Here is a 256,489-nt window from a genome sequence, read left to right as displayed (position 1 = left end):
TGAGGAGTTCAGGTAAACCTCCAGCAGTGCTGAGAATGTCTCTTTATGCAGTACAGCACAAGAACAGCGGCAAATTTCTTCTAGAATGTTGCTTCTTGGAGGTTCACCTTTCCCATAATGATAAGTCGGATACTTGGGAGCCAGGGCCAGGCTGGCAGGGATGACAGGAGTCAGGGGAAAGGTTGCACATCTGTGGGTAGTCTGTGGGAGCCACGGAGCCCCTGGGCAGGGTCTGTGCTCTCTGTTTGCCACAGTCTCCACCACTCCCTGTTGTTCTACACCTTGTCTGTGTTCCTCGTTTCTGTTGCTTGCATTGCTATTGCAGAATTAATGTCTCTCTTCTTCCCCATTGAGACTAAGCCTTTTGCGTCCCAATATCAGAGTATCTGGAACCAAGGTGGGGGGAAGGGGGCTCATTATCTCTCAGATCCCCCAGATCAGCCTTTAGGTAATTGTTCAGCAAATGTTCACTCTGTTCCCCCTTCCGATAGCCTCTTTTCAAGGAGTATATTCCCTGCCCCACTGACGTTGGGTTTGACCTTGTGATTTGTTTTGATCAACAGAAGATGGGTAAAAGTGACGGTGTGGCAGTTTTGAGCCTAGACGCTAAAAAGGATCACACATTTCCACTTGCCCTTCTGGTAGCTCCAGATTTTACCCATGAAAATAACAAACTCCTGGGTAGTTGCTATCTTTCTACCCTGGACCCCAGTAAATACATGTAGAGAAAAACCATCTCAGTCTTCCCATATACCTTTGAGCCTGAGTGCAAATTTTTATTGTATACTGCTGAGTTCAGGCATGGTTTGTTATGTCACAAGAGCTAACAGATACAGAGCTCAGATACAGATACAGAGCTCAAGATACAGAGCTCAAGATACAGAGCTCTTGAATTTTGCAATTCAAGAAAATTGTGGTAGCAACGAGCATTCATGGTACTGCCTTGGGGCCAGATCAACCTTGGTTTGGGCAGCCCTGGTGGCTCAGTGGTTTAGCGCCACCTTCAGCCCAGGGCCTGATCCTGGGGACCCAGGATGGAGTCCCACGTCGGGCTCCCTGCATGGAACCTGCTTCTCCCTCTCTCTCTCTGTCTCTCTCTCTCTCTCTCTCTGTCTCTCATGAATAAATAAATAAAATCTTAAAAAAAAAAAAAACCTTGGTTTGACACTGGTAGGATCTTATACTTATCCCCTGTGAGCTTAGGCATGTTACTTAACCTCTGTCTTTCAGGAATGTCCTTGTGTGACAAATGGGTACAGTCACCCCTGCTTCCCAAGGCTATTGTGAGAATTAACGTAAATTGTATCTAAAGTACTGGAAAACACAGGCAATGACCTTTTTGAACTTTGCCACAGCAGCTTCTTACAAGACACATCTATGAAGGCAATGGAAACAAAAGCAATAATGAACTATTGGGACCTCATCAATCTAAAAAGCTTCCGCACAGCAAAGGAAACAGTCAACAAAACTAAAAGACAACCTACAGAATGGGAGAAGATATTTGTAAGTGACCTATCAGGTAAATGGCTAGTATCCAAGATCTATAAAGAACTTGTCAAACTCAACACCCAAGAAACAAACAATCCAGCCAAGAAATGGACAGAAGACATGAACAGACAGTTCTCCGAAGAAGACCTCCACATGGCCAACAAGCACATGAACAAATGCTCCACGTCACTTGCCATCAGGGAAATACAAATCAAGGCCACAGAGAGATACCACTTGACACTGGTGAGAATGGCTAAAACGAACAAGACAGGAAATAACACATGTTGGAGAGGATGGGGAGAAAGGGGAACCCTCTTGAACTGTTGGTGGGAATGCAAACTGGTGCAGCCACTCTGGAAAACCGTGTGGAGGTTCCTCAAGAGGTTAAAAATAGAGCTACCCTACGACCCAGCAATTACACTGCTGGGGATTTACCTCAAAGATACTGATGTAGTGAAATGATAGGACACCTGCCCCCCAATGTTTATAGCAGCAATGTCCACAATAGCCAAACTGCGGAAGGAGCCACGATGTCCTTTAACAGATGAATGGATAAAGAAGATGTGGTCTATATACCCAATGGAATCTTACTCAGTCATTAGAAAGGACAGATACCTATGACTTGCTTCAATGTGGATGGAAGTGGAGGGTATTATGCTGAGTGAAACAAGTCAGTGAGAGAAAGACAATTATCAGATGTTTTCACTCATGTGGAATATAAGAAATAGTGAAAGGGACTATTAGGGAAGGAGGGGAACTGAGTGGGGAAAATTTAGAGAGGGAGACAAACCATGAGAGACTCCTAACTCTGGGAAACAACAGGTTTTGGAAGGGGAGGTGGGTGGGGGGTTGGGGTAACTGGGTGATGGGCACTAAGGAGGACACTTGATGGGATGGGCACTGCTGTTATATGTTGGCAAATTGAATTTAAATCAAATTTTTAAGAATCAAGTACTGGAAATGTAGTAGGTCCTGCGTGCCTTGGTTGCCTTCTTTCCTCCCTTTTCTTTCCAAGTACTGCCAAACTGTTCAGTTTTGAGAATGGCTTTGTGAATCGCTGCGGTCACCAGAAGCCTCTTGATAGAAGCCTTACGTGTAAAGACGGCAGGCTCTGCGGTGGGGCTGCCTTGCTCCAGTTCTGGGAGCGCTCTTCCTGGCTGGGTGACTCTGGGTCAGCTACTCAATCCCCCCGCACCTCAGCAGTAAATAGCTACAGTGACACTTCCTGGGTCAGGGCTGCTGGCCGGGAAGGAGTCTCTGAGAAGGCAGGAGGGTGGCACCCCGATAGCACCCTGCAGCCAGGGCCACTGTTGTTAGTGATGCAGGACGTGGGTGTTCCATCCCACCTGGTCTCCCTTCCTCTCTGCCGGTGCTTCTCCAAGTAGGGCCCATGGACCACCTACTGCAGAATCCCTTGGCTGGTCAGGGTTCAGGCTCCTGGGCCCTGTCTCTGACCCATGGGCTCCCACTCTCCATGGATGGGCCTAAACTCCTGCCTTTCAGCCGTCCGACCCAGGCTCCTCCCTGCCTTTCAACCTCCGACCCAGGCTCCTCCCTGAGGACCATCTCGAGAGTCTGGATGGGTGGCCTGGAATCCACTCAAGACTCAAGCTGGAGGCATTTTCTTTGAGCCAGATCAGACCCACATGCTCTACTTGCGTAGCATTTTCTTTTTTGTGGACAGAAAGTACTTGGAGCAGTCACCTTCATCTGCGTGCCTTCACGGTGTTGGCAATGTACCCCAGCGGCAACCAGGGAAGGTTTAGAGAAGTGGCCCAGTTTCCGGGATGATGTGCCCCAGAACGGGCAGCTGTCCACTCACTTGTAGGGTTCTGTATGACTGAAAAAGGTTTTCACGTTTTTATGCTTTTGGAAAAAATCCAGCATTGCAGTTGATTTCAATGATAGGGAACACTAACTTCGAACCCCAATTAAGTGAATACTCTCATCCACCTCCCATTCCTCTCAACAGTAAACTTGTATTATTTTTTTAAAATCTATACTTAGTTACTATGTTTCGAATTTCATCAATAAAAAATGTGTGGAGATTATTTTTTATCTTGGAAATAGAAGTACGTAATTCTATTTTGCCTTTAGACCCACTATCTAAAATATTGACTCTCTGGCCCTTGATAGAAAAAGTTTAGGGGTACCTGGGTAGCTCCATGGTTGAGCATCTCCCTTTGGCTCTCAGGTTGTGATCCTGGGGTTCCAGGATCGAGTCCCACATCAGTCTCCCTGCGGGGAGCCTGCATCTCCCTATGCCTGTGTCTCTGCCTCTCTCTGCGTCTCTCATGAATAAATAAAATCTTCTAAAAAATTTTTTAAGAAGAAAAAGCTTGGTATTTCTGGTCTGCCCTCCGGGGAGTGGTCTCACTAACCCCTTGGCTCTGTGTGCTGCGGGAGAGCCCGGGCCCCGGCTGCAAGGCTGAGAGTCGGAACAGCCTGCTGGCTGGACAGGACTCTCTGTTTCACTCTTCCCTTAATATCTATGGTGGTTTTACACACACACACAACTGTCAAGAGAAAGAAATGCTGTTCAGAAAATGCACTGCCCCACACTGGGGTGGTGCAGCCTTGGAGAGCCTCCCCTCTGCACTCCCCCCACCTTGCCCTGCTCCCCACACCCCTCAGCTTCTCCCACCATGGCTGGCTGGAGCTTTACTTCTTCCCCACTGGCCTCCCCTCACCCCTCCTGGAGGCTGGACTTTCCCGTGGCCAAAGTAACAGAGGGAGCATTATTTTGTGATGTAGCTCAAGGCAGAAAGGGCACGGGGGACAAGCGCAGTGGGTATCCTAAGGCCTTATCCCTGCTGCGGGCCCCTCCCGCCCCCCCACGCCAGGACAGAAGGCAGAGAGCCCCCCACCCCCACACCCCCTGGTGCCAGCCAGGAAAACAGGATGAGCCCAGAGCAGGGGGTGAAGGAGAAGGATTTCCAACCACTTGCGGGGTGGGGGGGACACGGGGCAGAGAGTCCCTGGGGTGGCCCTGTGAGTCCTTGAGGCCCTGGAAGCCCAAGCCCCATGCCAGCAAGTGGATCCCCCCAGCCTCTGCTGGGGGATGAGCACCCGAGTCCCCACTGCCCTGGTGGACTCAAATTTGGATTCTGTCCTTTGAGATAAAGAACCAGCAGAAGGGATCCCTGGGTGGCTCAGCCGTTTGGCATCTGCCTTTGGCCCAGGGACTGATCCTGGAGTCCTGGGATGGAGGCTTGTATCGGGCTCCCTGCAAGGAGCCTGCTTCTCCCTCTCCTGTGTCTCTGCCTCTCGCTCTCTGTGTCTCTCATGAATAAATAAATAAAATCTTAAAAAAAAAAAAAACAGAGCGTTATTTCAGGGCTTTATGTACCTATTTGTTGGGGCTCCATGCCCACCCACTTCCAAGCAGGGGCAGATGCTGGAGGAGACAGGAGAGCTTGGGCCTGTGTGGCCCCATGGCCGCAGCCAGGCTGTTCTGTGTCGTGTTGAAGCCACCTCTGCCCCCAGAAGAAAGGACATGGAGCCCAGCTAACATGAATTTAAGCAACTATTTATAAATGCACTGAATATGCTTTTCCAAAAAAATGGAAAGGAATCATGTCACAATATTGCCCTAAAATTTGCTTTTCTGACCTATTTCAAGTCTCTCAGTGAGTCTACCTCATTCATTTATCGGCTTTAAACTTTCCCAGTTTTCTGTTGGTGCCAGAACTTATTTAACCCACATTAGGTTGTTGCTATGTGCATGAACATGTGTGTATACAACACATACCATTGCACGTGATGTCGTGTGAACCTTCTGGAATGTGAATCTTACTCAGCCTAGATTCCTCGTAGGAACATTTTGGAATAAAAGGGGATTCATGTATTTCACTGAAATTGATTTTGCCAACCCACGCTCCAAAAAGCTTGGACTGCTTTGTCCACTAAGTAGCTCCAAGTCGGATGTCCACTTACAGATGGGGAAACTGAGGCACAGAGACATTCAGTGATTGGCCAGATGTCGCACAGATAATGGTTGTATTGGTTCTCGTGCCCAGGTTCGTGTGACTGCAGGGCTGGACCTCTCTGCCACAGTACGGGGCAGGGAGATTGTAATTGGCCGCTCAGTGATACTTGGGGATGTGACAGCTAGCTTGGGTTTTCTCAGGAACCCTAATGAACAGATTCAGGATTCACAGAACTGCGTAATGGGGGCCATGATTCACATTTCCTCCACAAACCTTCTCTTTGATGCATTTTAGCATGCAGTTCTGCAAAAGTCAGCTGCTCATATACTTTTCCAGGAATCATCTACCTCCTGGGGAAATCCAGGTTCACCTGTGAGCTCAGGGGACACTGAGGGCAGCCCCTGCCTTCATCCGTTTTGTTGATGAACACCCAAAGCAGAGCTGCTGACTCTAACTGCCTGCTGCAATAGAAGGCTCTTCCCCAGGAGGTAAGTGTTAATGCCTCCGGGTGTCAGATGAATGAGTGATGTCTCGGGGTGCAGTGGGGATGGTGTGTGTGTTGGAGGGAGGCTGGGAGGCCAGGAAAAGAGATGGGAGCTCAGCCTGCAGCAGCCAGAGCAGAACGTATTGTGGCAGTTGATTCAGAGTTAATTTTTCTCTGTTGGCCAAGAATTTCCATTAAGTGCAAAGAACAGACACCTACTCAAATGAGGTCCAGCAAAAAGACAAATATATTTGTTCATTGGGCAGGCATTCCCTGTGTACCTACCCTGTGCCACACACTGTGTGCCCTCAGAAACTTAGGTTCTCATCTAGAGGAAAGCCAGTAAACCAGGCACTGAATAAAGAAACAAGGCCATTGCAGGTAGTACTGGGTGCTGGGAGATGAGTAGGATAGATGCTCAGGGTGCATGGAGCAGGAGGTCATGGGGGAAAGGGCCTCTGAGGAGGGAACATCTGAGCCCAGGCCTGAGTGATGAGAGCTGGTGTTGGAAATCTGGGTAAAGAACTTTCCAGAGGCAGGGAATAGCAAGTGCAGATGCCCTGAGGCAGGAATGGACTTTGCATAGTAGAGCAGCAGAGAAGAAGGCTGGTGTGTCAGGAAGGGAGGAAGGGAGGAAGGGAGGAAGGGTCAGGAGACCAGGCCTTCAGGGGCCTCAGAATGGATCTTACCCTCAGTGCAGTGGGCAGGGCAGCGTTGGAGGCTCCGAAGGGGCATGAGTATTAGCGCGTTCCCAGGAAGGACAGGAAATTCAGGTGGGCCCAGGCTTTCTGCTCTCTGTGTGTCTGTGGCTTGTCACGTCACAGTGTCACGATGGCCACCGGAGCGGCCAGCATCCGAGGCAGGAAGGCAGGGCTGGGAGGCTGCCTGCCTGCCCTGTCTGTGATGCAGACAGGGGCAGAGCCGCTTCCAGAAGCCCCGATGAGGTCCCACTTTCAAGCTGTTGGCCAGTGGTCTCAAGGGCCACTGGGTGGGTAGGGGATGAAGCATCTCCCCTGGGGAGATAAATTGCGTCTATCACTCAGGCTGGACCTGCCCCACGAGCTAAGGTTCTCAGAGCAGGAAGGAGGAGAGGACCAGCCCTGGGATCTAGTGGAGAAGAGGAAATCTCAGGTCAAGTAAATTAGAGGCCTGTCCAAAGTACAGGGCCATTCACACCCCTATCCACCCTACCCCCGCTGTTGTTGAGGGGAAGGTTGCAGGTCAGGCTCCAGTGTCCGGGGATCCTCAGTGGCGGGAGCAAGGCCTCTGTGTTAGGAAAGGCAAGTGCTCCCTCTCGTGGCTTCATGGAAGTGAGCCCTGCAAGCTTGGGTGGGGGGGGGATTTGGTGGTGGTATTGGTGGTGGGAGCCAGAGGTCTGCCCTGGCAGAGGGCTTAGTCCTCATCTATCCCAGAGCCTGGAAGGGGAAGTGCACCAATGCTGCCAGAAGGCGCGAACACTCCTGGGCACTTACCGTATGCCAGGGACCCATCTAGGCAACTTACAAACATTAACTCAATCCCCTCGACAGCTCTGTCCCATTGATATTTCCATTCTAACGATGGGGACCTTTGCCCAATTTCGTAGGGATGGGATTGGACCTGCGTCCATCCCACTCAGAGGCTGTGCTTCCAGCCAGTGGATTTGGGGACTGCAGAAAACAACCTTAAATGTTACACCTGGCAAACAATTGCATTGATCATGAATTAAACATCTCCGCCGTTTTATTTATTTGTTTGTTTATTTATTTATTTATTTAAGATTTTATTTATTCATGAGAGACACAGAGAGAGAGAGAGAGAGAGAGAGAGGTAGAGACATGGGCAGAGAGAGAAGCAGGCTCCATGCAGGGAGCCCGATGTGGGACTCGATCCCTGGTCTCCCTGGTCTCCAGGACCAAGTCCTGGGCCAAAGGCAGGCGTTAAACCGCTGAGCCACCCAGGGATCCCCATCTCCACCGTTTTAACTGGCTTACTTAAAAATCCTTGACTGGCGACGTACGGGGGCCATGAAATCCCTGGATTTGGATGCGAATTGCTGTAGGCAGCTCTGCACACTTCCCTGGAGAGAGGCCCAGAGCAGCCATCAGAGGAGCAAAGGGTTTAGGAAGCAAAGAAGTCAAAGAGCCTCTGTATCTTATTATTTCGATGCCATGCTTCCCCTTGCATAGACTTTTGGAAGGGGATAGGGATGGAGCTGATTAGAGGATGTTTGTCACAAACGCCTGTCTGAGCCCTAATTGACTTGTTTGTGACAAGCTTAGATTTTGCATAAACCCAGCTTTTGTTGAGCTCTGGAAACATCTCGAGGTTGGCACCTAATCAGGGCCTCTCAGGGATGAGGAAAGCCAAAGCCACCTCCCTATTTAAAATAAAGATTTTGCTTTTAAAAGTTAAAAGAGAATATGAAAATTATGGTAGATTTTCACTATTTGGGCTTAATAAAGTAGTGCTTTTTCCATGTAGAGCTCGATGACTCATCTAAGTTCAGACAGCGTCACAAGTCTAGGCTGGAGAATCTACGAATGAATGGCCGGGAGCCAGATTGCCCTCCTGCCCATTACCATGCTCTATAATGGGCACCCAGGAGCTGAATCATATTGACTCCGGTGCTGGATTCGAGCAGAGTAACGAAGCATCTCCCATCCTTCCAGTTCCCGGAGAAGGTGGCAGAAGCAAGGCTGCCTCTACTTGACACAAGCAGGTTCCTCTGTGTGGGAATCAGGAGTCTAGGTGGATCCAGGGCCAGGGCGGGGGAGGGAGAATGAGGTTAAGGAAATTTCTCACCCAAGCTGCATTCTTGGCCATCTGGCTTGGGGGGAGGTTGATCCCCTGGACCAAGTCCCTATTCGAAGGGTACACCGAGTTCATTCCAAAAACAGAAAAAATAATTTTGAATTCTGAGTCATTGGGTGATAAAGGGAAGAGTGTGGACTTTGGGTTTGGTGTCTATTTCAACCCCTTCGGGGCTGTGCGACTTTGAACCTCTTTGAACTTCTGATTCTTCACCTTCCAGGTCAGCTGGATAACTACCTCTTCCCAGGCAGCCATAGGAGAAAGTGGGGTTCATTCAGCCACCACTCAGGGTGGGCTCCTGAGCACTGGGATGCCCGTCCCAACCTTAGGGGCCTGGTGTGGCCTGTGGAAGACAAGGTGTGGGGATTTCTAGAGAAATCGGTGCAGGAGTTGGGGAACACAGGGCAGGGCTGCTGATCCCACCACCTGTGGCTCAGAGAGTGGGTCCCAGGAGCCAGGGCGGCGATGACAGCAGGGGTAACCAACACCTGGGGAGCGGGTACTGTTCGCCATTTCATCTTTGCAAAGCCCTGTGATTTAGGTGCCATGGCCCCATTCTGCAGGACACTGAGGCACACGCTAGCTTAGATCATGCCAGAGGCCTTGTTGGCAGCCAGTGGCAGAGCAGGGTCTCGTGCCTGCCCCCACAGATGTCAGGACGGACTCTGTCTGCTAGGGCAGGGGTGACACGCGAGGAGTCCAAGCAGCCGCCTGTGGACCAGTGTGACTGCCCAGAGAGGGGATGCGAGAAAACAGTGGGCGACCCTGAAAGTCCTTTTTAGGGAACGGAGGAGAAGCAGCCGTTACAAACAGGGTAAGTTTTTATTAGATTTAGTTTCACTCTACTCGTAACAGGCTCTAAAAAGCTTGTGTTTCCAGCTCCACCGTCCAGCTCCTAAAAAGGCCCTGGGCCACCTCAACATTTTGATGCCTCCTAAGGCTCATGATCCCCAGGGGCACCTGTCAGCCCGCACCCCAGCTCCTACTGACATCACTGCGTTGAGAGCCGTCATCACCCCCCCGCCACCCCGCCTCGGGTGGCTGGGGTCCCAGGTTAAATCTCTCACATGAGGAGCACAGAAGTTTTGGTTAACTTTCACACGTGCACTCAGGACACTCTGGGAAGGCGATTGGGCCCAGACAAGGTGTGGATCAGTGGGAAGATTTGCATCTCAGTGACCCAGCACAGCTCACAGTGTGATGCTGGATGTCCCCCATCTTATGAGGAGGCTCGAGGCTCCTAGCATTTTCACGGTTTGGTTTGTCCCAAGCTGTGCGGCCCCCCTCGTGTCCCCCCTGCTCCCCCCTCCCTCTTTCCTGCACTTCCCCCTGCCTTCCAACCCGCTTTGCTTGGGCACAGAGCCCTTCAGCTGATCTCTTTGCCGGACCTGACCTCCAGGACCCCTTTCTGCCTCCAGAGGCACCTCTGTGGCCATCAGAGCCCAGACCTGCCACGCTTTTCAATTTCTCGCAAAAAGCTTCAAGTCTAGATTTTGTGTGAAATCTGCCCACTTGTGAGTATTAACATTCATTATTCAAATATTATGCAGACTTTCCCAGCTCCACAGGCTGACAGCTTGTGACTTTTGGACCGAAAGTCAGTGATACCCTCCCCAGTTTAAAATGTGTGTGACTCTGACACAACCCTTGGGGAGAGCAAAATTGAATACACACCCATCCTGTGACACACCGGTTCCACCCCACTGCTTAGGTGCCCTGGCAAAAGGCTCACTCCCATGTGCGGGAGCCACACCGAAGGATATTCATCCCGGCGTCACGTGTAGATGTGTGTAATAGAGAAACACGGAAAGCTGTCCAGGTGTCCATCACCAGGCACATGGAGCAGTGCTTGTGACATTTGCAGTGAAAGGAAACTGCAGCTATATTTATTAACATGGACAATTCTCAAAACATCACTTTAGAATGAAGAAAGCATCATATTTTATTTATGGAAAGCGTTAAGCCTGACAAGTAATAACACCGGTTGTTTACATAGATGTGTCTTTGCTCCATCAACGTGAAGGCACAGACGTGGGAATGACGGGTGGCGTGTTCAGGACGATGGCACCAGGGCGAGAGAGAGAAATAGGTGGGGAGGGGTTACCCGTGAGGCTTTAGATAGGCTTTGTTTCTTAAAAACAAGCCATGGGCGTATGAAGGGTTTTCTGGGATGTTGGTAATAAATTTCTTCATCTGGATGCTGGCTTCACTTTGTGGAACTTCATCCAGCTGATCACATAGTACATGTGCATTTTTCTGCACATATGTGATTTTTCAATAAAAATTAGAGAACTTAAGTCACGAAGCAGATTTGATCCAAGCTGGGCAGTGGATCTGTGCTGTTCTCCTATATTAGTCTCTGTTCTTTGTCGTGGGCTTGAAATCCCGAATAACGTAAATTCTATGAGCCTGTAAATGCTTGGCAATGACCCTGCAAATTGAGATTGTGACGGTTTTCTCATCCCGGCTGCCTGCCTGGGTGGCTGCAGGGTTGCTCTAGGAGGGTGAGCCTGTGACAAACGCAGGCGTAGAATAAGATCGGTCTGCCACGTTGGGCACCTCGTGCTCTTTCTGTGAGCCTCGGTTTCCTCATCTGCCAAAGGGGAAGGGCCATGCCAGCCTTACAGCTCTGTGGGGATGCTCCCCAGTGCTTTCCCTTGTGACCCTCAAGGAAAGGTAGCTCCCAGGCTTTCATGCTGAGCACAACAGAATGGGACAATGAGGGGGAGCCAGTCGAGGGAGACCTTCTTTGCTAAGTCAGCGCTATTAGGAATTTGCAGGGTGACTTGTCCAGGGAGCAGATTCTTCTTTCACATGCCTGCCCCCATCTCTGGCACTTCCTGCCTTCTGATGGGCCTGACACGGGTTGAACAGAGCCTCTTCCCCCCTCTTCTCTCTTTTTTTGCACACGCGCACACACACACACACACACACCATCCCAGATTTGATGGATGGCCAGTGTGTTGATTGCAAGATGATGGTTCATCAGCATGAGGATGACGCCTGTTCTCTGAGCTCTCAGAAGGAAAAATAGCAAGAAGCAGGAGCTCCAAGAGGGGGGTCAACCAGGTGTCATTTTTGTCCCACCAGAGGTCATTTGGTCAAGTCTGGAGATGGTTTGATCCTTACAAGGTAGGGAGGTGCTGCTGACATCTAGTGGCTGCCGGCGAGGAATGCAGCTGAGCAGCCTGCCATGCCCAGGACACTCCCTGCCGGCAAAGAAGGATCTGGTCCAAATGTCAGTAGTGCCCAGGTTCAGGCTTCTAGGAGAGAAGGGCAGAGGGGAGAGAGTAGAAACCACTTGGAAAAGCTGACATACCCCATTCAGGATGTGCAAAGAGGCTAACAGACTGGAAGCATCTTCTAAAGGCCAGCTTTCTCTGGAGCTCTGCCTGCAGAGAACCGCCGGCCCCACTCTGCTGTTTTTCCCAGGACCTGCCATCCAGTGAGGGGGCCTCTCCTTCCGTCTGGACTGGCTTCTACAGGGTCCGAGCTGATCTTGGGGCCTTCTCTGAAGCCCTTAGAAGGGCACAGGGGGACACATTCCAGCATTAGCTTTCTCGCCTGTTTGATTACCGACTTCACGCCCTAGTAAGAAATAGTACATTCGAGAACAGTTGAGGGAGGAAGACCCAGGAAAAGATACCATCACCTCACTGTGGTCTAGGACTCTAGAGTCATGGGCTTTCCCTCACTTAATACCCACAGCAGCCCTGGTAGGGTGGGCATTACCTGCGGCCTAACCCACAGATGAGGAGACTAGGCTCAGAGGCAGGTTATGGCTGCAATTCTCACCACTAATAACAGACTTGAACTCAGGCCTCAGACCCCGGAGCTCAGAGCCATCCCTGCAGACACCATCTCCCGGGAGCTGGACACCAAGGACAGCGAGCTCTGAGCAGCCAGGCAGCTAGAGGAGGGAGCAGCGGAGTGGAGACGTTGTGGGAGTGAGCTGATGTGTCTTGCTCATCCCTGCTACGCCTTACTGAACCCTTTATGCACAGGGTGTCATCTGGTCCTTCTAGAAGCATTTAGCAAAAGGCTAAAAATGTTGTCAACTCCATTTGCCAAAAGAACACAAAATTAAACCTACCCAGCGTTACCCAGATAAAAGAGGCGCAGAGGTAGGATTCGAACTCTGGCCTCTGATTCTCTAACTGGCCACTTACCCACCACACGAGGCCACCTTCCATTCTATACCTCTTCCAGCCCCTGTCGCCACAAGTTCAGGCCCATTTCAGGATGTGAAAGTCCTGGCTACTTCCCCTCGTATCTTAGGAAATGGAATTTGCCCCAGCAGATCCACTCTAAGGCTTCAGGCTTGATGCTTTGGCTTTTGTGCGTCTGCGGGAAGCTAACTGGTTTTAGAGGAACTGGCTGTGTGTGTGTGTGTGTGTGTGTGTGTGTGTGTGTGTGTGTGTGTGTGTGTGTTTAAAGAACAGAGTTGAAATACTGTTTGCTCAGAGGGGTGTGGAAATTTTTCCAGCGTTTCCTTGGTTACGTGTTTTTCTAGGGTGCTCGGGGAGGCTCCAGCAAATCATTTTAGAAGCCGTATTTTATAAATTTATAAATCTTTAACCTCAAACCCCCTCCACTCAAAAATCCATAGAATTGGAAATTGGTCTTTGTGTTTGGCAAGTCCGTTAACAGCTAATTCCCATCCACAGCGACCATATCCATCTCCGCGTGGTGCCAGAAATAGAAGCGCCGGGGGTTTCGGCGGGCAGACGGCCGGAGGGGAGGCCTCCCACAGGCGCACCGGGTCCGGCCTCTGCAGGGGTTGTCCTCATGTCACGTCTCGGACACAAGCCACGGTGATGTCACCCGCGGCCACGGCGCGGAACCCCCCTCCGTGGTGTCTGTGGTCAGCCCTGGGCTCAGAAGTGTCCCCCTTCCTGGGCTTCGGTGTCCTGATGAAGTCACATTTCCTGGGCTGTGGATTCGGTTACCGATAATTGCCTCGCGAACTGGCAGATGCAAAATAAACATTTCTGGAGCCCGGCGCACACGGAGCCCTGGCGGCGGCCCACCACGCGGCGGGGGGGCCCCGGGCCACGCGGAGTCCGGGCGCATCAGGTGCGCTCGCGGGGCCCAGGGCCCGGCCCGGGGACCCGCACACCCCGAGGGCACCCTGCACGGCCCACGAGCGTGACCTCCAGCTCGCAGCGAAGGGGGAGATGAGTGTGTGTGACCGGGGGCCAGGCCGCGGGCCCTTGTGGTTGTGGGTTTTGCACACTCACGCAGAAAGCAGATATGGCAGTGGGAGGGTCCCCCCTGCCAGGCCCAGCAGTGAGTCACTTTTTCCACAGCCTCTGTACCCCTCCAAGCTGCTCTCTCACTCTGTGGTGGTTCTGGGGAGGGATTGCAGGGCCTGGAAAGGGCAGATCCTGAGCCCGGGCCGGAGGGACCGTGTCCTTCCCGCTGGCCAGGTGCGCGTCCGGTGGTGGGACATCCCCAGCAGAGAGCGATTGCTGCGGAGGAATGGGCCTCCCTTCACAGAGAGTAAACCCTGGGTTTTCACAAGGTCCTGCACAGTGTAGGCCCTGCCTAGCACCCCCCTCAGCCACCCACCTTCTGGATGATTCGGCCTCAAGATGCCCCGTGCTGTTCGTCAGCTACCCTGGGCTCCTACCCACAATCTGACCTCAGGAGATTTGCACTGGCTGTGCCCTCTGCCTACAGTGTTGGTCTCAGGTTTCTACCTAGTTGTCACCTCCTCAAGGAAGCCCTCCATGATAACCCTATCTAAAATACTACCTCCAGGGATCCCTGGGTGGCGCAGTGGTTTAGCGCCTGCCTTTGGCCCAGGGTGAGGTCCTGGAGACCCGGGATCGAATCCCACATCAGGCTCCCAGTGCATGGAGCCTGCTTCTCCCTCTGCCTGTGTCTCTGCCTCTCTCTCTCTCTCTCTCTCTCTCTCTGTGCGACTATCATAAAATAAATAAATAAATAAATAAATAAAATAAAATAAAATACTACCCCCATACTTTATTCTCTCATTCTTATAGGTTTTTCTCCCCTATAGCCTTTATGATTACCTGGCATGATGCCACATTACTTGATTATTTAGTGATTGTCTGTGTCTCCCTCCCTAAACTATCAGCCCCATAAGAGTGGAGATTTTTGCCTGTCTTGCTCACGAAGTCTCTTTGGCTTCTGAAAACTGGAGCTGGTAATAACACCCACAAGAGATTTGGGGTCGGTCTAGTGAGATAACACAGCTAACAAATTTAGCTCCATGTATGGCACTTGGCACACCTGCAAAAAATGTCAGTTTTAAAAAGATCTGATTGTGCAAGGGACTGTCTTGATCCACCTCGGGGTGCTGTAACCCAGAATACCACAGACTGGGTGGCTCTTGAGCAACAGAAATTCATTTCTCATAGTTCTGGAAGCTGCAAAGTCCAAGATTAAGACACCAGCAGATTTTGGGGGTCTAGTGAGAGCCCACTTTCTTGTTCACAGAAGGCCCTCTTCTCGCTGAGGCCACATGGCAGGTGGGGCAAGGGAACTCTTTGGAGTCTGCTTTATAAGGGCACTGATCCCATTCTTGGAGACTCCACCCTCAAATGTTCAGTCCATAATACCACCCAACACCTGGACCTGGGAGGACAGGTGTCACTCTGCTTGGGCTTGCTTTCATAGGCTGTCCAAATACTCAACTATCTAGGTCATACTTTTTATTTTTCTGAGAAGGACTTTAATTTGCATGCCACACACTATTGAAAAACATAGAGGTCTTAAGAGGTAGATACAGTTGATACCTAACAGCTTTTCACATGTTTGGGACCCGCGTGGTCTAGAGACAGGCGTATTAGTTACTGCTGTGTGACAAATGACCACAAACCCAGTGGCTTAAAACAGCACAGTTAAAATAGTCTCCCAGTTTCTGTGGGTCAGGAATCAGCACGGCTTGGCTGGTCCACTGCTTCAGCATCTCCCAAGGCTGCAATCAAGGTGTCTGCAGGGCTGAGGTCTCATCCAAAGGCTTGACTGGGGATGGATCTACTTCCAAGCTCACTCATGTGGTTGTGTGCCAGTTCGGTGCCTTGCAGATTGGTGGGCAGAGGGCTGTAGTAGCCACCCCCAGCTTTGGCGAGCTCTCTTGGTTCCTCACTGAGGTGGCCTCCCCATGGTGTACCCAACTATGCAAACTGACTGTTGGTCCATAAGGTTGCCTCATCACAACCAGCAGGGGAGAGAGTCTGCTAGCATGATGGAAGTTAGAACCTTCTGTAATGTGACCAGAATGTGACAGCCCACCACCACTGAGGTATTCTGTTGGTTAGACACAGGCTACCCAAGAGGAGGGGATTGTCCAGGACAGGACAGCGGGGCAGTGGAGATCACTGGAGCCATCTCAGAGGCTGCTGACAACAGGAAAGAGCCTGTGAGGTGTAAGTGAAGGCATAGCCCAGTGGGCTCAAGCTTATCCTCTCCTTTAGATCGCAAAAAGGCCCCTGAACCTGCCCTGCACCTCCACTCAAGCCACCTCACAGTAAACCTTTGATCGGGAGGCAGCTGGTCTCTCTTAGTTCATGTGACGGGGGCAAGTAGCACCATTGCTCAAGGGTGGTTGTAAAGAACTTGTGTGACCCTGGGCAGCCCAGGTGGCTCAGCGGTTTAGCACTGCCTTCAGCCCACAGCCTGATCCTAGAGACCGGGGATCCAGTCCCGTGTCGGGCTCCCTGCATGGAGCCTGCTTCTTCCTCTGCCTGTGTCTCTGCCTCTCTCTCTGTGTCTCTCATGAATAAATAAATAAAAATCTTAAAAAAAAAAAAAAACAACCTACAAAGAACCTGTGTGATCCAACAAAAGTGGGTCTCTCTCCATAAAGACCTAGTGTCTGGGGATGGGGCTGAGGGAGGCTGGATCTCTACAGAATGAAGGGGCTCAGACACCCGACCCCTGTTCCTCAAGACTTGAAGTCAGGAAAACCCATCAGAGTGGACTCAAGCTCCCACCTGATAGCCACCATGGGAGAAGGACAAGAAACCCACGTGGGAAATCATCAGGAAGGTGGCCGAAGATTGAGAGCCCCGAGCAGCTTTGCAGGGGGCTGCTTCGGACAGGGCAAGTAAATGAGCTGGAGCCCCATTAGGCCCTGGCAGTCCTTGCACAACTGGGTCTGGGATCAGCGCTGATTGTGAACTAGGGAATCTGGGACGAACGCGCGCTGCCTGTGTTCCACAGTGACCCCTGGTGGCAGCGAGGACGGGTGGCCGTGGTTCACGCTTCAGACGCCCCCGCTGGCCCCCTCTGGGACCATGTAAACGCCAGAGTTCTTGAACAATAGGCATGGTGACAAAGTCAGAGGCTCAGGAGGAGGTGTCCGACTTTTCAATGAGGCATAATTTATTTATTGAAAACATGAAAGCAATAGAGAAGTTGTTGAACGCTTCACAGGTCACAGAGATTATAGAATAAACCAGAGGTCAGCAAACTTTTATTCGAGGATCACATAATAAATATTTTGGGGCTTGCAGGCCATATGTCTCTGTCCCGGCTAATGAACTCTGTCCTTGTCACATGAAAGCAGCCACAGGCCATAAGTTAAAAGAATGAGCACAGTTGTGTTCCAATAAAAGTTTATTTACAGAAACAGTCAGCCTGCCCTGGGCCTTCATTCACCACCCCCTGGAATAAACAGTTGAAGTCAGTCTTTCCAAATTTAAAAAACAGACGATCATTTACGTTTTTGTAAAATGTCCTTCCCTCTCTTAGGCAAATGAAATCTCAACCATGGGTTTGCTTAATTGCCCTTTTCTCCTTTAAATAGGTAGACGCTCCGTCGTGGATTTACTCATTTTTTTTCCTCCTTTGGATAAATGGAGGCTTATCAATAGATTTTCTAGTTGCTGTTCCCTCCTTTGTATCGGTAGAAATTTATTGATTAGTTATTTTCTGCTTTAGGTTAATAGAAGCTCAGTGATAGTCTTGCTTATCCCCTTGCATAGTTCTTCATAGTTTGAGAGTTACGCTTGATTAGGTCATTTGAATGCGTTGACATATACACTCATGTACAAGCTTAAGAATGTACTACTTGTGGTTGTAAAAGTGAGGCTGTTCATCTTCTGCTGTGAGAGTCTGGAAAAGCTTATGCATATCGAGCAGTATCCGCTGGCATTGTCCAAGAAGACACATCACTTCCTAGTGTGCGGGCACTTCTCTGCTGTCTAGCCGCATGCTTGCAACACAGCTCACGCTGGCATCAGGATTTTCCACTAGACAGTCCACATTCTCCAGCAGCCAGTTCGGAGCTATTCCTGCCCTCAAGGCCACAGCCAAGTCCAAGGCCTCGGGGGCAGGTCTGGAGAAAAACCACCAAGTGATTTTGGAGAACCAAGGAGTCTGGGTCAAAGGCATGGGCATTTCCTCCCACCTCAGCACCTCTCCAGACAGACTTGCCATTCATCCCGAGGGTGTATTTTTCAAAACTTCAAGTAGAGCTTTTAGCCATGATGGGTGACACCTGTAGGTATTCCTTACGTGCCCATAGGTATTCGATGTCGGTATTTGAAAACAGTGATGCTTTGAGAATAGTCTTGGGTTATTATATTTTAAAGGACATCAGATGAGAATTAGCCTTCAGTGATTGGCTAAGGGTTTGGTCAGAGAAACTACTGGAGGGATTTATCATGGGGGGTTGACATTATGCAGATGTGGGAGCTGGTCCGACAGCCTACGTGAGCCTGTTTCTTTTTAATCTGGTGCTGTAGCCTGAAGTCAGCAGGGCAGCCACCAAGAAGGCAGGGTGAACGAGAAATAGAGGGATGAGGACAGCCTGGAGCCCCACCCAAGGACGGGTCGGAAGCCCCACCCCAGTGACCCGCTGGAGAAGGTGGCTTCCTTTATCGTGGAACTAATGCATGCCTGTCGGGATTCAGAGGAGCTGAGAGAGGACTTGCAGGAGCTGGAAGCCATGGGCTGTCTGCCGCCCCATGCCAACCAGGTGAGCCAGAAGAAGAGCGTCGGTGTGAGTGAGCCACAGCCTCGTCCCCACACCCCACCTCCAAGCATAAAAATGGTCTGTCTGCTTCTTCTACCTTCCCGGTCTTACCTGAAATGTCTCCTGTGGCACATGCCAGCCAGAAAGCCTACAGGGGAAGGAATTCTGGGAATTCTAATTTAGCTGAGTTGACACAATCCAAACCCACCACAATTACTACATTAGAAAGTAAATAGCACTCAGTGAATCGATTTGGGCTTTTATTAGAAATGTCGCTCCCCACTGTCAGTTTAAATGAATGTAACACGATGTAGCATAGTGGCTGCGGATAGTAGATGCTCAATAAATGAAGAAGGAATTCGTCAAGGCACTTAACAACCCACGTCCTACTGTGCGGTGCTGTTTTCAGAATGGACCAATCCATCTGAGTCTCTCACTAAACTGTGAATCCATGATGTCAGGGATTATGATTAAATGACCAGTGTAAATGAATCAATGAGCTTTATCCCTGGGTGCTAGGCAGAAAGCGTGGGGCTACTCCCATTTAAATATGATGACTGAGAGACGCCTGGGTGGCTCAGCAGTTGAGCGCCTGCCTTCGGCCCAGGCAGTGATCCTGGGGTCCCAGGGTCGAGTCCCACATCAGGCTCCCTGCATGGAGCCTGCTTCTCTCTCTGCCTATGTCTCTGCCTCTCTGTGTCTATCATGTAGATATAAATGTTTAAAAATATTTTTGAAATAAATGAATAAATAAATCGATCAATTGACCGAATTAAACTCTAGTACTTGACTGATTGAGTGGCCAAGCCAGGACCAGGCACTGACTTTCTGCTGTCTAACCTCGTGCCCTTAACCCCACATCCTTACATCTTTTCTGCACATCAGAACATTCTGGGAGTTTTTTGTGTATGTTGGTAAATTGAACACCAATAAAAATTAATTTATTAAAAAAAAAAGAACATTCTGGGAGTATTGTGAGGAGGTGACTTTGTATTCAGAGCTGTTGCTTTTTCTTTTATTTCCCCCATTATTCTGAAGCTGTGGCACACGGTTGGCCTCACAAGCCACCCGGGGTGGGGGGCGGGGGGAAGCCTCTGTTGGAGAGGCCATCTTCCACCTGTCCTCAGGGAGGTGTGTTCATTCTGCTTTGGCTGAGTTCCACTCTACTGTTCACTCCTTAAGTCAGTTATCCAACAATGGACTAAGAATCTGTTACGTGCCAAGCATTGTTCTAGAAACTGAAGACAACTGTGAATAGACATGGTCCTGCTGTCATGGTATTTGTGCTCTGGTAGGTGGTGGTAGCCAGCCTCTACGATGGCCCCAATGATCCTTGCCTCCTGGTATTCACATCCTTGTGTGGTCCCCTCCCACTCTGAACAGGGATGACTTCTCTCCCTTCGCCCCCCCCCCCCACGCGGGAATGATGGAGGGGACCTCTGAGGTAAGGTTGTAAAGACAGAGTACCTTCTATCATGCTCTCTCTTGAATCCCTCACTCTGATGGAATCCAGCTGCCATATCGTAAGCACATCAAGCGGCCATGAGAGGGTCCAGGTAGTGAGGAACTAAAGCCTCCCACCAACAGCGGCATGTGGGTGCCATCTTGAAACAGAGCCTCCAGCCTCAGTCCAGCCTTCAGATGAGACTGTGGTGCCAGCTGACTGCAACCTCATGAGAGACAGTGAGCCAGAACCATGCAGTTAAGCTGCTCCCAAATTTCTGACTCCCTAAAACTGTAAGGTAATCAATATTTGTTCCTTTAAGGTATTTAGTTTTAGAATAATTTATTATGCATCAATAAATAATTAATACATAGGGAGAGACAAATCATGCCCAAAATAATGCCAGGTGAAGGATAAGTGCTATGGAGAGAAATAAAGCAGGGAAGGGTGAGGTGAGGGGAATTGAAGGCCTCAATAAGATAGTCACTAAGGCCTCGCTAAGAATAGGTGACAATTGGCTAAAGGCTGAAAGGATTTGAGGGAATTAACTCCATGGAAGAGTCTCTGGGGCAATGAGATGACCAGATGCAAAGGCCCCGAGGCAGGAGCTTGAGTGTGTGTCACCAACAAAGAGCCTGATGTGGCTGGACCAGGTGAGGGGAAGAAGATGGTAGAAGGTGAGGTCAGAGAGAGATGATAAGGGGCCCAACTGTGAGGCACGGAAAGCTCCATGATGAGAAGATCATAGTGGCTCATGGCCCCTGCGTGCCTCAGTGCCAGGTGCCACCCTCCCTGTGCATTGCCCCCTCCAATCCTCACCAAATGGGGTAGACACTATTACTGCCCCCACTGGTCACATAGGGAAACTGAGGCCCACAGAGGTGATGTAACTTGCTTGAGGTCACACAATCAAGTAGGGATTCAAATCCCAGTTTGAGGTCTTCAAACCTATGGTCTTAATAACCAACAGGAATTTGGGTGGGAAGGGAAGATGGGTTGTGGGGTGGCGGGGGGTGGGGGGTGGGGGCTTCATCCGTTTCCCTGAGGAATCCTTACCGCTTTGTGGTACTTGTCTGGATCGGGACCTGTGGACCTGTGTGGTGGGCAGTGCGGACGCAGACTTCGGGCCCCGGAGAGAGCACAGGCCGTGAATGACCCAGCGGCGTGGAATTCAGGACGGGTCCAAGGTTCTGAGGATTAGCAGAGTCGCCTGGGGCATCTCCAGCCCCGGGGCACAGCGGGACCAGCCGAGGCCCACTTGGCAGCGGAGCCTGCCGGCCCTGGGCCGGGCTCCCCACAGACATGCATGAGTCACCACCGGCAGCCCCGCGCGGTCTGCCCGGGACGCGCCGTTCTGCGGGGACCCTGGCTCCCACGGCTCCCACGGCGAGCTGGGGCCAAGTGGGCAGCGTCTGTGGAAAACTGCTGTGGTGGGGTACACCCTGGCACTCCGCGGTGTTCCGTGCTGCCCCAGATTCGCCTGGGGCCTCCTGCCAGCCCAGTGGGATTCAGTGCATTGGTTTAAAAAAAAAAAAAAAAGCCAATAGAGCACTTTTTGAGAAGCCAGAAGCCTAGATGTTAGGTTTCTCTGTTTTCCCTGCGTAGGTTATCGCCACAGCCAGAGCGCGAGACCCCCCCTTACTCCCGGCCCACCGAGGGCCAGGGGCTGTACTGGTGCGGACGGTCACTGCTCCTGTCACACCAGGTCCCCCTCGGGCCTTCTGGGCCAGATGCCTTCACAGGTCCTGTTTCCCGAGTGATGGACCTGAGGTTCAGGGGGTTAGGTGACACGACCAAGGTGAAGAGGGACCCCGTGTGGTGTGGCACCCCGAGGCCCCTCTCTGGGCAATTCAAGGTCACACTGGAGCGTGGAGGGCACCCACTTCTCCCCACTTTGAGCACCCCGTGCTTCTATGGGGGCCTTCGGGTGAATAGTGTTAGTTCAGCATTAGACTGGCTCCCGTTTATTGATGCTAACGGCATTAAGGATACACGGCAGAGGCTTAATTGTTTCTTCAACCTCCATTCTTCCTTTCCTCACCAACAAAACCCCGGTTTTATCTAGTGCGACATCGTATCTGCTAAAAGACCCCATCCCACCCCTGCTTACGGCCAGAGGCAGCCAGGGGGCTAGAAGCTGAAGTCACCAGATGGAGCTTTTAAAAAGGTTTCTTTTTTTTTCTTTTTTTTCTTTTTTTTAAGATTTTGTGTATTTATTCATGAGAGATACAGGCAGAGGGAGAAGCAGGCTCCTTGCAGGGAGCCCGATGCGGGACTCGATCCCAGGATCCCTGGATCATGACCTGAGCTGAAGGCAGATGCTCAACCACTGAGCCACCAAGTGCCCCTAAAAAGGCTCTTAATAAAGAGGTTACTCATTCACTGGAAGGGGAGTCCTTTCAGCCCTTCCTCTCTTTGTCTCCTTTTACCTGCTGGGAACTTCAAAGTAATGGCTGGAGCCTTGGCAGCCACCTTGGACCATGAGTCATCATGGAACAGGGAAATTGTATGCAGAGGATGGGTGAGCAGGAGGCTGGGGTGTTAACGGCATCATGACACTACCAGCCCCGTACTGCCTTCCACACGAAAAGAAAAGGAACCCTACATTTTTTAAAAATGTATTTAGGTTTCTGTTATATTCAGCTGGAGTTAAACTTACACAGTAGTGTTTGTTGAGCATTTGCCACATGCGGGGCCCTGAGCTAAAATTGTACGCATGATCTCATTTAATCCTTGCAATAACCCAGTGAGTTGGGTGGGCTCTGGAGCCAGGTAATCCGGACTTAAATTCTTACCTCCTTTGAGTTAGGCAAGTAACTCCGTCTCCCTGTGCTCCATTTTCCTTCTTCTTAGAATGGAAGCAGCGGCAGTTGGGGTCCACCTCATCAGGCCACTCAGAGGGCCACATGGGGTGGTGTGCAGAGAACACTAATACTAACACCTGGCACGTAGTTGGTGCTCAGCGAGTGTCGGCCCTTATCCCTGCCGTACAGATGTGGACATCTGGGTGGTCGGGCCCCAGGTTCCATAGCCAGCATAGGGAGGGAGCAGGAATTCGAAGTCAGACAGGAGTCCGTTACTAAAATAAAGGAACTGTTTACTCTTAGGTGATCTGAAAGGATTATTCTTGTTTTGAATCCTGTGTAGTCTGTTGCCATATGTGTCTATGATTACAAAGACGGAGCTAAAATGTGTCTCCACTTTTCAACTCGTAAAGAGACATGCAGTTTAAACAAAAACACTGAGCCCAGCTGCGTGCCCTGGAGTGGCAAGGGCCAGGAATACAGTGCAAAGTACCCTGGTAAGTGGGAGCTGGTGTCCTCAGGGGGGCTCATCCATGGTGCCCCCCATACCATAATGTAATAAGTGTCACAAGGGGATCCCTGGGTTGCCTAAGCTCAAAGAAGGAGCTCCTAACCCGGGAATCAGGGAGGGCTTCCTGGAGGAGGAGACATTCATATTTAACGCTGAAGGAAGGCGTGGTAAGGGTGCTTTTGCCACAGTCCCTAGGGCTCCCTGCCCACCGCGTGTATGCAAGTCCTTGTGCACGCCGGACCTGATGACCTGCTTCCAGTGAATAAACTGGCAGAATGATGGGATGTCACTTCCAGGATTAGGTGCAAAGCACTGCGACCTCCATCTCTTGGGTCCCCACCCCCCCACCAGCCCCATGATATGGAGAAGCCAGCCAGCGGCTTGCGAGGACCGCGGTCCTCCTCAGTCCAACAACTCGGGAGGAACTGGGTCCTGACTACAGCCCTGGGGGTGAGCTGGGGGCCTTGTCAGTCAAGCTTTGGGACAACCGCAGCCTCCGAGAGCCCCACAGCCCAAGGACCCAGCTGACATGTCCAGATCCATGGCCCATAGAAAGCACGAGATGAAAAGTGTTTTAAGCCACTTTGTTTGGAGGAGGGTTGTTATGCAACAACAGAGAACCAGTATAGAGGAGTGGGAATTGGCTGCGTGTTGGGAGGGACGTCAGGGAGCGTGGGGAGGCCACGGGCAAGGGGCCAGACAAGCAGGGGCCTAGAAGGAAGAAGACAGACGGTGCTTAGGCAGAGCCACAGCCATCCGGGCGGAGCAGAACTCAGGCTGGGGATGTCCACCCCGGGAGGGCAGGGCCTTCACCTGCGGACTCAGCACCCGCGCCCAGAGCGTGAAGGGCGGGCACACCGTAGGTGCTCAATAAACGTGTATGGGAGCTGTGATCGGGGGGTGAAAGGGTCGAGGGGAATCTTGCAGAGGAAGCTCCAGCAGTTGCCGACTGCCTGCTGGCCCACTTGCGGTGCCTGGCCGGGGCCTCAGGGCCACTGGGGCCTCAGCTCCCGTGTCAGCAGGATGACAGCTGCGTCATGGGAACGGCACAGAGACGAGAGGCGAGGGCAGAGGAGGAGGCGGGCCCGGAGCTGCCGGGGAGACGGGCCTGGACCGGGCCGGCCCCTGGGGAGGGGAGCTGCGTGCCCAGCCCGGGGCATCCCGTGGGTATGCCCCAGAGCTGCCCGTGGGTAGGACGTGAGAGCAGAGGAAGTGGGAGCATCAGGGGGCACCTACTGTCACGGGCCGAGTGGCCGGGGTGGGGCGGCCGGAGGTGCAGTGTTTTGGGATAGAAAACACCGGAGGCCTGACCTTGAGCAGGTCACTTAGGCTCTCCGGCCTCAGTCTGAGTCATCAGAAACGTAGGGGTAGTGAATCCACCTAGTAGGGCCGTGGCAAAAATTAAAGGAAGTCATGGACAAAGACCCTGGAACAAGACAAAAAAACAAACAAATCAAGGTTTATACACACACACACAATTTATGTGACACGCGATTTCTATATTACACATGTGGTTTCTAGTAGACGGTTTCCGTCGTATGTCTGAAATACTAAAGCCCTGGAGAAGGAGCAGGGGTGTCCGAGACACGGCTCTCGGGGAACGTTTCCCCCCACCCCTGTTCCTGGGAAGAAACAAGCCACTCGGAGGAAATCAGGGCCCTCTGCATGAAAACTCCCTTTTGCCAGCTGTGGCGGAGGCCGACTGCACCGCTGGTGCCGTGATCTGCGCCGGGCACCCCCGGGGGCGACCCGCACAGCCTCCTAAATGGGCCTGGGAGGGTGCAGGCCCACCCGCACCCCACTGCGGCTCAGAGTCTCGGGGCTGCGTCTCAGCAGGACACACGTGTAGATTCGGGGGGTGCATGTGCTGGCGGGGAGCCGTGGCCCGCTCGTGGACCCGCCACGTCTGAGCTTCCAGGCCCCGTCCTGCCCTCCCACGTGCCAGGTATCTCAGGGTCCTGACAAAGGGACGAATGTCTCAGGGGCCTGGCGACAGCCAGGTGATTGTGGGGTATCCGTGGGGTGGTGTCTAAGGGCTCAGTCTCCTTGGGTGAATTAGGAGAATTCTGGTCACAAGTAAAAGAAAACCCCGCCAGATGCCGTGGACACCACCCCCACCTTCTCCCCTCCTCCCTGGAAAGACGCTGTGGCCTTTCCATAGAGCAAAAGTCTCATTGGATCCCCTTTCTTTACATAAAACTCACCTAAAGTTGGAGGCCATCTCATGAAACCAGCTGAACTATAAAGCATACCCGAGGTGAAACCTGACTATAAACCCATTTCTTGTGTAAATGAGGGGTTTGGATATGCCTGCCACTATTCTGTTGAGACTTTCAATCGATTTTATTTGGTTTTTAGACTTCTTCCCGTGGCATCTGCTTCTTTTAAGTAAGAACAGGAAGTGGAAATAATGCAAGAAATATAATAACATGCAAATTAAACATCATGCAATTAAAAAAAAAAGAAACTTTCCAGGAGGATTAAGTTCAAGTAGAAACTCTGCAGTACTGCTAGCAGCAGTAGCGGTGATAGCAGCTCATCGGTGTTGGCCTCTCCTGCAAGCCAGGCATTGCTCGAAGGGCTTTATCAGTACGTGCTAGATGCTGACACTGCCCCCATTTTATAGACAGGGACACTGAGGCACAGAGCAGTGAAGTGAGTTGGGGAGGGTAACGTGGCTAGTAAACGATAGAGCAGGGATTTGAAGCTGCCTCACCCAGCTGCAGAATCTGGGTCCCCAACCACTGGCCCATGGGCCTGGGATAGCCTGGGTCCTGGCCATTGCATCCTAAGTGATGTCACCCTTTCTAGGTGGCCAAAAGGGAGGCCACCCCACTTGAACCTGTCTTCAGGTTCCTTCAGCAAAGGCCGGAATTCATGACTACTCAGGGTCTTTGTAGTTAAGCTGAGAAGCCATGTTGGTGGATGGAGTTTCGCAGTTTCTTCCTCCGCCAAAGTTCTCTTGGGCTGCAATCCTCAAAGGCACTTTGCATATACAGACTTCAAAGCCAATTACATGCAGCCTGACGTGACTGGAGGGTGCCTCCCAAGGCCCTGGCAGAGATGACAATTGGTGATGGAGCTGTTTTTAATGATGTTTCATTTTGATCAAGCCAGAAAAAAAAATGTGCAAATGCTCAAAAGATTGTTTACAAACTCCAGCTGTGGCCACTGACCCGCATCTAATTCTGCTAATGACATAGACACGAGTTTTATCCCCACCAGAGGAATGCATTTCCAGCCATCCCCACCTTTCACCCTCCCCCCATTCCTGTCTCCACCCCTATGCCCACCCCAAGCCAAAAAACCACTTTTCTTTGTGACTCCAATTGCTGTAATTAGCATTGTCTACACAGCAATACCAGGCCTGTTCCCTTTCTTCCCCTGTCCCGAGTTGTGCCATTAAAACAGAGAGCTTTGAGGTTTTATGAAATCTAAACATCCCAAATGGGTAGGGCTGCACTTGTAAAAAAAAATTCAGAGGAAGAGTCTCACTTCAGATTTTCATTTATAACCAATTATATCTGTTAGGATTGGGTTTTACTAAATATAACAGGGAAAAAAAACACCCGCCCCAAATATGTTATGCCTTAAAAAAGACCAAAGTTTATTATTCTTTCATAAAAAATCAGAGACCCAGACTATTTTTCTGTTCCACCATCCTCAGCATATGGCCTCTATCCTCAAGGTCATCTCACGATTCTAAATGGCTGCGGCAGCTCCAGCCATCACGTCTACCTTCTAGGCCAGCAGCCAGAAGAAACGGAGGAGCCAGGGGCCCTTACACACTCCTGTTTACAGAGCCTTCTTGGCGATAACCCACCAAATCTCCTTCTATATCTCCCGAGCCAACTCATAGTCACGTGGTCATATCTAGCTTCAGCAGATGCTGAGAAATGTGGTCTTTAGACTTTGGTGGACAGTGAGGTCTCTGTCACCATCAGATGGTGTGACTGGATCAGCCCAGAAGACCTGGAGTTCTGACCACCCAGCATAGTACTGGGGAGCCAAGGAGACCCCTGGTGCTGCTACCACCCTTCACGGACCCTCAGTCTTTATTTCCTGGGGGCAAACTCTCCTCTTCCAGAGGGGCTGTGGTCTGGGGATAAAAGTGACTTCCCAGTTTTAGGTAAATCTGGCTCAGCAAAACCAAAGGACCAGTCTTTGGGATCTCTGGGGTGTGTCTCCACGCTCTGCCCCAGGGGCAGCCCTGCCCTCTGGTCACTCAGTAGCCGAGAATCTGTCCCCTTTGCTCACACTCTCCTGGTCTCTACCCTTCATGTCCCAGTAGAAGAGCATTCTAGGCCTGTCCTCTGGGTCCCGCCATCTCCCTCAAGGTGGTCTTGCCAACACTTTGCTCTCATCTCGCCCTTCACCTCCCATCAGCTCTTTCTGGAACATTAGAGGGTCCCGTGGGGTAGGGGCCTCAGGAGAAGAGGGGTCTCCTTCCACAGAGGCCCCACGGGATTGGCCGTGGTGCGGAGGGCTCGACAGTGGGGTTGACCAGCCGCCACATCCTAGCAATTGAAGGGAGAGGGGAATCCCTGGGACTTAAAGCAGGACTTAAAGAGGGGGAGAATTTGGGTAGAAACAGTGGTCCACAAGCAGGAGGGATTTTGCCCGAGGGGAAATGTGGCCATATCTGGAGACATTTTTGGTTGGCACAGCTGGGGCGGGAGGTGTTACAGGCACCAAGTGGGTGGAAGCCGAGGGTGGTGCTAAACATCTGCAGCATAGAGCACAAGCGACCACAAACAAGGCATCTGGCCCCAAGTGCCGAGAGTGTTAAGGCTTAAAGGGAGCAGAGATGATGTGGCTTAGTAGTTGAGAGCATGTGTTCTCAAGTCCAAAGGCCCGGGTTCAGATTCCAGCTCCACCGCATGGCAACCCCGTTGACTCGGGACCGGCCCCCTGGCCTCTTGGACCCGCTTGTGCATCCGCAGTAGTCAGACCTACCTCCGGGGTCTTCTGAGGGCGAAGGAGAGATGTTCTGTAGAACACCTGGCACCCGGAGCTCCCCAAGTTTGCAGAGCAGGATCAAGGAAGGGAAACCCTCGGGACTTGCATGCCGAGGCTCACAGCATTAGCTTCCTCTCCTGCGATGAAAAGCAAGGCAAAGGTGGATTCAACAGTCAGAAACCAAGAAACACAAATCTAATGTGATTATGCAAATACTGTTTCCTGTGGAGGTCCACACCGCTGGACCCAGCCAAGCCCTTTGAAGGAGGACGTTCGGCACAACCAGCCGACTGGATCCTCTTCTCTCTTTTTTTCTTTTTTAAGATTTTATTTATTCATGAGAGACAGAGAGAAAGGCAGAGACACAGGCAGAGGGAGAAGCAGGCTCCATGCAGGAGCCCGACGTGGGACTCGATCCCAGGACTCTGGGGTCAGGCCCTGAGTCGAAGGCAGATGCTCAACCACTGAGCCACCCAGGCGGCCCAGGATCCTCTCTTATGTTCTGTTAATGCTCACTACCGTGCCCCACGTCAGATGGTTTGAGATTGGGCCTGTGCCTTTCCTCGTCCAGATTTCTTGTTTTGGTCTCATTAAGCAGGGGCTCCTCGAGCTCAGACTTGAGGGAGACAAGAGGAGCAGTGGTTTCAGGCAGCGCGGGCCAGGCAGAGGGCACAGCAAGAGCCGAGGTCCCCTGAGCGGAAGCTCGTCTGACCCTCCGAGGGCCAGCAAGGGGTCCAGCATGGCTGGAGCAGGATGAGGAGAGGTGACGGCAAGAGGCAGGTGCGCTGGGCCAGTCTGGGCTTTTGTTGTACGCCTCCCAGACCAGAAGCCACTCAGAAACTGAACGGGGGAGGGACGTCCTTTGCTTGGTTTTAACAGGCCCCCTGTGCTGCTGTTCTGACCGTGGGCTGTGGGGAACCAGGGAAGAGGCAGGGAGCCCTGAGGAGCTAACTCGGGTCCGGGGAGGGGGGGGCGGTCAGAGCAGGGGTCGGGGAGGAAGATCTTCTGCATCTATCTGGAAGCTGGGACCATGAGCATTTGCTGATGGGCTGGAGGCGGGCTGCAAGAGAGTCACGTCATCATCAGGGTCGTCTCCAAATGTTCTGGCCTGAGAAACTGTGGTGGGGTAAATATATCACTACCCTGCCTTGCCAAATAAAAAAAAAAGAGAGAGAGAGAGAGAGATGCCCGAGTCCCAACCCCCTGGAACCGGCAAAAGTGACTTTATTTGGAAAAAGGGTTTTTGCAGGTGTAATTAAGGATCTCAACGTGAGATCATCCCAGATTTAGGTGGGCCCTAACTCCAGTGACAGATGTCCTTATAAGAAATAGAGTGGGGGGGGGAGGGAAGCCTAGGTGGCTCAGCAGTTTAGCGCCTGCCTTCGGCCCAGGGCATGATCCTGGAGACCCGGGGTCAAGTCCCACGTCAGGCTCCCTGCATGGAGCCTGCTTCTCCCTCTGCCTGTGTCTCTGCCTCTCTCTGTTTCTCATGAACAAATAAATAAAATCTTAAAAAAAAAAAAAAGAAAGAAGAAAGAAGAAAGAAAGAAAGAAAGAAAGAAAGAAAGAAAGAAAGAAAGAAAGAAAGAAGAAAGAAATAGAAGGGCTCCACGGTGGCTCAGTGGTTGAACACCTGCCTTCGGCTCACATCGTGATCCCAGAGTCCTGGAATCCAGTCCTGCATCGGGCTCCCCCTAGGGAGCCGGCTTCTCCCTCTGCCTCTCTCTGTGTGTCTTTCATGAATAAATAAATAAAATCTTAAAAAAAAAAGAAAAAAAGAAAAAAAGAAATGGAGAGGACACAGAGACACACAGAGGAGAAGGCTGTGAGAAGAGGGGGGCAGAGATCGAGTGGTGCATCTGCGAGGAGCACTGGCAGCGAACACGTCCACCAGGAGCTGGGGGGGTGGCGCGGGGTTGACACCCCAAGTCAGAGCCCCCGGAAGGAACAGAGCCTGCTGACACCTTGATACCTGTCCTGCCACCTCCGGACCTGAGAGAGGTCACATGTCTGTTGTTCAAGCCCTGCAGGGTGCATGCCTCATGCTAGCAGCCCCAGGAACCCAACACCCCACCCCTCAAAGGATGGGGCTGACACTATTTGAGATGCAGGAGGTTGGTATGAAAGGGAGGGAGGGTGTCCCTGATAAATCCTGTGCAGGGCTGCTGTGAGGGTCAAACGAGGCCGTGTAGGCAAAGCACCCAGCACACCTGACCCTGGCTGGTGCACCTGGAACCTTCTCCCCAGCTTCCCTGCCTCCAGGCCTCAAGGCTCCCTTCTCCCCACCACCCCCATGGCCCCGTGACTCCCACCCCCACAGGAAAGGCCTTCCTCCTCCACTGTCTAAAACAACCCTCCGCCTCCCCCTAGGCCCTCCCATCCCATCTCCTACTCCCCACCGCCCCTAGCACGTAGTACTTTCTGGAATAATCTCATGCTTTGTCTGCTTTTTGCCATCTGTTACCGCAGCACCAAGATACTCACGTGCTCCAAACTGAAATTTGCATGTGGGTGGGGGCTTTTCCTGGTTTTATTTCATTTTATGTTTTGTTCCTTCATTTCACGTTCTAGGTGTCATTTCCTTCCATGTGTCCCCAGGGGCCAGGGCCGTGCCTGGGCCATAGCAGGCCCCTGATGGGCCGTCATGGAAGTTGCTTGGCAGGTGCTTGGTGACTGTGCAGCCACCAGCCCCCTGGCCTGATGGCCCTGAGTCCTGTGAGGATCCCTTGCACGATTCTGAGTCAATGGATCTGGGTTAGGACTTGGAAATCTGTATTTGTGATGCTATTCCCACACCATCCCCGAGCAAGTGGCCTGGAGGGACGCACGCTTCATCACACACCATTGTCCAGGCTGCTCCAAGAATGGTACAGGGCACGGGCCTGTTGCTAAAATGCTGCCCGCCTGTGAGGCTCTTGCCTCTGGGACCTTGTCATTTTTATCACTGGCGGGAGCTTGGACTCACACACAGCTTCAGGCTCTTCTCCTGAGGCCTGTTCTTTGGGGCGGTGCTTCGAGATACACACACAGGGTGTTTCTGCACATATGTGTGTATCTGACTCACACGACATTAGATCGAGCCAGGAAGGAGCCTCCCAGCAGGACACCCACTTTGATGCCAGCCCTGGGATAATGTCGCTCCCATTGCCTTGTGACTAACCCACAGCCCCAAGGGCATTCCTGGGTGGGGAAGGAATAAGGTCTGGCATCTGCAGAGTTTAAAACCAAACACCTCTTAGAGCATCGAGTACACTCAGGGAATTTTCAGATAAAGGCCAGGGCTTGATGGATGAAGGCAGGGAAGGGTAGCCAAGAGGTAAACCCACAAGCTTGACCAACTAAGGGCATGGCTTCCAGAGCCTTAGGCATCACTGACCTCCAAAGTGATACTTGACCTTGGAAAAGCAATGAGTCACAGGGCTCTAGCGCCTGGTTCCTGATAGCAGAGCTTCCCACGTCTGTGAGCCTCGGGGCATTTCTGTCCTCACAGCGTCTACTTGGCCTGTGTCCGCCACTTCGGCCAGAATGAAGAGAGGCATCTTGCTCTCTGGGGAGAGCTCAGCTTTCTGGGGAGCCCCCGTCCCCAGCTGGATAAAGACAGGCTCTCAAATGAGTCTCAGCTGGTCCCAGGTTTTGGGGGGACCAATAGGCCCCGGATCCATACATAAATTTTGTTGGCATGCAGGGCTGAGGCCAGGGAGAAGCAGAGAGCGGAGGGGCAGGCAGCTGGCGGGGTGGCCTGTCTTCTTTGTTTCAGGGTGCACCGATCAATGACAGCAGCCAAGATTGATGGAGCAGCCTCATATGTCAGAATGAACAGGAAAAAAAACCCTGTCCTGCTTTCTCACACATCACTTAGGGCACTTCTGACGGGGGCTGTGTGGGGTTTCCCCCACCAGCAATTCTGCAACACCAGCCTCAGGTCTACAGCTCAATCTGACACTAACTGGAATCAGCCCCACAGGCTAAGGGGTCAGTCCCACGAGCCTGCCTTCCCCTCCCCTGGTGACAGCAACACCAACCGGAAGTCCAGGTTGTCACCCGAGCTTCTGACCCACCAGCAGTAAATGGGGGTTCCCGTAGCCCCCTCCTTGAGTTTGGTAATTTGCTAGACGGGCTCCAGAGCCCAGGAAAACACTTTACTTACTCCGGCTGATTTATTACCAAGGATATTTCTGAGGATATGAATGAACAGCCGGCTAAAGAGATTCCTAAGGCGAGCTCCAGGAAGGTCCTGAGGGCGGGGGACTCTGTCCCCAAGGGGCTGAGATGTGCCACTCTCCTGGCACGTGGATATGCTCACCAGGTCTGAATCCCGTACTTCTGGAGTTTGTATGGGGTCTTCATCCCATAGACACAATCAATTATGGATTTACTTCCCAGCTCCTCTCCAGTCTCTGGAGGATGGGGGGGGGGGGGGTTGCTGAAAGTTCCAAGCTTCTAATCACGGCTTGGTCTTTCTAGCAACCAGCTCTCATCCAGGAGCCCAGCACCATTAAAACAGGAGATACTGCTGTCACGCAAGACATCCCAAGGGATTTAGGAACTCTGTGTCAGGAACTGGGGTCAAAGACCAAACATTAAAACAAAAGATGCTCCCGGCATCCCTACTGACAAGGGTATTGGGAGCTCCGGGTCCCAGGGGCAGAGACCTATATATAGTAGGTTTTCAGACACGTGTGCCCTAAGTGCTCTGCAAACATCTCATCTCCTCTCTGTTCAGAGGTGGAGTGAGTGGGAAAAGCATTGGGCTCGGAAGCAGGAGATCAAAGTTGGGGACCTGATTATTTCTAAATTGTTGGGAGGCCTTGGGAGACTTAGGGCAGTGATAACAGCAACGGTGACCGTGGCCTCCTTCCTCCAGGGCTTCACACGTGCCAGCGGCTGGACCAAGCCCTCTTCACGGAGTCCGCTGGGACGGGGGGCAGGTGTGTGAGCAAAGGAGATGGGCTCCGTACGCACCTCGACTGTACCATGTGGTTCACAGTTGCCGTGATGTGGGATCTGGGACCCCCACCGCCAACCTGGAGTTTGGTGAAACTCAGAGCGAGTCCAAGGTGTGCGTGTCACACTTACAACCAAGTCAAAACGGGGTTGGGCGGGGGTGCACCGACAACCCCGAGAGGCCAGGCTTTCTGCCAGAACCAGAACCTGCTTTGGATGTAGAAACAAGGCAAATGCAGAAAGAAACAACGTCCAGCCAAGGAACCCTTGCTTACACGTGGAACCTGCCTGTCCTGGTCTCTCACAGACCCTGAACACGAGGACTCAGAAGGAGAGGAAGGATTGCAGAACCCATAATTCCTGCTCCTCTCTGACAGTCCTCACTCCAGGTGAGCAGAAGGCAGAGGGGGCTGCTAGCATGTGCATGTATCCAGAAGCTTCTGTGCAGTGTTTCCACGGTGCTGGTGAGGAGGGAACGTGTGTGTGCGCGCGCCCGTGTGAGCTACGACACACCAGTCACATAATTCGGGTGAATCTGCTGATGGGCTCGGTGCCCTTATATTTGAATTTAGAATTGGGATTTTGCAGTAGACAGATGGGCGGCTAAAATTCATGCTAATAATTTCAATTTTTAAATTCTCCCGTACTTAGAACAACATTAAATAGCAAAGAAACTCCATGACCAGTCCAGAAAGAAAAATATTTTATGTGTTAGTACCTCGAGTCCCTGTAGCGGCACTTTTCTTCCTGCTTTTTGAACAAGGGCCCAGCATGTTCACTTTGCCCTGAGCTCGTGCCTGCACCATGGGCCCGAGTGCTGGTAGCAACAAGAACGGAAGGGAGCAAGGGCCCAGCACGGTGTGGACACCGGGACTTGGCTTGGAGCCCAGGCCTCACCTCCTCCCTGTCCCAAATTTGCAGAGGAAGGAGCTGGAAGATTTGTTTGCACTCAGTTCAGTTAATCAAGTGGCCAGGCAGGCATCAGCAGTAACTTAGACTTTATCACAATATTTTCTTTGGCTCCTGGCTTTACCCTGAAGGTGAAGTTTGGGGAGGGCCACGGCTGCTGTGAGCTCACTCCCCTGGGTCCTTCTGGAGGCGTGTGAGCACAAAGAAAGCTCATTCTTCGGCTCTTAAAAACAATCAGGCCCTTTCCCTCTTTTATTTATTTTTTCATTTTTAAGTCCAATTTAGAAAGGGGGGGGGGTGCTGTGACTCTGCTCTACCTCATGCCCCTTGGAGGAGCTGAGGACGGAGTGTGGGGCCCCGTAATCTCCGGGAGCAGCATTTATGACCCGCTAGGAGGTGGAAGGCACACACTGCTAGCTTTCCTGTCACGGTCACTGGGAGCTGTGGCTTACAGGACCCTGCCACTGGATGGCCGGGTGGCGGCCCAGCACACTCCCACAGGGACAGCTTGTCGTCACCAGCTCAGCTTCTCTGAAAGGCTCTTCAGCTTCTGGGGCTGGCAGGAGTGAGGAGCAAGGGAGATGGGGGGCCACTGGCCTTTCCTGGGTCTGAGTGAGAGGTAGTGTCAACAGTTCACTTGGGCGCCTTCTGTGGTCCCCAAGCTGAGGACCGGATGGGAAGAAGCATGTGCCTTGAGCCCTCAGTGATCAGGAAGGAAGTGAGAGATAGGGCACTGCCTGCCCAGATGGGGGGATGATGTCACTCTCAGGCGGGGGTTTGGGGGTAGAGTGGTTTGTGGAATTTACTTGCTGCGCCATTCCGAAGCTTTCTCTAGCATGCATCCAGCAGAATATGGGAAGGAACTAGGTTTTGCTTCTATTTGGGGGTGAGTTTGAATGCCAGTTCCCAATCTCAGATGTACCCCCATCAACATGGCCAATGCAAGGACACGGAGAGGTGCTCATTGCACGCAAGTTCTCCTTGTCATCAGTATGCCCCAGAATCGATAATTACCCAATTTTAAAATGTCAGTGTGTCAGAGACTACTCCTTGTCACCCAAATTGATGTTCTCCTTTTCCTTTGATAACAGCACCTCTAAATTTTTGTCAGGCTTGAGGCCAACCCAAATACGATACACTCCCAGCAACTACGTGTGGCCAAATGATCAAGTTCAGGCCAATGGCCTATCAGCAGAAATGATGTGGGCAACTGCAAGGCCTTGACCCCAAAAGGAAGGGCCCACCCTCCCCTGGTCTTCTGCCGCTGGTGGGGTACAGACAATGTGATAGTGAGCCACCATGGACCCTCTGGATGGTAGCACTTAGGAAAGAAGGCAGAACAGGAGAGAGGGAGCCTGAGTCCCCAGCCCGGTAGGGCCTTCTATCCACCTGCCTGTTCTCAAACTATTCTGGCAGAGAGAGAGAAAGTTATTTCCTTCTTAAGCCGCTATTGTTTGGGGTCTCCAGCTCAGCAGCTGTACCCTCACTAATTCCTTTGGCAACTATCTCAAGTATTAAAACCACCTTGTGGGCTGACACCCGGTGTGCCAAACAGAATGCACCCCAGGCTGGGCACAACGTATAGGACCCTAGTTTACAAACTCTGCCTTAGATTTGGAAAGCTGACCTAGGGAATAAGACAGGACAGAAACCAGTTTTGTTAGAATCAATGCATTGTAGTAATAATAACTAAAATCTCGATAATTGGGACACCTGGGTGGCTCAGTTGGTTAAGCATCCAACTTTTGATTTTGGCTCAGGTCATGATCTCAGAGTCATGACATTGAGCCTGTGTCAGACTCCACATTGGGCTTGGAGCTTACTTGGGATTCTCTTTCTCCCTCCCTCCTCTGCCCCTCTCCCCCTGCTCATGCACATGCACTCTTTTTCATAGATGATAGATAGATAGATGATAGATAGATAGAATATATTACCATGAAGTGTCTCAAGTGTCTCAATAATTATCATGAAGTGTCTATGTCAGTCCTTTTCCTGCATTATCTAATTGGATCCTCAACTAATCCTATAAGGTAGGTCCTTTTAGAGATGAGGGGATGAGGGCTTATGACATTAAGTGTAGACCAAAATAAATTGTGCCTGTGGTCAGTGAGAGCCTCTGGGTACCTGGGGCCAGCAAGAGGCCACAGGGACCACAGACGTCATGCATTCTAATTGCACACTCACCATGGCAGAGATGAGGCTGTGGCTGGGAGGGGGGAAAAGGGAGACCTGCCCCTCCACAGACAACCAGGTAGTGGCCACGGTGGGCCTTAGGAGAGGTGGCATTACAGTAGGGAAGCAGAAAGAGCAAGCATGTGAGGGACCAGAAGATTCCCTCCCTCATGGCTAGGTGACCAATCTCCCTGAACTCCATCATAAGGGGCCTGGATGGGGGAAGTGCCCAGAGGGTCCTGAGAGTGTGTTGAGGGGAGCCTCTTGGGTCTGGCTGAGGCTCTGTCCCTGTGGTTTCCTGAGCATAGATGCTCTTGGGAGTACCCTCACCCCAGGTCCCCAAGAGCACCCCTGACTCATGCTTCTGCCGTCACAAGAGAACTGTTCCCCCAAACAAAGGGAGGAGGCCTGCGGTGTGCTTATGGGCAGCCACAAAATGAGGGGTCTCTGAGCCACCAAACTGCAGCAAAGCAAAGGTTATTTTAAACCAAAAGAGAGAGGTTTAGAGGATTAGAAGGATATCCTGACAAGTTGGAAAAAAAGGAGGCATTATTTCCCAGGTTGATTTGCAGGGCACAGCTTTCATGCCACACTCTTGCCCTTCTGAACCTTCTTAAGTTTTTTGGTTTTTTTAGCTGAAGGCAGAAGAGCAACATGTTAGGAACATATCCTAGCTCCCATTTACCAGCTGTTTGATCTTGGACAATTGACAGAACTTCTCTGAGTCTCAACTTCTTCTGTAAAATGGGGGTGATGGGAGTAGTTCCCTGGCAGGGTTGTGAGGATTGAGTGGAATCATTTGCATTATGAATTTGTATTGTGAGTGTTGGATGAAAAACTCGACCAATGGCTACTTTAATTTTCTCCTGGCTGGTGTATTCGTTTCCTCTTGATGCTGTGACAAATTACCACAATATGAAAACAACACAAATTTAGTACCTTACAGTTGTGGATCTCAGAAATTCTAAACTGGAGGTGTCAGAAAGGCCGAGTTCCTCCTATGGGTTCTGAGGGAGAATCCATTCCCTTGCTTTGTCCAGCTTCCAGAGGCTGCATTCTTGGGTTGTGACTATTATCTCCATCTTCAAAGCCAGCAGCATCTTTATTTTTTTTAATATTTATTTATTTGAGAGAGAGAGAGAGAGAGAGTAGGAGGGGCGGCGAGGGAGATGGGGGAGAGAGAGAGAGAACTTCCAGCAGACTCCCCACTGAGCGCAGAGTCCAACGCAGGGCTCAATCCCTCAGCTGAAATCACCTCAGCTGAAATCAAGAGTTGGACATTTAGCCAACTGAACCAGCGAGGTGCCCCCCGCCCAGCAACATCTTTAAACCTCTATCTCTGACTTCTGCTTCTGTCACCACATCTCCCCCTTTAGCTCTGACCCTCCTGTCTCTCTCTTATATGGACTCTTGGGATGATATCGGGTGCTCCAGGTCACCCAGGATGATCTTCCCATCTCAAAATCCTTAGTCACATCTGTGAAGCTCCTTTTGCCACCTCATGGAATGTATCCGTTGATCCTGGGAATTAGGATGCTGACGTCTTAGGGGCTATTATTCTGTCTACAACTGGTGATGGTGATTTGGTGATTTTTTTTTCATAGGACCAAGAAGGCATCTTTAAGGTGGCTGTTTGGACTGAGCATTTGCAACAGAGGCCCAAAGAGCAGCGGGTAAAATAAGATGAAGCTCTTGCCAGAACTAAGGAGGTGTCCATTATGTCAGGTCTTCGTTCTCTCTATCTCGATGCTTTACCATCACCAGGCACGTTCCAGAAAAGTCTCCATTGCATCTGCAGCCTAGCCAATGGGAAGGAATGAAGGGGGAAGCACACCCTTCCTTTCCCTTTGTGAGCACACCCAGAAGTTGGCTCCTTTGCTTCTGCCATCACTCTGTTGTCTGGGACTTGGCCACCCAGCACACCTAGAAGTACAGAAGGTTAGGAAGTGTGGTTATTCTAGGTGGCCGGGTGCCCAGGAAAAATGGGAATTCCATCACTATAAAGGACGGAGAGTTCAATAGTAGGGAACAAAGAGCAATCTCCACTACAGGGCTGAGAGAAGAGAGAAGATCCAGATCTTTCTCATGGACGTAGGGCTGGTGAGGTGGGGGTGAGGGGGTGTAGATAAGCAGCTCCCCTGGGGGGAGGGATATGGAAGCACCTTTCCCACACAGGTGGTCACTCGCCCAACATCTGATTTCCTTCATCCTTTCTAAGAGGAACCCTGGTTTCTTCAAGATCACAAAGCACTTGGCCAAAACGTTTTAACTCCCAGCCTCCCTTGAGACCATGTACCTGACCAGAAATTGGTTGGGGATTTCTGGAGTATCTTCCAGTCTCCTCCCTTCTTGCTTCCCTGGTCTTCCACTTCTTACCAGAAGCTCAGGAGTGAAGCTTCAAGGTACATCAGCCATCTGTCTGTCAAACATGAGAAGTGGACATCGAGGAGGAGCCTGGGCCCTTGGTGGATGATGTCACCAAGCCTCCCTAACATCTGTGGACTTCCTGTCCTCAGACTTCCTCCCTCCGGAGAAAAATCAACCCCTTGTTTGTTTAATCCTCTTCGCTATGGCAATTTGGAATCTCCTTTGCCTGCCTCTCCGCTCTCTGCCCTTGTACCCAGGCTTGTTGGTGGTTGTGCCCTGCCCATGTTTGCACAGCCCATGGCTTGTCCCACCCTTCCAAGGAGAGGCCCACTGGGGAAGGAAACCATTTGGAGTCACAGAGGAAAACCATGCCTCTCACAGACATTGGCCAACTTGATCCTGTATTTGTCAACGTAAAACAACGTCCAGGGGATCTCAAGGCACTTGGAGAAAACAAATATCACAAAAGGGAAGGATCGCTATGAATAAACTGACTACTTCACTCTGGAATAAGCAGAGATAATTCAGAGAGGAGGATAAAAGTGGTTTTGTCCAAATTTGCATCTTGAAGAGGATTTGAGAGACTTTTGCATCAACAAGAGTAGGCTGGTGTGAAATTGTAGTCATCTGAGAAGAAGAAAATGAAAGAAATATGATCTCATTTGAAAATTTCAGTGAGTGGGATGAAAAATAAAATAGACCCGGCCGATGATAAAGTTAGTATCTGGAGAACAGAATTGAAGAAATACCCTGAATGTAAAGAGAGAACACTAGAAAATAGGAGGAAGTTGAGACAGAGGGGAACAAATCCAGGAGTTCCAACCCCTGTAAAATGGGAATTCCCAAAAAGGGAAGAGAATGGACCAGAGTGGGGGCAGGAGGACGGTGGTGGGAAATAATAAAAGAAATGAGAAGAATATTTCACCACACTCCAGGAGAGACTTAAGGTCTGCAGATTACATGCTCCACTGACTTCTGTTTCTGATGCATACCGACAGACGTTTCAAAGCTTTCAGAATAAAGAGGCTGCCGTACAGGCTTTTGGAGATAATTTTAAAGTGGCCAACGACAAAAGATTGAAAATCAGATCAGCACCACATTTGTCATCTACTTGGATGCCAGAAGATGATGAAGCTAGGTCTTTCATGATCTGAATGTAAAAGATTTTCAATCCAGAACTCGTTGTATATAGCTAAACAAAATAAAGATATTCTTAGACATTCTAGAATTCAAACATTAACAGGACAAGGATTGTCCTTTAAATGAGAAAACTACTCAAGGGTCCGTGTCAATCTCCCAAAAAAGAACCTAAGAAAGAGGATGGCATACACATATTTTATTTATTTTTTTTAACTTTTTTTTAAAATTTATTTATGATAGTCACAGAGAGAGAGAGAGAGAGGCAGAGACACAGGCAGAGGGAGAAGCAGGCTCCATGCACCGGGAGCCCGATGTGGGATTCGATCCCAGGTTTCCAGGATCACGCCCTGGGCCAAAGGCAGGCGCTAAACCGCTGTGCCACCCAGGGATCCCCATACACATATTTTAAAGTGTCAGTTGACAGTTATACCATAGAGGCAGGGAATACTAGAAAGAATTGAAAGGAGCACATGTTAGATCTGACATTTAGGAGATTTTCCTTTGATACAGTCCTTCTCTGTGGGTCCATGCACACTTAGCAAATACTGTTTACTGATCACAGTTTTCAATTTTTTGAGTCAGCCTATTGACAGTTCAAAGAGGACTTAGTTCTAAATTCTAGAGCAGAATAATGAGAAATAATTTAAGTAATAATAACAAATTAATGATAATTGATCGAAAACTTCTATAGCAAGCACTGTTCTAAGCATGTAGCCTGAATTAGCACATTTAATCTTCATGACAACTTTATGAAGCAAAAACTAGCATTATCTGTCATTTTTACCAATGAGGAAACTGGAACACAGAGAGGTTAAGCAACTTTCCCAGAGTTACACAGCAAGAAGTGGGAGAGGTGGGATTTGAATCCAGACTGACCTCAGGTTGCACAAAGCAAAACTAACATAACTATACTAAGTCCCTCATCTTTCAATGGAGGGAGTCATTCAGTACCTCTTAATATTGATAAATCAAGAAGTAGAAGTAAACATATCATTAAAGGTAAACTTTACATCAGAAAAACAAGAAAAGCCAAACCAAGAAAGGACAGCACCACAGAAGGAGCTCTTGTGTACCCTGGCGGAAGAAGACTTTGTGTCACACTTTCTTCCCCCCTCAATATTAATATCCTGAGATAATTAACTTTGTTTCCATGTTTGCTAATTTTTGTCTTTATTATTGAAAAGGGTGTTATCATGTGCATATGTTATTGCTTTAATTTTAGAAACTACTTCAATTTTCAAAGAACCTAATTCTCTCCATGCAGCGAGCCATCCTGACAGTCCTGAGTGGAAGTTACACGTTTTGGAGTAACAGTTACAGTGGGTCTGGGGCCCACTTCTAGCAGCCTGCTCAGCCTGAGCCCTCAGTCCTGTCCAGTCAGGGCTCTCTCCCACTCCAGGGAAAAGTTGATCTGGCAAAGTCTTCCAAGTTCAGAACCTTGGCACACTCAGCGTTTTAACAGGAGCCCCAAGGGGCACCTGGGAAGCTCAGTCAGTTGGTTAGGCCTCTGACTTTTGGTTTTGACTCAGGTCATGATCTCGGGGTCATGAGATCCAGCCCCACTCTATGCTCAGCATAGAGTCTCCTTGGGATTTTCTCTCTCTCTCCCTCACACCTCCCCCTGCTCATGCTCATGCGTGCTCTCTCTCTCTCTCTCTCTCTCTCTCTCTCAATAAACAAACAAACAAATAAATAAATGGAGCCCCAAGATTCCTGGGAAATGGCTGTTTGTTCTCCCCCAGAGAGAAGGGTGTTAGGTGAGGCGACCCAGAGAAAATCTGGAGAAGAGGTCACTGACATTGCACATAGAGTCACCATTCAGGGCATTCTGGATATTTGTAAAACCCCGTTTTGGTCTAGCAGGATCCTCCAACTCCCTGGAAGCTAGTATGGGGTGGAGTCACCCCAACTTTGGGGTCTTTCTGTGGTCACACTCACTACCCCCTGAGTCTACAGTCCATTGGCCTCCTGGGTCCACCCCCCATTAGTGCCAGGATCCCAGGGCCGTCTTGGGAGCTGCCACCCTGCTGCTGGCCCCTCCGAGGGGTCCAAATGGCCTGGGTCGGCCATATCCCTGTGGTTCCCGCTGTGAGTCATGTGGGTCGACTGTGCGGTCCCCGCTATCTTGGGGAGCCGGAGATCCCCGTTAATTCCCTCCAGCTGCCTCTCTGCTGGGCTGAGGTCATCTGTTCTGGCGCAGGAGGAAAGCAGAGTTTGTTGTGTCTTTGTTTCATTCAAATGGTTTGGATGATGACTCACTTAATTTCTTCTTTCTTTCTTTTTAAACCAGGGCACCGTCTGGGAGTCGTTTTTGATTAGGAGTTGACCTCAGAAATATGCTCGCATCATTTTGAAAACATCTTCCAGCACCACAGAAACCAACCCAGAATGAGAAAGGACACTGAGTGGATGAGGGCCAGAACTGGGCGTGTGCTCGGGACCAGGGCCTTCCCGGGGCTCTCGGGGGCGTGCTGGCCTGAAGGGAAGTGGGGATGCATCCTGGTCATGCCCCCGGAAGCGTATTGGCCTGGCCCAGCTGGGAGTGATGATGATTGTCATCGCCGTCATCATGCGTGACACCAGCCAGTATTAAGGCCTACCTACCACAGACGGTACAGTTTCTAGGGGAGTCCCATCGGTACCTCACTTTGTTCTCCTACCTCCTATCAGGTGGTCTCATTGGAGCCTGAGGTCTGAGTGGCATCGTCAGGTACTGCTCCAGAGCTGGGAGGTCAGGGTGGAAGGTCAGTGCACCCAACCCACTTGGTCAAGACCATCATATGCGTCCAGTGACTAGGAGCACAAAGCTAAGAGGCAGATAGTGTGAACCCAGGGTGGGCATGGGAGAGGGAGGGAGGTCACAGGCCATAAGCAGGGCATAAGTGGGGTCAGAGGTCACTGTTGATAGGAGGGGAGCAGGAGGTAGGCAGTTGGGTGCACAAGGGTGGGGGGCAGCAGAGAGCTATGTTTGGCCAAGGACGAGGCTCTCTGTTTTCATTTCTTGCTATCCCTCTGCTGTGTGCCAGGTGGCTTGGGAGGGGGACAGGTGAGGCGGGAGCTCTTTGTTTCCCCAGGAGTCCACAGCCTATGGGAGAACAAGGGAAGAATCACCGCCAGGCAGGGGATTAGGGAAAGCTCCCAGCGGGAGGCGGCTTTGAAGTCAGGTGGGGGGGTGGGTGGGGGGGGACTCCGCACCTGTGAAGTCAGGTGAGTTACACACCTGTGTGTGAGGGAGTCGCTCCATTTGGCAGAGGTGTGAGTTGAGGGGGAAGGCCTCCAGGAAATTCAAAACAGAGGTTAGAATAGACTTCGAAGGTCTATCCAGAGTAGCAGGGAGGCTCCTGGGAGAGAGGCCTGGTGTCTGTGTCTCCCGGAAATGGCAAGCGCCCCCAAAGCACAGAGGGCCCAGCTGGCTGCGCTGCCCCCAACGGTGCTGCCTGGTGGGTGGGGGTCTTGGGAGCCCTTTTGTGGGGTGTTTGCTGCTTGCTCAAATGTGTTGGTTTCCCAGGGCTCGGCCGTAACAAAGTGCCACACACTACGTGGCCTAAAACAACCATTTGTGTTTTAAAAAACAAAGTTTACTGTCTCACAGATCCGAAGGTAGAAGAAGTCAGGATGTCAGTAGAGCCAGCCTCTGTCCAAAGGCTTCTGGGAGGAATCATTACCTTCTGTGGCTCCCCGGGGCCCCAGGTGCCCCTTGGCTTGTGGCTGCCAGGCTCTGCTCTCTGCCCACACCTCCACTCCACAGCCTTCTCTGGGTCTTTGTCTCGCCTCGTGAGGACGCTTTGTCATCGGATTTAGGGCCCACCCAGATCATCCAGGATGATCTCATCTTGAGATCATTAACCTGATTACATCCCCAAGACCCTTTTTTCTGAATAAGGTAGCGCTCGCAGGTTCCTGGTGGGCATTTCAGCCTACTATATAGTCAGGAAGGTGCATCACCCCTATTAAGTGGGAGCTCCTTGAGAACAGAAACTGTACGTCTTCATTCATTCCTTCATTCATTCCACAGATATTGAGGGAGCGTGTACCATGTTCCAGGGCCCGCCATGGGGTGTGAAGCGATCCCAGCAGATCCCGTGCCCGCCCTCACGGAGCTGACCTTGCAGTGGGGGAGGCGGACCCAGAGAGACCTGAGGCACGACTGCACATGCAGGTAGAGCTGCCAAGGGAACAAGGGAGAGACGAGGCCAGGGGGGTGGGGTGGGCCAGCTGTAACCAGGGAGGGCAGGGAAGGCTTCTCAGAAGATGTGACCTGTCAACCGGGCGCTGGATGCAGAGAAGGACCTGGTTGTTCCTGCCCCCTCCCTGCTTAGCTGTGTGATCTTGGGCAAGTTGCCTAATCTCTCTGTGCCTCAGTGTCCTCTTGTGTAAAGTGTGGATGGTGACAACACTACGCAAGGCACAGCCGTCCTGAGGACGAGGTGAGGGAGCCATGAGGGGAACCTTGGAACTGCAGCATCCCTAGGACCTGCCCAGAGAGCAGTAGCTAATCCTCATAAAAGAATACTTAAGTCTTAGCATTATTACCACATGAACAATGCGATGCACCAAAAATTTTTTGTTAACGGTTGGAGGGATATTTATTCTAGAAAATGAAAGAGACTTCAAAGCAGTCGTCAGGCAACACTCCGAAAGGTCTTAGATTTCCTTACTCTTGTTTTACGGCTTAATGTTGGGTTTTGTTGGAATTAGATTAGGGGGAGTGAGATGTCCTCTTCTATTCAGGGCGTGGGCATTTAAAACCTTTGGAGAAGGCAGACATGCCTGGGGACGCCAGTCACTCCTTAGGGCAGAGCAAGCTGAGTCCTTGGGATTCAGCACAGGATCCAGGGACCTGACTCAGCCAGTGGGGCTCGGAGCCTCCTCCACCTTAATGACTCAGCAGATGGACTGTGGTCGAGCTAATGTCCTGGGGTGAGGACTGGAGGAGGGCAAAGAAGCTGGGGGGAGGGGGTGCACAGGGAGGACCCCAGGCCCCAGGCTCCAGGCCTGCGCATCCCCAGCGGAGCCTCCAGAATCTGCCCCTCTAGGGGGCAGTAGGGCTCCACTGAGTCCCCATCTCGCCTCCCAGAGGCCAGCAAATGCTCCTTGCCTAGCTCGGTGTTCGGTGTAACGGGGAGTTTCTGCACAGACCTTGCCTTGTCTGGGCGCAGAGGTTACATCTTTTCACATTCAGATGTTGGTGTGGATGCGACACTCTTTAGAAAGGGGGAAGTTCGTGGCCCGACCATGAATGTTTCTAAAAACAGAAGCCCAACAGCTGCATCCACTTAAGGGACGCTTAGGGGTTCCAGCCAGCATGGGAAGTCCACCTCGTGTATGGCAGGGGAAGGTGGGTGGCTTTCTAAGGCTTAGAATATTCATATGGAGAAGAGGTTTCCTGGGCTGGCTCTTCTGCACCCATCCTAGGGAGCACCTGCTCCTCCTCCTCCCCTCTCTCCATCTTGGCAAACAAGGGATAGCCCCTGGGTGTGTTTTGGCGTAGCTACTGTGACCCCAGATCTGAGACTTGTGGGCAGCACTCCCTGTGGCCCCATAGCTCCCCCCACCCCCATCCCGAGGGGCAACTGTGGGAGTTCTGAACATTTCTGCCTTGGGCACACACAGCCCTGGCTTCAGATCCTAACTCCACCACTTCGGGCCGTGTGGTCATTGGCAGGGATCCTCCCTGACCCTCCTACCTCGCCTGGGGAACAGGGGGAGACCTGCCTGCCTTACAGGGTGGGTGGCTGTGATTCCTGGACACCGTTCCAGGGACAGGCTTCCTGGAACGGGCTGAGCATGATGCCAGGTACATCGTAAATATGCCTCACGACACTGCCAGTGCCCCCTCCCTGCTGCCACCCGCCCTGCCTGCGAGACTCCGTCTACCTTGACCTACTTCTCTCCTCCATGGCACAGGTTATTTGTTTCCATACCTTCTCTGCATCCTGTTTACAGTTGATCTCTCCTGCTGTAATGCGAGCTCCTCTGATGCATCCCAAACACCCCATTCTGGGCACATAGTCAGCATCGGCATAGACTTACTGTGTGAATGAATAATGGGAGCTCTTTTTAAAATAATTTTTAAAAAGATTTTATTTATTTATTCACGATAGACAGAGAAAGGGAGAGAGAGAGAAAGGCAGAGACACAGGCAAAGGAAGAAGCAGGCTCCACTCCGGGAGCCCAACGTGGGATTCGATCCTGGGACTCCAGGATCAGGCCCTGGGCCAAAGGCAAGTGCTGAACCGCTGAGCCACCCAGAGATCCCCATGGAAACTCTTTTTAAAAAATATTTTATTTATTTATTCATGAGAGACTCAGAGAGAGGCAGAGACACATGCAGAGGGAGAAGCAGGCTCCCTGCGGGGAGCTCGATGGTGGGAATCGATCCCAGGACCCTGGGATCATGACCTGAACAGAAGGCAGACGCTCAGATGCTGAGCTACCCAAGTGCCCCCAATAAGGGGAGCTTTATGACAGCTCTCTGGGCCTCAGTTTCCCCAGCTGTGCAAGGAGGATGATGGTAGTATTACAAGTCTCTGAGGTTGCTTTGGATGGATTAATAGAAGCAAAGCTGTGTGAGAGCACCTGGCCCAGGCACTCTTACTTCCCAGTAAGTAACATCAGATTCCAGATGTTGGTCGAGGCTGAATAATGCTATCAGGAGCATCGCCAGCCCACCACGCAGCTCCCAAGTGCAGCTCAGAGCTATGGGCCACCAGCCACCCGTTTACGCAGACTCAACCAGTGAGACCCTAGTCGGTTCTCTGCACCAGGCACTGTCCTGTCGGATCCTTCCAAACGCCAGGCAGAGGAGCCTTAGGTCAGAGAGGAGGACCTGGGGCACAGAGAAGTGGGGTCACTCATCCCTGCAAGTGGCAGCATTGAGCCCCGGAACTGTCTCAGCTGTTCCTCTCTGTGAAACAGCCAGGGACTGTGAGTCTCCTGGGGGGGAGGTGGCCCATGGTGGGAGCAGACCTCCCGTGGTGGCCAAGAGCAAGGACTCCTGAGGCATGAGTTTTCCCCTCTGAGTGGCCTCTGGTAGGTGGATTCACAGCTTTGAGGTTCAGTTTCCTGTGAAATGGGGGTGATGCTAGCCCCTCCCTCCAAGAGCCATAGCAAGACTATAACCAGCACCATAAATGGGAATCCTCACTGTGATGAGTTCGCTGTTGACAAAGGAGTAACAGCCCCCAAAGATGTGCTAATCCTGGTCCCCAGAGCCTGTAGAATTATATGTGGCAAGAGGGTGATTAAGGTTGCTCATCAGCTGACCTTATGATAGGGAGGCTAGCCCGGAGTAGATGCAGTGTAACCATAGGACCCTGAGTCGTGGAAGAGGGAGGCGGGGGTGTCGGGCCCAAGGGGAATGCAGCAAGAAAGGCTCCATCTGCCATTGCCAGCTTTGAAGATGGGCAAGGGGCCATGAGCCAAGGCGTGCGGGCGGCCTCCGGAGGCTGGAAAGGGCAGGAAACTCTTAGAGCCTCCAGAAGGAACACAGCCCTGGCCACACCTTGCTTTTAGCCCAGGGCGGCCTCTGATCCCTCACACCATTAGATGATAACTGTGGCTTTAAGCTGCACACTTGTGGCGATGGGTTACAGCAGCCATGGTCATGCGGGGTGCTCCCTCTTGGGAAGGGGACCCATCCCACACCTGCTCACAGTGAGTTGAAAGGCCTAGAATCCTGGTCCTTTAAACCTGAAAAGAGAACTTCAAGATCATGTAGTTCAACATTTCAGAGTGAGATGTCTCCAGAATCAGTCCAGGGCAGGGGATCCGCTCCAAAGGGCCACATAGACCCATCAGGAAATGCCACAGACGGTCCACATCTGAGTAAGTCACAGGGTTCTCAGCTCTTGGATGCTCTGAGAAGGTCAAAGGCAAAGAGCAGAAAAGGATGACCGACTTTAACTCAGCACTTCCAGAGACGATGTACCACAAAATACACCCCACCCCACCCCGCCCCGGCCCAGAACACCTATTGGCAACTCACAAAGCATGTGTTTAGTGCAAGGGTGACCTCATCAGATCGATCTGTGTGACAAATGGAGAAACTAGAGCCCAAAGAGGTAGCAAGTGCAGCTGCGAAGCGCTGCGTCTTGGTGGGAAGGACGTAGGCGTTGGAAGCCGGGAGAGCCGGTCTGCGGCCTGGCTCTGTGGGAAGCAGCTGCATGACCTGGGGAGGTCACGTCGCCTCTCAGAGCCTCCATTTCCTAGTGGGTAACACGGAGATAAAAGTGCCTGCTTTGCAGAACACCATGAATGGCTGTCTTAGTCCGTTCGGGCTGCTAAAACAAGCTACTATAGACTGGCTGGCTTATAAACAACGGAACTTTATTTCTCGCCGTCCTGGAGGCTGGAAGTCTGAGGCCAGGGGGTGGCACAAGGCCTCTGTGGGGGCCTCTTCTGGGCTCTGCCCTCACGTGGGGGAGCAGGGCTGGCGAGCTCTTTTATAAAGACACTCACCCAGCCACCTGGGTGGCTCAGTGTTGCGCATCTGCCTTCGGCTCAGGGTGTGATCCCGGGGTCCTGGGATCGAGTCCCGCATCGGGGGCTCCCCGCAGGGAGTCTGCTTCTCCCTCTGCCTGTGTCTCTGCCTCTCTCTCTCTCTCTCTCTCTCTCTGTCTCTCATGGATAAATAAATAAAATATTTTTAAAAAATTAAAAAATAAAGGCACTCACCCCCTTCTGGAGGATTAGGCTCCACCCCATGACCTGATCTCCCCCCCAAAGGCCCCGCCTTCTAATACCATCACTCAGGGGTGGGTTAGAATTTCAACACTGGAATCCTCATTCCATACAAGGATCCGCGGCGGTGGCTGGCACGCACATGGTAGTTAGGGAAGAGTAAATATTACTGTTTGTATTAGTTTCCTATTGTTGCCATAACAAATCACCACCAACTTAATGGCTTCAAACACAAATTTATTATCTTGCATTTCTAGAGGTCAGTCGTCCTAAAATCAAGATGTCGGTAGGGCTCATTCCTTCTGGAGGCTCCAAGGAGAATCTTTCCTTGCCTTTTTCAGGTTCTAGAAGCTGCCCATGTTCCTCGGCACACATCTCTGTGGCCCCTTTGTCCTGTCACCTCTCTTGACCCTGACCCTCCTGCCTCCATCCCCTCAGGACCCTTGTGGTTACACTGGGCCCACCTGGATAATGCAAGACAGTCTCTGGACCTCATGGTTCTTCAGCAAGGCTGCAGAGTCCCATTTAGCATGGAAGGTGATGTATTCACAGGGTCCAGGGATGAGGACGTGAACAGCATGGGGGCCGTTACTCAGCTGACCACTCTACTCTTCCCTGGCCCTCCATTCCTCCTGCTGCCATGGGTTCTCTCTCTTCCCCTCCAGCCTGGACACCAAAGGGGTGACTGGGTTCTCCTTTAGGGTTCAAGTTGGGTCACAGGGAAGAGAAATTTGTGTCTCCCCAAACACCCCTCATCACCCCCAGACCACATAGGTTGCCATGGGGGCTTCTCGGAAGTCAGTCTGCAGCCAAGGATTCCAGAGAAAACTGATAGATCCATTCACTTGCCAGATATCAGAGTGCCTGCCACATGCCTCGTCTCGTCTCTGTGGGCACGGCTGTGGACCGGAGAGACTGGCCTTGCTCTCAAGGACTGACCGCCTTATGGGGAAGAAAGTCAGTCAGGGGAGAGATGGCATCATAGGCACTAGACCAAAACAAGATGGCAGGTATGGAGATGGAGGGTGGCAAAGGGGTGGCCAGTAGCCACGCTGAGCTGGGGAGGTGGGAGGAACTGAAGCTGAATCCTGGGGTTCTAGATTCAACAACGGGGTAGATGGTGGTGTCACTTTCTGGGAGGGGTTCACAGGAGAAGAACATTTTTCAGGCATGGGGGAGACGATGAATTCCATGCTGGGTATGCCAGGATGACAGCATGGAGGGTCTAAGCTATATCCTCATGGGGTGTCAGTGGTAAGGGGAGATCTGAGCTGGAGCAAATGGACACAGGCATTATTGGTCTCAGGATGGGAATCAAGGCTGTGGGGACCCCATGCGTGAGAAGATGTGCCTGGGGAGCCTCTGCTTTAGCTGTAGGGGAAGAGGGCCCAGTGGGTGGGATGGGAGTGGGGGAAACCAGTAGCATGGGTGTCCTGAAAACCCAGGGGAAGGGGACAGGTTCATGTGGCAGAGAGAACTGGACAGTGCCAAATGCTGCAGAGAAGTCCAGGAAGAAAAGGCTGGAGAAGGATCCATCTGATTCAGCCTGAGAAGGGCGCTGGTAGCCTTGGTCTCAGCAGTGTGGTGGGGGCAGAGGCCGTAGGGCAGCAGCTGAGGAGAGAGCAGGAGAGGAGATGAGAACACACGTTAAAGTCAGACCCTTGGCTGAGGTTGGGGGGTGGAGGTGGAAGAGAGATAGGCCAGTGGCAGGAGGCAGCAGTGGGGTGAAGGGTTTTTCTGTTGTTGTTGTTGTTTTTTTTTAAGATTTTATTTACTTATTCATGAGAGACACACAGAGAGAGAGAGAGAGAGAGAGAGAGAGAGACTGAGACTGAGGCAGAGACAGAGGCGGAGGGCAAAGCAGGCTCCACGCAGGGAGCCCGACGTGGGACTCGATCCCGGGACCCCAGGATAAGGCCCCAGGCTGAAGGCAGTGCTAAACGGCTGAGCCACCCGGGCTGCCCTCTGTTTTTGTTTCTGGTTTGACAAGGGGCCACCTAGCACGTTCATACATGGATTGCCGGAAGCCAGAAGAGAGAGTGTGAGGATAAAGGGGAGGGTTTGGCCCCAAGAGAGGGAGTTGGAAGGAGGTAGGGGGCAGCCCTCCCCGAGGAGGGACCCAGGCAGGTGCAGGGAAGCCCGTGGGCTTGTAGCTGGCGGGGAATCCTTGGAGGGGGCCTGTGTGCAGCAAACACATCGTCACGGGACCCCAAGAGCCCCGTAAAGTGGTCATCCCAGGGCTTCAAATCTAAGAGTGACTGGGTCTGACTTGAACTTTGGAGCTAGTGCCTGGCAGCTGATGAATGTGGAGGGGGCATGAGGGCCGGTCAGGAGGCAGATGTGCAGCCCCATCAGCCTGTTAGGAGCTGGGTTCACACCCAGATGCTGGTGGAAATGTCTCTCATGAGACAAGATGCAGAATATCCTGAGAGGCAGTTTGTTTTGAGATTAAAAAGCACAAATTCGGGATCCCTGGGTGGCTCAGTGGTTGAGGGCCTGCCTCCAGCTCAGGGCAAAATCCTGGAGTCCCAGGATCGAGTCCCACGTCGGGCTCCCTGCATGGAGCCTGCTTCTCCCTCTGTCTGTGTCTCTGCCTCTCTCTCTGTGTGTGTCTTTCATGAATAAATAAATAAAATCTTAAAAAAATAAAAGAACCTTCACCCAGTCTTCCTTAATGGTAACATCCTACATAACAAAAGTACAGTATCGCAACCAGGACATTGATATGATACATCCACCTTATTCCGATTTCATTAGATTTACATGCAATCACTGAAGTGTGTGTATTTAGTTTAGAAAAAAAAAAAAAAAAAAAAAAAAGCACAAATTCTAGGGGATGGACTGGGCTTGGACACTGACTCCCTTCCCACAAGCTGTGTGACCCCGGGCTGGTGATTAGACCTCTCTGTGGGCATTAGTTATTCATTGCCGTATAAGCAATTGCCTCAAAACTCAGCAGCTAAGGGGCACCTGGGTGGGTTGGTTGGTTAAGCATCTGCCTGCGGCCCAGGTCATGGTCCTGGGGTCCTAGGATTGAGCCCCACGTATGGCTCCCTGCTCAACGGGGAGCCTGCTTCTCCCTCTCCCTCAGCACCAGCCCCACCACCATTCTCTCTCTCTCTCTCTCTCTCTCTCTCTCTCCTCTCTCAAATAAATTTAAAAAAAAAATCTTAGCAACTTCAACCAACACGTTTATCATCCTATAGTTTGAGTGTGGGGTATCCAGGAGCAGCTTTGCTGGGCCCCCTGCTCAGGGTTGATCATGAGGCTGTGATCAAGGTGTCTGCAGAGTCAGAGTCCCTAGAGTCCCAAAAGGCACAATCCTCCACTGTTGGCAGGGTTCAGTTCAGTTCCTGGGGTGGAGGGTGGGGGCTGTGGAGGGATCAGTTTTTCACTGAGGCCAGAAGCCACTCTGAGTTCCACGCAAGGTGTGTCAAGCAGGCAGGTAGATAGTTGAGTCTGGAGTCCAGGGACAGGGGATCCACGCAGGTACATGAATTGGAGAGTCCTGTGCATGTAAGTGGTATTTAAAACCATGCAATTGGGCAGCCCGGGTGGCTCAGCGGTTTAGCGCTGCCTTCGGCCCAGAGTGTGATCCTAGAGTCCAGGGATCAAGTCCCACGTCAGGCAGCATGGAGCCTGCTTCTCCCTCTGCCCCACCGCCCCCCTCCGTCATGAATAAATAAACAAAATCTTAAAAAAATAATAAAACCATGAAGTTGGATAAGGTCACCAAGGAAATGTGTGCACATAGAATGGGGTCCAAGGGCTGAGCCTGGGGGTGTTCTAATGTTGGGGAGATGAGAAAGAGCAGCAAAGGACAGAGGAGGGTGGGGAACCCAGCGGAAGCACCGTAAAGCAAACAGCAAACAGAATCTGTGTTTAGGACCCATCCAAGTGGATGGTGCTGGGCAGGTGGCCACTGTGTTCAAGGTCAACCTGGGGGTCGTTGGTGACTTTGACCAGGTGGTGTCAGTGCTGTCAACTCTGATGAGAGTGAGCTCAAGAATGGCGGGAGGGATGTGGAAGAAAGCCGATATGCACGGTGTTTCAAGGAGTTCTGCTGTGGAGGAAAATAGAGAAATAAGGCAAGAGCTGAATGAGGTTGTAAAGCCAATCATCATTTTTAAGGGAGGAGAAGTGATTGCGTGTTTGTATTCTGATCAGAATTATCTGGGATAAAGGAAAATTGATGGGGCCGAAGTCATGAGAGTGCTGGGTGATGTCTTGGGAAGGTGGGAGGGAGAAGAGGCCTGGTCTGACATTTGTGCTTTGCTGGAGCTCACTCATGGGTGCAGGCACGGAGGAAACAGAGCTGGATTTAACCTGCGTGGGCGAGACGATGATGATGCTTGGCTGTGGGATTGGAGAAGGAGGAGGCAGGTGAAGGCAAAGGCAAGAGGGAAAAGTTGGAGGGGCAAAGGATTGTAGGTGGCAGGTGGGATGTAGGATTATTGGGGTCAGGTGCTGGAGAGGGAGGAGTCTGGATCGGAGTGGGGTACTTGAAGTTGATTAGAGGGAGGAGCTACAGTTACTGGTGCTCAGGGTCAGGGTGATGGTTCTGTGTGGTGGCCCAGGACCTTGTTAGAAGCACAAATTCTCTGATCCCGCCCCAGACCTGCTGCCTCAGACTTTCTGGGGCTAGAACCAGCGATCTAGTGTTTGAACTGGCTCCCGGGTTTTATGATCCACATGACGATTTGAGCCACAGCTCTAGGGTATGATGGCTAAAGGAGGGGACAAGTCACGGGACCAGAAGAATTTAGGAAACTGAGAAGTCAAGTTGAGGAAAGGATCCTTCGATGGACGATGCAATTGCCAAAACTTAAGCCAAAAGTAGAAGCTGAAGAAGTGCCCCGACCCAGGAGCTCAAGTCACCAAGAAATGAGGACATTGGCCAGGGGGTAAAGAACAGCCTAGAGCAAGGAAGGCGCCTACAGGCAGAGCCTGGTGATTCACAGGCTGTGGGGAGCACAGTGGGCAGGAGAGCAGGCCCCCAACGTCCACCTCGCAATCCCCAGTACTTGTGGATGTCACCGTGCCCTCTGCAGGTGTGAGTGCTACTCTCGGGCTGGATTGCATTCTCCAGGTGAGCCCAGTGCAATCACAAGGTCCTTAAAGAGGAAGGCCGAGGGCAGGTGTGAGGGGTGCCATCGCCGGCCTTGAAGATGGAGCGGGCCCCAGGCCAGGGGGCTGATTCTCCCCTGGAGCCTCCAGAAAGGACGAGGCTCCATGGACACCTTGGTTTAGAGACCATTTTGGATTTCTGACTCCGAAATCGTAAGTTAATGAATTTGTGTCGTGTCAAGCTACTGGGTTTGTGATGATTTGTCACGGGTCTCTGAGGAAAACGGGGGCCTTGGTGGTGTGGCATCTTCAGTTAGAGCAAAATCAGCGGGCGCGCATTGGCCGGAAGAGCAAGGATGTGGGGATTTTGTCTGTGGCTGGCCATGAGAGGCAGAGGGCGAAGCAGCAGCAGTGTCTTTGGGAGCTGGGGGGCAAAATGGGTGTGCAGAGCCTCATGGGGACGAGCAAGTGGGAGATAACGGAGGCTGGCTTGCATCCGACGTGAATAGGGATGAAGGACAAAAAAAAAAAAATCAGCGCTGAGGATGAGGCCAGGGCAGTGGGAGATGGGGAGGAGGGCCTGGGATCCCTCTTCACAATGCTCAGAGCGGGCCTGGACCCACTCAGGCAGTGTTGGTTCCTGCTGGGGCCCCGGGGAGGTGTCCAGGGGGTAGGTAGGCTTGAGAAAGACGTTCCGCAGCCTCGTGCCTGGAGGAAGCCCTGGCGCCTCTGCACCTGTTGGAGGATGGAGGAGAATGTGGGACCAGGTGTGCCCAGTACAGGTGTATCTAGGGAGGACCAGGCCGAGAGGAGCCACAGCCACGCATGTTTGTACAATCTCAGGTGGCAAGGAGGACACTCTGGCTGCGCCTTTTGCCCGCTTCAGACATTCCCATAACTCACCTTGTCGAACAGCCTCCCCAGAGAAGTGGTGTTTCACATTTGGCTTGTAAACGGCAGTTGGCCAGCCGCCCTGCTCTTACCTGTCCCCGAGGAGCTGTTGAGTCACAGCAGCAAGCATTTTACAGGCAAGAGGGCCACGGGTGACTGCAGGATGCCAGAAGGCAGATAATAGCCTGGCAGGCTCCAGGATTCTGGGGAATAATGGCCTTTATTGGCTTCTGCAGCAAGGAGAACTGGCTCTTTCTAGAAGACGGGCTGGAATACACTGATGTGTAATTAGAAGTGAACAAACTGAGCCATGTGGGACAGAAGAAAGGTCTCTCTTGAGTCAGATGTTTGGCTTCTAAAAATAGTAGGAAACAATTAATTTTTCATGTGTTCCAGACAAGTCCGATGTTCTCAATGTCACTTGCATATGTGAAATTGAGCCACGTTTATTCATTGAGCTCGCCGCTCCAGAGAGCCTACTGTGTGCAGGATCTAGGTGTGTGGCTTTGAGCAAATACCATCCCTGTCTTTACCCTCATGGAATTGACAGGTGTAAGAGCTAGACCGTGAGCAAACAAGCAAGTGGTTATTCAAGCAAGAGTGTGCGTGGCTTGTGATGCCTGTATGTGTCAATCCCGCATTACCTGGTGGTCGGGGAAGTCCTCGGAGGATGAGCTGTTCGATCAGAGACCTGAACAAGGGAGAGCCAGGTCCACGAACCTCTGGGGTCAGAGCATTTGAGATCCTGGGAGAGCAGAGAAAGAGGCTGGGAAAAAGGTTTTCGTCTGTGCAAAGACCAGAGGAGAGACTGAAGCTTTAGCCAGAGGCGAGTCTGGAGAAGTGGTTGGCAGGGAAGATCACTGGAAGTCTTGCCTGCAATCTGGATCATTCTAAATGCACAGGGAAGAGCTTGGTCCTGTGACTGGCAGGACACCAAGGCTCTTGCAGGGTCTCAGATCCAAGTGGTTGAGATGCCTGCTCCAGGTTTGAAGTTAAAATAAAGAAGTGATGTCAGCAAAATGGCAAAAGCAGCTCTTTTTATCCTCTTCCTCCTACAGAGCCTTGATTTCCTCCCCTGCCCCAAGCAGAGCATTGATCTCCAGCCCACCCCCCCGCCCAGCTTTATCGAAGTGTAACCGACAATAAAGGTATAACATATTTAAAGTGTACCTCATGGTGAGCTGATATAAGGTATATACATTGTAAAAGGACTTCTCCCCCTTCTAGTTAATCCATCACTTCACATATTGACCTTTTCATGTGTGTGAGAACATTAGGTTGTCCTCGTAGCAAATTGCAGTTATACAACAGTGTTATCAACCATCATCCCCATGTTGTATGCTAGATCCTCAGAACTAATGTACAGAACATGTATGTTCTGAGGATCTAACACTGAAGGTCTGTACCCTTTTACCAACCCCTTCGTATTTTTCCCGGCCCCTGGGAACCTAACCACTTTTCTACTGACTGTTGGACCTGGACTTTATTATTTTTTTTCTTAGATTCCACATAGAAATGAAACCACGTAGTATTTGTCTTTCCGAGTCTGGCCAACTTCACTTAGCATGACGCCGTCCAGGTCCATGTTGCTGCAAATAGCAGGATGTCTTTCCTTCTCGTGGCTGGATGATCTTCCACTATGTGTACATACCACGTCTTCGTTGTCCGTTTATCCACTGACAGCTGCTTATGCGGTTTCTGCATCTTAGCTTCTAGGAAGATTGCTGCAGTGAACGTGGGAGTGTAGGTCTCTCATTTCCTTTGGATCCATACCCAGAAGGCGGGTGGCTGGGTCATCTGGGAGTTCTATATTTAAGTTTTCAAGGAACCTCCATACTGGAGGTACTAGTGGCTACACCAGCGTACATCCCCACCAACAGTGTTTAAAATTTCCCTTCCCTTCCTCACCAGTGCTTCTCTCTTGGTTTGTTTGTTGCTAACTGCCATCCTAACAGGTACGAAGTGAGATCTCATTGTGGTTATGAGTTGCATTTCCCTGATGGTGAGCGATGCCGAGCACCTTCTCACATACCTGTTGGCCAGTTGTGTGTGTTCTTTGGAAAAATGCCTTAGTTACTCTGCCCATTTTTGAAATTGGATTGTTTCGTTGTGTATTGAGCTATGAGTTCTTTACGTATTTTGACTATTAACCCTTACTAGATTCGCAAGTATTTTCTCCCATTCTGTAAGTTGCCTTTTCATTGTGTCGATGGTTTCCTTTGTTGTGGTTGATGGTTTCCATTTGTTTTTGCCTTTTTTTTTCCTTTTGTGTTTGTTCCCTGGGCTTTTGGTGTCCAATGAAGAAAATCATCATGAAGACTGAGGTCCAGGAGCTTACTGCCTATATATTCTTCTAGGAGTTCCATGGCCTTATATTAAGTCTCTAGTCCATTTTTAATTGATTTTTGGGTATAAGATATGGGTCAAGTTTCATTCTTTTGCATGTGGCTGTCTAGTTTTTCCAGCACCATTTATTGAAGAGATTATCCTTTCCCTGTTGTATATCCTTGGCTCCTTTGTTGTAAATTAGGCAGCCATATATGCATCGCTTTATTTCTGGACTCTTGTCTATTCCATTGATCTGTATGTCTCTTTTTGCCCGTACCACACTGTTTTGATTACTATAGCGTTGTGATGCAATTTAAAATCAAGAAGTGTGATACCTACAGCTTTGTTCATCTTTCTCAAGATCGCTGTGGATATCTGGAGTCTTCTATGGCTCCATACACATCTTGGGATTCTTTTCATTTCTGTGAAAATACCGTTGGAATTTTGATAGGGCTAAAATCTGTAGATGGCTTCAGGTAGAATGGACTTGGGATATTGTTCTATTTATTTGTGTCCTCTTCAAATTCTTTCATCAGTAACTTATAGTTTTCAGTGTACAGATCTTTCACCTCCTTGGTTAAATTTATTCCTAGGTATTGTATTCTTTTAGGATGAATTTCTCTTTCAGACAGTTTGTTAGTGTATAGAAATGCAACTGAGTTTTGTATAATGGTTTTTGTACATTATAATGTACAAAAACCATTATATAAAAGTCTATAACTTCACTGAATTTGTTCTAACAGTTTTTTGGCAGAATCTTTAAGATTTTCTATATATGATATATCATCTGCAAATATAAACATTACACCTCATAACAAAGAAATACAAAGGATCAGGGGCGCCTGGGTTGAGCATCTGCCTTTGGCTCAGGGTGTGATCCTGGGTCCTGGGATCGAGTCCCATGTTGGGCTCCCTGCAGGGAGCCTGCTTCTCCCTCTGCCTGTGTTTCTGCCTCTCTGTGTGTGTCTCTCATGAATAAATAAATAGAATCTTAAAAAGAAATACAAAAGATCATAAGGGACTACTACAAACAAATGTACATATAGAAGTAACTGGATAATCTAGAAGTAATGGGTTGATTTCTAGCAACCTACAACCTGCCAGGACTGAATCATGAAGAAAAAGGAAATCTGAAAAGACCAATTACTAATTCAGTCACCTTACTAGCAATCAAAAATCTCCCAAGAAAAACCCAGTACCAGATGGCATTACTGGTGAATTCTATCAAACATTAAAAGAAGAACTAATGCCAGTCCTTCTCAAGCTCTTCCAAAAAATTGTAGAGTAGGGAATACTTCCAAACTCATTTTTATGAGGCCCCTATCACCTTGCTACAAAAGCCAGACCAAAGACCCTGCAATAAAAGGAAACCAGAGGCCAATATCTCTAATGGACACAGATGCAAAAATCCTCAACAAAATACTTGCAAACCAAATTCAGTAGCACATCAAAAGAATTATACACTATCAAGTGGGATTTATCCCTGGGTTACAAGGATATTTCCTTGCATATACAAATCAGTAAATATGGTATACCTCTTTAACAAAATGAAGGATAAAAATTAGATAACTGTCTTCATAGTTGCACAAAAAGCATTTAAAAAAATTCATCTTTAATGATACAAACTCTCAACAAATTAGGAATGGACGGAATGTCCCTCAACTGTTAAAAGCTGTATGTATGTGACAAGCTTACAGCTAACCTCATATTCAACAATGAAAAACTGAAAGCTTTTCCTCTTAAATTAGGAACAAGACAAGGATGCTCAATCTGACCTTCCATTCACCACAGTACTAGAATTCCTTGCCAGAGCTATGAAGCAAGAAAAAGATATAAAAAGCATCCAAATTAGAAAGGAAGAAGTAGGGACGCCTGGGTGGCTCAGCGGTTTGGTGCCTGCCTTTCGACCCAGGCATGATCCTGAAGATCATTCAATCCTGGGATTGAATCTCACATTGGACACCCTGCATGGAGTCTGCTTCTCTCTCTGTCTCTTATGAATAAATAATAAAATCTTTCTTAAAAAAAGGAAGAAGTACATTTTTTGCAAATGACATGTTCTTCTATATAGAAAGCTCTGAAGACTCTACCAAAACCAAACAAAAAAACCCTGCAAGAATAAATGAGTTCAGCAAAGTTGCAAGAAACAAAATTAACAAATCCATTGCATTTCTATACAAAAACAATGAACTATCCAAAAAAAGAAATGAAGAAAATGATGCCATTTATAATAAGATCAAAAAGAATAAAATACTTCAGAATAAATTTAACCTAGTAGGCTAAAGATCTGTATTCTGGAAACCTTAAAGCCTTGAGAGACCCTGAAGAAGACCCAAATAAATGGGAGAGATACTCCATGCATATGCCAATTAAAAGAATTGTCAAATTTCCCATACTACATAGAGCCAATTACAGATCTAAAGTATCTCAAGTAAACCCTAAGTGGCCATCAATTTTACCAGGAGGTGAATGGATGTGGAGAATGTAATAAATTTATGTGTATACCCACACACACACACACACACACACACACACACACACAATAGAGTATGATTCAGCCATAAAAAGGACATCCTGCATTTGAGACAATATGGACGAAACTGGAGGACATTGTGCTAAGTGAAGTAAGTCAAAGACAAATAGTCCATGATCTCATTTATATGTGGAATCTAAAAAAGTCAAACTCCTAGTAACAGAGTAGAGTGGTGGTATCATGGTTGAGGGCTGGGGAAAATAGATATTAGAAGGCATGGACTTCAGTTATGAGATCAGTGAGTTTTAGAAAGCTAAGGTACATCATGGTAAATAGAGTTAATAATTACATTTGAAGCTTATTAAGAGAATAGATCTCAAGTGTCCTCACCACACAGACAAAAAAGGCAACCATGAGGTGATGTACGTGTTAAATAGCTTGATTTTGGGCAATCACTTCACAGTGTTTGCATATATCAGATACCTTGTTGTGTACCTTAAATACATAGAATTCTTGTTTGTCAACCATACCTCAACACAGCTGGAAAACAACTAAATGCAAAGGGACTCCCTCAGAAGGCTTTAAGTGAGCATGTGACACCCGAATTTTCTTTAAGCTCAATTTGGCTGCTGTGTGGTCACTGAGGGCAGGAGTGGGCCAGAGCAGTGAGGGGGCTGCTCAACCAGTCAGGCGGATCATAAATGGTGGTCCAGGGGGCATGAAGCCTAGAGGTAATTGCAGAGATAGACTCACCAGGATTTGCTGATGTGTGAGCCTTGGGGACAGTGAGGGATCCAGGGTCACACCTGGGGTTTTGGCTGCAGAATGCTTAGGTGATTGCCACACACTGATGGGGAAGACTGGGCGTACTTGGAAGGCCTAGGGGTGGTGGGGAGAGAGGAGACTTGGGAATTGGGAAGATCAGGGCACATCGAGTGAGAAATAGTCTATGGCTATCAATAGTCTATGACTTTGAGAAGTCACAAAGGCCATTGCATAAGAGTCTGGGGAGTGGATTGTGAGGGTAAACTCTTGTGCCAAGGTTGTCCTGTGAATCCTTTTCCTCAAGAGCTGTCCTGATGGCATCAGCTACAGAGGGTTCTTGATCAGATCACTGCTACCCTCTTGTATTTTGAGGACCAACGGCAACGGTTCTGGGGTGTTTACTGGGAAGATCTAGCAAGAGCTCAGGGCAAGACACCATCTCTTGGCCCCTAGAGAATGTTTAGGATCAGATTGTCCTTGTACTTCATGTCTGAAGTTCATTGCACTTTGTGTGTAGAGTTTCAGGGTTTGAAATTTCTAGGAAACTAAGAAATCCTGGGCTAGGGAAAAGGATTCTTTCTCATTGGTGATAACTCTGCATCAGCCCGCTTACCAAGCTTGATTTCTGAATTTTACCAGGAGGAAGAAGGAAGGGACTGTTTAGAAGTTTAGAGTGGGTAGCCGTTTTTGGAGAAAGTTTGGTCCAACCCTGTTCAGCAAATGTGCCTCATTACAGCTCTTTCAGCTACCCAAGTTCCTGAAACAAAAATGACTTTCATTTTTTTTCTCTTGAAAATTTTTAAAAAATTAATTCTAGTATAATTAACATATAATATTACATCAGTTTCAGGTATACAATATAGTGATTCCACAATTCCATACATTATTCCGTGCTCATTATGATAAGTGTACTCTTTAATCCCTGTCATCTATTTCACCCATCCCCACCCACCACCCCTCTGGCAACCATCAGTTTGTTCTCCATAGTTCAGAACCCGTTTGGGGGCACCTGGGTGGCTCAGTGGTTGAGCATCTGCCTTCACCTCAGGTCATGATCCCATTGTCCTGGGATCAAGTCCCGCATCACCCCACAGGGAGTCTGCTTCTCCCTCTGCCTATATCTTTCTCTCTCTCTCTGTGTCTCTCACAAATAAATAGAATCTTTTTTTAAAAATCTGTTTTTTGGTTTGTTCCTTTTGTTTCTTAGCTTCCACATATGAGTAAAATTATATGTATTTGTCTTTCTGTGACTTATTTCACTTAGCAGTATAGTCTCTAGATCTGTCCATGTTGTTGCAATGGCCAGATTTCATTATTTTTCATGGCTGAGTAGTAGTCCATTGTGTACATATACCACATCTTTTTTATGCATTCATCTATCGATGGATACTTGAGTTGCTCCCATGATTTGGCTGTTGTAGATAATGCTACAATAAATATAGGGATTCATAAATCTTTTCGAGTTAATGTTTTCATGTTCTTTAAGTAAATAAGTAGTGTGATTATTACTAGATTACTAGTAGTGTGATTACTAGATTACAGGCTACTTCTATTTTTACTGTTTTGAGGAACCTCCATACTGTTTTCCAGAATGACTGTGTACCAGTTTGCATTCTAACAACAAGACATGAGGGTTCCTATTTCTCCACATCCTCCCCACCCCTTGTTGTTTCCTGTCTTTTTTATTTTAGCTGTTCTGACAGATATGAGGTGATATCTCCTTGCGGTTTTGCTTTTTCCTGATGATTTATTAATGATGTTGAGCATCTTTTCATGTGTCTGTTGGCCATCTGTATGTCTTTGGAGAAATGTCTATTCATGTCGTCTGCCCATTTTTAATGGGATTATTTGTTTTTTTTGGTGTGAAGTTGTAAAAGTTCTTTATCTTTGGTTACTAACCCTTTATTGGATATGTCCTTTGCAAATACCTCCTCCCATTCAGTAGGTTGTCTTTTATGGATAGTTTTCTTTGCTGTGCAGAAGCTTTTTATTTTGATGTAGTTCCAATAGTTTATTTTTGCTTTTGTTTCCCTTGCCTCAGGAAACAGATATGTTTCTAGATATAGAAAAATATTCCTGCAGTCAATGTAAGAGAAATTACTGACTGTGCTCTCTTCTAGGATTTTTATGGTTTCAGGTCTCACATTTAGGTCCTCGATCGCATTTTGAGTTTATTTTTGTGTATGGTGTGAGAAAGGGATCAGTTTTAGTCTTTTGCATGGAGCTATCCAGTTTCTCAGCACCATTTGTTGAAGAGCCTGTCCTTTCCCTATTGCATATTTGTGCCTCCTTTGTCAAAGATTAATTGACCATATAGTTGTGGATTTATTTCTGGGCTCTTTATTCTGTTCCATTGATCTATGAATCTATTTGTGTGTGTGTGTGCCAGTATCATACTGTTTTTTTTTTTAATCCTACCTTTTTGATTTGATTACTACAGCTTTGTAGCGTATCTTGAAATCTGGGATCATGATACTTCCATTTTGTTCTTTTTCAGATTGCTTTGGCCTTTTGGGGTCTTTTGTGGTTCCATACAAATTTTAAGATTATTTTTTCTAGTTCTGTAAAAAATGCTATTGGTATTTTTATAGGGATTTCATTCAATCTGTTGATTGCTTTGTGTAGTATGGACATTTTAACAATATTCTTCCAACTCATGAGCATGGAATATCTTTCCATTTGTGTCCTCTTCAGTTTCTTTCATCGGTGTTTTTTTCACCAGAGTAGAAGTATTTCATCTCCTTGGTTAAGTTTATTTCTAGGTAATTTATTATTTTTGGTGCAATTGTAAGTAGGGATTGTTTTCTAATTTTTCTTTCTGCTACTTCATTATTAGTGTGTAGAAATGCAGTGGATTTATGTATATTGGTTTTGTATCCTGCAACCTTACTGAATTCATTTATCAGTTCTAGTAGTTTTTTGAGAAAGTCTTTAGAGTTTTCTCTATATAGTATCATATCCTCTTCAAACAGTAAAAGTTTTGCTTCTTCTTAACCAGCTTGGGTATCTTTTATTTCTTTCTATTGTCTGATTGCTGTGGCTAGGACCTCCAGTACTATGTTGAATAAAAGTGGTGAGAGTGGACATCTTGGTCTTGTTTCTGATCTTAGAGGAAAAACTGTTTTTCACCATGAAGTATGATGTTCACTGTGGGTTTTTCATATAAAACCTTCATTATGTTGAGATCTATTCCCTCTAAACCTACCTTGAGGGTTTTTATCATGAATAGATGTGGTACTTTGTCAAATGCTTTTTCTGCACCTATTGAAATTAAGATATGGTTTTTATCCTCTTGATGTGATATACCATATTGATTTGTGAATATTGAACTACCCTTACATCCCAGGAATAAATACCACTTAATCGTGGTGAATTAATTTTTTAATGTATTGTTGGACTTGGTTTACCAATACTTTGTTGAGGATTTTTGCATCTATGTTCATAAGAGATTGGCCTGTAGTTCTCTTTTTCTGTAGTGTCTGTCTGGTTGTGGTATTAGGGTAATGCTGGTCTCAGAATGAATTTAGAGGCTTTCCTTCCTTTTCTATTTTTTGGAATACTTTAATAAGAATAGGTGTTAATTCCTCTTAAAATGTTTGGTAGAATCCACCTGTGAAGCCATCTAGTCCTAGACTTTTGTTTGTTGGGAGTTTTGTTTTATTGGGGGGGGGGCGCATTGTTTTAGAGACAGAGCAAGAGCAGAGAGGGGCAGAGAAAGAGGGAGAGAGAGAATCTTAAGCAGGTTCTGCATCCACGATGGAGCCCAACGTGGGGTTCAATCTCATGACCCTGAGATCATGACTTGAAATCAAGAGTTGGCTGCTTAACTGACTGAGCCACCCAGGCACCCCTGTTGGGAATTATTTGATTACTGATTCAATTTCATTGCTGGTAACTGGTCTTTTCAAATTTCCTATTTCTTCCTGCTTTAGTATTGAGAGGTTATATCTTTGTAGGAAGTTATCCATTTCTTCTAGGTTGTTCAATTTAAGGGTATATAACTTTTCATAATTTTCTCATAATCCTTTATTTCTGTGGTGTTGGTTATTCTTTCTCTTTAATTTCTGCTTGTGAGTCTCCCCCCCCCCCTTTTTTAAATGAGTCTGACTAAAGTAAAGGTTCTATTTTGTTGCCCTTTTCAAAGAACCAGCTCCTGGTTTCATGGATTTTTTTTCTATTCTTTTTTGTTGTTTCTGTTTTGTCTATTTCTGCTCTAATCTTTATTTTCTTCTACTGGTTTTGGATTTTGTTTTTTCCTAGCTCCTTTTAGGTGTAAAGCTAGGTTGTTTGAGACTTTTCTTGCTTCTTGAGGTAGGCCTATATTGCTATAAACTTAAGCAGTTTTTGCTGCATCCCAAGATATTGGCCCATTGTGTTTTCATTTTCATTTGTCTGCATATATTCTTTGATTTCCTCTTTGACTTCTTGGTTGACCCATTCTTTGTTTAGTTAGTTGCATGTTACTTAATCTCTGTGTATTTTTTTTTCCTCAGCTGTTTTTTCTTATGGTCGATTTCTAGTTTCATAGCATTGTGGTGAGAAAAGATGCTTGGTATGACTTTGATCTTTTTGAATTTTTAAGACTTGTTTTGTGGCCTAATATGTGATCTATTCTGGAAAATGTTCAATGTGCACTTAAAGAATGTGTATCCTGTTGTAAAATGGGATGTTCTGAATAATCTGTTAGGTCCGTCTGTCCAATGTATTATTCAAAACCACTATTTCCTTATTGGTTTTCTGTTTGGATGATCTATCCATTGTTGTAGGTGGGGTGTTAAAGTCCCTTACTCTTACTGTATTACTATTGATTACTTCTTTTATGATATTAACTGATTTTTGTGTTTGGATTGTCCCATAGTTGGTTGGGTACATAAATATTTACAATTGTTATATCTTCTTATTGAATTGTCCTCTTTATATTAGTGTTTTTTATCTCTTGTTACAGTCTTTGTTTTAAAGTCTATTTTGTCCAATTATAAGTATTGCTTCCTTGGCTTTTCAACTTCCATTTGTGTGATAAAAGCTTTTCCATTTCTTCACTTTCAATATGCAGGTGTCATTAGGAGTATCTCTGAAATGAGTCTCTTGTAGGCAGCATATGTATGGGTATTGTTGTGGGGCTTTTTAAAAATCCATTCAGTCACCCTAAGTGTTTCCTGCTTTTCTTACTCCTACTTACAGTTTTTCCCTTCCACTCAGAGTCCCCTTTAACATTTCTTGAAGGGCTAGTTTAGTGGTCATGAATTCCTTTAATGTTTGTCTGGGAAACTCTATCTCTCTTTCTATTCTGAATGATAGCCTTGCTGCATAGAGTACACTTGGCTGCTGATTTTACCCTTTTAGCACTTTGAATATATCGTGCCACTCCCTTCTGGCCTGAAAAGGTTCTGCTCAAAAATCAGCTGAAAGCCTAATGGGGTTTCCCTTGTATGTGACTGCTTTCTTTTCTCTTGCTGCTTTTAAATTTCTTTTTATCTCTACTTTTTGTCATTTTAATTACTGTGTGTCTTGGTGTGGACCTCCTTGGGTTGATTGTTGTTGTTGTTGTTGTTTGTTTTTTCTTGTTGTTGTTGGGGGCTCTCTGTGCCTCCTGGATCTGAATTTCCATTTCCTTCTCCAGCTTTGGGAAATTTTCAGCTATTAGTTCCTCAGATAAACTTTCTGACCCTTTTTCTCTTTTCTCCTTCTGGGATCCCATAATGTGAATGTTATTACACTTGATGATGTTGCTGAATTCCCTAAGTCTTTTTTCATTTATTATTTTTTCTCTTTCCTGTTTAGCTTGATTGCTTTTCATTACTCTGCCCTCTGGGTCACTGGTTCATTCTTCTGCTTCCTCTAGTCTACCATTTATTCCCTCTAGTGTATTTTCAGTTTAGTCAATGAGTTGATGGTCTCTGATTGGTTTTGTATGTTTCCTCTCTCCTTGCTAAGGGTCCCACTGAGGTCCTCCACTCTTCTCAAGTCCAGTGAGTATCTTTATTACCATTACTTTAAATTCTCTATCAGGCATATTACTAATCTCCATTTCACTTCAGTCTCCTGCTGTGTTTTGCCTTGTTCTTTCATTTGGGATCTATTCCTCTGTCTCCTCATTTTGTCTAACTCTATATATGTTTCTCTTCTTTTTAAAACAAGATTTATTTATTTTAGAGGAGAGAACAGGGGAGAGGCAGAGAATCTCCAGTAGATTCCCTGGTGAGTGTGAAGCCCGATGTGGGGCCCAATCCCATGACCCTGAGATCACGACCTGAGCCAAAATCAAAAGTCAGACATTTAACTGACTGAGCCACCCAGGTGCCCCTCTGTCTGTTTCTATGTGTTAGGAAAGTCAGCTAGGTATCCTATTCTTGAAAGTAGTGGCCTTATGAAGAAGAGATTCTATGGTGCCTCACAGTTGAATGTTCCCTGTTCACTGGAACTTCATGCCTCTGGGGTGTCTCCTATGTGTGTTGCATGCTCCCTATTGTGGCTGAGCTGCTTTTGCCTTCAGTGGGCAAGGGATTGGTGCTGTGGGAATGGGATTGGTGTCTGTTATTAATGGACCCATCTGGGCCTGCCTTGGGCTTGAGGTGAGTCAGACCAGGTGTTTGCTGGAGACATGGTAGCACCCAACTGCGGGAGAACATGGGGACGGGGCACGTGGTGTCAGCAAGGTCCACACCAGGGAAAGGGGACCTGTAGCCCCTAACTACAGCAGGCAGGGCTGGAGGAGGCAAATCCCCAGAAGCAGGTGGGAGGTGGGAAGCAAGGTTTGCAGGAGTCTGTCATGGAGGAGACCTGGGGTGGAGGCCTGGTGTGTGTGGGGGGGTGCCCACAAGATAACACAGGGGCAGGGCTTGCTGTTAGCGAGTTAGGTAGGGGTTGCTATGGCCTTGCTGTTTCCTGTTAGGTGTCTAGGCAGGGGGCAGGGGGAGGAAAGCGGCACCTGCCGCCAGCTCCTTTGTTCCTAGAGCAGTGTCCCTGCCCCTCTAGCACTGCTCTGGGATTAGTAAAGCAATCTCCCTCCCCTATTCCACAGGCAATTTTCAAACTGCTGCCTCTGTACTTTACGTCCACAGGCTGTTTGTTGTGCTGTCTCTTCAAGGTCAAGGACGCAGTTTCCTCTCCCTCCCACCTCTGCCTGAGCCTGTTGATTTTTAAAGTTCCAGGTTTTAAGCCCTGAAATGTGCCCCGCCCCCCCGCAATTTTCAAAGCCCAATGGTATGAGGATTTGTCTTTCTCGTACAGGCTTCCCAGTCTAATAGTTCCTCTCCCCTCTGTACACTTGTGGCGTCCCTCCAGGGGACAGCCCCGAGGGTCTGTTTAGCTCCCAACCCTGTCTCTGCCCTTCCTGCCCTCTGATGTGGCCTTTTCTCTCCTTTCTGGTGGCCGTCGTGCCGGGTTCTGGGCCATGTACCTGATGTGGTTGTTGCCTCGTATCTGTGGGACAAGGTGAGCTTAGGGCTTCCTGCTCTGCCATCTTCCCCAAAAGTCTGGCCTTCACTCCTTTTCTAAGATTTTATTTATTTGACAGAGAAAGGAGGAGAAACAGACTCCCCGCTGAGCAGGGAGCCCGGTGTGGGACTCGATCCCAGGACGTGGGATTATGACCTGAGCCGAAGGCAGATGCTTCACCACCTGAGCCCCCAGGTGCCCGCGGCCTTCATTTTTTAATGGTCTCTGTGGTTATGCCTCCTTCTTGGGATTATTTCCTATTCAACCCACTCCTGCCAAGAAATCAGTTTCCTTCCTATTTTGTGAACCTGAAAATAGTGTAGTCAGCATTTTGTTGGCTCTTGTCTTACTGCTTCTTAATATTTCCACTTGTTACTAAACCAGTGTTGTGGGTTTAATACATTTTTTAAAGACTTTATTTATTTATTCATGAGAGACACACAGAGAGAGGCAGAGACACAGGCAGAGGGAGAAGCAGGCTCCCTGCGGGGAGCCCGATGTGGGACTTGATCCCAGGACCCCGGGGATCACGACCTGAGCCGAAGGCATATGCTCAACACTGAGCCCCCCCAGCTGCCCCCCAGTGTTGTGGTTTTACTCCTTAGTACAAAACTCCATCATGCTTTCACGTGTAGGAAGAGACCTTCACGGATCTGCCAAGTTGCCCTGATGCAGAGAAGATGCCCCTGGGAGTTTCCCTTTTGTTTCAGGACTTGAAAATTGGATAAGCTCAAGTTTTTGGCTTTAGCAATTTCTTGTGAAAAGCTGACCTATTGTCAGAGCTCTGAATGCTGCCTTCCTGGTATTAGGAAGACAAAGTCCAACTTTAGGTGAATCTTAAATTTGCCAGGCACTGGGATATTTTATCATTGGCTAATTATTGTTAACAGTATTAACAATGCCTATGATGCAGGGACTATTCATATCCTCATTTTACATCTAGGGAAACTGAGGCACAGGTTGACTGGCGTTTTCCAAGTGTGACTCAGATATAAATACAGAACACAGATTTATTTTTTAAATGGCTGTATGGTTTTATCCATGTCCTCTGCCTGAGATGACGGGATTTCTATTCAGGAAAAGCAGTATAAAGTTTTCAGGAAGTTAGTTCATTTAAAGACAGCTGGTGAACCCAGCTACAGCAGAAGCTGTAAGAGGGCAGAAGTACTCAGAGTGTGTGGGCCTGGGCAAACTGTTTTTATGGGGATCCTGTCTACATAAGCAATTTGGGGACTTCCTCAAATCACTGTTTCAGCACCATTATGGTGACCCAATTTCACATGATCCCACACAAAAAATTCAACTCTTCTACCAGGGGGTCATCTAGAAACCAGGTGGCCCCATAGATGTGGATTCTAGAGCTCTCTGGGGTATCTGGTTGACCTTGTGCTCTGAAGAGAAGAGATGGGAACCAGCTGGTTCTGGCCAGTTGGGGGGATCTAGCTTCCAGTAGCCAGAACCCATGCAGGGTCCTGCATGTGCTTGGGACACCCCACCATATGGTACTGCTGCTTCCAGGTACTGGAAGGGGGACTTGGAAAGTCTAAGAAAGCACCCCAAAGGAGGGCCATGGCGTGGTAGGGTGGTCATGAAGCACAGCACCCGGGGCAGGGATCCTGCTTCCCTAGGGCTTAAAGGTAGTGCTGACCAGGGGATGAAGTTTGAACAATATTAAGACTTACATAGTGATTATTTTCAAACCTCTGATAACGAAAGGGCCCGAGGAAGAAAAGCTGTTGTAAGGGAGAAGTCAGCTGGAAAGTTCTAGTATTTACAATATCTAATTATGCTTGTGGGTTTGGTAAGAGAGATTTTTTTTTAATTGTGTAAAATGTTTAAGCAAATAACTGCTTTTCCTTTCAAGTGACCAGCTCAGCCTGGCTGGCTGTGAATGCTCTGAAAGCCTCGGTGAGCTGGCCCAAGGTGGACATTATCAGTCGTCTTTACCTAGATGCTACTTCTAAACAGCTATAGAGAGAGTATAGCAGAGCTGCAATGGGGGGAGCTGGGAGAGAAATGGGCGAAGCCAGGATGACCTCGTGGCTCTGTGGCTTTGGACAAGTGGCTTCTGCACCCCAGCGTTAGATGTAAAATGGATCGCGTCTACCTCCTGGGGCTGAGCTGAGGATTGAACATATTCTGAGAATGTGCACGCACACGCGCACACACACACACACACACACACAAATTTCCTTGTGTGAACTCAAAACATAAAGGGTAAATTTGAACAGCCTCTCTAGAGAAGAAAAGATACACCAAAGCAGCTGTTGCTTTCAACTGTTTTATTGCTAAACTATCATGATACAAGCCGTATAAAAATACTTTACATATAGCAAAAATAAACTACATTAAACTGGAGATTAAAAACATTTTGCATAGGAATGTGATGTATTCAAACTTCTTTAACAGTCAAGATTTCGAAAATCCTAAGCCTTCTAGCACCACCCCGTTGGAGAGCATTCTTTGTATTTGTTAGAGAACTAATTAGGGCGTTGTCAACATTTCTCCCCTCTAAGGGCTGTAGAGGCAATGGGAGTAAGGAAGGTTCTTTAACAAGATGCTCAGGATGCTAAGCTTGTTCTAACCAAAGCCTCTGTCTGCTCGAGCCAATCGCAATGCTGAAGGCACCTGCTCTGCTGGAAACAGTGGCCTTTGCATCCAAACCCTGAACCAGGCAGGCGTTTGGTCTGCTAACAGCCGCATCAAGGCAGAGTGTTAAATGATTTTTTCCAGCACCCAGCACCCCATCTCCTTTTCAGAGGGGCTTGCTTTAGGGACTATCTCTAGCTTACCAATCACAGAAACGTTTGTTTTTAAACAAACTGAGTTAAGATGGTGATGGTGGTTGTAACTCCAGGTACTCCTGAAAGCTGAGGGTAATTGATGTTTGCAGTCCCGGTTCTGTGTGATCCTTCTGTAGCTGGAATGCAGGAAAACACTTGCATTGGCTGCTTTGGCTCCATGAGATTTATTACCCAAGCTCCAGGCTTGGGAGATGGGAGGTTAGGATGTGTTGGGTGGTACCTGCTAAAGGGTTATCCCTCCAAAAAAATGAGTGCAGGAAAGTGTAGCCCAGCTTATCAAGAGTGTCACAACCCCCATGCCTCTTGTAAACATGAACAAAAACTGTTAGCCGGACCTCTGACAGTCTTTCAATTCTGGACAATAGAAAGCACTTGGAAAGTGTTTGACATGAAAATAAACACATTCAGCCCTCCCTTTAGTTCAGAGTGACAAGTAGAACACATCAGCTTCCAATCTAAATGTGACAGCTCCCACACTGGCCAAGGCTGGCTTCCTGAGACCGACGTCTTGGCTACTGGATGTAAACAAGAAAGGCCACATCAGTGCTTCCCAGTTTCTAGAAGGAATCAATCTGATTCATCTAGGGTGTGTCTATGCTGGAAAACTCTGCAGGTCCTTTAGATAATGCGTATGGGGGTTACCTACCAGGATTTGGTCAGCTCTGTAAACATGAGCCTGCCCTTAGGGTTCTGTGAACATTTTCCAGAATCCCATCACAACACAGGCAGTTTTGTTTTTAAATCAAAATCACCTCCTGGACTACTGCTTTGGGGGATCTCAACACTTCATAATTCTCCTCCGTGACCAGAGGAAGGCTCAGAGCTGAAGTCCGTGTCCTCTCAAGCAACAATTAGAAGGTTCCTTCTTCTACAAAGCCATCCCTTACTCCAGAGACACTTTCTTCTACGACTCAGGTGACTCGACAGACTCGGAGGTGGGTTTTTGTGTTTTGCTTTGGTTTGTTTTTGCTTTTTGTTGTTTTTTTTTTCTTTTTTTCTTTTTTTTTTTTTTTTTGCTAGAATGAATTACAAAATTTCAAGAATACATCATTTCCCTTAGGGGAAAGAAATCATCAATGTATGTAAAAAGTAACACTTGAAAAAGATTTCAACCATTTATAAATATTTTCTGATTCCAACAGGGGGTGTTGTGTGATATTTTCAGGACAGATAAAAAGCATAAAAATACAGATAAGAAAATAAAATTTAATAACCTACTAATTTGGATCGCTCTTATATATTATCAAGCAGCAGTATTTTTGTACAATACAGGAAGACTTGCAAACTTTGGAAATATACTACATTCAGCAACACGGTAGATTCCTGTTGGCAGTGCTACATATTTACATTACCTTGGATGTAGCAAGTGCAAACCTCGACCTGAGATCCTTCTATCACGTGCAACACACACATCTTTACCACTTAGACATCCTTATTTTCTCCTTCTCTTAGAGGATCTTATTGCCTCTTCCCAGACTGAAAAATATTTCATGAGCAATTCTTCTTGGCAAAACTTCCTCCTGGCAATTGTTACCGACCCAACTTTCTTGATAGCTGTCGGCTCCTGATACACATTCTCTTACCTGTTTAGGTCTCAAACTAATGCTTTGGTTTCTCTTTCCTTTGTTATTCGGTAGAGTTGTTTATGAAAGTGCTTCCTCTACTATCCAGCTAGGAGGTCTTAGAAAAAGCTTGTGCGTGCATTAGACACACACACACATGTACATATGTGGATCCGTACAAGTGTCTGAACTAGCGGGAGGCCCTGTTGACCGACAGAAGACTGATGGAAAACACGTTAGCCCTTGTTCGGCCCATCCACATACGATGAAGCAGAGCAAGTTTGCTACAATAGCAGGAAGGCACTTGGGTAGAACATTCAGATAACCAAGGAAAGGCCAAGTTCCCTCATGTGCAAAAAAAAAAAAAAAAAGTTCCTAGCCAGGTCAAGTGAGACCAGATCACTCACCAAACACTTAAACTCTTCCCCAGGAAAGTCAATATTGCTGGAGAGAGAATGCTTTAGGTAAAGCTGCTGGTATAAGGAGTCTTTTTATTAGGAAGAATTTCACATCCCACAAGCTCTGCAATGACAAGTTCTTACTGGCATTTTGTATGGAAGAGGATTTTGCCAAACTTTGTGCTTGAAGAGAGGTCCCCAGCTGTTGGGGGAAAATAAAAGCTAGGTCTTGATTGAAAGGTCACAGCCGGGGGTGTCCGGTCCTCTCTCTGGAGCACCAGGCCCACCACTGGGCCGTAGTCACCGAGCCTCAGGCTCCTGGTCAAGCTATGAGCAAGGTTTAACCTCTATGTCACCTTGACAAGAAAGCCAGGACTTGGAAAACCCACAGCGAGCCCTTAACGGCCACAATTCTCTTCCTGGGCTCCTACCTGGCAGATTTGCAGACTGAGAAATCCCTAAGTGGAGCCTTCCGAAGAGAGCCAGGAATATTTACATTCTGTGCTGATTTACTGGGGAAGAAACCGAATGGCGGAAAAGGAATCCCTGGCTTGTCCCGGGGTGCCCGCAATAAATGCAAACAGGAACACCTCTGTGTGATGAGAACTGCCCCTGCGGGCAACTTTTGAGAGTTTTGTGTGTTTGCAAAAACTGCACCAAAGGAGGAAGACTCTTGAGGACTCGGTGTGTGCAGGGGAGACAAGTGGGGAGAAGATCCCCATATGACCAGTCTGGGCAGAGCTCCTTTCAAGTGAGGGATGCACGTGGGCTGATTCTCTTCGATGCAGAAGCAGCAGCTAATGCAGACAGGTCTTGGGGCGGGGGCGCTTTAAAAGGGTGCAGGTTAAAAAAAAAATAACCAATGAACTTTGGGGCTAAAGCCTGAGCTTGTTGTCTCACTTTAAGTCTAGGCCTGCGAGGGAATTCACCCCTTGTCGTGGGGGAACCCACTCAGAGAAACACTTAGGCCTGCCAGTTGCCTGATTTCACACTTCACAAAAAATACCTGTGCTGTTTAATTTTTTTTTTCTTTTTTTCTTTTGCTTGCTGTAGCTCTTCTACGATTCCTTCTCAACATTCAATGCACATGCTGGAGATTCTCCTTCACTAGTTTATGGAAAAGCAGTCTGGCCGCTAGGAAGAAGGCAAGCGAGATTTAGCAGAAAGCCACTGGGTTGCAGGGCTGCGGAAGACGGGCGCTCGCTCCAGGGCCCGGGGTCCCTGCTTCCAGTCCCCACGGCTGGCTGCAGGGGTGACGGGCAGCTGGCCCCGAGAGCTCCTCCTCCAGCCACCCGTAGCCAGCTTTTTGCAGCGGAGACCAACATAAAAGCGTGGACACATGTCATAACTTAACGCTGAGTTTGAACAGGTAATGTCGTGGGGGGGCGGGGGGCCAGAGCGTTTTTGCTTCAGGAGAAAATCGAAAAATAAGGCTGGAGCCGTGGCCCGACCGCGGCCTGGGAGAGGCAGTCGGTCCCTAAGGGTGACAGTCCGGCTGCTGTTTTGCTTCGGCCTGGAAGCCAGGCTCTCGGGTCACGTTCCTTTGGTGGCTCTGTGGGAAAACTCCTTTCCTTCAAAAGGTACAGGAGCTGTATCTGTGACCTGGAAAAATGAAGGCAGGGCTGGGGTTTAATCACGGGGCCCACGTCTTCCATTCCCCCACCCCAGCCCGCGCCCCCAGCTCCGCTCTCGCCGTCCTCAGGGCCGCTCCAGCGCGCTGTCTTGTTCAGAATGTGGTTTTGGTCAGCAGGCACTTAAGGTTTGGACGGGACACCATGAAAGTCAACCGAGATGCTCTCTGGGATTTAAGACACAAATCAAAAGGCAGAGTGTTCTCTCTGGTGTGGACACCGAGAGGTGGCGAGCTCCTGAATCGAGTCAGCTTTCTGCCACAACCGTGTCCCGCGGGTGGCCTCCGGGCCGGGAGATGTAACAGGAAAGGAAACAGAGGTGAGGGCAGTGGAAGGCTCCAGGGGGTCAGATACGGAAGGTGTCTTGCTAATGGCATCTTCTACGTCTGATTTCTGGCGGGAGGTCCTGAAAACTCCTTCCTGATAATTTCATTAACTACAAGAGAAAAGAGAAAGAGAAAGGGAGAGAGAGAGAGAGAAGGGGCGAGTGAGCGGGCGCCAACAACACGGATCCGATTAGCTTTCTAGAACCTAACAGCAATGGGGCTGTTTTGTAAAATGCGCTTAGGTTCGGATAAAACCTCTGGACGATTCTTAACATGAGACATGCCTTCCTCTGCTTTTTTTTATCCCCCTGGATGATAATACTTGGTGCTACCGGCGATAGTGAAGGTAACTTTCACAAATCCTGGCAGAAATAGAGCTGGGCCAGAGGGCGGGTTCTCAGGATGTTCGGTCTCTCTGCCGACCACCCCTATTGTAGCATCCAGAAAATACCTACTATGTGACGAAACCATAGTTGACCCACAAAGCAGGCGGCCTTTTAGAAAAGCAGCTAGGAATTCCACCAAGGCTAGCCATCAGGGTAGACCATCCCTCTCGGCACAACCAGGAATGCCCCCCCCCTCCACTGGGGAAGGATCACACGGGGAGTCTTCTGAAGTGGGGAAGGGCCTCCCAGGGGTCTGGAAAATTCGGCCACCCCCTCCCGCAGGACTGTGTAATGCCTAGCAGGGAACCAGGGGATGGTGGGATGCCCACCCCTGGAACCAGGGGATGGTGGGATGCCCACCCCTGGCATCAAGAAGCTGGTTCTCTCTTCCCATCTTGCGTCCCTTGTCCAGGGCCCTGGTCCCTGTAGACAAGGCAGCAAAGGTCTGAGAAGGTGGAGCTGGGACACAGGCTTCCTTTGATGTTCTTGGTAAAAAGTGGCTCTCGGTGACAGCCCAGACCCAAGGGAGAGGTGTGTGCCTGCCCTGAGGGGTGTATCCACCGCCGTGTGGGCCTCAGGGCAGCTGACTGGTCCCAGGGGCAGGAGAGGAAAGGAGGGAGGCCCCTCTTGGCTTCCAGGGAAGGTCACCCAGGGTCCCCTGCAGCCCTTCCCCACCTCCTCCTCCAGGCTGTTTCATTTTCATCTTGCTTTTCCGTCTCAAATGGTGAAGACTTGCTCCTACTCTCCCCAAGTTTGAGCTGAGCCCTCCTAGGGCCCTCCTAGGGCCAGGCTGCCTTCCCCAGAAGACCCCTGCGTGGACCAGTCCGCCAGCCCTGACGTGCGAGGAGTGTGGACGTCCACTGCCTTAGAGCCACCAGAGGCACATCTGACCTTTGGACCCCTGCTCCCAGGCGGCGGGACTTTACCTCTCTGTGCCTCATGCTCTCCCTTTTACAGAGGACGAGACCAGCAGCATGTCCCGATTAGTCCCGTTAGGCGTTGAGGCCCACACAAGCTCCTGGGCCCTGCCTGGTAAGCACCGGTAGCTGTGATCTCACTAGCCCCAGGCTGTGGGAACACGTGCCTGGTGCCAGTGGGTTTTGTTTTGTGCTAGAGCCTGGGCGACCACCGCTCTCTGCTCTTCAGAGACAAGGTGGGCATTTGGGTCCTGCAGCCAGATAGCTCCAGGCTTCGAATCCCATCTCTACTGCCGCTTCGTTTGCTAAACCTTGCCTCAGTCTCCCTGTCTGCAAATCGTTTATAAAAGTTACCTTCCTTCTAGGGCTGTGGAGGAGCTTAGATAAGCTCTTGCAAGTGATGAAAATAGTAGCGTGCCTCGTGTATGGCAGGTGTTGGTAGCATGGTGTGCGCTAGACACACGTATTGGATGGGTAGCGGTGTGTGTGAATGTGTACATCAGAACAGCAAACTGTGGATCTATTGGGAGTGACTCAGAAGATGAATTCAGATTGAGTGAACCAACATTAATTGGGCACTTACTGTATACCAGGCACCAGCTTAGCTGCCTCCCAGGAGCCCTCAAGCAGGAACCCAAGGAAGACTGGCCACCCCCACAGGCCCACCCTTCTGTGACCCCTGCCGGGGCCTGGTAAGCAGGGAGGCAGGAGTGAAAGCAGAGTGCCAGGGCGGAGGTGGGGTCAGCGCAGCTTCATGCAAAGCTTTTCAAAGCCCGGATTCTGAAGGGCTTCCTGTTTTCTCAATCTAGGAAACCAGGGGAGTCAATCCTTAATGGAAACGTTCCATAGCCTCGGCTTTCTAAAAATATCTGGGAGGCAGCGAGGCTGGCACTGTGGCCCTCACTAAAGGGTCGTTTCCCTTCTCAGAAGGCAGGGGCCGGGGTGGGATGGAAGGCAGGAGATGCGTCAAGGAGGCAGGAGTGGCTTTCCCCCTGCTTTCTGGGAGCTACTTTCAGGTAGAAAAGCTAATAGCTGCGTCTGGAAAAACTCTGGAGACCATGTGCTTAGCCCTTCATGGGGGTGTGGGGAGGCAGCTGTGTTCTCAGGTCCCGAAGGGAGGCCTGCTCAAACCCCACAGAAACCTCTCTCTGGGTAGAGGAACCTTCTCTTGCTCAAACCTCAGAGCTTGCTCTCCTGGCTGCGAATAAGGAGAAAGTTCTGTAGCAGAAGTGCCAGCTGGGCCCCGTCTGTCGGGGAGCTGAGAGGGTCTCTGCTCCACTGCTTCCTCCAGAGCCGGGTGTCCTGCCTGCAGGAGGTGTCCCTTCGCAGCCAAGGGTATCGGGGGAAGGAAGAAGAGTGAGCGAGGCCACCCTGCCCTTTGAAGCAGTTCCCTGGCGCTCACCATGAAACCCCTCCCGTGGTCCTTCCCCAGCTTCTGTCCTCATGGGGAAGGGGGCTCCTGGCTGCCCTGTAGCAGCTCATTCTCGGGCCCTGGCCTCACTCCCTTGCTCCCGGGCCCCACCTGCAATCTGGTGCCAGCTCCCTTCCCCCCTCAGCTCCTGCCACTGCTCTGCCACGTGGGCTTCCACCCGCACCCCCTAGGTCTCTGACCTGGCTGCCCACCCCACCCCCGGCCCCCAAGGCCTTTCTCCTCACTCCTCCATTCAGAGCTCTGCTCCCTCTCCTCCGGGAAGGCCGCCCGCCCGGGCTCCGCAGTGCACGCCCCTAGCCCCCCTCGGTGGCACTCTCCCCTCCATCTTCTCCATTCATAGGTTCCTGCAATTCACCAGATGGGGTTTTGTTCAAGTTCTTGTTGAACAAAAGGGCTTCAGGGCATAGGAAGTGCTTGCTGACACTGAACCCCTTTCTGCGCTTCCCTTTTCTGGTTAAGCAGCCTCAGGTCATACTGACCCACTGTGGGCTTGGTCCTCAGCTCTGACTGAGGTCTGAGTGCTGGATTCTGTGTCAGCCCTCTACGTTTCATTCATTCAGTAAATGTTTTGAGCATCCGTCCTATGCCTATCTCTATCTTTCCTCCCCCCCCCCTTCTCAAACTGGGCCACATGCATTTCTCCAAATAGTCCCTCCTCTCCTTGTCCCAACCCTAACTTCCCTTCTGCCCCTGTTCCGAAGCCACCTTTTCATGGAAGCCACCTCCCACTCCTACCCTTGGGCCAGCCCTCCTTCCAAAAGCAAATCTTGAATTCTCATAATGCTTTGCTCACAAACTCCTGGGTCAAGTTAGTTACCTGCATCCCCTGCACACAGCAGGTACCTAATGCATGCATCTCAGCTCCCCCATGGGGATCCCATACTATCAGCCTAGGTCATTTGGTCTGGGGAAGCTGATTTTCCTCTGTCACCCAACTGACAAATGGGTTACCAGTCTATTATTTGTCTGGAGCCTTTTCTCTACGAGAGAATGTAAGCCATTCGTATTTATTGAAGGTTAGCTGTATCAGGCACTGTAATAAATGCTAGGTTTTTCTTACACTATACCTAGTAATATACCTTGTTTTATAGGTGGAGATAGGCAGTCACCAGCCAGACAAGGTGATGGGATCAGGATTAGAACTCAGGACCCCTGTATCAACCTGAACACTATGTGGCTACACAATTGACAAAGAGACTGTGCTACTAAGTTCAGTAGTCATCATCTTTCCTCTGTGACCCTGGAGTCCTCAGTATTGTGTGTGTGTGTGTGCGTGTGTGAGAGAGAGAGGAAAAGGTAAGGGCAACCTGTAAGTGCACAGCAGAGGCCATGTGCTGAGTGGTTAGGGCGGTCACCAAGCATCACTTTCTCAGAACACTATTGAGGCCGATGGTGTTGACTCTACCACAAGCACCCCTGACCTCTTGTCACCCTTAGAACGAGGCTTTGTGTTGAAAACACTGATGAACCTCAGGGTGATTTCTAAGCCTGAGACCTAATGGTGAAACCAGGAAAGGAAAAAACTGACAGATGTTAAGTATTTACAATTATTCTTTTCTTACTTGATTTTTTGGAGTTTTAAAGAGAAAACTGTGTAACTATTCTAATAAATGGCTGTAGGCATAAAAAGAAAATACGAGGGATCCCCAAACTTTGTCTATAAAAGGCCAGATAAAAATATTTTCGGGGCTGCTGGCTAGATGGCCCTTTACTCAACTGCTCAGCTCTGCCGTTCTGGTGTGAAAGCAGCCACAGACGGCATGTGAGCAAATGGCCAGGGCTGTGTGCCAATAAAACTTTGCCACAACAGGCCAGGGGGCTAGATTTGAACAGACCAATTACCAACTGGCCCGAGACTTCGTGTACCAACCCCTAGTATATACCAATGGCAGAGAAGAACAGGAAAAGAGTGTTTTCTGCACCTACTGTTGGGGAGTAACAACTGCAGAAGCCAATGCCGCCTCCTAGCGTTGTTCATCCCACAATTCTAGGTGTTGATTTCCAAGAACTTGGGTTTCTGTTAGCATCTCACTCTGCCCTAGGGATTTTCTGATCCATATGAAGGGATGCATGCTGACTTTCTCCTTTCAGCTGAGCTCAGAGGTTCTCAAACTTCACCATGCAGAAGAATGTCTGCTCGGGGTTGCATACAGAGAAAACCACACGGATATACGCTAGGTGTAACTGAAAGGTCTGGTGAGCGTCCTTTTGACTCTAGGCCGTTCCCCCTTAATTGCTGACTTTGGAACTTCATCCCCCGAGAAAGCAACAACAGGAAGGAGTGGAGAGACCCCATCCTGCTTCTCTCCCAAACCTCAAGCATGTTTTCTAAAATCTGGTTAGATCATGTGAGTGCCCACGAGAGTCTGGGGCCAGCCACAAAGGCCACAGCCAGAAAGACACTCCTCAAGCTTGGATGGGAACTGGGGAGGCTACATCCTCTAAGGCCAAAGAGGCTGAAGAGCCAGTATGGGTGCAGCCCCCCACCCCAATTCTCCTCCATCCCCTCCCACAATGCTTTGCAAATTCGCTCCCAAGACTCATGCTTGGGGCGAGAAGGCCGGATCAGAAAGCACAGAGAGTGTGCTCTAGGTCCTTCCGCCTCTCATCCCAGCTGCTTGTGGGAGAAGCTGCTCCAACAGCCAAGAGTGAGCACCAGGCCTGTTTTCCCCACTAGGCTGCAGAAAGGGACTAAGAAGGAAAAAGTGGCCCTTGGCCTGGGGCCTTCTCCTGTGACTCGATATCAGAACTGAAATGATTCGTCCTCTGAGAACAGAACTTTCCCAAGGCTCTGCTTTTGCTTCCTAAGTAACTTCCCAGCCATCTCTGCCTGTTTCGTGGGCACCTGGGAAACTCTAAAGAACTTTCCAGAGGGGCCAGACTTCAGAAACTTGGTGTAAAAGACAAAAAAAAAAAAAAAAAAATTGACAGGCCTACAGCTCCAAGCCGCGGATGAGGTCTGAGAGCTAGATGTTGGTAAATCCTCCTGGGGCCCTGAAGATCTCAGCTGGCTTGCCAAAATTCCCAGACCTCTGTAAGTTCAGAAGCATCATCAAGTGCTAATACCAGGGAGGGGAGAAGTCCGTTAAAAAGGCCCTTTAAAGGCTTTGGTTAAGTGCCTTATAGTCTGAATTTTTGTCACCCTGACTCCTGGATGTGAAGCCCCCAGGAGGGAGTCTGGCACCCGGCGTCCAGCAGATGTTCACCGATGGTGTCACTGTTGGAGAAGGTGCCAGGGCAACACCCCCTTCCCCACTGCCCCTTTCCTGCCACTACTGGAAAGAGCCCACCCTCTGGGAACCATGATTCTGGGGTGTCCACTCCCCTGCGTGTGCTGATGGTGAATATTTCTGTGCTTCCAGAGTGGGCCGCCAGTGTGCTGCCGCCGTGCTCTTCTGGGCCTGGCTTCGATGGAATGGGCCCGCTGTCTCTGACAAAGGGGCCATTCAGAAGCCACAGCCCAGCGAGCCGGGGAGATGTGAGGAGGCATGTAACCCAGGGATACCGCCGGCTGACTTCGGGGGACTGCTCATCCCATGCTGGGCGCTGCGTGCGCTGATTCTAATCAGAACCTCAGAGCATCCAGTAACAGCAGTAGCATCTGAACAGCTGAGACACAGAAAGGTAAAGCAGCGGCCTCACGGCCCATGGGGAGCCTCCCTACCCCTGTGCTGGAAGGTCTGCATTAGCCACCAGGCTCCTCTCGACGCAGGCCCAGAAGCCAGAGTCAGCTGAGGTCGATCTAATGCCTGAGGCTGGCTCAGGGGCTCCGCTGAGCTCAAAGGGAAAACCAGCTCTACCCTGGATGGACCCAGCACTGTACCCTTTGAGAGTAGCTGCCCGGCTCTTTGGCTCTACCTGCCTTCTCTCGCTCCCCAGTGCAGAACGCCCCACCTTTGACAGTCTGTCTTAACTGGATACGCCAAACAAAGTGTACAGAACCAGAAAGGAGCTGGTCTGGTGCAGGAGCAGAACTTTCAAACGTAGGAACGTGACCTGGGAGAGGGGACGGGGCCTCTGGGAGAACATGCAAATTCCCAGAGCCTCCTCCCCACCTCCGCCCCCAACCCTGAGCTCCAGCCTCCCAGCCAGTCTCAGGGATGTCCCCCAGGGGTGTCCCCTCACAGAGTGGTGGGGTCCAGCCCTTAGAGCAGGAAGTGGTGTCTGTGAGGACGGGTGGAAAAGCTTTCTTCTACTACAAGTAATTCAAGTTAAGGAAACACACAGCTGGAAAACAAAAAGAGAAGCAGAAGATGTCAATTACCTTTCACTTTGATTTCTCGGATCAAAGATCACAGTCATTCTGTTTCATAATATGTTTTGTATCCAGCTAAGGTGTGTGTCTATCAGCTCTGAAAAAGATTTGCAAAACCATTTTTGAGAAGAAAAAAAAAATCACCTTTGACCTCTATTACGCTTCCATCTCATGTTAATATCATCCATTTACTGAGTATCCCTTAGCCTCGGGGCCACTCAGAACCCAGGACAGAATGTCACCCTCTGGGTGCCGTTGAAGCCCACATCCTGTATCACCTTAACAACTGTGCCAGAATTAACCCCAAACCAGTGGAATAGTCACTGAGAGGAGGGACTCTGTGCAAAGAAATGAGGGTCTCTGGGATCAAAGGGCATCAGTAAGGTTTTGGTGGGTTCTTTTTTTTTTTCCTAAGCTAGACAAAACGGCCCTGCTGCCTGTCTGCCCTGGAGTTGCGAGTCAGGGCCAACTAAAGAGAAAAAATTTTAAGACGCTAGCTTCTGCAAAGAAAATGAGAATTTCATGAGAAATCTACTCAAATGTAATCCTCCTTCGGGCTTTTATATATGCTAAGTTTGGCCCCTGTCTCCTTCTTACAAGTGATATAACCTCAGTGTGCATGCAAACTCATAAGGCTGCACATTTTCTTCCTGTTTTTTTTTTTTTGGTTGACAATTTATAGCCGCAGCCCAGTCAGAGCACTGAAGGCCCCTAAAAAGAGTCCTGAACAATCCACATTACCATTCTGTTAGATCACTTTTTTCTCTTCAATTTTCTAGAGTAATACACTCCCCTGTGTAGCCGTCTATCATGTCTAGATTTCCAAACCACTCGTTCTCTCGATCTCCTTTAAATGGCCCAAGTCCGTTTAAATGGCCAGGGTCTGTTTTGAGTGCCTGAAATTAATTTCTTGCAGGAAGTGCCTCAATTTTTACTAGGTGCAGCTTTATTAAGCATCGGTAGGTAAACCAGGATGCTCTTGAGGGAGAAGCTGGGACGCCCTGACATGTCCCTTCAAGGCGGAGACCACTGAATCATGAGAGCTCGCCAGCACTGGTGCAGTTATAGGGCTTGAACGCCCTAGTGTTGGGCTCCAGGGGGTGGGCTGGGGCTGGTGCAGGACCAAGTACCCAGCTCCCCCCTGCTCCGCTGTAGTTGCGGTAAACACCATTTGGACTGTGCATTGCAGGCGGTCTCCTGAAGGAGAAGGCCCCCTCCCCCCCACGCTTGGGTGGCTGTGGCCCTACAGCAGCTTCCCCACTGTGCTTCCCTCTCTGGACTACACTGTGGCTTGTTCCACACCCACGAGCAGAAGGCACCGTCAGACCATTCACTAGGGGCCTTAAAATACCACCTGTATCCTGACCATGTTTTCAGCCCCAGACCTCACCCTTGGACTTCAGACGCAAACATCTAATTGCCCACCAGGCATTTCAAACTGAACAGGGCCAAGGTCGACCTCCTGAACCTCACTCCCGCTCCCACTGCCCACCCCATCCCCAAATGGCAGCCCTGTACCACTTGTTCCCACCATAGGAAACCTACTGCCTTCCTCTGGTTGTTCGGGCCAATCTTGGTCACAGCCCACATCCCTCCAGATGCAAATGCTTCTGGATTTACCCTCAAAATACATCCGGAAACGAGCAGTCTCTACCACCTCCTGTCTCGATCACTGTCTTGGCCCCTCCCCCTGTCTCCCTGACCCTGTGCTGGCCTCTGCCCAGCAGCAGGTGGACCTGTTGGTACCGAAGGCAGAGCAATTGGCTCAGTTGCTACTCCCAGAAAAACCTGCTCAAAGGTGCTGTCGGGGCCAGGAGGTGTTTGCTCTGTCCATCTACGCCCATTCAGGGAGCGCTTAGGAGGATCCGGTACCAGCACAGGGCCAAGATCCCGTGCTTGGAGCAATGAGCCAAATCTAGGGGAAACCCCAGGAACGATGCCCCTAAGACCAGCCAGCCAGTGCCCAAGAAGCCAGCCCTGCTCGGTCTCCACTCCCTACTCCTCGTCAAGAGTGTGCAGAGAATTTATAAAGCATCAAACCAACTGGCTTGTGTGCGGCCTTTTGAGGTACAGCTTCCTGTTTAGTCATGAAGTTTCGCTCTTTAATTGTCTGTTTCTTGGTGGAAGATGGAGGCAACAAGAGGAGAGGAAGGGCCTGTTTCCATACAACTTAGACTCCAAACTCTCCTCACGACCCAGCCACCCCCACCCCCTTGGCCTGCTCTCCTCTCCCACAGGCAGCTACACAGGGGCTGTATTTAACTCACACGGCTATCTCTGGGGATTGGTAGTGGGATGCCCATTGCTCAGATCAATCACTGAGGTGTAGAAAGGTGGGGCAACTTGGCCAGGACCAGCCCCCTGTGCTGGGCAGAGCTTGGTAAGGCCCTCGCTCCCCGGGCGTTAATGCCAGGCTCCCTACAGTGGGAAGATGGTCAGGGGGTCCTGGGAGCTGTGTTAAAATTCAGACTGGCATCTGGAGCCCTTGGAACAAAAGCACCCTGGCAGGGACATCCATGTTGGTCTCGGGGCCTCTCGCTGAGCCCCAGGGTGGGGAAAAGAACACCTCCTGGCAAGGCTGCTGTGTGGATTAAATAAGAGGTTCTGTTTGACTTATTGGCAAGTATTTATAAACTCCGCAATATAGTCTCCTAAAGAAGAGAACGGGGAGAGGATGTGAAAGGAGATGGAGACCTGGCCTAACCATCTTCTCCAGTAACCAAGAACATGACTCTATTTTCTTATGTGGTTCAAGAGGAAGTAGGTTCCTTTGATCAGTATGACTGCTCTGGCCAGTTGTAATATGGAGGGAGACGGCGAGAGAGTAGGCCATTGTTCCGAGTTACCTGGGTAACATCCACAAACCCTCCCAGAGCCGAGGAGTGGGGCCTCTGGTCCTAGAATCATTGCCCCAGTTTGTGGTCTTTTATGAAGGCCACAGCTGAAGACCTACACAGTGATGTTGCATTTTTACAACACTAGGCACAAATCGGTGAACCATTCCACTGGTGCTGTGGATTAGATGGTCATTGAGGCTAAGGGTCAGAAGTGCTTCACTGATTCAACAACACTAATAACTATCACACAAGCACATGATATCAACAGATAAAGTGCAAAAACACAGACCCAAGAGTCTGTCGCCTTGACAAATCATATAATTAGCATCCAGTCTCATGAAAGCCCATGCATGCATCTCTAAGTGAGGTGGAATTAGATGGGAAGTCCTGTGTGCATCTGTCATGGAGCCGGTAGGAATTAGAGACGGGTCCAAGGTGCATTCAGTTTGATGGTTCTACAATGAAAACACTGGTGTCCCTCCCAACCGCAGTCACAACTACCACCATCCTACTCATTTTCTACTTTTCCCAGGGTTACACATCGGCTTACAATCTTGAGAAAAACAGCTTGGACGTGCTCTGAGCTAAGCTGCCATACAAGGAAGGATTATCCAGCCATTGAAACTCAGACCTGAGCCGGGTTTGCCCCTGCTGCCCAGTCCTTTTCTCCAATTCAGCAGAATTTCTTCTGATTTCATGCAGCTACATTGCACCTCCCCTGGCGAGCAACCACACGGCTTCTAAGGTAGCAACCACAGGCAGGAAAGCATTCTAAACAAACCACGGCTTGCTTCCTTGTCCTTCTGCCATTTCATCATGGCCTTGACCCCAAACCTCTGCTGAGAGGCATCAGCCACAAAGCAAGCATTGCAAAATAAATTGTTGCCAAAACAGAAGCAAAAGAAAAGCACTTGTTACTACATCCAGTTGAGATTTGGGAAAGAAACAGCGATCCAAACCCACAAATCAGCCTGTGACCGCAAATGAGATGATAAAATAAATACCTAATTGTTTGGGAAGCCATTTTTCTCTTTGGGGGTTGAAGGAATTAGCCAAAAACTTACGCTAAGACATCTGAGTGTATTTCTCCTTGCTTCCGTGTGAGCTATGGGATGGAGGCCAGGGTTCGGGGGTGGGTTAAACAGGTGGGAGCAGGAAGAGGCATCTCCCTCCTGGGCCCCTTTCCTCATGTCAGGGAATGGCACAAAACTTCCCCATGGCCTCTCGGAGGTGGCCCAAAATCTCCGGCCTGGTTCACAAGACCCTCTGCCTTCAAAGACCAGCATGGCCCTCGCTGCTTGGAAAGGACTCACTGCATATTCATTGACTCTTCCAGCTGTCTCCACCTCACTCTCCAGATTATTCTGTGTCCTCCCATCTCTGTCCTGACCAGCTCAGAGCACAATCTATCCCCAAGAGGAACACCCTTCCCTCACAAACACACACATCCACACATCTCCAAAGCCCAACATAAGCCCATGACCTGTAAAGAGGCATCCCACCACTTCACACTCTCTTCCACCATACCTTCCCCCGTCTTGCACATTTTGTCTCGAATCCCCCAGAAGATTTCAACCATGTCTGCCTCCCTCTCGCTTGGGTTAGTGTAATACTTGATTGACCTAAAGACTGGGCCTCCTGAGGGTGGAGGCCTGGCCCCAGGTTCACCTGACAAGTCCTCACTCTAGGGCCCAGCCCTGGGAAAGCCCACCTGCCTCGGGGAGGGAGAGGGCAAGTGTGTGGCTAAGAACCCTCTACCTTCCTGGTTCAGCCAAGGGCCTGTGGGGTAGGAGACAGCAAGATAAATGAGGGACCGCCCCCCTCCACCCCCAGCCGCCACCCCAGGCCACCCAACCCACACATTCCAGGCTCAAGAAAGCAATTAGCTTCTAGCGAAGAAATTTTGCCAGGTCTGAGCAGGGACCGAACCTAGTCCTAAAGTTCTCTGAGATTCACAGGTCCGGCTCAGGCACTTACTGCCCTCAGCTCAAAGGCTGTCCAAGAGACCGGCAAGGACCCTGTGTGTGACATTATACCATGTGTCCCTAAGATACGTGCAGACAGAGCCCCAACTCTTGGCTCATCCCCTCCATCAAGCCCAACCATGAACTGAACTGTGTCCCTCAAATGGCTCTGTTGAAGCCCTATACCCCTCAATGTGATGGTACCTAGAGATGGGGCCTATGGGGGTGACTGGAGTTGATGAGGTCGTCAGGGTGGGACCCCCATGATAGGATTTGTACCTTCATCCCAAGAGATAGCAGAGAGCTTATACACTCACTCCCTCTGCCTTGTGCCAACACAGCAGGAGGGTGCCCATCTCAAGAGCGCTCTCACCAGAACCCAATGGCGCTGTCACCCTGACCTCGGACTTCCAGCCTCTAAAACAGTGAGGAAAATTAATGGCAGCCTGAGCTAAGATAGGCCTATAAGCACTATTCTGCAGAGCACCTTCCTCCCCTGTATCTCCATTGAAGCTCACATGTCAGGCACCTGCAGAGAAGCAGCCAAGTGTAAGTGACTGTCCCAGGTCACAGGGCTGGTCCGTGGCAGGATGTGACCAAGGAGCAGATGCTGCTGCTATGGCCCAGTGTTCCCACTACCACCACACCTTCACGCAGCCCGGCTCTGGATCCAGAAGGGCCCCCTCCTCGAGATATGCAGCAGGATGCCACTTCTCTATCTACACCCCACCTCAAATGCCACCTGGGTCCCCCGGCCCAGAGCCCCTTCTCCCCACTCTACTGTCCACTGATATCACAAATGCAGCCTTTCTCTGTCTGGTAAGGCTGTATAAGTCTCTGAGGGTGGGGGCTGAGCTCCATGGACATGGATGGGGGGCTGGCACCCCAGGGCGGACTGCCAGGAAAATACACTACTGGGGGCCAGAATCATGGGTCCAGATCCCTGCCTGACACACCCTGCCACAGACTGGAGGCCGGCCCCCACTCCCCGCACCTCCCCTGTAAAAGGTGGGCGATGGCTGTTCCTGACCATCCCTGAGGGGATCGATGCATCAGCACATAACAGGTGCTTCCAACAGCGTGTGGCACATACTGAGCCCCCTGCAGATGTTGAGGGAACGTGAGCCAATCATTTCACTTCCCGAGGCCCAGCTTCCTCATCCGCAAAATGGGAATAATAACACGTAACCCAGAAAAGTGCTGTGCTATGAATCCAGTTGGCACAGTGCAGTGCCACGCTAACAGCGTGTCTGCGCCGCTCCCCCTCTGCTTGCTTGCATGCATTTGCCCACCACACAGAGAGCGTTTGGTTAACAGACGGAACCGATTGGACAGCCACCCTCTTTCACCAAAGCACTTTCACCCTGGCAGCTATTTCTGCATCTTCAGAGTGGGTGGGTCTGAGGTCAGCCGTGCTCTCAGAGATGCGTTTTCACATCCTGCCGAGAGGGGCCCCTCTGGGGCCACCCTGCACGGTGCGCTGGCTGTACTGGGCCTGCGACATGCAGAACAGCCCTCTGAGTCACCCACACTCTGCAAACCAGAGGGCTCCGGAAGCCAGCCCAAGCATCAGGCCCGCACAGCACCCAGCCACCCAGACATGTTACCAGCAAGACCTAGGAGCTTCCGAGAAAGATGCCACGCCGCAGCAAACTGTCCCCAGCTCTCAGGATGAGTAAACATGGCAGGACTGAGGCTCGGGTTCTGAGTCGGAAGCCAAGGTGCTAACTGGGAGGAGGGCATGTCATTGGCAGATGGGGAAGACAGGCCGGCTTGCAGCCAAGATGGGAATTCTTTTGCAATTATCACCTGGCAGCCAGAACCTGCTTCTTTGGATGCAATTCTGAGCAAAGACTGGTCCCTGGGATACCCCGACTTTCAACAGGGTTGCACAGTGAAAAGTCACTCGTGTCTATTGGAGGGAAAATGTTGTTCATTCAAGTTAAGTGGGGGAAGTGAGCTGTAAGAAGCAGAGAGGCCTGGCCCCCTGGGGACCACAATGTCAAGCATAGGGCACGTGTCTCAAGAGTGACACGGTGCTAGCACATCACAAGACTGGAAACAGAGTGAGGCCCAGGGCTCAGAGAGAGACGATGGCTTCCTCAGGTATGATGGGAGGCATCCAGCTTGTTCCTATTGACAAGATTCTCCAGCAAAAGAGGAAATTTTAAGCTCACATCCCACAAAGCCACCAGCAACCTGTGTTTCTAGACCTAATGGAACCCAAGCCTTCCCATGCTGTCGATCTGATTCTGGCTTTGGGTTCTGGTGGCCACCTGCAGGGCACATAAGGCAGTCTTTCTCCAAAGAAAGCATAACTATCTTAGCCTCCACGGTCAGGGGCCTGATGGGGAAATCCAGGTGACCCCAGAGGGTGACGGGTGAATGGCTGCCAGACTGCCAACTATCCACAGCAGGAGCCTGGGTGCTGGAGATACCCACTGGATTCCACTTTGATGGACTTTCTCCAGCTGGCACTAACCCACTCTTGGGACCTAGCGGTCTCCCTTGGCCCCGAGAAAGTCCACCCCTTTAAGATCAAAGAGAATACATTCTCTTTCTCACGATCCTCTGAGCCCCGCAGCCCACCTTCTTACACTCTAAATGCCGCAAGCATACACCCCAGGGCCTTTGTACTTGCTGTTCTCTCTCCCTAGGATGCTGTGTCCTTAGATATCTATAAGCTCTCTCATTGAGCTCTCTGCCCAACGTCTCCTCCTCTGGGATACTTCCCTCTCCTGAAACAGCAGGCCTCCGTGCTACCTACCACTCTCTCTTCCTGGCCCCCTTGCTTTGCCTTTTTTCACAGCACTTAGCTCTACTTGGTTCTATTATTTAGACTGTGAGCCTGATGAGGGCAGGGCCCTTGAGCCATTCTGTTCATGCAGTATCCCCTGGAGTGACAATAAATAGCTATTGGGTGAATGAATGATTGAATAGAAGGAAAAGATGGATGAATAAACTCCGCTCTGAGTACTGGCAAACCCAGTGCTGACTTCACTGAGGCAAAAAACACAGACTAATATAATGCTTGTCCCTCAGAGCAGATCCCAGGAGAAGCAGTGACATGTCATGCTTTGCTGTCATAAGGGAGAAGCCAAAGCCTCTGAGCTTTGGGTCAGGCTGTCACCCACCTGGCTCCTTCTAACTAGTGAAATCCTGCCTCAAAAGTCTCGTGGGGCCCACATCCCCCTCCGAGTACCAGGCGTGGACAGAATAAGCCGACAGTAAGCCGCAAATGGGGTCAAGACAAGGACATGGAATCTGGAACCTCAAATCTTTCTTTACCACTAAGTCTGACTTAAAGGGTGAAAAAACTATTTCTTCACCTGTGAACATCTCTATCCTGAGTTCATTTTTTTTTAAAGATTATATTTATTTAGGGATTCCTGGGTGGCTCAGTGGGTTAAGCATCTGCCTTCAGCTCAGGTCATGATCTTAGGGTCCTGGAATCAAGCCCTGAGTCAGGCTCCCTGCTCGCAGGGAGTCTGCTTCTCCTTCTGTTGCTCCCCCCACTTATGTGCATGTGCTCTGTCAAATAAATAAATAAAATCTTTTTTTAAAATGTCTTTTACAGGTTTTATTTATTTATTTGACAGAGAGAGAAAGCACAAGCGGGAGGTAGGGGTTAGGGGGAAGGGAGAGGGAGAAGCAGGCTCCCTGCTGAGCAGGGAGCCCGACTCGGGGCTTGATTTCAGGACCCTGGGATCACAACCTGAGCCAAAGGCAGACATTTAACTGACTGAGCCACCCAGGCGCCCCTTGAGCTTCTTTCTTTCTTTTTTTTAAGATTTTATTTATTTATTCATAAGAGACACACACACACACACACAGAGACAGAGACAGAGAGACAGAGACAGAGAGAAAGAGGCAGAGACACAGGCAGAGGAAGAAGCAGGCTCCATGCAGGGAGCCCGATGTGGGACTCGATCCTGGGACTCCAGGATCACACCCTGGGCCAAAAGCAGGCGCTAAACCGCTGAACCACCCAGGTGTCCCTTGAGCTTATTTCTTAAGCCAACTGGGACATGGCTAGAAACTGTCTGTGGAAAGACCTTTCCAAGAGGCAGGTTTTGAGTAGTGCATCCGCAGGAAACCAGAGACACTTAGGCATGAGAGGGTCAGCCTGCCCCATTAAAGCCCTCCATCCTCCTGGCCCTAAGCACACATCCACTGAGGCCGCCAAGCTCTGAGTAGGGAGGCAGGTTGCAGGGCAGTCGTGAGTGAGCTCAAGAGGTATACCCTAGCCCACATGGCAGGGTTGGTGGCCAGGAATGACGGCAAACCCTTGGGTGAGCTGGCTCTGTCTTTGCTCCTGTTACGAAGGAGGACTTTGAGCAGGTTCTAGCAAAACTCCACAAGAATTCAGTACTGTACAATAGTTGCTTTTTTCCTGTTTGAGCCAGACATCCAGCGATCTGAAGTCGATGTAAAGATTCAACGCCATCCCGTGGAGTCTGACAAACCGACTCTTCCGTGTCCACAGACACGCCAAAGCCCCCAGATAGCCAAGACACTTCTGGAGAACACAAGCTGGCGACTGACCCTACCAGAAACCAAGACTACCTCCAGAGCTGCTATTATCAAGAACTGGGATCGGGGACAGACAAACTCATCTACGGAACAAAGTCGAGAGATCAAGAAGCAGCCCACGCTTACACAGAAATGATATTTATACCAGCGCCGGATTACAGGCCTGTGGGGAGAGGAGGGACTTCTCACCGGATGGTCTGGGCCCATGACTTATCCACATGGAAAACAATGAAATGAGAACCTTACCTTGTACTGGACACACAAACAGTTCCAGGTGGATTACAAACTTCAGTGTGAAAAGGAAGACTACAACATATTGGAACACAATATAGGAGAAGCTCTTTCAGGCATCAGGGTAGAAAAAGCTTTCCTAACCCAGTCCTTCTGATGCTCTGGAGAAGCACCAGAATCACCTGGAGGGCTTGTAAAGAGCAGCTTGCCAGGCCCCACCCTGGTGTTTCTCATTTACCAGGTCTGGAATTTGCATTTCTCATAAGCTCCCGGTCCAATGACACATTTTTGGGTGAGCACCACCTTAAACTACACTCAAGAAGTTCAAACCTTTCGGAAAATAAATTTACATTAGAAGTTTCTGTTCATCAAAAGGTATCATTTCACACATACCGGCTATGCAAAACCACTTATAAATCTCCCAGTACCAACCACTGGGAGGACGTGGCGCCATGCAATCACTTCTGTGCTGCTGGTGGGAGTACAAACGGGTACAACCACTTTGGAAGACAATTTGGTATTGTCTACTCAAGTGGCAGATGTGTACGCCCAAGTGGCCTAGTAATTCCACCTGGAGGCATAAGCCTACAGAAACTCCTGTTGTGTGTGTGCCAGGAAACAGAGAAGAATATTCCAGAAGGCACTTTCTATAAAAAGCAAAGAGGAAAACCCTGGAAACGGCTGAATGTCTACTGGCAGGATGGATACAGGAGCTCGGCGATGGAATACGACACAGTAGAGAAAAGGAAAGCATTACAGCTACTGAAACGACAACCTAGGAATCTCAATGTTGAGGGAAGAAGCAAGTTGCAGAGAACTTGCACAATGATTCCATTTCTGTGACCCTTCACCAGCGTGCAAAACTAAATGTACTGTGTGGAGAATCAAACAAGTGGAAACAGTATAAAGAAAAGGAAGTACCCAACACAGAACTGAGGACAGCGATTACTCTAAGACGGGGTGGGGGTGGGGGCGGAGGTGAAGAGGGTGCACTGAGCACCCGGGCTGTGAGCCCCGCAGGACAGAGGCAGCTGGGCCCCAGGTGCCTCCTTGGGGAGGAACACACCGGCTCTCATGAGGTGGTCTCCCCTGACCCTTCTAACAGAACCTGATCCGGCCCCTGGTCTCGCTACTGACTTGCAGGAAATACTGAGGATGGAGCAGCACGTCAGAGGCACACGGGGTTTCAATGTGCAAAACCAGCCTATGTGCAAACCACCTGGCTTTGCGAACAAACGCAGAGACAGCGAACGGGAGAAAGAAGACAGGGAGGTGAGCAGAGGGAAGAGACGAAAACACATGTCCAACAGCCACACGTGTGGGCCCTGCCTTGGATCCAGAGTCAAACTAGCTGGAAAAAGAAAAAAAAAAGAAACAAAGAAAAGAAGAGAAAAGAGAATCAGGCACTTATGAGACAAGTGAAAATTTAAGCATTGGGTTTGATATCAAAGAATTGTTTTTAGCTGTGATAGTGAAAAATCAGAAGTTTTTTTTAAAAGAGCCATCTCGTAGAGAAACCTAACTGTAAGATTGTGAATTGTAAAAGTTTTAAAGACAGAAGAGCCACAAGGTAGTCGTTATGTTCTTCTTTAAACTCAGGGTAGGGACCCGATATTTGTATCCTTATTTTTGCATCTTACATATATGTAATAAAAGCAATTTGGTATTGGAAGGAAGGAAGGAAGGAAGGAAGGAAGGAAGGAAGGAAGGAAGGAAGGAAGGTAGGTAGGGGGGGAGGAAACAGAGACGAGAGACAAGGAAGATGGATGAGCCCCATTCCCTGCTGCCTCCCACAGGAGCACCAGCTTGGAGAGCAGCAGGAAGCAGCGCCCCTTCAGGGGACGGGGAAGAGCCTCGAGCACCCCTGGGCCAGGAGAATGCCTCCTCCTCCGAGAAGCCTTCCCTCCTGACTTTGTCTCTCAGCATCTGTTCCTTCAAGGTCTGTCTCACCATCTGAAACACATCTCTGTTGTGAGAAGTATCCCTGCTCTCCCTTAGGCTGCAAGATCCACAGCAGGGGACCTCCCCTCATTTATCCAGCACCTGTCAGTTTACCTGGCTGGTCACAGGGGTCAGTGCATAATGGTCCTAAACTAAGACATCTACATGCGCTGACCAGTCAGTGCTTACAGGACCCCACGAGTAGATGTCACTATATTCCCATCGTGTAGTTCAGTAAACCAGGGCTCAGAGAGCTGAGGGGACTTGCTCGGAGTCACAGGGCCAGGATTCAGATGCAGCTGGTGACACCAGGGCGCCAATGGAAACCACTCTACCCTGCGCTCCTGCTTCGCCCATAAATGTTGGTTTAATGATAAAGACGGAGCTTTTTGTTTGGGCCCACAGTGATCAGTTAACCCCAAAGTCCAAGGAGAACCTGATCGGGCCAACTTCTTTCTCTCGCCCCCATCAGCACCTGAGCCGCTCCTTGGCACATACGGTTGTGGCTGCACACACGCCCATGCACGCACGCACACAATCCACACTCGCCTTATTACACACCACAGTGCAGGTTACTAAGCGGAGACCCTCTGACTTGTTCTCAGCTTGGTACACAGCAGACACCCGGCAGACGTGCTGAGTGGAACAGACTCAAGAGCAAACAGTTTGGCCAGGATGCCGAATGTTCCAAAACAGAAACCAGAGGTGCCAACCTCCGCCTGAGAACACCCCATCCCCTTTCTCCTTAGGAGACCCTCCGGCGTGAATGAGCACCTCCTGGGCCTGAGGCACCCACGGGAGGGGGCCCTAACCTCATCAGTCCTCCCCACCTTAGCAAGAATGACTTGAAACAGATGCTTTACATCTGTCCCTCTGCCAACAGCAGCCACACAGAGGGCACCCTGAAAGGCGAAGCAACTGCCTCAGGGCAGCAGGTGCCCCGGGGCTGTAATCTAGAGTTTGAATTTAGGACCCTCCTGCCAGGGTAGTTAGTTCTGGCCTCAGTCAAGTGCCAAGAGGCCATCTCGGGGTGAGCCCCGGCCCTGTGCGCCCCACGGCTGGCATTGGGTGAGGGGAGGGGCCAGTGAGTAAAGGGATGGCAATTGTAGGTGGAGCAGAGACCATCCCTGGAAGCTTCCCTCTGATCAGAGCGAACTGGGAGGCCGGCCGGGGGGAAGCGGGCACCTGCCTCTGAGAGGGGCCGGGGTGGGCAGGAGAGGGGCGGTCCAGTTTCTCAGAAGCTTGGCAGCCCGGGGAACACAGGGCTGGTGTCTGCTTTCCACCCCCAGAAACGCCTCAGAGGCAGAGCTGGAGGGAGGCCCCACGACCGGGGGTGGGGGGTGGGGGTGGGGGGGAGCCCCAGCCAGGGAAGAGGCACGGGCAGCTGGGCCAGCTCCTGGCAGGCAGAGGGGCCACGGAGCCCCGGCCAAGCACAGCAAAGGGCAGCGCCGGCCGCCAAAGCTACTGCGCACACACTCGTGCACACACTCCCGGCAGCCGGCTCGGGCTTGCACAATCGCTGCCGAAGCTACTGCGCACACACTTGTGCACACACTCCCGGCAGCCGGCTCGGGCTTGCACAATCGCTGCCGAAGCTACTGCGCACACACTTGTGCACACACTCCCGGCAGCCGGCTCAGGCTTGCACAATCGCCACCAAAGCTACTGTGCACACACTCACGCACACACTCCCGGGCAGCCGGCTCGGGCTTGCACAATCGTTTCCATGGCACCTGCTTTTGCTGTCACAACAACCGCGGAGGGCCCAACACTGGGCAGCGTGGCCCCCAAAGGCAAGAAATCAATTGTCTAGGGCGCCCCGCGGCCAGCACGTATTTGGAGGCCTGCCCCAGCCCGGCCTTCTGACTCTGCCTCTGCCGGGCCCCGGGGACAGCGAGAGGCCTGGAGAGCGGGGCGCTGCGAGGGAGCCCACGGCCTGGCCCAGCCTCCCCGTGCCCGGCCCTCCCAGCGGGACGTTCAAGGCCGAGGCACTGCTGCTACTTTTAGAAACTCCAGGCCCTATCATGCCAGACAACTAAGAAGCCCCATCACTCACATGAAGCATTGCACAGTAAGGGCTGGGGTGACTGCTGGCATCTTACATCACAGGCGTTCCGTTCAACGTTCATCACTCCCGTTTTGCAGCTCTGTGTTTGGATTTGGAGGTTTATTCCTCTACTAACACCCCCCACCCCACGTCTCTCAAACTGTCTCTTTGGCCTTTTGAAAAGCTCACAGCTCTAAGTCACAAAGCTATCCTGATGGGGCCTGATTCTAGGACTGGGACGCAGGCTGTCCCCCGCTTGTATATGCCATCGACCTTGCTAGCAGGTGCCACTGGGTTGTTTCCTTGCATTCCTCAACTCCCACAGAAAGATGTAGGATCTTGCCTCAAAAAACAGAGACAGAACAACTAGACACTCACTCGCTGTGTGACCTTAGTCAGTCACCTCATCTGTCTGGGCTAGAGTTTCCTTACCTCTAAAATGGGAATAATAATAGTACCTGCCCGTGAGCTGTTGTGAGGGTTAAATGAGTTAATACAGCAAAGTCTTAGCAGAGTGTCTGGCATGCAACAAGTGCCACCTAAGTATTAGCTACTATTATTATTATTAAAAATAGGGGTGCCTGGGTGGGCTCAGCTGGTTAAGCATCTGCCTTTGGCTCAGGTCATGATCCCAGGGTCCTGAGATCGAGGCCCACATCAGGCTCCCTGCTCAGCATGGAGTCTGCTTCTCCCTCTCCATCTGCCCCTCTCCCACCACTCGTGCTCTCTCTTTCTCTCAAATAAATAAAAGGAAAATTTTTTTAAAAATTATTATTGTTGTTTTAGGATGAGAAGTTTTAAATCATTTAAAAGCCAGGCAGCATATGATCTCCATTTTGTTCTCAGATATTCATTCAGTTCCACAGGTCTTATCTGCAGGGAGCTGGGCAAGGCTCTGAGCCGAGGGGAGCATTAGCACACATTGCCAAGGACCTACTATGTGCAAAGCCATCGCAGAGGTAGTTGCGGGTTCAGACAAGTCAGAGATGTTAGTCCTTCCCACCCAGAGACTTGGACTTGAACCAGGAAGGAAAAAAATACATAGAAACACCTGACAGGTATATGTGATAAACAGCAGCTGCCAGGGGCCACATGTGTCTGCAGGACTCAGAGGAAGAGACAATGGCCCCCTCCCCGCAGCAGAGAGGAGAGAGCTCCACAGAGCCTCAAAATACTGACCAGACTCCAAAAGGCACAAGAGGGAGGGGATGGCATTCCAGGAGGAGCGTATGGTATGGGTACAAGTTCAGAGGCAAGAAAGTCTTAGCCCAGCCACATGTCATCCTCCACTCAAAGCCGAGAGGGGTGGACAAGAGGGACAAGTTCACATCCAAATGGTGAGACGCACCCATAGGCAGAACTAAAAGCTTTCCATTGCTAAAACCCCATTTTCTCAGACCTGAACCATGTTCCCTTTCTTTCCTTTTTTTCTTTGTAACTTCTTAAGTAATATACGCATTTGGCAAGGAAGAAAAAAATCTGTAGGTATAAAAACACAAACAGGAAGAGGTCTTCCCCTCTATTCCTGTCTCAGCTGCTCAGCACCCTCCTCTGGGACTGTGTCTTATTAACAGTCCCGTAGATTGCTTCTGGTCGTCTGCCAGTAAGGGCAAGATGGGAATCCACACCCACGCCCCTCACCTGGGGGGCAGTGTCTAGCGGCCGGGCTGGGCTCACTGTGGTATCCGGGCAGGTAGGCTTCAACCCAGAACAGACACAAGGTCATGAAAGAGGGCTGACGCATCCCAGATGCAGGGATGGGCCACTCCTTGGCCCTGGATGGATGAGGATGGTTTCAGGGAAGATGATGAGCTGCCAGTTACTCCCTGCCAAGTACCTACCACGCGGCTGCACCTGCTACAGGCACTGGCTGTGAGTCAGTCATTAAAACTTGAAGCACCCGAATGATCCCCCTTTGCAAATGGGGAAGTTGGGGTCCCAAGTATTAAGTAACTTGCCTGAGGCCATACCCCTACATTCTCTAGGTGGCCATACAGATTGAGGAGACAGGGACTAAGGAGGATGGGCACTGCATTCCTGTGGGGCATCCACGTGGGGGTGTCCAGGAGGCAGGCACGTTGGCGGGTCTGCCGTGAAAGTCAATTTTCTGAAGTCCCATTAGATGAAGGGAGCGAAAAGGCCCAAGAGAAATGCTCCATCCTGCTTATGAACTGTAGCTAGACGACTCTCTCATGTCATCGATATGCACCTGCCTCTGACGGCCCCTCTTCTGGGCCTCTAGCATTGGGACCTGAGACACATTGCTCCCTCGCTCCTCAGCCTGGCTCATCATAGCTGTGCTCAGAGATGATAATCAGTCCCTGCCTTCCAAAGGTGCTCATTAAGTGCGACAGACTGTTGTCATAATTATTTCCTGTACTTGCTAGCCTGCAAACACACATCCCAACCTGCCACCTGCCAGCAGTTTCCCTTCCCTCCCAGAATTGAATCCAAGCCTGTGGCTGTGGCCTCTGAGGCCCTGTGTGGTCTGGCCTCCCCTCAAAACCTTGCTTTCATCTCCCGGCCATGGCTTGTCAGCTACACTAGACCTCTCTCTGCCCTCCACACAGGTCAGGCTTCCTCCCACCTCTGGCCCTTTGCACCTGCCTGGAACTCCCTTCCCTCACCCTCTTCTCCAGGGCTCAGGTCAAGGCCACCTCTTCAAGCAGACTGTCCCTGGCTGGCCCACCTGAAGCTCCTCCTTTCCCTACCATCACCTCGTTTATTTTATTCAGAGCACTTTGCTCCATCTGAAAGTCTCATTATTCATTGGTTGATTTCTGATTAACATTTTCTCCCCTAGAGACCAGCAGATTCATCCATTGGATTCACTGTTATGTTCCAGTGCCCAGGACAAAGCCCAGCACACAGTAGGTGCCTAGTGGAAATCTTTTCAAGGAAGGAATGAATGAACGTCTGGGCCAGCAGTTGATTAGAAGCAAACAAGAAGGCAAAGGCCCAATTCGAGATGTCTCCTGGCTGTTTCCTGAGGCAGCCAGCCCACCAACCCCACGCTAAGGAGAGGCTACGCCCATACTGCTGGCCCTCGCCATCTGTTGTGGGGCACTTTTCACACATGCCTCACCCAAGGCCACAAGGAGGCGGTGGCCAAGCAGGCTCCAAGCCACGCTTCCTTTGACTTCAACTACTCACCAACATTGGACCCTGAAGCCACTGTCCTGGGCATTCACCAGGGAAGCCACTGTGCACAGAAAGAAACCAGTTCCTGGTGGCTTTACACGCCCAGAGAGATCTAAGAACTCTCCACTCTACAAATAAGTGGCTTTTTCTAAAGTGGACCCCCATGTACCCCAAAAAACATATAGTTTGGTCAACATTCAATACGATAAAGGCATGGTTTGCACCAGAATCAGGCACTAAAAGCCTTCAGTCTGCTGGTTCTTAACTAGTGGCAGTTCTGCACCCCAGGGGTCATGTGGCGATATCTGAAAACATTTTTGGCTGTCACTAGTGGGGCGGGGCAGGCGAGCTGCTGGAATCTGGGAGGTGGAGGCCAGGAATGCTGGTAAACATCCCACAGTGCACAGGGCAGCTCCCACGACAAAGAATTATCTGGCCCCAAATGCCAATAGTGTTGAGGTTGAGAAACCTGATTCAGGCAAAAAGATAAAACATTTTGGGGGGTTCCTGGACTGACCCTGAGGAGGAGGAGGAGTCCCCGAATCTGGGGAGAAATAACAACTGGACATTTGAGGCCTCATTCTGTTTTGGATTTTTCTCATAGTGCAGTAACCATTGGACATTATCATATATATTTTTTTAACTGTTTGTTTGGTTCCCCAACTAGGAGGTAAGTCCCATGAAGGCATAGCCTCATCTGTTTTGTGTACGACTGTGTCTGTGGGATCTAAAACAAACAAAACAAAACAAAACAAAACAAAACAAAAAAACACCTCTCTAAAACTGTCTCCATTACAATCATGCTTTATTTGTGATTGGGAAATGTAAATACTTAAAACCACATTTCCCAGCCTCATTTGCAGCTCAGTGTGAAGGGTTGTAGGAGATTACCTGGTTATGCCCTTGAGAGGAAGGGACATGCCTTTCTTCCTCTTGGTCCCTACCCTGCCCCCCCCCACACACCAGGAGCCACCTTGGACAATGCGGATGGGGGTACCACCTTGAGAATAGTGGAATGATAAGATAGAAGGAGCCTAGTCTCTGCACCTCGTGGCCTGTATACCAGCCCTGGACCGCTTATGTCCCAGCTGTTACATAAGCAAGCAAGCATCTATCTTGTTTAAGCTGCTGTTAACTTTGGGTTCTGGTTACAGCAGCCCTATATACCTAATCAATACAGAACTTTCTCCTACCCTACAAACTCTAACAGTTCTGAAGTCACATCTAAAAACTCCTTAGTGCTTTGAGGAATACCTCAGTCAGCTGGTGCAGAAGAGCTCTTTTATGATTTCCCCTTCACACGTGTAGGGATCATAACCCTTAGTCTATTTGTAGGATTCTTTCCTCCCTAACACCTCAGAATAAGCACATTGCTAAGCCAGAGAAAGAAAGGAGAGGAAGTCATATTATTTAGAACCATCAAATGATGAGGACAAAAGGAACTACCCCCTCAAAAAAGTCTATTAACATCTTAAGACATCAAGTATGTTTAAATCTATGAGTTCATAACGGCACAAAAAAACCCACAAAACCCTAATTGACTGCCACTGGAAGGATGTTAAGGAACCAACCCATTATTTTAAAAACTGGTAAATAAAGGGGAAGAATCAAGCATTCATCCATCTTTTCCTATATGAATTCTATCATTGTTGATGAAGGGACATTTCTCTTTATAGAAGTTTTCCAACTAACAGAGGAGGAAGGCAGGACAGAATTAGAACAGAATATCACCATTTTGCAGTTAATGCATCACTGAATCAACGGAGCTAGGCACTCTCGACCATTACTAGCGTCGCCAAAAGAGAAGTGACCTGACATCATGTGCTTCCTGACAAAAGGACCCACTGCCAGCTATGAGGCCGTCTTGGCCAAAACAGTTGAACCTGAATCAACTGAGCCTCTAGCATCGACAGGGGGGCATGCTGAACCTCACCATGGGAATATAATTGCCAAAAGCCAGACTGTGAGAAAGTTGATAGGATAAAGAAGCCGTTTTTGTTTTTGTTTTAACAAACTGACAAAATACTAGCAACAACAACAATAATAAAAAACAGTTCTAGAGGGGAACCTCTAGATTAAAGCAGACTTAGAGAAACCAAGGTATCCCACTTATAAAGTATGGGTCTGGTCCGCCTTCTGATCCAGACAAACGATAAAGTAATGAAAATGAAACCGAGAGGGAAAAACATTTATGATGGGTCTGAGACAACGGGAAGTTTAAATACTGGATATTTCATAGTATTAAGGAATTTGCTCTCAGTCTCCTATTTGCTAAGAGTAGTATGAATCTTTTGAGAGTCTTTTTCTCTTAGGGATACATAGCACATGTTTACACATGCGATGATGTAGTTCTGCTATCTAGGATTTCTGATGTCTAGGATTTGCTTCGAACTACTGGGATGAAACAGGACTGGGAGATGACAGAGGTCTGGAAGAAATCAGATTAGCTGTGAGCTGATTGATAACCGTCAAAGGTGAGTGGTGAGTACACTGTACTACTCTATATTTCTGTATATTCAAACATTTCGTAATAAAAGCTCTTTAAAACATCTTACTCCCAGCTACAAAGGAGAAAGAAGAAAGAGGGAGCGAACACCTCCAGAGTGCCACTGTATGCCAAGTGCTGGGTTAGGCAGCCACAGATGGGAGTGGCACTTCCAGAAGAGAGGTCACAAATTCAAATGCTTAACAGGCTCGGAAAGAAACCTTGACTGAGCAAGGTTGGCCCAAGTATGAGAGCAACAACGGCAGGAGCACAAAGGAGCAGTTGGCAAAACACAAAGGACACTCCATCCATCTTCAGGAGACAGGACGGAGGGGCGGGGGCTACAGACAAGGGCAGCTATGTGCTCTAAGGGAGGTGGTCGCTACATTAGGCCAGCCTTGACTTTGATTCCAGGTAGCCACCATGCAGAACGTGGGGCCCAGGGCAGCCGATTCTTGGATTTTCCAAGGAAAGCCTGAAATCTGTATTTTTATGTGCAATCTCCTGGTTTTTAAGCGTTGGCATCTAATCCAAATGTTTTTTAAAATACTGTGTGGGCCAAACAAAATATCTGCAGGCTAAATGGAGCCCTTGGAACACCAGTTGGCCGCCCCTACTCCCAGTCCTGAAGCAGACCACAACTCGATCCATCTGTAAGAAGTAGAAAGAGTGCATTAATCAACTTTGGGTCGATTCTTTTTTAGGCATCCAGTAAAGCTGAGAATTCAAAAGACACCATCAACTTCCAGAAATCTATAAGAACCGGCTGCGGAACATTTCAAAGGCGTCGTCCACATAAGTAGGCTTATGCAACAGAACCTTCACTCTGTCCAGAGTTTTGGAAACTAACAACCAGGGAGTGTCCTTTCAACTTTCCTGGGATGGTGGAACTAACAGGCTTCAGATGAAACCCATTTGTTGGTTTGCAGAATGCCTAGGACTTAAGTCCAAACCACTTGCAACAGACGATCCCATCATAAAATCAAGTTGGGGTGCTTAGCATCCATTGTAAAATGACCAGGAAGTGCTCCACTTTGGTTGCCAGAGATCTGATTTCATGGCAGTTTAAAGAAATGAGGCAGATGTCATTCTGAAGCCTTAAAGTGGCAGGATTGGTTGCTGAGGACCTGAACAGACTCCTTCCTGAGTGTCAAGCCTCGGTTTGCTTGTGGCTTTGCCCAGGGAAAGACTGCTGACATCCTGGATGGGCAAAACAGGCCCCGGCCCTGCGTTTATAGGCACAGGCTCAGCTTAACCAGATCCTCAGGTTTAACAAATTAAAGAGGTGTCAAGAATGTGGTGGAGAAGGGCCAGAGAAATGGTTTCATCATTCCCTGAGAACAAAGCCCCTCTTTTTTCCTGAGAGGGTGAAAAGTAAAAGAAAATTTGTCCTAAAATAAAGCTGAACGGGCCCAGGGCAAGAAGAGAGTCCAGAACTATGCTCAAAGGCCACAAAAACAATATGCACCCAAATCTCAGCTCTACGGAATGGAGTTGAAACCAGGGCTATTTCGTAAAATATTTTGTTTTTTTCTGGGTAAATAAAGCATTACTATTTACCTGAAATGGGTTTCTTGATGGGGGAGAGGGCAGGGAGTACAGAGAAAAATGCAGTATTAAAAGAAGATCTGATTAAAGGCCGCACATCCAACGCATAGCCTCAAGTAACTAAATTGCTTTTCAAGTTCTACTTTTCTAGAGAGAAACAAATTATGGCTCAAGCTGATACTGTGACGTTTTGTACTTTTTAACACAAAAATTCTGGACTATCTTGGCTTGTGGGCTGGGACGAGTGAGGAGCCACCACAACCATAACCCTCCATGTAAGGAGGCTCACAACAATCGTTGCTGTATCATTCCGCAAGGAGCAAAGTCTCGGGCATGCCCCACACACTGACTAGGGAGGAAGTGAGCCTCAGCACTTCTGTCCTCTGCGAGTAAGCATGAAAAAGAGAGGAGCTTTTCAAAGCAGGTTTGGCTGCTGACCTACCCATAAATCTTGTTTAACCCATCACCTTATTCCTGCACAAGGATATTCACTTGTTACCACAAGACGATCACCTCACTTGGAGGTAGAAACGAATGACTCAGAACAGTTTAATGCGTGGGTTTTGGTAATGACTGTGGGGCCAGCAGATGACACCAAGTCATGTCTCTCCTGGTCCTCTTTATTGGGTCCCGTCTGCTCTCTGTGGGTCAGATGCTGCTCTGGAACACAGGCTGAGTGGACAAGTCTGAGAATGGACTTTCTTGTGGTTTGGTAGCTTCTGATCTCGAAATGCAAGGGCATATTCCCTTTGGAAACATCTGCGCTGCAGAATTTCAAAAAGATGGCTAAGCGTTTCTGGGTGGGGACTCAGCTGGAAGGTGGCTCCTTACATTTACATAAGCTAGCGACACAAAGTACACATCAGTGGGGATCAAAGGGCAGCTAAGTGGCACAGCTAGAAATCGCAGGTTCTTGGAAGGTGGGGAAATATCGAGAGGGGCAAAATAGATGCCTACATCTATGTAGGGAGGCACCTACATGATGCTCCTTCTCCTGGAAGGGAGAGACATCTGCTCTTAGCCCAGTTCATTGATCTTCCAGCAGCAGCTCTTGCAAATGTTGCGGGCTCACCTCTAAGCAAGCAGTCTTCTGGAATTTGGTATTTTCTAGCAAGACTCTAAATATCCTTTGCTGAATTAACCAGAAATAGCCTAACAAGGTAATAAGGACACAGGCTGAATCAGTCTCAGGGCTCTTCTTCAAAGCCCTCAGGGCTCTTCTTCAAAGCCCAGCTCTGCCCTGACGACCTGCACAGCTGTCTTAGTCTGTTCCAGCTGCTATAACAAACAAGCCACCAAGTGGTTTACAAACAACAAGTATTTATTTCTCACAGTCCTGGAGACTGAGAAGTTCCAAGATCAAGATTTGTTCCAAGATTTGGTGCCCCCCTCAAAGATGGCCACCTTCCTCAATAAGCTCACACGGCAGATGGGAACTAGGGAATTCTGAGGGTCTCTTTTATAAGAGCACCAATCCCATTCAGGAGGCCCTGCTCTCATGACCTAAGCACTTCCCAGGGGCTACACCTCCTAGTACCATCACCTTGGAGGTTAGGCTTCAACATATGAATTTTATAGGGACCCAACCACGCAGACCACAGCGGTAGCCCAGACTGATGATGACGATGGTGGTGGTGATGGTGGTGGGAAAGTACACTGGTAAGTACTGAGCACTTACCATGCATACCAGGTAGTGGCCAAAGTGCTCTCCTTCTAAGGAGGCTTCCTTTTTCATTCTTACCATAACCCTCAGAGTTGGGACCATCATCATAAGTTACTCGCCTGAGGTCATAAACGACAGCAGAGGCGAGGCCAGAACGAAAGCCAGGTCAGATGACCCCAGAAACTCTCCACTCAACAGATCCCAAATCAAGGCTGAACCCTCAGACCAGCCCTCTCATTCCTGAGACCCAGCCCCTGACATACCTGCCCCTTCAGTGGGTGACAGATTCACACACCCTGCTTGTACAAAACATGCCCAACTTCCCATCCGGGGGGGTCCGGGAGTAGATCTGCTACATTTTGTAGAAGGAAGGAGGGAAATAGGATTTGCACCTGCCAGTGATGACATAAAGAACTCTACAGTGTGTATTCCCAAGGCGGTGGAGATTGGACCTTAAGGAATGAAGAAGTCTTATATATTACAATAGTTTGTGGCCCCACAAAGGGCCACGGTACCTAACCAGATACACAGTGTATCTGTGGGACTGACAATCATGGGGGCACTGACAGGAAAGAACTGTAAAAGGAGCCTGGCCAGAGATGGTGGTGGTAAAGAAAATAAGGTTGAGAAAGGCTATTCTAGAAGGCTGGAGAAGGGGCAGGGCAGAAATGCAAGCCAGACTGAGCTGGATGGATCTTTTTATATGGTTTTTTAAAGCATGTGAATATACTGCCTATGTAAAATATAAACATCTTTAAATGAATTTTTAAAAAAGAATGCTGACCAAAGACCTCAGCCAGGGCGGGACTCTGTTGGCGCCTACGAAAGGCGGCCACGTGAATTAAACTTGGCTTTGGATTCAAGTGAACAGCACTGCCCTGATCTACGGCCCCAGAGGCAGACTCTCTGGGCATCTGTGGCCTCTGGGCCTCCCCGCCAGGCACCCGCTCTGCTTGGTCCTCATCAGAAGAGACGATCCCCGTGTTTCACCCAGACCCTGGGGCCCACGCGGTGGCTGGGCACGGGGGCCGCTCTCAGCAGTGCCAGGCTGTCCGTGGGCTGGGCACGCCTCTCCCCTCTCCTAACAGGAGCTGCTTTGTCCCAGGCTTGCTGGGGGCCCTGAGCAACTGCAGAAAAGATTCCTGACCTGCTGAACAAAGCTGTGCCAGTCACCCTCAGCTCCTTTCTCTGGTTCTGCGCGTCCCTCTGTCCCTTCCTCCCTGGCCTGTTGCTCACGCACGGGCCATGTCCAGCTTCTGGGGAAAGAGCCTTTTAGAAGGACCTCCTTCAGGGCACCTGGGTGGCTCAGTGGTTGAGCATCTGCCTTCAGCTCAGATTGTGATCCTGGGAGCCTAGGATCCAGTCCTGCATCAGGCTCACTGCAAGGTGCCTGCTTCTCCCTCTGCCTGTGTCTCTGCCTCTCTGTCTCTCATTAATAAATAAATAAATAAAAATCTTTAAAAAAAATAGAGATTCAAATAAATGAATGAATGGATGGATGGATGAAAGGACCCCCTTGGTCCTTCTGCTGATTTGCACAACTAGCAAAACTTAGGCCCTTGGTCCATGTTCCGCCAGGCGAGCACAGCAGAGGCCACGCTAACTGGCCTTTCCTGCAGCCCCTGGGCAGATGACATCATCTCCTTGTGCAGGCAAACATCCTGAGGTCCCCAGAAGGAAGGGGACCCTGAGCCTGTGCAGCGTGGGGGAGGCAGGGCCTAAGGGTCTTCAGCACCAAAGACCAAAGTAGCCAAGTTTTTCTTTTCCTAGGCAAATACACTCTTAAAAATGTAAACCATGTTCTACAAGACAACAACTAAGCTCACAAACAAGAAGGGCAGCGGATATCCATAGAGAGTTACTTTGTGCAGAGCACCACTCTAGGCATGTGACACGCATCCGCTCACTCCATTCAAGGGAGGAGTGGGGGTCATTGCCACCTGTAGGGCAGGAGGCTGAGGGGCAGCAGCCAGTAAGCTGCCCTGGGGTCACAAGTATGGGCTGGAGCCAGCCGCTCAAAGTCATATTGAGTCAACACTTCGAGCAAGGCAAAGGAAGGATGAAAACAAGACCAAATACAGCAAAGAGAAGGGATGACAGGAGGCCACTGCATCACACCATTTCCGCAGGGGGCTGGAGGGTGGCTGACCTTCAGCTCCACGCTGCCTGCCAGCCCGAAGCCTAGAGAATTCCACGGGGTATGGTCACCTCTTCTTCCCAATGCGCTCTAGGGGCTCTTCCAAGGGTAGAAAGGCCGCCTAACCTCCAGGGGTGAGGCCAGCTGTGCTTTTTCCCTGCCCATGTCTTTCCCTGGCCTGGGGGGGGGAGCTGCCCGTGGGGGAGTGAAAGCTGCCCCCCCCCCCCACCCAGAGGTGAGCAAACATCTACACTGTTTCTTTGCTGCCGGAAAAGCCATCACAGATCAGTGCTGCTTTCTCCGGGGCTTTTCCCACTTGCTTTTCACATAAAGTTTGCTTGTCAAACAACAAAAAAAAGTAATACAGGTAAGCCTGGAGCAGACATCACAGGAAACTGCAAGGGAAGCAGAAATAGGATGATCATCATGATTCTTTTATTTTTTTTTAAGATTTTTATTTATTCATGAGAGACAGACAGACAGAGAGAGAGAGAGAGAGAGAGAGGCAGAGACACAGGCAGAGGGAGAAGCAGGCTCCACGCAGGGAGCCGAACATGGGACTCGATCCCAGGACCTCGGGATCACGACCTGAGCAGAAGGCAGATGCTCAACCACTGAGCCACCCCCGGGTGCCCCAATCATCACGATTCTTATTCACGGAGCCAATATTGAGTACTGAACATCTTTCAGGAGTCCTACGTCCTTGGCTGGCAACTCCACATTCTGATCTTAATGTATCTTTGGCAGTTTGAGTATTCTGAGCAAGAGGCGTGGTTTTCATGGGTGAGAAAACAGAGGTCTAGAGAGTTTAAGTGGCTGACACCCAACCAGCTTGCCACGCCCTGGGTCTGCAGCCCGGATCCCCCACCACCAGGCGTATTCATCAGCGGTGAGGGCAGATCCCAAGGTCAGCAGATATTAACTGGACTCTGCTTCAGACGAGTTCATGTGCTGTCCATGACCTGCTCTGGGTGGATAAACTAGTACAACCACTTAGGAAAAGCGGCAAAGGCTCTGCTCCTGACCTATGTCTGAGCATCAAAAGAAGAGTTCACAGAAATTTTATTCATAAAACTGGAAACAAGCCAACTGTCCATCAATGGAAACATGGGTGCAGAGACCACAGGATATTCCCTCAATGGAATAACCCACAGTGATGAAATGAATGAACCCCGACTGCAACCAACAGTATCTCCAGATCTCCCAGGCCCGCAGTTGATGGAAAGAAGCCAGACACAAAAGAGCACCACTATATGACTTCCATCTATACAAAAAGGCAAAATGAATCTCAGGGTAGGAGGCAGGAGAGTGGCCGAGATGGTGGATGGGACATATGCAGGGGCACACATGGGGGTGCTACCATGATTCCATGCCATGCATGGTCCAGGTGGTAATCACGTGGGTGGCCCAACAGGTGAAGTTCAAAGTACACTAACTGATTTCTGAATGTGCACATGTCTCAATATTTAAGTATATAGAGAAATATTCAAATTCATTCAACGTATTTCCAAAAAATGGTTTTGTAAGTAGTTCACATGAAGACCAGAGAAGTAGATTCACAAACGGACTGGTCTAGGGTACCAGGGTGGCTCAGCTGGTTAAGCATCTGCCTTTGGGTCAGGTCATGATCTCAGGGTCCTGGGATCGAGTCCTGCATTGGGCTCCCTGCTCAGTGGGGACTCTGCTCCTCCCTCTCCATCTGACCTCTCCCCCCACTTACGCTCTCTCTCTAGATCTCTCTCTCTCTCAAATAAATAAAATCTTAAAAAAAAAAAAACCCGACCAAACAGACATGCACACACCATCTGCTGTCCTCCCAAACCTCTGGTGGAGGCTCCAGCGTCACCAAGACCACATCCTTTCGCCCCAAGACATTTCCAGAATGGGATCAAGGAATTCCTTTGAGTCCCAAGCCTCCCCCTGTCCCTCAGTCCTCTTATCAGTGGCTGAGTCTCGAGGCTGATGGCGTAGGCCTGCCACCCGGAGCCTGCGGTGAGACGGCCTCATGACCAGAGAACACCCTCCCCGCCAGTTCTGCAGACTGTGCCATCAGTGGCACACGGGAGGAGACCTGCCCCTGCCTCTTCCCTTGCCTGGGCCTGCATGGCACAAACCACCCCCCCACCCCCCCACCCACCTGCTGGATCACCTAGGCCGATGAGGTACAGCCACCTCATTCCAGGCAACGGCAATGCAAGAACTATTTGTGAACTAAACACGTTTTGACAATTCCAGTTACATTTTAAATAATCGCACTAATGAAAGGACGCACAAGGCAACCTTTTGTAAAACGACTCACCCCTCCATAACCCGCCTGCTGTGGGATTCTCGCTCTTTGTATCTGGCTTTGTCTGAAACAAAGTAAAGCCCCTGTTGGCCAACTCTTGCCTACCTACGGTCCATTTTCCAAACACAACCAAAGTCAGCTTTTCAAAAGGTAAATCAGATCACACCACACTGCCAAAAACCCGCCCCCTCCTCTGCCCTCATAGTCACCACCACCTACTATTCCCACCTCCCCACAGCAGCCTCTCTGCATTGGGTCTCAGGGGCCAATACCACCCCCATCTGGCTACACTCTCACTCCTCACCTTGTGCAGGTTCCCTCATGGCCTTTTATCACCATCTGAAATGTGCTTACATGTTACCTTCCATACTAACGTCTACCTCCTTTACGGAAAAATTATCCCACGTGAGCAAGGACTTCGTCTGACTTGTGTGCCCAAGTCCCAGAACAGTGCCTGGCACACAGTAGGCAGCCTGTCACTACCTAGGTGAGGAAGGGAGGTGGGAAGGAGGGAGGGAAGGACGGTCAGGATGGAGGGGACAGAGGGAAGGAGGGAGGCCTCTAGGCAGGGAGGGCTGGCAGGAGATAGGTTGGAGGCAGGAAGGGAAGGGGGGAGAAGAATTCATTCGTGACTGGTGTTTTCCAGGTAAAACTAGGGACTTTAGAACAAGGAACGATGTAGAGAAGTGACAAGAGGACAGAGAAAAAAGAAGGCAGTACGTGTGCAAAGCCTTCATTTCAGAAGAATAATGGAAAGTGCCTGGTTTGGGTGGAGGAACATAGGGAGAGGGAGGAGTGGGGATGCGTGTTGCCCTGGAATCTCACTTACTTTGCCAGTTCAGAATGAGACTCAGTGAAAATGTCTCAAATCCTCGGAGTGGGGAAAGCAGAAGCTGCATTTTGGAGTTCCAAGAAAAAGTGGGGCCCAGACAGACTGTCTCTGTGCAGGAATGCAACATGATGGAATCAGGTGGGACGCCCAGACAAGGCACTCGGGACCTTTCGAGAAGGGTCAGGAAAAGATAACCAAGCATGGGGGCTCCCAGGGATCACAGTCAGTTGGCACGATCAACTTCAAAGATTTGCTTGTGTTTGGACCGGAGTCCACTGGTGGCCCCTTCCTCTTGCAGCCCGAGAAACCTCCCCTTGACCCTCGAAACACTTAAACTGCTCTCGAGAAGTTTCCGAGGAAAGTGCACTCTGCCAAAATCCTAAGGCAAAGGAAAGTCACATGAGAAATCCCCACCACTGGAAGCACACACAGCTCCAGGATGCACAGCCTGATATATATTTTGTGGGGGAGCCTCCCTCCGAGTAATCCGTAAAAGGTGTAGAAAAGGAGCTTAACAGGGCACCTGGGGGGCTCAGTCGGTGAAGCATCTGCCTTCAGCTCAGATCATGACCTCAGGGTCCCGAGATCGAGCCCCACATTGGGCTCCCTGCTCAGCAGGGAGTCTGCTTCTCCCTCTGCCCCTCACCCTCTCTCTCTCTCTCTCTCTCTCTCTCTCTCTCTCGCTCTCAAATAAACAAAATCTTTAAAAAAAGAACTGGGGGCGGGGGGGATTCACAACCCAGGATGTCTCCCAGCCAGACTAGAGAGATGACCCAGGGATCTCCAGATTGCCTGTCAGAAATAAATGCAAAAAAAGAAAAAAAAGAAAGAAATGCAAAATCGACTGAGAAGTCTGACTCCCACATCCACAAAGCCAACTGTGGAATCCGAGAATGTTCCATCGGAGGGGTCTGAAATCTCAGCAAATCAGGAGACCAAAGTGCACACAGCTCTTCTGGTGGCTACAGCAGTGGTGCTGTTTGGAGCTTACACTGTGCACAGCTGGCCCCCCTGGGTGGTCCTGGGTTGTGCAGAGCCTTGGAGACGCTGCCGGTCAAGTCCTGAACATCTAACCAGCAGCCACCTTGCTGCCTTTTGGAAGCCACACAGGCAGACATTATTCTCTTGCCTTGTCCTACTCTGGCCCCCCCGTGAAGCCACAGAACTCAGAAGCGTGAATACAGCCATATGGGGATGGGGGCAGCACTGGGCTTCTAAACTCTGTAATTCCCTCAGTGTTATTTCCCCAGAAGGCTGGGGAACAGGGGTTCCAGGCCTGCCGTGTTGTACCACTCCGGGGACTCCATTCACAGACGGTATAATAAAATGCAGTGTGAATGGCACCCCTCGAGTTGCACACTGTCTTGTGTGTGACTAATTCAAGGAAGTGCTACATCCCTCATTTTACAGATTGACACTGTCCACAAGTACAGTAAAGGCTCTGAGAAGTCCCACAGTAAATGGGTTTTTTAAAAACTTTTTTTTTTAAGCTCTGGAACCCTCACTTCAGAGAATATGTCCTAAAATCCCATGGGATTGGACTTGTGCACAAAGTACTGAAAAACAGGCCCCATCAGGAGAAGCAATTTCACCGCACTCAGTTCTCTGAGACATCCTCAGAGCCGACTCATGTTACCGACCTGCCAAGAGCTCACTTTCACCATGACTTTGAACTGGCCTGTGTTCAGAAAGGCATTTAGGAGGCCCTATGGGGTCTCTATCCTCAGCTGCTTTGTCCCTAACCCAGGCTTCTGTGAAAACAGGAAGCACCTTTGCGGGCCTGGAGCCATGACGGACCTGGAAGGTGAGTCACGACCACCTGTATACTGATGGATCCCTAAGGGCCAGGGCACTGACTAACTCACCATCTCTAATAGAGACCCTCACCATTTGTCTTTCATGTGGAACGACAGACAGGTGGGGGGCGAGGGGGGCACATTTCTCACTCTGGGAGACTAAACCACCAGACACAGAGCCAGCTGGGGAAAGGCACCTGTGCCTGCTCAGGCATCATTTATTTATAAAGCACCTCATCCCTGATACATCCCCTGAGCACGAGCGTGGTGGAGAGAGGTCTGGTTACAGCCACGTTTCATTCACCTGCTCGCATTAGGCATTCCGCGTGAAATGGAGTTCCTACAAGACAGCCCCCTTTCAAATCAGCACCAAAATGTTATCTTAGCCATTTGGAAGTGTGGGTTGTCCAAGGACGGATTGCCTATGGTCTCCCTTTTATTTTTTATTTTTTTAAAGATTTTATTTATTTACTCACAAGAGACACAGAGACACACAGAGAGAGAGAGGCAGAGACACAGGCAGAGGGAGAAGCAGGCTCCATGCAGGGAGCCTGATGAGGGATTCGATCCCGGGTCTCCAGGATCAGGCCCTGGACTGAAGGGGGCACTAAACCGCTGAGCCACCCGGGCTGCCCATGGTCTCCCTTTTAAAACCCAAGTACAGTGCCCTACCTCGACTTGTGTTTGAATATTCAGGATGAGACAGATCAATTATTCACACGGCAATACCCTGAGGTCAGCCTTGCAAGGGCAGTTTGACCCTATACCAAGTCACCCTAGACATCTTTGCTTGATGGGGCTTGGGTGTGTGACCAATAGTTGCACTAGAGAGAGGATGTACAAACTACTAGAAGTCCCGGAACCCCCCATCACCCAGATCGTCAAAACTCTCCACCGAGTCAAAGTCAACAGTCTGAGAAGTGCCCGAGGATTCCTGCCACTGAAGGGTCTGATTCTTAGTATCTGGTTTCTAGGATAACTGTTGTGGCCATTTTGAAGCTTTCTGCCTTCCTTTCCTATTACCTGGCTGGGTTCCTGAGAGTAAATTTCCCTAAATAATTGAGGTTTTGGGGTCTATCAGATGCTGCCGCCTGCAAAATGCAAAGCTGGAGCTGTGGATGGCAGCCAGTGGTGTAGGTTTTCCTTCTACTAAGGAGCTCACACCACCTGTTTTCTTTTCTCTGGAGCCCCTGCGGGTGGGGGGCGGGGAGATGCTGGTGGGGGGGATCGCTCTGCCTGCCGCCCTCTCTGTCCATCAGCCGCACCTGGCTGATCCCAGGTGAGTCCTCTAGCACAATGGGCCCCTCCTCCCTGAGATCACAGACCACTGTCACAGACACAGCCACTCCGCCAAGACTACCTTCCAGCTGGCACCCCGCCCCCGCTACCCCCAATGTCCTCCCCCAAACTCAGGCACCTACAGACTCACACAAAGCTGCCCTGAGTCTTTTGCTCCGGCCCAACCACCCCAGCAACCGGGCTCACCACAACGGAAGCCCGCTGTTTCCCTCCCGTCAATGCGCCTCTCTGTTCCACTGGCACATGGCACAGAGATGCCCGGAGCCTGCCTGCAAGCCCCCCATTCATGCTCCACTTTCCAGCGGACTCGCTCCTTCCCTTTCTCTGCTCCCCTCCCCCAAATACACAAAAGAGGGCTATGAAGCAGGACTTTTTTTTTTTCTCTCTCTCTCTCTCTCTCTTTCTCTCTACGGGAATAAAAGGTTTGCCTTCCTTCCTTTCTGTTTGTCTATTCTTGGTCTAAACTTGGCAACGCAAAGAGAGTGGAAGCGGTTAAACTGCCCCAGTTCATGACCCAGGGAGCCCTCCTTTGGCCAGAACTGCCCTCATTTGCTCTTTCTGTTGCAGTGGTTATGGCGAAACCTCTTAAACTCTCAGCAGCCACCCCCAAGGTCCTGCTGGGAGAGGACTCGTGCACACAGAGTTGAGTGAGGCAGTAAGGGTTATCTCAGTCAACCCCTTTACATTAAGAGGGAGACTCGGAGGCCCAAAGCAGGGGGCAGGTGGATGGATACCCAGGCCACAGCGTGAACTTACTGGGTGGGGGGAGGATACTTTGGGGGCCCTGTCCTTATGGGCAACAAGAAAAAACAAGCATCTTACCGTCATCCAAGTAGGTCTGGTCCAAGTTCTGCTCCTGTTTAATTGTCACTCCTGCAGGTAATACTTCCTTTTGGTCACTGACCGGGGGTCCGTTTTTGGCGGCTCTTTGGCTGGTGGCGTTCTGCTGCTGGATGACCGTGGGGTAGGACCCCGGGCTCAGCCTCTGACCTTGACTCACGGGAGGTGGGCCGGGCCTGGCGGTGCCGGGCGCGAAATTCTCGCAGTACATGATGTGCTGGAACTCCTGGTGGCTGCCGCAGCGCAGCGGCTGGTTGGTGGGCGAGTAGTGGATCACCGGCGAGGCCTGCTGGTTGGTGGGAGACGAGTGCAGCAGGGTGGAACCCTGGCCCTGGGAGCCAGCGTGCACCAGCACCGAGCGGTGGGCGTCCGCCAGGGACAGGGGGGTGGCCATGAGGGCCGGCTGCTGGTAGCCCAGCAGGCTGGGGCTCAGGCTCTTGCTCCGCTGGTAGAGGACGGCCGCCGGGTTCTGCTGCTGGTAGCGGGCATCAGGGGACGAGAGCCCCGAGCGGAACTGCTGGCAGGGCGCCATGGTGGCCACGAGGCAGGAGGGGGACTCTGCCACCATCGGGTGCTGTGGGTAGTAAGGCTGGCTCCCCAGGCCCCCGTGGGCAGGGCTGCAGATCAAGGTGGGGTCGTATTCATCAGTGGGCTCCGTCTTGATGGCTGGGACTGGGAGAGAGAGAAGCACACGGGGTGCACCCTTCTTAGTGAGCCACAGGTGCACACAGAGGATCCGAGCACTGGGGCCGGGAACGTGGCCTTGGGAGTCCAAGTAGGTGGGATCAGAGCCCCAGGCTCTGTCACTTATTAGCCTTGGACAAGAGCCTCCCTGTGTAATTGTCTTACGTAGAAATTTTACCCTGGATGATGACCACGAATGGTGGGTCTTTCCAATAGTGGAAAGATGGCTGGTAGGTCTGTCTCAGCCCCGGGATGTTCGCAGGCTTTTCCCAGGGGCAGAGCTTGGACAGGAAGGCTTGACTGAAATTATACCCCCTCCTCCTCCTGCCCTAGCACTTCAGTCCCTGTTCTCTGCCTGCTGTCCCTGGTAATGTTTACCACGCCCTGAAATATTCTGGATGTTTCATGTGCTTACTTATTATCTGCTAGACTGTCGGATGCTCAAAGGGAGGATTTTTTGCATCTGTTTTGTCCCATGCTGTGTCCATAAGCACCTAAAACAGTGCCTGGCACTCAAGTGGCACTCAGATGTTTTCAGGAAATAGGAATGACCGAATGGTGGTGGATCCATCTCAGTTTTGTAGTATTCTGGGGGCAGTGAGACCTGCTGGCCTAGGCTTCAGTTTCCCCATCTGTTACCTGGCAGTAACAAGCACACCCCTGGGCCCCATGGGGTTGTTGGAAAGATGAAATGAGATGAGTGGAAAGAATTTAGCACAGTGACTGGCATACAGTAAGTGCTCAATGCTTGCTGTTATTATTACTAGCTTTCCACCATCAGCACTGGTGCCGTTGCAGCTTCTCTCTCCACCTAGGACGGTCTCCAGAACTTGTACTCCTCCAGCATCCCTTCCTAAAGCATTGCCAGTCCCAGGAGCTGAAGAACCAGTTTCCCCACTGGAGTGAATGTGGTGGGTACAGGATGGTAACCACGTTTGGGAACCATCAGGCATCAGGAAGTAGAGACAGCAAGGAGGTTCAGCCACTAGAGCTAAAGACTGATTGGACACCAACCAGCGATTGTTTCTCAAATTGTCCTTTAAAGACCATCATTGCAGTCCCTGGCCGACCTGGAAGACTGAATTCCCGCTCAGGCATGCAGGTGCCAATGCCAAGCCCAGGGAGGCCTCCTGACCACAAACACGAGGTGAGAGTGCCATAGAACACAGGGAAAACCTCTATGTTAAACAGGATCATTGAGGACGCCTGGGTAGCTCAATGACTGAGCGTCTGCCTTTGGCTCAGGTCGTGATCCCGGGGTCCTGGGATCGAGTTCTGCATCAGGCTCCCCACAGGGAGCCTGCTTCTCCCCCTGCCTGTGTCTCTGCCTCTCTCTCTGTGTCTCTCATGAATAAATAAATAAAATCTTTAAAAAAAAAAAAAAGGATCATTGAGCATTGAGCTTTAGTCTAGAACCTTCTCAGAGATTCTCCTCTACACAGTTTTGGGTTCCTGCAAGCCCCTGCCACTAACGGCATGTCATGTCAGCCCTGGGATCAAGGTACAATGGCCAGAGAGACCAAGCAAATCTATGGACACACTCCACCAAAGCCAAAGCCCATCAAGCCTGGGCTGCCAGGATGGTCCCCTTGGTCTCATGCTGCCGGCAGCGCAGAGGCTCCACGCGACACTGTCACAGGATGGAAATTACACCTGGGTGATAGTCTTGGATTATAGGTTTCCACTCCTGGAAAGGTGGCTAGCAGGCCTGTGTCAGCCTTGGGAAGCTTGTAGGCCATCTCTGCAGCCCCAGTGATAATCTGACATCTCAATATTACCTGCTCTCTGAATCACCTTTGATCAATTTATATTTTATCATAATCCCCCGTTTGAACACGAGCTCCAATGAAGATAGGGATTTTTTAGGTTTTGTTCACTACTGTTATCTCCAAGCCAAGAACAGTGCCTCAGATATGGCACTCAGAGATTTTCTGAACGAATGAATGCATGCAAAATGGCCCCTGACACTCTTTTTCCAACTGTAGTCCTTTGTGGGAATGAGACCTCCTGGCCGGGCTACCTACCCAGGAATTCCTCTGGGGCACAGGGTGACCACCCTCTGTGGGGTCCACTAAAGATTCTGCAGGTTTCAGGGCATGTTCATTCACCAAATCATGAGCAAATCTAAGACATGGACAGGAGTCATCAGCTTTGCAACCTTCTGTTGAGCAAATCCACATGTGCCTCCCTCCTACTCTGCCCTCCCAAAGGAAATTATTAACAATAATAGCTAATATCATCCATATCTGCTTACTGTGCACTGTGCTAAGCACTTTACATGCATTTGGCTTCTCTAAGTCTTATAAGGAAGGTGCCATCTGGCAGATGAGACAATGGAGGCTCAGAAAGGGTGAGTCACCTGCCCAAGGTCACCCAGCTGGAAGCCAACCTCATGTGTCCTCACCACATGCCTGTGCTGCCTCTCAACACCAAAGGGGCCTTCAGAGAAGATTCCTTACCTGGGTGGTAGGTAAAGTGCTGAGGTTGACTTCGTTTTCTTTTCCCATTGATGACATAGAAGTTCACCTTCACCGATGCACGGATGTGCTTGTTTCGATACTCAGGGATCTCAACAAAAAGCATGTTCTGGAAGGAAGGAGCTATTATCAACTTCACTGCACAATGCCTACCTTCCTACGCAAGGCACATCAAGCCAGCTCAACTAAAAGGAGTCAAGACACATCCTGTACGCTTACAGGTGAAATTCTCTCTAAGGGGAACTTGACCTTCCAGCTGCAGCAAAGAAAGGATTACCACTTACTCTACCAAAGTATATTATGATGCCACAATTACAAATTAGAGGGCCGGGTGCTCGATAAATGTTCGATGGATTTGTCGATTTAATACCTACTGAGTGCCTATTTGGTCCAAAGCACTGAGACTTTGATGAAGGAGGGGGAAAAAAAAAGAAGGAAAGAGAGCACAAGGGAGATGGGAAGGAAACAAGACAGGGCGCTCGGTCATCTCGTCCGTGTGCTTACTGGCTGGCTCTTGTCTTTATCCACCGTGGCTTCCATCTCCCAAATTTGTTGCCCATCTGGAAAAATTAAAAAGGGACACACTTTGAGGCAACTGTGAGAAACCAAGGATTTAAGACCCAAACTCACCAACTTATATTTATCTTGGTTTATGCATATGTCATCCAAGCAAGGTGTACATGTGCGCTTGTGTTACGCATGCCTATTTGAACACACATGTATTTTTATTTACACATATTTCTTTTTCCACAGGGAGTGCATGTTGACAATAGAAAGCTGGGTACCCATAGGTAATGAGGGAAAGAAGAGAACAAAAATTGCCCATCACCCCACTGCTGTTATGTTTGATGTCTATTATATCTTTCTTAAAAAAAAAAAAGCAGTATTGTTACACATTATACATAACTCTATGCTTTGTTCAACCAAAGACTAGTTCCAAAATGTCCTGCACATGCCAAGACAGTCAGAGGGGCCCTATTATGGATCACTGGCTGCCCCATATGTGGCTTCTTGATTGTCTGGGAACACAGGTGGCTCACATATTCTGCTCTAAGAGCCTTAAATGATGTCCCAGCTTATGAGTCCCTGGAGATGGTGGAAGCGTAGGAGCCCACCCCTCACCTTTCAGGCAACAGCTTGGATTTCGCATGACTCATTACAATAATCGATGAGAGGTTTTGCTCAGGAGTGAACTCTCCTTCCCTGGAGAAGAGCACTAATTCCTCAGTTTGGGGCCAACGAGTTGGGCCAAACAAAACTCTGCATCTGCAAATAACAGATTTCTTTTTCTGACCACCTACATTGGCCATTGGGCAGTTTTCGGCTGAAACAAATCATTTCCACAAGTGTTTCCAGGGTGTTTTGTGGAACGCTGGCTCCGAAGAATATTAAATGGGTTTATGAGGATAGGGAAACAAATTCTAAAGCTAATAAGCGTTTGGAAAATGCTGAGTCAATGTCAAATGGGTTTCTTTACTGCAGGACTTCTCAGAGCCTTTAATCTGCTCACATGCAGTGTAACTCTCTGAGGTGGGCTGAGGTAAATACCATGTCCCAATATTTGGCCACACAACCCTCCCTCTCCCCTGTTTTAAGCACAACAAGTAACATCTTCCATGATAGTTTAGATTTGAATCCACATAGTCTTGGCTCTTAAGGTTCACCCAAAGAAATCTGGTTTCCAAGCATTAGTTGGACTTCCTAGTATAGAATATATTTCCGCAACTAATAATGAATAAAGTGATTGCTACCAAAGCTGAAGCAATGTAGAGGATCTTAGCAACAAAGGCAAGGAGCTAGCTGGAGCCCTCAGTAATGAGGACGTCTCCAAGCCTTGGCCTTAGAGTTCTACTGGACTCCTGAAGTGATTAAGGGAGACATGGACTTATGTCAAAAGAAAAGAGAGTAAGTGTGGTCCATGTACCAACTCTCACCATGATGGGAGGGACCAAGGCAGAGTCACCACCATCTCCTCAAAACCCGACACTGCAGGTGCCTACTAAACATCTCATGTCTGAGCACGCCAAAGTATCAGCAGCTCCAAGGGCCAACGTCAGCCATGCTCAAAAGAAGGCAAGAAAGGATGGTGGGTGGACATCAAGGAATTTGAAGTTAGGGGGGGCTGGGTGGCTCAGTGGTTGAGCATCTGCCTTTGGCTCAGGGCATGATCCTGGGGTCCTGGGATCGAGTCCCGCACCGGGCTCCCCCTGCAGGGAGCCTGCTTCTCCCTCTGCCTTTGTCTCTGCCTCTCTCTCTCTGTGTCTCTCATGAATAAATAATTTTTTTTTTTTTAAGGAATTTGAAGTTAGGTCACCAAGACTGGGTACTTTCCAGGTGAAAAGCCCTGGACAGAACTAGTCAGAAAAAATCCTCACCCCTTTATGAAAAGTCAAAACTCATCCACAGAGACGTGTGCCCGTCTTTCAGGTGGTGGTTCGAGTGAGGCATGGGTTCATGTCGTAAAGTGCATTCTTACTCACTAACTACAACGCGAGCTCGAAGTCAGGAGATCAAATAACAAATTAATCGAGGAAACAGACAATAACGTGTTGATGTCTGGTGTGCCACCTCCTCCCTGGCCTCTCATTGGCTGAACTGAGCTCTGTCATCAGTAATATCTTGGCTGCTTCAGCTCGGCTCATTTCCCTGGAGACTCTGACCCACTTTGAAAAGAAAGCACAGTTTTCCGGAGTCTCATCATTGGGAGGAAAGGGAGAAGTAGCTGGGAAATAGCATCAGGACCTATTAAGCTGGGTCCATCGTCTCCATCCCCAGCTCTCTTCCTGACTCATACCAGCAAGTGAGAGGCAAAGCACAAAGTGGCACTCTGATGTCCCCAGAAAGAGGATTCTCACGGGGTCTCTTCTCCTGGTCCAGGGACCCAAGAGAAATGAGAGGTGGCCTTTCTCCTTAAAATTCACTTTTTTTCCAATCTCCTGTGGGCGTACATAATAAGTAAGATTCTACCCACGAAGAGCCACAGAATTCCAGGGCCCAGGTGCTTGGGACTACTTTTAGGAATTAGCCATCCCGACACCATCAGATGGGGAAACTGAGGCCCAGAGAAAGAACCATGGTTTGTCCAATGGCAGGAAGCAAACAGTCACGAAATCCCAGTCCTTACACAATAACTGGCACAGTCCAATAACAAAAGAGATGCTTTTGAGGAGAAAAGCTCAAGGTCATTAAGCAGAGACAGGAAGACCAGCTTCCTGGGAGGCTCAGGGAAAGTTCTCCGCAGGTAAGATCTTTCCAGGGCCACATCCACCACAAAGGTTCATGTGCATCTTCTCAAAGGCTCCCCTGCTCCCCCTGTGACAGCAGATAGCCTCTGAGCAAGCACAGAGGCCTTGAAGACCCCACCCACCCTGTCCTGGCCTCCATGGGCCCCATTTTCACGACCTCACCCCTAGGAGGAATAACAGCTATTGCTTCTGAGCACCGTCAGTATGGGCTGATCTGATCCAACAATCCTATACCGCAGGTCTGATCATCACCTCCGTTTGGTAGGTGAGGACACTCAGGCACTGGCCCGAGGACGGGGAGCCAGATTTGAACGCAGGCAGCTGGCCCGGTTCTCCTTATCCCGCCCACGTGATGTGCTTTCTGGATCCCTGTGCAGCTCCTCCACCAAGTGAAGGAAGGACACTGGGCAGGCACTCCAGGCAGCGCATCCTTCACCCCTGAGCTGCAGCCTCTCCCGGGGAAGCCAAGCCACGGTGCCCATGGCACCCCGGGCAACCCCACCATCACCTCTCTCTCCTAAAAAGTGTGCATTTGCCTCCTCCACTGTCCTCAAAGGCCATGTTTCCCTTATTCCATACCCTAGTGCTCAACCATTTGTCAGCACAATCAGAATTAAGATGGTTGCAATAGGGATCCCTGGGTGGCGCAGCGGTTTGGCGCCTGTCTTTGGCCCAGGGCGCAATCCTGGAGACCCGGGATCGAGTCCCACATCGGGCTCCCGGTGCATGGAGCCTGCTTCTCCCTCTGCCTGTGTCTCTGCCTCTCTCTCTCTGTGTGTGTGACTATCATGAATAAATAAAAATTAAAAAAAAAAAAAAAGATGGTTGCAATAGTCACAACCTAGGTATTTTCTGGGGCAGACGCTTCTTCAGAGGAGACAGAGGTCCATGGACAGACAAATGCATCAACCGAAATGTGGTCTATTCGCACATACAGTGGAACAGCCTCCAGCCTCCAAAAGGAAGCAAATTTGGACGCACGATCCAACACGGATGGACCTTGAACACGTGATGCTGAGTGAAACAGGCTCGATGCAGGACAGTATTACCTAAACCCCCTTACAAGAGGGACACAGAGCAGGCAAATGCACAGACACAGAAAGAAGAACGCAGGTTATCAGAGGCCAACGGGGAGGGGTGGGAGAGGGGAGACTGTTTAATGCGGACAGAGCTTCTGTTTCAAAAAATGAAAATGTCCTGAAAACCGACAGCGGCGACAATGGTGGACCAATACCGTGAGTGATTTAATGGCACTGAATGGTACACTGGCAAATGGTTACAATGACCACTATTGTAATATGCACAGCTTACAATTTTTTTCAAAAGCCACTGGCCCCACCCTTGAGACCAGGCCTGTTTTATGGCCTGTAAGGTAGCTCAGACGTTTTTTTCATTAGCTGCTGCCATTTCAAAATGAGGTTTCACCAAGAAAATGCAGATTTTTGAGACACGTGGGTGGCTCAGTGGTTGAGTGTCTGCCTTTGGTTCAGAGCGTGATCCCGGGGTCACACAACTAGTCCCGCATCAGGCTCCCCGCAGGGACCCTGCTTCTCCCTCTGCCTGTGTCTCTGCCCCCCGCCCCCCGTCTCTCATGAATAAATAAATAAAATTAAAAAAAAAAAAGTATCAGAACCACATGCCCAGGAGGGACATGTGTCCACAGGGCCCTCCCCAGGTTGGGCTACACAGGGATGTCCCTCTACAGCCGCTCACTTAAAAACTCTCCCTCCTTGCTGCCCCCTTTCTCTGGGCTCCAAGCAGAACAAACAGGACCCCCACCAGGTAGGGCTTCTGGAGGCCTCTGAAGGAAGACCGTGGCGTGGCTCAAGGCCTCACCCCACTGCTGGAGCCCCAGACAGTAGGTCGGGAAGAAAAAACTCTGCCCAGTGTTCTCTGTCGGGTCTTCAACTACACGGGCTACTGTAACCCAAGCCGGCTCGGGCATGTTCCGTGGCCAGAACAGAGTTCCCCTCCGTGGCACCACAGCGCTGTCTGCTTTGTTCCTGCGAACCCCAAACTCCAGAGGAGACAGACCCAGCTTGGAATCCCTGTATTTCAAGTGAAATCTCATTTTGAAATGGCCACACCTAATTAAAAACACCTCTCAGCCACCCTACAGGCCACAGGCCCAATTAGCTGTGTGCACTTGGATAAGACACTTTACCTCTCTCTGCCTCTGATCCAAAATATGGGGACAATCACAGGACCCATACCTCACAGGTTCGTTGCCAGACAGACACGTGGCACAGGATAAATGTGGAGCAGATGTTCGTGTGCATCATTATTATGGCTCATGGCAACATAGCATTTAAATACTGTCTTATCATTTTTTGCATTTATTCCACAATGTGTCATGATTGGGGAACAAAAAAACCACAAGCATATTTTAATCAGAAAATAATACACATTTCTCTGCTTATAATTATGAATTATAAATATTCTTGCCTACGGGCACAAGTAGAGGGAATTCACAAAGGGACAGTGTCTGTCATAGGAGGCAGGTATAGATGGTGCCGGACTTTTTTCCTTTCAAATGGGTCTTCCCACCATTATCCCAACTTTTAGAAAGAGACAGAAAGCTCACAAGAATGAAAAATCAAAACCTAAACCATGAGGCTCAGTTGGCTCAGTTAGTTAAGTGTCCGACTCTTGGTTTCAGCTCAGGTCTTGATCTCAGGGTTGTGAGGTCGAGCCCCACATCAGGCTCTGCACACAGCGGGGAGTCTGCTTAGGATTCTCTCTCTCTCTCTCTCTCTCTCTCTCCCTCTGTCCCTCCCTGCTTTGTGCACATGCTCGCTCGCTCTCTCTCCCTCTCAAATAAATAAATAATTCGTTAAAAAACAAAAAAGAAAAAAACACCTAAATCATGAGCCAAACCCAGGGGCCCAGCTTCTTCCGTTTTGTCTTTAAGCACCAGAAGCCCAGAGGGCAGCTTCAGGACTCCAGCCTGGTTGTGCATCTCCAGTGCAGTCTGCACTGAGCTCCAAGAGACAAGTCCCCAAAGAGAACTGAAAGCTGACACTGCCGTCCTCAATTTTAGGTAGCACATGGAAGGCACACTCAAGGGAAATGATCTCTACGGGAAGTGCATGGTTTGCAAAATACCTCAAGACCATTTCCCTGGGCTCATCTTCCCTTCCCCCACCCTGCATCCTGCAGAGCATGAGTCCTGGGGTTTCATCAAGAGAACACCCTAATCCCATCCTCTGAATTGAGCTTCCAGGAGTCAGAGGAACTCTCCATAAACGCTGGCAGGGCGCTCTCTGCCTGAACTCACTCCCTCCAGGTTCAAGCTCAACCAATGCCATTCACTTGCTGTGTGGCCTTTGAGTGGCAGCTTAACCCCTCTGTGCCTTAGTTTCCTCCTAAGCAAAATGGTCAAGTTCATTTACTGACTTCAAAGAGTTGGCCAACATTCAAATAGATTATAGGTAAAATGCTTATTAGCAAAATGCTCAGCCCACGGTGAGTACTGCTGTAATTCTCCTTCAAGAATTTGGTGTCCCATTGGTCTGACTCTGGGGAGGAAGAACTTGCTGGTCATCTTGACCCAAGTGTTCCAGTGGGTGTTCCAGTTCCTTGTTTCACTGCATTATATTACGTCTCTCATGGTGAATAGATAAAACGGCCACAGAAAGTTTTCGTGGATAGGGGGCTGAAGTAATTACAGGCCCTCTGTCCCTGGTATAGAATATCAGGTAGATGAGCTCTGAGAACACTGGGCAGCACTTAGAATTAGCGTGATCCGATTCTCTGCCCTGGAAACGTGTCCCTGTTACATTAAAGAGCAGGAACTGGTAAGTACCACAGCCCCATATGTGTGGTACAAGCTCTGAGAACACACACCTCACACTGTCCACATGGCTACACCCCCGTGGCCAGAGCGGATGGACCCAGCCCAGACACGCACCTCTTCTGTAACACCATTCAGGAAACTGGGTGGAAATACATTGCATGCATATTTTTTAAAATATTTGTTCATTTTAGAGAGAGAGAAAGAGAGTGCAGGGTGTAGGGGCAGAGCAAGTCTCAAGCAGACTCTGAGCCGAGTTCAGAGCCCGAGGTGGGGCTCGATCTCACTACCCTGAGATCACGACCTGAGCCAAGACAAAGAGCTGGACACTTAATTGACCGCGCCACCCAGGTGCTCCATAGGTGCATTTTTAGTGTTGTTGTTGTTGGTTTTTTTTTTTTTTAAGAGAAATCTTTTCTCTTAAGGTAAAAGTATATTGCAAGTGCCTGTCTCCCGGGAACCCTCTGGGGCCACGGTCTCTGACAGAAGCCAAGCATGGACCACCAACACTGACCAAGCTCCTACCGCACAGCAGGCCCCGTGCAGGTCGCTGGGACCATGGTACAAGCCACACACGCCTTCCTGCTCTCGGCAGGCTCACCATTGCTCACAAGTGAGGACTCAGGCTTCTTCATGTCTCCTGGGCTGGAGACTCTGTCTCCCTCATCTCCCTCCGGCCACACCGGCCTTCCCCATTCCCCCCAACAACCACACTTGCTCCTCTGCAGACGTCACTGAGACCCGTGCCTTCCCAGACCTCCAGCTCTGCTTGGGGACGTCCTCCTTGACTTGTCCCCCATCACCTTCCATCCTCTGGCCTCATCTTCTTGGCCTAATGGTTTTCTGTCTCCCTCTGCTGCTGGACTGTGGGCTTCCCGAGACCAGTGCCATGCACCTGCCTGGTTCTCTGCTTCATCCCAGCCCCACCGTGTCTGGCACACAATGAGCACTTGGGAAACACCAGTGGCCTTAATGAACAAAGTGACGTCAGGATTTCCCAGGGCTTGGCCCACAACCAGACCACTGGCTTCTCTGACAGAAAGACCCCAGAAGGAGAGACTGAAGCCTTCATGAAGAGTCCTTTTGGGGGACAGAGGGATGGGGAAGACACCTGGGATAAGGGTGCAGACACTGAGTCACGAACAGCTGGACCAACCCAGCTAAGTTGTCTACAATCCACTTCCCGACCCAGACCTCAGGTCTGAGACTCCGGGAAAACCTGCCCAGGACAGAGGAGGCCCAAGATGACCAAGTACGCTTCTGCTGCTCTGGGCTGAGATGAAATGAAGGACTTCAGTCCCTCGAGCAGATGTTTGGGCAAACTTCCCCCGTCCTAAATTAACAGGGACTGGCAGCCAGCACGAAACGGGCCCTTCCAAGTCTTACTCAGAGGGGAAGAGAAAAGAGCCAGGTTCTTTGGGCAATGGGGATGAGTCTAGAGAGGACTTAGCAAGCCTGTGCAAGCACAGAGAGACACGGGGTGGGGGATGTGCCTGGTTCGATGAACATTCCAGGCTCCGTAGTGGCTGGGCCGCCGTGCCAGAGGGCGCACCCCAGTAGGCAACGTGTCTGTGGGACCCGGGGCCCCTACCCTGTAGTTGCTCTCACATCAGCTTTGTAGACAGTTCTCGAACCCGAAACATCAGGAAGCGGGAGGGCTGGCATCGGGTCTGGGCTGGGGTCTCAGCAGCCAGCCTGGATGAGCCACGGGCTCCTGTCAGCACTCGAAGGAGAAACAAGGAAGCCTTCAGGAGGAGGACAGCGAATCCGTCCTCACTAGGGCCGTGAGCACGCCCCTGGGCTCCAGGCAAACGGGGAGGAAATCCAAGTGTCAGTTTGTGTTAGGAAACCATGTGTGATGCTTCCCAGCCCCGGCCCTGCTTTTAAAATTAGCTAAATGAAGATGGCCAGAGTCCCTCCAGTCTGCTCCTGCCCACTGCTAATGAGCAGAAACATGTATAGTCCCTGGGTGTGGGGGCTCAGCGGGCCGAGCGGACGGGGCCGGGGGCCAGGAGGGGCCGGGGGCTGAGATCTCACCGCCCCAAATGCTACAGCCGCCCACATGCACTTGCTCACAGCGCCTTCCCCTTGTCCCCTCAGCCCTGAGTCCGTCCTTCATCCAGATTGCCAGGGTGACTTTAACGAGAGAAATTAGAGCCTGTCACCCCCCTGCTTAGGACAAAAAAGATTTCATTTATTTATTCATGATAGACATATATAGAGAGAGGCAGAGACACGGGCAGAGGGAGAAGCAGGCTCCATGCCAGGAGCCCGACACGGGATTCGATCCCGGGACTCCAGGATCGCGCCCTGGGCCAAAGGCAGGTGCTAAACCACTGAGCCACCCAGGGATCCCCTCCTAGTTGCTTTTGTAACAAAATCCAAACACTTCTCCGTGCCTACAAAACCCTGGGCATGTCCTAGGTGCCACCCACCCTCGCCCCACCCCAGTGACCTCTCCAGGTTTGGTTGGTGTTGTCCTCACCACCCACCCCCGCCGCCCTGTGCTCTTCATGTTGCCCCGGGTGGCCACCAGGGCCTGCTTTCATTTCTTCAAACACCCCAAGCTCATCCCCAGGCTGGGACAGTGGCCCTGGGCAGTTATTTCCACCTATGACCCTCCTCCGACAGTCTGTACAGATCCCTCTTTTCTGCCTTTAGGCCTCTGTGCAAAGCCACCTCCTCCAGGAAGCCCTCGCTCTGATCACACTCTCCAGGGTGGCCAGATTTAACATCTAAGACTACAGTTAAATTTGATTTTCAGAAATCAGTGACCACTTTTTACTACAAGTATGTCCCAAACCCTGTGCTGCTGCACGGGACAGAGTGTGGTCTGAGATCTGAATTTCCCTGAGCCTCCTACATACCTGCCCCCCCACCCCCCGAGCCCTTTGTCTAGCTCCTCTAACCCATTTAACTGGCCTCAGAGCACTTTCCCCATCGCGGAGTGGCCCACTCATGGGCAAGTTTGAGACTGCCCACCCCCTGAGAGCAGGGACCTCATCCGAGGTGGGTCCCTAGTGCCTGGCGCAGTACCTGCACCTAGTAGGTGTTGGGTAAATACCTAGGGGGTGTCATGGAAGCCCGGGGCTGAGCGCGTGGAAGGAGGCTAAAGGGGCCTCGCTGGGTTGGTCCCACGGAGGCTGGATTTGCGCCCATCTTCCATCCCCCCATAGGGGCAACTCTTCCCCGCAATGAGCAGTCACCTATGGGTGCCCCCCAACGGCTGCGTCCAGCCCATCGCTCTGGGAACCAGGAAGTGGGGGCTGGGGACCCAGCCCTCCACCCACAAGCTCTGCCACCTTGAGGAAGTCTGTCAACCTCACCATGTGAGTCAGCTTCCCCACCTGTACGATGGGGGCAGGGAGCAGCCAGCACCCAAGCTCCCTCCAGCTCTTCGGTGAGGCGGTGACAGCAGGTGGGGGGTGGCTGGGGGGCGAGAGGAGAGACTCCCCCATGCCCAGAGGGACTCTTCTCTCAGATGAGAAACCAACTCGGCCCTGCCTGCCTGGCTCCATTTCAGTAAGCTGAGCTCCCAGAGGGCACGAGGAAGGTCAGCTGACCTCTTCTGAACACCTATTATGTGCGGGACACTTTGAGATCCTTGCTGTCTTTGCATTGCTGAAATATCATGAATCCCATGTTAGAGATGGGGAAATTGAGTCCCAGAGCACATAATATGGGGCCTATCCAGGCTTCGAGCCAAATCTGCTAGATGATCCAAAATCCAGCTTCCTTATACTGCTTCTACCTTAAACATAGACAATTTTTTATTTATTTATTTATTTATTTTTTAAATATAACTTGGGATGCCTGGGTGGCTCAGTGGTTGAGCATCTGCCTTCAGCCCAGGGTATGATCCTGGAATCCCAGGATCCAATCCCACATTGGGCTCCCTGCATGGGGCCTGCTTCTCCCTATGCCTGTGTCTCTGCCTCTCTCTCTCTTTCTCTCTCTCTCTGTCTCTCATGAATAAATAAATAAAATCTTTAAAATAAAATAAAATAGGGATGCCTGGGTGGCTCAGCGGTTGAGCGTCTGCCTTCAGCTCAGGGCATGATCCCGGGGTCCTAGGATCAAGTCCCACATCGGGTCCCTGCATGGAGCCTGCTTCTCCCTTTGCCTGTGTCTCTGCTTCTCTCTTTCTGTGTCTCTGATGAATAAATAAATCTTTGAAAAATAAAATAAAATAAAAAGCATGAAACCAAAAATGTAGGAAAAAAATACAAAAGGGTGTTAACTAATAAAAGATGGTTTTCTTTTATTAGTTTTAACTAATAGTTTTAACTAATGAAAGAGAATTTCTTTCTTTCTTTATGATTTTCTTGCAGGTGTGTGTGGCGGCGGGGTGTGGAGGGGAGCACTTCGGCCTCCTGACTGCCATCTACACAAAGGTCTGTTAGCACCAAGAACAATTTCTGATGGTGGAAACGCTTGAACCCAAGTTAGCTCGAAAACTCATTTCTCTGTGTCCTCTTTCAAAGCCTTCCAAACAGAATGAACTGTCAGATTCTTTCACCCAAAAGCCTGTCCTTACATGCAAGGGATGAAAATGAGACCATTTGCTCTGTCTCCAGTGGGGCTTAGGGGCCACGGCCTGGCCTCTGGCTTTGGAGGCAAGCCTGGCATCCCGGCCAACTGTGTGTAAGTGGTGGGCTTCAACCCAGGGGGCCGATGACAGTGTGGACATGAGTCACCGAGGGCAGAGGTCTGCGGGGCCTTAGCCATGCCCCGGCCCGGCCCAGCCTGGAGTCTGACCTTTCCCAGAGGGAAGCCCAGTCTAGAGAGACTCCCACACCAGGTCTATTGTTTTAGACAACGCCACACTGGGCGAAGCCGAACCCGCAGAGAAAAACAGGTGGCAGGAGCAGATGCCTCCTTAAGGTGGTTCCAAGGTTTCTAGGATACTAATTCATGGAAAGATACTTAATTTAGCAAAAAAAAATTATTTTAAGCATGTGCATTTATATTTATTAAACAAAGCCCAAAATACAACCTTTGGGAACCTCCAAGTAATAAAATGACTCATATTAGGATATGATGACTCAGTGGGAAAGAGGGAATTCCGCTACCCACGCCTCCTTTCTAAAAAATCAATTTGCCCTCTCAACAGGTGATGGGAGCCTCTGCCATCAGACTGTTCCAAGAAAATCGTCCAGCAAAACAAAACACAAATTCTCTTCAAACAATTTAAGTTTCAAAGCTGAGTAATCCGATGCAGGCAGGTTTCCAACCTACACCCCCGCAGGACACAGAGAGCCAGGGAGCTACTTGGCTGGGGCCGGGGGCCTGAATTAAGAAAGATTTACCAGCTGAAAGATTCCAAAACCCTGTGTCATGTGGAGGAACCTTCCAAAACATTGGATCCCACCCAGAAGCGGCGAGTCGCTCAAAGCCATGGCAACCCTGTTTCCGCTGCCACATCACTTTTATTTTTGTGTCCTTAGATTTTTTCCTGTTTTGCAATGTTTTGCTGGGACCCCCAACTCCGCCTGAGGCCTGGGTGGCCGGGGGCCAGGGTTACCAGCTGAAGTCAGGAACAGCCTGGACTTCTCCGCCTGAACTCTGCCTGGAAGGTTACACATTTTTTACATTTCAGAGACTATATGAAGGGTTTTAGGCCATCACCGAGGACGGTAAATAGGAAAGACCCTGATCATCCTGTTTGGTTTCTCTTTGCCCTCGTGGACGTGACCAGAGAGCTTCCTTGGGGTGGGGGTGGGGGGTACGGGGGGGGTGCGGATGCTGATTAACACCACCTGGGCATCCAGCTCCGTCACCAGCTCTGGGCTGACCTATTACCTCGGCTGTAAACGGGGACCATGTCACCTGTCTCTTGGGGACGATGTGACAATTAAAGGAGAAAACACCCGTTGGACAGTATGAATGAATACCTACTATGTGCACAGGGATTGTTCTAGATGCTGTGGATACAGCAGCAAACATGGAGTCCCCACCCTCGAGGTACTAAGAGTCTGGTGTGGGAGACCAGACAACAAATGAATCAACAAACAGGCAAGATAATTTCAGCAGAGCAAGGTGCCACCCAGAAAACAAAGCAGGACAATGTGACGTAACCAAGGTGACGGGGTTATGGGGAGGGGGATGTAGAGCAACTTCAGAGCAGAGGGTCAAGGAGGCGCTTGTTGAGAAAGTCACCTCTGTGCTGAGCCTCAGAGACACAGGAGGACGCAACCTCGTAAAGAAATGGTGGAAGGACATTCTAAGAGGGGACGGTGAAAGCCAAGGTCCTGAGGCACAAACCAGCATGGGGTGTCTGAGGACAGAACGAAGACAGGTGTACCTATGGCCAAGTGAGCAAGGGTTTGGGCCAAAAAGCGTGAATTCAGAGGGATGGGCAAGGGCCAGATCATACAGGCTCCTGGAAGTCGTGAAAATAATTTAAAATAGTAATAAAAATAATATAATAGTCATTATTATTACTGCTGCTATAAATAAGATGCCATTTTCCAAAACACCAAGCTTTTCTAACTTAAGAAACACCATGCTGCCCCTCTCCTACTGTTTTTCCATCACTCTCCAGTTTGTCATCCTGCTGGAGTAGAAGCTGCCAACCCCATTTCAGTTGACGGCTATAAAAAGAACATTGGAGCTGGTGGTGCCGATGACCCAACGTGGGGGCTAAGATTAGCCCAGGAGGCTGTCACCTTTCCTTAATGTGAGAACCAGCTGGGGTTCCCCTTCCTTGGAAAACTTCAGTCCGTTCCACTCCGCCCCGCCCCGCAGCGCCCTTGCCAGCCAAGCTGTCCATGGAGATGGGAACGGAGATGCGTTTTGGAAAAACGAAGTTGAGCAACAGGGATTCCCCCTGCAGAAGGCTGTCCTGGGCGAGGAGGCGAGGGCTTGGGGTCAAAAGAGCAGCTCCCTGCAACGCAAGACTAGCCCCCCCCTGCCTGTTGGAGCCCCGAGGAGCCACACACTCCCACGAGGGAAGGCCACTGGCTCTCTGGGGGCACAGGGGCATCTCCGAGACCCCTGCTGGTCTGCTGGCATCAATCCAGAAACCACCTTCACCCAAGATTCTTTAAGCTAGGCACGAAGGGGTTCTGAATGGGTCCTCTGGAACCCAGTGACCCCCTGCAAAATCCAAGGACCTATTTCACCACAAAATGGCTCATGTCAGTGGCTCAAAGCAGCTGAAGGGCCTTCAGGCAAATTAACCTGGTTCTGAGCTTCCTCAGAAGAGCTAATGGTCAGGGGTGCCGGATCCAGCACTGCCACTTGGCACCTGTGTGATCTTCCCTAAGTTACTTAACCTCTCTGTGCTCAGGCTCTCGTTAGGAAAATGAGGAGAAGAGTAGCTACCTGGTAGGGTTGTCAGGAGGCATCAGATTCCGTAATACACACAAAGTGCTTAGAACAAGGCCTGGCAGATAGTTCCTTATTGTTGCTTATTGTTTTTCAAAGTCCCCTAGGGCCATGAGATAAAATCTCATCCGTCTTTGTTCTTCCATGGCCTAAATGTAATGCTGACAATAAAAACTCAGGTTTCCTGAGCATCTACAGTGTGCTAAGATCTAGGCGAAGAGCCCCAACCTGTGCCACCCACTCATGCCATCCTCTCTCACGAGAAGTAAATCACGTGCATGTTACAAAAGAGGGGCTCGGAGAGGTGAAGGGACTTATCCAGGATGCCGAAGCTACTGAAAGCACATCACGGATTCGAACCCAGGCCTTCTGAGCTCAGAACCTGTGCTTGCAACCATCGAGTCGATGGTGGCCCAAGCCATGATAGTTCTGGGCGTACAAACGACAGCAAACGTTCAGTGAGCACACTCTGCACCCTAAGCGCATGCTGCCTGTGTATCCATTTAACTCTTGTGGGGAGGGGGCGTTATCATCTCATTTTATGGAGAGGGAAACCGGGAGGCTGGACACCAGGACAATGGTGGGTGTTAACCGTGGGTGAGTCCCTCATCCCCCGCCCACAACGTGCAAAGTGACAGCAAAGAGCAGACATGGCTGCTACTACTACTACTACTACCTACTATTATTATTATTATTCCTTATTAACTCCTTAATTACTCCTTATTCCTTATTAATACACGACTTTTCAAAATTGAAACAGACTCTGAGTTTTCCTCCCACCAGGAGGTCAACCGTGACATTTCCTCTGAAACCAAGAGACAGCAAGCTAGAGAGGAAAACCATCATTCATTCACTCAACAAACACTTCACTGGTGCCCCTCAGAGGGCGTCACAAGTGCCTGAGCTCTTGGGACAAGGACAACTGGCTGGCTCCTAAATCCGTGGGGGACCTAGTAGGACCTGGCCTCCCTCCAAGCCACCCCCACCCCCAGAGCATCTGCCAACCTGTGTGTGGCTGACAAGACGTCTCTGTCTTATGAGCATTTCCCCTCTGCTAACAGGTGCTACGAATCCACAGGCTTCTGGTGAAAGTCAGCGGAAGGCGCGCAGGACGGTTTGCTCACACAGGAGGCACCAACACTGGAGCAGCAAGTGAGGGCTTGGTCATCTACACCTCATGCCACTCTCCTGCTGGAGAACTCACCACGACTCCCCCTGACCATGTGCTGACCGAACCAAGGCCATGTCCCTACCTGGCACTGGGAGACCTCTCTGTTCTGACCTCTGCCTGCTTTGTCACAACATGCCAGCCACATCGGTTTGCCCTCTGATTTACAAAAGCCTAGAAAATTCCTGCAGAAGAGAGTAGTTCACTGTTCCATCATCTGAAAAGTAAGCCACCCTGCAAGATGCTTAAAACCATGCATGCCTCCATGAAGCCATGACACCACAGGCAGGCCTTAACCCTAGGAAATAACACCAAATAGCATTACTTAATGTATCTTGAGCACTATATATACCACGCATGTTGTGAGTACTTAACATGCAGAAATTTTTAATCCTATGGCCACCCTATGAGGTAGGACTGTCATCTTCGTCATCGTATAGACGAGAAAATCATTGCCCAGGGAGGTTACATAACCTGCCCATCGTCACACCGCTAGGAAACAGTGGAGCTCGGTTTTGGCTCAAGAGCATGAGCTCCTACCTAGCTGACTAAAGGGATGTAGAGGATGTTCATCACTGAGTTACTCATAATAGCACAGAGTTGGGAGCAGCCTAAGGCATAATAAAATGGGAATAGCTAACTAAAGTACTGTACAAACATGGGATAGAATGCAATGCACCCATTTAAATGTTGGCATCCCTAACCCCTCACCATACCACTACTACTCCTCAAACCCACAGGGATAGATCCCATTCCCTTTAAACCACTCCCAAACCCACCCATCCATCTCCAGCCCCCACTGCCACAGTCTTCCTTAATGTCATGTCTGGTCACAGAGCTAGCCCACCCCACCCCAGGAGAAGGCATTGTGTTGAAATGGGAAGAAACACCCCTTCCCTAAGACATCCCACTTCCTCTTGCCAGCAGCTGTCTTAGTAACACACTGATGATGGATCCCCATTTGAATGGTAGTCCCTAGACGAGGTGCCCTTATGCAGTGCACAATCCTCACAACTGGACAGCCTGCCTACTATGATCTCCAAATCATCCTAAAGACAGTCAACAAATATCAATATAATACCCCCTTAGAATTAACCTACTGCAATCATGTCCATTAGGGAAAAAAAAAGTTGGTCTTGCATCCATAACTAACAAATAATTGCATAACTTGAAATTCATCCTATTTTAGATCATTCTCTTTTTACCGTGTCCTCATTGGCAAAAGATATTAACAGACAATATATGGAAGGAAGAATACACACGGCCAATAAACAAAAACATCACAGCTCTCACAGCAAAGGAGCGTGTAGTAAAGAGCAATTCAGCAAGTATTTTTTTAATTTAAAAAAAAAAATGGCACTTCTGGGATGTGGTGAAACCATTCCGAACATGGGATTGATGGAAGTTTCAATTCGTACATTTCCAGAAGGTAATTAAAGCTCTCAAAATGACTATCCAAAATTCCGCTTTAGGAATAAACCCTAAGTACACAACAATGGACACTCGGGTATAGAAGATTAGTTAATTAATCCTAAAAGTATTAGAGAAGATTCAGCGCAACACTATTTGTAATAAAATCATAAGTAGCTTATGTTTATTGGCCTGCAATAAACCGGTGCTGTTATAATTACTCGACCTGTATTAACCCGGTTAGCCTTCCTGACAATACTGTGGGGTAGGAACCTTTGTTATTATCATCCTATACGCAAGGAAATGAAGCACAGAAGGGGGGGGTGATGTGCCTAAGATCACAGAAGAAGCAAGTAGCAAAGCTGGCATCTACACCTAGGAGATCCAGGGCCAGAGCGTGTGAACTCAGGTCCCGAGAAAGGCCTCCCTTTTTGATAATAGTCAAAAGTTGAAAAGGTTCGCCTCTCTATGTGAAAATACAGTAGGAAAAAAAAAAAAAAAGAGTTTTGGGTGGAGGTCAACCTCACCAACCAACAGAACAACCCAGACCACATCATGGCACATGGCATGGTGAACTGTGCTGATATCAGTCTCTGGAGGCCTGGGGAGCTGCTCGTGGTGAGCAGAAAGAGCAGACCAGAAAGCACGACCCAACAGAATCTATCCCCCCAATCGCTGCTGTCTGGAAGAAAAAGATGGTGCTTTGATATGGTGCCAGCGGACAACAAAAGAGCTCAAAAAGCCCCCTGACCTGTGGTCTTCTCAGTAAACACGACTTTGGACTCGGCGGTGAAGTTCTGTCCGGTGAGGATCATCTGCTGGCCCCCATAAACCAGGCAGCTGTCAATGTCTTGTCTCTCCACCATGGGCAGCTCGTGGGCGGATCGCTGGGCTGAGGGCAAGAGAGAAAGAAGTCACGGTGATGGCAGGAAAAGTCCGCTCACAAGAGGCTTTCCGATTTCACGGCGAACAGACACGCTCTGCCCATCTTTGTCACCTGTTGTCATGGCAAACATGAAGCCATGGGTCCCGGCAACCACTGACTCTGGAAATGCCATGTTAGCGTAAAAGTGCCCTAAGTTATTTGGGCTGGTTTTCTTCTAACAACACATTTTGTTTTCATGAACCAAGGGACAGAGACGTGTGTTCTCTTTGCAGGGAGGAAAAACGAATGAGGTTTGGTCTTTATTTTATAAAAGGGCAAATCAGCTTTTTCATAAGAGAGTCCCTTGGCCTGGGTGTCCTCTCCTCGTGCACCTGATGTCAACAAATTCTTGAAGGAATCATGCATGCTAAGCGCTAGGACCCAGTTCCTACGGGGTTTAGACATAGCAGCTTGGGACTTCACTGGCAATTCTGAACTGAGTCTTCGAAACAGCATGATTGCCCCATCACCTCTCTGAACTCACTTTCTAGGACCTCCCCTCCTCCTCACCCCCAACCGCCTGGCTCACTGTTTCAGCCATACTTCTAGAATGTGCTTAAAAAAAAAAAAATTTATTTATTCATGAGAGAGAGAGAGGGGCAGAGACATAGGCAGAGGATAAGTAGGGTCCCTACAGGGAGCCCGATGTGGGACTCGATCCCAGGATCCCAGAATCACGCCCTGAGCTGAAGGCAGATGCTCAACCACGGAGCCACCCAGCTGCCCCACTTCTAGAATGTTCTCGATGTCTCTCCAACACACTCAGCACACTCCTATCTTTGAGTGCTTGTACTTTCTAGTCCCTCTCTCTAGAAGGTTATTCCTGTTATTCCCATCTTCGCTTCATGTAGGTTTCTCCTTCAATGCCCCCTTCTCAGAAAGGCTTCCTTACCTCCTACCCCTCTACGTAGCCTCCTGCCTTCAAGTTAGTACCCATCCCATCCATCCATGTCTCTCTCTTCCTCTCTCCCTTTATCTTGCAAGACCCTGTTTTATTAGTTCACCTGTCTTTCAAATCTCTCCCCACTAGAAGGTACGCCCCAGGAGGGAGCCCTGCTGTAATCCCAGGGCCAGGACCAGTGCCTCAGACTTAGTAGGACGTACTCAGGATGGATGGACTGATAAAAAGACTGATGGATATACATGGATGTGGATATATCTCAATATATCTTAATACATACATATCAGACTCTCTACCTATACCCTCATCTGTATATATGATGAATGAAAGATGGAGGCACAGGACAGGCCGATGCTAAGCACCAAGCCACAGTGATATAATACTTGAAAATGCTCAAAGCAACCTTCGGAGGAAGGAAGGATTAAAATTATTCACATTTGCCTACAGAGAAAACTAAAGCTAAGAGAAGTCAGGCCACCCCTTGACCAAGGGACTCAGATTTGAATCCTCAGAAGCTGCTTTGTCCCAGCTCCAGACCTCCATCCCTTGCTCACTCCGGCCAGCCACCGATTTTTCTGGAAGACAGGCTGCAAGAGAGAATGAAGACCCTCTCCAGCCACGTTTCCCGGGCAGGGTGAGAAACAAGTCCCAGTCAGTGAGAGGGACCCATCTGCTCAGGCCTCGCCTTAGCAGCGTGGGCCGCAGAGGCTGGCCCTCCCCTTGTGAGTCAGCCCGAGCTCCTGGCGTTCCTCCCAAGCCCAAGAACTGGGCAGAGGGCCAGCCCTTTCCGTGCCAGGGGCCCGAGGACCTCCCCATCCGGGAGCTATGGCAGGCAGCAGCCCGAGCCTAACCCTTCCCTCCTGGCCGGCCTGCACCTCCAGGTGGCCGAGCATCCCCTTCCATCTCTCCTGAACCCGGCTCCTTCTGGAGCAACCGTGCATTTGGCAACATTTCAGCAGTCAATTGTGGACCAGCCACAGGCTCCCAGACATTTCACCTTGAAAGTGCAACCCAATGACTCACAATGATCCCCTGCTGGTTTCGCCCCCTGCCCGGCTCAGCCCAGGGACCAGCCAGCCTGTTCCAAGGGGCTGCCAGTTAAGAGTATATATTAAAAAGGCCTCTCTGCAGAAGCTGCTAATCTCTCCCACATGGGCCGGGTTATTAATCCCTTCTTTCAATATAGGAGTTTTGTATGACTTCCTAATTGAGCTGCCACAAATGGAGATTTATTAGCAGTGAAAACAGCAGTTGCATCGCCTAGGAAAGCAGGCCCCAACTTTTAAGATCTGCCTTTGATGAGTTTGGGGGGCAGCCGGGGGGCTTCTGGCCCCAGGAATGGGTGGGGAGGCGGCAAGAGCCATCCCTCCCATTTTGCAGGTGGAAAGCCTTAATCATCACTACTGGGAGAGTCAGCCAAGGGCTCGCGGCCAGCCGGGCCGGGGACTGGCCGTGGCCGTGACTCTCCGCGCTGGGGGGAGGCTGGCCCGGACGGCTGCTCTGTGAATCACTGTGCAATGCTGTGAACACCACGGTCTCCTTCCTGGAGCAGCTTCACCGCTTCTCCCTGCAGAGACTCACAACATTCTCTCCCTCGGCCACACTTGCATTTCCCACTCCTTCGCCTGAGCTGAAGGAAAAGACTGTTTTCTTAAACAATAATTTAAAGAGAGAGAACCAAGAGTCTAGCCCAGCTCCCTGTACTTTCTCATCTGTTTTCCAGTCCTGAACCGAGATGAGCATTACCCAGACCCTGTCAGAAATGCAGAGCCTCGGGCCCCACCCCAGGCCTAAGGAATCCGCATGATTGTTAGGCACTGCCAAGTCTGAGAGGCACTCTTACCCCTGAGGGCTCATTTGAATGAGCCAGGAAGTTTAGAGAATACTGGCACTCAGGTCCTAATTCTAGAGCAGGGGTTCTCAGCCTGGGTACTATTGCCATGTGGGCTAGAGCTGCCTCTGCTGTGGGCCGCCCCCAGCACCTCCACCCACTGGCTGCCAGCCGCACCCCTCCCTGTGGACAACCAGTGCCTCCAGACATCACGGTAGATGGCCCCCTGGGGAGGAGGAGGCCAAAATCATCCCTAGTCGAGAACCACTGTTCTGACTTCAATGCTCTGAGGGAAGGTCAGCAGCAGAGATTTAAAAAAAAAAAAAAAGAAGAAGAAGAAGAATCCCTAATGATTAATCCCAATGGGTCCCACAAGGTATGATTTTCTATACCATCAATGGCAAATTAATGCAGGACCCTGGAAGCCAAAGGAGAATTCTTGGTTTACTGCTGTTTGGGCTCTGGGGTCAGAAAGACACAGCTTCAAGGCTTGCCTCTGCTCCCTCCCTGCTACGTGACCCTGAGCAGGTCACATCACCTCTCTGGATCACTGATGCCACCTCGGTAAAATCCAACCCGTACCTGCCCTCGTGGATCTGCTGCAAGCAGTACCAGAGAACATACCACATGTAAACACAGGTGGGGGCAGCACACACCCAGTAAGATAGCAAGTATCGATAACCCAAATATCCATCAATGCACAATTGGATGGACCCATACAGAAGTACGATTCAGCCGTGGGAAGGAACATACACCCATGTAATGCTGAGCCTTGAAATGTTATGCTAAACGAAAGGCGCCAGACACAAAAGCACAACTATTCTAGGATCCCGTGTAGGCACACTGTTCACAATGGGTGAATCCATTGAGATGGAAAATAGGTGGCTGCCAGGGCCCGGGGAGTACATGCCAAGGAGTATGGGGTTTCTTTTAGGGGGGATGGACATGCTCTGTGACTAGGTGGTGGTGGTGGTGGTGGTGGTGGTGGTGGTAGCAGCACAACATCAGGAGTGTCCTGAGTGCCGCAGGATTATCCACCTGAAGGTGGCTTAAATGGCACATTTGGTGATGGGTATTTTATCACAATAAGAAAAAAAATCTAAGACAAAAGCACTCAGCTGGGGCCTAACACACAGTAACTGTTCGAGAAACGACGCCTTACTACCATCAACTTTTCAAATGCTGCTCTCTCTTACCTAGACATATTCTAAACATTTTCTCATTTGTGATCTTTTTAAACTCTTCAGTGACAGCCCTACCGGAGTCCCGAGGAAGATGCTGTCAGCGCCACCGTACAGACAGAGCAACAGACGCTCGGCGCTCACTCCACGGGGGGCAGCCGCGGCTCGGGTGAGGGCTGGAGCGCTGGGGGGTCCCGGGGCCTAGCTAGGGTGACCCTCGCGTGGGGCTCCCCTAAGTCGGTTCCCCATCTGCAAGCTGCAGCTGTTCACAGTCCAGGGGAGAATTCACAACACGTGTATTCGGCTCAGCGCATTTCACAAGGTGACCGATACTAAATCCTGGAGTTTCTTGAGCCGTTTCCACGCGCAAGGCGCTGGCTCGGGGTTGCTGTCTTAGAGCCTTTACTTCACCGAGACCGTGCCAACCACATCCCACGTGTCTACAGGTGCTACTGCGCCCACTCCTGTTGTTCCTGGTGGATCCTGAGCCAGAAGCCAGATTTCTCAACCTTGACGGCCAGAGTTGCTCAAAGTAATGCTCCCAGGTCCCTGGCAGCCAGATTACCTGGTTGGAGGAGGCACTTAATAAACATGCGGATGCTCAGCTCACACCCTCAATCTCCTGCACCCAAACCTTCCTAGAATTTGCATGGTAACAACCTTTCCAGGCGACTTGTCGTACACATCTGTTTGAAAGCCAACGTTGACACTGAAGAGGCCACCTGGGGACAAGGGGACCTCCTCCAGGGGATGCCCCCGCATCCTCAGAGAGCCCAGAGGTAAAGCAAACAAATCCAATTAGGCTCTGAAAGAGGAACTGAAGAGAGAGGCAAACAGCAACCAAAATTACCCTCCTGGGCTCCACTTCCTCCTCTCTCTCTGATGCAACCTCTCGCACCTATGGCTGCTAATTGGAATGACACCATCCAGGACCCGTGAGAGGGCTCTCCGGGAGCAGGGGCTCACACCAAACCCCCATCAGGCCCCGCTGACTCTCATTCAGCCTTTCAACCATTAGAGGTTCCAGAGCGTCCAAACCATACACCCTGCCCTGCTCTACCCAGACCAGGGGCTGCCGTTTTCAAGCCATCCTGAGGACCCAGCTCCAGCCCCTGGGTGACGTCTAGACCCTCCGCTCCACATTAAGCTTCTAGGTGGCCCTCACCAAGAGACTTCCCCGGGCTTCCCGCCTGCCCCCAGATTCTGGTGCGTCATAAAGGGGCTTGGGGCTCCTGGGTTTTACAAGCTCTGAATCAACAGGGCACTGTTGGTTTAACCAGTTGGGGTGTTTGCTTTTACCAGCAACAGGGGCTGATGCAGAGCCAAGCGGCAGCGACAGGGGAAATTCACGCGGGCGCGGGGTCCTGCAGGTCTGCCCAACGCAGCCTGGGAATGGGGGGCATCGCTGCTTGCCTGTCTTCAGGGTGCCCCGTCATTGGGGTGTGTGGCCAAGAATTACGATCTACCCAAAAAACCTCAGGAGACAGGCAGGAGAAGCTGGTCGGAGAAATCTGATTCTGCAGAGTGGGTGGATTCTGCTAATAATAGCGAGTAATTACAGCTGCCATAGAGAGTGCCTCCGATCCCAGCCACTTCACATATACATTTTTTGGTTGATGTTATAAAACACACATGAGGAGGCAATTTAGGGCCATGGATAAAAGGATGCTGCCAAGTGAATGCCCGAGTCCAAAGCCCAGCTCAGTGACCTCTGAGCATTGGGACCTTGGGCAAGTCACATAATCTCTCTGGGTCTCTATTGCTTCATCCCTAAAATGGGAGTAATCATAGCACCAACCTCATAGGGCTGTTTGCAGATTAAATGAATCAATGCACAGGAAGCATGTAGCATTTTGTCAGGCTCAATGAATGTTGTTTACATTTATTTTTGCTGCTAAACTTCATGAGACCACTAAGTGAGAATTATTCCCGTCTTGGTGTTGGGGCACGGCATCTCCCAGAGGAAAAGCAGTATGCCGGAGAGCTCACAGCTAAGTAAGGCAGACAAGCAGAATCTGAACCTAGACTGTGGCACTCTACCCTGAGGGGCCCCTTTTGAGTAAAGGCTTTCCCGGTGGGACAGCTGCCAGCCAGCCCAGGCAAGGGGGGCGCCTCCCATCAGTCTCATCCTGGCCCGAGCACTGACCACCCCTGGCCACGGCGCTCCAGCTGCTGTACATCCTTCTCCTCGCTACATCAGGCTGTCATCCTTGGCTGTGAGCCTGGCCCAGCTCAGAATCCAGTGCTGACTCAGGCCTCGCCTGAGACCCGCCCCATAGGTCCCTCAGCCCCTGCCCTGGAGATTACCGGGTATTCCCGGGGAAGCGGGAGGTGGGACAGCAATCCTCCCCGAGTGTGGGGTTCACCCCCGTGAAAGACCTGTCAGCATTCACCCCACAGGAGTGGGGTCTAGTCTGCACAAATACATGGAGCCTGCAGTGCATGTGACCACCTTCTAACTCTGGGCTTCATGGGGCTTTCTCACATGCAACAGTAACATGTACCCTGTAGGGCCGGTATATGTCATTGCACTGAACCCACAAAGCACTAAGGGCCACAGTGGGCACCATGACCTTTCTTGCTTGCTCAGATATTACTCTCCCGTTCCAATGTGCTAACAGGCGGCCTCTTCAGAATATTCCCATATATCTCCATTATAACAAGACCCTTCCTGAGGGCGGCATGAGTCTCCATTCGACTGATGAGCTTTCTAGTCACTGAGGGACCCAGGCAGCTTGGACCCTTTCATCAAAGGACATGGATGTCACCCCAAGCTCTGCCCCTCTCCTTGCCAGCAGTGTGGCTGCAGCAAATCACAAAATGCTCTGAACCTCAATCCACTAGAAGAAAAGCTCCAAGAAGGCAGCATTTCATGCCTCAAACACTCACTGGCACCTGTCAATAAATGCTTCTGAATGAATGAATTGATCAAGTCTTTAAGGTGAGCCTTGCAAGGCCATGAGGAGGCTAGAAACAAGTCAATACATGTGAGAGCCATGGGCAACTTTGACCTTTCAATCAGGTTGGTTTTGCCTTCCCTGCCGCTGCATAACTAGCTCAGTAAGGGGCCATAACCTTTGGTCAGATAACCGTATCAATCAGCAGGGAAGCCACCTCAATCCTGGGCCCCTTCCCCTAAACCTGCATTCGCCACCTGGCCGACCTACTCCACTGGCCAGATAACCATCCAGGTCCCTTGTCAGCAGTACAGTGTGCTGCTTGGTGCTAGCTCGCCTGAAACAATTAGCGATTGTTAAACACCCACACCTGCTATTGCTGCCTAGGCTATGGTCTCTTGGCAGTGACAGAGTAGCAGTCAGAGGTATACGCAAAGCTGCTCTGTAGAGCCATGGGAAGGGCTGTAAACAAGCATGTGTGAGACATATCACAGGAGAGGCATTTGGGTTATCCTAGTGTGATCTCAACTGGCACCTACTGTATGATACACACACACACACACACACACACACACACACACACATTTAGCCCCCCACAAGTACCAAGAGACAGGCATGACCACTATCCCCATTTTACAGATGAGGAAACTGAGGCACAGAGTTTTAAGTAACTTCCTGGGACTATATAGCTACTAAGTGGCAGAGGCAGGTTTTGAACCCAGGCCCAGACCTAACACCAGCCTAATATGGGGAATATGCTTCTCCCCATCATGGAGGTTTCTGGTGTTTCTGAAATGTAGCTTCTTGGCTCAGAAGTCTCCTTAGAAAGCAGGGGCTGACAAAGGCCTGGCCTACCCACTCTCTGCCTAATGCCCAAATTTCACTCAAGATTTACTGCTACGGGAGCTCAGGGGAGACAATCTATTGCCATGGGTGGGAGGGCATCCACAGGCCTATGAGGGTTGCTGAGCTGATCTCTGGTTTATGTGAGATGATGCCAATCTTGGGTTGCAGCCCAAATTAATCTGTTGCTGGTGATACACCTCCACCTTGGTGTCCTGAGATCCAGCACAATGTGGATGTCATGCTGGTTTGGTCCCTTGCTAGCTGTGTGACCACAGGCAATTTATTTAACTTCTCTGTTCTTCAGTTTTCCCAGCTGTGAAATGGGAACACACACTGAGTTCGCAGTGTTTTTGATGAGCCAACAGCAACACAGAACGTGCTTGACTCACAGTAAGTGACTGATCATTTTTCCTCTTCCTTTACCTCTTCCCTGCCGGGTCCTATTATCTCCCTTCTACCTTCATTTGGTCTTACTAACATCTACTGTGTACCTGGCACTGTGCTAAACAAATTTGAAAACATAGATCCCATCATGTCAGTCCCCTACTTAGAACTCGAGACTTCCTGTTTCATTTCGAATAAAATCCAAGTCCCCAGCTTCATCTCAGGTCTCTCCTGACCCCTCTTCACTCCACACAGCCTCCCTAGCTGCTCTTCTGTTTCCTGAAGACCCAGCGCTCATCCCTGCCTCAGGGCCCTTGCACTTACTGTATCCTTCCACTAGGCCATGCTCCCCAACTACTCAGTCCCAGGTTAATATGAAACTTCTTTCAAGAGGTCTCTCCTGATCAGCACACGCAACCCTGCTGCTCCCTGCCCCCAAGTCACCAACACATGGTCCTTGTTATTTTCATCATGCTTAGCTGTGTGAATGATGGTTTTCATTACTTGTTTATTGTTGGTTTTCCCTACTAGAATGTGACCTCCATGAGGGCCAAGACTTTGTTTTGATCACTGTTTCATCCCTAGTGCCTAGAACAGTATATCATGCACTCCAAATATATTTCTAAGTGGACAAATCCACGTTAAAAAGCCCACAGGAATTATGTGGGTCCTCCCGGCTTCTGGCAGAAGCAGGTAGACAAGTTAAGCAGCCTTGCTTCATGAAGCAAAGGAGGGAATATGCCAGAGTGGTCCCACTGAGTCTAAGGTCTTTTCTGAAGCAACCCTGCATGATTGCCTGCCTAGGAGACTGAAATGGAGCAATGAAGGAACACTGATGAGGGAAAGGACACGGTTGGGTTTTCTAAGCTCTTGCTTTCAGAAAAGGGCATATGAAACAAGCAGATTTCCAGATGGTGAACCATGGACCTCGACCCTACCTCACACCCTACACAAAAATTAGCCTCAGATGGAGTATAGCCCTAAGCCTAAAAGCCAGAATCAAAAAGCTTCTAAAAGAAAACATAAGATAATACCTTTGCTTCCTTCAGACAGCTAGAGATTTGTTGGGGGAATGCAAAGAGCACTAACCCCAAAGGAAAAGAAAATGATAAATTAGGGCTTCATCAAAATCAAACAGCGATGCTCGTTAAGAAAATAAATAGGAAAGCCACAGACTGGGGAAAATCGTCTTAACACATACATTGACAAAAGACTCCTATCCACAGTACACAAACAACTGCTGCGTAATAACAATAAAAATATGAGTAACCGAACAGAAAATGGGCAAAAGCTTTGAATGGACACTTCACTAAAGACACTGAAACAGCCAATAAGCACACAAACTGGAGTCTAGCATCCTGGGTCACTGGAGAAATGCAAGTTATGCATAAAGAGGTACAGCTCAGGCTCCCTGTAATGGCTACTAGTAGAAAGACTGGCAAAATCCAACACCAGGGACACCTGGGTGGCTCAGTGGTTGAGCATCTGCCTTCAGCTCAGAGCATGATCCCAGGGTCCTGGAATCGAGTCCTGTGGGGAGCCTTCTTCTCCTTCTACCTATGTGTCTGCCTCTCTCTGTGTGTGTCTCTCATGAATAAATAAATAAAATCTTAAAAAAGAAATCCAACACCAGTGAGGATGTGGTGCAAATGGAACTCCCATGCACTCTTGCACAGAGTATAAAATGATTTAGAAAATACATAAGCTGGAACATATCTTTCCACCCGTGAAGCAGCAAATCCATTCCCAGGTATTCACCTGGGAGCAGTGAAAGCATCTGTCCACAAAAGACCCGGAATGAGAAGGTTCGTGGCAGCCTTCTCCTCAGCACCCAAACCCCGCCTGCAAGCCAAATGTCTATGAATGGTAAATAAACGAGCATTATAATCACACAATTGAATAGTGTTTGGCAAGAAAAAAGAATAGACTATCAAATCACACGATAATAGCAATGGATCTCAAAACCACCGTGCTGAGCAGAAACCGCCAGACACAAGAGTACATGCTGTCTAATTCCATTACATGAAGTTCCAGAACGGGGAAAGCTAAGCTACGGTGATAGGATCAGAACAGCGGTTGCCTGTGTGCGCGACTGGGGAGGAGGCGCTGGCTGACGGGGTACGAGGGCCCTTCCAGGAGGGAAGGAAATGTCCTGTGTCTCGTTTCGAGCTGTGGTCACCCAGGTACCGTGAATTGTCAAAAATCATTCAGCTGAAGACTCGCAGTCTGCACCATTTCTTGCATCTTAATTATACCTTAGTAAAACACAGTTATGTCACCAAATGGGAGAGAACGAAAAGAGCTGGTGAGAAAATCCACGTTCTGGTCCCCATCATATACCCACTCCCCAGTTCCTGCAGAAGGAGCAAAGCGAATTTCCATCCTGTGCTGGGAGCGGGTAAGACTTAGTGGAAAACTGCTTTTGGTGCTTTCTGAAACTCGATTGACAGGCCCCTTCGGGGCAGGAAGAAAATCCACGGGGAGGTTCTCACGGGACAAGGCCTCTGCACCTGTGGAGAGCCCCACTCCGTCCCCTCGCTGCCTTTCTCTCCCCCAGGCAGCCTGGAAATGCTTGTTTTCACTATTTCTTTTTTTAAAACAAACATTCTAGAGATAGTTGCTCTGTGCCAGGCCCTGGCTGACACCCTCTGGTCTCCATCCTTACATGAGAGAGACTGGTAAGTAAACTGGGTTGTCAGCACAGAGTGGGGGCCCCATGCCCCGTGGGGTCAAGGCAAGCATCCTTCTTGAGGGGCCAAGTGAAGAGCAGCCTTGGATGACGAGTAGTGAACCCAATGACTAGAGGGTAGGAGGGGTGGGGGAGGCAAGGTTTTCTCACAGCAAAACCACCGTCGACCTCCACTTAAAAGTCTCCCTGTGGGGCACCTGGGGGGCTCAGTGGTTGAGCATCTGCCTTCAGCTCAGAGCATGATCCCAGGGTCCTGGGATCAAGTCCCACATTGGGTTCCCCACGGTGAGCCTGCTTCTCCCTCTGTGTCTCAGCCTCTTTCTGTGTGTCTCTTATGAATAAATGAGTAAAATCTTCAAAAAATAAAATAAACGTCTCCATGCACAGACCCCACCACTGACCAGCAGACTTGCCATCTCTGGGTGGGGTTTGGGCACCATACTGTTTTCTTAAGAACTCCCCAGGTGACTCCAACATGCAGCCAAGTTTGAACCAGTGTTCTGGATTGAGGGGACAGGATGGGCAAAAGCCAAGAAAGAAGTCAGAGAAAGATCCTAGTGGGTTTGGGAACTGAGGGACAGAGAAGGAATGCAGCTGAGGCAGTGTCCTGGGTTGTACAGAGCCCCAGCCAAAACCTTCCAGCCACCCAGAACCCCACTGTATTTGGAAATACGATCTTTGAAGGTGTAAATAAATTAAGGATGGAGGGCAGATCACACAGGAGCAGCGAGGGTCTCGAACCTCATAAGAATGTCCTTATAGGAGATGGACAAGGACACAGGGAGGAGAGGGGCATGTGAACAGGAGGCAGAGATGAGAGTGATGCCCCCACAAGCCGAGGAGTGCAAGACTGCTGGGCTCCAAGGAGGAGCCTCCAGAAGGAACAACCCTGCTGACACCCTGATTCCGGGCTTTGGCCTCCAGGACCGTGAGAGAACAGACGTCTGCCATCGTAAGCCTCCCTGTCTGGGGCATCCAGGCATGCCAGTCCTAAGGAAGTCCTACAAGAGGGACCCAAGGGCTCAAGCACCACAAGAAACTAGCAGTTGAAGCTGAGAACACAGAGGAGCCCTGAGGAAAGGAGAACTGTCCCATCTCCAGGCTTCGGAGGAGGGAAGGCACCGGCCCTGTGAGCCCAGTGTGTGTTTGTCATCGGGGAAGACCAGGGTGTCCTCGGAGAAGTGGGAGGTACCCAGAGCCAGGAAGACTGGAGAAGCTTCAAAATAGGCTCTGCTGGGGCACCTGGGTGGCTCAATGGTTGAGCATCCCCCTTCGGCTCAGGGCGTGATCCTGGGATCCTGGGATCAAGTCCCCCATCGGGCTCCCCACAGGGAGCCTGCTTCTCCCTCTGCCTGTGTCTCTGCCTCTCTCTTCCTGTATCTCTCATGAATAAATAAATAAAATCTTTAAAAAAAATTGGCTCTGCTGACAACCACGGGAGGGAACTAAAAGTATGTCCTTGGCCATACCGAAGGATCTCATGGAAACAGAGAAGTAATGTGGATATAGAAAGACATGGATTGCCTGTCTGCGCAAAGGGGAGAGTTGACCTCTGACATGCTGACCTGTGAATAAACAAATGTAAGGAATTGACTTTTCTAGCAAATTAGTCACTTTCCAAAGAGTGGCCTTCAGTAGTTTGTTCAAGTTTGGTTTTGGGGTTTTTGTTTTTGTTTTTGTTTTTTTGTTTTGTTCTTTTGCTAGAATCTGAGAGCTTACCCTTGATCCCTAAGACATTATTACATAAGTGGCCCCTCTGAAGTAAGTAAGCTAGCCTTGCAAATAAGTACCAGCCCATGGAGTGTTTTTCTTACCAACTCACCTTCCCCACAGGGTATACACTAAGTCAACCAGTCAATAAATATTTATTGTATAAATACTGTGTCAACACAGGCTACAGATTAAGTGTCAATAAATATTTATTGCACATCTCCCTAAGGATCATACGGTAAGTCCATTAGTCAATAAATACGTGTAGAACTATCAGGCACCGGTCTAGGCAAATAGGACACAGAAGGCAATAAAAATGACAGAAGATTCTAAGAGAGAGAGAGAGAGAGAGCAACCAACCAACTGGTGGTTTAGTCTGGAACTGCAAGAAATGGTGGTGTTCTAGAAACCTTAAGAAGGTATTTCATAGAACTGGAAAGCTGGAGACTCTGGCTCTGCTACCTACTGAGTAAAAATGAGTGAATCACTCTACCAAGAAAGTCTGTTTCCTTATCTGTCAAAGGGAGGTAGCTGAATCAGCCAAATAGAGGGGAAAAACCCTATGTGCAAGGTTGTCAAACAACTTTATAACACCCTTAAGACCTTACCGGAGCTGTATGTGGTTCAATGGTGATCCTTAAAGCCTCAGCTCAACAGGAGACACATTGACCTCAGGGACCCACGATGGAGAGGGACAGGGGCTCCGGCATGTGTTCTCTCCTGAGGCCTCCTGCTCCCCACCTTGCTACAAACCACAGCCCCATCCTGTAGTGTGACTCACTTGCCAGAAAGAGGAGACCTTATCTTCTCAAAATCCCCCAAATTACTGAGGAAGAGCCTGAGTTTCCTTCCCAAAAAACATCTCGAGATGTTCAAAACCAACAGTGGAGTAGGGCAGCCACCATGACTAGCACTCAGGGGACAGGGGTGGGGTCTGCTGGGTAGAAGAGGGGAATTCCAATGTTTCTGCGCTGACGTTTTCAACACTTGTTTTCCCTTGTTGTCTGCTATTGGGTCTTTCTCATCTAACATCAGAGGATAGGCTCACCACTGCGTTCAGTCTAATCCACATCGTGACTTGCAAGGCTGGAAGAAATCAGAGGGCCCCTTCATCTTTTTCCAAAGACCAACCAAGACCAAGTTCTGGCTTCACTCCCAAAGAGGGCCCACGCTCTCTCCTCCCTGGCTTCTAGTCCTGAGGGCCAGACGTCCCCAACCCTCTCTGCATAAGATATTCATGCTTTTGCTTTACTCATTAATGTCTGATTAAGACTACCTCTGATTAATCAAAGCCACATGAAGATTTCCTCTGATCCACACAGTAGTTTGAATTTGTTACTGTTTTTTAAAAATCAGGAGATTTTTGGTTTGTCTGACAAAGTCAGAGGATCTGGCCGCCTCTAGTCTACATGCCCGCAAGGAAATATTGGCTGGGGTGGCATAAAGGCAGCCCGTTTAGGTGGGGAACATGTCCTTCTGCTCCCTGGTCTCCACCACTCCCTACTGCTACCCACCAAAAGCCACTCCGCTCCTCCACGTGACCCCCCTGGCTTCTGCCGGCAGCAGATTTCTGTGACACCAAGTTATGGTAAAATGTCCAGCAAAAAGGAAAAAGAATCCTGAGACATAATTGAATACAGAACACGACTGTAACAACATAAAAAATACTCTTAGAAGAGACTAAAAAAATCATATAAACAGCTTTGGTTTCCGCAACAACGTTTACTTTTTCTTCTTTATGCTTTGGCAAATGATTTGCAAACTCTCAAACCCTAAGCAGACAGTAAGTTTTGCCATGTCCGACTACAAAACTTGCCTAGAGTCCCCATGAATGAGCTCAAAGCAGCTTCTTCTTTCGAAGCCTGATGAGAACTGAGCCAGTTTCTGCTCGGGGGCCCTTCCACACAGCAGGTCTCAGCCATTGCACACTGGATTATTCTAAGATTCCTCTGCACTTTTGTTTGGGCATCTTTCCCTGTTCAAATCCCAGCCCTGCTGGGACAAGTTAGCCAACCCTTCAGCTCTCTCCCACCTCTTCTGTAAAACGAGCATCATGGTACCAGCCATTGCCAAAGACTGCTGTGAAGATTCCACGAGCTATCGAGTGCTGAGTGCTCAGCACTGTGACCAGCAGCGTCACCGCTCAATAAGCGAGAGCCACTGGGAGTCCCTTCTGATTGAAATGAGAGGCCAGGAAAAGAAAACGAGGACGCTGTGTACAGTGAACTCACTCCTACTGCATCAACCTTTTTTAAGACCAAATCATTTATACATTTCAAATCTTCTAAACAAAGCTGTAGGCTACTCATTAGCTGTATTATTTTTTTAATTTCCTGTGAGACCACAGAACCTTCCATAAGTAAAGAGAAGCAGAGAGAAATCGTTACATGTGCTCTGTCTCTGGGCCCTATGGTCCTCCTGGGCCCCCTGTGGACCCTTGTGGGTCCGGGGTACTCTTGCTGGGCACCTTGCCCAGGGGGGACAGTCACATACAGTACACTTTGCAGAGGCCGACCCTGCCCAAAGCCCAACTTACAGCACTCGATCGGGTTAGATGCTGTCTGCAGGGAGACGATCCTCCCGCTGGACTCTGGGATGTGCACTCGGAAGACCAGCCGCACCCGCGTGTTCTTCCTGCCAATGTCCGTCTCACCCTTCCGCAGCTCAATATCGGCGTTCCTAAGCTTCAGGATCCCCGCACAATCAATGCTGCCAGGAGGTGGAGAACCCCATTTAGAACTGACCATCTCGGTGAAGAGATCACCCATGAAACCACCTTACTCATTTAACCAAAATAATACCACCAGCTATGGTGGATGGGGAAGGGCGGTGGCTGCAGTCCATTGATAAATATTTCATCCAGGAGCTGATGCCCAGTTGGGGGTAAAACACTTCCAAAGTCATGAGCGAAATTCCCTAGTGGAAATTCCTTCTCCAGGGAGATTTTTTCCTGCCAGTTTTTCTACTCTCAACATTATCTGAGAAACCCAAATATGCAACTGGTCAAATTGATTATAGACTATTCAGTAGATAAAGAGGGGTGTATCAACATTAAGGATCTTTAATTTGATAAATGTACTGTGGTTACGAAGGAACGCAGTCTTGTACTGAGGAAATGCACACTCAGGCATCTAAATGTAAAAAAGTCACTGTGTTTGCAACCAACTCTCAAACAGCTCAGGAAAAGCCGAAGAGTGAAGGGAATAATAAAGCAAGTTGGAAAACATTCGTGATGGACAAATGTGAGTGAACAGGAGACAGGAGTTCTTTGTAAAATTCTCGTGGTTTGGAAGTTTGATATTATTTTCTAATAAAGAGTTTGTTTTAACTCCAATATATGGGTGCAACGTCTCCCAAATTTTAGCTATATTGCTACTGCTTTGTGAGTTTCAGCCTTTCCGCATCATCATTTAATAATTTTCTTTAGGCCAAACACATTTTTAAATGTCAATAAATTTAGCCTCATCCCAAATAAGACAATCCAAAGATATATGTGTTCTCCTCCTGATACTTTTTAAACAAATCTTTAAGGGTCCATCACAGAGTGGGAAGAACCATCCATGGTTTCTTCCACCAACTTCAGAGTCCCCTGTCCCAAATCCCTGCCACTTGGCCCCACTTGCTTCCCCGTAAAGACCCATCACCCTTGGCCCACAGCCCTTACGTCGCCCTCATGTTGTTTTTTGGCTCCAGAGGGATCTCCAAGACTTTGGTGTTGCCCACAATCTTCTCATAGCTGGTGGTAGTGACGGTTTTTCCTGTGATCCGGTGCACCTGGTAGAAGGCATGGGGCTTAAGGATCCGCTCATCAGCTGTCCCAATGAAGATCTGAAGACCCAGGGGCTTGTTTTCCATGTAGCCATGGAGCTGTAGGGGAGAAAACAAAAATCAGATTATTATAGCACCTTTGGTATGCAGGGTGTTGCTGGGTATAGTCCCACCAAGATCGGAGAAGCTCATGGGCAGCAGAAAGAGCACAGGATTGCTGCATCATCTAGAGGAATGGAGAACTGGAAGTAACCTTGAGGTCCAACCAGAAGGGCTGCTCAAATAAATTACAGATATCCTCTCTTAATTGGAATATTAAACAACCATGAGGATGAATGTAGTAGATCAGAGCTGCATTTATGAGGAAACAGCCAGAAACTCCCAGAGCTCAGTGTTGTCAGTAGGGTGGTGGGGAGAATGTCACATGGTGCTGAAGATAGAAAATAATCAGGAAAGGTAAATAAGAGCTCTTGACAATGGTTGCCTGGGAAGAAGGAACTCACACTTTTTATATGAATATATTTTTTAATTAAAAGTTTTTTTAATTAAAATCATTAACAAGTTATATTTTTTAATCAAAAAAAAAGAAAAAGAAAGAAAGAGAGAGGGAGAGAGACCAAGGCAAAAGTACCATCATCTGAGTCAAAAGAAAATTAAAGACTGGAAGAAAATGTGGGTAACATAGAATAGGCAAAGGATTAGTACACAAATACATAAAGAATGCCTACAAATGAATAAGTAAAGGACAAGATTCCTGGCCATCCTACTAAAAACTGAGTCTTACCCTCAGTGGGTAGGACTATCTCCTTCCTTCTTCTCTATCTCCTCTTCCTTCTTTTTATCCCATCTAATATTATTATATATTTCTTTGATTCCTTTTGGTTAGGTCTTTCTTTCTTTCTTTCTTTCTTTCTTTCTTTCTTTCTTTCTAGAGAGAAAGAAAGAGTGTGTGCACATGAGAAGGGGAGAGGGGCAGTGAGAGAGGGAGAGACAGAATCTGAAGCAAGCTCCATGCCCAGCATGGAGCCTGACATGGAACTCAATCTCACAACCCCAAGATCATGACCTGAGCCAAAATCAAGAGTTGAACACTTATCCAGCTGAGCCACCCAGGAGCCCAGGTCTTTCTCCTACAACTATCTCTTCAAGGGCAGGCATGTCTATTTATTTTACTTGCCACAACATCCCTAGTGCCTAGAATGCTGCTTGGTACATGGTAGGTGTTCTGGGACACATTTGCTGAATGAATTAACAAAATTATCCCACATAAAAATGAGCAAGAAATTTGAACAGGCAATTCACAGAAAAACAAATGGCCATTAGTATGGAAAAGATGTTCAATCTGACTTATAAACAGGAAAATGCAAATTACATAACTATGGGATATCATTTTTCACCTGCTAGATTGGCATGCATGTTGGTATTTGATAAAATCACCTGTTTTAGAAACTATGGGCACACAGGCACTCCCATGCAAGTGATAAGGACATAACAGGGTATAACTATTTTGTTATTATTTTTTTAAGGATTTTATTTTTTAGTAATCTCTATACCCAGTATGGGGCTGGTATAATCCCGAGATCAAGGCTTGCATGCTCTACCAACTAAGCCAGCCAGGTACCCCTTAAAGAGTATTATGTAGCAGCTATTATAATCAGAAATACATATTCCCTATGACCTGCTAATTCCATTTCTCACTATGTACCTTTAGAAGAAATATTGTGCATTTAGGAGACATGCACAAAAATGTTTACGAAAACAAATGGAATAATAATCAATTAATTACAGCAGTAGGCTTCTGAGTAATATGAAATGTCCAGGCTAGGAAATAGTCCAGCAATTAAAAAAAAAAAACACAAAAAACACAGTAAAGATCAATGAACTAACCCAGAAAGATCTAAGACTTACTGCTGAAAAAGATGACAATTTGCAGAAAAACACAATACAACTTATTTTTTTTTAATGCTGGATGTTTGGGATCTATCCATTGATACAGATATAAATGCAATAGGAAAAGGTACAAAGGGTTGTATGCTAAAGTGACCACACCATAGTCACTTCTAGGGATGGAGGAGATTAAGGTTAAGAAGGTGGTCAGAGAAGACTACCACTTGATTTACAATGAATGAAGAATCTATGCCTAGAAACTTGTGAAATGTAACATTAGTTTTAAAAATACACACACACACACACACACACACACACACACACAAAAGAAAAAGAGGACTGGGTTGAGACTTTGAAGATGGTGTCTCATCTTGCCACTCTCCCCCTGAAAAACACTGTTCCATTCTTGGCAAATCATGCGGGCGTGGGGCTGTGACAAGTGACAGCTTCCAAAACCCTACCCTTCTCTGCAGATCTACAAAACTAGGATCTCTAGTCAACTGCCAAGAAACAAAGGCTCCAGGGTAATGGGAGGGTTACACATGGTCTAGAACCATGTCGACCAGTATAATAGATACAAAAATTAAAGAAAATGGAAAATCCAATTTCTCGGTCACACTAGCCACATTTTCAGCACTCAGGAGCCACAGATGGATGGCTAGTGGCACAGATACAGAACATTTCCATCAGCAAGTTCTACTGGACAACACCCGTCCAGAGAGATGGAGTTCTTCTCAACAGCCTTCTAAACACCATACAGAGACAGGCTGGGAGTGGAGCAGAGCCAGATGACACCCCTTTTAAAACCTGCCAGGCCGCGGCCCACAGCATTTACATGTCTGATACACACCCAAGAGGCGCCCAAGGGCAAAGATGGAAATCCTGAGTGGGAGCCTCTTATCTTCTCCCCCAGGCAAAGTGAAGAACAGTGTACTGTTCTCCTGCAAAAATCACAGGAAGAAGGTCAGAGTTCAGATTTTGTTTCTGTTGGTTGTGCTTTGTATTTGGACCCAAGATAAATATATTTCCTCACCTCCTCTCTTGGATTTATTGGGAGGTAGTAAACAGAGTATTGCACAGTGTAGACAGGAGTAGGTTGGATAGATAGCGAGCCCTGATGGTCTGTTTCCTTCCTCCTCCCCAGGATGGAAGAAGAAATTGCAGCCTCAGTATATGTACTCACGGTGAACATCCAGGAGACACCTGAAGATATAATGTGCCACATCCCTGTGGATCAATCTGAATCCAGCAACTTCTATCTCTTTCCCTGCAGGAACACTGGCCCACACACCACTGTCCCCCAACTGGCCCCTTCTGGCTTTTTACAGAATAGTCCAATCACCTTTTTAAAAAAAAATGCAAATGAGAGACACAGACACTCTCTTGCTTACAACTCTCCAAAGACTTCCTGTGGCCTTAGAAAAAAATCCTAACTTGGTCCCATGGTCTATGAGGCTTCCACCAGCACAGAGTCTCACTTCTTCTCCCTTCACCCCATTAGGTCCCTGCCAAAACCCACCATCTTCTGTTCCCTGGGTACACCGAGCTCTCTCCCCCACCTCAGGGCTTGTGCACAGCCCCCTTCTCTGCCTAGAATGCTCTCCCACTGGTACATTCTGTTTTCAGATACTTTCAGGTCTTTCCCGAGCCACACCCAATGCTGGAAACAGCTTCTCGGGCCTTGCAAAAAGCCACTTGTTAAAGTTTTAGAAATTTTAAGAGCCAGTGGATGCCACTTTGGTAACTTGAAGTCAGCCACAGTAGGGATATTTATACCACAAAAACTGGCAAATGCTACACATCAGGGCTCTTTTTTTTTTTTTTTTTTCCAGAGAATCGGACACTTAACATTCTCGAGCATAGCACTGGAATCGTGACTTCATGACCATCTAAAAATTGTCTTGTTTCGTTAGTTGTTTGCCTAGTATCTCTCTCTCTCTCTTCCCCACCTGAACACAAGGCCCAAGAACCTTGGTGGCAGGAACCTTGTTTATTTTGGTCAGTGTGAGCAATAAACATATTGAATTCACAGTCATGGTCACCAACAACGCATCAGCTAAATGCACGCCACCCACAGGCCAAGTAACTGGGTAGGAGGGACCCACTGAGGCTTGCAAGGGTCAGGCGGCCTGTCCAGGTACCCCGGCTAGTGTAGGGCCGAGCTAGGATGTGGATTCCAGGCTGCCAGGCCACTCTGTTAACCACCACATGCTCCATGACCTGGTGTGACCACAGCTGCTCGGGGAGCTGGGACTACAGGTCAGACACACAGATGAGGTCCTCAGAGGAAACACACGTGCTCAGGTGGGAGATCAAACATGTTCTCCTTGCTCAAGAAGGGGTGTCAGAGGAGCTGGAGGGGAATGGATGGAGAGAAAGGAAGGCACCAGAAATCAATATAAATAATGGTGCTCCTCATGAAAAAGAAGCCCATTCCTTTACTTTTTTTAAAAAGATTTTATTTATTTATTCATTAGAGACACACAGAGAGGCAGAGACACAGGCAGAAGGAGAAGCAGGCTTCATGTAGGGAGCCTGACGTGGGACTCGATCCCGGGATCCCGGGATCACAACCTGAGCCGAAGGCAGATGCTCAACCACTGGGCTGCCCAGGCATCCCTCTCGTTCCTTTAAAAGAAGGTCCTCAAAAAAATAAATAAATAAAAAATTAAATAAAAGAAAAGAAGGTCCTCTCTGTGTTCTAGAGCAGCCCCATGGTAGAGCCTGACCAACACCTGCGGTGAGAAGAGAGAGAGCCCATCTCACCAGGGGAGTGGCCCCTCCCCAGGTAGCACCAGGCAGGGGTGTGGTGTCCCAGAAAGAGGAAAGGATTTCATTCTTGGTCAGACACAGCTAAAGTTCGATCCCAGCCCTGCTTCTTGAAAGCTGTGTGACTTTGGAGCAGGGGCTCCACCCTTCTGGGTTTCAAATGATCACGAAAGAGAGGGATACCACCTCCTACTCCCTGGGGCTCCTTCAAAGGCTTCGCAAGATGACTTTCGTAGGGCCCCAGAGTATAGCACCCAGCAAGGGCCCGTGAGCAGAGACTTTTCCTTGTCATCACAGGATGACATAAATCAAAACACGGAGGTGAGACTACAGAACTGAATGGAAAGGTGAAGAATGAATGTGAAAGACTAGCAAAGTGAAAAACGACCCGAAACATGCCTGTGGGTGGCAAACCCAGGCACTAATTCCAGTCTTCTCTGCGGGCTGGCTAACAGCCACTCTGACAGAGTGCTGGAAGGAGGTGGGGCCCCGTGAAGAAAGCTCACCAGCTTGCATGAAATGCAAAGAACACTTCCCCTCCACCCCCACCCTCCCCGAGAAGGTGGTAGAAGGTGCCCCAGGGCTCTGACTGCTTGCTGTGCTCATTCTGGAGAGCCCAGCCAGCCATCTGGAGATTTGGTAGGAAGATCATGGAGCCATTTCCTTGCTTCTCCAAAGCTGAGTGATTTGGGTCTTGCAAAAACAACCTCATGTCTTGGGATGGCATGATGGCCCCTTGAGGTCCCCTATGCCCTGTTGCGCCCATTTTAGGGAGACTTTGGTCACGAGGCCTCTTTCTAGGCTCCCCCAGAGGTGAGGTCCTTCCCAGGGGCAAGCAAAGTCACCTTCTGACTTTAGCAGACACCTGCTGCAAACCTATGAGTTCAAGGTCAGCTGGTCTCCAAAGCACAAGAGGCTCTGCTTCCTGCACAGAGGTGAGAGCGAAAGTTCTGCTTCTTGTCATTTCCCAGGTGGCTGACAGGGTTCCAGGAAGAAGGGGTGTTTCTGGTGCACAGGGTGGTGAGGTTTGGTTCGTGAGGAGGGAGTGGCAAAGCTGATTTAATCTGCACAGCAGGAAAGCAGGGTCACTCCTTTTTTGGATGAGAAAACTGAGGCTCAGCAGGATTAAGGGCCCTGCTCATGACCCTACAGTTCCAAAGCCCCTGGGGTGGAACCCCAAGGATGTGGCCTTGCTGGCTGCCTCTGGGTCACACCTGACTCGGAAAAAGGCCAGAATCTGGAGTAGGCCTCTTAAGACAGGCAGGTATATCCCACCAGCTCAGCAAAAAGAACCCGGAGCGAACACGGTGTCCAGGCCTCAGAGACCCAGGGTTTCACGGGGAAGGCCCATCAGAACCCCCACCCCCTGGGACGCCTGGGAGGCTCAGTGGTTGAGCATCTGTCTGCCTTTGGCTCAGGTCATCCAGTCCCACACTGGGCTTCCCACAGGGAGCCTGCTTCTCCCTCCACCTGTGTCTCTGCCTCTCTCCGTGTGTCTCTCACGAATAAATAAATAAAATCTTTAAAAAAAAAAAAACCCACCCCCAGATTCAAGCCCTACCCACTCGCAACAGCAATACAGCAATTTAACTGCCCTGGTGCACAGATAAAAGAACATCCATCGACGCTGATAGTAACTGTATAACAAGACAAAGGAAAAGTGAGTAGCGGTTCATTTATTGTAGGAAAAACAGACAATACCAAAAAAATCAAAATAAAGTATAAATTATCAAGAAAATACTCTCTCAAAATAAGGAAGCGTTTTAGTATATTCCTTCCAGACTTTTCTTCTAGGCGCACATATTTGGGATTCTGTTTTACATACTGTTTCCACTTAACAATACAGTGTGACCATTTCCCCTTGTCATTGAATCTTATTTGAGAGGATCTCAAATGACTGCAGAGGCTCTCCCGGGGACTAGCAAGGCCAGGGAGGTGCCCGGGCACCTGGCCACGTGACTTACGGAGGCACTGGTTCTCGGGATTGTCTAAAGGCCAGGTAGGCACCCGGGGGTGAGTGCTGCCTTAAGTTTTGCCCCCACCCTTGCGTCACCCTGGGTCCTACCCCTGGCATGTCCAACCTCTGTATGGGCTACAGCTTTAACCCCTACCTTGGGGCACTGACGGCGTTCAAACCTTCCCCCGTGATAGACCCTGCAATGAGAACTCCTAAATGACATTTCCTTGAAAACAACTTTTCTATCAACCCTGCTAGAGCTTTTTAAATACTCTCAGATGGACGAAGATTGCCATCAAGTCCAAAATGTGGGATTGATTTTCAAAATGGCAACTGGCCAAAGAAACTGTTTTGAATTTTACTAAAATCAAACTTTAACAATGTTAAGTAGCATTTTTTTGTTGTTGTTGAATTTGGAATATTAGGAAATTGGTATCGTCCTCATAGACTTCACTGCGAAAGAAGGGAAAAGCCTGTGGGGGTGTTTTCTTGCGATTCCCCGTTGCCACATAGCAGGAGGGAGGAGATTTCTGCAAGTATGCGTGGATCCCAAACTCTGCCTTTATTGTTTTGGATGCAAAAATTGCAGAACCTACCTGCCTCCCCAGCCCCCTACACATAGGCACATACACACACGGACACACACAAGCATACACATAGACACAGATACTCACAGACACACACAGATGCACACACACACACAAATAGACTCACACAGACACACATAGATGCATACACAGTGATACAGACACACACACACAAGCATACACACACAAACATAGATGTACACACACACACATAGACTCACACAGATGCACACACACAGATACGCACACAGACACATGCACACAAATAGACTCACACGCAGACACACATAGATGCACACACACAGACTCACACAGACATACATAGATGCGCATACACAGATACACACACAAACACAGATTCACACAGACACACATAGATGCACACACAGACACACACAGTCACACACAAATAGACTCACACACACACAAGCATACACACACAGACACACAGACTCACACCAGACTCTCACACACGGACACACACAAGCATACACATAGACACAGATACTCACAGACACACACAGATGCACACACACACACAAATAGACTCACACAGACACACATAGACTCATACACACACACATAGACTCACACAGACACACATAGATGCATACAGTGATACACACACAAGCATACACAGATAAACATAGATGTACACGCACACATAGACTCACACAGATGCAAACACACAGACACATGCACACAAATAGACACACACAGACACACAGAGATGCACACACAGACTCACACAGACATACATAGATGCACATACACAGATACACACACAAACACACAGACTCACACAGACACACATAGATGCACACGTAGACACACACAAATAGACTCACACAGACACAGACACACATAGACTCATACACACACAGACACATAGACTCACACAGACACACATAGATGCATACACAGACACACACAGTCACACACAAATAGACTCACACACACACAAGCATACACACACAGACACACAGACTCACACCAGACTCTCACACACGGACACACATACACACCAGGGAAATTAGATGATGACTTTACTCTCACCTCAGGCATCCCAACAGGCATTACACACCCACCCACCTAGTGAGCACACAGTAGTAACTTCACCAGAAATCCTAATTCTTGAGACCGCCCTCTGCCTCCTCCCTCTACTGGCTCCATCTCAAAGCCCTGTCAATTCTGCTTCCTAAAGCGCACTCAGACCCACCCCCCTCCCTCCATCGCCTCCCCCTTCATCCAAACTACCACCTTCCCTCCAGCCCTCGCCCCCCATTCCCCACCCTGCAGCCAGGATGACCTTTCAGAAACTTTGGCTCCTCACTCCCTGTCCGGTCCGCTGGCTGCAGGGCAGGCGTGGCCTGGCCCCTCCCCACAGCACACATCCCCCTACCAGCACCCCAATCCCCTGCCCCTTACAGGGTGTTCCCCTGCCTCTGATCATTAGGAATAATCTCGCCCCACCCCCATCCTCCTTAACTCCCACTGCAGAGCGGGACCCAAATCTTATTTCCCACCTAAGTTTCCTTGCTCCTAGGTGGGGCAGGGCCCCCCAGTAACACTCTCCTTTGCTGCCTCCTTCACCATCATTACCAGACCTAATTCACTGTCCAGTTACTTGCTGCATGTCTGCCCCCCGTCCATCCCCACAAAGTTCTGTGAGCTATTCAATTGCCCTTTTTACAGAAGAAGAAGCTCAGCTCAGAGAGGTCAGGTCCCCCCAGCAAGCTAGCAGCAGAGCAGGGATTTGAATCCAGGTCTCACCTCCCTCATCTGCTCTACGTGGACGGACACAAAAGACAGGACAAGAGAGCGACCTGGTTGAAATACATAAACCCACGAGGAGAGTCTGTGGAAATAGGGTGCACCCAAACCTATTGCACACACAGACACACCCAGACACACACAAATAGACTTTGGAGATTTGATAGGAAGATCATGGAGCCATTTCCTTGCTTCTCCAAAAGCCGAGTGATTTGGGTCTTGCAAGAACAACCTCATGTCTTGGGATGGCATGATGGACCTCTTGAGGTCCCCTATGCCCTGTCGCCCCCATTTTAGGGAGACTTTGGTCATGAGGCCTCTTTCTAGGCTCCCCCAAACCCAAAAGTGAGGTCCTTTCCAGGGGCCTGGGGCAAGCAAAGTCACCTTCCAAATTCAAATTGCACACCAAAGTGTGCAGGTAACTTTGCAGTTATCTTTTAAAATTAAAAATGTACACCCCCTTTGATGAAGTAACTCTACTACTGGTGAGTGGGCTGTCCTATGGGCGTCCTGGCAGATGTGTGGAAAAAATTAAGCACAAGGTCGTTGAGTGCCGCACTTTTTAAAATAGCAAAAGATTGGGCCCATCAAGAGTACTGGTTAAGTCAGTGGTGATGGACGACGCAATATGATGCTGTTACAGAAAAGAATGAGTATTCTAGGAACCTGCGTGGCAGTTAATACGAATGGCATCCCTTGGCACTGTGCAGTGCACAACCTGGGCAACTCTAGGGAAGCTTTTATGTATGGATATAAAATAATCTCCAAAATATACTGTGACAGTGAGACCCAATATACCTGTTAGTGTTATGTAGGTGTGAGGGTGGGGAGTGTGTGGGAATCCAAAGTAAAATTTAAAATAAAACCAGAAATCTGGGGATCCCTGGGTGGCTCAGCGGTTTAGTGCCTGACATTGGCTCAAGGGTGTGATCCTGGAGTCCCAAGATCGAGTCCCACATCGAGCTACCTGCAGGGAGCCTGCTTCTCCCTCTGCCTGTGTCTCTGCCTCTCTCTCTGTGTCTCTCATGAATAAATAAATAAAATCTTTAAAATAAATTAATTAATTAAAATAAAATACAAAACCAAAAATCAGACGCTCTTTTTAAAATGCCCACTGGAGGGATGCCTGGGTGGCTTAGTGGTTGAGTGCCTGCCTTTGGCTCAGGGCGTGATCCCGGGGTCCTGGAATCGAGTCCCGCATCGGGCTCCCTACAGGGAACCTGCTTCTCCCTCTGCCTGTGTCTCTGCCTCTCTTTCTGTGTCTCTTATGAATAAATAAAATGTTTAAAAATAGTAATAATAAAATAAAATAAAATATCCCCTGGATTTTGATCATTCCCAGGGAGAAGCTTGGTTGTCCCAAGAGCCCATGGCTGCAGCACCCCTGAATCTATTATATTGGTTACAGCTCAACACAAAAATTATTTTATGAATGTATAATGTAAAAAATAAGGCCAAAACATTCATTCACAGAAAGAGATCCTCCCCACCCCATTTTTCTCTTTGTGAATCTTGACACTTCTTTTAAAGGCCAGAAGGAAGAAAAACTAAAGCAATGAAGGTACCAATGCATGTGCGATGTGCCATCCCATCCGGTGAGAAAAGTCAAAACCCAGGACCCACCCGTGGAAACCTCAAGAGTAGGAGGTCCAAGGTGGAAGCCTTCAGCAAAGAAAGAGACAGGCTGAAGTGCCAGCAGGCTCCGTTTGAGTTCAGGCTATGGGGCCTACAACCAAGAGATAAGCAAACCACACACCACATCCAGTCGAGTAGCAAGTCTTGGTGACTCAACATTCAAAATCCATCCAAAATCTAACTGCTTTTCACGAGTCCTATTATCACCACCCTGGTCTGAGCTTCTACAATCTCTTGCCTGGACTGGTGCAGTAGACTCCTTCCTGGTCTCCCTGCCTTCATCCTTCTCCCTGCTCCCTCCCTGCCCCCTCCCCCTCCACACAGTCTTCTTCACGCAGCAGCTAGAATGATCTTTACAGTCTGAAGTTAGGGATCCTGTTCCTCTGCTCAACACTGCCCTCCCCCTGCGTGCCCTCCACCCCACCCCCCCACCCCGCCACCAACAGCCAACATCTTACTCAGGTCAAAAAGCCCGTGTCTTGCACATAACTCAGAAGATCCTATACGATCTGGTCCTCTCTTCACCATCTCCAGCTCACCGTCCTCACTCCCTCTGCTCCAGCCACACTGGCCTGGTGGTCCTCAAACAGGCCAGGCACAGGCCAGACACACGCTCCCACTTATTGTTCCCTCTGCTTGGAATGTTCTTCCCCCAAATCCACAGTGCTGCTCACTTCTCTCTTCATTCAAACCTGTCCTCAGAGGACTCCTCGCCAGCACGGCCTTCCCCAACCACCCACCCCAATGTGGCAGGCACCCCATATACCCTTCCCACTCCTCATTCATCCATCCTGCTTCCCGTTACATCAGCCAATTATCACCACCAGACACCACACAATATATTTATTTGCTTCTTTCTGCCTCCTGCACCGAGAGCATCATCAACTTATCTGTCTTGCTCACTGAGGCATCTATGATATCCATGCAGGTGCTCGAAGTGTGAGCAACACTCACAGGGAGCGTCTGAGTGGCTGGCAACCCCTCCAGACCCTTCCTTCCCCCTATGCTGCCCACACCACCTCCTCCCCAGCGCAATCTATCTTCCCGGCCCAGAGCGACCACTGTGTCCTGCTCAGCGTGGGCAGGACTCAGCTGGTCGGATGACTGGTCCCTGGCCTGCCCTGTCCCAAACAGAGGTGACAGCAGCTCCAGGGTGTGATGAAAAAGGAGCGGCACATCCGCTTGTCAACCCCAGCTGGGACACCCCCAGCCAGACACGTCTTCAGCTGGCAGGAGACCTCTATGACCAGCAAACTCCAGATGCCCACAGATAGGGCCACGTTTTAAAATCACATGGTGAGCCGGAGAAGGAGAATTCGGTATTTTGCACAGGCTTGAAAACAAAACAAGACAGTCTCTCTCTCTCTCTCTCTCTCCCTCTCTCAGGATTCTAAATTAAGAATCAAGTCATTCTATATTTCTCACATCACTGGAAATTAAAAACAGACGTATCTACCGCACAGCAAGCACGCTGCCTGAAGAGAAGCCTGATGGCTTTGAAACATGCTAAATTTGTTTCCAATTACCATGTCCACATTGGAAAGCCCGAGGAAGCCAGGGAGAGATCAGAGGCGAGGCGCATTAGCGGACGAGATCCCGGACCTAGTGTGTGTCTCCCACCCCAGCACCTCCAGGGGTCTTTGCACAAAGGAACTGGACCGTACTGCCCCCGCCCCCTCCTATAGGGGGGGCTTCCCCTTCTCAGGTCCACTCACCCCCTCCACTCCCAACCCCCTGCCTCGGTCGACTTGAAAGGACTGTCAGCTGCATTGTGGCTCCCCACCAGCATCTCCATCCTGACCAGTTATCTCCCTGGGCCAAGGAGCGACTGAGTCATCTAGGAGATGAGTCTGGAAGTCCTGGATTAAAATATGCAAGCCTTCTTGGAGTCAACCTTCGGATGGAGTTTGGGTTTTTTTTTGTTTTTTGTTTTAAAAAGCCAAATGAGTACTTTGCAGGTCTTCTCTCTGTGCCACTGCGTGAGTGGGGCCCCCGGAGCCAGCCTGTCTGGGGTCATGACCTGCCACTGGTACTTCCTCTGTTGTGGCAAGTGAGTTATGGACTTCTCCGGGACTCAGTTTCTTCATCTGTAAGAGGGACTACGGGCATGACGCACCTCACCGGGCTGTCGGAAGGATCGAGTGAGTTAGGTCTAAAGCGTGCAGCAAGAATTCAATAAGTATCCATTCTTGTTAATACTCATCCACCAATGGTGGCTGGGTGACTTTTGGTAAATTCCTCTTCTCTAGTTTCAGTTCTCGGAAGAAATCATCTTGAAGGCTGTCTCTCAGCTCTAAAACGTAGTGATCCTCAGCTATGTTTAGAATAAAACCGAAATGCCTCGTCACTGCATACAAAACCCTGCACGATCTGGCCTTTGCCCATGTCACCAACACTATCTCCCCAACTCTGGTCCAGCCACATGGACCTCCTTGATGCTCCTTAAATAGCCCGAGTTTGCTCCTACCTCAGGGCCTTTGCACTTGCTGTTCTCACAGCCCAGAATACCCCCCCAACCACCACCACCACCCAGATCTTCCCACAGCTGGTTCTTCCCAATTCTTCAGGTCTCAGCCTAAATTCGAGGCCTTCTCAGAGAAGTCTGGCTAGAGTAGAGCCCCCGCCCTCACCCCACTGTCGCTCCATCATGGCTTCCTGTTGATTTCCTTCCTTATAGTGATAAGTGTCACCTCATGCTTCTGCTTATTGTCTGCCCCACTCCCCCCACAGCCCCCGCCGCTAGAATGACAGTTTGTTCATTACTGTGGCCCAGCATCTTGAGCAGTACCCGGCATATAGTAGACGTTCAATAAATATTTGCTGAGTAAATAAATGAACAGATTGATTCTCAGGTTCCTATGTGGCTCAACATATTGCCGGGTGATTCATCCTCCAGTGACCCTGAAAGAGGAGGCTTATTCATGTCTGGAAGAGAATCTCCGCGTTTGGAGTCCGCCTAAATTCACTACCGTTTGAGCCAGTCTGCAGGAATGTGTCTCACCGTGAAAGAGACATATTATACCAGGCCAAGTCCACTGGAAGTCAAAGAGGAGACAAACTTGGGCTGGAAAAATGAAGTTTACAATCTCTTCTCCAGGCAGCACTCAGGGATCCACACAGGGAGAAACTGGGCCGAAAGTGCAGTGACTTGGCAACCCGGTGGAGACGGTGAGGGAGAAGCAAGGCCCGCACAGGGCCCCCCACCACCAGCGTGTTCACCCAAAGCCCAAACGAGAAGGGACAGCATGCTTCCAAAACGTTTCTCCAGGCATCTCTCACCCCAAGCACTGGCCTGACAGTGAGGGACACACTCCTGTCTGCAGGGGGGACCTGGGCTCTAGGAGAAGCAGAGAAGAGGAAGAAGACAGAGTCCCCCTTGCAGGGGACAATTGAGGACGCAAGGCAGCTCCTGGCCATCATGGCCATTCCGTGGGCCTACCTGCCCCTGACTGGTGGGACCCGACGCAGCAGCATGGAGCACCCCAAGGACCCCAGGGGGGTAAGAATCCCATCTCGCCATCCTGCTGGCAGCCCCCCAGAACACTCCAACATAACACCCAACGCAAATGCAGCTCAGCTCCTCATCAATGTTCCACCAAAGACAGGGGCATGGAGTGGGGGGAGATAAGCATCTGCTCCGGCCCCTCCTTTTTCATAGCAGCCCAAAGCTGAGAAGGAACCCCGGGACAGTGGGGTGGGGGAAAAGGGAGACTCTAGAAAGGCAGCAGAGCCAAGGGAAAGGTGAGCCAGCCCCATCCAATCACACCCCCGCCCCCGCCCCCGCCCCCAGAGGCAGCGCAGGTCTCCCTGGATGCAGACCAACACCTCTGAGTCACTTTTGCCACCAGGGGGAAGAGGGGAAGGCAGACGTGATGTGTACCTTTCCGTACACTATTTTGGGATTTTAAGATCCAATTTCTTTCGTTTCAAAGGGTGGGTTTTTGGAGGGCCCCGCACCGCTCTGGTGCCCCGCGCTGGGCGGCGAGACAGCGGGGAGACTGCCCGCCGCTGCCGGTGACCTGCGGAGAGGCGGGGCTCCCTGGCAGGTCAACAAATCACATCATACAGGAACAAGGAGCCCGTTCTTGTGCGCGGCCGCATGGGGCCTGGCTTTCGTAACACGAGGGGAGGCTGGGGGCCGATCCCCTCTGACTCATCTCTTGATGGAGGCAGCTCCTGTGCTCATTCATTCATTCGTTCATCATTCAGCAGAGGCCTCGCGGGGAGGGGCCGCAAGCAGAGGGCCGCGCTGCAGAACCATTACACCCACCCCTGCCGTGAAGAATCAGGGACCCCTCTGGGGCAATGGTAACATTCAGGGTTTTCATTGTCCTATAATTTATTTAAGATATGGGCTAAGAATTTTTTAAAAGCCCAACAACTGATGAATCGGAATTTCTCAGCCTCGGCATATTGACCAAGGTTGACTTGATTTGGGGGCCAGGCAACGACCTGCCGCAGGGGATGCCCTGCGCACTATAGGATGTTTGGCAGCAGCATCTCTGGCCTGCACTCACGAGATGCCGGGAACCTACACCACCCCGCCCCCAGATGTGATGCCAAAAACGTCTCTGGACATTGTCTACCGTCCCGAGGGTCAGAATCGCCCCACTGGGAACCAGTCCTCAATTCCTTTGACGTTCGTGGGGGGGTGGGGGGTGGTTTCTGTGGGAAGCCCGTACTGGAATCCTATCCCTTGTCCATCAAGAGTACAACTGGCAAAACCTCCAGCCTTCACTTCTCACCTTGTTCTCCACCTCCCCTGGGTCCCCCAACGGCTGCCTCTTGTCTAGACCACGGCATCCACCCCACTGCCATCTGCCTGCTTTTCTTTTTATTTATGATAGTCACACACAGAGAGAGAGAGAGAGGCAGAGACATAGGCAGAGGGAGAAGCAGGCTCCATGCACCAGGAGCCCGATGTGGGATTCGATCCCGGGTCTCCAGGATCGCGCCCTGGGCCAAAGGCAGGCGCCAAACCGCTGCGCCACCCAGGGATCCCCTCTGCCTGCTTTTCTTTTGCTCTGCCCCACTCCTCGAATCCTAAATAGCCTCTAGAAACAAGCCAGAGGGATCTTTTTAAAGCAAATCAGGTAATATCACTCCTCTACTTAAAACCCCCAATGGTTTTCCAGTGTATAAACAATTAAATTCAAATTCTATGGCCTGCAAAGTCCTGCATGATCAGATCCCTTCTTCTCTCTCCAGTTTTATCTCCTCCTGCTCCTTCCCTCATGCGCCGCAGGAAGCCACACAGGCCTCCTCAACCTTCCTCAAACACCTGAGCTCTCCTGCCTCAGAGCCTTTGCACTTACTGTTCCCTTTATCTGGAATGTTCTGAGTCTCACTGGCCTGATTCCTTATGGTCATTCAAATATCAACTTAAATGAACCCATCCCTGGAGAGAACCACCCCCTCGATGATCCCAACATAAAGTAAACTACCTCCCCAGGCTTTCTCTCCTATTACCCACTTTTCCCCCTTAAAATGCTTCATCACAATCTGAAATAATCGTACTGATGGTTTAACCTGTTTGATATCCATTTCCTCCATGGAATGAATACCTTATTTTTCTTCTTCACCTGGACTCAGAGCCTAGCACACAGTAGGTACATAATAATTAATAAGTGAGCAATCTATATATTCTAAACACTTCATAATGAGCACATATTGTCTTAGTTCTTAAGAAAAAAAAGTATTAAAAAGTAATAGCTGTACCTTGCCCAGCATTTTGAGCACTGACTTTGTCTTTTTTTTTTTTTTTTTTTTTTTTTTAGTTAGTTAACATATAGACATACAGTGCAATATTGGTTTCAGGAGCAGAATTCAGTGGTGATTCATTACTTACATACAACACCTAGTGTTGAGCACTGACTTTATTTTTATTTTATTAAAGATTTTATTTACTTATTCATGAGAGACACAGGCAGAGGGAGAAGCAGGCTCCCTGCAGGGACCCCAGTGTGGAACTTGATCCCAGGACCCAGGATCATGACCTGAGCCAAAGGCAGACACTCAACCACTGAGCCACCCAGGCATCCCGTTGAGCACTGACTTTAAAGGCCCCTGGCACCTGTTATTATTCATGGCTCCTTAGAACACGCTCTAGGTATAAAGGCCAGAAGGTCGAAGGCACTCATCTGGGTTTTGTCAATGAGGAAACAAGGCTCAGATTCACTTATTCTTTCACTGAATACAGAGAAAGTGCCTACAGTGGGCCTCGCGCAGTTCTAGATGCTGGAAACTCAGCGCTGAAAAAGACAGGTGAGCGGGAGGGAGGCCTGTGATGTTTTGACTTTTGCACACAGGTTCTCAAAAAAGAATCCCAAAAGTCCCCAGAGACCATCATCACAGGAGCCCCCTCCTGCCCTCCTCTCTAGCAGCATCCTGTAGGACCTCTCTCAAATCCCCGCCACATCTATGAGTTGAGCATCCACCTCCCTAGACCACAGGCCAGAGAAAACCAGTTAAGAACTAAAGAACCACATCTCTCAAATCTTTAAAATTGTATTATAAAAATGGTGCTACAGTATCTTTCTTCTTCAAGGTCATCTGTTGTGGCAGAGACCTCTTGCCCTCTATCCATTATTCATTTTCCCTTCCTTAGTAATAGGATCCTAATGATCTCTGGTGACAATGAGCCCAGCTAAGGGTCTACATGTCTCAGCCTCCTTTGCAGATGAAAGTGGTCACATGACCAGGTTGGAGTCAATGAGATATAAGCAGAAGTGTGGGGAGAACTTGCAGAAGGGCTCCCAAAAGGAAGCTAACCCAGTGGGGGAGCCTTTTGCCCTGACTTCCTTCTTCTTGGAATTCCACTGCATGGAGCATAGATGTGATGGTGGCATCTCCTGCAATCATTATGGATCATGAGGGGATCTTGAGCAGAACAAGAAGGGAGAAGGAGCCTGGATTCCTGATGGCTCCACAGTACTCTGAATCACTCACTTCTAGGCTTTGCACACAATAAAATAAATTTTTGAGTGTTTAAGCAACTATGATGTGAGGTTTCTATTAGATGCACCTTTAAACCTAACTGAAAGGCCTATCACCCCACCATCAGAACATCATTTACCTCTACACCTCCATGTTCCCCTCAACTCACCTCAGTGAGAACAAGACAACCATGCTCAGGTGAGCCTCAATTAAAAACAAAAAAAAAAACTCAAGGTGCAAATAGATCTATACATCAGAGCACACGTCTGCTTTACAGAAGGCTTCACAAAAAAATTGTTTCTCTCAAGAGCCAGTACTAAAAGTGAATCAGGAAGAAACTGCCATTTACAAAAAGTCAAATGATCCAACTGCTCAGAAAATACCAGGTAACAACACCCAAGTCAGTCTGGGAGGCTCCCTGCCCTCTCCCACACAATCCTAGTGAGCGTCTAGAAAGGTATTCCTGAAGGGGGGTGGTGGGGTGGGGGAAGAGACGGCCGTCTGACACACATAGGAGTGACGATGGGGCTCGCTAGAAATAAAAATTGCTGCTTACTTTCTGTCTGGTTTCCCGATTGCTTTTTCCTGGTTGAAAGGTGCCAGGCCTGGCAGCTTTCTAAAAATCTAAAATTCGATTCAAGTCAACAAATATTTGTTGAACCCTGTCTATCCACAAAGAGAAAAAAAAAAAAAAAAAACAACGCCATGCTAGGGAAAATCTGTATAACAGGGGGATGCTATAATTAATCATAATAACAACAACCGCAATGGCAGCGGCAGCTAGTACTGTCATGAGTGTTTGCTAAATGTTGGGCATTGTTCTGAGTGCTGGTACTATCAACTCATCCAATCCTCATGCCAACCTGGAGAGGGAGGTACTGCTTTCTTATACAAGAGGAAACTGAGGCACAGGGAGGGCAAGGAATTTGTTCAGGGTCACACAGCAGGGAAGAGAGAAGCCAGGGTTCCATCTGTGGCAGATCCAGCTCCAAGGCCCATTCTCTTCACCCCCCTCTGATACTCTGTTCCTTCGGTTTTAGAAGGAGGGGGAAAGAGATGCAAACCCACAAGTGGCCACAACAGTGGTTCCGCATACCCCCTTCTCCAGCCACGTGTCTGAGCTTCTGCTGGACTGTTATTTTCTGAATCTTTCTCCTTAAAATTTAACTCATATTTTTACTGGTAGAAATTTATCGACAAATAATCTTTAGGCCACTACCATAAATAGGAAGCCAGGATCACCAGTCAGAAATCAAAGGTGCACATAAATACACAACAGAACAAAAGTGCCAGTAAAATAATTACAAATGCTTTCTAAAATGCAGATTAAGTACCACACAATTCATCTATCAGGGAACCCCAGTTTGCAGAACTGACTGATGTACAAAGTATATATCACAGGACGTGCTAGGGAAAAGCACAACCAAGCCTGGGTGATCCTGGGGGTGGGGAGCCAGGAGATGATCAGGGCACAAGTTCAGAAAACCACCTGGGTCAGTGCCCAGACACAGCAGAGGCTCAGCAAACCTTTCTTTGCTCAGGGGGCCAAGAAGCTTTGCTAATGACTTCCCTGCAGGAGGAAAAAGCACCACTGTCCTACCTGGGGGCTAGAGTGCAGAGAAGAGGATGGAAAAAGAAAATCAACCAATCTATAAATGTTTGATATTTTTTCCTAAAACAAAAAGTGGCATTTGTTCAGGCAGCTTCCTGCCTGCCTGCCAGCCTACGTGTGCCTGGGGGGTATACAGCAGGGGGCTGGTAAAGATTTAACAACCACTCTCCAAGGGAAGAGCCTTGATTTGTAGCATTCACTAATTTCCACGGTGTAAATACTCCCACCGGGGTGGTTCTCAAGCTCTGGGCATGTTGTCAGTGAAGATGGAGTTGGGAAGAGATATTCTTTTTTTTTTTTTTAAGATTTTATTTATTTATTCGTGAGAGACACACACACAGAGAGAGAGAGAGAGAGCAGAGACACAGGCAGGAGAAGCAGGCTCCATGTGGGGCCTCGATCTCGATCCTGGGACCCCAGGATCCCGCCCTGAGCCAAAGGCAGGCACCCAACTGCTGAGCCACCCAGGAGAGCCAGGAGGTCACTGCGCTATACTCTTCCACGCCTTCCCCCGAGGGAGGGGATCCAAGGGAGGTAAATTAGCCAAAATACCGTGGAATTCCTGAAAACTTGAACATCAGCGCCCAGGAGCTGGTACAGATGGGCTGGGGCACAGCACCAGGAGCGGTAGGTCCCTGTGCACGCGAGTCCACACATGTCCCCAGCCTCAGTCCCCGTGCAAAGCCCGTGAGGGTCCCGCGGGGGTCCGTCCCCTCTCCGCGTCGCCCATCCTTGTATCCCTTCTGCCCTTCCTGTCCCCTCTGCCACATCGCCCCTGCCTCCAGCAGCCTGGGCTCCCCCTGCGCCCCCACCCCCCAGGGCTCCCCCCAGCCCCAGGGCTCCAGGCGGCTGCTCCCGCAGCAGGAGCTACAGCCCCGTCTTGAATCCAATCACACACATCTTCCTGTCTAGACGCGGCCACCGGCTGCCAGGGCCCCAGAGTGAATGAATTCACAGCCCTCCACGCCCTGGCACGGCGGGCTCCGTGGGGCGGCCCTGGGGGCCTGGGGGCCCGGCACCCCACTCGCCCTGGCCCGGAGCCGCGGAGCCCACTGTGCACCCGCCGGCCCCAGCGTGCGTGAGCGTGAGCGTGGCGTGTGGCCTGCCACCCCCCCGAGAGTCATCCATCATCCTGGCGCTGAAAAGTGGGAAAACAAACAACAAAAAAAACCCCGGCCCGGCCTCATTTAATGTGAACCAAACACAAAAGCCGCAGGAGAAAGCCTTTCCTCTTTACGCTTCCCTTTTCCGGCCCAGAAACAACAACGCGCCGAGATAAGGGCCGCGTGGGGCCCTCTGGATGTTTCAAAGGCTTGGCCCCCCGTCCTGTCCCGGGCCCACTCCCACCGCTCGCGGCCCAGGCTCCGGGCCAGGGACTTGGAAGGGGTTTAAGGCTCGGGCCACGCAGGGGAGGAAGCGGGGCCTGTCAAGAGGCGTGATAAAGCGCCTCCTTATCGGCAGCTTTCCTTTCAACTGCCTCCAGGGAGCCGGGGGCTGGGCCCCGTCAAGGTCGAGCCTGTTCCTTTCATGTCGCCCTGTCCTGCCGGCCGTGTGTCCGCGTGTCCGTGTGTCCGCGGGCGCACGGAATCCCAGCGCAGCGCTGCAGTTCACCGCTCAGATGGGACTATATGCCTCTCCCAGCCTGGGCCTGCTGGTGGCCGTGTGACCCGTGTGACCTGGGCCCAGTCACTGAGGCCGTCCGGGCCCTGGTGGTGCCATCGGGAAACCCGAAGGAGAGATTTTAGAGCAACAGCACCCAGCCGTGAAGACGGGGGTGCTGGGGAGTTGGAGCACCCCAACCGGGGTCCCAGCCGCTGATCTTGGGCAAGCCACTCAGCAGCCCCCCTAAACGAGTGTTTGCACACGGGTCAAAGGGAAAGGGCGCCCATCTATCTCCCGGGCTTGGAAGGATGAGCAGTCATTACAGCACAGAACAGAGGCGGGCACAGCAGGTGCTCCGTAAACACTGGCCATCACCCGACCCCTCCCTTGCTCTCCTGCAGCTGCTGCAGACACTGGAAGGAGATCTGGGTGGCAGGTCATGCCTGCTGATGGGAAATCAATGACACACGAGAGAAACTGTTTTGGTCTCAGAGGTGACCCTGCTCACCTTTCCTCTTTGTCCTCCTGCAGGAGAGAACCATTCGCTACGTATCTTTCTGCCCCGACGGAGTCTCATTCGCCAGCCCAGACACCAGCCTGCTCCCCACCTGAGGTGGCTCTGAAGCAGCAGCAACCTGGCCGTCCTACAGGCTGGCTGTGCTGACATGGGGTCGGGAGCAGCTCAGTCCAGGCTGCTTCCCCATCTTCCATGCAGCGTGGGCACCAGGTCCCCAAGCACTATGCTCTCCCACCAGGAGAAAACACTAGCAAAGAGTTGGGCCCAGGATGCGGTGGCTGTGACCACCAGCTTTCTCGGGCCCCAACTGCATCCCAGAGCTGACATTCGTTGGGGGTATCCCACACTGGCCCCCATCTGTACCAGAGGGAGAACGAGAGATACTGCTCCCATGGGCTGCAGTGAACAGTTAATGACAGAAGACGTGTAAAGAACTCAGATCAGTGCCCGGCACACAGTAAGTGCTCAATAAATGTCAGCATCGTCACCATCACCACCATTGTCATTCGTTTCAAACCTTGCTCCGAGGCATCAGTAGTTCATTTTTTCAAAGGAGGGCCCGAGGAAGGTTGGGGTCCGTGCTGCCCACCTGCCTGCCAAGCCCTGCACCAGTTTGCTCAAACTGAGCAAGCTGCCTGAGGCACCCAGCCCACGAGGGGTGCAACTGGGAATCAGAGGCAAATCCAGGGGCTTTTCCAGCCTGTCCCTTCCCTGCTACACCTGCTCGCCCTGTTTCCTCTTTGCATAAACATGTCTCTTTTACCACCGTGGAAAGGCAGTGTGAGGGAGTCGCTCTTGAGAGGCCTGCGGCTCCCCCCACCTCTTACTCAGGCCCCAAAGCGCTCTCCCTTTGCTACTGCTTTCAGATCCCTTTCGCTCCTTTGGTGGTGACCGACCCCCCTCCCCCCTGCCTAGACCTAGAGTTTCCCACGGTCCATCTGAGTCCTGAGACTCAGGACCTGAGAGGTTGGAGGGGCTGGTATTTGGCTACCGGAAAGCAGGCCCTCCCCCGGGTTGTTCCCCAGCGAGGGAGATGTTCTCAGCTCCCACAGCAGGGGGGTCAGAGGCGGAGAAGCCACAGCCTGCCAAGAAGAACTTCTGGAAGGAAAGGGAAATGAAGTCTGTTGTAAAAAGGAAGAGCTTACTCTAACTCCTTAAGGATTCGCGAGGCCTGGGCCACCCCAGCTCCGATGGCCTTTGTGAGCGCGGAAAGGTGGCTCTAGGGAGGACGGCCACATACTGGACCAAATGTGGCTGCACATGGGGGTGCCCGCCTCCGAGTCCTCCAACACCCACGCTGGGGAAGAAGGCCGGCGTGGGACCCAGACGGACACCCGGTCACTCGATGGGCACTGGGTTGTTAGCAATGACCTTGTTAGCAACGCAAAGGCAAGACCCAACCCGACTACGTGGGGCCGGAATCCCAGCGAGCCCCGAAGCCTCCTTCCAAACAGGGATTCCAGTAGGACCACAACATTCAGCTCCGGGCGCAAGCAGGGAGTGAAGAACCCGATTCCACGCTAGCCACCCAAGGCGGGGCTCGGTGCTGCCCCCCGGGGCAGGAGTCACACCTGGGTCCCACCACAAGCCCCAGCTTCCCAGAGCCCACCTCCCAGGGGCCGTGCACCCTGCCTGGGGTGGGGGGCAGCAGAGCGCCTACAACATCAGCAACCCCAGGTCTAAAGGCAAGGAGCCCATTCTCCGGAGAGAAGAGCACAGGCCCGATAAATGGACACGGAAGGAAAGCGCGAGTGAGAGCAGCAGGGGCTGCTGGCAGGGGCTGAACCTGCCAGGATCACGGGGATCTGACCCCTTTCTGCACGGTTTCTTGCCCTGACAGCCCTTGGTAGAGATCCCCAGTTGAGCACTAAACTGCCCCTGTCCTACCACCACACAGGAGCCACATCCTGCGTCCCCATGTAAGGGACACTCCGTTGGGGTCTGTTGCTGTGGCCCCTGCCTTGCACCGCTGGGTCCCGTCCCCTGAGGCCCCCCTGCCCCAGGGGGACAGGACGAGGCTGACAGGGGCTATCCGGAGCAGGACAGAGATGGAGTAAGAGCCAGGCACAATAAACAAGCCTGCTGCCTTGTTTCGAGAGGGACCCCGGGACCCCCATCCGAGCACGGCCCTAAAAGCACTACTAGTTCAAAGTTGAAGTTAGACACACGCAAAGCTGAAGCCCCAGGGGGACTCGGAGCTTGACAACAATCCTCCCTTTGACTCAGAAACCACAAGGGAACACCCACAGCATACTTACTGATTAAAAAAGGAAAGTGAAAAATAAGGTTTTTTTCTCTCTCCTTCTTAATCATTATGCAACAAACTTATGCCTATTCCATCAAGTCACGCTTCTCTATGCCTCGGGCGAGCCCCCGTCATGCTGGGCAAAGAGACGAGGGGCAGAGGAAGCCTGGGCTTGTCCCAGAGAACTGAATTGGTCCTTCTTAATTGTTGACACTTCCTTCCTCCACTTCCCTTCGCACAGGAAAGCCGCTGAGGAGCCGCCCGTGTCAGCACATCCATCGCCTCAACTCCCAGGGCATCGCTCATCTGAGGGGCCAGGGCACAGTGGGGCTCACCGATGCCTCATAGGAATGGTGATTCGCACAACAGATTAAGTGCCTGCTGCGTGTCGGGCATCGGGCTTGGGACTGGGGCTGGAGCAGCGATGGAGGGATGACGGATGGGAGGGGAGAACGGAAGACAATATCAGGTTAGGAATGAAAACATCACAAGTACAGGGACAGAGGGTGGCAGGGGAAAGGGGGGGTATTTTGACAGAGCAATCAGGGAGAGCTTCTTTGAGGAGGTGACAATTGAAGCATAAGCGAAGGAGAGAAGAGAGTCAGGTGGCTATTCAGGAGAGGTGAATAGCAAATGCAAAGGCCCTGAGGCATGAGCCTCCTTGGAGTGTTTGAAGACTCCCAAGAGGCCAGGAGGGTGGGAGTGGAGTGAGGAAGAGCAGAGAGGGGGGCCGGGAGCAGGTGACATTGGGCCTTATAGTCCCTGGGAAGGACCTGGTGCGTCCTGAGACGGGAGTCACAGGATTCAAAACAGAGGGGTGTGGAGTGATTCGCATTTCGAACAGATGCCTCTGGCTGCTGCGGAGAGCAGACTTGACAAGGGGCAACGTGGAGACCAGGAAACCAGTTAGGAGGCTATAGGTGTCACCCAGACAAGGGATGAGGGTGCTTGGCCCCAGGGAGCAGAGGGGAGGTAGTAAGAGAGGAGCCAGTGGCTACCAAAGTACCAGCATGCCCCCATCCTGGCACAGGTACAAAGGCATGTGACAGATGCCAACAGGTAAACAGGATGCGCTAAAAGTTCACAGAGCAAGGAGAAGTGCATGAGGGGAGAAAGATCCGAACTCTGAAATGGTCCCACTCACCACCTGCAAAAGCCTTACCCAGGGTAGGTCACACGTTCCCCTGGGGCTTGGTTTTCTCCTTTGTGAAAGAATGGGACCTCTGATAGGGTTAGAATGGGTCATGCAGACTGGTGCTTAATAAGGTCTGGCCTATCGTACCTGCTCAAGAAGTAACCCTTTCCTAACCCCTACTTTTCACAGTCTGAGTGGTGGCTCTGCCCCCCCTCCCTTAGTCACTGTGTCATTTTTAGGATTCACGGAGTCCCGATCCGGTCATTTGCAAACCAATGGCGATGGTGCCTAGCGCAGGCAGTAAGCATGAGACTGAATGACACGACATTAGCTAAGCAGAAGGCCTGACGCGTCAGAAGCCCTCAGTGAAATGGTAACTGAAGCCCTCAACTAAATGGTGGCTGAAGCCCTGGGCAAAAATGACACATGAATCGGACACACCAGGCACTTGGGTAAATGATTTCCAAGTCTCCTTCCGGCTCATGCATCCCCAAATTCTAAACAAACAGACAGACAGACACCCCAGCTTCAAGTCCCTGAATGAGTCAACTTGGGAGCTAGGAAAGCACGCAAGTTAAGGCAGGTCTGGTTGGAGAGAGGCTGGAACTCCCATCTCTAAGTAAATAACCCTGAATGCAGGCACTTCGTCTCGGGTGATACCTATATAATGTGACTCATAGAATCCTGAGAGTTCAGAGGTGGGAGGAAGCTCACAGAGCACACGCACCCCCTCTTTTTTTTTCTTTTTCTTTTTTTTAGAGCCAGGGTTCCCACAGCTCAGAGAGGAGAAGTGTGTAAACTGAGATTGCACAGCAAACACAAGCAGAGGTGGATGATGACAGGACTCCCCGCCTGCTGCCCCGGGTGGTCTGGTCTGACAGCGGGTGGGGAAAAAGAATGCCACGGAAACCCCATCTGGTAAAAGAAAGTCCTGGAGTATAGGGATGTCTTTTCAACCAGCAGAAATGCCTCTCTCGCTGTCAAGGCTTAAATTCAAATGCCTTCAGGGGCCACACAGGGAAGGTTAACTGAGCTGTGTAACCCCCTGCAGAGACTGACGACTATCCCTAACCTAAAGATGTGGACACTCGGATTTTCTTCTCTTTTTATACCACCAGTGCCACTGCTAAGTGGCCTGCTGCTTTTATGCAAGCAGATCAGCAAAAGATACCACTTCTTCTGCACCCTTCAGAACACTGTCCTAATAAATATGCAAACGTGAACGGTGCCCTCATGTGATGCAGTGCCCTTTGCAGTGCACAGCATGTGCAACTGTATCCAGTGACACACAGAAGGCTTCCCTGTGCTAGGAGATGGGGACCTCTATCTACATTCCATGGTCTCATAAAAGGCACTACAATGCCACAGCAAAGGTCGTGTGAAAACTGAAAGCCAAAACCACATTCACGGCCAACACTTAACTTCTAAATCAGACCTGGCTAGCTCCCACCTCTGTACTGATGCACAAAGTGGACACCAAGAAAGCTCCTGCCTCAGGCCCCTTGCACTGGCTGTTCTCGCTCCTGCAATGCTTTCTCCCAACATAGCCATGCAGTTCACTCTGTTTCAAAACGTAACTCTTCCAAAAGTTCTTCTCTCAACAGCATCTTCACCACCTCACAATCATCTTCCACCCCCCTCTCTTGACTTATTTTGCTTTTTGCTTTTTTTTTTTTACTACCCAACAGAGTATAGATCTTTCAGTTTGCTGTATGTCTGCCTCCAGCAGAATGTCAGCTCCATAAGAGCTGGAGATCTTTCTGTTCTGTTCACTGCTCTGTCTCCAACTCGAGCAGCAAACCTCTTCTGTAAAGGACGAGACAGTAAACATGTTAGGCTACGTAGGCCACACGGTCCTGTGGCCAGGACTCCACTCTGCCCTTGCAGTGTAAATAAATGTATGTAAATAAATGGGCATGACTGTGTTCCAATAAAACTTTATTTAAGGGATGCCTGGGTGGCTCAGCAGTTGAGCATCTGCCTTTGGCTCAGGATGTGATCCTGGAGTTCTGGGATCAAGTTCCACATCCGGCTCCCCACAGGGAGCCTGCTTCTCCCTCTGCCTATGTCTCTGCCTTTCTGTGTGTCTCTCATGAATAAATAAAATCTTTTTTTAAAAAAACTATTTAAAAAGAGGTGCCAGGGACGCCTGGGTGGCTCAGTGGTTGGGCATCTTCTGCCTTTGGCTCAGGATTCCTGGAATCAAGTCCCACGTCGGGTTCCTTGCATGGTGCCTGTTTCTCCCTCTGCCTGTGTCTCTGCCTCTCTGTGTCTCTCATGAATAAATAAATAAAATCTTTAAAACAAAAAAAAAAGAGGTGCCAGGCTGGATTTGGCGGTATAATTTAAGGGCTCCTATCCTAGAATAACATGCTTCAGACTCTAATATCCACACAAATCCCCCTGAGGATCTTATAAAAAGGCAGACTGACTCAGCAAGCTATGAGGGAGCCTAAAATTCTGTATTGTTAGCAGGCTCCTAGGGGATGTCTGTGCAGCTGGCCCGTGGACTAAACAGTGGGGAGCACCCAGCACAGTGCCTGGCATATGGTGGGAGACCAATCATTATTTGTTGACTAAATAAAAGATAAGAAAATCACTCATAATCCTATTCAACACTTTTCTTGCTACTATTTTTTTTAAGATTTGAGAGACAGTGTGAGCACAGGGGGGAGGGGCAGAGGGAGAGAGAGCCGCAAGCAGACACCTCACTGAGCGCAGAGCCTGATGCAGGGCTCAGTCTCAAGACCCTGAGATCACGACCTGAGCCAAAACCAAGAGTCTGACACTTAACCAGTTAACTGACCGCACCACCCAGGCGCCCCTTTTCTTGCTACTTTTTAACCATGGGTTGCACCCTTGTTGATAATATCCATCTTTTTTTCTTTGATGTATCATTTTCTGATGGAGAAAGGATATGTGCACACAGAGGTTTAAGGCAGTCAGTGTGCCGACACAAGCCTGGCGTCAGGTGAAGCCAACGCTTAACATTCACCCAACACAGGCTGCATGAATTACACTCATTAGAACGGCACTTATAATTTTATAATGAATGTCAAATTAGGAAGATGGGAGCTCCTTAACAGAAACCTAAGTCTGGTGGGGAAAGGTCTATTTGGTTAAAGATATGACGCCAAAAAGATCAACTCAGCTTCAATTCCTATTTGGGAAACTGAAATTAGAAGCCTCTTTAAAAATATATATATTTTATTTATTCATGAGAGACACACAGAGAGGCAGAGACACAGGCAGAGGGAGAAGCAGGCTCCATGCAGGGAGCCCGATGCAGGACTCGATCCTGGGACCCCTGGGATCACAACCTGAGCCAGAGGCAGTCACTCAACCACTGAGCCACCCAGGCGCTCCTAGAAGCCTCTATAAGCTCCTCAGTAATAACTGCCTTGATCATTTATCGGGTGTTGCAAATGCACAGGACATTCTGCAAATTCCTTTATAAATGATAATGCTGATGAGGAGGACAGCAACAACAATGGAGATATCAGCACAAGGACATGCACCCCTTCTGGAAGGATAATATTCAAAACAGGTGACACTGGGGCCTCGGGAAGTGGAAGTGGCCACTCAGGTGTAGGGTGGGAGGAAGGCTTTGCCCTGCACATCTCTTGTACCACCATGTGAATGCGTCTCCTCCCCAAAAATTAATTTATTAAAGAAACCAGGGAAGTCTACACTTAGTACTGTGCTAATTCTTACAGAAATCCCCCGAGTAGCATTTTGTCCGATTTGCCATCAGGGAAACTGAGGTCTCAGGAGGTCAGGTTATCCTTCTTCCCAATCACACCATTGGTACAGTGGGAACAACTCAAGCTGAAGAGCAAGAGTGGACAGGGAGGTCCCATGACCAGCTGACACAAGTCTGATCATCAAGGTTTGCACTCGGGAGCTAGACCTGGCCCCGACCCCACTCCCCCAGAGATGCTAAGTCTTGAATCCCAAGGGCAGGCTATCCCATCTGGAAAAACAAAGTCCTGGAGTGTAGGGATGTCTTTTCAACCAGCAGAAATGCCTGGCATAGAGTTAAATTCAAGTGCCTTCAGGGGCCATGCAGGGAATGCAACCTGCAGGCCTCTGGGGGTTTTGGGGGGGCTCTGGGCCCTCACACCAGGACATGTGGAAGCATCAGCTGAAGTCCACACCCCAGGAGGCTGCACCACCCACAAGCCGGCTGTTGTTCTGCACCTGGGAGGGGCCTGCTGGCTGCTGTGGCACAAACACAGGGAGGGCAGAAGCCAGGCAGGTGGCGAAACACACTGGAAGGCGGGAGCCTGAGCCAACTGACAAGGGAAAAATTAAACTTGATGCTCAACCAAACTAGACTTATTTCCTGAATTTTTCAAAATACTTAAATAACAATAAGAACCCTTAGGAATGACCTGGAAGATTAAAGGTCATTAAAGGTCTCTATTTTTCCTTTAGGGCCAGACCACCTAGGTTCGGTTCGGGCCTCATCCACTTCCTGTGTGACCTCGGGCAAGTGACTTAACCTCTCTGTGTCTCTAAGTACAGCCTAGAAATAATGGTAGCATTATACACATTTAGAGATGGAAAATAATTTAGAGACGGAATGTAACTCCTAGTCTAACTCGGATCTTGGTAGGGGCTATTTTGCCCCTGAGGTTATCACAATAACCTGATACACTGCTGACCATTGTAAGGAGGGCAGGAGGAGCAGGCTGCGATGGGCATGTGTGCGCAGGCTCAGAGGGGAAAGACTGGAAGGAAATCTATCAAAGCAAAACCAGTAGTTCTCCAGGTGACAAAGGGTGGGTTTCTTTTTTATATTTTCCTGTATTTTCAAAACAATAAATACATATTAAAACAAGAAAAAAATAAGGGCACCTGGTGGCTCAGTTGGTCAAGGGTCCGACTCTTGGTTTCAGCTCAGGTTGTGATCTTAGGATTGTGAGGTTGAGCCCCACGTCGGGCTCTGTGCTGGGTGTGGAGCCTGCCTGGGATTCTCTCTCTCATCCCTCCCTCCCCACTCATTCACACTCTAAACATGCTCCCCCTCACAAAAAAACAAGAAAAAAATAATTGAATAAAAATATGTATGTGTGCCTGATGCACATATATATACACACATATGTATAATGCCTACATATACATGTGTATTTACATATCTATATTTAATACTTATATATATTCAATTTGTATATGCCATCTGTGGATATCTACATGCACACACAGGCACCAACTTCTTCAAACCTGCGTCAGAACGCTCACAATGAGCTAACCCTGCACGCTGGGCCTGAGGACGATGCAGCCCCGTGGCAATGGTCCAGCCAAGCAGCTCAACAGGTGTGCTCTTAAATTCCACTCTGCTACATCCAGACCCCAGGACCCTAAGCAAGTCCTCTGACCTTGCCCAGAGCCCATGCTCAGGATGTGTTGGCCACCAGCTGTCACCCATACCCGCAGCACTGAACTCCTGCCTGCCCCAGGACTGCAGCACAAGATCCAAACTTCCACGTAAGAACGAATGCTCCCTTTTTTACCCTAATGGGACAGGAGAGAGCAAAAGAAAGAACAATAGGAAACAGTAACGATGAACCCACGTTGAGTGCTTGTGGGGTGCCAGGCCCCACTCCACACACTCCACCTGTTAGGTCATTCACTCTTGGCAAAGACCCGAGGAGGTTGGCGTGGGTACCATCCCTTCTGATGAGCCCTGTGATTCTGAGCCTCAGTTTCCTCCTCTGTAACTGACGTTAATAATAGCACCATGACCTCCCGCAGCTCAGTCAAGTGTCACTTAGAAAGTGCTCCTTGGAAAAGGCACTCAGCACCTCTGAGCCTGTTTCCCCACCCAGAGAGCAAGGCACAGCATGCCTTGCTCAGCCAGTCCCTGAGACATGCCTGTCACATGGAAAGGGCTCAATAAATAGACACAGGTATGGGCAAGGTTGGTCCACAGTCTTCCAGGAGGCTCAGAATCGGTGGCTCGAACCTCCCCACTGTCTCCCAGGGTCTGGAGTATGGCTTTGCTGCTGATGGAGAGGGAAGGAGGCCCCTTTGAGAAGCCATCACCACCCTGACTCTTGTGGCACGTTAGAGCCAACAGTTGCTTGAAAATCCACCTCCGGCAGATGCTTCCTTTCTCGCAGGACCAGAGAAAATCTTTGCTTCACTCAGGGTCCCTCGGTGGAGAAAGTGGAGACAAGGGTAGGACCCGGATATCCAACACTGGCCCGGGGCTCAAATCACAGCCAGCCTGGCACCGCCCAAAGCTTCCCGTCCCAACTCACCCCCGCATTAACCCAGCTGCAGGGCTCTGGGCTGGCACTGTGTGCGGGGCTGGCACTTCGTGCAGGGCTGTGAGCTGGTGATGGATGAATGGAGAGGTAAGTGGGCAGAAGCTAAAAGCCCAGGTCGGGGCAATACACTAGTTGCCTTCAGGCAAATGATGTTAGTTAGAGTCTCTCCTCACCTGTACAATGTGAATAATAGCCCCACCTCACTATGTGGTTGCAAGAGTGAAGTAAGATCGTATACATAACAATGTATAATAAACAATCCTCAGAGCGCTCACAATACCCTAGATGAGTCTCAGATTTGGGTCACTCAACCAGAAAAGGCCTGAATGGGCACCAGCATCCAGTCTTAGGCTAGCACAGCTCAACCCCGCCCCCCCCTCCCCCCATCCAAGTCACTATAGTTCTCAACAAAAAGAACAGCAGATTAGATGCCTGCTTCGTGCCAAACGTCACGCCGGACACTTCTGTGTAGCATCCGAATGACTCTAGACACAACAAAACAAATCATCTGAAAGATGCAGGTCTTCATTACTGGAAGGGAATGAAGGGAAGAAAAAGGGAAGAAACTACAGCCCAGCCAGTGACGTAGAGTCCCAAAGCTCATGAACCCCAAGACTGCCTTGCTCCAAACCACCTGCTTTTCCCTACTTCAAAGAGGCCGTGCAGACGCATGGTTAAATGTAGGCTCTGGCTTCAGGCCTGTGTCCAAATCAATGCCATCGCTCACCAGCTGGGTGACACTGGGCAAGTTGCTTAACCTCTCTGTGTCCCAGTTTCCTTGCCTGTAAAAGGAGAGTAGTAATTCCACCACCTACACTCCATGGCATCACTGCAAAGATGAAGTAGGTCACCCTAAGGAAAGTACACAGTAAGCGCTCCGTAAGTGCAGCTCTCGTTGTTACAACATAGTGCCCGGCCCATAGGAGGGACCCAAAAAGTTGTTTGGGAAACAAATCAAGTTTCATCTATATGTTCCCACTGGTTGCCAGACATATTGCAAGCCTCAGACTTAATACTCTTTTTGGAACAACTCTTTCTCCAAGATTCTGGAAGCTTTCTGTTTTCTCCCTACATCTGGGGGCAATGTTTCACTGATTCACGACCATTTATCTTCTAATGTGAACTGAAGGAGCACCCTGCTTCCCATCGGTGTGCATTTGGCACACAATGTGTGCGCACACGGGATCATCCAACCCTGCACCTGCTCATCACCCACACCTTTGCCGGCCCCGCCCTGGACACCCTGTCTCCTCCACCCGGCTCACCCTGGAAGCCAGCACCAGCCTCTGTTCTTTCACAAAGCCTGCTTGACCACTCGAGGTCACACACAGGAGGCCACATCTGGCCCACAGATGCACTGGGTTTGGACTGCACTCTTACGGATTTTTAAATGAACAGCCAGCCTTATAATCAAGAGATCGGTATAACCAAGAAGCGGCTGGTGACAACGGCTCCTCCAAAAGCTGGCATCAGCATCCCCACCCTGCCCCGTCCCCATCTTTACATGAGAAGGCTGGGTCAGGCCACCCCTAGAAGAGGTCCTCCCTCTGAAAGTAGATGAAGCTTCGGTGGGGGACAGGCAGTGCTGCTCAGCCCTGGGGACTCGGGCCTTTCCCAAGACTACAGCCACACCCATGCTTCTCGACCATAGCCAATCTCTCAACTAGACTAGTTAACCTGGCTTTCAAAATATACCCAGAATCCAACCACTTCTCATGCCCTCTGCCCCCAGCTCCAGTCCAGCCACGCTCCCCTCTCACCTGGACCACAGCAGCCCCTCTTCACCCCCCTCCCTGTTTCTCTTCCCCAGCCCCCCTGAAGTCTGTTCTCACCTGCACAACAGCCAGAGGGATGCTCCCATCCCTCCCAGCTCCCAACTCACTGAGAATAAAAATCCTCGGTGCCCAAACCCCAAATCTGCCCATCCTCTTTCCTCTGGGCCTCCATCTCCTGCACACCCCTCCTGGCTCACCCTGCTCCTCTGGCCACCTCTCTGTTCCCAGCCCATGCCAGCTTGCCCCAGAGAGCCTCTCAGTCAGGAGCATTCATCCCCAGATCCCTGCACATTTTCCTCCTTTGCTCCAAAGCCACCTGTGCAGTGAGGCCTCTCTGACCCCTCCCAATTTCCCTTGGCCTGGCAGTCTTTCCCATTGTACTTATCACCTTCCAGCACACTATTTAACTTTCCTACTTATTAGATTTATTGTTTATCTCCCAGCAGCCAGAACGTCAGCTCCACGGGGGCAGGGATCTCTGTTTTGTTCACAGCCACATGCCCAGCGCCTGGAAGCGTGCCTGGCACATAGAAGGTGCTTGGTAAATCTTTCAGACAAACGGATGAATGAGCAAAGGAACTTCTGGTGATCTCAGGACACAAGCCTGAGCCACCTCTGTTTCCTTTCTCTCTCCAGAGGGTTGGACGGAACCCTCTGGAGAAGCAAATTCGGCAGCTTCTGGACAAATCAGCATCGGCAAGACCTGCTTCCTGTTTCATGTCTAAAAAGTGGGGGGTTGGGGAAGCCTCACTGAGCACAAAATTTGGTTAGTCAAATAGAAGCCCACGTGTGCAGCCGAGTGCCAAAGGAGCGCTGCTCACTGTCATGACTGCAGCTTTGTCTGGTAAGGAAAAAAGGCCACCTGGCTTCTCTCGGCCCTTTCTGAGATATAATTTAAAGTGAGTCGCAGAGGGGATAAAGGCTAAAATCCAGCAGGATGAAAATCACAGCCTCACAATCCATTTTATGAGATGAAAGCCTGGAGACTTGACTGGCCTCCTCAAGGGCTGGGTGGCGGGGGGAGGGGGGGTTGCGGGTAGAGGTGTAAGGTGGACAGGTGCGGCCCTGGCCTCCGCTCCCCGCCCTGCAAAGTTCGTCACTGTTGCCTGGCATGAAACACAGATCAGGTTTCTGCATCTGTAAGGAATTTCTCCTAAAGGAACTACCCATGTTTTTTCCATATGTCTGAACATCTGTTTGAAAGAATTGTCTTTGGAGGTGTGTACTCTGGTTAGACATTCTCATTTTGATTACTTTCTAACTGAAAGGATGCCTTTCCGATCATTCTTTCAGCTGAAAACAAGTCCCAGAGCGTGGTAAGAATAATGTGTTCTGAAAGCCCCTAGGACAAGGATGCCTAAGGAAAATGACAAAGCATCTTCCACCAGGAATTTCTGTGCAGGAATATGGTTAAGGGAATCTGGAAGCAGGCAGGGAAAGGGTTCCAGGACAATGGCATTATACAGGCCAAGGTCAACTGGGATATTATTATCCAATCCCAGAAGCTGAAGAGCTGGGGAAATGCTTAAAGCCTAATTTTGCAAAGCAGCCTCTGAATGGAAGTTTTGTCCACCAAGGACCCCTGCATCCTGCCCCGAAACAGAACAAGGAAATGATGGCTGGGTTCTGCCAAAGGGCACGTGGCTCTTTCAAGGTGAGTCAAGCAGGTCCCTTTCTCGTCTGGTCCTTACGGGTCAAAGTGAGGCCGTAGAATTAAGATGCTCTGGCTCCTGGGAAAGAACCATAAGCTTGTTCTATTTCCACAGGATTTAAAGCTTTGTAAAAGAAACAACGTGGGCCTGACTGCTAAGAGTGCTCCTTCCCTAACCAGACAATTCTTAGAAATCGTATAAATATAGCCTCTCTCTTATCGCCTTCTCTATTTGATAAACCTTGAAGTAGCGCAGACCTTATTTACCCCAGAGATTATGAACTTGAGGATATTTGCCTTGAGCCAAATCTAACCCAAAGTTTGATTTAGCAGCCAAACTTAATAACCAGAAATTTCACGTGAAAATTCAGACTTCCGAGCTTCTCACGAAGAAAACCTGTAAAACCTGGCACTGCCGGGCCCAATTTCCCACATGGCACAACTAATGGGGGCTGAATAGTGGCTCCTAGAGATGAGGCACACACGCTGCTGTGCCCTACTCCCTGCCACTCCCTATTGGTCCCTGACATTTGGACAACTCAGCCATTTTTTTTTCATTGCCTGGCCCCGTCCAGCTTGTCAGCTTGTGATCCTGTTTCTCCAATCTCTTCTTGGGTCCTCTCCTTAGTCCATTGCTTCTGGAGAGATGTAGGTTCCTACTAGGGTGTGGGAAATAAACCCTTCAAAGTGGATATGTGCTCAGCCCTCCAGTGATGGCACATGTGATCCTGTGGCATTCCAGAGGCCTGAGAGGTAGAAAGTTCAGTGCTTTGCTTCCAAGCTCTGGGCTCTTAAGTCCAGCTGTCTGTTGACATCTTTACTTGGATCCTTCACAAGCCCTTCCAACTTGCTACACCCCAAACTGAATTCATCATCTTCCCTTAATAAAACGATTCCTTCCTGTCTCCCCACAGGGCACACGACACGATCCTGGCCCGTAGGCCCTTCACCTCCTGCATCGAAGCCAGCTCTGAGTCCTGAAGATCGATCACACCATAGAATCCCTCCCCCCCACCCCCGCCTTCCCTCCCACTGACATCTTGTCCTCAGCAGCTTGATCTTCACCTGGCACTGCCACAGCCCCTCACATTCATTTCCCTGCTTCCTCCCTTATGCCTTCTAACCCACTCCCTAGATAGAAGCCCAAATGATCCTAGAAATAGTAAACCAGGGGCACCTGGGTGGCTCAGTGGTTGAGCATCCGCTTTCAGCTCAGGGCACGATCCCAGAGTCCTGGGATCGAGTCCCACATCGGGTTACCTGCAAGGAGCCTGCTTCTCCCTCTGCCTCTCTCTGTGTGTCTCCAGGAATAAATAAATAATTTTTTAATGAAAGAAAGTAACTTTAAAAAAAAGAAATAGTAAATCAGAATCACCTTCCTCCTCTACTCAAAACTTGTCACTCCCTTCCCCTTACCTTGGAATAAAACTTGAGCTCCTCCTCTTGGCTTATGAGTCCTGCACAGCATGGTCCTGCCAACCCATCACCCCCCAAGATAAACTCAAGTGACACTGGTCTTTCTCTTTGCTGACTCTGTCACCTGCTCAGGGACCCAGCTGATAAGTCATATCCTTAGCAAGACTCCCTTCTACGGCAGGTCTTCCAAGTACTCTCTTGGCATGGTGGGTTTTGTTGAAGTAGTTACCCCCATATGGTAAATCCTAATCAGTCATCATGTCTTGCCCTAGGGTCCAGATGTCATTCCAGATTGCCCTCATCTGCCTCCCTGACTCACCCACATCTCAACAATGGTCACACCAAACCATTCTGGTCTACTTTGCACCCCCAGGACCCACTGAGTTCCAGCAGGACAGAAACTGTATTCATCTCCCCCATCATTGTATTATCAGCACGTAGCACAGTGCCTGGCACACAGCAGGTCCTCAACCAAATATATGCCAGTTGAATCAAGAATCATGAGATCCAAAAGCATTTAAGGTTTGGAACAAACTTTCTTCCAAGGCCAAGGGATATTAAAAAAAAAAAAAGAACAGCTAAACATGCACACACTTAAGGTTTTTAAATTTTTTTTTGGTTTTTAATTTTATATGTAAAGAACGAACGAAATGATCTTGTACTCATTTTATTTTCACATAAAGAGGAGCATAAAACCACGAGGCATGCAAAAAAAAATGAAGTTTTATAGTGTGGTAAATAAAAAAGAGAAGGGTGGGGACCAGTCATTGAGGGGGGAAGGAGCCGTGGTACTGTACAGAAATAGAAACAGATGTAGAGATAAAGAGAAGAGAGACAGATCAAGAGAGAAACCAGCAGAAGCATCTAGGCAAGGTACAAAACAGGGCTTTGCTGTACTTTTGGGAACGAAAGGGCAACCCTCCCGATTTCGAAAGGGGTTTTCACTCCTACTCCAGGGGTAAGAGCACTTGTCTTAAGTCCCCTTCTCACTTCAACTTTCAAAGAAGTTTTCTAAAAAAACTGACTTACTATGCTGTAAATCAGGGATTAGCACATTTTGAAGAAAACAATCTATTGAAATTATTTTTTAAAAAATACTTCACTTTGTATCTTTCAAAACTGTGGCTACAAACTTTTAAGTCATGTGCTGGGTTTTCAAAGTTAGGAACAGGAAGAGGGATGGATCCTTAGAGGCCTGTCAGAAGGAGAGGTACACGAACTTCAAGCACAGTTCAGCAGGGTCTTTTGAATTGCCCATCCAGCTCATTCACCTCTCTGGAACTTGCTATGGCCCTGGCCCTAGGTGAATGGGTGAGCAGAGCCCAGCACTGCACATGCTCTGACCTCTCTGGCCAAGCCAACAGGACCAAGGCCAATTAGAATCTCCATGAGAAAAAAAAAAAAAGAATCTCCATGAGACATCACAATTTGGGCCCCCAGTGACCTGGTGTGAGGACCACACATAAAATTGATAGGCAGGAGGTGGTGTGAGCATCTTTCCAACAGGCTTTGGAAGCCTGGTAAGGGTGTGGAAGCAGGGAAAGGTGGTCTGCAGAGAGATGTAAAAAATCAGCAACGTTGTATAGCAAGAAGAGCCGGACCCACAGGGTCCAAATCCCAGGCCCACTTAACAGCTATGAGAGTCCCTCGGCATCTCCTTGACCTCACTGTGACTTGCTTCCTGGGGCCCCTTTGAGGATTAGATAAGTCAACGCATAGAGTATGGGGAACAGCTGAATGTTAACTACTATTATTATCATTTTGCTCAACTGTAACCTCCTGAGGCCGAGGATTTCTCACAGTTTGGTTCATATCATATCACAGCATCTAGAACCGTGCCTGGTACACAGTAGCACTCAACCGGTGTCTGATGAGTGATCAGAGCATGGAGAGCACAGCCCTGAGAGGACAGAGCCTGCTAACTCCCTCCTGCCCACCTCCACCCCCCTCCCTCTGGCCTTCCCAGCTCCACTTATACTGGCCTCCTTCATTCCTCTGGCACAGTTCCAGACCTTTGCACATGCCACTCCCCCAATGCATCTTCAACCACAGTCGCCTTCTCAAGGAAATCCTAGCAGATGTTCTTCCCTCATTTTCCTTGGCTCCTCCATTTTACACGCCTAGAGCCTCGGTTTCTTTTCCTTCATGCTACTTGCCACACTTTGTACCTTTAACGTTTGTATCATTAACCTCTTTTTTATTCTTCATTGTATTTTAGTGTCAAGCACAGTATATGGCAAAGAAGTAGGTGCTCGACAACTACTTCCAGAATGAACCCCCTTGTTGACTGGGTTGACTGAACAAAAAAGTACATTTTTGGACCATTCTCAAGTCCAGCTTCTTCCCAAGTCTCCTGGCCTGGTTCTGCAAAGGTAGCCTTCTCAGACAAGCCCCTAATTCCCCTTCTAATCTGCCTTCAGTGAGTTTCTCTTCCCATGATACTAAAAGTTTTGATTCTAACCCACAGATGAACGCCACTCTCCAAGCCAGAGTCCCCATCATAGAATCGATAAGCCTAGATCAATAATGACATAAAGACTTCCTTTCCCAAAAAGCAATTTTCATGCATGACAGAGAAAATGGTACCAGACCAGCCTCGCCCCTCAGCCCCCAAATAAACAACCGTTAAGTCCAGACAAACATAGATAAGTCAACTGTTTTCAGGTTTTAGATATAGCAGGCAGCATAAGACTGGGGTCACTGAGGAAAAGAACATACAGGAGGTGAGCCCATGTTCACTCCCGCATGGAGTCACCTCCCTCACCAAGCATCTAGAAAGGTTATTCTTAGAAATAAGGGTATGCCTTAGAGTAGAGGCTACCCTAGAACTGCCCTGGCAGACCCTAAAATCAAGTCTCAACGAGCTCAACACAGGAGGGACCATTGTAAACTTTTCAGGTGTTCCACAGGTGACCCTCAGAAAATGTAAAATCAAGTCTACACAAGTTCACAGTGATCAGCCAGTTACTGAACTGCCTTTGGAGGAAGATAACAAAATCCAGAGTCTCTATAATGTCCAGTGTGTATATGTATATGTGTGTGTGTGTGTGTGTGTGTGTGTGTATAATCATCACAATATCAGAAGAGAGCCAACAGTTACTAGACATGCAAACAAAGAGGAGAATGTGGCTCATGATCAAGGAGAAGAAGTGATGAATACACACAGATCCCAAAATAATTGTGATATCCGCTCTAGAAAAAGCAACGCCAGGATTTGTAAGTTCCTAATACCATCATAAAAGTCCTTAACTGGATGTGTACACCCAAAGCACCTGTGGAGATTTCAGGGTTTTGGAGTTTGGGTTTTTCACTTGCCTGAGCCCTACTCATGTAGTTTCTCATTAAGTGGTTTCAGGGGATGCTTAGGAATCTCTACAGGGTTCTAACGCCTTACAGAATTCTTATCATAGACTACATCCATACAAATAAGAGGTAAATTTATATATATTGAAGGTTCTGCTTAATTGAGTTGGTTGGTGAGCACCAATTAGCAGTCTCAGGCTGAACAGATTACACTATTAAGAAAGATAATTTCAACTAATTATTTTGCAGAAAAATGCACACTACTTATTTTGAAAAAAAAAGTCTGAGGTTAAATCAAAAGCCACAGGCATAAAAGATAATGATTAAGAAAAAAACAGGAGGAAATGTTCATGGTATAATATAAAAAAAAAAATCAGAGTACCAATTACTGTGACAGAATATAAATGTACATTAATAGACATTGCCAAGTTTGTGAATAGAAAAAAAGGCAACAAGAACTACAATACAATGCAAAGAATAGTTATTTTATATGTAATTTCCATTTTCTCCTAGCTTTCTATATTTTACAAGAATGTATGAATTTTCCTCAGTGGACTCGCATCTGAAATTTAAACACAAAATAATGCCTTCAGAAACCTGCCAATGCACAAACCTCTGCAAAATCTAGCAATTTTTCCATCAGGAAGAGAAGGGAAAAAGTAGCTTGAGCAAGAATATCATTTCTATCCTTATCCAGCTCAGGAAGACTTTCTCATTTGGCCTCTGAACTAGTTTCTGATACTCATTCCATCTCAAATTTTCCATCCATCAGACAGGTAGGAGGCTTAGACACAAACGACAACCCAATAAGCAACAGACAGTGGCTGAGAAGTAGATCACCTAGTGGCAGATGAAGGACACAAATAGGACAAAGATTCAAGTCCATACCTGAACGACAGGATGGCCACCAGTTGGAGCTTTGACAGCTCCTCGGCTGCCTTCTGTCTCATAGTGGGCCCGGTGATGTGGCTTGGGCTGCACCTCAATCCGCAGCTCATAGGAGCCCGACTGGTGGGAGAGCGGCCACTCAAGCGGAGGGAGGGATGCGGTCACTGGGATGCTGAAGGAGGAAAAAGAATCAGTCATGTGTATGAGAAATCGGAACCAGTCAACCTGTACCCTAAATGTAAATGGTCCCTTTTCTGAAAAATCGTGTCCAAAAGGTATTTGATCCTACCATTAGGAAGTACTTATTTCTCAGACAGGATGGGTGGGACTCTTCACAAGGTAGAGATCCTTTTGTTTTCTCTTCCATCTTTGATGAAAATTATGGGACTAACATCTCTATTTTTTTAACATCTCAATTTATGAAGCTAAATTCATTATATGTGAGTTCTAGCACATTTCTAACTGCTATAGCTTATTTTCCTCTGGGAATTTTGAAGAGTGCCATTTCTCAGAATGTTCTCCCTTTCTAAATGACTGAGTGTGGAAGAAGGTACATTGAAGTGGAAATCAGGGGGCTATGTGTTGTCACTAATGTGCCATGTTACGTTAGGCAAGTAACTTCACCTCTTCTATCTTCGGGGTCTTATAATAACATAACATATGGACCAGATGGCACCTGAGGGTTATTTCAGCTCTTATTTCCAAATCTGATGCTTTCAATTAAAAGATAATTCTAGGGAGAGCCCATTTCTCGTCATAGGCATTGCTTATCAGGGCAAATATAAAACATCTAATCATGGAAAGGTAGCTAAACTTAGAGACCCCTAAATTTAAAGGAAGAGTAAAGGTCAAGAACATAACTGGAGTTACCCACCAGAGTTCAAGTCCAAACTCCATCTCTAACTACTTTGAGCAGATGCCTCTATCTCCTAGGCCTTGGTTTCCTCAACTGGGAAATGAGGATACTGAGATCATATAAACAGCTTAGCACAATAACTCCCCAATAAATATTAGGCTATCATTATGTTTCCCTATACATATATATCGCATATTTCAAATAAATAGTTATGTCCTCTAGACAATCTAATTTACTTGTGGTTATGATAATTAGATATATATGCCTTTACATCTGAAGTTGTAATGGCATGTATTAAGTTTTATTTTCCTATAGAATCTTAAACCTACCCAGCACAAGTACCCATTGGGTACTTAATATATGGTTAAAATTATGTCATTTAAGAGTTGACTGAAATCTTAATGATCTAACTAGAGTATTCCTTCAGAGCCTCAGAGAACACAGACATTTTCCCAAGATTACAGAGCAAGACACACCAAGGCTGCAACTTATGTGTCTTGATTCTGAGTCCAGTGCTCCATGCACATCTCTATACCACCTCTTATCTTACTAATTTGTTTAAAATAGGGCCAAAACAATCCATCCTTTATGGAATGACTCTAGAATAATACCTGACATTTGAAAGATCCTCAGTGAATATTCATGTGCTCGCTTTGGCAGCACATATCTCAGTGAATATTCAGTGGGTGGGTAGGTTGATGGCTGGATGGATGGATGCATGAATGAATGAATGAATGAATGAGCAGTTTTACTGAAAAGGAGCCCTGTATATTCAAAGTAGTTTCAGAGTTGCAAATGCATGGATTTGTGTCACTGTGTCCTGATTTTGCACATATGGCACCAATCATTAATCCAATCAGGATATTCTTTTCCACTAAACCCAGAGCTGCCAAAAGCTGAGATTATCAACTGGACTTAGTTAAGCATTTGCAATGAAACCAATTCCATCCCTTCTCCATCATAACAGTACCAAGGGGAGATGCAGGGGAGTGGCACCCCCTAAACTCCATCAGTAGTGGAGTCCAACTTGAACATACAATCCAATTTTAAAATTATATCCTCACTATGCAAGCAAATCTCAATCTCTTCTTTGTAACTAGTTGGCTCCTGAAGCCTCTCTTACTCTGAAGTCTTACAATGTCCACCTTGGTTTCAGTGCCAATATGCCTGCAGCCAAGGTGTCACATGTGTTACCCATACTCTCATTCTGTACACAAATTAAATTTTTTTAAAGTTTGCAAAATAAAAAGAAGGCTTATAAAAAAATCACTTCACCCTTGTATTATCTTTTTAAGTATAAAAAACAAAAACGAAAACAAAAACCAAGGAGTAGATCCACTGGGATATCTCTAAGTATCGACCTCAGATTTTCCTTGGTTCTAGAATAAGTCTTTGATGACTATAATACAATCTTAAGAATTTGACCATCAGAGCCAATGTGAAATGCTGCATGTGAATTCCAGTCCTCTGCTCCACACAGACCCTGAGACAAATATCATGAGACATCCTTGAATACCCTATCCTCTCGATCTTAAAGAAAACTGGCACTTGTAGGCATTAAAATAACTCTACCAGCATCCACAGTTATTTGGATCAAGCCACAGAATGGAGATGAAGGATAAATGATAAATTCTTTATAAACAGTAAAGTCTCAGGCAAATGCAGCATGATCATATTTTATGTGAATGTTCTTTCCTACCCTCAATCATTACATAAGTCACATTCTGGGATTGATCTGCAGCAGAGAGAGCAAGGAGTCAAGAACTCGAGATTCTTTTTTTTTTTTTTAATATAAATTCACTTTGCCAACATTTAGTATAATACCCAGTGCTCATCCCATCAAGTGCCCTCCTCAGTGCCCATCACCCAGCTACACCATCCCTCCACCCAACTCTCCTTCTGCAACCCTTTGTTCGTTTCCCAGAGTTAGGAGACTCTCATGGTTTTTTCTCCCTCTCTAATTTTTCAAGAACTCAAGGTTGGTTCTAAGTTTCCTACTCACTCATTAATGAGCTGGGTGATCACAGGCATGAGGCCTCACCTCCCCAAGTCTAGGTTTCTCAACCTGTACCAGCATTGGCTTTAATCAGCATTTCCTAAGGTGGTTCCATACAACTTTCATCACAGAACTCATAACTCCATGGCCAAGTGGCCTTTGAAATCACTGCCTATTCCTATTCCGTCCACAGCTGGGAATGGCCCCTGCATAATGATATCTGTTTAACTCTGTTAAACTCAGAAACTCCATTTTTAAGGAACAACAATCAACCTATGATGGCACTGGTGTTCTCAGAACTGTTCTGGAGGAGGCGCCAGACTGGAAGCTCCCTGTGGTCCAGTTCGGTCTGGTGCGGGATAAGCAAGGCCTGGGGGACAGAGCCCTAGTCTACTCTCCTCCCATCAATCAAAACAGCTCTCTGGATGCCTGGGTGGTTCACCTCGTGGAGGATGGGACTCTTGGTTTCGGCTCAGGTCATGACCTCATGGGTCATGGGATGGAGCCCAGCATGGGGCTCCATGCTCAGCAGGGAGTCTGCTTGAAGAGATTCTCTCCTCCTGCCCCTCCTCTCTGTCTCTGTCTCTCTCTTTCTGCCGTCTCTATCTCTCTCTCTCTCTCTCTCTAATAAATAAATAAATCTGTAAAAAAAATTAAAAAAAATAAAAAAAAGAATCTAGGGCCTCATGCTATTATCGTTACCTCAGAGTTTTCAAAGTGTTGGGATTATTTTTACCTCATTTTGTTGGAATATCATTTTCTTCCAAACTCTGTGAGCCTCATTTTTCTTAGCATCAAAATGAAGATAAAAATAATACCAGCCAGGGGCACCTGGGTGGCTCCGTGAGCTAAGCATCTGCCTTTGGCTCAGGTCATGATCCCAGAGTCCTGGGACTGAGCCCCACATTGGGCTCCCTGCTTCTCCTCCTTCCTCTGCCTTTCCCCCCAGCTCATGCTCTCTCTCTCTTTCTGAAATAAATTCTTTAAAAACTAAAAAATGAAAAAAAGAGTACCAACCAGGTTTATATAAGAATGAAATAGGGCAGCCCGAGTGGCTAGGTGGTTTAGTGCCATCTTCAGCCCAGGGCCTAATCCTGGAGACCCGGGATTGAGTCCCATGTCAGGCTCCCTGCACGGAGCCTGCTACTCCCTCTGCCTGTGTCTCTGCGCCTCTCATTCTCTCTCTCTCTCTCTCTCTCTCTCTCTGACTCTCATTAATAAATAAGTAAATAAAATCTTTTTTTAAAAAAAAAGAATGAAATAATACATACAGAACACTTAGAATCATGCCTGGCACACAGCAAGCATCCTTAGCACTGGGGACTATCACTGTCATGTCGTTCCTTTGACAACCATTGGGAGCTCAATCTCCTAGAATAAGGCTCATGGATGAGAAAGCAACTCCTAAATGCTTCCCCCATAATAAGAGGATTCCTCTATAATGACTGCCCCTCCTTTGTACTCTTACTTTGCTCAGGCTGCATGCCAAGAATTTGATATCCATCCTCTTGCCTCATCCTTGCAAAAACAAAACAAAAACCACCATGCTGAGGTGAGGACTATTATCATTCTCCTCTCGCAAGGTAATGAGCCAAGGTGCTCAATGAGGAAGGGGGTCCTGATTGATTAGCCATGCCTGCCCTGGGCACAGCACCAGAAATGCCCATGATCACAAAGCCAGTGAGGGACAGAACCAGGACTCAAATCCAGTCCCGACAGACCCCAAAGCCTACACGCTGCCACCTATATGCATCTCTTCAGCTTACCACTATTTTAAGCTCCTTGAGGATTACGGTTCACACTTGCTTTTTTTTTTTTTTTTTAGGACCTCCAGGGCACTGACAGCAGTACTGAGGCACACAGCAGACACCAACCAACATCAAGGCCTCTTAGAAGAGGCCCAGCAAACTCCCCACATGAAGGCTTGCTCTGTGCTTCCCAGAATGTCAGCTCCCCGCAGACAGACAGGTGTGCCCGTTCTGTTCACCACTGGCTCCCCAACACCTGTATCAGTCAGCGCCTGCCGGGCACATGGGAGGTGTTTGATAAACACCTGTCCCGTGAACGAATGACTCGGCCGGGCGCCCCTGAGCATCCTCACGACCACCACCTGGTGAGTTCGGCCCACTTGCACCTCCTCGTACCGACGGGGAAACCACAGCTCGGAGGAGCTAACTTCCTCGCCAAGGTCTCGCAGCCAGTAAGCGGAGGGCCAGGGTGTAAATCCTGTCCAGGGGACTCTACGCCCCATGCTCCCCCCACCCGACCCCCACCCGGAAAACGCGCCCTGAAGGTAAACCGAGGCCCATCCCGCGTCCCGAGCGCGCTCACCTGCAGATGGGGATAGCTGGCACCAGCTGCTTGGGCCAGGTGGGCGGCACGAGCAGGATGGACTCGGGGGCCGAGCTCCTGCCCTCCTCCTGCTCGCAGGGCCCCAGGAACTCCACGGCCGGGTAGATGTGGCGGGGCAGGCCGGCCTTGGGCGGGGCGGCAGACACGGGCGACGGGTCGGGGCTCGTCTTCCACATCTTGGGGGGGATGCCGCAGGGCGAGTCGGCGGCGAGGCTGTTCAGGGCGTCCATGAGGACGGCAGAGCCGGCCGCGGGGGGGTAGCCGGCCGGGGCGCCGTCGTCCCGGGGCTGCGGCGAGGGGCTCCGGGAGCGCTGGGGCGAGGCTCCGGGCAGCGGGGCGGCCAAGGCCCCGGCACACGAGTGCCTCCGCTTGGCACCAGGCGACGAGGAGCGGGAGGCCGGACGGGGCACGGGCGAGTGGCGGCCCAGGCAGCTGTCCTCAGCGAGGCTGGTTCGAGGTGACATTATTGGCGAGGTTCTGGGGGAATAATGAGCAGGGATGTTTTGAAACTGGGGACACAGGTCGTCGGGCCCGCCGTTATTGGGCGAGACGCAGGGCGAGGTGTAGGGGGAGAAGGTGTCGGAAATGAAGCTGGCAGAGGAGCCGCTGCTAGCGGGGCTCAAGCAAAGCGGCTCGCGGTAGCCCTCGAAGCCGGGCACGGGCAGGGTGAACCGCGGGCTGCCGGCCACGCCGGCCAGGGCCGGCTGCTCCCCCAGCAGGCCAGTGTCTCTCCCGCGGAGGGGGCCCCCTGCCTGCATCAGTTCGTGAGATGGAGTGATCTCGATCCGAGGGCTCAGGCCCGAGGGCCCCGCTGGCTTGGCCGCGCTCAGAAAGTTCTGCGGCCCTACCCTATCCGGCTCTCCGAATCGGCCGGGGGGTTCGCCAGGGAGACTGGGGAGGGGGCTGTATGGCTTGAGGCCATAGTCCAGGACATCATCGGGGTATGCGAGTCCGGAGGGTGGGCTGGCGACCTTATGTGCATTCGGTTCTTCTGGAAAGAGAAGGGGGGAAGGAGGGGTCTTTTTAAGCCTCTAAAACAGAACTCCCATGCAGAGCAATCACAGGCTGGGTTTTGTCTCCTGTTTTTTTCTTGTTTGTTTCTGTTTTTTTTTATAATCCCCACCACGCCAAACCCCAAGCTGGAGCCCCCTTCCCTCGCCAGAGGAAAGGCGGGGTGGGGGGTGGGCCACTTCATCCCAGATTCCTTGAAGACAGAGACCAAAGCGGAAAGACTTTAGTGCAGATGCACAGAGCACAGCTCATCCAAGCCATGCAGGACGCGCTGGGCCCGTGGCTTCCAAACTTTGGGTTCGGTGGAACCCTCGGAAGAAATGCGTTCTCTTTCACAACTCCGTTCACACCCCATTTACCGGAGACTGAAACAAAAGCTTCACGAAACAATACTTACCCTGCTACATACAATACACTCTTATCTTTCCTCTTGTCTGGGGTGATTTGGTTTGAATGCTGGTCATAACTCATTCAACAGATTTCCTACCCACCCCCCTCCCCGTGGGTCATGACCACAATACAAACCCCCACCACCACCACCACCACCACCACCACCTAGGCTCATCTCATCATCCTGCAGAGGGAGACTGCACCAGCTCTGCAGTCCAAAGAGCTCTGGGTCCCAATCCGAGCCCTGCACACCCAAGTGTAAATAGCGGCTTAGTTTAGAATGAGGACTCCTGAGTCCCGTCTCATCTTGTGCCCTTTTACAGATGAGGAAGCTGGGGCTTGGGGTGGGGAAGAGATTCACCCAAAGACACAGAATTCACAGTTGGAGAAATCCCACAGACAAGCCCCCAGGCCCTCCAAAGGCAGAGCCCTGGCTCTATAGTCTCCCGAACTATTGAGAACAGTGGGTACCCAGAGGACCTAATTTTTCTTTAGGAGCGGCCTTCCGTCTCCAGCTTCTGCTGCCACCTTGAAAGGACCCACCTGGAGAGTGGATTTAGTGAGGGAAAGAGCTGTTCTTTCCCAGCCCCCCTGACTCTCATCAAGCTCCCCCACTCAGCAGAGGCGCCTCCACTCTCCCTGTCGGGGCTTGGCTCCGCCTGACTCCTCTCTCTCCCCCACCTTACATCCAATCCAGAGCGAATCCTAACCACCCTACTGTCAAAACCTAAGCCCCAGGTATGCGAGTCTCCCTCTCCACCACGAAACCCTGCCCTAAGCCAGTGACCAACCTCTCTCACCTGGACCAAAGTCACCTCCTCTCTGGGCTACCCCCTTCTACCCTCGCCCCTTTGGTCTGTTTGCCATGCAGTAGCCTCTCGAAACACCCATCTGCAAAACTTTAAAAGCTTCCCCAGATGTGCTCTAAAGTCCTTCACACCCGTGATAGAGCCCTGGCCCATCTCGCCCCTCGTACCTCCTCACTCTTTCCCCACCTGATTTCAGCAACAGCTGCGCTAACCCCTTTATTATGTTCAAGTAGCTCCCGCCTTGAAGTTCTCGAGTGCTATCATTCCTCTGGAAACTCTACCCCCTCAGATCTTCGCGTGGCCATTTCCCTTAATTTCTTCATGTGTCTGCTCAGTCAACACCTCCTTAGATTGGCCCATCAGAAAGATCAGCTCTATCCCCACCCGTGTCACTCTCCGCCCTTTTCTCCTGCCATTGTTTCCCTGTTAACACCTGCTACCAGTTCACACCACATCTGGTATTATCTGTTTAGGGACTCTCATCCTGATGGATCAGGGGCAGGCAAACTGCAGCTCCTATGCCAAATCCGGCCCATGGACTGTGTTTGTAAATAAAGTTTTATTGGAATGCACCCGTGCACCTGCTTGTTTACATACGGTCTATGGCTTGTTTTTGCACTACAGTAGCAGAGATGATAATTACGACAGATGCTCTGTGGCCCAGAAAACCCAAAACATGTATTATCTGGCCCTTTCTAGAAGTTTGCAACCCATGCACCAGACTACGCTATGCGGGTGTTGGAACTATACCTACTGAGGTTCAGCATTGTTTGCCAGGCACCTAGCACAGGCGGTCCATAAACATTTGCTGAGTGGCTGAGCAAACAATAGATGGACCTCATGCCCAAGGTCCATCCAGCCAGAAATGAGACTTCTTCCTAGAGGTGTGTGGCTGGCCCTTGCCTTGGGGAGCCAAGGTGGCTACATAGGTGATCCTCAACCTCCTGGGGCCCTTTCTGGAACATCCTGGAGTACATGCTACCTAGTTTAGCTGAGCTGATTTCATGGGATCCAGATGGTGCTTCTACCTAGGAGAGGGCCCAGAAATGGCTTCCCACAGCTCTTAGGGTAAAGATAACCAACCTCATCTAGGCCAACCTGACCAAACCCGGCCTGCCACCTCCAGCCTCACCTCTCTCTATTCTTCTACATCTCTCCCTGGACTCCAACCAAACTATTTCTGTTCTTAGAAAGCATCTACCTCCTTTCTGCCTCAGGACCTAAGCACTTGCTGTTCCCTCTGCCACAACGGCTCCTCTCCCACCCAGGCCTCTTCTTCTCTACATTACTAAAGCCACTCATTCCTTCCAGCTCAAGTGACATGTGCTGGGGAAGGCGTTCTGGTCTCCTTGGCAAGATCAGAGCCCACTCATGCTTCTCCGTTCTGCTCCATACCCCCGCTCCTGGCTCAAAAAATATGTGCTAGTTGGGTGAATGAATTTTTTAAAAGTGAGTTCACAAAAGTCTATGTGAAACATTTAAACTGCTACTCAAAGATGCTAACATCCAAACCAAAAAGTAGAAAGATACAACCTCGAGAGGGTAATTTGGTAATATCTACCAAAATTCCAACCAAACAGTATTGCCTTAGAAATTTATCCTGCAGACAAACCCTCATATATGCAAAGTGAAGTGTGCATAAGATTAGTTAATGCTGTCCTGTTTGTAACCTCAAAAGACTGGAAGCAACCTAATGTCCATCAACTGGGGATGGGTTGAATTCTGGTTTGTTCATATAATGGGATACAACACGACTAGATAAAGGGTTAGAGAAATTCTTTCTGCATTAAAACGGAATGACCACAAGATACAGTGTCAGAGGAGAAAAGCATGCACAGTATAAAAGCAGAGGATAAAACAATGTGTACACAGGTACACACACAGCTGCTGGGAAACTAAGTAATCAAGCATGGCAGAAAGGAGATTGATTCCTGTATGACCTTGAGAAAAGAAATACAATTCCCAAAAGAAACATGTTTTTATTTTAAAGGTGATGGGGCGTGCAGGTGACATAACAGGATATACAGTAATGACACCCTGGTTTAAGAAGCAGGAAATTGAGACCTGGTCCTACTCTGCCACTAACGAGCGGTGTGACCTTGAGAAAGTCCTCCACTGGCTCTATGTCTCACCTTCCCATTTATAACAGGACGGCACTAAACCAGATCGGTCTCTTCGGTCACTTCTGGCTGTAAAATCCTTTGATTTTTTCTAGCTGGGGTCTATCAGGTCTCGCGTTCTTAGGAAGAGTCAATCCCTAACAACTCGTATCTGTGTGCAAACACACACACACACGTGCACGCACACACACACATGCACGCACACACACGCCTTCCCGGCAGGTAACAGAGGGCACATTTTTAATCTAGCAAGAGATCAACATCAAATCCATGTCCAACAATGTTCTGATCATCCATTGCCCCGTGAACCAGCACAACTGACCACAAAAAGTCTCTTAGCAAAAATTCCGGCCTTTATCAGATGAACGGCATCACATCTCATCAGACACACCCCCTCGGGCCTGATGGGAACCGGCACAGAAACCCGGCCACGAAAACACACATCACTCGCACTCGCTGGCAAGCAGTGCAAAACAGAAAGGCCGGTTTTGCTGAGCAAAAGCATCCGAAGCATTTACACTGGTTTTAATTAATCCAAGCAGCAGAGTTTTTCCGTTTTCTTTTTCCTCTCAAGATTCTGAAAGTTGCACAGCAAGCAGGGAATGTGACGGTAATTCATCATCATTCCATTCTCGGCCCTCTGGGTGTTTGACAGTAAATATCCCAGACGCACAGCTCATCGTGAACACATTTCTTTAAGCAACTAGGATTCTCTGCTCGCTCGCTTGCTTTCTCTCTCTCTCTCCCCTTATACAACTGCCCCCCTCGCAGCCAGCCCCTGGGGGCCACGGCCATGCCCAGAAGGCAACTGGGCCAAGTGAGTTTCATCTCAGAACCCCCAGATTTTCAGAAGGGTTTCCAAATTTTTTCCAAAATCTCGCTCCTTTTACAACTTGCGCGATCTTTGCAATATCTGTGTATCACCAGTAAATATTATTTACTTACTTAATATTTCTATTTAAATTCACTGACCTAGTACTTTAATTTTTTTTTTTTATTTTAAAAGGAAACTTTATACCACTGCCGCTAATGGAAAATCTGTGTCACCTCCGTAAATAGAAGGTAGGGTAAAAAACACAATAAAAATAAAAGTCACTAAATTCGAGATTCAAGACACTGTCGCCTTCCAAAGGCTCTAGTCTGAGGTCCACCCTTTTTCTGCCCTGAATGCTCTCTTTTTATTGAAGTAGAACTTATATATACCAATTTTGACTATGTAGAGTTTGATGAGTTTTGCCAAATGTTATACACCCTTGTAACCACAACCACAATAAAGATGTAGAACATTTCCACAACCCCAGTAAGCCTACCTTTTTTAAGGCTGGAGGTGGGGATAGGGAATGGCAAGTGCTAGAAAGGAAGGTGTTAAAGACACAGTAGCACCTAACAGAGACTCAACCTTGGGCTCGTTCCAAGCAAAGTAGCGCTGCAGAAAAATGGCACTCATTACACGCAACGTACTCATCAGTGGACCTACATAAAATCATCTCATCTGTGATGAGATGTGCTGTGAGAGATACCTAGCCCACCCTCAATGCATCCATACTCAGAAGAAGAAGGTAAAAGCCACGACGGCAGATTCAGAGGTTGCTGTTCTAAGTCCTCTATGCCTCCATGTCTTTGCATATGCTGTTCCCCTTACCTAGAACTCCCTTCCAAATCTCCTAGCCTCACTCCTCCTAGCCAGCCATTATTCATCCATCAAGATTACACTTGGGCCACCTCCTGAAGGCCCTCCTAGATTCCCTAGTCTGGATCAGGAAGCTCTTCTTCTGGGACACCTAGGAGGCTCATCAATTGAGCATCTGCCTCCAGCTCAGGTCATGATCCTGGAGACCAGGGATTGAGTCCCACATCGGGCTCCCTACATGGAGCCTGCTTCTCCCTCTGCCTGTGTCTCTGCCTCTCTCTGTGTGTCTCTCTTGAATAAATAAATAAAATCTTTAAAAAAAAAAAAAAGGAAGCTCTTCTTTTGTGTTCCCAGAACCTACAGAATCATGTAATAAGTCTATCAATTAAGGTCTTAGAGGCAGACAGGGATCATAAGTCAATAGTAATAATAAACCATGAAAGCAGCTAATATTTATTGAGAACTTACATGCCAGGCACTGTGGGAAGCACGTTATGTGTGAACTATTCTATCCCCATAACCACCTATGAGGTAAGCCCTGTGCATCCCCCTGTCACAGATAAGGAAACTGAGACACAAGGAGGTGAATTAACCTTCCCAAGGTCCCACCGCCCGAACCCAGACAGACCCGAGAGCACCATCAAGCACCAGGCCGGGGATTTTCAACCTCAGAACCAGCAGCAATTCAGGCCTAGGCTAATTCTTTTGTGCGGGCGGGGCGGGGGGGGGGGGGGCAGGGGGAGAAGGGTGTTGAGTATCACCCCTGGCCTCTACCTACTAGATGCCAGTAAAACCCCCACCCTTCTCCCAGTTGTAACAACCCAAACTGTCTCCAAGTATTGCCGAATTTCTCCTGCCAAGCAGAAGAGCCCACCCCCCAGCCCAGGCGAGAATCCCTGCTCTGTGCTGTATAACCCTGGTGTGCGTGGCCTGCCACATACCGAGAGGCCCAAAAGGCTGCTGGAAGCATTCACTCAAGTCAGGCCCTGAACCCAAAAAGCTTCAGAGAGGAGACATCTGCTCCCTGTTGGCCCCAGCAGGTGAAGCATGGAGCAATGTCTGGAGCAGACACTGGAAGGCCTGATTCCCAGCACTCTCCCCTTCCTCAGCTTCCCAGAGGCTCACCCCAGCATCCGGGGCCGTGCGTGGGGGGTGCGGGTGTCTCAGGCCACTGTCGGGGACTGTGGGACAAGATTTCTGGGGGAACCGCTCTGGCCCCACATCAGCAGGGTGCCTGCACAGAGATCCGGGTTTCACCTAGCACAGAGTGAGGGGACACCAGCTGCACCACCTCGCCCCTCGCCCGTGTGACCGGGGCACCCCTCAAGTCCTCACGGTGATGAGGTCAATGCGGTACCAACCTGAGAGTTCACCTAACCCACATGAAGCCTGAAACACACGGACTGAGCACCCAATAAATGGGATCTCTTGGTGTGATGGTATTATTATGGAAAGTGACTTTTGAAATGAAAATTCTCCCCTTTCTCAGCTCACACTGCTATATTTTATAACAACTTGCCAGCAGGACACACACTGGCCCCTAATGCCTCCAAAAGCATTAAAAGAAAGAAGAAAGGGCAAGAGGCCTGGCTGGCTCCATCAGGGGAGCATGTGACTCCTGATCCCGGGGTCCTGAGTTCAAGCCCCATATTCAGCATAGCATCTACTTAAAAGAAAAAGGGAAGAGTGTTTTATAAAAATAAGATGGATTCGTCAGCACTTTGAGAAATCTTTTTCTGCTAGCCTTCAAAAAATATGTGGAATAGGCAAAGAAGGCTTCCAATACCCATCCATTTTATGCTTTTACTCTTTCCCCTGGGCCATCTGGGAGCTGATCAACTAAATCTTACTAAGGTGTTAGTGACTCAGTAAGCTACTCGCCGTAACAAAAATGATGACAGCTAACATGTCTGTACCACTGTAGACCAAGAACCCCTGGGTACACATTTAATGTTTGTCCCACAAGAACCCTATGAGGCTGGTGATACGGTTTCCTCATTTTACTAATGGGGAAAATATGGCTCAGAGAGGGTGACGAATTTTCCCAAGGTCACACTGCTTCTAAGTGGCAGTCTGGCTCCCCCGCCTCCTATCCATTACTCTAGCCTGCTGTTCATGAAAGGGGCTACATTTGGGCTGGCAACACCTTAACCCCGACACTGGGACCAGGAGGTACCCCAAGAATTGGAGCTGCTCTGGGGGTTCCTTCAGGAGGCAACTGACAACCAACGACACGGATTCCTTTCTTCTGAAATATTCACATTTGCCCCAGGATTGAGTCAACGATTTATTTTAACATCACACTCAGGCCACACGGAGGTCCCTGCCAGCGCCTCTCCTCCTGGAGCCTCTGGCGGGCCTGTTGCTCACCCTCGGGGACACACGGCCAAGCCCGAGGCGGGCGTGCAGTGCCAACCCGCCAGCCAACAGATCGCTTTTGAAAAAAGAAAAAAAAAAAGAAAAAAAGGAACAGCAAGAGGACATCTCCGCCTAGAACTCCGGGCGGGTGGAACTTTCAGGAAGCAGAAAAGAATGACCCAAATAGAAACCCAGCGAGGGAACCACCACGGGGTCTGCCGTCCGGGGGCGGGGCGGACACAGGAAGAAGAGGGGCCTTCAGGCCTGGATGGCTCGGAGGAAGGGAGCCAGGTCACGGCCAGGGGGCTGCGGGCCGCCGTCCCTGTCTGCCGGAGGGACCCACCGTGTGATGAGCCCACGCCCCAAGGTGGTGCGAGTCACAGGCCCTGGGCTTGAGTCATCACAGTCTGTTGCCGGGGCAGCGCTCGGGATGCCACAACCTGGCACCAGGGAGCGGAGCCGGAGGGAAGGGGAGGAAGGGGAGAAGGGAGAGAAGGGAGAGAAGGGGGAGGTAACGAGCCCTGCCTCCCACCACCCGGCTACTCCCCTAACCTCCCGTGTGTGGGGGGGCTGCGAGGAGTCACCCACGGAGCAGGAAGGCGGAGGCATTGTGGCCGGTGGCCGGCACCACCTCCAGCCAAGCCCGTCTCTGAAAAGCGACACGTGGCCCTGGGGTAGTAAGTCCAGTGCTCGGCAAACCTTCCCCAAGGCCGCCCCGGGACCCCCCCCCGGAGGCCCCCCCAGGGCCCCGCCGCGCACACGCAGAACAGCAGCTGGATTCCTCATCCATGACCCATGTGTGTGAATCATGACGGAGAATCAGGTCGTCACACTCGTCCCAAGGAGATGACATAGACAGACGCAGGGCACGAAAGGTGAGAAATTCCATCCAGATAACTCAGGTCCAGAAGTGCCAGAAAGGGAAGAAAAGCAGTTTACCGTCCCGTCTCGTCCATGTGGAACCACTGGAAAAAGCCACCTTGAACGCCGTGCTCTTTGCTGACCTTGTCCCAGCGAAGACAGCTGTCTGCCTTCGCCAGACGGGACAGAAAGGAAGGCTCGGTCCCGCTCCCCAGGCGGCCTGCCACGAGGCCAGGAGCCCGGGACACAAGACCCAGGATGATTTGCAAACAATCAGCCTCACAGACCGGCTGCTGGCATGTCTGTGTGCAAACCCACACGCGCCCAGAGGTGGACACGTCCTCCTTTCGGAGAGCCGCAGAGCAGCGCATGGAATCGGCGACCCGCAGGCCTCAAGGTCAGCTTTTGGATGGAGGCAGGACGGCCCAGGCATCCGGCAGACTGGAGGCCTCATCTCCATCCTCAAATCGGGGTGAAAAGAGCCACCTCTTGCTGGTTTAGGCGTCCCAAGGGCCCCGGCCTGCTTTCATAGCCACCGTGTCCCAAGCTTTCACGCGTGCTACCTCTCTCCCTGCAGCTCACAACCCCCCGGGAGGCAGGTGCTCTCAAGTCCCTTGTGTTACACATAGAGAAACTGAGGCATAAAGGTGCAGAGATTCTCCCAAAGTCACAAAACGATGAGGGGCAGAGCTGGGGTTCGAACTGAGACCTCATCATTTAAGTGCCATAAAACGCACAAATGTGAAACGTACGTCTCTCGTGCCTTTTACACCTGTACGTATCTGGTTACCCACCGTCCAAGATACAGAACATTTCCCTTCTGCCCCAGGCTTCCCTGGGGGAGGCCCCCCAGCCAGTAACCCTCACCAGGCCTGACTTCTCCCACCAGAGACTCGGTTTGCCTGCCCTTGAACGTCACATAAATAAAATCCTATGGGGTGGACAGGATTCGTCTTTCACTCAATGTTCTGAGATTCACCCACGTTGTGTGCAGCCACAATTTCTTATCACCACGTAGCATCCCCCGCCATATGATGACACCATAATTTATGTATCCAAGGTCACCAGGCTGTACGACCTCTCTCTTCAAAGACAGCCATTTGAGATGGAACTGGACGTAGTGACCGTCCCTCCACGCTCGTCAAGGGGTGCGTGACAAAGAGCATAGTTCAGACAGCTTCCTCACCGAAAGGAGAAGGAAAGATCTGGTCAGAACTAACCAGAAATAGACTTCAGATAACCCTCCCTCAGACACCGCGGGCTCACCCACCTCTCCGCCGAAGGCCTGCATGAGGGGCCACGGGTGGACGCGCACTTTCCCCCCAGCTCAGCAGAGACCCCTCACCTTCCCGCCGGCACCTCGGGGCTGCACCCCTGGGGTCTCACAACCCCTGGCACTGCCGACACGCTGATGGCCACCTTTCTCGTAGCCAACCTGAAATCCAAGTGGAAACTTATGCCTTGAAAACAGTGGGGCCCCTGGACTCTTGGCTAGGGACAGAGATTTAAAATTAATACCCTGATTGAGTGACAGGTTCTTTATTTACACTTTCCCCCAGCAGTTTTCTTTTCGGTGCCACGCTCCCAGGGGCGGGCACACCTCATCACTGGCCCTGCCAGCCCCAGCCGTTCATGGCATTCCTCCTTTCAGAGGTGATGTCACCCACAGCGGATCTCAGACCGGCAGCCCAGCTTCTGAGGGTCACACAGGTAAACAGCCCCTTTCTGTATGTAGTCTGCGGAGTCACTGTTACAGGCACAGCAGACCAAGGTCTTCCCCTCCTCATTTAACGTCTCCCCCCCAGTGCAGGCGTGCCCAAGCAGGTTTGTTTTGATAAGGGCCTTTATAAATCCTGAGCTTTGCAGGCGACTTTTTTCCCTTCACAAAGCTCACCCAGGCATGGCTCAATTAAAATTCACAGGGGAAGGCCTGGCTTTTAGAAATGCATCTTAACTCAAACAGGCCCCGTGGAGAAAATGTGCTTTGCCCGAAACTCAGATGAGGAGGTGGGGAGGGTCCCAGATGCCAACTCAGGAAAAGCCATCTTCTGGCTCTGCTTGTACCTTAGTGGGCCTTTGGCTATATATCCCCTCCCCCACACCAAGAGGGGGAGGGGGAGGCATTAAAAATCCAAGGCAGGGGCTTTCCATCTAAATGCTAGTTTATAAGAAATGCAAAGGACAGAGGAACATGTTCGAAGACACCCCAGGAACGCCCCTGGCCAAATCCAGTACGCGGAGAATGGAGCCGGAAAAGTGGCCTTGTGTCTTCGGCAAAGAGGTAGCAAGAAAACAGATGGATGGGGACTTCTGCAGAATCAAAGAGACACAGTGGTCCCATCAACCAAATACAATGTGAAGATCTTCTCTGGATCTTGAGTCCAACAAATTAACTGTAAAAAGATACCTGTGCGACAAACAGGAAACTGGCAACTAGACATGTGAAATCAAGTAATTATTGTTCTGTTTTAGGTTTGATAATAAGCATTTGATTTTTCTCCAGTCCTTATCTTTGAGAGCTCCGGGCTACTCTAGTTTATTAACAAAATAGTAGGTCATCCGGAATTTGACTCAAAGTGACTGTGCCTGGGAATGTTAGAGAACAAGTGGGGGGAGGGATGAAAGATTGGCCTCATGCTGGTAACTGAAGCTGGGTGATGGGAACGTGAATGTTAATTATATCATTTCTCTATGTTTACATTTTTTGGGAAAAGTTCATAATAAAAATTCAGGAAAAAGTGAAAGGCAGTTGTTCTTGCTTTGGGGAAGCCCATATCGGGCGTTGCTCCAGGCAAGGAAGCAGACAGCCCCTGACCCATCCCAGGAAGAGCCCCAGGGTAGAGCGTTGCCTTCTTCCCTGAGCTCAGTTTGAACAATCAGCAGAAAAAAACAAACCTCACACCAGCCGAGGGAAGCCAAGTTTGGCTGGAGCTCTGCGGAGCGTGTGGCTACTTCCTGTGCTGGGGAGGAAAGAAGGAGGAAGTCCCTTCGTGGGGGGAAGCCACAAGGCATCCATCACACTGCACTTTCCAGGGCTGCTCCTTCCTGGCCCTGGCTCAAAGGTCCCATGGGGCCAGAGCAGGATACCTGGGGAAGCCCTGCCTCCCCAGGAGAGGCAGCCACAGGGGAACCTCCAAGCCCCAGAGTCTGGACATTGGAGAAAGTTTTTGCAGCCAGCCCTGTTCTGGACCCTGTTCTGGAGCCTGTTCAAGGAGCCAGATGAGGTTTCGGGGTCTACACAGTAAGTGCATTAAGGTAGACCGCACCCACTCAAGCCAGGGAGCCAGGGGCTCCTCTCTAAGAACCAGAATCTGCTTTATTTCTGGCCTGTCTTCTTTTAAAGCTCAGAATTCATCCAAGGTAAAGGCTCTCACTCTTCCAAGGAGCCAATGTTCTCAGGAAGTCAGGAGAGCTGGAGGCTATCCTGGAGCCCATCACCACTGCCACAGCCACCCAATCTCTGCACAGGCCTACCACACCCGGCTTCGAGCACACTGCCTCCTGGTAACCTCACCTCCACTCCAGCAGGTGAGCGCAACCCTGCTGCACAGGTGAGAAAACACAAGCCCAAAGAAGCAAAATCATGTGCCCTTAGGCATACGGCTAATAAGGAATTATTATGCAACTTTTCATCCATTCATTTACTTATTGTGTGCTTGCTAATGCTGGGGACTTTTGCTTGGCCAAGGTCAAGCAGGTAGGAGGCATCTAAACCAGAATTTCAAGCCAGGGTTTTCTGATTTCAGACCTCGTGCTCTGACCCGCTGAGGCCTCTGGAGCTGGGGGATCATGTGCGCCCAGAGGAATGTACAACCATCCACTGGGATGCAGAAAGAAATAGAAAAACAGCTCAAGTCCCACTGATTTCCTGTCCTTTATCATTTTTATTTTTGCTATAGGAGCATAACCCCCTTAGGACAGCAGAAAACATAAAGTTGATGATTCTAGAAATATCAAATATGAGAGGTGAACACAGCCCAGGCTCCAGGACATGGGACCCCTCAAAGCTGGAGTTTGTGACACTCTGGCTGAGTTGCAGTGCTGACAGCAGGGACTCAGAACCCCAACAACCTGGGCTCAAGGCCTGCCCTGCCATTTGCCGCTGCACGACTCAGCGAAGGTAATGGACCCCCAAAGAGTCTGACTTCACTTGGCCCAAGTGCAGCCAAAAGATTCTAATGTGCAGCCAGGACTGAGGACCGCTGGCCACAATACTGCATTTTTCATATATATTCAGCTACCCCCCCCCCGGCCCCCCACCAACCTTACAGGATTAGGACACCTCTGGAACCAACCCAAATAACACTGCCCTAAGGTTTTAAGAACCTCGCTTCCAATCACCTCCAGAACAGAGGGCCTTTAATCTGGAAGCGTGGATGACATCTGTTCAGTAGTAAAGAATGATTAGGGCAACTTTCTCCCCATTTCCTTCGCCTCCCTGACAAGGCCACCGCTCAACCCTAGCCCTAATTTCACCTTTCCGGCTGCACCTGGAGACGCTATTTGTACAAACCAGGCTTAATAAGGCCTGTCCTTAACTCGACACAGACGGCAACGTCTCTGAATGTCACATGTGTTTAGTGAACCTGCTTGCTTAGGGTAGAACTCTATTTTTAGCAAGCACCAAAAAAAAAAACCCCATGATACCATATCCCAGCACTTCGCTTGTCCCTCTTTGTTTACCAGGCTGTGTCCCACAGTGGCCCGGGGGCCAGGCAAGGGTAGGACCACATCTAATTGTCTCTACACCCCCACAGGGCCTGGCACAAAACCAGCATTTGGTGTGTGTTTGCTGAAAGAATGAGGTTTTAATTGTCCCCCGTGAATGGGTTGAGAGCAGGTGTTCCTAAGTGGAAGTGCAGGTGACAAGAGGGGATGGGCTCCAGCAGGGTCTGTGACTCTACCTGAAAATGGTATAAAAGGCACACAGAGGGCAGAAGGGGATGTGTTGGGGAGATGGGGCGTGCGGGAGTTATGCACATGTGCAGTGCACACATGCTCCTATGCTGTGTGTGCATATGGGGTCTGTGGCTTTCAGTGGCTGTGACCCCAACAGCTTAAGGACCACCAGAATTGACTCTACAAGCAAATGACCAGGAGTCTGAAAGGTCAATGCTGGTGCCATTTGCATTAGCTTACCAGGAACTGAAGGGAGGGATACACCAGACCCATTGAGGCCTACCAGAAATGATCACTCCCAATGGGTCAGTCCTGACAGTCCAGAGGAGATGTGGCACTTCTGGAGGTGGCCAGAATTCCCAGTATCCATCCATCTCACCCAGTGTTTTATACATTGGGAGGAGTAATAATTCATTTCATTGAATTCACAAGCACCCACAAAGGAATTAAAGTTCTAACTTGTCCACTGACAACCAACACACCTCTCTCCTCTCCACGATGAGCAGTAGCACTGGTCAGGACTTCCAGCTCTGTCCCCGTTGTCCCCGTTCTTTCTGTCACTTTTTTTCAACTGAGGGAGACAGCTAAGTATAGTAAGAGTCTACTTTGCATGCCTCTAAGCAAATAAATTTGAAAACCAAGGTAAATAAAAAAGATGATTTCTTAGAAAGATATGGCTTACCAAGATTGACTCTAGTAGACACAAAGTGCAAGCAGGCCAATTCCCATAGACACAATAGAGAAAACAATCAGAGAACCACCCCATAAAAAGGCACCAGGTCTGGATGGCTTCACAGGGAAATTCTATCACAGCTTTAGGAATGAGATAGTCCCAACAATACATACATTGTTCCTGAGCACAGAAAAGGAAAGAAATCCAAACTTAATAGCATACCAAAAAGGACATCACAAATACCACTCGTGATACTGCTGACAGGAATCTTAAATATTATCAGACACCAGCCCCACCACCTTAAGTGACCAAGTGGGGTTTAAACCAGGAGTTTCTCAACATTCGGAAGTCCGTTAGTATAAATCAGCATATAAAGAGATCTAAGAAGAGTAAAATCATTTTTCCATAGATCCTAAGGAGTCTATGACATAATACAACTCTCATCAAAACTCTCAAGAAAACAGTCAGGAGTAGATACTTCCTTGACATAATAAAATACATCCACTTCAATCCTAAAGCAGACACAGGAGGTATTCCTGCCAGGGTCAGAAACAAGGCAAGGGTGCCTACTATGTCCACTATTACACAGCAGGCTGCTGGAGGTATTATTAGTCAACACCATTGGACAAGAGGAAACCACAGGAGCACCATTAAAGGCTCTAGCTCAGTGAGGGCAGGGGCTGGGTCTCATTCTCTATTGTATCCCCAGGATCTAATACAATAGATGCTCAATAGTTAGCTGGATGAGTAAATGAATAATGGCTCATATTAACTGGCTATTAACAAAGCCAAGGGTTTAATAAAATGCTGGCAACAAATCACACTCTGTATTGATTTAAATAGATAAGAGGTGCCTGGGTGGCTCAGTCGGTCGAGCGACTCTTGATTTTGGATCAGATCATCTCAGGGTGGTGAGATCGAGGCCTGTGTTGGGCTCTGCACTGGGCATGGAGCCTGCTTAAAATGTTCACCCTCCCTCCACCCACCCCTTTCTCTCTCTCTGTCTCTCTCTCAAATAAATAAATAAATCTTAGATAAATAAATAGGTCAAGCCATTCAACAACAACCTTGTAAGATAAATACTATTATTTCAGCCATTTGACAGCTAAGCAAACCAAGGTCCAGAGAGGTTAAATGACTCATCCAAGATCACTCTGCTGGTAAATGTTTTAAACTCCAGTCTTGCCATGGCTGCCAGGCCCCTTACACACTGCTTTACATCTCTCTCCTCAGATAAGGGAATAGTGAACCCTCACACAGTAGTTAAGAATGTAGGCTCTGGAGCAAGACAGCCAGGTTCAGGTTTCAACTCTGCCATTTAACCGGCTCCGCTTTCCTGGGAAACTTTCTTCACCATTCCATGCCTCACTGACTCCTCTGTAAAATGAGGTGACCATAGTGCCCACCGGCTAGGGTTGGAGGGTTATGGCATGACTTAAAAAGCATCTGCTGCAACGCTATAGTTCCATAAAATGAGCATCCAACTTCCCCCAAATTTCTAAGGACCATCACCAAGTTCTGACAATTGTCCGACCCATTAGGGGGCCCTTTCCTTCCTTGACTTTTGCCAAGCTCACGCACAGAGTTAAGGGCAAACCTCACATGCACCACCAAAACACTGTCACCTGGGACAGAGCCCAATAGCAACCCAAAGACTAGTGCCAGTCCTTGGGGAGCTCCACCATGCAGAAGCAGAGGTGACCCCACTAACATCTGGGTAAGGCAGGGCCAGACCACATCTGGAAGAGCTCCTTTAACCTCCCCAGGCTCACAACACCGCTTCTCATCCTAAGCCACAATGTTTCTGTGCTGCTTACTTCCCAGCAAGGACTCATCATTTATAGATTCCAGAGCAAACTCCCCCACTTCATAAGGGGGACAGAGGGCCTGCACATAGAAACTTCTTTCCAAAGAGCCCAGTTTGGAAGGGAGGAATCTGACAAATACTTCCTTGGCCAAGTGGATCAAGGTCCATATCAACATTGATCAAGTTGATAATAGGTACCCTTGATAAGATGTGATGGACATTGTCACTTCAGCTGCATGCTCTTCATCCCCAGAACCTATAGCCCCAGTCTTTCCATGAGGGAAATGTCAGAAAGACCCTAACCGAGGCCCATTCTACAGTATACCTAGCCAGTGCTCCTTAAAACTGGCAAGCTCATAAAATACAAAGACGGCATGGACTCTAGTTCATAATAATGCATCAATACTAGTTCCTGAATGATAGTAAGTATACCCATACTAATATAATGTTAATAAAATAGGGACCTGGGTGCTCAGTATATGGCAACTCCCTATGCTGTCTTTACAACTTTTCTGTGAACCTAAAACTGTTCCAAAAAAATAAGGTGTTTTTTTTTTTAAATGATTCCAGGGCTTTCACTGTGGCCATTTAGACACCCATCTGGCGGCCACCAAGCACCACTTGCCAAGAAAAACTATAAAAAGCACCTCCCATCAGATTTGGCTTGGAAACTATTTCCCCGGAAAGCTCCCCTGTGCAAAAAAAAAAGAAAGAAAGAAAAAAAAAGTTAGCTGATTGTGAATCTGGGAGGGGTGTCAGTATTAGTTCTCTGTAAAACATGACTTTAATCTTAACAAACAAAGACCACGGATGGTAAAGGATCCTTAAAGGGATCGTTTGCAGATTCTTAATTGTATCTTTTCAAAGCGAAGGATGGCCTCCAGATTGCAACTTGAGAAGACTGGTCTCTTAGGCTGGCTAATCATTTCCATCTCCAGCCAAAATACAGAATAATTTACTAATTCCCATCTTCACTTGGCAACCAAGCCAAAGCAAGCCCCTCACCTAACGCGGCCTGTGAGGATGGCCAGGGAAGGAAAGTTAAAACTTCTCATTCACCTGCCATACACAGCATCTCTGGGAAGTACCAAACCCCCAAATATCTGTGTAAAGGCCTCCTACACAAACCAGCCGGCACAACCCCTTCCTGCGCTCCGGATGCGGCCAAGCCCGAGTGCATCTGGAAGTTACCAACAGGCCTGCCCCTGAGGCTTCAACAAGCATTGGCTGGGCTGGGCTGTCAAAATCAGGAAGCCCGGTCGGGGGTTTTTTTGTTGTTGTTTTTTCCAAGACAACCTGCTAACCAGAAAAATACAGTGAAGTTGGGCATGCGACCTCCTCCTCCTCCTTCTGACAAATGCTCCTGTTAACCACGTGAAGTGATGGCCCGGCCTGGGGAAGTCCCCAGCCACCCAGGGCACCTGAAGGCAGACACTGACAGGTCGTTGGGGCAGAGATGGGCTGCTTCTTCCTGAATCCACAGGCCAGCCTTTCCCTCCCCCCCCAAAAAAAACCCCACATTCCACTACGACCATGGGGTAGGGGGTCACATAACAAAGCTCAGACTGATCCATTTGGGGTGATTCACAAAGGCAGCAGCAGAACCCAGGGAAGAAATGGGCTGGCTTCCTAACAGCGAGGTCAGACCACGCTCCGGCATCAGACACAGACAAACAACCTCTTCACGAGTTTCGCCACCGCCTGTGCGACAAACCCAGCTCACAGGCGGTGCTGTCTGGAGACAGGAGGCTCAGTGACACCTGGGCTCCGTGGTAACCTTTGGGCCCCCCGGTTCCCTCCCTACTACCATCTTTGGCCTCCTCACCTCCTCCCTCCAGAGCAAGTCCGGCCCTTCCTTGCCCCCTCGGAGCACCCTGCGGCCGGGCAGAGCCAGCTGAGGCCCGGGCCACCTTTTGCTTTGCTCCCAGGGACCCTCAGGGAGAAGTCACCAGTCCCTGGAGGCTGACGCCCTACTGGGCAAGACAGGGCCTACCGCCCCCTAAGGGTGGCAGCAGTCCCGGAGCCTCATGCCCTCCACCCCTCCCGCCCTCATCAGCCCCCCGGCCGGGAAGTGTGACATCGGGAGCAAAGAGGCGCCGCCCGCCCGGTGCCCCGTCCGCAGGCCAAGCCCCCGCCCCGGCTCCGGGGAGGCAGGGGGGGCCCGGCCGGGAGGAGCCTCCACCGACCTTCGATGGGGTTCAAATACTCATAGTCGAAGAGGATGGAGAAGTCGAACTCGTCCTGGGGGCTGCCCCCGGGCTCGTGACCTGGGGCGCCCCCGCCGTCGGGGTCCGGCTGCCGCTCCGGGGCGTCCATGCTCGCGGGCGGCGGGGGGCGGCGGGGGGCGGCGGGGGGCGGCGGGGCCGGGGGCGAGCGCGGCGGCCTGCTGGGCCCCTGGCGGGGCGGGGGCGGCGGGGCCTGTCCTCGCGGGGCGGCGCGGGCGCAGCGGGTCCTGGACGCGCCCGGAGCTGAGCGGCGGCGGCGGCGGCTTCCTGCTCCGAGGCACCTGCTGCAGCCGCCGCGGGGAGGCGGGGCCGGGCCGGCCGGGCCGGCGGGGCGGGGCGGGGCCGCGACCGGGGCGCGGGGAGGGCGGGGCGGGGCGGGGCGGGGGAGGCGGCCCGGCGGGCGCCCGGGAGGAAGGAGGCCCCCCCCCGGCAGCACGCGCCCTGGTCCCCTCCGCCGGGCACTCCGGGGCCGCGGGGGAGGCTGCGGGCCTGCGGGACCCGGACCCAGACCGGGGGCGGGGGGGGGACAGGGGGGGGTAGTTTTGCCCTTCGTCATCAGCTGATCCCCTTCTTGTCCCTCCTCTCTTCTCTGCGGGGAGGTGAGCATGGGGGGGACCCACTCCCTTCCCCTGCACACCGTGTCTCCAGGTGTCTCTGCGTGCCCACAGCTGTGGCATGATCTTTGTTTCACCTGCAGTTGGCTCACCTGTATACCCCCTGAAAGCAGTTTCCCCAGTTTCCCAGGACGTGGAGGTGGGGGGGTGGGGGGGAAGAATCCTAGATACTCTAGAGCACAAGCCCCCACCTTACAGCTGGACCCCTCCGGCCGACCTAGCACGTGCCTGGCGCCAGGGCCCCAGCATGGACCTGACACCGATGCTCCTCCCGGGAAGCTCAGGTTGGGGCTAGGGGCAGGCGTGGAGGTGATCAACAAGAGAAGAAAGGTCGGGATCCCTGGGTGGCGCAGCGGTTTGGCGCCTGCCTTTGGCCCAGGGCGCCATCCTGGAGACCCGGGATCAAAACCCACATCGGGCTCCTGCTTTTCTCTCTGCCTCTCTCTCTCTCTCTCTCTCTCTCTCTCTCTCTCTCTCTCTCGCTCTGTGACTATCATGAATAAATAAAAAATTAAAAAAAAAAAAAAGAAGAAAGGTCATCTTGAACAGTGTCGGGAGGGAACCACCAGGGGTCTGGGCAAGGACTGGCAGCTGGGGAGGCTTTATTCTCTGCGGCGGTCACCACCTCTCCGGGGACAGTGGTGACAGGTGGATGAACCTAACTGATCTGGGGGAAGAGAGTTCTGGCAGTGGGGGAACCACAGGGAAGCTAAAGCCAGAAGGGGTTCAGTGTGTTGGAGAGGTTGGCTGGTAACAAGTCCACCTGGACACTTGTTAAATACACAGACCCCCAGGCCTCTCCCTGGAGGTTCTGATTCCGTAAGTCTGGAGCAGAGGCTCAGTGATGCGTTTTGTTTTTTTTTTAAGTGCCCAAGTTGAATGCTGTGAACAGGTACATTTGAGGAACACTGTGTAAGAACCCAGTACCACCATCACCACCCCATAAAACACGTCCAGGGGGCTTGGACCAAGTTAGCTGAAGTCAGAAGACTCCCAGAGGCAGTAAAGGAGATGAGAACAGAGGTCTTCAACCCTAACAACATGTCAGAATCACCTGGAACACTTTTTCAATGCCTATGCCTAGGCTTCAATCCAACCTCTAGGGAACCAGAACATTCAAAGGTTGTTTTGTTTTGTTTTGTTTTGTTTTGTTTTGTTTTGTTTTTAATGACCTCAGATGAATCTAAAGTGTATGCAGTGTTGAGAATCTCTGGATCAGAGATTAGGTGGGAAAGTTCCTAGGATTCCCAGAAAACCACAACTTGACCTCACGTGGAAGTGACTCAAATCCTTCTCCACGTGCTAGGAAGAACAGTGAATGTGCATCCTTCAGGGGGAGCCATCTCTGCTCCATTAGAGGATTGGTGCAAAGCTAGGGATCATCGTTCATTCCAGATATTTGCTGAGCACCTCCAGGTACCTGACACTGCTACAGATCTTGGAGATGCAGCCATCAATAGGACAGCATCTCTACCCTTATCATGCTTATATCCTGGAAGCAAAGAGACACAGCAATGAATAGGGTTTTCCAAATTGTACTTAGACCAGTGGTTCTTAACCCCAGCTATGCTTTAGAATCACCTGGAGAGCTGTTTAAAAATTCAATGGCTGGGCCCCACCAAAGACCAGTTATAATCAGAATGTTTGAACATAGGGCCTGGGCATCAGGATTTTGTAAAAGCTCCCTAGATGCTTCCAATGGGTGGCCAGGGATGGGAAACATTAATTTAGACTCTCACTTCATTTCAAGGGACCCAGCCTGGCTCAGGACTCACCAACTTTCAGAGTCTTAGGAAGTACTTTCTGGTTGTCAGAGCAGAAAACTATCCTCTTCTTTGATTCCTAACCATAAGCACAGTGACACTGGGTGTAACCAACCAACATCTTAGGGTAGCTTAAAATGTAGATGGAGGAGGGGGGAGTGATGATGACCCAGACTGCGACATTTAGAGCCAAGCATCTAGAAGAAGACGAGTGTTCTTGGGTCCTTATGACAGGACTCAAAGGCGAGACCCTGACTTTATTTATTTATTTATTTATTTATTTATTTATTTATTTATTCTGTGGTCAGAGATAAATAAAGGAACCAGCTTGCCCTTATGCTGTAGAAAAAGGAAGGGCTGGTGTCACCCTCACATGTCATCTCCCACCCATAATGATTAAATGCCTCTAATCTAGTGGATACCTGTGGATTTTGCCTACCTGGATTCATTCCCTGCTTCTGATCAAAACATCCTAGCGTGTTCCTTTGGGAATCTACTCTTGACACAATTTTGGCAAAACTATCAACCCAGTTGTCCCACCCTTCCCTGGCAAAGAAGTGGGTGAATGACCCACACTTGACTAGAGAATTTTATCTCCTCTAGCCTATGAGACCTACTAAGGCAGTGGTCATGACTACCTCATTCATACACAGCTTTGTGCCCAGCAATGTGTGGATGGATAGATGGATGGATGAATGGATGAGTGGGTGTTTGCATGGATGCGTGGATGGATGGGAGAGTGTGTTTGGATTAATCAATGGATGCATACATAGAATAGTTCAGTTGATCAATCAATGGAAGAGTAGATGTTTGGATAATAGTAGATGGATCGATCAATGGCTCAGTGGAGAAGTGGATGTTTGGATGGAGGAATGGATGGGAGGGTCGGAAAAAGAGAGTTTAACTGTCCTGCATGTATAAGTACCTTAGTTTTTTTTAAGGGTCCTCCTCCCTGAGGCTTACTCTGGCCACCCAATTGTTAAGGCAAGAACCTCAGTCGTTACCCAAACAACATCCTCTTGAGATACCCAATAAGATGAGATATGAAGGGAAAGCCCTTAACAACTGACAAAGGACAGCAAACACTTCAGGCTTAGGAAGAGTGGCTCAGGACATTCGAAATTAAGACTCTAACTGCCTTGAGGCGCCTGGGTGGCTCAGTTCACTGAGCATCTGACTCTCAATTTTTGCTCAGGTCATGATCCCAGGGTCCTGGGAATAAGCCCCGTGTTAGGCTCCCCATTCAGCAGGAAGTCTGCTTGTCCCTCTCCCTCTGCCCCACCCCATGCTCACAAGCTCTTTCTCTCTCTCTCTCTCTCCCCCTAAAATAAATAAATTCTAAAAAAAAAAAAAAAATTTAAATTAAAAAAAGACTCTAAGTACTTTAGCTGTTCCTCTGAACAGTGGATGTATTTTGTTTAAGGCTTCTAAGGTTTGGAATCTGCACCCAAACAATCAGAGTTCTCTAAAGGGAATAGGTTCAGACTAGATCCTGACCCAAAACAGTTTCTGCTGGAGCAGTGAGAAGTGAGAGGCTTTTCTTCTTGGAGGGCCACCTAGAAGGTGGGGGTTTGGGTTGAGGAGAAGACACATTTGCAATTCCAAAATAAATAATTTGTGCTCTTAGGAGCAAGGACTAGGAGCAGAATGTATGACCTTTGTGCATTCAGTGGCCATCTGGGGGAGGGAGGGGTGGGCAGGGGGATGGAGGCCCTGACAGGGTAGCTCTGTCAACCTTCTTTCTGCCCCGTGGCTGACCTCCTTGAAGAGGCCCTGGCGTCTTCATTTTTTCTCCAGCCTTGACAACAAAAGTGCAAGGGGAAGCCAGCGAAGCCCCTGAGAGCCTGAAACTTATAGCATGCATTGATATTGCCTGGCCCTGCTCCAGGAATTCAACTCACTTCAACAAGCATTTACCCGAATGTATACTTGCCGACTGAGGTAAGCACCGTGAAGAAAAGAAGAAGGTGCTACAGAGCTCATATCAAAGAAACCTGATATAGATAGGGAGTTCAGGGAAGGCTTCCCTAGGAGGTGAGGTTTTAGCAGAGACCAAAGAGTTGCCAAGAAGTTGCCAAGGAAATACTGAGGGGAAGAACTAACAGCCAGATGGGGAAAGTATGTGCAAAGGCCCTGAGGCAGGAGGAAGTATGAAGTGTTGGTGGGACCGAAGGAAGACTGGAGGGGCAGATGCTCACGGACCTGAAGAAGGTGTAAGGTAAGGCTGGGAGGTAAGTGGGGACCATGGGGAGAATTCAGGACCTAAGAGCAATGACGACAACCGAACCGTATCAGGAAGTGCGCGACAAGATCATATCGGAGTTTCTAAACAATTGCTTGGGTCCTGTGTGGAGAGGAAACTGCAGGCTATAAAGGCTGAAGTGGGAAGAATGTTTAGGAATCACCTGTAGCCGCGTGGGCGAGGGGTACTGGGAACGGGGACTTCAGTGACTGCGTTGAAAACAGCAGCAGCGCACAAAAGACACGCGTGTGTACCCTTGTCCTTGACCCGCCCTTGACATCTCTTTTCCTCTTCTAGGCTTCCCCTTAAAATGCAGCACAATTCGATTCCACCCGAATGTGAGTATCAGAGGAGCGCTGGCCCCCGGGCCCTGCATCCTGACGCCCATTCAGGTGGGCCCTGCAGGGACCCACTACGCACAGCTCTGCCCTTCGTCCCACCTTCTGGAGGAAGCAGCCAGGACCTCTCCCCTTACATCTGGGGGCAGGTGTCCAGCTGCCAAGCCGACAGCATCCCCAAGTCTCCCAACCAAGCCCTGCGACCCTCGGCACCCTCTCTGCTCCCACTCAAATACCACCTGCCCCGACCCGCCACCGTCCGTCCAGTTCTCTGCCCACATCCGAGGAGTAGTCCGTGATCCCTCTCATTTTCTCACACCCACAGGCAACCCCGCAGCAAATGTAGGCATCTCTATCCTCAACGTGTAACCTGGACCCAACCGTCTCTCACTGACTTCACGGCTCTTCCTCCCGCCCCAACCACCCACTTCCCCAGATGACTGCAGGCGCCTCCTCCCCGGCCTTGCTACTTCCACTTTTGCACAGAGCAGCCCTGGGCATCCTTTCAGACCTGAGTCCTCCTGTGGCTTCCCATTAAGTCTAGAATTAAATACAAACCCTGCAAGACCCTGGATGAGCTGCCCCCCTGCACCCCTCCCTTTGACTATCATCTCTCGCCATCCTCCCCTTCTCTCACTCCTTCCTGCCACCCCGCTCATCACCCTGTTCCTTGAGAATGCCACGCACAGCCTCACCTCCGGGCCTCCGCACCTCCTGCTCCTGTTGCTATTTGCCCGGCCACCCTCTCACTTTGTTCACGCCCCAGCTCAACTGTCACCTCCTCAGAGTGACCTCCCATGACGACCCCCTGGTCTGCTCTGTGGGTGCACCCAACTTTGCATCCTCCCCGGCCTTCACCTCCACAGTGTGTTGTACTCCTCTGTGTGTCTGTTCATCCGTCGACTGCTTGTTCTCACTTGAATGTAAGCCCCACAGGGGCAAGGATGTGTGTCTGCTTTGTTCACTGGCATATCTGGGGTTGTCAGATTTAGCAGATGAAAAATACAGGACTTAGGCGTCTGTTAAATTTGGCGTTTAGACGAACAACAAATATTTTTAGTCTAAGTATGTTCCGTATATTATATGGGACACATTTAAGCTAAAAATGATTCATTGTTTGAGATTCAAAGTTACCTGGGCACCCTGTATTTCTGTCTGGCGACTCTGGCTGTATCCCCAGGTCCTAGAATAGTACCCAGCACGTGGCAGCTAGTCAGTGAGAGGCAGCTAAAGGAATGAGGGAAGGAAGGGTGCCCAGCAGAGCTTCCCCCTACCCTGCCCCGAGAGACCAATCCACCCTGAGCCTGTACCAGGAGGAGCCCCTGGGTCCCCGCTTTCCTCAGTTTAACGAGACTCATTGGGGATATCCTAAAACCTGATGTTTTGCACAACTGGGGGCCCAGCCTCCAGCGTGGTTATAATACCTGTAATCATTTTTATATAAAAACATTTCATCTGACTCAGTGGCTTCAGGGAACTTCTGCCTATACATGTTTTTATTTTAAAAATAAGAGAGAGAAAAAGGAAGAAAGAAGAAAAAAATACTTCTAGACTATATGTCCTGTAATAGAAAATACGTGCTTGGGTTATTGTAATAAGACTGGTACGTTTGAATCCCATCACCACTGCCCCTACCGCTGACCTCCCTGAAGGTCAATGGCACCCACAGGTCTGAAAATATAGATGTTTGGCCAAGGTTGGGGTCACCTTGTGGTCCAGTATGGAACGTCCCAGAGCTGGGAGGCCCAGGACCCAATCCAAGTTCTTCCCCTAACTCATCCTGCAACCTTTAAGCAAGTCACCTGGCCTTCCTGTGCCTCAGTTTCTCCATCTGTAATATGGGGGGATGAACTGGGTCATCCAATTCATTTGACACTCACCCGAGTGGCATCCAGGGTCATCTTCATGGGTGTGCGACCTGCACAAGCACACAGGTCCCTGTGCTTGGAAGGACCCCATGCTTGGTTCAATGCTCTGCTGTCCTAAGATTCTTTTTTTTTTTTTTAAGATTTTATTTATTTATTCATGAGAGAGACAGAGAGAGAGAGGCAGAGACACAGGCAGAGGGATAAGCAGGCTCCACACAGGGAGCCTGATGTGGGACTCAATCCCGGGACTCCAGGATCACACCCTAAGCATGAAGGCAGACGCTTAATCGCTGAGCCACCCAGGCATCCCTGTCTTAAGATTCTTAATTTTTGAACATGGGGCTGCATGCACACTTTCACTTTGTCCCGAGGCCTACAAGTGACCTAGCGAGGCATGATGGAAGGACACAACGTGTAAGTCACAAGTTCTCATCACCAACTTCACATTTTGACAACACCCATTGTAATAAAAGCTCGGCTTTTAAGTCAAGCTGAGACATTTTTAAGTCAAATTCAAAGTCAAGTCAAATTCAAAAAGCAGGAACATTCTCTCCCAGCTTCCAGAGACGATCCCACGTCAAGGACACCATGGCATTATCACCCTAAATACTAATGTTATAATTTATAGTCGGATGCATTTGACTCTTACATGCCTGGAACTCAGATAAGGCAAACGAGGCTAGATTCAAGAGAGTGCCAAGAAAACTCAGCAATCGATGAAATGCTATTTCCATAAGATGTTTTCGAAAATCAAAATGAATACCAAAAAAGAAAAAAAAAAGGATCCATGGTGAGCAAACTATGACAATTCTAATAAAGACAGAATTAGTAGTAACAGTACCCTGCAGAGCCACACCAGAGCCTGAGGCAAAAAGGAAACATGAGTAATACTGATCCTGTCCTTTTTAAAAATTTTTTTATTTTTGTTTTTGGTTTAGCATGGATTTTTGACAATAATTGTGATTCTTTAAGATATTACATTAAAATCTTACTCATCTCAACTACGGAGCCTTTTGGAGTTCCCTTATATTTTGCCTTCCCACCAAAGTCATTTTCAGGAACGTGCTCCTTATGAATCGAGGGAACAAGACAGTTTGAGAGCTGACTTCTACTCCAATGCAACACCCACATCATCTTTTATTTTTTTTAAAAGATTTTATTTATTTATTCATGAGAGACACAGAGAGAGAGAGAGAGAGAGAGAGAGAGAGAGAGACTGAGAGGCAGAGACACAGGCAGGGGGAGAAGCAGGCTCCATGCAGGGAGCCCGATGTGGGACTCGATCCCGGGTCTCTAGATCACGCCCTGGGCCAAAGGCGGCACTAAACCACTGAGCCACCCAGGCTGTCCCAGACTAACATTTTTAAATTTGGAAATTTGGGGGCTCATGGGTGGCTCAGGTCGGTTAAGTATCTGCCTATGGCTCAGGACGTGATCCCAGGGTGGGGAATCTGCTTCTCCCTCTCCCTCTGCCACTCCCCCTGCCTGTGCGCTGTCTCTCTCTGTCTCTCTGTCAAATAAATAAATAAAATCTTTTAAAAAAATAAATTGGGAGATTTTACATAAAAACCCCAATTTCCAGTATCTCCTGAGAAAATGGGAAGACCTGGCCACAGCAGGTCCACAGTCCCGCGTGGACCAATCGGCTGGAGCAGAGTAGGAGCTTCCCCCTTCAGAGGATTCTGTTGCTCTCAGGCCACCACCCAGCTGACGTGTGTCCCCGTGAGCATGTGAGTTTGAGACCCTGGCTTCCAGGCTCTTGACTCCTTCTACCTGGTCCCTGCTCCCGCAGTATGTCCTGGTTGTGTTTCTCCTCTTCATTCCTTGCTTTCTAGCACATTCCCCTCTGCCTCCTGAAATGGGTCCTTAGCAGAGGAGCATGTCGGCAAACTCCCCTTCCTCCTAAACCTCATCATCTCCCACCCAGTCCTAGCCTTGGATTAAGCACAAGGTGCCACCATCCCTCTGCCAGGGGAGCCCCAACTCCTCCCAAAGCAGAGCCTTACTTAGGGGCAAGCAGCGGAGGGGTGGCTGGGTAGGGGAGGGAGCATTGCTTAGCGTCTGCCCACCCCCACAATCATTCCCCAACCATCTGCCGTCTGCCCTTCTGTCACCCAGGCTGTCCCCCTAGATGCCTGGGCGCCCCCCCCCCCGCCCCAGTATTGCATTTCTCATCTCCGTTCTCTCCCGTGCAGTAGTCTCTGCAGACTGGAACATCTGTGTGGACTTTGTACTCTCTGAAGTCAGGGAGTGATGAGCTCAGAGCTACCCTCCATCAGCTTCCCTTCGGCACGACCACACCCTGGCCCCCCAATAAAAGCACATGCCATCTGCTCTTGCCCTCTCTCTTTTGTATTCCTCTCTCAAAGCCATCACTAGATTTTCACTTAAACCTTTAGTTACTTAGCACATAAATGGCTTCCCATATGATAGCGCCTCCCTGATTTTACAAAAAGAAAAATCTCGGTATCTGACTTTCGAATGCAAGCAAGCATGTCTTTATATATCTTGGATTTTTTTCCCTCAAGACCTAGCTGGTGCCTTGCATCTAGCAGAACCTACACACACACACACACACACACACACACACACACACACACCTCTGGATTTACTGGTTCACCAACTGAATAAGCCATCCAGAAGCCACAGAAAAGAGCCCTGAGATTTGGTAGACAATGGATTTACCCCCTTTAGGACAGACCTGAAGGTTATAAGGCTGAAGGAAAGCGCTAACTTGAATTTAAAACAATAAAGTGGCAGCTAGCATGAACGGACCACTTTCCATATGCCGAGGGCATCACAGACATGATCTTCGAACCCCCAAGCAGCCCCCGTGTCTAAGGATCACTATTACCCACATTTCAGTGAAGGAAACTAGGCACAGAGGAGGTTGTGATGTTAATTCTAAAGTCACACACGCCACCACGGAAATGGCTTTATCCCACACAAGTCTGATACTCATTACTGAGTCACACTGTTCCTTGGTTATTAGCTAAGGGCGGATTTGCTAAGGGACATTTTGGACCAAGATGAAACGCTGAAAAATGTCTTGTGACTCTCAGCGATACCAGAGGGTGAAGGAGGGGCTCCTGTGGGCATCCAGGCTGGGCCGAGAGGAAGATGTGTCTGAAGTGGTTCAGACTTCATAAAATCAATGGCACCTACCCCCAGTACCAAAGACAAGGGCCATTGCTGTAGGACCTCAGGGCTCCAGGGAACACAGTGTGAGAACCACAAAGGAGAGCACTCTGTGGACTGGAAAGTACCAGCGCCCCCCATCTCCTCTGCCCCGCGCTGGTCCCAGCTGCCATCATCTCCCACCCAGGCCACCGGCCACCTCAAGAGCCACCCATCTGCATTCTGAGCACCTACTCTGACCTGCTAGAGGCTGTTCTCCACTTAATGGTCAGTATGATCCTTTGAAAAGATTAACGAGGCCACACCCTGTGCACTTAAAATTCCCCTAATGCCTCCCCAGTACCCTGAGAATGAACTGCAAACTGCTCCTGCCCTGGCTTGCCTCCTTGTCTCGGTTTCTGTCCTGTTCCCCCACCTCTTTTGTTCCAGCCTCCTGCCATATGGTTCTCTTGCTGTTCACTGAATGTTCCAGCACATCTCTCTCCTCAGGACTTCCTCCTTCTGCCTGGATGCTCTTCCCCCAGACATTTTATAGGCAGACCCCATGCCATTCAGAGGTTGGTGAAAAAGACATCTCTTTAAAGAGGAAGGGGGCCATTCATTCTGATTTCGCAATCCCTACTGTGAGGGTTAAATTGTGTCTTTTCCCAAAAATACATTTCCTAACCCTAGACACCTGTGGACGTGATCTTATTTGGAAATAGGGTCTTGGCAGATGTCATCCAAATGGGCTGAGCTCATTAGAGCTCAAGGCTGGAATCCAGTGGCTGGTATCCTTATAGGAAGAAGAGAGGACACACATACATACAAGGAAGAAGAACACGTGAGAGCAGATGCAGAGACTGGAGGGATGCATCTACGAGCTAAGGATTGCCAGGAGCCGCCAGAAGCTGGAAGAGACGAGAAAGGATCCTCCCCTAGAGTGCTCTGCTGACACCTTCATTTCAAAGGTTTAGTCTCCAAAAATATGAGAGAATAGATTTCTGTTGTTTTAAGCCATCCAGTTTGTGGTAACTTGTGATGGCAGCCAGAGGAATCTAATACTCCCACCCACAGCACACGCACACACACATACATGCATACACATTTACATGCATGCACACATGCATGCATACATATACAAACAGACATGCACATATATACACATACACCCACACACATATACAACTATACGTGCATATGCATATACATGTATACACATACATGCACACATGCAACACACATGTGCATATACACATTCATGCACACAAATATACTGCACACATATACACGCGTGCGTTACATGCATGTGCATACACATGCATATGTGTACTTGCTCACATGCATACATCACACGTATACATGCATGCACACGTGCATACATATACACATATGTGCACATATAAACACTCAAATGCGTATATAGATACACATATATGTGAACACATGCATAACACACATGCACGCACGCGCATACATATGCACACACGCACACACACACATACACACGCACGCCCATGTGCTTACACCAGGCCATTCACAGCTCTATTCTCCTCTTTGAGTCTCTAGCATTTGACTCCGTTTGAAACTATCATGGATCTTCCTGGGTTCACCCACTTGGCGCTCGCTGATGAGGCAGACTCCATCTTGTTCTCTACTCTTTCCCCAGCCTCTGGGATGGTCACTGGCACGTAGGGAATGCTCTGAAGTTGTTGATGAAAATGAATTAAATGGTCAAGGGAGCTTCTCAGCGGAGGATGAGGTGGGCCTTGAGGAAAGGTGAGGCAAGGCTGGCAGAGGCAGAGGAAAGGACTGAGTGGCGTGTACACAAGGTACAGACCGGCTCCAGGAGCAGCGACAGTGCCATTAATGGAAGCGCTACAGTCACCCAAGAAGCACCAATGGAGCCTCCTCCTCCCAGAGAGCTTTGGGGTCATGGGCCCCTGGACAGGTGCATTGTGCCAGAGAGAGCCAGAAGGGGTGGGGATGGGCATTGCCTGAAGTTACTGGGTAGCCCAGAAAGTCAAAGTGGAAGGAAGGAGGAGACCTCAATCCACCCATCCCTGCTCCAAATGTTGTGGAGCGCCGGGTCCTTTGGGGCCTGCAGCCCCCTCTCCCACTCACCTTCTTGTTGGGTGGTCCTGCTGCCCAAACAGGGCAGACAGGACTGTGGGGCCCTTAAATGCCAACCTCTGGGCATGAGTAGGAGCTGGGCCTGCTCTCAAAATGCCTTGACCACTCCCCATCTCGGTTTCCTCCATCTCTACGTGAGGCTCAATATTCTAAACCCGCCTCTTGGGGGGTTTTGTGAGAAGCCCCTGAGATAACATAGGTAAAGTGCTTGGCCACACGGAATGTGCAGGAAAGAGAAAACAGGTCGTTTTGTTGTTATGACCACTCAGCCTAACAGGGAGTGACAGGTCAGAGTGGGCTGCAAGCAAGCTCTGTGACTGAGCCATGTGATCCTGGGGCGTGACTGTACCTTGGGCAAGATGGGCATGGTAGCCGTTGGGCTGGCGTGAGGCTAATGAGGGGGCACATGAGAGACCCTTGGGATTGTGCCTGGCCTGTAGCTGGCAGTCAACAAGCGGTGGCTGTTGTCGTGATCTTTGGGGCTGATTCTCTGCAGACAACAGCAAGAAAGCACGTGCCTGTTGGATGGCCTAGGAGGAATCCTGTCTAGGTCTCTAGCCTTTGGTGGAAAAACATGGAAGTCAAAGGCCACCGTCATTGTCAAAAGGAGGCCAAAGAGCGTGAATCAGAAAGCTGGCACCGTGCTCCCGAGTTAAGTCTTAGTTCTGTGGCCTTAACAGATTGCATGACCCCTACCGTGCATCATCCATTCCTGTACTCATCCATCTGTCTGTCCATTTAACATAAAAAAGTACTGAGCACCGACTGAGTGCCAGGCACTGTTCAAGTTACCGGGCACATATACACACGCACACATATACAACTATACGTGGCATATGCATATACATGTATACACATACAGCACACATGCAACACACATGTGCATATACACATTCATGCACACAAATATACTGCACACATATACACACGCACACATATACAACTATACGTGGCATATGCATATACATGTATACACATACAGCACACATGCAACACACATGTGCATATACACATTCATGCACACAAATATACTGCACACATATACACACGCACACATATACAACTATACGTGGCATATGCATATACATGTATACACATACAGCACACATGCAACACACATGTGCATATACACATTCATGCACACAAATATACTGCACACATATACACACGCACACATATACAACTATACGTGGCATATGCATATACATGTATACACATACAGCACACATGCAACACACATGTGCATATACACATTCATGCACACAAATATACTGCACACATATACACACGCACACATATACAACTATACGTGGCATATGCATATACATGTATACACATACAGCACACATGCAACACACATGTGCATATACACATTCATGCACACAAATATACTGCACACATATACACACGCACACATATACAACTATACGTGGCATATGCATATACATGTATACACATACAGCACACATGCAACACACATGTGCATATACACATTCATGCACACAAATATACTGCACACATATACACACGTGCGTTACATGAATGTGCATACACATGCATATGTGTACTTGCTCACATGCATACATCACACGTATACATGCATGCACACATGCATGCATACATATACAAACAGACATGCACATATATACACATACACCCACACACATATACAACTATACGTGGCATATGCATATACATGTATACACATACAGCACACATGCAACACACATGTGCATATACACATTCATGCACACAAATATACTGCACACATATACACACGTGCGTTACATGAATGTGCATACACATGCATATGTGTACTTGCTCACATGCATACATCACACGTATACATGCATGCACACATGCATGCATACATATACAAACAGACATGCACATATATACACATACACCCACACACATATACAACTATACGTGGCATATGCATATACATGTATACACATACAGCACACATGCAACACACATGTGCATATACACATTCATGCACACAAATATACTGCACACATATACACACGCACACATATACAACTATACGTGGCATATGCATATACATGTATACACATACAGCACACATGCAACACACATGTGCATATACACATTCATGCACACAAATATACTGCACACATATACACACGCACACATATACAACTATACGTGGCATATGCATATACATGTATACACATACAGCACACATGCAACACACATGTGCATATACACATTCATGCACACAAATATACTGCACACATATACACACGCACACATATACAACTATACGTGGCATATGCTGCTAACCGGCTGTGTGACCTTAGGCAAAGTAGCTCTCGTCGTCCTCAACTGTCAGGCAACAATCACATTTAGTAAGTGTTAACCTCGTGTTAAGCACAGAGGTAAGGGTTTTGGGTGCATGATTTCATGTGATGCTCGTGACAACCCCATGAGGTCACCACCATCATTATTCTCTGTTGCAGATGAGGAAACAGGCTTTACAAGCCACGATCTTAGCCCAACCTGGTGCCATCGGGAAGCTCCCATAAGTTAGAGTAGCCAGAGAAACTTAAAGCACTGCACCTCCTCAAAGAACCGTTGCTGTGAAATCCAGTGTCCGCATCACCGTGTTGTTGTTTTGCCTCTTTAACGTAATGGGAATTGCAGCTAACCTTTGCCACGTGCTGGCTGCCAGCATGACACCATTGTAGGTGCCTTACCTGTGCCACCTCACTGAATCTCACAGCAACTTGTAAGGGAGACATTATTATTGGCCCCATTTCGGGGATGTGGAAACCGAGGCACAGAGAGGGTAAGTCACTTGCCCACGATCACACAGTTGCAATGTGGCCAGGCAGAAATTCTAATCCAAGCAGAAGACAGGGAGTTTGGGTCTGGGAGTGAGCAGAGCTCACCCTGGGTTTGTTTATTCCTAAAATACTTTCCATCATCCCACTTCAGATAAAACTGAACACACCTCTTTCAGATCTTCAGTTTTTCCCAGGACCTTGACCCTGGAGCTACACAGCAAGGTCAGTATTTTCCTACCATGCAAATATTTCTATTCACTATTGCTGACCCCGCCCATCTACATGCACACTTCAGGTCTGTTGCTAGGATCATGGCAGTGTTTGAGTTGAAAGGTTTTTTTCCCTCCGGAGACCCCAATGCAGAACACGATCGAAGCGACTCATGCCAGCTGTCTTTGATGCCTGGAATTGCATTCTGTGTGCCCAGTTGCCTTGGCATGCCAAGTGTGGTTTGCCGGGAACAATGTGGTACCCTGTCTCCCACATGCGTACACACACACTGGCACGCTACACATTCATAATCCCTGCACACATGAGCACGGGCCAGGGAGGGTAGGCAATGCACGTGCACACCCCAAATACACATACTTCAAAACTTTGAGAAAGGAGAAAGTTCATAAACCCAGAGGAGAGGTGTAGCCGCCCCAATAAAATGTGAGGCTTGTATTAGATCACACAAACAGAAGCCCAATTTCTCCTCCAAGTCCAAGCTCTCGCTCCCTCTCTTTCTGAATAGAGCTAAATGTGTCACTAGTCTGTTCCCCCACCACCACCCACCTCCACCATCATAACATCAAACACCATTTTTTGGTATGTTTGACAGTAAAAACTAATTCGTGTCCATAATAGATCTGTAGGCTGCCTGGGAGTATCACTTTTACAGATGATGCCATGTTAGTAATGTATTTCGGGCATTATTGTCGTATGCTTGACCACTAGCAGAGGACAGGATAAACTGGTACCCGTAAAATTAAAAAAAAAAAAAAAAAAAAGTTCAAAGCGTTGGCAGGGTCTTGCTTTCAAAAGTGCAGCTCAGCTAAAAATATATGTCAGTGAGGTCCGCTGCGGCAAAGCACACCATTTACCTAACCCAAGGCATTTGGCCTTGCTCCGGTTTTTTAAAAAAAAAAAGAAAGAAAGAAAGAAAAAAGCTCTTCAGGTTTATTTACTGAAATTGTCATTTCTTTTCCCCCAGAACTTTAATCAGCCACACAGAGCACAAAACCTACATTCAACTCCGATTTTATGACACGAGGCTAACTCCTCCTACGCATATTTATTTCACTTAACTCTTGCGGTCCTGCCCTCTGGGCAGTGCCCACCGCTCTAGGCGGGTTGGCCTCCGAAGAACACATCGCACTGCCCGCTTCCCCCTCTTGAAGCCTGCTTCATTAGCCTGCAGCCGAGAGCCCGCCACAATCCCGACCAGATGGCTATTTTCATATCAGATTCTTATACATTAAGCCCCTCCCGTAAGGTCCAAATAGTAGGATTCCAGGGCTAAAGCCGAGGGGAGGGGGAGAAAGAGAAACTCGGAAAGTGGAGGGTAATCAGATCGCCAAACAAACTGATGGTACATTGCACTTAAAAGGGCCGGAGGACTGTATGCATCAGGCACATCAAAAAAAAAAAGGGGGGGGGACAGGGGGTTAAGAAAGTTGTTTAAATGTCCCTGGGGGCATCTGCCGCTCTAACTGTTAAAAAGCAAAAATCCTCATTACTATATCTCTGGCATAGTAAAATGTCAAGCGCCTTCTCCTAAAAGAAAGAAAAAAAAAGCTAGATGGTGATGGTGATGGTGGTGATGGTGATGGTGATGGTGATGGTGATGGTGATGGTGATGGTGATGATGCAGCTGAATGGCATCTGCTGTCAGAAGCCGAGCGCTGGAATGGTTAAGCGGCCAGCGGTTAGTAGCACGAATCTCTCCCACTGTCCCGAGCAGGGGACAGTCCTTATGACAGATCTGCCTGGGGAATCCCGCCCGGGGACGCCTCGCTGCCCCGCCGAGGGGCCTCGTCTCCCCGCCCCCTACCTGCGCCCCTAGGAGCCCGCAGTCCCCGGGCCTCCCCGCCGCCTCCGCCACCTCCGCCAGGAGCTGAGAAAGCGCTGCCCGAAAGGAGCAGAAGGGACAGGGCTGGGGGGCGGGAGGAGGAACAGACGGAGCCAGAAGGCGAGCGGCTTACCTTGGTCCACAGACCCCATGATGCGGAGGGGATGGCAGGGCCCCGGTCTGAACGCAGCCTCTCTCTGCATCTGGCGGGGCTGGGGGCTCGGCGCCGCGGGAGCGGGGGGCGGCGGGGCCGCGCGGCTACAGCATCCCGCGAGCGGCCCGGGAGCTGCGCGCCTGCCGCCCCGGGCTGGGGCTCCGACCTCCGGGCGGGGGCTCCCGGCTCCCGGCTCCGGGCTGGGCTCCCGGCTGGGCTCCCGGCTCCCGGCTGCAGCTCCCGGCTGGAGCTCCCGGCTCCCGGCTCCCGGCTCCCAGCTCCCGGCTCCCGGCTGCAGCTCCCGGCTGGAGCTCCCGGCTGGGGCTCCCAGCTCCCGGCTGCAGCTCCCGGCTGGAGCTCCCGGCTCCCAGCTCCCGGCTGGGGCTCCCGGCTCCCGGCTGGGGCTCCCGGCTCCCGGCTGGGGCTCCCGGCTGGGGCTCCCAGCTCCCGGCTGCAGCTCCCGGCTCCCGCTCCCGGCTCCCGGCTCCCGCTCCCGGCTCCCGCTCCCGCTCCCGCTCCCGCTCCCGGCGCGGCTGGGCGCTCGGGCTTACTCGAGAGGGAACGCGACTTCCTTCCCCGCGCGCCGTGTTTATAGGCTTTCAATGCAGTAAAATAACGGGATTCCCTCACTGTTTCCTCCTGTTTATCCAGCGCCATGGAAACCGCTGGATCCCGGCCATCTCCAAAACTAAGGGCTTTCCTGCAAACTTCACACTCAGGAATCCATGACGTCGCCTCCTCCGCGGCCAGCCAGCTCCGTGGCTCCCTCGGCCGCCAGCACAAGTCCCTGATTGTTCGGGAGAGAAGTCGGGGAGAGGGAGCAGAGGCGGGCGACGGCCAGGAGAAGGGGTGGGGGCTTGCAGGAGCTCCGCGGCCGTCTGCACGGACACCGCGCCCCGCCCGCCTGAGCACCCCCCTCCCGCTTTGCAAGCTCCCCAGGGCTCCAGCCCACAGCCCAGGTGGTCAAGGCACCTGGACACCGACCCAGGGGCCCTTCCAGGTCCCTCGGGGCCTCTGGCTGCCCAAAGCTTTTGTCTTGGGGGGATGGTGGGGAGGAGGAAGGGGAGGAGGGGGAGGGGAGGAGGGGGAGGAGGGAAAAGAAATAAATAACGGTGCCTTGTGTCAACTCTCCAAGATTTTTTTTTTCGAAGGGTTTATTTTTAGATTCATTTAGAAAACCCAAGGTTTCCAGTGATGCTCAGAGGCTCCAGCAATAATGAAATGGCCAAAGGGACGCGGGAACCAGGCAACCCATGTGTTTACACATGCTCTGAATAAACAGGAAAATAAAGGGAAGGGATGTCATGAACTTTGCACACTCTCCAGAAGAAGGTCCGTGGGATGCCACGCGTGGCTCCCATCAATGGGCCACAGACCCCGGAAGGTGGGAGGCCCCCCGGGGGGGGCGCAGCTGTCGAGATGCTCTCTCCCGTAGCCTGGCTCTGCTTCTTCACCTGCACGCCGCGTGGGAGATTCCGGGCCCACCGTGCAAGCCCAGCTTTGAAAGTGGCCATTGCAGATACTGTTGATAAAACTGTGGGTAGCACCAGGGCGGGTGACTCATCGGCACTGCCACCCCCTCACAGACAGACTGGACCTTTAATAGGCAATGCAAGGAGCTGGCTCCGTCTGTGGGACCACTCTGTTTGCCAGGCCTCGGCCCACGACAGCCTGGCTGGGCTCTGGACATGACCACTTCTGCTGCAGATGCTGCCCCTCAAAGAGCCGCTGGGGAAAAGCCTCCACCCGCAGCCCAGCCGGCCTCACCCACCCACCTCACCTGGAAGCCTGCATCAACCACATGGCCTCCAGCGGTAGCACTGACGGCTGCTCTTCCCCCAGGAGCCACCGCAGCTGTCCACCTGCTGTGCCCGGGGGCCTTGTACTGCCTACTTTGAATTCCTTGCAGCTGCCCTGCAAGCAGGGCATCCTTCACCCCCACTTCCCGAAAAGGGAAACTGAGGCACCCAGACAGCAGTTGACTCCCCTGTTGCTTTACTTGGCCAACGCTGGAGTGCAGCCTGTAAGGCCAGGGAGGAGATTCTTTTCAGCGAGTCTGTTCAGGAAGCTCCGATGCCTGAGGACTCTGCACCCCCTCATCTGAGGCAAGAACAGGGTGACCAACTGTCCTGGTTTGCGAGGACTGGGGAGGTTCCTGGGATACAGGACTTTCAGTTTCAAAACTGGGAGAGTCTTGGGCAAGCTGGCACAAGTTGCTCATCCTAGGCATGAATGAAACTCAGCCCTCAACTTCCTTTTGCTGCGATCCAGACAACAGGCAAGACTGTGAACCAGTCTTCTGACGATGATCACTCTACTTAGAAATACTATGAATAGCAAGTCCTAATTCGGCACCTACCGTGTGCCCAGCCCTGAGCTGGGTCGGCTATAGATTCCTACTCTTGACCCTTTGCAAAATAATGCCGTGACCCTGGGAGGGGCTGGCCCTGCATTGTCTAACACGGTCGCCACTAGCCTGCATGCAGCTATTAAAATAGAAAATAATAACAAACATAAACATCAGTTCTTTGGTGCATGAACCACACTTCAGGTGCTCAAGAGCCCCCTGTGGCTATTTGCTACCAAGTTGTACAGTGCAGAATAGAACGTTTCCATCACTGTAGAAAGTTCTGTTGGGCAGCACTGCGTCAGATAACCTGAAAGGCAGGATAAAGGAAAGGCTCTAGAACCAGACTCTTGGCTCTGCCACAGTCACTTACCCGCTCTGTAAAATGGGGAAACTCATAATGCCTTGCTCAGAGTTGATGAAAGAATGTGATTCTAAGAACAGTATAAGCCATATAATAAGTGCTTGAAATATATCCTAAAACAAAACAAGGGTGCCTGGGCGGCTCAGTTGGTTAAGCATCACAGCTCAGGTCACGATCCCGGGGTCCTCGGATCAGCCCCGTGTCTGCTTCTTCCTCTCCCTCTGCCCCTCCCTCCCCACTTGTGTTCATTTTCTCTCTCTCAAATAAATACATTTTAAAAATATATATTGTATTTATTTATTCATGAGAGACCCAGAGAGAGGCAGAGACATAGGCAGGCTCCTACAGGGAGCCTGATGCAGGACTCAATCCCAGGACCCCGGGATCACGACCTGAGCCCAAGGCAGATGCTCAACCACTGAGCCATCCAGGTGCCCCTCCAATAAATAAATTGAAAAAAAAAAAAACTTCAATAAAACAAAACAAAATGAAAAATCAAAACAAAACACCGAAACCTTCCTATGGTCAATCTGTGAATAGTGCTTAGGTTGGGATTGGGACTCTTTGACCCGCTCATCGGTGCCCTTGACCTCCAAAAGCCTCTCTCTATTAAACAACCGTGCTGTCCAGGTCGTGCAAGAGGCTCTTTGCAAAATCCCATTCGTCTCACCTTCCCACTGGGCTTGATGCTATGAGCCCCATTCACAGATGAGCAAACTGATGCTCGGTGAGTTGCCGTTCACACGACCAGCCAAGACTGGAACCCAACTCTGTTTGGCAGCAAAGCCCATGTTCTTGGCACCACGGCCCCTGCTCCCAGAGGCCGCCCTGGGAGCCGAGGTCTTAGAGGCCAGAAGCTAGGCAGGAAACTAGCACGCTGGGCCTGCTTCTGCCAGACTCATTACCGGGGATAATTTTAGACTCAGTCCCACCCAGGCTCAGGCCTCAGAGGCCAGTGCCCATCTCCACAGGTGCCCAGCGCTGCCGAGAGGGGGCCGCCTCTTGGAACTCGGTGGAAGCAGCATTAGCCACATTTTTATGGAGCCCACTCTGTCACAGTTAAGCATTTTTCCCTTTTAAAGCACTTTCATGCTGCAAGGATTGGAGCCGGGGGAGTCGAGGCTGAGTCACCTAATTTGCCCTTATGGGCTACAGCTTTCGGCTTCTTAGTTTAGCTATTCGGCTCCTCAGACAATTTCTTTCCTCTCCCAGTGCCAGGGCAAGAAATATTTTGTCCTTTTGAACTGAACCACCCACTGTTTTTCACTTCTCTCGAGCACTCTCCCTTTTTTTTAAGGGATGCTCCGAGGGGGGTGGGTGGGGAGCTTCCGCCCACTAAATTATCCACGAAAACTCCCAAAATAGAAGCTCTCAGCTGGGGTGGGAACGGGCCAGCATATGAGGAAAAAGCGAAAAAGAAGCTGAATCAAAGCAAATAGAAGGAGTCCAGGTGGCCGTGGGGAGAAAGGCCCGGGAGACTGCAAGGCATCTGGGCTGCAGGAGACCTTGAATCACCGGGGAAGACTTTTATTAGACTCTCTTCCCCACAATGGCCCCATAAATAAGAAATGCAGGTATTTCTGCTGAGACACCACTTACTGGTGCTGCCCCGACAACTGATTCAACACCAGGCACATTTAGAAGGGCTTGGGCTTTTTTCCTGGGTCCCCCGGCTGCATTTATAGCTCAAGTGTCACCTCTGCCTGCTGGTCACCTTGACCCACAGCAGCCCTTCCTGGCTGACAGGTATTCAGCAGGTTAGCATCGGGCTGGACTACCGCACGTCCCAAGCTCGGGGAGCGGGGCTGACAGGTGCATGCAACCCAGAACTGCAGGGTGTGTTGAGCCAGCCCCCGCCGTGGACACTGGCTGAGTGGCAGGAGCGAACTCACGCAGTCACCACCACAGCCCTGTGATTATCCTTTTGCAGAGAGGAGGAAGCTGCAGCACGGAGGGGTTATACAGCTTACGTCCGGCTGCACCACCGGTGAGCGGCAGGCGGGAGACATGAACCCCGAACCACCTGCTCGAGAGCCCGTGTTCTTGCCCACGAGGCTGCGCTGCCTCTCGTTTGCTCTGAGAAACTCCCCCAACCAAACACCTACTCGCCTACTAGCCCACTCCGTGCACCTGAGTGGCGGGAATGGGAAGGGACACACCTGGAGGATGCCAGCCTGGCCTTGCCCTTGGCCGAGAAGGCCCCCGCCTCACCAAGGGAGCCCTGGTGAACTGGAGCAGCACCCTAAATGCTGGAGACCCTCCCAGACGGTGGGAGGTGGGGGGTCTGGAGAGCTTTGCCCAGGCGCCTCTACGTCCTAGCTGTCTCCCCAGGAGCCTGGTGGTCAGTGGTCATCATCCTTAACTCTGTCCCTTCCCTCCACTGCCACACGTCTCCCCCTAAAAAGCTCTTGAGTCCATCCACCTCGCTTCCTCCGCACACCGCCAGCCTCGCCAGGCACCCTCATGTCTCCCTCCCCGCTGTGTCCCTGGTCCTCTCCAATGCCCGCCCCCACTTAAGTCCACTCTTGTCCTGCATGACCTTTCCTAACCCCCAGAATCTAAAGGAGGCACCCCATCCTGTCATCCTCCCCTTCTTAAAACCCTCCACTGGGGTAGAATCACCTGCAGAATAAAGTCCAGAATCCCATGCGTGGCTTAAAGGCCTATCAAGTCTTCCCCACCCCTTCCAGCCACAGCGCTCACCTCTTGCCCCTGGAGCCCCAAGCCCTGCGTCCCGCCCCTGTGGGCCCTGCCACCACGCTGCGTCCCCTCTGGGCTCCCGTCCCCTCGCCTCTCTCCCTCGGGTATTTCCGCCGGCCTCTGGGCCTGCCCTGGAGCTGCACCGACTGTACCTGCTCTCCAGCAGCCAGGAGGGGCCAAGGACACAGCAGCTCCTGAGGTTCTTTCTAAGGCCGGTGACACAAGCACTTGGCAGTTGTGCTTAAACCACCACTAGAGACAGCAGCCGTACGAGTTCCCAGATCAACCAAAAATGCCATTTCAGAGGCTCCGCAGGCCCCACCACAGGGAGCCCGGCCAACCTCCCAGAAGGTCCTGGGGTGCCCACCCTGAGATGCCCACCCTGGGACATCTCCAAAACGGTGGCACGTGGCATCTGTGGCCGGGTCATAAGGTTTCCGCCTTGCCTTCCAGGGCCCGCCCTCTGGGGCAGCCCTGCTGCCATGCTGTCAGGACACTCAAGCAGCCCTCCCGAGAGCCTCCCCCCGGTGGCCGCGTCTTCAGGTGACGTGGCCACATCATCCACCTAAGCTACTCCTGCCCCAGAAATGGAGATAATTCACACTTGGTTTTTTTTTTTTTTTTTTTTTTTTTTTTTTAAGCCACTAAGCTTGGAGGGAACAACAGATTGCGAACACAGCGGCCCCTAAGACCCAGTCCTACTCATCTGTCCACCGTCTCCTGAGCTCACGGTCTCAGTCCAGCCTCCCTGGCCATCCTTGGCCGGGCCCCACCTCATGGCCCTGGTGCTGCCCCCCTCTTCCCAGAACCCTTTGTCCCCCGATGCCTCAGGGCCAGCTGCTGGCATCCTCTTGCTGCCAGTTCTCATGTCATCCTACGAATGCATTCTTCTGTGGCCTTCATCTTAGAAATAGGGTCCTCTGCCTTAAAGCTCAACCCGGCCCCACAAATCCCAACCTCGGCACCCTGTTGTATTTCTGTACAGTGTTTACCACATACCCCGAGATAAATTGTGCATCCGTCTGTGTACTACGTGTCTGCCCTACCTCTCACCCAAGATAGAAATTCTCCGAGAGCCGGAGCTTTGTCTTATTCACAGCTATCTCCTCGGTGCCTAGAATGATGCCTGGCATACAGTCGGACCTCGAAGAGCTTTGTTGAGTGAATAATATAAAATTATCTCATCTGTTTGTTTGCTTGGCCCTGACTCATCTCCCCACTGGACTAGGAGGAGAGAGGCATGCCCATCTTACGTGGGGCTTGGAATGACGGCCAGAACTGGTGGGCGCTCAGTAAATAATCCTATCTCATGCCTACCAAGCGATGGCTATGTACTAACTCACTGTCCCCACAACAACTCCGCGGGATGAAGACGACTATCCCCATTTCGCAGGTAAGGAGATTGAGGCACCGAGACTCCAGGTCACCAACCAGTCGCAACCGCAGCAGCCCACTGACTCCAGAGCCGTGCCTCCGGGTCCTCGCAGCGTTTGTTCAATGAACGGCAGGCAGGCACGACTGTCCGGCCGCCTTCTCGGCCGGCTGAGGGGGCCCCTCACCCCATCACGTGGCCGAGGACGTGGATGGGATGCTCCACCGGGGTTGGCAGGGGAGAAGGAACGAGGCGGTGGCTGGACAGCTGGAGAGGCTTTCCCCATTTCCAAGGGATGGAAAGGTTCACCTCATCTGGAAAGAACTCCCAGTTCTGTGGTCGTGGCAAAGAGCAAGGTGTCTCCCCAGCCTGGTTCATTTCAAAAGACATTGTCTTGCTTTTAATAGCCTCCCCGATCCGCTCTTGGAGGTTCTCATGACTGACTGTTCCCAAAATAATACCCGGCACCGCTTTTTCCAACTCAGAAGTGCTGAATCTTGCTACCTCCCAATCAGCCGCTGGCTGCCACCGAGAGCCCTGGTAATCCCAGGGTCCCCCGAGCCGGAATGTGACCCAACAGGGAGGTTTCCAAGGCTTTTGGAGAGAACCCCGGACGTTCCCTGCCAGCTCATCGGCCTGCTGACAGCAAGTTTCCAGGGAGAGCCTGCCCCTCTGCGGGGCTCCCTCCGCTAATCCAAGATCGCTGAGCCGGGATGCGGCAGGAGGCCAAAGGCGGCCCTCGGAATGCCCCGGGGGCCCTCAGGGATGGGGAAGATTTTCCTAGAAGCTGGAGAGCTGACGTGGAGTGAGAGGGAATCGGCTTGGCTTGCCTTCCTCCCTCTGCGGGCAGTAGAAAAAGAAAGGGGGAGAAGGAAAGGTTTATCTCGTTTGCATTTTTCTGAGAGCTAAGCTGGAAACAGTCGGGCCTTCTGTTCATTAAAAGAAGGACTGAGGTGCATATGACTCGAACTTGTCTCCTCGTCCTTTAAAACTCAAGCGGGCTACCTCGGTGCCTGCTGTATTGATTCAACAGACACTGTCTCCTACCTGCCATCTTCTGGGCGCTGGGGATGCAGCTGTGAGCAAAGGAGACACAGAGGCTGCCTTTACTGAGCTCACAGTCCAGCGGGGGGGTTCGAAAGTGAACACATGAATATAGATGATGCCTTTGCGTGGCGATATGTGCCAAGAAAAAAACAAAGTGGAACAAGAAGATGGAAACGGATAGGGGAAGGGGACCGGCAAGGATGGTCACAGGAGGCTTCACTGAAGAGGTGGCACTGAGCAGAGTGGAATATGACAACTGCTTATGCAGAGAACTGGGGAAACACAGGGACAACAGAGGAAAAAGCATGTGCAAAGGCCCTGTGGCAGCATTCTCTGTGGCAGTGAGCCGCTTTGCCTTTTTCCAAGTGCTTGACGTGTATCAACTCGTCTAGTCCTTATAATCTTTGAAAGAAATTCAAATATTTTTCCTTTTCAAAGATGAACCAGGTTAAATGACTTGACCTAGGCCGCATGGTGGAAGGGCCTGGAATTAAGCTCTTAAAGGGATAGGACATACTCTTTACTTCCCCTTCTTCCCTTCCTGCTAAAATGGGGACTCGGTGGTAGGAGCTCAAGCAGCCATTTCGGGGCTATGAGGTAGAAACTGTGTTCATGAAGACAAAGCTACCAGCTGGAAGGAACTCAGGTGCCTGCGGGTCATAGGGCCTCCGTATCAACCCTGGATCTCCTGACCAGGTCCTTTTGTAAGAGAAAAATAAACATTTAACTTGTTTATGCCTCTGTTATTTGGGGATCTTCAGCACAACAGCTAAACTTGCCCTAACCAATGTGGATTTTATTTTATGATACGAAGACCTCAAGTTCAGAGACACTGAGAAATGCAATCACATACGCACTTCAGAAAGATGGCCATACGTGGAGTTAAGAGTCAGGCTCCGGAGCCAGCGGGCCTAGTACCAATCCTAGCCCCTTTCCCTGCCCTTGCGATCTTAGGCAAGTTACTCAACTGCTCTGTACCTCGGTTTCCTTATCCACACAGTGGGGGTAGTATTACCCAGCTGGAGAGCTGCTGTGGGGAGTTAGCACATGTAAGGGTATTTAAAATAGCACCTGGCACGGGGTGCCCAGGTGACTCAGTCGGTTAAGCATGTGGCTCTCAGTTTTGGCTCAGATCATGATCTCAGGGTCATGGGATCAAGCCCCACGTCGTGCTCTGTGCTCAGCATGGAGTCTGCTTCAGATTCTCTCTCCCACCCCCTCCCACCCTCCCTCCCTCTCTCTAATAAATAAAATAAAACCAAACAGCACCCAGCACATATAAGAGAGGCATAGGGTTCAAGAGCGCTCTCTCGAGGAGAGCTAGAAAAGCCTGCTGGGACCTGCCTCGCCCAGCTGGCACTGGTGGGCACCGGGGAGCCCGGAGAGACGTCTGGAGCCTTCATCTGCAGTCAAGGGAAATGGGCCATAGGGAAGAACACCTGGATGGGGCAGTCACCGGGAATAAAGCTGCCGGGCCCTGGGGAGCCATAGCGAGAGTGGGGTGCGGACCAGGCCACGGTGCAGAGAGCCACCTCCCCGGCACAGTGGAGCCTACAGGGCCGTGCCTGGGAGCCTCTGGCGGAAATGGGGCAGCACCCTGCCGGGAGAAGCGTGCTGCCCTTTCCCCCCAGCGGGCTCCCTAGAAGATAAGAAACCCAAGCTTCCTGAGGATATGCTCTGAACCTTCCCGCTGGCTCCTCCGGGCTTGTCAAAATATTTCTTTGTGGAGCCATCCCCGTTTTTCCATTAATAAAAGTATTTTTGGGCTCCTGGCAACAATGAGTGAGTGTTACAAAAGAGGTAGGGCCTTCCAAGGTAAACACAGCTCATCCCAGCCCTGGTTGGTGGCTCTGGGCCACCGAGCAGAGGAGACGCTGTTCTTACTCTGGGGCTCTCTGCCTTCTGAGCCGTGATCCGGTCCAGGGAGAGCGGGCTCCGGGGCTGCCGGCCTCTGCAGGGAGGACAGCCTCACACTCGAGCGGAGGCACGGTGCCACTGCTGTTCAGGATCCCTGGCCGTTCCTGGTGTAGAGCACACCACGTCTATTTATATGAAATGCTGGCGCAGTCCGAACTAATCTGTAGGATGGCAATCAGACCAACCGTTGGCTGGGCAGAGGAGTGGGGGGCAAGGGACAGTCAACTGCAAAAGGCAACAGAGACGTTCCGTATTGACTGATTGAAAGGCACAGTCATAACGTGCATCTCATTGCCCGTGAATTAAAATTTAGCAAAGCTGGCTTTAAAAAAAAAAAATACCGGTTTTCTGACTCAGGGTGCTAATTCTTCCTATGATCTTTTCAGTCTAGGTGAGAGGTTGGCAAACTATGACCAAATATGGCCCACTGCTTGGCTTTATAAATAAAGTTTTATTGGAATACAGACATGCACATGTGTTCATGGATGGCCTACGGCTGTGTTCACAATAAAATGGCAGCGTGGCGCAAGTGACTTGCAACAGAGACCGTACGGCCTACAAAGCTGAAACTGTCTTCTATCTGGCCCTTCCCGAAGTCTATTAACCCAGCTCTGGAGAAAAACTAGGAGCTGAACGCTACTTGAGATGCATCCTGTTTTCAGGACCAGAGGCACCCAACTTCCCAACCCTTTTTTTTTTCTCTAATTTTTATTCATTTATGATAGTCACACAGAGAGAGAGAGAGAGGCAGAGACACAGGCCGCGGGAGAAGCAGGCTCCATGCACCGCTTCCCAACCCTTTTAACCCCAAAACCGCTACAGTGCCCAGCTCACGTGCGTGCTGGCAACTCCTCCCAGATGTGGGAAGATCCAAGTCCTCTGGACGATCTCCTGATTTGCCCCATTTGGGAACCATTTGACGTGTCTTTAGAAGCGCCTTCTGCAGCCCAGGCTCTGATGTCTGGGAGCTGGAGCTGGGAAATCAAGACTCAAGGAGAGTCCTTACACAGAACCGGGCCCCCGCGCAGCCCGAGACAGCGTGGTGGCGCTCGGCGGGTGGGGGTGTTCACATCCCACGAATTACACTTATCTCTCTCCTTCCTTCCTCCCCTCCTTCATCTCTTCCCTCTGCAAAGACACTGCAGTCTACTGAATTGGTTACGTGGGCCAGAGTCTCTCAAAGTGATTTTTTTCTCATGGCACAGACTCAACCTGGAGCACTGGGCAGTATAAAACTGCATTGTCGGGACGCCGGCGGGGCGCAGCGGTTGAGCGTCTGCCTTTGGCTTGGGGCCTGATCCCAGGGTCCTGGGGTCGAGTCCCGCATCTGGCTCCCCGCAGGGAGCCTGCTTCTCCCTCTGCCTGTGTCTCTGCCTCTCTCTCTGTGTCTCTCATGAATAGAAAAATAAAACCTTAAAACGAAGTAAAAATAAAATTGTCATCAGCTGTAAAAGTCATTAAAAAACAAAATGGGAGCTGTGAGCAAAAGGCTGCAGGGAGGGCCTGCCTCTCCCTGGCCTCTCTCCTCAAACCTGAGGTCAGAGCATGGAACACAGGGACAGTCTCAAGGTCCCAGTCCCGAACAGTCCTGAAACCGGACTAGAGGGGACTGGGGGTGAGAGGGACCTTATGCTGTAGCCTGCTGGGGGGGTCCCTCTGCAGGAAGGTTCCTCTAAATACTCATCGGCTTTGCCCCTGGCCCCTAATGTCCCTGCCTGCTTCTGGAATCAGTACTCCAATTCCTTTTCTTTTCTTTTCTTTTCTTTTTTTTTTTTTTAAGATTTTGTTTAAAATCTTTGTGGGGAGCCCGATGCGAGACTCAATCCCAGGGCCCCAGGATCACAACCCGAGCCGAAGGCAGATGCTCAACCCTGAGCCAGCCAGGTGCCCCTAAGTACTCTACTTCTTATGGGGACTCCCAGGCCTTTGTGACTCCCAGCTCATGCAGTTTAGAAGGGCTGACTCTACCCCCTGCTCTTGGGATAGGCAAGGACCCCAGTCCAACTAATCAGCATTCAGACTGACTGGCTCAGGCCAGGGAGAATCAGTTCCAGGACTTTAGTTTGAACAGTTAGAAAAGAAAACCCCACTCACACATACATGTCTCTTTCCTCCTGAGATACAAGGATATTCACCCATCTACCAAGATCCCACTGTATACAGCAGGATGTCAGAGGACGCAAGCAACGTAGAGCAAGGCCAAGAGACTGAGAGAGACTCAGTGTGGCTGGTAACATCTGAGCCCCTGAATCCAGCCATACCTGCAGCCAGAGGAAACTTCATTTGCTTCTCACTTATAGGAAGACATTTCTTTTTTACCGAAGCCACTCTGAATTAGGGTTTCTGTCACTTGCAACATCTCCTATTTCATTCACAGGAGTTGGAAACCTGGAAATGGGGCCCCAGTTGCTTGCTACCAAGAAAGACAAGGAGAAACTAAGGGAAATATAGAGAGAAGGAGCCAGAGCCCTGATCGTGCCATTCCTGAAACCCACCTTACTGCCGTTCCTGATGATGAGATCATACACTTCCTCTGAAGGGAGTTAGTTTAAGCCTGTTTGACTCAGCTTTTGCTTCGCTGGTGGCCAAAGGTGTCCCGAGTGGCATACTCAGTGTTCTTACTTGTAACACAGGGATGGTCACGCTTCTCTCCAATAGCAGCTGTGAGGAATAGAGACTAGCACGGGGGCTCCAGCCCAGGGCCGACAAAGTAGAGGTGCTGCAGATGGTTCCCTTCACCCCTCTGATTTATCTTCTTCCGCCTCCCTCACAGCTGGCCCCATGGAGGGCAGGCTGGTGGTCACGTCATTATTGACTCTGCGCGCAGTGGTCACTGGTTCCTCAGATGGAGTCGAGGACAACGCTGCAAGGGGGGGCCGGGAGACAACCCGAGCCGGGACGTCACCCAGACCCCAGGTCGTGCGTGTCAATCACCCTCCTGATAAAACAGCGCCGCACATCTGTCCCTGGCAGCCCACGCCGTCTCCGCCCCCACCTACACTGGGAAGGGCTTCATCCCTAATTCAAAGTTGGGTCATGTGGAGACAAGATGACAGGCTCACGGTGAGCTGCTGTCAAGGGGTGAAAGCTGGCGTGCCTAGAAGCAGAGTTTAAAAGCAGTTTCTCTTCAAAACCTGGTTGTCATACCACCTGATAAGCATCTTGATCCACTGGGGCAGTAGCAGCCGTCAAAGGGGGATATCAAAGGAACAATCTTGAAGCATTTATTTCCAATCCCAAAGCGAGCTTTCTACTGTGTTTGTCATAAATGTACAGTCTCCTCTTCCAGGTAACTGCAAAGTAGAGCTTGCGGTGACGTCTGTAAGGCAGAGGATGCGATGCACCCTCCCAGGGACATCACACGCACACGCCCCAAGCCCGCCCTCCATCAGATCTTGTGCGTGACAACACAGACACCCATGACCACAGGCTGGAACCCTACGACATTGTCAGAAACTAGATTCTCCCAAAGACAGATATTAAGGTTCTTGGGAATCAGAGAAATGTTATCTCATGTTTCTTGTGGCATTTGAGGGAAAAAAAAAAAAAAGCAACTGGTGTCATCACTAACGTGTTATATGGTGAAATAATAAAATGTCCTGCCAGGGGCGCCTGAGTGGCTCAGTCGCTTAAGCATCCAACTCTTGATTTTGGCTGGGATCATGAGCTCAGGGCCGTGGGATCGAGTCCCGCGTCGGGCTCTGCACTCAGCGCAGAGTCTGCTTGTCCCTCTCCCGCCCCTGCTTGTGTGCTCTCTCTCTCTCAAACAAATAAAATCTTTTTAAAAAAATCCTTTCATAAACAAACAAAAGAGAGAGGGAGAAGAGAGGTGCCAGGTGACCAAGGCCTAAGTCAGTGGGCACACGGAATTCCCCTGACCGCTGGGACTGGTTCAAGGACAAGCACATGAGCCAGTCCGGGCCAGGGTCACACCAGAAGCCTTCAGCTGGGCTCTGGACAGACTCTCTCTTTCCTGCTGGAAAGGAAGGTGGAAGGATGTGGCCACCATGGCAACAGGAGGGGCGAGCTGGGGTAGAGTCCGAGCAGCGAGAGCAGAGCCAAGGCAGGGAGAGAGGGTAAACAATCATTTTGTAGCATAAGTGTGTCCTGTGCAATATCTGGGACCTACTTATGCTACAAAATTATTCTTCGTTTCTCAGAAATTCAAATTTAATTGAATGTCGTGGGTTTTATCTGGCAACCCTGCTGTTTGGGACCAGGTTAGTTGAACCCAAGAGGTAAAGCTGGGCTGTCACGGAGTCGCAGCCCCTACCCGGGGCAGGAACGCGCACCGCCCCTGCACTGTACTCGGTTAGACAGTCATTTCCCCAGTTAGTGGGGACAGGTCCTGGGGAGTCAGGGCCCACCCCCACCCTCCCATCTGGAAATGTCTACTCTATATTGAAGGCTGTCCCGGCCTCCTCTTGACCCCTCCTTCCCGCCTTCTTCCACGGGGCAGGCCCACTACAGCCCTCATTGTAAAACATGAGTAAACTGAGGTTCAGAGTTTGGGTGACTCTCACAGGGTCACACAGCCAAGCTTCATACCCAGCCCGGGTCCCGGGAACTACAACTCCAAGAAGGAGGGACTGGAGAACTCGCTGCGCCCCCAGAGACCCTTCAGGGGGCAGCCCTGGTGGCCCCCCCTGGGTGGAAGCAGGGCACCTGGGGAGGTCTGAGCCACCAGGGCTGGGATCAGCAGAAAACCTAGAGGGCTCCTCTCCTGTGGGAGTCCCAAGGTCTGGGCACAGAGAAAGGGGAAGGACACCTAACACCCCGTCCTCAGCCAGGCAGGGGAGCACAGGGCACAGTGGACTGCTGGGCAGGGGTGGGGCAAGAAGCACCCCTCTGCCTTCCAGCGTGTTCTATCCAGGCCTTTCTGGCCCTTCTCAAGTCTCAAGGGCCCCTCGCTCTCAACTTTGGTTTTGCCTTTTTTTTTTTTTTTGGTCTCTCTTTTGTTAACCACTTGGGTAAATAAATAAATAAATAAAGCAAACCAACAAAGCAAACATCTGGAAAGCTTTGCAGCAAATGGCCTCTTGGAGGACCCACCCTCCCTGGAGTCAGAGCGCAAATGCCCATGGGATTTGAGACTGGCCCCCAAATGTTCTTGGAGGAGAGACACAGGCCCCTCTGTTCTCCTACCAAAGCCCTGTCTTCGCCTGGGGTCACATCCCTCCAAAATCACCACCACCTCCAGAGGGTGGCTCTGCGCCCCCGGCCCTGGCCAAGTGGCCATCAGGCTGGTGGGCCTCCCTGCTACCCCCACCTCCCGGCACACCCCATCCCAGAGATTTCCCTTCCACTCAGCTCTTTCCCACTCTGTGGCCACTGCCTTGCGTCAGGTCTCATGCCTCCTGGCCTACATGGAACCTCCTCCGTCATCACCTCACCTCTCCCTCCACTCCAGTTGACCCCCCTTCTCACCACCACTGCCAAAGGGCTCTTCCTGAAGAACACCTTGAATAATGGTATCAGTCCCTTGCTCCATGACCTTTGCTGGCTCCCATGGGCTCCTGAAATAAGTACCAGCTTCCTCACTGCGGTGGTAAACCTTCCTGTGATAGACATCTGCTGCTTTGGTTTCCAGCCTCTTTCTCTTCTGTTGGGAAATCTGTTCTCTGTTTTCTTGGGGGACACGGGGGAGGGGTCATAATCTCCCCCTTTGCATCCTGTGGTTTGGGACTTGCCTTCCGTCCCAGGTCCAGCAGGTGGCTGTGCGGCCCAGGCTGGGCTGATGAGTGCACTACAGTCCCCTGAACACAGGAATTGGTCCAGCCAGGCCAGCCAGGCCAACCACAGGGCCCTAGCTGGAACTCCTGAGATCTCTCTCTCTTTCTCTCTCGCTCTCAGTATTGCCAGGCTTAGAAGATGCAGGCCGACGCAGGCCGGGGCATCTGGGTGGCTCAGTCTGTTAAGCATCCAACTCTTGGTATCAGCTCAGGTCATGATCTTGGGTGTCATGAGAAGGAGCCCAGTGTGGGCTCCACACTCAGCAGGGAGTCTGCTTCAGATTCTCTTTCTCCCTCTGCCCCTCCCCCTGCTGGCTCTCTCTCTCTCTCTCTCTCTCTCATAAATAAATAATCTTGAAGAAAAGAAGAAGAAGATGATGATGATGATGATGATGTAGGCCAAGAGCCGTGAAGGGCCATCTTGCTACCACAAGGGGAGAACAGATCTGTGAGACCAACAAAGAAGTGATCTTCAAAACATCTCTAAGTCCTTGGATGCAGCTGTGCCTGAAGCCAGTATAGCCACTTAGTATATTTGTCTTTTTTTTTTTTTTTTTTTTTTTTACGATCTGAACTAGTTTGACATAAGTTTCTGTCACTGGGCAAGTCAACAATATGATTCCAACTTCCCTTGCTAGCCATGTCCCCACTATTTTCCTGCATGTCTCTAGGCTTCTGAGAAAAGTACCTCTTGAATAATTAGCAGAATATATCCCATGCTCCAGCCCTTGTGTCCTTGGTCCTGCTATTTCCTTGTCCTAAAACACCCCTCGCCGTGGCACCACCTACAGAGACATGGATTTGTCATCAGGGCATCCCTCAAGCAGGGTGGGGTGGGGTATCGCTTCCATGAGAATCGCACATCTGACACTCCCTTGCTCTCTGTCCCTCTCAAAGTACGCTTCTGTGCCCTCAAAGAATTTACCCCGCACCCTGGACTCTGGTTACTTACACATCTCCTCTCCCCTCTCAGAGACAGGGACTTAGGTGACAAGAACTCATTCTTTCAAAGAGCACAATGAGTGACACAGAACAGGAGCTCAGTGAGACCCCTTGCCCTCCTGGCCACCTGGTAGAGTGTCCCAAGGGTCACTCCCTGAGGCCTTGATTATGCGACAGACATTCCACCTGCCAGGCATCTGTTACTCCATCTTTTCACACCAGTTTTCCATTGGGGAAGACATTCCACCCCCATTCCCATTCTTGGGGCCTCCCGCTCTGTCTTCCATGATGACACGTGACCCAGATCCAGCCCACCAGGGCGCTCCCAAGCACCGGCCACAGGGATCATCCTGGGACTGGATGGGCAACCAACCAGTGAGATTCAGACCTAGAACTCTTGCTGACGCTTATGAGAAGGAGATACTCTGTTGGCCGGGAGTGGAAACTAGTGGAATATGATCCTGGGCTGCTGGAGCCATGGGGTAGAGAGGTTCTGGCTTAGAAAGAAGCAAACATAAGGCAAAACAAAGCCAGGGGACAGGGGTAGATGCCTGTTCATCCTAGATCCAGCCATGCCTGAAGCCAGCCCTGGCTTTTTAAGTACATGAGCCAACAAATTCCCAGTTAACTGGACTTCTGTCACTTGCAACCGTGAATCTCAGCTGATGCAACTGCCAGGTCTTCTCTCCATTGTGAGGCCTACCCCAGAGCACAAGAAGTCCATAAACACTTAGTCATTGATAAACTGAGTGCAGGCCATGCTCTCAATCCTGTCGCCATCTCCCAACTCTTCTCTAGCTAAGGTCCCCTCATCCTTCAAGTCTCCACTTATCTACGGCTCCCAGAAAGATGTTTCTTAATACCCCCAGAAAATAATTAAGTCTCCTCTGGGCCTCACAACGCCCCAGGCTTTTCCCTCATCGCACTTCTCAGGCCATTGCCTAATTGTTGGCGAGAGTAATTACTCTACCGCCGTCTCCCCCCCACCCCCGAAGCTACAAACTCCACCAGGTGAGACACAGTCTCACCTGCCACTGTGTTCTCAGAGTCAGCACAGAGCCTGGCACACAGTGGGGGGTTAGTACATCGGCCTTCAACTAATGCATGCACTGACACCACTCAGGAATTGATTCAAAGAATACGTCCCACGTGTTTCTCAACCTCAGTAAAGATGACAGGACCCCATTAGTCCTATTAGTGCCTTGTCCCTTGAAGAAGGGTGCCTAGGAGGATTGGGTTTTGGGGAGGCTCAGAGAGAAAGTGCCTCTTTGTTTGTGCAAGTCCACAGGGGTAGTTAGCATATTGTACTTGATCAGCAAGCCCAACACAATTTGTGATTCATTACCGGAGACCCTAGCCACGCCCTGAAGCAAATGTCAAATTTCACACATTTAATGAACTCCATACTTGAAATATGTGGCCTGTAAAATCTGATTTACACTGCTGTTAAAATCGCTGGTGCCTCAAAAGGAATGTGAAAAGTATATATTTGTGCACAGAGAAGGGGCTCTCTCTCTCTCTCTCTCTCTCTCTCTCCCTTTTTTTTTAAAAGACACTAATTCACTCTGAGGCATATAAACGTCCCCTGAAGCATTATTTCAATTGCAATATTTCTTTCAGCACCTCCAATTTAGTTACCAACTTTTGAGAAGAGCGTCTGTGTTAGGTCACACGCGAGTGAAAAAGTGCCACCATGTAATTGTCAGCTCTCTAGAAGGTAAGCGGAGTTGACAGCTGAGCGGGGGGACAGCCCCCCAAAGGCAGAGCAGAGCTTACCTGGCACTATAATTAAACCTGCCTTAAGTCAACACGGCCGCCTGGCAAGATGATTTTTTTTTTTCCAGGTCAGCCACAATCCTTATTTATTGGGTACTCTCACCTGGTGTTTCTTTCCTCCCCACGCTGGCCGCTGGCTTTGGCACGTCGTGGGGTCATTGGATGCCTGCAGCACCTGAGCTACCTGCGGGGCGGGGGACACACACAGATGGCCTCCTCCCTAGGAGGTGCTCCACGGCGCGACCTTCACGGACACCCCCTCCAGGCCCAAAAAGACACCCCGTGTGCAAACTCTACCATCCCAGAGAATTCTGTGGGACAGAAGCCACCACCACCCTGGAGAGGACCAGCCTGGAGGAGCCCCGTGGGACCCCGGCTGCAGGAGGAGCGGGGCTCCAATCTGATTGGTCTTTATCGCCCCGCCCCTTGCCGGTGATTGGCCCGGGAGTGGGCGTGGCCCCGCTGCTGGCCAATGGCGTGGAAGAGGGAAGGGCAGGCCACGTTCTCCGAGCTGATGGAGAGGCATGGCCCAAAAGAGATGTCCCCGTTTCTCCTAGACTTGCCCCAGACTCAGAGCTGGACTCCGTGCCGTCGTCTGGCAGCGTAGGAGCAGGGCCTGGAGGGGGAGGCCCCGAGCGGGTTGCGCAGCGGCAAAGCCAACCCGGCTGCTGCGGGGAACCTGAGCTCTTCCTTGGCCGCCGAGCATCCATTTGCGCATCCCTTTGCCCTTAATGCCCCGGAACACAGCCACGGTCCCCAGGGATGGGGGGAAGCATCACCTCCTCCCCACGCGGGCAATCTGGGGAAACTGTTGGCCAACGTGCCCCGCTGTGACCCACACTGAGCCCCAGAGAGTCTCCCGCCAGGACTTCGGAGTGCCGGGAGAAGGAGGGGCTTGGAGGGGCGACAGGACGGCTGGAGGCAGCGGACCAAGCTGCCCGGACCTGCCTGGAGGTGGATTCGCTCCTGCGACCACATCCCCAGCTGCCCTGGTTCTCGGCGGTTCCGAGCCCAAGTGCCTCATGCTGGCAGCAAACTCCCCCGCCGTCCTCCTGCTTGACGTCGCCAGGCCTGACTGGGCTGTGTGCAAGCACAGAGCTGTCACTGGTACCCGAGGGCTCTGCGTGCTGGGGCCCGTCACGCACACAGACCCACGCCCACGGCACAGATACCAGCTCTCAGGCTCCGAGTGCAAGGCCTTCCGTGGCTAACGAGTTGCCAGGTCTGGAACTGAAGTGTGTCCCGCCCTCCTTACCTGTTAGGGGAGTTTAATTTCGCTTCCCCGACACGGTTACAACGAGGACTCAGATAACACAAGTGGAAGTGACTGTGACATGGCATACATGCCCCCATTTGGAAGCCACATGGCTCTCAGAAGTTTCTCTTTTGAGAGGCATTTCCTGAGCCCTGGGGGGATTCTCTCGAGAATTAGAAGAGCTTTCTCATGGGTTGATCCAGCTACCAAAAGCCACAGCCCTGGACTAGGAGAAAAAGATCAGTCATAGTTGGGGCAGTGTGGTCTGGGGTATGAGCCACTTCCCTGACCTCTCTGGCTCTGGGAATCCATGAGCCTGGAATCCTGAGTCTCTCAACGTGACACACAGTGGGTCCACTCTCAAAACCAACCTGAAAAGGTCAGATGACAGTGAGCTCTGGTATGATGGAGATAGGCCAGGGAGAGGGGGAGCTGGTAAACAGATGCCTTCCTGCTAGACGGTGCTCAGTTTCTGCCACTTAGCAGCACCAGGTGGCCTTCTCTTCTTTCTGTTCCTCAATACACTGAACCCTTCCTGCCCCAGGGCATTTGCACATGCTATTTCCTCTGCGCTGAATGCTGTTTCCTCACATCTGTCAATGCTGGCTCCCTTCGTCTTTCAGATCCAAGCTCTAAATCCACCTGATATTCAAGGACACACATTCCCCACCTCACTCTGGTCAGTCCCCCCAATGGCACCCTGATTTAAATTCATTATGGTATTCATCACTGTGAAATGAATGCACTTACCTCACTCATTTAATTCATTTGTTCATCCCATATTTATTGAACACCCACTCTATGGGACCTTTTTTTGAAGTTTCTAGAACAGCAAATAATCCCGGCCCTGCCCTCACAGAGCATGCATTTCCATGGGCAGGACTGAAAACAGTGCTTGAACAGTGCTAGGTGGCTGAGGACAAATACGGCTGGGTGAGGGGCTAGGGGGTGACAGGGTTGGAACATTATATGGGGCAGAGAGCAAAGGGCTCTCTGAGAAGGGACGTCTGAGCACAGGGCCTAGAAGCTGCCTGGCACCCAGCGGGCACTTGATGAATACACAGCCGTGGATACTGAATGGTGCCTCCAGACAGTTCAGGGGCTCTCTCTCCCCGCACCCCCCACTGGTGACGACATCCCCGCGATGACTCACAGCTCAAGGCCTCTGCCCCCCTCCCCCAGGGCTGACTCTGCTCATAATTAGAAGGTGGGAACAGCCACAATGAGAGCAGCTAGAGAATGTGGCAGTTCCCAGGGAACTGCCATGTCAGGGAAGGAGGGACCTTGGGGTGATGAGAGTCACATCGATGGGGCTTGTGTTCGTCATCTTCGTTGGCATTTCTCAACCTCTCGTGACATGCCATGAAGGAATGCGGCTTGCTGGGGAGATGTGAAGCGGGTGCTTTTATCAGGAGCCTTGAAGCCAAGGCTCCAAGCAGATCACAGCTCAACAGAGAGACAACAGGGCCGGGCTCCCATCCTCGCCCTGCCCATCACCTAGTTGCTGCACAGCCTTGGGCCAGTTACCAAATCTCTCTCTCTCTCTCTCTCTTTTTTTTAAAGATTGTATTTATTTATTCATGAGAGACATAGAGAGAGAGAGGCAGAGACACAGGCAGAGGGAGAAGCAGGCTCCAAGCAGGGAGCCTGACATAGGACTCAAAACCAGGACCCTGGGATCACAATCTGAGCCGAAGGTAGATACCCAACCAATGAGCCACCTAGGCGCCCCAAGTTACTGAATCTCTTAAAGCCTTGCTTGTACAGAAGATTCCAAGTCTCCCCTCTTCAGAAAGATTCTGAATAAGGGCACCTGGGTGGCTCAGTCAGTGAAGCATCTGCCTTCAGCTCAGGCCATGATCCCAAGGTCCTGGGATGGAGCCCCACATCAGGGTCCCTACTCGGTGGCGGGCCTGCTTCTTCCTCTGCCTGCTACTCCCCCTGCTTGAGCTCTCTGTCAAATAAATATAATAGAAAGAAAGAAAGAAAGAAAGAAAGAAAGAAAGAAAGAAAGAAAGAAAGAAAGAAAGAAAGAAAGAAAGAAAGATTCCAAATATAAAGCACTATGCATGTAGCCAGAGATGCTGTTGACCCAAGACTCCACAAGCCAAACTAAGACATGATGTGATGCAAATTCGAACCACAATGAGATGCCGCAATGCACCCACCAGAGGGGCTAGCAGTAGAAAGGCTGGCAATAAAGAGAATGAAATGCTGAGCTGCTGGTGGGGGAAACGTTTCAAATCACATGTTCGGCAATAGCTTTGTATCCAGAACATATAAAGAGCTCTCAGAAGTCAACAGTAAGAAAACAAGGTAACTTTAAAAATTGGGCAAAAGGCATGAACACCTCGCCAGAGAAGGTATGTGAGCAGCAACCAAGCGCACGCAAAGACGTTCGATGTTATCAGCGGCTGGGAACGTACAATGAAAGCCTGCTAGGATGGCTAGAGCAAAACCGCGGACAAGGCCAAGTGCCCGCGAAGACGTGGAGAGGCTGGGCCCCCCGTGTGTGCTGGTGCAGAATGCAGAGACGATACAGCCCCCAGGCAGAACAGAGTTGTTGTGATAGAAGTTACACACCATACAGTTCACCCATTTAAAGCACACGGTTCAATGGGTCTCCGTGTTATTTTCACTTGTGCAACCGCGTGTCTAACTTCAGAACATGTTTTCTCATCACCCAAAAAAGAAACCCTCTACCCATCAGCAGTCACCCCCTCGCTCCCCCTATTTACTCCATCCCTAGGCAACCATGAATCAACCTTCTGTCTCTATAGATTGGCCTTTTCTGGATATTTCATAGAAATGGAGCCATACGGTACGTGGCCCGTAGTGTCTGGCTTCTTGCACTGAGCACCGTGTTCTCCCATGCATGCTGCGGCACGTAGCACACTTCACTCCTCTTTGTGGTGGAACCGTGTCCCATTGCATGGCTCCGCCACACCTTGTTTGTGTATTCATCGACTGCTGGACATTTCTGCTTTTTGGGTGTCGTGAATGGTGCCTAGCACTGGTGCTTCTATGTGGGTCTGACCCACGTTCAGCCTCCCTGTGACGCTTTTCTCACCTCCAAAATGGGGATGATAGCACCTGCCTCCCAGGATCGTGAGGGGTAGGTGGGGAAGCACTTTGCAACCCTTAAAGACTGTGATAAGGCAAGGCCTACTTTTTCTAGTCAGGTTCCTGAATCTTCTGGAACCTTCTCTTAACACTCGATGAATGACTCAGTGGCCCTGAGTTAGACGTTCAAAAATGGTTCAAATGGTCAATTTCATGTTATGTATATTTCACCACAATAAAAATTAAAAAATAAAACCTCAGTTTTTACTGAGCCCTAACCATGGGCCTGGGCCTGGGCTGGCTTGGCTCGGGATGAAACCAGAAGTCAGTGCCTCCCAAGCTGTCCCTTAGATGCCTGAAGAGCAGAGCCAGTGAAGAGGCGTCGCCTCCATGGGCACCAGCTGCCCTTCCCCCCAACACATTGCCCAGGCCTTGTGTTTGTTTGTTTTTTTTTACAATTCAAGCAAAATTTGCCTTCTACTCTATTACAATAATGAATTTGCTTCCATGAGAGAGAGAGAGAGAGAGAGATGTTAAACAACTGGCCATTGAGTGACTTGTTCTCATTTTGTCTTCCAAATCACCCAGTAGTGGAGGCTTTGGGAAGTCCCCTTTCTCCTTTGGCTACATCTACCCCCTGCTCTGAAGGCGTGTGAGCGTCCCTAGGGATGCTCAGGCCAGCCCAGCGCCATGCAGGCAGGTTTGCTTCCCACGCAGAGCACTGCTGGGAGAATGGGACCCAGGGTGGACATTGCCTTTGAGCTCAGCAAAGGCCAGTGCAAAGACTCGGGGTGAGATATTGCCTCTGCACCCAAGATCTGAACTCACGCGAGGAATCTCTCCAGTTGGGTGACCTCCGTGTTTGAAGAAAACGTGTGCCCCAGTCTGGGAGCGAAGATGCCTCCCTCCACGTGCAGCCCACCCTTTGCTCAGAGGTGTCGATGGGAGGTGTAGCTGCCACTTCAGTCTCTCTGCACCTGCAGCCAGGACTGTAGGCCTCATGGCCGATCCCCTAAGAACAGGTGAGGAACTGAGCTCAGAGAATGTAAGGAATTGGCCCCCTGTCACTCAGTTAAGTATGGGAACTGGTGTTCAAATCTGTCTCTGTTCCAGCTGGGTCCATGGCATGTTTCCCTGGGCTGCCCGGCGCCCCAATTCCAGCACATTCCCTAAAACGGCACTGCATTCATGTCTAGTCTCGCTCCCACTGGGGCCCAGAAGAAAGGCAGCGCTTTCTCTTGGTGTGTTCCTCAAGCATGAAGCCATTTTGGAGCAAAAGTCTCCACGTCTGCACAAGTCAGCCTGGCTAGCGGGTTTTTCCTGGTCTGATTTTCTCTAATTCTGCTGGTGATGAGCTGCCTAAGAAAATTATGCTAAGTTATGTGCATAGAGAGTAGCATCTTACACTCTAATTATTGGCCCCGTCTCTGAAGAATTCCGGAGCAACTCACCTCTTTCTTTGGGTCTGATTAATCGTTTGGGCCAATTTAAGCCCCCACCCCCAACCCCACTTGAATCAACAGGGCTCTGGATGTCATTAACTACTCCAATTGCCTTTTTAAAAATCTGTTTCACATAAAAGGACAAATGAGAATGAATATTTGCCCATCTTTAAGACACTAACTACATTCTTTTCCACAGCCTGTTCTCGTTATTCCTTCTTTCTTCGGGAGGAATTTGAACACAGCCTGGGCTCCCGCACGCAGTTCATGACTGCAAAAGCCTTCCTCTTCGAAATCAGACCCAAGCGGGCATATTCTGGAAATGTGGCAGCTTTGAAGAATGTGACCCAGTTGGGTTTTTCTCTACCTGTTCTCCTCCCAGACTCACCTCCCACTTCTTAGGTGGCCTGCTTTCCAGGACTCGCGAATGAACAGCCGCCAACTACACCCCAAGCAGAACAGAAGGCCTTGGTAGTATTTGCTGGAAAAGCAAGAATTTCATCCAAGGACCAGCTTCGTCTTCCCTTTATTTAATAGGGCCGCTTATGCCAATAAAATCACAAGAAATATCAGGGATGAGAGTGGGTTGATTCCAACGGGAGGGGTGGGTCTCCCCAGAGTCTTTGCAGACCACAGAAGTGGAAATGAGATCAGGCAGGGATGGGTCAGTGAGGCAGTGAAACAGGGCCTTGCAGACGCAGTTCAAGCACAGCGGGCAAACTTGAATAACGCTTGCTCAGGTCTCAGGGCTCCTTAGCCTGAATGCCATGGTCTGCAGGCCTGACCTATGTCCCTGCTCTCATCTCCTCTATGCTCCCCCTTGGTCTTAGCACTCTAGCCATATGCCCCTCCTTCTGCACCTCTCACATACCCAGACTTTCCAACCCCAGGGCCTTTGCACTGCACAAATGTGGCTTCTGCCAGACCTTGCCACAACTCCCTCCTCTCCATCCTTCAGGCTTCTGCTTCAGTGGGCCCATCCCTGAAGGGCGCTTCCCTCCCTCCATCACTTTCTCCAGTCTTACCTGATCAATACCCTCCCGTCAGCACCCAACATATAGTAGGTGCTCAGTAAATGGTAAATGAATGACCAAAAAAGTCAGTGTATTCCATATAACCCCTGGCCCCCTTACTCTTTCAGGATTCTGCAATCTTGAAAGTTGAAAAATATTCCTGGGCGTATCTGGACCCAAGAAAAGAAAAGAAAATGCTTTGCTCTTAAGAACCTCTTGAAAATGGACCGCAGAGGCTCGGAACACCAAGCTCCCGGCGTGAGCAAAGAGAACCTGCAGGCTGAGTTCGAAGAAACAGGGCCTGCCCCGCCGTCAGGCGCAGGTTGCGGAGCCAGTGACTTCACAGTATGATTCAATTACCCCAAATCTTAGCGGGGAATGCACTTCAAAGTCCAAACCTCAACACGGAAG

The 256,489-nt window shown here is 50.1% G+C and overlaps 1 protein-coding gene across 7 annotated transcripts; it reads right to left on the bottom strand.

Annotated features, from left to right (window-relative positions):
- Nucleotides 1–69,803: 69,803 nt before the first annotated feature.
- Nucleotides 69,804–231,355, bottom strand: NFATC2 (nuclear factor of activated T cells 2). Of its 7 annotated transcripts, none has more exons than XM_041733056.1 (11): nucleotides 213,978–214,165; nucleotides 195,213–196,224; nucleotides 190,030–190,201; nucleotides 149,963–150,165; nucleotides 148,835–149,007; nucleotides 133,686–133,826; nucleotides 116,494–116,549; nucleotides 115,972–116,098; nucleotides 112,811–113,500; nucleotides 81,257–81,344; nucleotides 69,804–74,367 (listed from the first exon to the last, which is right to left on the bottom strand). In XM_041733056.1, exons 1-10 carry the CDS (start codon nucleotides 214,105–214,107, stop codon nucleotides 81,301–81,303), a joined length of 2,748 nt encoding a protein of 915 aa, XP_041588990.1. In that variant the 5' UTR covers nucleotides 214,108–214,165; the 3' UTR covers nucleotides 69,804–74,367; nucleotides 81,257–81,300. The 7 variants fall into 7 exon arrangements, with proteins under 7 accessions (XP_041588990.1, XP_041588991.1, XP_041588993.1 ...); XM_041733057.1 differs by having other exon boundaries at nucleotides 69,804–73,902; XM_041733059.1 differs by lacking the exons at nucleotides 81,257–81,344; nucleotides 213,978–214,165 and adding an exon at nucleotides 231,088–231,355.
- Nucleotides 231,356–256,489: the final 25,134 nt, after the last annotated feature.

Source organism: Vulpes lagopus, chromosome 18, assembly GCF_018345385.1.
Source record: "Vulpes lagopus strain Blue_001 chromosome 18, ASM1834538v1, whole genome shotgun sequence".
Lineage (NCBI taxonomy): Eukaryota > Metazoa > Chordata > Mammalia > Carnivora > Canidae > Vulpes > Vulpes lagopus.
The sequence above is the reverse complement of the archived record's forward strand: the minus strand, read 5'-3'. Positions and strand labels throughout refer to the sequence as shown.

What these genes read in the sequence shown, in the direction of transcription:
- NFATC2 (XM_041733055.1), bottom strand. Translation starts at nt 214,107, where the DNA reads ATGGACGCCCCGGAGCGGCAGCCGGACCCCGACGGCGGGGGCGCCCCA. An exon ending in GTTTACTGAGAAGACCACAG is followed by an intron (nt 116,550 to 133,685) that starts GTCAGGGGGCTT and finishes TAATTTTTCCAG; the next exon opens with ATGGGCAACAAATTTGGGAG. An exon ending in ATAAAGACAAGAGCCAGCCA is followed by an intron (nt 116,099 to 116,493) that starts GTAAGCACACGG and finishes CCTTCCTTCCAG; the next exon opens with AACATGCTTTTTGTTGAGAT.